The 288,358-nt window shown below is 40.0% G+C and overlaps 12 protein-coding genes across 34 annotated transcripts in view; 3 read left to right on the top strand and 9 right to left on the bottom strand.

Moving 5' to 3' along the window:
* Positions 1–208, bottom strand: part of nkx1.2la (NK1 transcription factor related 2-like,a) — a 2,977-nt gene extending 2,769 nt beyond the window's left edge. Inside the window, exons 1-2 of the mRNA XM_044214344.1 lie at positions 94–208; positions 1–5 (exon numbers count right to left, since the gene is read on the bottom strand). The exon at positions 1–5 is cut by the window's left edge and continues 213 nt beyond it. Of these exons, the coding sequence (XP_044070279.1) occupies positions 1–5; positions 94–113 (25 nt within the window). The 5' untranslated portion in view covers positions 114–208. The remainder of the gene's footprint in view (positions 6–93) is intronic.
* A 30,460-nt stretch (positions 209–30,668) lies between these two features.
* LOC122884514 (protein FAM53B-like) lies at positions 30,669–53,424 on the bottom strand. Of its 2 annotated transcripts, none has more exons than XM_044214511.1 (5): positions 53,265–53,424; positions 42,964–43,242; positions 40,987–41,041; positions 38,330–39,204; positions 30,669–31,897 (listed from the first exon to the last, which is right to left on the bottom strand). In XM_044214511.1, exons 2-5 carry the CDS (start codon positions 43,042–43,044, stop codon positions 31,556–31,558), a joined length of 1,353 nt encoding a protein of 450 aa, XP_044070446.1. In that variant the 5' UTR covers positions 43,045–43,242; positions 53,265–53,424; the 3' UTR covers positions 30,669–31,555. The 2 variants fall into 2 exon arrangements, with proteins under 2 accessions (XP_044070446.1, XP_044070447.1); XM_044214512.1 differs by having other exon boundaries at positions 43,050–43,242.
* A 1,137-nt stretch (positions 53,425–54,561) lies between these two features.
* On the bottom strand, positions 54,562–61,604 carry eef1akmt2 (EEF1A lysine methyltransferase 2). 6 transcript variants are annotated; one of them, XM_044213351.1, is made up of 6 exons: positions 61,460–61,604; positions 60,778–60,862; positions 60,453–60,567; positions 59,929–60,036; positions 58,178–58,394; positions 54,562–56,553 (listed from the first exon to the last, which is right to left on the bottom strand). In XM_044213351.1, exons 1-6 carry the CDS (start codon positions 61,602–61,604, stop codon positions 56,456–56,458), a joined length of 768 nt encoding a protein of 255 aa, XP_044069286.1. In that variant the 3' UTR covers positions 54,562–56,455. The 6 variants fall into 6 exon arrangements, with proteins under 6 accessions (XP_044069286.1, XP_044069287.1, XP_044069290.1 ...); XM_044213352.1 differs by having other exon boundaries at positions 60,778–60,843; positions 61,460–61,601; XM_044213355.1 differs by having other exon boundaries at positions 60,788–60,862; positions 61,460–61,595.
* Positions 61,605–61,626: 22 nt separating this feature from the next.
* On the top strand, positions 61,627–71,682 carry abraxas2 (abraxas 2, BRISC complex subunit). Of its 2 annotated transcripts, none has more exons than XM_044213350.1 (9): positions 61,627–61,756; positions 63,281–63,371; positions 66,529–66,565; positions 67,096–67,162; positions 67,938–68,128; positions 68,787–68,906; positions 69,736–69,820; positions 69,932–70,049; positions 70,345–71,682. In XM_044213350.1, the coding sequence occupies exons 1-9, from the start codon at positions 61,685–61,687 to the stop codon at positions 70,914–70,916; spliced, it is 1,353 nt and encodes a 450-aa protein (XP_044069285.1). In that variant the 5' UTR covers positions 61,627–61,684; the 3' UTR covers positions 70,917–71,682. The 2 variants fall into 2 exon arrangements, with proteins under 2 accessions (XP_044069285.1, XP_044069284.1); XM_044213349.1 differs by having other exon boundaries at positions 68,784–68,906.
* Positions 71,683–74,466: 2,784 nt separating this feature from the next.
* Positions 74,467–92,579, top strand: zranb1b (zinc finger, RAN-binding domain containing 1b). Its single transcript, XM_044213348.1, has 10 exons — positions 74,467–74,895; positions 76,153–77,219; positions 81,653–81,840; positions 83,136–83,289; positions 84,210–84,281; positions 86,272–86,470; positions 87,473–87,593; positions 88,014–88,143; positions 90,267–90,496; positions 90,725–92,579. Exons 2-10 carry the CDS (start codon positions 76,247–76,249, stop codon positions 90,941–90,943), a joined length of 2,286 nt encoding a protein of 761 aa, XP_044069283.1. The 5' UTR covers positions 74,467–74,895; positions 76,153–76,246; the 3' UTR covers positions 90,944–92,579.
* A 1,224-nt stretch (positions 92,580–93,803) lies between these two features.
* On the bottom strand, positions 93,804–162,459 carry ctbp2a (C-terminal binding protein 2a). 7 transcript variants are annotated; one of them, XM_044214646.1, is made up of 10 exons: positions 162,118–162,459; positions 139,700–139,872; positions 106,732–106,886; positions 102,423–102,567; positions 101,418–101,624; positions 100,073–100,287; positions 98,185–98,315; positions 97,769–97,896; positions 97,565–97,688; positions 93,804–95,547 (listed from the first exon to the last, which is right to left on the bottom strand). In XM_044214646.1, the coding sequence occupies exons 2-10, from the start codon at positions 139,755–139,757 to the stop codon at positions 95,364–95,366; spliced, it is 1,347 nt and encodes a 448-aa protein (XP_044070581.1). In that variant the 5' UTR covers positions 139,758–139,872; positions 162,118–162,459; the 3' UTR covers positions 93,804–95,363. The 7 variants fall into 7 exon arrangements, with proteins under 7 accessions (XP_044070581.1, XP_044070583.1, XP_044070577.1 ...); XM_044214648.1 differs by lacking the exons at positions 139,700–139,872; positions 162,118–162,459 and adding an exon at positions 134,982–135,012; XM_044214642.1 differs by lacking the exons at positions 139,700–139,872; positions 162,118–162,459 and adding an exon at positions 126,622–129,357.
* A 9,430-nt stretch (positions 162,460–171,889) lies between these two features.
* Positions 171,890–173,113, bottom strand: tex36 (testis expressed 36). Its single transcript, XM_044214641.1, has 4 exons — positions 172,953–173,113; positions 172,726–172,866; positions 172,436–172,510; positions 171,890–172,329 (listed from the first exon to the last, which is right to left on the bottom strand). Exons 1-4 carry the CDS (start codon positions 173,001–173,003, stop codon positions 172,009–172,011), a joined length of 588 nt encoding a protein of 195 aa, XP_044070576.1. The 5' UTR covers positions 173,004–173,113; the 3' UTR covers positions 171,890–172,008.
* Positions 173,040–177,730, bottom strand: si:ch1073-143l10.2 (uncharacterized protein LOC565165 homolog). 3 transcript variants are annotated; one of them, XM_044214640.1, is made up of 7 exons: positions 177,432–177,730; positions 177,280–177,343; positions 177,084–177,168; positions 176,696–176,769; positions 175,780–176,031; positions 175,568–175,689; positions 173,040–173,162 (listed from the first exon to the last, which is right to left on the bottom strand). In XM_044214640.1, the coding sequence occupies exons 1-6, from the start codon at positions 177,517–177,519 to the stop codon at positions 175,608–175,610; spliced, it is 645 nt and encodes a 214-aa protein (XP_044070575.1). In that variant the 5' UTR covers positions 177,520–177,730; the 3' UTR covers positions 173,040–173,162; positions 175,568–175,607. The 3 variants fall into 3 exon arrangements, with proteins under 3 accessions (XP_044070575.1, XP_044070573.1, XP_044070574.1); XM_044214638.1 differs by lacking the exon at positions 173,040–173,162 and adding an exon at positions 174,171–174,196 and having other exon boundaries at positions 177,432–177,728; XM_044214639.1 differs by lacking the exon at positions 173,040–173,162 and having other exon boundaries at positions 174,171–175,689.
* Positions 177,731–178,619: 889 nt separating this feature from the next.
* On the top strand, positions 178,620–190,157 carry edrf1 (erythroid differentiation regulatory factor 1). The gene is made up of 26 exons (XM_044214635.1): positions 178,620–178,924; positions 179,137–179,336; positions 179,605–179,813; positions 181,175–181,241; positions 181,335–181,460; positions 181,606–181,730; positions 181,858–182,005; positions 182,261–182,362; positions 182,467–182,588; positions 182,916–183,027; positions 183,251–183,398; positions 183,507–183,618; positions 184,126–184,237; positions 184,642–184,935; positions 185,056–185,127; positions 185,235–185,382; positions 185,586–185,777; positions 186,278–186,478; positions 186,719–186,937; positions 187,275–187,501; positions 187,683–187,841; positions 187,942–188,091; positions 188,377–188,530; positions 188,674–188,789; positions 188,922–189,094; positions 189,204–190,157. The coding sequence occupies exons 2-26, from the start codon at positions 179,238–179,240 to the stop codon at positions 189,364–189,366; spliced, it is 3,750 nt and encodes a 1,249-aa protein (XP_044070570.1). The 5' UTR covers positions 178,620–178,924; positions 179,137–179,237; the 3' UTR covers positions 189,367–190,157.
* dhx32b (DEAH (Asp-Glu-Ala-His) box polypeptide 32b) lies at positions 189,810–198,997 on the bottom strand. Of its 2 annotated transcripts, XM_044214636.1 has the most exons (11): positions 198,151–198,997; positions 197,785–197,978; positions 196,794–197,169; positions 196,456–196,692; positions 195,562–195,655; positions 195,317–195,466; positions 194,345–194,536; positions 194,064–194,204; positions 193,449–193,639; positions 191,935–192,125; positions 189,810–191,263 (listed from the first exon to the last, which is right to left on the bottom strand). In XM_044214636.1, the coding sequence occupies exons 1-11, from the start codon at positions 198,430–198,432 to the stop codon at positions 191,089–191,091; spliced, it is 2,223 nt and encodes a 740-aa protein (XP_044070571.1). In that variant the 5' UTR covers positions 198,433–198,997; the 3' UTR covers positions 189,810–191,088. The 2 variants fall into 2 exon arrangements, with proteins under 2 accessions (XP_044070571.1, XP_044070572.1); XM_044214637.1 differs by lacking the exon at positions 197,785–197,978 and having other exon boundaries at positions 198,151–198,286.
* A 2,980-nt stretch (positions 198,998–201,977) lies between these two features.
* adam12b (ADAM metallopeptidase domain 12b) lies at positions 201,978–284,796 on the bottom strand. Of its 4 annotated transcripts, none has more exons than XR_006379933.1 (24): positions 283,826–284,275; positions 270,382–270,503; positions 268,082–268,155; positions 246,685–246,763; positions 244,253–244,329; positions 243,368–243,557; positions 242,447–242,512; positions 241,600–241,671; positions 240,991–241,160; positions 240,095–240,179; positions 237,200–237,348; positions 226,440–226,617; positions 223,129–223,218; positions 220,936–221,131; positions 220,719–220,827; positions 220,054–220,252; positions 216,816–216,893; positions 214,764–214,872; positions 214,208–214,394; positions 212,654–212,762; positions 210,372–210,623; positions 204,788–204,963; positions 203,622–203,859; positions 201,978–203,175 (listed from the first exon to the last, which is right to left on the bottom strand). XR_006379933.1 is itself a non-coding variant. In XM_044214776.1 (24 exons), exons 2-24 carry the CDS (start codon positions 283,938–283,940, stop codon positions 203,808–203,810), a joined length of 2,934 nt encoding a protein of 977 aa, XP_044070711.1. In that variant the 5' UTR covers positions 283,941–284,195; positions 284,648–284,796; the 3' UTR covers positions 201,978–203,807. The 4 variants fall into 4 exon arrangements, 3 of the variants coding, with proteins under 3 accessions (XP_044070711.1, XP_044070712.1, XP_044070714.1); XM_044214776.1 differs by adding an exon at positions 284,648–284,796 and having other exon boundaries at positions 201,978–203,859; positions 283,826–284,195; XM_044214777.1 differs by having other exon boundaries at positions 201,978–203,859; positions 214,208–214,346; positions 283,826–284,293.
* A 2,753-nt stretch (positions 284,797–287,549) lies between these two features.
* The window catches only part of LOC122884635, a 15,534-nt gene continuing 14,725 nt past the window's right edge, over positions 287,550–288,358 (bottom strand). For 3 of the 4 annotated variants that reach the window (XM_044214780.1, XM_044214781.1, XM_044214783.1), the window contains one exon: positions 287,550–288,358. This exon is cut by the window's right edge and continues 2,137 nt beyond it. Coding sequence is in view for 1 of the 4 variants with exons in the window: in XM_044214782.1 (XP_044070717.1) it covers positions 288,211–288,240 (30 nt within the window). In the remaining 3 variants the exon portion in view is untranslated. The other variant, XM_044214782.1, reaches the window with a different exon arrangement.

Genomic DNA, 288,358 nt, shown 5'->3' with positions numbered 1-288,358 from the left:
GCATCCTATATAGAGAAATACCTTTAAAGATGGAAAAAGGACTGACTTGCGTAATTACGCGTGTGAAGAGGAACTTGTCATAGTTTAGCCTACTTCTTTTCTTCAAGCTTCATCAAACCCGTGATGATCCCTCGGAGTGTTCGCTCCTCTGCTTCTATCTGTCAGTCTTGCAGCGTGAATGAAATGACCGGAGCGCGGTCTTTAAAGCTTCTGTCCCCCGGTCTCTCAACCAGACACGTGACACAAACACTATTAGTGTTTCACACGACCACCTAATGGGCTCCAATCATTCGTCGATAATCACCCATATCATTAAATTCAATAATCCACGACCTGAAAATAAACTGGGCACAGATGGCACTTGATCCATATCAAGATCGCCCTGTCTCCCCAAATTGGACTCTTTTGGACAGTTATTGTCATGAGAGGGGTTTTCGTGACCATTGAGCTACAGAAAAACTTTCTCTTAATCAAAACCAACCATAAACTGCTGGTTATTCATGGAAATGTTGCAGCATTAGGATTCCTATTAGTACAAATCATAACATTATATATTCAATTTTAAAAATGTAAATTGAAATTGAAATGTCACTGTCTCCAGTTTAACGGTGTAAATATTGGTGGCATCAGTAATCATTAAGCACAGATGTTAGTAGATGTATATATCTGAATAAGAAATAACTGAAAAAGAAAATCAAACACCTTGTTGTTACTCATAATGTATCCAGTTGATATTCAGGTGTACACAGATGATAAATATTTCCAGGAATTACGAAGATATTGTGTTTCAATAACGCTTAAATTGGCTTAAATTAAAAACTGCATAAATACAGCTCTGAAGGGTAACTAATGGTTATAGCCCTCTATCCTTTAGAATTTGTGCTTATTCATAATTGCAAGTGTCTTCTGTTAAACATGTAATATATTTGTTGTTTTTTTCATGAAACAGTTTTAATAATATTCCCAGTATAGCATCAACTTTTATACAGTTTAATGACAAAAACAAATGCTTGGAATGACAAGGTTTGTTGTTTTTTTTAATTTGGAGAAAATGCCTTATTCCCCATTTGCTTGCACTAGTATAGTAACAATCTTCACCACATGACAGTAACTTCAGAATCAGAATCAGAATCAGAAATACTTTATTGATCCTCGAGGGAAAACTCTTTTGTTACTTGCTTTTTAGAGAAAATTAAATAAGAATGTGTGTTTTGGACAGACTGAAAGGATCCATGATGAATCACTATTCTAAATGCTTCTTTAAAGCATTCAAAGCTAAATTACAGGCATACAATGAATATGGCTGATTGTTTTCTCACCTTAGGTGATAGATTTATATTCACAATCAGTCTGCTCCCTGGTCTTTGCTATTAGTATTCAATATAAAACGACATAGGGTTGTTTAAAGCTTGATGCCTGGTGATGGCTAAAATGGTGAAACCAGCACAGGATCAATATTCTCAGCAGGTGTCCAATACAGATAAAACCTGATGGCTACAGACAGTCATCTTGGATACTGGAAGCCCAAACCAGTAACTGCAACAGCACAGGAGGGCTTGTTTGCTGCTTCCTTCAACTCCTCAGTCCTTGAATGAATGAATTAGCATTTTCAGTTAATGCTTCTCCTATAATTTCTTTCAGATTTGTATTTTTGTAGAATTAGAATAGATTTAAATTGGTGGTAAAAAATGTACTTTTTTCCAAAGATAGCTATGGTTTGGTGTTATTGTTTTGCTCCACATGTTTATGCATTAACATATTTTATCATCTAAGCCTGTGAGGTCTACATTGTGTGTGGATGAGACAGACAGAAGGCGTAAGGGCCATTTCTCTGTCTGTAGTTCTGTCTGGTGTTAGTGAAAGGGGGATCCGATCATGTTTACACACTGTTAAAGGTCTCTCAATTTCCTCCCTGCATAATTTCCTGTGTTACTTATACAGTTCAGGGTGATTACTCTACATGGAGGTTTCATTGCTACCGAGTCATAGTCTGGTGGACCGGCATGGTCTGCAGTAGTTACATAGTCAAACATTTGTTAAAGCCATCCTTACAGGATGTCTGCGTTTTGACATTTGCATGTGTATGGCACTTGCACGGCCATTACTGTAGCCCCTCCATATGAATAGAGCCCACTGCACACTAGAGGTTTACAACTTCCTACGAGAAAGCCCAGTGGCTGGACATCTGTTTGTGTGGGTCAGCGGGACAAAGGGAGGAGCCCCAAGGACAAAGAGGCCCTCAGGTAGAGAGCGGGAACAGCAGCCAGCTGAGCATTGAGTCTGTACAGGCCAGAGCAAGACTTCAGAGAGGAGGAGTGTTCCCTGTCAGACACCGCAGGGAGCCAAAGAGACACACTTCCATCCGAATCCCCCCTCCAGGGTCAATAAAGTCATCGCTTCATGGGGAGGCTGCCCCCAGTCTGCTAAACGTCAGATAATTTGTCTAATGGCAGGGGCAGCATTATGAGCTGCAGTTCTACTCACAGACTGTAGTGTCTATTGTTTTCTCTAAAGTCCTCCACTGTCTCCCCAACTCTCCTGTAAAGTGGGGCTCACACAAAGGATGAGCAAGTGTCTGGTGAAAGTGTTAAATCCTCTGTGCCAGGTCCCTAAACTTGGTAGTTGTGGTGGCTTCTTAACATCACTGAGAGAACGTACTAATGATTTTGCATGTTTTGGCTCATAATTGTACACTTTCCATTACTGTTTGCCAGTTCCAAAAAGTGTACCAAACTAGACTGAGTTTCTAACATCCTGTCTGTCTCCATTTATTTCAGTATGATGAGTTTCAGCTTCCAACTTGCTTGACTTCACATTGCACATTAAGTGACCTTAATTATTATTATTTATTTATTTATTACTTTTTTTATACTTTTGTCAAGGAGTCGACACCACCAAATCCACCAAATCTACCAAATCCACAATTTATAATCTGTGGTTGATGACAAAACAGCTTGTTTTTGTCAGATGATTTGCAAATCTTGGATGCAGCTGATGCGTTACAAATCTTACACAGCTTTAGTCTCTGCAAGCTGATTTTCACAGGGTGTTGACATGAAATCAACCTCATGACCTATGGTATTATTTGGAGAATCAGCAGTAATATATACACAACTTTTGGTTAATGCGCTACAACACGCATTTGAATGCTGTCTAACTTGTCACACTACTTTGGTGCTACTACGTACTGTATGTTTCTACTTTATCTGCACTCAGAGGCAGTTGGCATTGATGTGTGTCAGTGAAGATCAATACAGTATCTTCCTTAAAGCTTCCCTCATTTTGCGAAGTCGCCTCTCTGCACTGCATGCCTATGGGTTTTGCTGCCAGGCCTCCTTTCAGTTAGACCTCTGTGTTTGTTTGACTCTCTCTCTCTGACAACAAGGTCAGTGGCATTGCCCAGTAATTGTCCTAACGGCCTGTATACCTGTTGGGTGGAGGCGAGTAATGAGAGTTTTTCATTATGGGCGGGACGGGTGAGTGCGCCTGGCAGATGCTGACAGGCAGCAGATGTGTAAAGTTGGGGGTGATTTGTAAAGGGGTCAACTGCATCACAGAGGAAATGGAGGGCGATGTGGGGTGGGGGTAAATTATGCTGAGGGACACTGTCAGTCATACTGTGCCCCTGTCGCAACAAGGTAAAGGTCAGTTCAAACATTGATGTTGTCAACTAAAAACCAGCACAGTGTGGTCATGTCAGCAAAGTGTGCAAACTTTCTACCACATCAATGTTTAGTTCAAAGTTTATTGCATTTCTTTAAGCCTTGTTAGTTTGTTTTTATGTGAAAAACCGTCCTTATAGCTGGATGTACATGTGCAAAATAATCTTAATTTGTTTTGGAACTACACAGGATCTGCTTTTTTCCTGCTCAGAAAACCACAATTGTGCTCCTTAAGAACTTAATGCAACGTGTTAATGCAACCAAAGTTAAGAGAGGAGACGCAGAGTGCAAAGCTTTAGTCATTTTCTGTTTCCGTGTAATTTTTGTGTAGAGTCTGCGCAAAAAGGAAAACAGTGATTTGTACTGCATCCTGTCTCATTAATGACACACACAACATGCATTTGTTTCCTCAGGCATTCACGTGGCTTTGCAGGTATACATGGATTCAGAAATCAATGAAAATCATGATCCACACTTGTGGGCCAGGGATCAGAACATTTGATCTCATTTCCATTCCTTAAGCTTCGGGCTCACTTTTTAAACAGCAGAGAGCATTGATGTGATACAAGTGAAAATCATAAAAACCATTAAATACTAATAGTAAGGATAAATCTACAAATTAGTCAGGTGACACAGCAGCATTTTGTCTCCCACAAGGAGTACAAAGCTAAGCTATCTTGGCCTAATGCCCTGGCTAGACCTTCAGATTGTTCAGTCTGTAAATTAGGCTACACAGATATTTTGGTCGGCCTGTCCTCTCCACACAAAAATGCAATAACAGCCACAGGGAGGTGAGTGTTGTGGTGAGTAAAGGAGAGTGTACATATTGTGAGAGACCAAGAGAAAACTGCTGCAGCTGCCTGTTTTCCACAGGGCTGCGGCCTGCTAGTAATGGCTCTGTGGTCCCTGGCATCTGCACAGAGCGCACTGTCACTCAATGCTAGCATTGATTAGCCATTGTTCTGAGAAGGTCACATCATAATTCATTAACAATAATTAGTCCCGCAGTGCCACCTGCACTCCTTCTCTCGATTGCCCTGTTAAATTACGAGCAACCATCACGGTTCACGCGTGGAACAATGAAGATGTATCCGCAACGTAAAGGCAAGAGCTATTAGTTACATTATTTAAATGGACCCGTTTAAACCTGGGGAGCTGTCTTTATGAAGGGCAATTAGGCACTAACCGTAATTGATAATTCGTGCTAATTACAATTAGGAAATATAAATAGTGGGTGTAGGATTAATCATCATTGTGGTTAAGCGGGGAGCAGCCATGGTGCAGGCTGGGTAGCTATGATGGAAGGCAATGGATTATGCCCCATTCATCTCCATCTACTCCAGAAACAGATTGTGTTTGTCCCTTTATATTTCTCCATTGACCATTATCTCTTTTTTGTTTCTGTGCCCTTGCCAAATAGTCCACGAGGTTGTGAAAGTGTGAGGCTGTAGTTAGCGAGCTGCAGAATGAGGGCACAGTGGCTCTGTGATGTTACTGGGAGGACTGGTGAGGCCTGAAATGATGACATTAAAGCCCAACAGAGGCACTTCTTTAACTACTGAGCAAGATCTCTTGCAGTTTTGGATTTTAGATTTTTTATTTTATATTTCATTAATGTCAAGTCCTTTTTTCTTTCTCAGTTCAGGTTTGGTCAATTATTAGCATGAGTTTGGTAGTTTTAGTTTTAAAACAGATATTAAGTTGTTATTAGTTTCATTTCTAGTTCAGTTGAGAAGTATTTTCTGAAGATATATTTATTTAAGTTAAAAACAAGTGTTTTTATGTAGTTACAATATATGTTTTGTAGGATAAACCCTTAACTGAGGCTGTTTTTTTTATACTGCACACATAAAATTTCCCATAAGACCACTTAGCCCAAAATAATCCCAAACAGGAATTTTTCTTTCAAATGTTCATATATTTCTTTCTTTCAAATATTTATAATAATTTTTCTTTTGTTTTTTGGGTAAGTCTAATGTTAACAGCCAACAGCAGACAATGTTTTGTGAACACCCTCATACTGTTTGCAGAGCACCAGGTCACATTTTAGATTAAATCTTGGCCGTCTCCTCTAATTGGATGAAGGTTCTCCCAAGGTCACCTCATCTGACTTTTGAACTTGGTATCTCGGCCACAGGGATGAAGATGCGCGTTCTAATCTAGCACATTCACTTGTTTTTCAGTGCGTGACGACAATATCATGTGACACAATGAGATGCAAACTATTCCCTCTCATAAAGAGATTCAGACTACGGCTTGTTTTGTTGATATACAACGGTTACATTTAAAATGCATACAATTTATCACCATGCTAAGAGAAGATGCCATGTGACACGCATGCGAGTGTCTGCAATCTAAACAACTGCATTGATAAGTCAACTTGCACATCAATTGCCTAACAGCGTCTTTGGTCTAAGAAGAGACAACAGTCTGATTTAAATACAAATACCAAACTGTCTTAGCTGAGCAAACAAATGAATGGAAATGATCAGACTGGCCTCTGTGGTAGGTATGTGGGCGTGTTGACTCAGATGTGCCCCCATTAGACTTTATTGCTTTATTCACGAGGGATTTGAATTAATCATTGGTGATTGTGTGTGTGTGTGTGTGTGTGTGTGTGTGTGTGTGTGTGTGTGGGAGACAAAAAGAGGAAGATGCTGCTTTATTCTGCACTGTCATATCCAGATCCCAGCCTGCTCTGCTGCATGTGTGTGTACTATACAAGGCCAAGGGTTTTGGTAAATGTGGTGAAACAAAGTAATAGGTAAAAATGAATGATTTATGATAATGAAGAGCAGATCCTACACAGTAAACATACACTGTCCTCCATCCAACAGACCAGGAATCAACCTAAAACTCCTGTCCCTTGAGCCCAGAGGTGCATTCATTACCATTTTCTCTCTCTTATATATCTTTCCTCTACTCTTTCTAATAAGTATTCTGCAGCTGTTTGGTATTATAATCAAATAGTATTAAATAGCAGAATAATCTAAAAATCATGTAACTGTGCTTTTGTGCAATTAAAAAAACAATTGATTTTATGGAAAAGTTAGTGACATTCTTCTGTTTTGGTTCAGTATAGAATTTGACAGGCTAATGTTGTTGCTTGTTGTTCTGTTAAATATAATCCAACAATGCTCCCTCAGTTCCTGTCTTTCACATCGTGGTCTTCAAATAGGGCCCTGCACCATGAGGCCCCCACTGGCTGGTGGTAATTGCTACAGTGAGAGCTGGATCAGTGGAGCTGCTCTAATCAATAAAGTCTTCATCAGCCATTTCCCCTGATGATTCTCCCTCATTTCTCCCTTAATTGTTCTTTTTCATCAAACAAGGTCTATGCCGTGAGCATGTGTGTGTGTCTTTGTATGTTTGTGTGTTCCCAGGAACTCGTGCTCCAGTCCTCCCTCTCAGTGGACTGCGGCTAACAGATTGCTAATGGAAGTTGGGCTGAAAACAGCGGAGGGAACCTTTGCCTCCTATAACTATACTGTGACCTCCATGGGAGGAGGATTACAGTTGATCCAGGCTCAAGCTTCCCCAGAGCAGCTTCACTCCTGACACTGAGCATGACCACTGACTCAAGTAAAGACCTAAATATGTTCAGGTGACAGCTCAGTTGTGTTGTACTTTAACCCCGTGCAATAAACAGGAATCTAACATGCTCTTTATAAACCTTAAGTTTATTGTAAAAAGCTACAACAATATATTTTTGTAAATGCACTGTCACATGTGGATAGTGGTTAAGCTGAGTCCTATTAACCTCCTAAAATGCATTTTTTTTAAATGGTCGGTTCACCCTAATTATGAAAAAACACATTTTCTTGTTTAGTTATTTAGCCGTGCAGATACAGTATTTTTGGTTGCATTTTCGTGGTAATTTGGGTGAACTAACCCTTTAAGGAAGTAGTTTTAACACAGGTGAGATACCACAAACCTGCCAACAACAACTTAATAAGGGAACAAACACCCAAATTTAATATTTCATACATATGCATGCATTCAACTTTCTAAAAGCAAAATCATGTCATCATTTAGAGCCATTTTTGTTCCCCTAGAGAGCAACTCATGTTTTTGATTCTAATAGATTTTTTTCTTGACAGCTAACATGGTTCCCCAAAACACAGAAATGTATTATTCTCAGCATCACTTTTGTCATTAGTGCCTGATATTCTGTTTGTATGTTTGGTTTTTAAGCATAACGCCTCTTGAACACATTGGTCAGTGTTCATAGTTGCCCTCTGCTGCTCTGTAACCTTCATCCTCAGACTGTTTTAGCCCATGACTGCCAAAGAATCTGAAATGATTGAGGTATAATTGTTTTCCTTTAGCACTTATTGCCCTTCTGTGCTAGTAAAACGGTGTGGGTCCTCTCCATCCCCCAGGGGGAGGAGTCGCTGGCTTTCATAAGGCGTCCGTCCTGGCTGTCTGGCTCTGCAGGCATCACTGCCCATGTGGAGCATCCAGTCATTAAAGGACCGCCTCTGGTGCAGAAGAATAAAAAAGGGAGTGGGGGGGCACTTGCGTGTCTTTCAGGTAAATACAGTTCATATCAGTGACACTGAATTGCACATTCTTACAGCTATGACACCTATTTTCAGCTTTGCTGGCAGTTGTGATTTCTGTCATCTCCCACAAGTATTTTCTAACACTGATCCACATCTGCACCTTTTAAAATGTAAAGAGTCACTGTAGTTCATACAGTTCTGATTAAAATAAAAATGAAATCCAGAAATATTGAAATAATAAATGCTGTCGAGCTATCAAAAGAGGTTAAAGAGTTTACAGATTTTCAGAAGTCAATGCACATTAAGAATTCTTCACTGAATACTCGCACCAATCGTTCTGGCAAGTTGAGCTGGGGATCATCTGCTGTGGGGGAGGGGGGGCTGTGGGTCATTATTTGCTGTTAATAAGATATGACTAGACATTCCCTGAAAATAAAAGGAACTGCCATCACGTTAACCTTATTGATTTCACACTTGCAGTAAAGAATAGGGAATAAAGCACCAAGAAAAAGTCACTATTGAAATACTTTCACTGTCACTGTGCATGTGTGTCTTTCTGTGTAGACTGATGTGTCAGCTCTGATTCTGTGTCACCGGCATCACATTGTTCCCCACATGCTCACATTATACTTACTAAATGCACAAGAGCCAACCACTGAGGGAGCCAACCACTGAGCCAACCACTGAGTTGTTATTATAATGCTGATTCTTAATTTTCTGAAAATGTATCCCCAACACTAAAATCCATTCCCTAATTACAGAATCTCAATTAAGGATGCGCCCACAATACAAGTAGCCATCACTATTTCAATGATAAATCATTTTCCTGAGGGATATCTAACTTATATTATCCAATATTATCCCAAAAACTTGAGTTTTTCTTTTAATCATCGTAATTTCATTGAGTTAGTATTTACTGTGACATCATTTAGAAATGAAAACTTACATAAAACCTCAAGTCTTGAATAACTGAGAGCTAGAATAACTCAATATGTGCATGAGATGATAATGGAAAAGAGGAAAGCTGCTAATTTTGCCATTAGCGCACACATAGTGATAGGATTAATGCTGCCGTGGCACTATACGGCCTTGATGAATCTGTCCTATATCATGATTTATGGAACCTTTAGGGTTGTTGACTTACAGGGCTTTATTGAGAAAATTAGATTTGAGTTGTCTAACAGCCAGGCCACTCATCTCCTCAGTAAACTGCTGTAGATTGTGCCGCCGTGGGTTTTATCGACATATCCCATTACTGAAGTCTTCACGTTTTATGACCATTTCCATAAATTCTGTCTGGGACAATCTCCACTCTCTATGGGGCTGACGGGCAGATCATCTCAGGGCTGTCGTTTGACGCTTCAGCACCCTCTCAAATACACAATTATACACACACACTCATCTATATATACTATGAGTTCTCTTCCCTCTCTCTATCTCATGATCAGAGATGCCCCCCTTCTCAGTGATGGAAATGATTCAGACTCTCCCAGACATCAAGGGAGAGGACGCAGAGTGTTGAATGAGTTTACAGATGATGAGAGTCTTAGTTCAGGTCAATCTGTATTTACAGCTCAATCACTTAACAGAGCAGGCCTCTCTATTAGACATCTATCTATCTGGCTGGGTGACAGTCAGCGGCAAATAGGGCAGCATAAGGGACAAGAAGGGCAACTGATAAGACCTCTGGGACAGAGAGAGCACTCTCAGGGTGGTTAGCTCAGTTTTCCTTTCATCCCCACTCCACTATTAATCCATTTATGGCAAACATTAAGTTATTGATCAATTACATGCCATGCCCTTAATTAAAAAGGATGGGTTTGTATGGCTAAATTGATTGTTATAACCCGTTTCCACCAGTAGTTTCCTCTTCAATGTCTCCGGGAACAATTTTGTTTTGGTTTGTGTAGAAAAAACTGCCAAACTGAATCCCTGCTTGGTCCAGTTTGTCTCAGTTAACAGAACATAACAGAATGCTGAATCATACTTTTGAACACATATGGTATGATGTTTTGTTGATTTCATCCAAACCCCATTAAAGTCAGTGCAGCGTAACAAAGGAAATTTAAAATATTTATAAATATGCACATGAGGACCACAAAGGACAATTCAGTCCAGATACTTTAAAGGGTTGATTCATCCAAATTACAATTTTCCCTTTGCCTCTAATGGTATCCAGGCAGATAGTTTTGGTTCTATTGATACTGACTCTTATCTGGCCCCATGGTCACTGCACGTTACATTAATGTCTCCACATCTGACTCAATGCTTTACATTATTGCTGCATATGTTTTGGATTGTCATTTCTGTACAGTGCACATAATCTTTATACTTAACTTTATACAGTGAACTTTTGCACATTCCACCCTCCTTGTTTCAGACACTGTACAACTCTTTACATTTTAAAAACATATATTTTACATATTTTTCATATATTTTTCATATTTTTTATTGTACATTTTTCAATTTTATATTTATGATTCTTGACTTTTGCAGTACTTGGTTTTTATATGTCCTTCTCTTACTATGTTTATTGTTATGCACCAAAATACCAAGGCAAATTCCTTATATGTGAAAACCTGTAATAAACCTGATTCTGATTCTAAAAGTTGAATTTAGTTGGTAAGGCTCACCGCATTGAAAATCATTTTTCTAAAATTCAACAAATTGAGCTGGAGGCAATCTCCAAGATAGATATCTCAAAACCTGGGCAAATATAACCAAAATCTGTGTGGCTAGATACCACTGGAGGTAAGTGAGAAAATGTATGGATGAATGATAGGACTCTAAAGGTAATATCAGCTGCTAGGCCATCCTCTTTTTAGATGCAGCCTAAAGTACTATAGAGTGTCAAGTTGTGTAAACCGAGTGAGCGGAAACCCTGAGTGTTGTATTAACAAATCCACCGCAGAAAATGACAGAATGTAAAGGCATTAGAAATGCTAATGGTGATGATTTTGTGTCCTTCGGACTTTAGAGACACTTTAGTGTCAGTGCTTTAACTCCTTGGTTTACCCGTGAATCCACTGTAATTTTGATGTTCTTCATATTCCAAATGTTCTAAAACTTCACTTAAAATATTTTATCCCATCATTTTAATATATTTCTTTAAAAAATATATATTGTCGTTGTCACATTATCTACTTTTCAGACAGTGGACTGAGCTGCTGTTTGTGATACTTTCTTCGTCAGAAGAGGGAGCAGTGACCTCAGAGATCTCACCCTGAACATTTGCCAAAGGAGTTTCTCTGGAGGTCTGCATGTGTTTTGTGACTAACAAACAACAGAATTAATTAACTGATAAATAACATAAGGTTAATTCAAATATGTTTTCATGCATGTAACATCCAGTGCACCAAAATACCACATAATAACCTTTTATTTTAAGAACACAAAAACTCTCACTCACTCAAAAACTACAGAAGGAAAGTCAGAAACTTCTGTCTTGGTCACTGTGCAACATAACTAAAATCTGGCTGTGCATTTAGTGGGGTAAATGAGTATTTAAATGAGACTTCTGGACTGGACATTGAACTCACCACCTCTGCACATATAAAAGTAAAATGGTGCCATCTGCTGGCTCTGCACTGTAATGAGGTGATACAGAGTGTGTTGGCTGGAGTGTTTTTCCACAAATCACATGATTCTTATGATGAGCTTTATTATTTAGCCTTTACATGCTCAACGTTACTCACGGTCATAAAACTTTCCAAGCCCAAATATTGCTAAAACATGTGGTGTCTTGTGTACTGTGTGTGTGTGTGTGTGTGTGTGTGTGTGAGTGACACAGGGAGGCTGCTGGATGTCTTTATTAAGTATGAGCGTCATTGACAGCACAGTTTCTTCCTTGGAGCCAATGAAAGGTGTTGTGCAACAGTCTGTGAAATGATTAGTGGCCCTGACTGATTAGAAGATGAAAGGTCAGGATGGGGTTATCAAAGGATATAAACATACACACAAACTAACAACACCCTGTCACATGTGCTTGTAAAATATTAGTTATTCTGGGTCTTTTCAGCTTCATCTATCTACTCCCGCGAAGGCTCTGCTCAGGTTCAAAGCCATGGGGAGCATTTGACTACGTCCCCCTGACAGCTGCCTCTCGGCCAGGGTGCTGAATAATCATCGCTGGGCTTATTGGTTTGGTTATGGCTTCTCAAATTTCCTGTCCTTCTGCCAGATAGGCATCTAGATGGCTTTTAGTGGGGCACCGTGTAATAGAATGGCATTTCAGGAAGGGGTGTTACATTAGCTGTAAATATATTGTATTTCTGTGTACATTATAGTACATTACACTTGAATGCAATTTGTAATAGGTTTTTTATTGGTACAAGGCAGGTTCAAAAGCTTTGGTTCACTGCATGAATAGTTATGTGCTGCCTTACCCAAACCTGTTTATGCTTTGCTGTATTTTCCAACACTGCTCTGCTCTCTCAGTTACCATCAGTGTGTATACAAACCCTGCAGGGGCAGACCAGCTGATTAGCTGAGATTACTTTACCAAGTCAGAAATATAAAAGCAGCCTGCTTATTCAGTTTCATTCTCCCTACATACAGAAACTATTAGCTAGTATTACCAAGGCTGTGTGTCAGGCTGTGTGTCTTTCATGTAAACGGTGTAACCACTTTACTCAGTGAAAGTAAATCTTGGGGGATTATTGGGGAATTCTTAAGGTAGAGAAATCTGCTGTTTCCATCTCTGTATTAGATTACTTGATGCTCAGGGGGATTCAGGGGACTGACCTCGGTCTCTTTGTCATTCTGAAATAAAGCCATTGTCCAAATGTGAATTTCGGGGGAAACGGTTCGGTTTGGGGTGCGTCTTATTGCTCCAGTACTGTTTGTGTACATGATGTAAACAGGCAGAGAGACCCTGAAGGAACATCTGGACTCTGCTGACTCTCTCTCTCTCTCTCTCTCTCTCTCTCTCTCTCTATCTTCTCTCCCTACTCTCTCCCTATTTCCTCCTCCTCATCCTCTCTTTTCACTCAGGCTTCTCTGTGCTGGGACCTCTCTTTCTCCCTCTGTCTGTCTGTGCCTCATTTTCAGACATTTTGGATCAGGGTTTTCATCCTCCAGGAGCTTCAGCCTCACCTCTTGTCTCTCCCTTGTGTGTTTGTGTAGTCTGTCCTCTTTCCAAGTCTCCATAGTAGAGAGGAGGTGTGTGTTCTGTCAGGTTCTGTCTGTTATGTGGCTCCTGGAAGTTGCTCATCATCCTCCAGGATCCATTTTCTTAAGATATGTTTACAACCCATCTATAATATTGTACATCCTGATTTTCTATATTGTAATTTTGCTATTTTGGTCTATTCTGTACACACAACATCTATTGCATGTCTGTCCATCCTGGAAGAAGGATCCCTCCTCTGTTGCTCTTTCTATAGTTTGTTTGATTTTTTCCCGCTGTTAAAGGGGTTTTTAGTGTTTGGTGTTAAGTTTTTCCTTATCCGAATCAAGGATGTAAGGATAGAGGTTGTCGTATGCTGTGCAGATCACAAAGCGCCTTAAGGGAAATCTGTGATTTGTGATATGGGCTATATAAATGAAATTGACTTGACTAAGGACTGGATAAATGGTTGGATGGATAGCCTTTAATACAACAGAATGTAATGCTCATATTTCATGAAGATCATGCACATGGCTTATTGTGAAAACTGTTTTCTCCATTAACATTTCTACTTGTTGTTCAGAGTGACATCAAGAGAATCAATCTGTCTGTGGATGTTTCCCAGACTCATTTACAAAAAATTGCACAAGACAAAACCAATTCAACAGGTTTTCTTATTTCAGAGGAGCTCACATGGACTTCAGATTTTTCAAGCTTTTCTGAGGAGGGAGTGTTGAACACGATGGCTATCTTGAGACATTGTCATGGTAAAGGAAAAACCATGGGTCAGCATTCATCTGTCAGCAGAATTACATGCTGCTTAAGTTACATGCAGAACAAATTCCTAATAAATTCTTTTCAGTATTGATTGCTTAATTCTTGCCTAATCATCTTTCAGGAGGAGGACTTACATTAATATTAAAAAAAACAGCAGAGTTAATTTCATACTTCTAGAGAGCGTTGAACTCTTGCCCCAGAGCTATATCAGCTCTGTGTGTGAACAATCAACATTTCTGAACACCAAATAAAATGTCACTGAAACTCATTAACAATAGAAAATGCACTGTGTTGATCCTGGGCAAATGCTCATTGTGGTAAGGTAACACTATGCTGTGTATATGTGTCAATTCACACCAACAGACTTCATTTAACACTGAATGCTCTTGACAGTACAGTCAATTTGTATTGTTTGGTATTTCAAGTTCACATTGTCATATTAGATTCAGCTGTACTCTGGATGATACACATCAGCAAAGCCCCATGATTGTCATCACAAGAAAACACACAAATCAGTAAACCGACGGTCAGTGTAAACTCCAAACATCCTCAGGACCTTACACTCTCACCCTGCTGCCTCGCTCTCAGTTTCTCACTTAGTTTCATTCCTTTTGATTCATAACTGAACAAAGATGACCATAATTCCAATACATTTCATGAGAAATCCTTCACAGTTCTTGAGTTGTCTGCTGTGTCCTCCTCCCCATCCCTTCCAGATAAGTGCTTGCTTCCTGTATTGTTGTGCCAGCCTTCCAGACAAGCAGCCACAGGGTCCCAGACCACTCTGCCAATTAGACTATACACACGCAACATGAACAGAGAAAGGGAGAGGGAGGGCTGTTTAACAGAGCCAGAAAGTGAAGGCATGAATGTTATGGTTTTGTTTTCTGCCATCATCATCCCAAAAGATTTTTCTAGATTTGCATGCCATGACATATTTGAATACATATAACTGAACAATATGCACAAAAACAGGTGCACAAAGGAGACTCAAAAGGTGGGTCTGTCTCACTTGCCTGAGTGAATGTTATTTTGTGCCCATTTAGAGGGAATTCCTCATGCAGCTATCAGATCAGAGTCTTTATGTCAATAAAAATAAAAAGTTGCCTGATTATGTGTCCTGTCATCAGCTGTTTATTATGACAGGAGTTTTGTCTCTGTGATAATAAGTGTAGCTGTAGTAAACACAGACACCAAGACAGACAGTGGCAGAACTAGATTCTATGGCGACATTTCTCGATGGCAGTTATGGGAGCCTGCCAAAGTGGAACATGTACATAGAAACTGCTAGAAAAACACTCCCAGTGTCATGCAATCACATTTTATATGGTAACAGATATTGGATGTGTGTAATATCACATCACATGATATTCACACAGTAAACAGTCACAGAAGCAAGGACATACACTCTCTCAAGCACGTATGCACACATACTCCTCTACTGTACACAAATACAAGTAGTGAACACAAAGTTTTGGAATTTGTCAGGTCTTGAGTTCAGTGTTAGTGACTTCTGCTGTCAAAGAATGAAAAAGAGACTTTAGCAAAGGTGGCATCCTTTACATTGTTTTGTTCTCATAACGTAACTCATCCCTCTGACCCCTCCAGCTCTTGCCTATAAACACCCATTTTCCCCTCCCTTCATCCCTCCTACCACAGCAGACCTTGACTCATGCACCCCAGGGGCCACTCGATGTGAAAAGGCAGACACCCTACCCCCACATCTACTCGCCCATGACCCCCTAAGACCACAACAGGAACCACATTCTTTCCTTTGTGGCTGCTCTTTCATCCTTCTCCACCGCTGGGGCACCAGAAATAACCTGCAAGGAGTATTGTGTGGCAAAAACGGGGCCTTTTGTTTGGGCCGTGCCACGATGTGCTGATAAAAACACACCACACTCCGTCTTTCTCACTTTCTTTCTGTGTGTCTCAAAATGCTTCTTCGTGTTTGTGTTAATGCCCTTTATTGCACATGTGTAGGAGTGACAGGTGAAGCTGACATAGTTTCGTCAAGGAAATGCCCTTTAGGAAATCATGTGTGTTTATTGGTATGTGTATGCTTAGGGAGTGTCAGTTTGTGCATCTTTCTCCTGTAAGCACAAGCTGTTCTCTTGATAATTGTGTGCACTGAACACACCTAGTTTCATGTTTTAGCAGTTTGGACATGGATATAGCAAGAGGAGTGCTGTAAATAAAAGCTTAGCCTGGTAGCGATTTAAAAAGTCAGATATATGCAGCTGCCACTCCTGTTGACCCAGAGGCGGCAGCGGCAGCCGCAGTCAGGCAGAGTGAGACAGGATCTGACAGGACAAGACAGTATGAGGTGTGGTGTGTTTATCTTTTAGTTAGGCTTCCTTCATTACACATGGACTTCCTGCATTACAAGTAACCCCTTGTAATTATTGAAAATATAACCCTATTTTTGCACTGTAAATTCATGTGCATGTATAAGGATGCACCCTTTAAAGTATGTGCTCGTTTGAATACATTTAAAGGAATAGATTGACATTTTGGAAAACACGGTTTTTCACTTTCTGGTAGAGAGTTAGATGAGAAGATCGATACCTCATGTCTGTCTGTTAAACATGATGCTACAGCCAGCAGCTGGTTAGCGTATCTTATCTCAAAGATCAGAAAAAGCTAGCCTGGCCAAAGATAACAAAATCCATCTACCAGCACCTCTAAAGTAGAAGTCTTCATGGATCCAGAAATGTACTATCTGGAACCAAACTGGACCTGTCTATTATTTGAAAGCTGGGAAAGCACACTAATTAACACTTTATATCTTGTTTGTTTAATCATTACAAAAACTGAAGTATAAAAATGACAGTTCACCCATTTACAGGGGGTTATGTGCCGGACAACTTCTTGGCACTGTGCAGTAACTTCCTGGAGTCGCTGGTTGCCTGGCAAGTGGTCCCGTCCAGGAAATAGTCCCCGGTGATAAAACGGTGAATTGTAATTCTGACACTTTGTATGGATTAAACAAACGAGATATAACATGTTAATCAGTGAGCTTTAGAGGTGCTGGTAGACTTTGTTACTGTTTCTTTTTCCAGTCTTTGTGTTAAGCTAAGCTAACGTGCTACTGGCTGTAGCTTTATATTTAAAGGACAGATATAAGAAAGGTATCAATCCTCTGATCTAACATTAACTCTCTCGCCAGAAAGCGAATAAGAGTATTCCCCAAAATGTCAAACTATTCCTTTAAGCTGCAAATAGTAAATGAAGAGGGATGGTGACCTTCCCTAATTGAAAGAGCAGCTATAGCTTCACTGTCATCTTTGTAACTAACCAATGAAGGAGGACAAAAGTGATCTGAGGTCACAAGACTTACAAACAGGGATCTCACTCAATCACTTTATGAAGAAGTAAATACATAAACTGACCAGAATAGAACAGACAACCAGCAAAAAGTCTGAAAAAGACTTGGTGACAAGAGAGTGATGATGCCAAATATTCGTAATAGCTATTACACTCTCTCAGTAACTTATTTAACCATCTGAGAAAGTCAGGCATCTTAATTGTGCTCCTTATAATCAACTATTAGCTGTTATTCTAACAGAATCATGACGTTTACATGTGTCAAACCAGGTTACTTGAATGCGTGTGTTAGAAAGACTTTTCAGTGCATCTAGATTTTATTAAACACAACCATTAGTGGGAAAAAAAAGACAAGGGGCGGGGTGAGGCATGCAGCCGGACAGATGGACGACCGAAACCTCACACCAATCTGTGGATCAGGAGGGCAGGACCTGTCTGAAATGTTTAAAGTAGAAGAACTGGTCTGATCAATAATGATTCAACCTGTTTACTTTCAATCCCTCATCATCAGCACTGTATTTATCAGAAAAACTAATTTAAGATTGCCGTGATAAAATCTTTGATCGACCAATGACAGTTTAAAGTTAGAACTATGAATGGAAACCTCCCTTGAAGACTTCACAAAAGAAGGAAGAGTGATGTTTGTTTTGCATCTCAGATCACTCCCTCTTTCATAAACCCACAATTTCCATGTCAGCGCTGAGTGCTTTTCCCTGTCTGACACTCTCTGTTGGACAAACACCATCAGTAATCCAAAGGGCTTTATGCCAGTAACTAGACAGTGTTCAGGTAATTCCAAGCAAAACATACAGTGCAGTGTTAGCAGCAGGCCTACAAGGAAAATAACAGTCATCTACAAAAAAAAGATGTGTCACAAGCCTGGAGTCCATCCAATGAAGGAATCATAGATAGAAACTGACAAAGGAAAACACAAACTCAAGTGTTTTTTAAACTTTCTCACTGAAAATTAAAAAAAAAAATCTATCATTACTGTCATTGATCTGTGGATTTACTATGGTAACTTTAAAGCTGCACTTATCAATATTTTTACATTACCAATGGCATACTAATGAACCCACAGAAAATTATCATGCGACTCTGTAGATCGCCTCAACTGTACGAAGGCTGGTGATGTAGTTATTTTTGCTGCCTGTATCTGTACATCAACCTACATGCAGTTCTGATGGGTCACATCCTTACAGTATCACTTGCCCCAACAACTGTTTCAATGATTGGCCGCCCTCCAAAATATGATGCATGGGAGGGGTTTTTGCCTCACGTCCTGAACATGAAATCTTCTGAATAGGAGGAAGCTTTTAGTAAATATTTAGATACAGCTAAATTACAGATATATAAAGATCAGAAAACAGATCAACTGTGTTTATATGTCATCTGTTTTAACAACACATGTATACGCTGTTGTTGAACATCCAGTGCATTCTGCCTTCATGTCACTGTGGCGGCAGTTTTTTAAGTGGTGAGGCCGTGGGGAGAGAAAAACAGAGACAGGCCATATGACACAGATTTTAAAGCACTTTGTGGCCGGTTTTGGCAGCTGGAAACACCACTATAGCTTCCATGGTATGCACCAGGGGAAGTTAAAATGGAGTGAAAAAAATGAAAGAAAAGAAGGAAATTGATTTAAATGAAACCTCCCTTTTTTCTGCAGGGAGGCTTTCCGAGTCTTTGTGTCTTCCCTGAGCTGTAGATGGCTCCATATAGGTTTAGACTGGTGAATATATGTTTGCCATTCTGCCCCAGTGGAGGATATTAGAGAACAAAATCTGATAATTTAACTCCACAGAGGTCGAGCAGGACGTCTGGGATTGTGGAGAAAAATGTGAAAACCCAATTATGGCACATTTTATTTGAAAAGTGAATCAATTTTTGAAACAAACACAAGTTCCCTTTGATGCTTAAAAAGATTTGTCTGGGTTTCAGTGCTGCACAGATATTTTACACATGAGGTTTTACTCAATCACACTGAGAACTTCCTTGTTTTTATCACTAGACTTGTGATGCGAGTTAGTGGGAAACAGAAAGAGAGAAAGAGGTAACAGTGAGTAATGCTGAAAAAGAAACTGGAGCTTTAAAGTTCATAAAGCTCCTTCCTCCTACTCTCCTGACACCCAATCAATCTGTCCCTGACGTCCTGTTCTCTGCACAGGTCCACCCATGAACACAGGCCTTAGCAAACGTAACAGTTTGTTATAACACAAAGCCTGGATGTCATAAGCTGTCATCAACTTTCATTGTTAACAGTGCATATACTGATTATCAGTGTGATTTTACCTCAGCATGATTAACTGGTATAAAAGTATTCATCAGACACCCATGTATGGCTAGTATCATTTTGCTCTCATTCTAAAAAAAGCCAGCTACTTTAAATGTTCATGCTTTAGTCCATGGACTACAACTCATGTACATAATTCACATTACCATTAACTATTTACCACAGCATACCACAGGTTTGTAGAGTGATTTCCTACCTTCCAGGCAAATGTTATTATTGGACATACTTATTAATTTCATGCCAGCATTATATGAAAACAAACTCACAAATCGAGTGGGGTAAATTCCAAAGTTACAGTATTTTTGTCACCTAATTCCTGCTTTGTGTTACTATCTCTCCACTGTGACTCAGAGGGAATTTCATAGACCAATACAGCAACCAATAACTGTTTCAATGTACATATGGCCATGTCAGTAGTGTTTTAAGATAGACTTGAAAAATGTGAACTTATCCTTTAATGGCATCCATGTTTGCCTACTTATTTGTCTTTTGAATCTGATGATATATTGAATTAAACATTGGGTGCCATACCTTAAACTCACCACCACCAAGGCAGACTTTTCAAAATAGTCTGCTCTTAAGTCCATTATGATGCACATTGTGATGGATGTTTACTTTGATGTAGTCATCAGAGTAAACATACCTATCTCAAGTAAGATTCCAGCCCTTGCATTTTTTAAAGAATTTTTTATGAAAATGAAAATATTACCTACCTAGAAGGTAAGAAATAATATCCATTGATTTATAAAATGGTTAGCAGTAATGTATGTTGAAGGCTTATCATTTTAATGTTTTATTTCCAAAGAAATTGGAACAATTTATCCTCTTGCAGCAACAGAACAATATATTGAGGCATGGGAAATTCAGGTAAAAATCTGTTTAAACCAATTTATTCTTTTTAAAATACTCAGGTCAAAGTGATGATGAGGATTGTATAATAAAGCATGAGTGATATAATGGGCAAAAACATGCAGAACCTCTTGGTTTTATTCCCTTAAATCAGAGTTCGTAACTTTTTTGGCTTCCAACCCCTTCAAACTAAGCTTCATCTACTTTGGACCCCTCGTCACAGGTTGCGTATGTTGGCCAATTCAATTTTTCCTTCTCAAATTGTTTTATTGCAATACCATTGAACCACTTAAATCAAATCCATAATCTTTGTCCTGCAGCTGTTGTGCATCAAGTTTAAATTGATATTTTGTCAAGAGTTTGTCATAGGCTTCATAGAAAGCCCTCTCTGTGCCGGTGTGTGAGCTTTTGTTGCCTGCATGTGTTTTTTGTCTCAGTGTCTGGCAGTGGTACCAATAAATGAGCTGGTGACTTGTATCTCACGCCTCGTGCCAAGATATGTTTTGCCTCCTGACTGTTTCTTCCCTCCTCCTTTGCCTCTTCTTATTTTTTCTCCATTCTGCCCATGTTTTCTTCTTTCATGTCTTTGTTTGTTTACATTCACAGTGGATGAAAATCATAGACTCAGGAAGATGCAGCCAGGAACAAGGCTGTTCTCTCCCTTCCTTGGTCTTTTTCCTTCCCCTTTTTTCTTCGCTGAAATGCAGGCGGTCGGGCATGCTTGGGGTTTCCAAACTAGTGTCTGTGTTGGGGGTCCCTGGAGAGCAACCCCGCCATAATAGCCGGGTGGAGTGGGCTGGCGAGTGTAGGGGAGGGAAAATGAAGAGCGTGCTATGGGGCTTTCCAAACCCTAACTCCTTACAAGGCCTTTGTAGACTACATTGTGCTGAATGTACCCATAGTTACCCCAGCTGACAAACATCCAGCATGTGATGAAGGACAAAAGTTGAAAAATGTTTTGTAGCCTGAGTGGCTTTCTCACACTCATGCTTGTTGAAAACTACTGCGGGCAGGCTTGTAACACTGTAAATTTGCAGAATAGAAGTTGTTTAAATCGTCTGCTGTTTGTGTTATTGCTGCATTCTTGGTTCAATCCTTGATTCAACTCTCCCCTATATTTCACAACTTGTCCTCTCCTCTCTCCCTGTTTCCTCTTTTCTCAGAGACAGAAGTGTGCCGAAAGTGTGCACATGTACAGAAGTACATGCTGACATAATGGAGTCCCAGTGGTATGCGTGCATGTGTGCATGTATGTCTGTGTGTGTCAAGGTATGTGCATCACTCTCCATAGCAGCCTGTGGATTCTCTTGCAGAGGAGTCGACCACAATACAGCTGTAAATCTTAAAGGGAAGCTGATAAATTGCAGCACCAATGACAGTTCAACTTCCTCCCATCAGAATGGACTTTGCTTCATAACCTTGGAAAAGAACTGCCACGTGCTCCGGAGAGGAGGGAACAGACAACTCAGTGATGGAGCACAGAGAAGGAGAAAAAAATGGAAGAAGAGACCTCCCCATCTTCGCTCCCTCCTCAAACACTTCTCCCATCCCTTCATCTCACTGATTAGGAGTGTATGTCAAAGGAAGGGAGGAGTGATAAAAAGAGCCAGAACTGAAGGAAACGTCCAAATCTCAGACAGGCGTGAAGTGTATCCACTTACTCACCCAGTACGTTACACAAATAATGACTGACTCCTACACAGGCAACCGCATTGTTTGATAGCTGAAAGGCATACACAGACTGTACACAAACAGTACAGAAGCAGTGCGCACACTTGGAAAGCACACACTGTGCAAACATGGGAATAGGCCTGTCTCTTTTGTCGCAGACATGCAAACTGACAGGGAGGCAGAAATAACAGACACCAAACCCTGTCTTTGCTTACTCGTGGAGCTCTTTTGTCTCTCTCATTTACTCATATGCCTATGATGGCACAATGTACATTATAAAAGACACCAACCGTTTACACTTGATCACACTGTAGAGCTTTTACACAATGACAGACTTAGCTTGTGTTTCCGTGTGCGACATTGAGACCGAGGATGTAAGGGGAAGTGAAATCATGAGAAGACAGACACAACAGCCAATTCTTTACAAAGAAAGTTAAAGCCTTCCACAAAAAAAACAGCTGCAGGCAGATGAAGGTGTACATACAATAAGTCTCCCTTTCTTGCTCTCTTTGTCAGTTACAGATGTAACCTTTCCCTCTCTCTGAAGAGGTTAGGATAAAACCTATTCATTTTAACCTTGAAGGTTTTGCTTGGCTGAGCATAGTAAAATGAGTGCGACACATGATGTACTACCTCTAGATAATGGTAAGCTGCTGATGCTTTACCAAGGATTTTCTAAGCACTCTTTTTTTTTCTTCCCAGCTAGATCAAACAGGACTATCTGTGCCTATCCTTGACAGAGAACCACACCAAAGCAACAACACTGGCTCACATAGATTAGTAATCTGTCAGTTACTTGGTGGGAACCTGAAACACCGAAACAAGCTGCATCAAGAATGTCTTCTCCCACAGGATCTGATGGCATTCCAAGATCCTGTTTGTTCCTCCTCCCTTCCGATTTTGGGAAACAAAATGAAAACATTAATCAAATCGAATTCATTCATCAAGCAGCTACAGCTGCTTAATGAGCACTTCACTGGATATAATGCGGGAGTTGATAAAATTGTTTTACAGGAAAAAGAGAGAGGTGGTTCAAATCAAAGAATAATGACAAATATCCAATGAGGTGTAGGATGTAGTGCAAACCCGTTTTGCAAGATACATTTTGTGAGCCTTAAAATAGTCTGGGCTACCTTCTACTTTAAAATGCAGAACCAAGAATATTATCGTCAGCTAATGATTATGATAAACATGATTATATTTCATAATTAGTGTGTGGCTAGTCCATTTTAGATTTGTGTGCACTATAAATGTACTATGTGTTTCTCTTAATGTTAATTATGATCTTCCTTTGTGTCCCCAGTTATGCTTACTTGATATAGTATATTTTCGACAGTATGTAACTTCTGGAAAAATCCACTAAATCCATCTCTTAGACAGCGGCTAAAAGGTTTTTCAAGCTGGATATCTCGATTTGCATTAAAGGGAAAAATCCAAGGACTTCTAAAAGAAGTGGAAGACTTCCAGATAATTCCAAGGAGGATTCTTCAATACAAGAACTCTGTTTTAAAGTACAAAGTAATGATCAAACTTACAGTATCTCTTTTTAAAACGTTATTGCAAAATGCCTTCTAGCTGTGTTTGTTGATCAGCCAGAAACCTACCAACAAGTTTATCCAGGGACTTAATTTGAACGGATTTAGCATTTTCATGTTCATGTGCTGTCTTCCCTGTGGCTAATGTCTGTGGTGATAACATCGGCGAATGCTGCCTACTCGTCTGCCCATGTTTACAGATGTGTGACCGAGGCAGGCGCCTTTCCTGTACACACCCACAGGACCCGTGGAGGGTGGTAGAGTAGATCTGATGGACGTCAGACTTATTATTCTCACTCTGATTGTGTAATCTACACAACACATCTCTATAGCGCTGGATGTCTGCAACTCACTTTGTAAAAAGCTGATGTTGTGTTTGTATATTTTCTTTTTCATCTATTAGTATGCATGCAAACTGTATCTATATATTGTGAAAAAGGGTATTTTAGTCATTTTTTGTACTGTTTTGAAGAACAGGAAAACAACCTGTAAGCTACTCTGAGCAGTAGAAACAAGAATTTACACCCATGCAAATCATGATGGTGTGTCGTGTTGCAAGAAGGGCTACAGATTAACATATTTTATATTAAACTTGCATACATGGAACTCATGTATGTCATTATATTAAAGGAAATTCCAGTATTTGTCAACCTGGGTTATATTCTCATGTTTTTGTCCATTATGACTATTAGTCATGATAACAGTTTTACTCACCACATACATTGCGTTTATAATATGCAGACTGCGGCAAGAAAAACATCAGTTGGGGCAAGAAGCACAGCCTCCTAGCCTGATTGTGGACCTCTGAATTGCCGCCCACATCTCAGATTTGTTCTGGGTCACGAGGTCTAGTGTTGTTCCCATTGACAGATGTGTTCACCAGTTAGAGAAACAATTGACCAATCAGAGCTTTGAAGGCAGGAGTGGCAAAATATAAATAAACAATTATTTTGTACCAATTCTTTTGTTTGTTTCTACACCGGTTCATACTGCCTCCGCGAAGACAAAAGCTTCGTCTTCTACTGCCGACTCCGCTTTTATATGTTACCAAAATAACTGCCAGTGATCAAAATGGAAGCATTATAAGCTTAAACAGTGTTACAAACTCATGGCATCCAAGACGAGTGCAATGAATGCTAAAAACTGTAGCTGCATCTCTCTTGATTTCATGTTGTTGTTCCCTGATATATTTATCTCATGTGTTTGTACCATAAATTCTGAGTGAGAGATGGCTGCAGAGGATGGCAACACGAACTGTAAGGGTAAAGCATCAGGCAGCCCATGTATAGAGAAAATATGTGAAACACGTGCAGTATAAAATGTACAAATTTATACTTTGCACCATCAGATCTTCATAATCACCATCCCATCCTGCCATATGCACCCATTTGTGATTCCTTTTGTTTTTGTCATTCACCTCAACTTAGAATTCAAAGTTCCTCAAGGAGCAGGTGCAGGTTGTGAAGGTCAAAGGTGAAATGTTCTAGTTGCTGTTTATAATTGACTTAAAATGTGATGATACACTGACTTTGAAAATTGTTCTGTTTTTTTTTTCCTTTTACCCATTAAAGATTGTTCATCCATTGTCATGGAGACAACAGCATGATCTCGAAAATCCTGCTGTTTGTATTTACACACTGGCAGCCAAAGCTTTAACTTATTATAATAAATTGAAGTATTATCTTACAAATGCATGTTAGCAATTAGTGTTAAACTGAATGATGTTGTCAAACCAGGGGTCGCTTCACATCCATAATCACCCCTCACCTCACCAATTTTAGCCTCTATTAGCCATGCCCAGGCAAGACTCTTGAACCCCCACCACCACCTTTATACCCAAGGTCAAAGGTAAGCATGCAGGCTGCAGCTGTGCTGGCAGATTTTCTCAATCCTGAAGTTGTTTCTGATAGTCGCCCCTGAGTAATCGCTGATTTCAGTTTGATTACAGCTCAAGTGTCCTGACTTAACCCTGTCTGCTTTGGTCACTCACATCGCATGCTGGAGCTGGAAACATCAGCGATTTAAACTGACATGGCAGCGGATCTGAAGCCAGATTACAAATCAAGGCTTTTATACAGAACAGTGATACAGTTTACTCTGCTTTTGCATGATCCAGGGATTTCATTCTGTGCACTATGTGTATTGCCATTTTATGGAAAGGGTTATTTGAGTTGCTACATGCAAATGAAGCTGTTGTGTAAGGGCAATTAGGTATTTATTGACAGACGAATGCCATATTTGTCACAGAGCAGTTCATTTGTTTTTCCCTCAGGAACTGTTCATTATTTTCTGCAGATATTCACTGACTACACAGCTGATGTTTAATCTTGATTCATGGGAAGCAGCTAATCTGGATTCAGACCAGGAGGAAGCCGCTGCAGGCAGCACTAGTCGACCCAGATGTGACTGGTGTGATGGATAGATGTGGACCAGCCGTTGCAACAACATGTCTATTTCAGTCACCCATTGTTTGGCACTCAGTCATCACTGTGTATGTAGCAAGTCAACAGCCCGTCTCCTGTGTGTACTACCCTTTTGCTCACAAAAGAAAAAGGATTCATAGAAAAAAAAGGGCATGTGTTTCCTCTCTCTCGGCACGTGTCCTTCCACCGAGTAGAACTGCCCTTCTCCCACTTCTCTCTCCATTATATTTTATAATACACATACTCAGCTGTAGCACACACAGAATGGGACATGTTTGGGTGGCATGGCAACACATTTCCAAAATGGAATAAATGCTTGGCAGCATATGTGTTGTCAGATAGTCTGTGGTCCTATGGCACTCCTTTTTCTTGTAACAGGAGAGTACTTAGTAGGGCTGGCAGCACCAGTCCTTTGAGAAACACTTGATTTGAATGAGTTGCTGTGAATACTGCAAAGCACATCAACACCAAACAATGTTGCCATCTGCTCCCCATAAACTGAGCACAATTTACGAGCAGTGTTACAGCTTGAATTCTGGGTTTTCCAGGGTTTATCTCGGTCAAGTCAACAGCATATACTGATCAGGTGACGCCTATCTGCCCATCACTATCTCACTCTCTCTTCCTCTAACTGACAGCTGCAAGGAAAAGGCTGCTCTCTCTGTAGAGACATTCTGCACCATATGTACAGTAACTAATGATGCTGATGGAAAATATTGTCCAAATAACACCACTCTAAAGCAAATGTTTTAAAGTGTTTATGGCTGATGATTTAAAAAGCAAAGTCTGCTGTTCTGTTGGCTAAGTTATCGCTTCTGGAGGAGACAAAACACATGACTAATACTTATACATGCCATTAAAAAAACATATTAACTTTAACTGTTTATTGTTTTTGGATTGTTTTCCCAAAGCCCATGGATCCAACTGAAAAATCCTTGTGAGATTTCAACTCATTATGGGATTTCATGTGTGATTTCTGCAAGAATAAGTCTTTAAGAGATGTGAGCTTTTCCACCATCAGAGCAAACACAGAGCATATTGGCTTTAACATATGTGACTTGCTTATGTAATGTCAGAATTTTCAAAAAAGCCAGGCTTGTACTACAGGGATTTCCAGGTACTCTTGGGTGGGTGACATAAACAAAACCAGTCATTACAGCATATTATGAAGATGTAAATCACACGGAGATGCAGAGGTGGAGGGGAGGGCACAGCATTCATGGGAACCATAGTGACAAAGTGTTGGGTTGCACTCTGTCACCTTTGAATGGAGAATTAGTCAATCAGTGACATGTGAAACTGCCAGCCACCTGTCTAACTATGATACGTGTCTGCTAACACATGTACGCACTAACAAGTATAAGTATACATGTAGACCCATAAACGCAGCTGTCCTGGACAGGAAGATTCATTTGACTGACCTAAAGCACAAAATGTATCTTCAGTAAACTGGAGGAGCGGTTCTCAGCAATTTTGTTTCATGACCTGAACAAAGAAGAAATGCGTACTGGAGAGCAACTTTCATATAATTATGACATTTTTCAACTGACTTTATTTTATTGCTTCTTATTATTGTTTATTTATTCATTAAATTGATCTTGCTCTCTTCTTACACAGTATATCTAACATGCTGGTTAATTCACATACACACAAACATATACTTTAATAGTTGTAATCTCTGATCCTTTATATAACTTCCACACAAACTCCCTGATAGGGCTGGGTGACACCACAAAGTGTGGTTTTCCATCAAGTTATACCAGGACCAGAATTTACAAACAGATACCAATACTTTTTATTATTAAAAGCGACTAATGTGCTGTCATGTAGTGGAAAGCCATGTGTCATGATTTATGACGTGAATGCATCATTAATGGGCTACTTCTGAATACATTCATTACTAACAAATTATTTGCCATTATTTAACATTAAGCATTTCTTCGTAATATTCTGATTATTTAATAAATACGTACTACTCAATGTATGCATGCACACAACAGCAGCAGAGAAGCAAATTAGAGCATACACTAAGAAGAGTGTTCATATAGATCAACGTGGTCCAACATGAGACAGTTCCATTTTTTTGTAAATTATCTTGACATTAGTATTGATACTCGAAACAAAACTTACTAGATAAGTTACTATATTAAACTATTGTAATGATCTTGCTTTTATGTGTTATCTATTTGTGTTTGTTTTTGTACTGTTTTTAGTTTTTTTGGCTATTTATTAGCTCTCTTTTCCTGCTTTTCTAAGGCTCACTTACAGTATTTCCAATGTCTTGTCTCCCCTGTTGTTGGTCTATTTTTGACTACCCATCTACCCGTCAATTTTCCCTGAACAACGAAAAGAGCAATCTTCACCCCAAACAAAAACACACACAAGTTCAACCAGCAGAGGAGAAGATGATCCTTAGAGGCCTCAAACGTATCAGTAAGAAGATAAAGAAACATTCTTCTAAAGCTAAAATGCAAGCATGATTTCCACTCAGCTGGACAAACACTAGATTACACCTTAAGAGGCTGACGAAAAAGTGATGTCATTATTCTAACCTCCTCTGAAGTTCTCAAAGGATAGTTCAAGTGATTTGCTGACAGCATAAAACAGATTTCTTTGAAAACGCAGCCAATGTTTTCTCACATGTAATCGAGGCGGTGCAGTTCAGGACGCTGTAAATTTGTGTACCGCGGCCTTTCCTGTCTCCCTCTCTCCAATGTCTGTGTTTGCCAGCCACAACTACAATGCACCCTATTTATAGCGCTTTTACCTCAGATATTAACTTTCTCCCCTGCTTAGCCTGCCACTTCCTGCCAAAGAGGAAACCTGTGTGTGTGTGGTTTACTGACCTTTGAGAGCAGCGAGCAACCAGAATACTGTTGATGGCAACGGGATTTTGTGTTTCCAACCTTTTGTGTCGAGTTAAAGAAGTGGGGTGTGAACAGATGTCTGAGCCTTTCACCAACATGCCTGTTTTTACATCCTCTAAATTTGAGCCCTCTGTCCTTCTTTTCATCAACTCATTCCTATTCTTACAACATCTAGAGACAGAGATACACTCTCACCCATTGGGAATGAAAAAGAAGGAAAAGTGACAGCTAATACAGATTTCCAGGCCAGGTGACAACTTGTTTTTTTTTTTTTTTTGCATATACAAGCCTAGCACACTCAGTGTCTATTTCAGGGCCTTTGAATGATTGTGTGTTGTAAGTGTTTGGGCGTTTGTTTGTGTAAGCCAATACTTCAGTGTTGAGATGTCGGAGTTCACCTTCCTTCAAGGCCATGATCGAAGGAAAAGCTGCAACTGGCTGAACATCCTGTTTTGGACGTAAACACTGTTCTGCAGCTTTCCTCCCCGTGTTGGAAAAACAATCTGTCCTATCACTTTATTTCAGCAATCAGCCTTCCTGGTGGCCAATAATAATGACAACACAAGCCTTTAATGCAGTTTAAAGAGAGAGACCCCTATTAGAAGTAAGGCTTATAAAAAGGTGGCAGGTGCTTTGAGTTTGTTTCAGCGACTTGGACAGACATAAGAGAGACATGATAGGAAATCCCAGGGAGGAACAAACTTGTCCGGCTGACGTGTCTGTCTGTCTGCCTCACAGGTCCCGGGACATTTTCTCCTGACATCACCGGCCAGGGATATTCCATGTCTAGACTTCCTGCCATTTTGTTTGGGGCTGGTGGGCAACATGAGGGCATTACACAGATGTTTACCTAACTTGCTGTATTCATCAAGAGCTGTAAATAGCTTAGCTGTGAAAATAAAATAGCTAACTAATTTGCTCCATAAACAAATGTTACGTGCCAGGCAGGGGCAAAGTGCCTGTTGTGTGTATGTGTTTTTCTTCCCTCCTGCTTTTCTTTCTCTCCCTCTCTCCCAGTTTCTCTCTAGGTGCTAACAACATGATTGGTTTCCACCTGTGCAGTCCAGTCATGCTGCTCATTGGTTCCCTCACACACGGTTAACTTGTGTCTAGGATTACTGGTTGGTGCCACCTCTGTATTCGTTTTAGTTCTTTTTTAAAGATAAGCAAGTTAGGTCTTATTTGTTTTCAGAGGTAAGGATTATTCAGGCCTAGTTTTGTTATATTGATTTCTATTTATTTGGCACAACCACCTTGTCCCATCCTCCCCCACATTGAGAACCTTTGTTTGCAAGTATCGAGATAAGCTGAAAATAAAATCACTTTAATTTCTACTTACTCCTTCAAATTCGTTGTAGCGTTACTGTCTTGGTATCCCCCTATTTTTACCAAGGGGATGTAACACAAATGACATCAATAATGCATCTGTGGACGTTCAAAAAAATGAAGTTTAAATGAGTGCGCTTCAATAAAATGGTTCTGAAATGTGATACAGGAAGTGAGTGTGGGGAGCAGGTACAACTTCTAAAGAGTATCTGGAAACTTTTGCAGCTTATTCAGACTTTTTGATGTGTCAAAGTGAAATCTGTCTTCCACAGCAATCTTGCATAAAGTGCAAAGCATTCATTAATAAGCTGAAATTATACCAAACATGAGTGCAGGTTGTACATTTATTTCATGTCCATTCTGTTAGAAGAAAGGCCTTGTATTCTTGCTCCTTCACAAACAGGCTCCTTCACAAACAAGCTCATGAGAAACAGTTACTTAGAAAAATATACATTGATGAGAGAACATGAGATTCAGTATTGAATTCAAATATACAATTTGCATATTAAACTACAAAAAGGTCAGAAAAGGTGGTTTCGATTGAGGCTAGTTTCTTGACGAGAACAGGGAGAGAAAGCATCCAAAAGAAGGCACTGTCATTTCCAAATTCCTCAAAGCTTATTAAGCCTACATTCAGCAAAACAATCAGATTTTTATGTGCACAAAATATGAAGGTCAAAGGTAAGTCTGTGAGAAGATACTACTTCCTGTTGTTTACCCCTCCCTGTTTCACCCCATCCTTGACGCCCCCACTTTCTCTGAAAAAAAAAAAAAAAAAAAAAAACTCGAGCTAAATACAGGAGAGCCCAGCTACTGCTACAGTACTAGAAATCTAATGTTAGCTGACTTTGGAAAGGTCATCAGGTTGAAAAGACAGTGGGGGCTGTTTTATTTTTGTTTTTTTTAAGACTAACCCTCACTTCCCTACTCCTGAGTTAAGCTGAATACCCAATTAAAAAAAACAACTAAGGTCACTGCTCTTTGATTCAAACAGTACGAATGTTCAAGGCAAATGTGTCATTAAAAAGCCAGTCTTTAACAACATACTTAATCCTTTATCATCTATATCACTTTCCTTGTCTTTCCCTTTCGAAGTCGACAAAAAACCTTCTCCACTCTTTGTCTCAAAGCCCTTCTTCGTAGTCATCTCTTGGTACATAATCAATGTCCAATAACTTTCCACAAAAGTCCAGTCTTAAAATCTACAAAATCTTCAGTTTTTCTCAATCTGGTCAAGATCTAGCTCTCCCCCCAGCTGGAAAATGTCCCTCTGTGTCCCACAATCACCCTTCCAGAGGGTGTGTTTACCGCCCACGATGCCTACAGGAGACCCGGGCCGTGAGTCCACACTACAAGCCGAGTCGCTATCCAGCTCCTCATAGGATGAATCCTCTTCCTCGTCATCTCCTGCCACTTCCTGCCGTGACTCCAGTCCCAGCTCGGACACAGCAGTGAAATCTGAATCTGGTTGGCTGGAGGGTTCAAAGCTGGGAGGGGGCAGGCCATCGGTGGCTGAGAATCCGGGGCAGCTCAAGCTCTGAAAAGTCTGAAGTTTCTGTATAGAGGAGACAAAGAGGAAAAATAGATGTTGGTTTGTGCACTTTAGTTCATGTTCACATTCTGGCTTCACTCTCAGGAGGCTATAAAAGTGTAAGGGTTTGTGAGGGGGAATTCGAGCTCAGGGTTTTCCAGAATGTCAGTTTGAGATTAGGTTTCAGTTTGGGCAGCCAAAATCTTCTTTCGACAGCATGTGAACATGTAAACACGAGTACACACACGAGCCTTCGAAGAACGTACAAATTTTAAACCTTCTGGGTTGTTTGAGAAAAACACACAAAACATTGAGATGAGTTGCAAACCACAAAAAGGTATCATGTTTCAAACTGTGCTCTGGGCCTATTTATCTCTGTGGAAGCCACTTTAACATATAAGGCATGACTGAGAACCCAAACCTGTATAGTGGAGGACATTTCTTGTTTAAGCCATTGTTAATCACAGTTATGTTTTATAGTTCTGCACTCTAGGGAGAGTCAGGGAGAATCTGTATGTGAACAACTGCTTGTGGTGTTTTTGCTATCAGCACTTGTCCTTGAGAGATTTAATTCACTAAAGTTGTCTCCCAGTTTGCTTTCATTCTCTCTGTCCACCCTGAATTCCTCTCTGCAACAAAGAAAGGCAGTCGTGCAGCGCAGTGAAGGGGTTAATGATCTCTGGAGTGCCCCAGCAGCAGATGTTGGAGGCATGGAGGTGAATAGAGATGAGGTTCTCTATAGAGCCTCGGCTTACATGACGGACACCTCTAATGTTCCTTGTGTATTAGGACATTGCTTTTTCTGTTACAATGAGCTGGGATTCTCCCACCTTTAAGTCTCACTTTAGTAGGCTCACTTTTTTTCCCCTGCCCTGATTTATCACGGCCCAAAAGAAAACTATAACGCAGGATGTTGGCTGACTGAGTTAAAGGTTTGTTCGCTTTTGCTGGATTAACTTTACATGTAAGCTGCTCAAACACAGGATACTTCATCTGCAAACGTTTGAGGTGATCATGTGAGGAGTGGGAGGCCTTTGCTGTAGTTACCCCACTGGAGTGGAAGAGGGGATTTCTGAGCCTTCGCTCTCTCTGTTCAACCCCTGGTATTACCCCAGTACTAATTATCACAGCAGAGGAGGAGACGAAAGGAAATGAGAAAGGAGGGGGAGAGGCAGCTTCTCCACAATATGCTTTCTATAAAATCTACCGAGGCTGACTGGGATTTGGGTGGGTGTGGTGGTGGGTTGGATTTCTGCTGTGTACCCAGCTTTGCCTGTGTTTTTTTTTTTTTCCTCTTTCACTTCAGCATACCCCCAACCAGATGGAATACATCCAGACCATATTCACTATTACCACACACAAATGTAGGCTCTCTAACCTCATGCTATCATGTCTCACTTAACCCACTGCCCTAACCAGGAGTTGGGTAGGTTGCTTTCTTAATCTAATAATTTACTGACTAAAAAAAATATATATATATAAAAAAAAAAAAAAATAAAAAAATCACTTTACCGGGGTACACCAGCAATTTAGTAATCCATAAAGTTGAGGGACTCACAATAAACTGAGATTTGGCTGAGATATCCTGACTTTTAGTCATTAGTATCAAGTATCAAGCTCCAAAAACAGTGGATACTACATTTCCCAGAATGAAACTGTTAATTTTTAATTTTTGTGAGTCAAGTCCAAGCCGAGACTTTGAAAAGCTCCTCCAGAGCCTCAGACGACATTATATTACTGTTTTCACAGACTGAGTGGTACTCCTCATGATGAGCTTCACGTGTGTTCACGTGTGCTTCCAAAACTGTTTTCGAAATTACACATGTATCGACCACTGGGAGCAGCAAACACGCCACAAATGCAAAAGGGACTCTTGTACCTGTTTACAACACAGCCAAACAAAGCGTGGACTGGGACTGTTTTAATAAAGAAGACAGGAAGTCAACAATGTCGTCCGACATGGCGATACTAAACTCATGATTGAATGTTGTCTTCTGCATTACGTGAAATGCACACATGCACAGGCTTTTCTATCATACATCGCATCCAGTACATGCATGTATCATGCATCACTTCAGGGGAAACGTGTACATATTTTGAATCTTGAGTGGGAAAGGCTGGCCATAGATAGTATCACAAATGGGGTATGATATAATGAAAATCTTAAGGATTATAACTTTATTCCATTCATGAGATCCATTTGATTACTCTAACAAGAAGCCTACTTTTTCCATTTTTTTTTTTTTAAATATACACATAACATATATTAACAGATATTCTGGTAGACATTATCCATTATTCCAAACCACGATCAACACAACCAGAGCTTCCACTTTAAAGACATTATGTACAACATTTGAGCAGCACAAGCCAAGACGTTAGGTAAATATCTTCCTGATAATTAGTGCAAACAACAAAACACCCTGCTAAGTACTATGGCAAATATCCTGCTGTGAACTTGACTAGAAAAATACACACATAAATAAAACACACATAAAGAGAGGTGTACATACACACACACAAAAAAAACACGCAGGTACTTTACTATGTACAGATTCAAAATATGAGTACATTTCTTTGGATTAGCTCCGTGCTGATATTAGGTCAGACAACAAACAACATCCAGTGACACACTGCTCTGAGGAAGACAGGCAAACAGACCTCCAACAGCAAACAACTGTAAAACAAAAGAGAGGGCAGGGGTGCAAATGAAGACAGGAGAACTTAACTCATTCCTGACAGCCAGACAACATACTTGCATACCTCTGCATCAATTATCTGTGTTGCTATCTCTGTGTGAACGCCTTTGCTTTGGTCTGTGTATTTATCTGGTATTCACTGTACCACAGAGATAATGCATGGCCGATACGTGCAAACATCTAGCGGGGTAAGATGAAAAAAGATAAATATGTCAAGTTGGAGCAGAGGTAATACATTTGGCTGCACACTGGTGTTTGGTGATGCTTTACAGAGTACCTTTGGGAAAAGTCCCAACATGTCATTATACATGGCAAGCACCACACCTCAAGGCGCCCACCTAGGTGTTCCCATAAGCCTGCGAGGCTTGACACTCAGCTATGATCACCATGTCTGCCATTCCAGGAATGGAGAGGGATGGAGAGAGGAGGGGACAAGCAGAGCAGCTCGAACTTGGGCCAGAGAAGATATTAATAGAGAGGAGTGAGGAGTTTGTCTGCCAGCTTCCCTGCAGAAATAATACCCCATTTCTTCACCCTGCAATTTCTCTCCTGAATGCACAGGAACACACACAGTCGCTCAACACGACCCCTTTTACCATCTCTACTGCTAACACAGCTAAGCCAAAGATAGCCTGTAATTTTTCTTCAAAATGTACAATAACCCAACTGAAGTTGTCAACTGGGGCTACAAAGACGACACAGACATAAAACAATCCGAAATAAACTGGCCAGGGTGGCCTCACACAGGCCATTTCCTCTAAAGCAAAGTGTGAGCTGTGTCAACAATCATTCAGCAAGTGACCTAGAATCAAGAGATAACACTCCCTGTCTGACAGCTCACTACGCCCACTAAGTCGAGGAAAAAACAATGAAGGGCCAAGGTGAAAGGGCAGCCAGGGATAAAAATGAGGCAGTGGATAGAGGAGTGAACTGATATATACGGCTGACAGGGAGGATATTTGAGGAATTATGGGGGTGGTCACACGTAAATCCCTACGGTAGTCGAGCTATAGCCGATTAGCATGACATGCATGCCCAGAATTCACACCCGCCTTCATTGACGTGGTTGAGGAATCTAGAGGCCAAATTACACCATGTTCCACTGACAACACACACTGGGGACTTGTTACAGCGACCCTCACAATCCTTAACCCCCCCGAACCTCCAGCACACTTTACAACAACCTTCTGCATTTGGATAGTACAAAAAAAATAAATAAATAAAATAAACATGTCTGTACTGAGAAGCCAAGACGCTCCTTCGAGTGCAGATGAATGTCACCTGGCAAATACAAAGTCTGCTGTGACAAATATGCACAGGCTACTATTGTTTACCTGGATTTTAGACTGTATTACTCATCCACACACCTATAAAATGGAGGAGGTATGGTGGCAAGTGTGTGTAGGTGTGAGAAGAAGTAATAACTCTTAATTTACACCCTAAGGCAAGGCCGCGTGGGACGCCTTTTCAGCCTGAGAATGTTGTGATGAAGACCCACCCACAACTTGGGAGTGAGTGAGAGAACGTGTGTGTGCGTAGCCAGGGAAAAAGGAGAAAGAATGTCACTTATATCACGCAGACTGTCAGCGGTCAGTTCACATATCAAGTTTGCCCCAAAACAGCTGAAGTGAGACAGTCAAATGCCAGAAATGGGATGTCATTCTGACATTTATGACTACAGGTACAAATCCCTTCCACAAATCACGCAAAGAACCAAATTCCCATAAGAGGCATGAAAATCTCATCTGTTCACAGCCCTGACGGTAATTTTTATGGTCTGTCCTCACTAGAACAGACGCAGGTTGTAACCAGCCCTGCGTTTCCACATTATCACTTCCTTTTCCCAGACAGTTTGCCAGTTACTAGCTTTCCCTTGGCTCTCAATGAGACAAACCACCTTGTTAACCTATGGCAACTACATGAATCTTCATGAATGGGTGCTTCTGGGAGTGTCGGGTTATTTAATTTAGCTTGACATAGTACAGCCCTGCTTGTTTAGGTTCCTGGGCACACTAGATCCAGCCATTGACCTGGACTGGTTATTGACAAAAAAAACTAACATCAAGTTAAGTCTGAGTAGCATAGGAAGAGAAAAAGAAGTGAGAAAGTAAATGTGTTCTTAATGATACTGTATGTGCTGTGTTAATGCTTACTTTCCTCACTCCAGGAATGCAAGAGAGTGAGAAAGCAAACACAGTAACAGTAGATCTGAAATGACCCATCTAACCTGGACTACCTGACTCCTTTCAACAATGCTGAGTACATGCAATCATGCAAGTCGGTTCAAAAATGAAAAAAAAAAAAGACTGAAAATTGATGTAAGAAACAATGGCTCTGCCTGTTAACTGCCGAGAACAGATACTACGTCTGCAATCATCTTCAAAAGTCTGCTCCTGCACTTCAGCATTGCTGCAAGCAGAGGTAACGTAAAGCTGACTCCATGTGTGTGTTTGTGTATCTCTGCGTATGTGTGCGATCATCGTGCATGATTTTCCCCTCTTAGCAGCTGGCATGACTAGAGGAAACACGCTCGCTAGTCTCCATTACTAAGGCCTTGTTTATCCAACCCTGGCTAGGTCCTGAGGGTGACGGGCTGGGAACACAAATCTTTGGGAAGAGAGAGGGAGGGTAGAGGGATAAAGCGATGATACTTTCTAATAAGAGAACAGGATAAGGACAATATTTCCGTGACAGTAGGTATGACGAAGGAAGATTTTAGTGCAGGAAAGCAGGGGTATACAGGCTATAATCTGAGTTCTGAGTCATTACATCGTGTCTGAGTACAGGTTGGCTTTGATATCAGTGGCTGCTGTTGGTGCTATAGCTTCTGTGCAGAATTTCAAGAGTATTCAAATAAATAATGAAGCAGGATGTGATGTAAAGAATCAAAACAAGATCATTTTGAGCTCTGTAAAAACATCAGAGCACTGCCAAGCATCAAAACAGTACATGTCATTAAAATACTTCTACGGTTCTATTCTGGGTTTGGGTTTGTCCAGGGGTCATTTATGCTCTCTGGCTCTTCCACTGCTTCCTCTGACCTTACAAAAGAACAAACTTTTGTCGTGGGGAAAAGAGTTCTATGCATCCAAATATCCCCACTATCCACACCATCACCTTTGGTTTCTCTAACTGCCTGATAGTAGACGGAGGGCAAAAGAATGGGATGAAGGATGGAAATACAGGGTAGAAGTTGCAGAGAGGAAGCAAATGAAAGGTGAGGTGTCCAACCTTTGGATGGGCTGTTTACCCAACAGAGTAAATGAAATGATAAACCAGAGCCGGGCTTGCTAGAGCGTGGCACTAGGCAGCGTGACCGAACATGAGGAATGCTTCTTTACTAAGCACCACTCCCTGAGCTGGAAGGAAGGAAGCCTGAGATCAGCCTCGGACCGACGACCCAGAAAACTTAATTCAGCTTGATTTAATCCAGTCCCTGATCAGACTCAGAGAGAGACAGGCCCAGTTATGTTTGAGGATCTCTTGAACTTCCTCTTGGTCTAAGTACAAAAAGGTATTTGTCTGTGTGGTAAATGCGTTTGGTCCAGGTTTTAACTAAATGCAATAGAGGACATTTTGCAGCATTAAAACAAGATTAGAAATAAGCGGATGATAAGTGGATTTATGTTTAATCAGTTGACGACAGTGATACTAAACTCTGTGAAATGAGTCAAATTACAATAACATGCATTTAAATGAATGTGAGTGTTTGTGCTTGTCTGTGTCTGTCAACATGTGTTCAACATTTCCAGCTAACCTGAGTCATCTTTGCCAGGTCTAGGGAGGGCCGCTGCTCCTGGGCATCTTCTGGTCTCCTGCGCTTCATACCAATCTTTTTGTCATTTAGCACGCAGGGCTGGGACCTGCTCCGAGACAGACACCCTGTGCCCCCGGCTCTCTGGCCAGCTCGCCTCCCCAATTCTGGGGTGGAGTCTGGAGAACTGGCCTCTGATGCCTCTTCCCTCTGGAGCTCTGGCAGACTGATCTGCTCGTGGGAGAGGGAGAGAGGCCTGAGGAAGTGGTGATGGCGGGAGTGGTGATGATGCGAGGAAAGAGAGGTAGGGGAGACTGGAGAGGCAGTGAATTGAGGGTGGAGGGGCAGTCGCTGGTTGAAGAATGGCAGGTCCAGGGCTCCATCTGAAGGGATGCTGGAGCGTGAGGGCAAACTGAAGCTGGAGCTACGCTGCATGGTGGGAAAATGACCACTGGAGAAACCCCCTCCTCCTCGGACACTTCCTCCACTGTGGCACCTTCGTTTCTCCACCGTTGTCCACACTCGGGAGCCTTGAGGCCTCCAAGATGAACGGGACCCACTGAATTCATCAGAGAACGACAGGGAGCGACACTGACGTTTGCTTGGTGGTGCCGTAGGAGCTTGGCTGGTAGATGTAGTGGTGTAGTGTGCAGTGGTGGACGTGGTGTGGGAGTGGGGGCTGATCACACTGCCATCACCGAGGCTGAGATCTCTTATCAGACTGGTGATTGCTGTGGCACTGCCTGGCTCCTTGACCCAGTGCCAGCTCCCCGGCTCAGGCATCACATCCCACAGGCTGTCCAGACTGGCACCAGACTGGCAGGGAGCTCTCTGCTGGATGGCACAGCTTTGACTGAGGTCCAGCCACCTATCTGCCTCTGCAATATTCAAAACATACAAACTCACTCTCATTGACCTCGATAGCAGCCCTTCTTAAAAGTCTCTATCTGTGCAACAAGTAATAATGAGCAAAACTTGCATTTTTTAATTACAGCATGATAAATTCTAGCTTAAAGGAAGGCAATAATAGCTGAAAGGAACATTTAATCCTTAACCACACAGACACAAAGGCACAAGCAAACAGAAATAAGCTTAAGGCAAGAGGGAATGGATGCTGTAAGGACAAACTATTTGGAAGAAAAAGGAGATTACTGTCTGGTAACTACAGTAGGAAAGAAACTGAACATACACTTACAGTCATTTAGGGAAGTTACATACCACTAAGCACAGAAATCAGAAAATCATGAGCATTGTTGCATTAAAACAAACAAAACTTTTGTATTAAAATGAATGACAGGATTAAACCTAGAGGAAATAACACTGCAGCTGCACAGTTCAAAGCAGTGCTGCTCATGTGTAACTGGACTGAAAGCTGAAAAACAAAAACTGACAGCAAGATGTAACTTTCTGCAAGCATAGAGGCATTTTAAAACTGACTTTCAATTCTCAATGCATTTTAAGAAATCAATGTTTTGTAAGTCTGAAGAAGTTGGTTGTTTTTTGATGAAGAAACCTGACTGTTCCTCAGTCCAAGAAAAGTCAGTCTACAAAATGTTATGGATGCTGTTTTGGAGGTATCCAGCAGACAAACAAGCAACATTCACATTCCTGACTATTTAAAACCTGGACCTGCAAGCATGCTATTTCCAAACATGAACTACATATTACGATAAGAATCAGCCAGTGAAACAGTTGGCAAGTCACCCCCATTAGTCAAGTGGTTAGCAAGATATGCTTCGGAAAGCAGTATGACTTGCCAGCTGTCTCACCATCCACACAAAAGAGTCTATCACACAGTTGTGGGAGATAATACACCTACAGTAAAGTGCCATGGTGGCTTGAGCTACTAAGCCAAGTGGTTAAGTCGTGAATCCATTGAAGCTTTTGGCAAAAAGGGCCCCTTGCTGATCCAAATCCCGTCCTTTTGGATGCGTGTCTCTAATTTTGGCATGCTCTCTCGCAGACTGGTGGACGGAAATCATTGTTTTGGGCGGACAAACAATGTACGGGGGCTACAGTGACGACCTGACAGGAATGTTAGGAAAACAACTTGACAAAGGAAGAAAGGGATGAACTTCAAAAGGCCACCCTTTGAAAGCAAGAGACAAAGTGCTGGTTGAACTAACAAGACATGCTAAACAATGTTAATGTCAACATTAACCGTGAAAACAGTAAGCCACGCTCCTCCCTGTGACGTCACTACGTCTCCCCCCAAAATAAAAAGAGTATAGTGAGTGATAGCTGGTGTTTGTATTAACAGTAGCATGTCTTTTAACGCAGGGGGTAATTACTGCAACACTGACAGAGCCAAAGGAAAATTGTTGACATAGGCAACAGCATATTCAATTACAGTTCACTCCCATGAGAGTGGTGTGTGCAACGTTGTGTGCAACGTTGTGTGGAGGCAGGTGCACCCTGATCATGAGAGGGAGATGAGTGACAGACAGAGAAAGGGAGAAGTGAGAGAGCAAGTGCGACAGAGGGGATAAACAATGAGACGGTTAGAGTGGAGTTCGCTGACCTTGATGGTTCAATTTATCAAGGGATTAAAAAGGGGCGAACCATTATGCTATTACATTTGTGAAATTATCAACCATTGTTACTGTCCATATCTTGAGTGAATGCAGAGAAAAGAAAGTTTTTATTGCATGATAACTCACCCACAGTTCCACAGGAGAAGAGGGTGGTCCCTCTGCTCATGGTGTGGAGGTCACGCTGTGGAGGATAGGCAGACAGAGGGACCGACAGTCAGAAAGATACAGAATTACCCAAAAAGTGGGGAACAAAAGGTCCATCATGTTTGCCCTCAAACCACAGTCCAATGAGAAGATCAATATCAATTTCATCTCTGCATGTTTAGTACCCTAGTAGGTCCAGAACATACTTAACCAGTGGTGGAAAGTAACTTAAGTGCAATTCTAAGGTACCTGCACTTCAGTTAAGTATTTCCATTTCATGCTACTTTATAAATCCACTCCACTATATTTGAAAGGGAAATATTGTACTTTTTACTCCACTACATTTATTTGACAGCTATAATTACTAGTTACTTTGCAGATTAAGATATTAAAAACCTATAATGAGCATATAAAATATGATGCATTGTAATACAGATTAACCTTCCCCAATGCTGCAGATTAACCTACCCAACACAACAGTATAAAATAGTTAAAGTAACTCCACCTCAACAACTTTGTTAATATAAAGATATTAACTAGTGCAGCTTTAGGTAAGTAAGCATTTCAATAAGTCAAATGACTATGTGAAATGTGAAATGTGTTGCTTGTAGTGATGAACCCACAGTGAATTTACGTGACTCTGCAGTTCTTAGCAAAAGGCTAAAAACAGAAACTGCTACCCTATGCTAGCTCTTCAAAAGTGAAAACACACTTCTTTAAATTCCAAACCTGTCTTCTTTATAGGTGTAATACAATGAGCACATTTATTTACTAATGCCATATTGTTCTTTTACTTCAAACTTCAAACCATGCCTGTTTTATACTATGTTTTTATAAAGAACAAAAGTTATATAGGGAGTATAAAACAGTTTTTACAACAGGGTGCTGGTTGTCTGCACAAAGGACAAAAGGAAAATGCCATACATTGCTCTGACTCACCTTGAGGTTATTACCACAACAACAAATGTCTAAGATACAAGGCATATAATCTAAAATAAAGGCTATTGTGTTGCAGAAGACTATTAAATGAAAAAAATGTACACTAAACCTCAGGCCTTTAACAAGATTAACTGAAAAGGTAAGCTTGGTATACAAACAACTAAACTGTCCAAAAGCATTCTGATTTAGTTTACGGCCAAGACTCTCAAGGTCAAAAACCGAAAAAGTTAGGAGGATACAAGGAAAATAAGAAACTCATTTGCAAGGGTTGTTGGCCTGCATGTTAAAAATTATCAGCTAATTGGTTCCTGGACTTTTTGTGCTTGTCTGTAAAAAATTATAATTTTTTTAAATGCCTTCCAAATACTCCAAAAACCTTTTACATGTTAACAAACTGTATTTACAACATTGTCAAACCTAGCATCCCCACAGGACGAGACTTCTGAGGTGCTAACGTTACGTGCAGTGAGCCTAGCGGTTAGTGAAATACTATGTGTAAACTAATTCCTTCTTAAACCACAATATCTTGTTTCATTTTCTGTTCTACAAATGTTAAACACAACATACAAGCTGTAAAAAACTGGCTTGGATAATGTTTGTTGTTGTTTTTTTACTTTGGACTGAGCTATGTTAGGCTAGCTTCCCCCCCCCCCGCTTTAAATCTTTGTGTTAAGCTAAGCTAAACACGTCCTGGACTGAACGCACAAAGATTAAACTGATATGTATCTTCTCATCTGGCTGGGGGTAAGACAGCCAATAAAAAGAAAAAAGCTCAGACTTCATTTCACTGTGACATTAATGACAGCTAAAGAAAGATATTAGATGGCTATTAGATTGTGGTCCGGTTTACTCTCATTGTGCAAGTGAATTTACTTGACCAGAGGTGGCATCTGTGGCATGTGGTTATGCACTGATGTAATATAAATCACTGACCTATTAATTTTGCTCACTACTGCCTAACATGTGAAACACTGACTGTGCATAACTGCAACAACAGCCAGTTTTCTTAGTTTATCTCACCAGCCGTCTCTCGATGTTCTTGCACCTTACATCATTGACACCCTTCTTCTTTTCCTGTGTTTTCAAGAAAATGATCACCATGGTACCATGCAGCGCTGCTCCAGTCTGTTCTGATGCAGAAGAAGGCCACAGGCAGCCATCTTAGATGAGGGTGGAGGGCAGATAGTGCATTTGGTCGAAACAGACGACCGGTTGGTGACCTCCCATTTGCAGTGCTGCTATCAAGTGCTGATGATGGTGGTGGTGGAGGTAGGAGGGTCTCTCTCACACAGCCGATCCCTGTGTTAACGGAGAGAGATGAGTGAAAGAAAAAATTAAATACTCATTTCTTCAAGGTTTTCTTCTAAGGTTTATATTTAGAACACTTATCTCATCACAACAGAACATTGCAGCACATATATTTTCCACTTTTGACAAAAACAAAAAAACAATCCAGTTTTGGGTGTGTCTGGCTAGCAGACAAGACGAGTAAAGATTTGGGCCTAAACACAACTCAGGTTTGAGCATAGCCTAAAACGAATTCTAGGTAAATAGCCAGGGCGCCAAATCCGCCCCACCAACAAAAATGTTTGTCCCCCGACTCAAGTTAATTATTAGTTCATTCATATTTTAAATTAATACTTTCACAAGATTTTTATGTGAAGAGAGCATGGGGCTGGAAGGAAGTCTAATAAAATCAGATGAATAACGCACATAAATAATTGAATCCACCTCATTTAAAGTCCTACTGTACTCAAAAATATGTTTTGCTTATTGTTACTTCACTTGGGTGTTTGAGCTTCATTCATAGATTCCGGTTTCTTCAATGAGGGAGAAGAAGAAATTTTAACTAGGTAAGTGAACCCTTTTGTGGAAAAAAAACTTACCAGACACTCCAAGCAGATATTTTTATATCTTAAAACATTTCTGGAGGGGGATCTTTAAATGAAACTAGTATGTGAATTCAAACACAGTTATAATTTTACAACTTTAGCCTTTTATCCTTTTGTCCCCAAAAGGATTTGTTTCTCACAAATAGGTAGCAGTCAAACAAACAACAAAATTGAGAAACAGGAGTGCTGACTTGTGTTTTTCCATTCAACATCCTGACACTTAGTAGTAACTGAACCACTCAGTTCTCCATATGCTACATGCCTATAAAGCTACTGTCTTTGTAAACAAAACATGCTGCCATATGCTAAATTGTTTTCTTATCCCTGTGACTAATGGAACATTTAAGTCCACATAATCCACAGAACATATGGGAATCTAAACATGCTGTAACAGAAAGCAAAGTTTAGCTAATCTGGGAAAATACATCACTCACATCACATGACACAGATGTGGCTAAGAAACATGAATAGAAAAGGAACATATATGGAGCTGCGGTTGCCGCATTAACTGCCTGCACCCACAGATGGTAAAGCACAGACAGTAGCTGCTACAATAAACACAAACTCTTAAAACGCTTGGAAAGGAGTTATATGCAAGCCAGATGGTCCATATCCTTTTTTTTATACAAACATGCCTCGTCATGTCTGCTCTACTCAGCCTTTTTGATACTAGCCTACTTAATGCACCGAAAAGTTCTAAGTAAATGATGGGCCAGTTCAGTTCCGCTTTTTTTTGTTCTTAGTATGGGGGTGAAAAAAAGAAGGAATAGCTGCAGTGACCTTCAGCTTGAGCTTCTCTCCTTCATTAAGCAACCAATCAACTGTTGGCTAATGACAGCTTTCTACGGTGGAGCATTATGAGGCTGATGGATCTTCCAGGCCTACTATGTTATCCTTCCAGTGTAACATGTGGTTTCATGTTAAGCAAGGGTTGTTGCACTATATAACATGCTTTAGAGAGAAGGATGCAAGTGTTCACTGGGTATTAAATTAGTTTTGTGGGACAGTACCATGTGCAAAGAAAAAAGGGACATTTCATACAAGAAGAGATGAGCAGGTTGTTCACACAAGGATTTGATAAAGTAATTTTATACCAGTCTAGTCATGTCTTGATGCTTCACTGTCATCTATCTCTTCCTTCTTCTCCAGCCCCATGACTACATGAAGACTATAAATGTTTCATGTAGGCCTGCCCCAAACCAACTGCTAGCATATGACTCCTATTATCTCCATTTATCCCGGAGAGTCGGTGGAGCACAACTGGGCCTCCGCAAGCATGAGGGGCTGGTGGTGGTGGTGGGAGTTAGAGGACAAGGGAACGTTCTTCTTGATCAGTTTTGCAGATTACTTTACTGATTAGGACTGACACTGAGTAATGGGCGCGGCAATGTAGCAGGGTTTGTGTGTATGTGTGTGTATTTGTGTGTTAGAGTGGGAGTTGAGGAGCATGTGTAAATGTTGTTACAGTGTGCTGTTTGACTGATGCAGTTAGGAAGTGTGACGTGTTCCTTCAGGGCTGAAACGGCACCTTGAACAGTGAGAATGAGAGTGTGTATGTATGTGTGTCTATACATGCATGTCTGTTTATGCTAACCTGCACTCATGTGCGTGAGTAGTGTATAGTGACTGGCAAGTGGGGTCATGGGAGAGGGCAGACCGAGTGTGAATTCAAACTTGGAGCCGTGCTTACTTAATGAACCGACTCCTCATGATGGGGAAACCAGAGCTTAATGGAGGGAGAACTGTAGAGCACTTGTGTAGAGCCTCTGATCAGATCAGATTTTCACTGCTTAAAGTGAGTCTTGGCTACATCTCACTGTTTGAAAAACCTTTATTGTTTGACATGCTGTCATACTAAAGAAAATCCATGAAGAGATCAGTTTGCAAGACACTTCACCTACAAGTTTGATGACTCATACACTAACCGTTTTCATTATGTGGTGTGTTAAATATAGTCTAATAAAGCCAGCCAATATCTCATCATGCTCGTATTTACATCCTTCACTGCGAATCGATGCCGATATCTTAAAGCCAAACCAATCAGCTAAAAAAGGGGAGTAGCTTAAATTATGACTTGACTCACCCACAGCCCTCCAGCAAGTTGTGATCAGGAGTAAGACAGGCTCATGTAGTCATAGTCATCTACTTATTATACATCTTACTTGCAATAAATGCCTGTCCCAAGCAAATGTCTGAGCTCTGCCAGACAAGGAGGAGCAACATCTGGCTTTGCTATTTTATGTCAAATCTGGTCTGTAATTGTGCTGTTGTCATTTCACATTTGATTAGAACTAAACTGAAGGAAAGCTTCATCACTAAATGGAAAACTATAATATTGTTTGGGCCTGTAAACATTCTAGGTTCATGGAACCAAATTTGACCTCCATTGTGGACTAAAATCTAATGACAATTATAGTCAGATTTGTGTACGCTGGGGTCCAGACAGCAGCTCTTGGCTCACATAAGCCAATGACTCAGGAGGGCACTAGAAAGGGCAGCTAAGATAATATGGCTCCTTGCCCAGGCTGTGATTTGTACAGGCAGATGAATAGAAGCCTATTTGGGGCCCCCTAAAGTTCTGTGACGGGGTGTTTGGTGTCCATCACCAATTGGCTTTGGTTACTGCATACTTGTGTGGAGTGCGTCTGGTGTCAAGACTTTGATCGGTGGCTGCAGCCGAAAGAAACCAACTTATGTCATACTTATGAAATGATGAGGACCAAAACAAACAAAATACTGCATGGGTGACATAAGAGAAAAAACTTGAGACACATGAGATTTTTTTATTTTATTTTAAAAAAAAAAAAGGTTAAATGTTCGTTTTATGTTTTCTCTAATAAGACTGGCATTGCTAGAACATATTTTCTGGTGCAAGAAGCTGGATGTTGACATCTGTTTTAAGTAGTCGATATGGCCATGGGAAACAAAATTAAATCATCAAAAAGAAACTTTTTGCAGACTCAGGTTTTCTGTAGTCTGGGGTGAATAAAAGTAAGAGCCATTCTTTTGTGAAAGTCTGCAGTGTGGCTTGTTAATCCAGGGTGAACACACAGCCACCCCTCTCTCATATAATGAGGCAGAGGTCGTAAAAATGGTCCTAGGGAGGTCAAGACATACCACTGTATGCTCTGGCCATCACCCTAGTACCCCACTGGCACGGGAACGCTGGCCAGACAACACGCCATCACACCACTAGATCTTTAGAAGTGCATAAACAATGAAGAGCTCATTTAGTCAAACTTTATGCGTTGTCAGTAGTCAGGTTCTGTCCTCCTTTTGCAGATTCCCCTGAACGTTTCTCTAACGACAGTGACCATCAACCCCTGCATAAATATAGCCAGCACTTAAAGCTCCTACTTAATGAGCAATTTAAAAAGATAATTTGCTTTATTTTTTACTTTGGAATAGGAGTGGTTACCTATAACAACAGCTCTGCAATGAAAACAGAAGCAGGAATCATAACTCATAAAGAACTTTGAGTCAACCTGAAAGTCTAGATAATAGTATACTGGTGTTCTTCTCACTGCTTTGTTGGCATGAAGACACACTAGCATAACACACATAAAAGCACACTTCCCTTTGCAGTATACGGGTTGTGCTTCCCTTGTGGTCACATGCCGCTGTTGAATTGGGTGTGGAACGCAATGACTTCATTACCAAATACATGAAGAGAGACAACCCCAAATGATATCCACAAAGCATTGTGACACAGAGTTAGCTTCACATAAAATGCCTTATTGACCACTCTGCTTGCAAAAAAGAACACAAACTAGTGCAACATACATCACATCCCACCATAATGTATTTCCCCCATGTTTACTTATGTGATAGCTTTAAGATAAGGCTAAAATATCTGCTATTGTTACATTTACTGCCAGAGAGCAGATAAGTAATGCGTAACATGTAACATTAAAAGGGATTTTTTCAAGTAAAATCAATTCAGAAAGATTTTTTCACAGATATTTCTAGGGGCCAGTTTGTCTTTGACTTACTTCATAAAAACAGTTGCTAAGTAGTACACTGTTAGTAGGAATTTAATAGGTAGCCATAGTAACCAAACACAAAACACAAAACAGTGTCAACTGGTGATGTGAAAAAGGCGAACATCACCCAGCCAGTAAAGAATAATATCTGAACAGCTCATCATTTCCTTATCAGTGTGTGTTCATTATAGGACTATTGAACAAGGCCAGTTTAGCTGCTGTAAGCTGCAGCACGGTGACATGCAACCTGCAAACATAACACAGCTTCTCTACTTCTTTACAGCCTGAAATTTATTTGGGTCAACCCCTGTGTCTCAGACCAGGACTTAAAACCGAAATCTTAAGAAGCTTGACAAGCGTAGGATCAGGTGTTTCAGTTTGAGTAAAAGGAAGGTATGGGGCCTCTTGCCCCCTGAAGTGACCTTTGCATGCCATGACTCTCCATACATCAGGTACCCCACTAATTACACTACCCCCCCATCAATCCTTGCCTTCCTGTCTGTGGTTTCTTCCATTATCCATGAGTGCCTGTACTGTTCTGTGCACACTAACCAGAGCCCTAATCCATCAGGGATACATTACATGGGAGCCTCCAGCGCTGCTAGCAATCCCCTGCAATTGCTCAGCTCTATAAGTGGGACCACTCCTATGTTGTGTAAGCAAGTGATGTTATACAGACTGTCACTACCAATCAACTAATAAAGTGACACTACTGCTGTTACATAATACCATGCACACATTGTGGGGGTGTATTATGGGTGAGTTGAGTGTGTGTATGGGTGAGAGAATGTCAGAAAGAAAACTATGAGCAGCATTCCATCGGTCCATTCATTCATTCATTCATTCATTCATTCATTCATTCATGAGGGGCTCACCTAACCATATGGCTCTCTGACTGTTCAGCATAGTGTGTAGTAAGGGTGTAAAACAGATGCTTTGCAATGCATCAGTTCAAGACTTGAAAGCCAACTGAAGGTGTGTCATTTTGAGTGTAAGACTACGGTTTACACAGCTTCCATTTGAGCATTATCCATTAGAGCAAGGTTTACATATGTTTTAACAATGATGATTAATCTTTTTTTTTTTTTTTACATTCTAAATTTATAAAGCTGTTATATCCATGGGAATAATTCAATTTAATAAAATCATATCAAATCAAATTGTGGGCATAATGTGTGATTTGATCTAATCTTTGCTGAAAGATTCTGAAGAAAAAAAAAATCTAATTGTTGTTGGATTGAATACTGAATACACCCATACTGTGTATTGATAAAAAGGTCCATATGCTGGGCAACACGAAAGTAGTGACAGCAGAACCTTTTTTGTATCCATCTTTTACTTTTACGAGGCTATAAACTGGAATAGAAATGAAAATCTGCTCACTAACACACAAACTGAAGATTGGCTTAATCTTCTCTTTTACAATACTTCTGTTAGATCTCCGTCTGCACCATCCTAAATCTACTTCCTGTCATTCTGCAGTGAATCAGCTGATCTCCTGCCAGTAAGCTTACAAATCTTGCTGCTTGCTGGTGTTCAGTCTATTGTTTGGAATGGCCTGCAGGTGTATGTAAAACATGCTGAGAGACTCAAACCCAACTACTGAGAACCAATTAGAATATAGCGTAGAGGCCTACAGCCGGGAATTATGACACGTCGCCATGATAATTGGCCTTCTTTGTTCAAGCAGGATTGTCGGGACACATTGGGTCTGTTCTCAAGCCTAGGCTTGCACAAAGAGCCACTTTTGGAGGATGTGACACATCAAGTGTCAGGCTTGTATGAAGAAAAGTTGTTGCAGTTAACTGTAACAGTCCTATACCTTGGAAGGGATGCTTAAGTTTTGTCACAACTGTGGAAAACAGGTTCTAAAACTTGTCAAATTAGGCTATCTGTGCCAACAGTGGCTTTCATTTCTCTTTTTTCAAGGGATGCAATTGGGGGATTGTTTCACCAGACTGGATCTACAGAAAAGCTATCGCCACACCGCATGATTCAGACAGGAGCTATGTGATGATTGACATTTTAAGGAGAGACCAATCCAAAGCAGCTGAGGAAAATAAACGGAACAATGCCACCTTTTGCATGCAACACAGACAACAGGCATACAAACCAACTCTGACTAATAAATCTATGCAAGTTAAGTCCTTTCTCTTTTTTTAAGATGGAAATAAGACCCCAAGGGTATACAATTACTCATTTGAGAGTCAAAAAGCAACACCAGAGGCAACATCTTTTTTTTCTTCTTCTTCTTTTTTTTTTTTTTAAACTTATGATTCTTCACTATTACCACAGTGGGATGTGTTGATGGGAGCATTCCTATTGCATCCCAGAATGCTTTTCATCTCTAAGTTGAGTCTGGTGCCTGTCTTGGGGGGTTGGGGGAGTGCTTCTCTGGTGTATGTGAGAATGCCTCTTTTCTTTTCAGCTGCAGGTCTTTGGCTCTGTGGGCGTTGAGACGCCAGACTTACAAATCTATCATGTTAATGAGGAAGGAATATACAAAATGATGAATAACAGCATTAAAACAAATAAAATGACAAAAAAAAAGAAATAAGGTACTTGTTTTTAACTCCCTGAAGCCAAGTGGTATGAATTTCAGTTTGTCTGAAGCAGCAGCAGTTATGACTGCAGGTCACAGAGAAGAAAGGGAAGCTTCTGAGATGAATAGAGTAGCATGGAGGCACAGACAAGCATGGCTAACAATCCTTTTCTGGTAGCTTTGCATAATGCCTCGGGCCAGACAACAGGAGAAAAAGAAAGAGAGCCACAGTATTAGTGAAAGAGGAAGACAAATAACAGCAAAAAACAGGCAAAAAGTGAGACTGAAATATACAGAAAGTCAAAAAGAGATAAACCTACAGAGGGTGGAAAGTGGCCGAATGTGTGTCAGTGTGTGGACTGAGAGAGAGTTGTACACACTGACGGAGAATGGACCAGTGGCTTGCTGAGCACACAGGCACACAGCTGCCCACTGACAGAATGGGCTCTAATAGGGCCTTTTGCCTGCAACACAAAGACGTTGCAAATGTGTGCGTCTTAAGCACACACTGGAGTGCAGAGTGATCCCCTTTAAAAACCCACCGGCCTTAATTGCTTCCATAAATTATGTCTATAGTATGTCCAAAACAAGTCTACAGAATGCCAGAGTTGAGTAAAACTGCAGTGCATCAAGTTGTGCTTCACTAATATTAAAAAGCAAAAAGTTGTTAACAGCAACTGTGATGAGAATGTGTTACTTGCTTCTTCCTCTTTAGTCATATATTGGGGCTGTGTATCAAACCACTTTTAAGTAAAGACCAGATGTTTCTGTAACAGAGTATAAAAAACTGCCATTGAATAGTTTTTACTTACCGTAATTTCCAGATTTAAATAATAATTGTTGCTAATTTTAGACTGTATTTACTTAACGTTCTTGTATGGCTGGTTTTTTGTTATGACGGTATTAAAACACTGGTGCAGAATGCATTTTAAGTTTGGTTCATTTAATTAAATAAAAAAAGGTTTTGTAGAAAATGAGCATTTGTCAAAGTAAGGTATCAAAAAAACTTGTTTTTGTACAAGCAGCAAAACTCAGGTAGTTGCACCAGTGTACTGTACCTGTGTGATTTATCTGACAAATCACACAGGTACAGTAAACAACACATTTGCATGTTCATATGATAGAATTTGTTAGATAAAAAATGCTTGTTCACACCAAGCTGTAACATTCCAGCAGTGGTTTATTTTGGAAATCAAAGCAAGGTCTAATCATCATAATCTTCCCAATAATGGAAAGGCAGATCAGAAATACTCAGAACAGGTTACCTCTTAGCCTAACCAGGCACCCTTATCAACATCCTCTTTGTAATTAGACACTAGCTGTGCATAAATCTTTGCCCAGCTCTCTGCTTCACTTCCAATCTGAACTTCAGCTACACCTTGCCTTTGTGAAGCATTTTCTGAGCAGGATTCTTGAGACTGAAACTACTGACATTTCTTGTTTAGTTAGTCAAAGTGGCCAGCTATCCTTGCGAATCAAGGACAACCACCGCTATGGTGGCAGCAAGAAACATTTCCAGGTATTTTCAATTAGGGCACCCTGGTACCAAACCAGTTCTTCATGGTATTGTGTTTATGGTGTCCACAAAGATCAACCAGCTGCCGTGCAATATTAGAGAGGGCAAAACATAAGAACCAACAGTTACTTCCTAACCCGCAAAGGAAAAGAAACAACATTGACAAATGAGTAGTTTTTTGCTTTACTGACAAGGTGCTCCATATTCTGAATGGAGTTGCCTTTCATTTAGAACAAAGAAGGCAATAAAGTAGTTTTAAAATGAGTGTGAACCCTGTCCTGTGAATAAGACATATAGCCACTAATCTACACATAAATAACTATAAAAAGAAGACAACTGACTTTATTCCCTTGACAATAAAACATTTTTAGGCTTAGGGTGGGCAGTCTCTTCTGTATGTTCTTATCAGTATCTTATCAGTTCTTATCACTGTGGGTAAGCTAAGTGTAAGTTTCATAAATGTGTAATAAAATTAATTTTGTCTATATGACTATATCATGTAGTCATAACAACGGACTATAATGCAGTGCATATTTTGATTGGACTCAAAAGGATGCAACCTTTGATATTTGCTCTGAAAACTGAAACAAAATTAAGGAAGAACAAAGTGGCTCATAGTTTCAACCTCTTCAGCATAAAATAAACATGTTCAGAAAAGCAGGACAATTACTAATTACAGATCTCTATCTCAAGAGGAAACAAAAACTTAAATGTGTGGTGGAGATTATTGGAGATATGCAACCAGGCCTTATGACTCAGAGCACTCTCTCAGTCTCTTCTCAAAGGTTGTGGCGAGGAGATCTGTGTCAATATGAGCTACAGAGCAACCACACTGCCTCTCCACCTACGGGTACTGTATTTGACAACAGCCTCAGCTTTATTACCACGGTTTATAGATGGAGGGGAGTTTGCTGGCTCAAAGAGCTTGGTTAATGTGTGCGCCCCCTCTACAGCAGGTTATTAAGCAGACACTTTTGATGCCAGCAACAGGTTGGTCAGGCTGGGAGAGCAAACGAAGCAGATTTTCTCATTCAGATGCCGAGACTCACTTGTAAACTCCACAACAGCTGATTTAGTCAAGAAGCGTTGTAATAACTGCATATAATGTGACATCCACAGAGTGCGACATGCCACAAGATGCACTTCTTTGTGCCTGATCTGGCTTAAAAGGTGGCAGACTGATTGACAAAATGCCATTATAAGTAATTCAGTAAAAAAAGACAATTCTGTTTTCTGCCGAATAGTAACCCAAGTTGTCATCTAACGTTTCAGTCACAGAGGAAACCCAGCATGAGCAGACAGAGTAAACTTCACAGCAGTCAAAGAAACGTGACGATGCGTGCCTTAACACAGTTAATGATCATGTATCTGAACAAATGCCCTACTACCTGGCCAGCAGAGGCTCTTTCGAAGTTAGGTCATCTTCAAAGGGAAAGCAGAAGATTCACCAAAAAAAGTTTCTCGCAGTTGCAGCCGCCAGTTCGGCGTTGCAAGCGAAGGACTGCGTGCAGCTGAGAGCTCGCTGCTGCTTTCAGCCTTCAGCACTGATTGTAACAATATCCGCGTACGGACAAACCATGTCGACGGGAGGAGACCAGAAAAAGAGTGACCGACTACAAAACTGTTTACCAACGGGGGTACCAGGTTACTGTACAGTTAAATTCTTATGGTTTGACTAGCAGTTTAAAACAACAAAACTATTTAATGCGTGATCACACACGGCTTAAAGTTTTATTTACAACAAACGCACCCACCCCTTCCGAGTTGGTATGTTCCGCTGCGGTCCTCCCTCAGGCATTTACAATGCTCATGTGCTACTTTGTATTACTATGCTTTTCATTGATTCATTGTCGCACATAGGTGTAGACAGCTCAGTTCTACAAGGAAATACATTTACACTAATTAGTTAACTAAAAAAGTAGTTAGCATGCCTCTTGCATGCCCTTCGTTCCCTTCTCTGTTGTACTCGTTATTTGCCTAAAACAATGACTCAGACATGTAAAGAAAAAGTTAAAATCAATAAAAAAAATAACTTTAAGGTCTTAATGCACATAATAAATCATTCTGAAATGAAGCCATGGTAGTCATTACTCAAAAGACTGAGTGAGTGTGAAAAGGTCTGCAATGCTTTGAAAGAGGAATCTTTCCCACTTCCACATTGGCTCTCCTGCTATGGAAAACTTCACTGCTACATGGTGGAGTAATTCAATCAATCCACGAAAATCCTATTAGAAGACCTTCAAACGTGTTTCCAGGGAGATGAAGTGAAAAAACATAAATATTTGCAGTATCACACTTGAGAGGTTAAAATGAAAGCATGGTATTCATGCTGGTAGGGCAGCCAGTGGGCTATGGCATCAAGTCTAAAAGCTTATAGGTTAATATTATGAGTGGAATAAAAGTGTAGCTTCCACTATGTGCCAACCCATAAGCCATGAAAGTGCTGACGGTGGTAAATGTACTGTACAGCTCAGTTTAACCCAGCAAGATCCAGAGTTTTATGTTTGTTTGTTTTTTACTTCATGGTGGATGGTAATAAAATACTTTTAAAAGATGACAGAAAGAAATGGTTCCAACTTCTCTTTTGATTAAATTAGGTCCTTTAAACAAGAGTCAGTTTGACTTCCTGAATGAGTCTACAGTACAGTGGGGCAAGTCTCAGACACACAGTCAAGATACATCCAGTTTCAAAATAACACACACACATACATTTAATTGTCAGCATACAGTGACAGCAGCATGTTACTCAAACATTTTTTGCATATTAATACCTACAGGACTCAATCAGTACTTAATTACTTTGTAAGCTCTTCATAAATAATATGTTCAACTTCTCTAAAAGTAAAGATTTTTCTGAATGATAATTGAATCACTGTAACAGTGCAGGATCCACAAAACTGAAAAAACTCATGACTTTACTTTGCAAACAGGACTGTGGTGTAGTCAGTTTCTTAGCAACAGCACCTGTCCACAGGAAATGAGTGGGCTACAGTATATTAAAGGAGGTAACTTCAATACATATTTAAATCTAATGACACTATGACACAATGAAAAACAGTGAAAGAGCTGCCTGACGAGATGTTTTAAAGACACTGAGAGTGACCGTTGACAAAGGTAAATGAAAGGATATTCATTCGAGGTTGAGCTCAATGGAGATTTCACTTCATGGGAAAATCTGTGTGAGAGTTGTAAACGTGGGCAAAATATCCACATCCAGGCAGGATATCCAGAGCCTTGTAAAATTCCAGGCAGTAATTCTTGTAAAGCTTCCATGTGTTTACTCAACAGCGTGCCTCAACATCGATGGCTCCCATTGGACCACTGGCCCAGCTTGCAATTAGAATCCAGAGTTTGGCAGTTAGTAATGATGCCATTGAGAAAATAAATGGCAGACAGGCTTCTCTTCCCCACAAGCCATGGCCTCTTGTTTATTCATTATGTCAGAGGTTCTTAATCATGGTCCTCAGGACCCCAAGCTCTGCTGGTTTCCAGTTTAGCCAATTGGGTACGGGCTATTTTTTACATGAAAGATGGATGCAATTAACTACCTGGTAAGACAGAACAGTGGTTTTCAAACTGTGGGTCAGGTCTCTCAACAGGGTCCTTGCCAAGTAATTTGAGGGGCTATAAAATGATTTATGGAATAGGGAAAATTGTTCAGTACAAATTATTGTGTATCTTTTTTCTCTTGGAGCCCCTTTTAAAGGAATACAGAATACATTTAAGCCCCCAGGCCTGTGATAACTACTTAAACAAACACTTGTCTAGCTGAACTCTTAGTACAAATAGCCTCAAGAAAGTAATATTACAGTCAAACAATCATCAGTGGGTGCACATGGGTGAAGAGTTCACATATGAAAGGCTCTTGATGCCACAACACATGGGAAACTTCATTACATCAAGGGCGAGAGAGAACTTATGTTAATCAGAGCTAAAAGGTTTTGTGTGAAATATTATCCTAAATCTAATTGTATGTTACCTGTGTATGAGCTTTTTAAACTAGTTCACATTATGCAATTTTAAAACGCCTCCAATGTGAGATTAATCTTCAGCGATAGATTATGGCTGTGTTTTGTAATCCACAGAAAATACAGGAGTTAACAGATATTCCTATGTATGCATTGAAACATTTACAGAAAATGACTTCAGTACTATTTCTTAAATATTACACAAGATCCTGCTCAGGACATTCCAACGTGAAGCACCATTCTTAATATATGTAAAGAACCTTAAAACTGAAATTGAATCAATTGAAACAATCTTGTTAATTGTCTGTGTAAATGTATTACAAATATTACAGAACAATTTCATATAAATATATTCAACAGGTGCCTATAGCACTGTGGATCAATGTGAAGTTAATACGACAGCAACAAAACAAAAACTGATTTATTTATTTCAAGAGAACTATGTCACTCAATTACACGGCATATCTGGTTCATTACACATCGTTTTTTAAATGAATACCATATAAAAAAGGTCTCAAACTGCACAGATAAAATTTCCTGTGATAAATAGAAAAAAAAACAGCAGAATTGATGGGACAAAGAAAGACAAATATCCTCTGAGGAAATGTGAATCAATGTGCTCGCTTGAAGATGAGTGCTGTCACACTGTTGCCCGTCTTGCCTCCAAATTGGAAATTCGGTGTAGGCAACTCCTGTACAAACTCAAATCCTGCGAGGCAACACAGACAAAATGTGCAGGTTAAGAAATAAGCATTATGCAAAGTCCCAGAACATCAACATGCTGTTTTAAATGCAGATGCCAAGAATCTTTTCCTGCTGACTATGGTTACAGAGGGGTTAGGAGAAGCACTGTGAGTCAAGAACTATCCATCCACCATCTGTGGTGCTTCCTGGGGCCTAGTAAAGAAAGGCTGTCAGTGTGACAGACGAGATCTCAAGGCCCTTTGGCCCCCTGCAGGCTCTCCAGAGTGACTACACTGAGAGGAGTGACAGCTACTGGAAGCATGCCGAAATTCTGACTTTACAAGACTGTTGTTGCCTGCAGCTTAACAACCTGCCAGGTAACTGTGGCAGTTGTGGAACTGTGTCTGTGTTTTGACTGAGGGTCAGACAACCAAACACCCAAATATAAAGATGTTATATGCCAGAAAGGCACAACTGTAAATTCACACTGATGCACAAAGTTTTAGCTCATTTACAACACTGCATACAAGCATTTAAAAATGTTGCTTGTGGAGTTTTCATTGTGTGTCTTCCTTGAGCTCTAACAAACATGTTGAATGTATTTCCTTCCATATAAAACATTTGGGAAGTGGACTTAAGTATTTTAAATCCAGCATTGTTTACATCCATGTTTACTTGCTAGCAGTCTTCTTATTCCCTGTCTTTGTTGGCGAACTGCAGCGTATCTTGATGCGTTACCGCCACCCGTTGATTAGTGGAATAGTGTGAAACCACTGGCAGGACTGTGTATTGCGCCACAGCGTGCGCATGTGTATCCTCATGCGCACACACGAGATAAACAAAACGGGGAGCCACTCTTAGAAATACAACTAATAATAATAATAATAATAAAACTCCACAGGGAACCTTTAACATTACAAGCAAACATGTTTTTAGCTTTTTAATGTGTTTTCCCTCCAGGCAGCAATTCATTTGGTAACATGCAAAAATCAACAAGTTAATCCACCACAGAAATAACTTTGTGTGGTTCATTACTACTTGTTACATGTGTAACTGAGTCAAATGCACACATTTATCTAAAAAGTCTACATGTCATTAACACCATGAAAAACATTATATGGATTAGGCTGCTTTTGTTTATTTTAAGGTTTAATGTTTTTAGCTACCAAGTAGCTAGTTAGCTACTACCATGTACCTTACCAGATTGTACTGTATTTATTGCTCCAAATGCTTGCCAAGGTGCGTGGCTCTTTCCTACAATACTAATGGATACTCCAAAACACCCAAATAATGTGCATTTCTTAATATATATTACTGCACACAATAATAACTGCATAAATGTAATTATTATATTGGCCAAGACCAAAGTACTGACCTTCTTCAGTACTTTAAAAAGATGAATAAACTGCTGCAGGCAGCCAGAAAATAATAAGCTAGGACCTGCTTGAGCAATAGCAAAGTAAAATCAAAACTGCATAAGGAATGACTTGACATCTGATCAAAAGGTCAGGTTTACAGAGAATGACCTGTGTAATCAGGTTGGTTTTTGGAGTCAATCTGCCTTGCATGACTGTTGGAGAGCTACATACCCTGACAAGAATATATCAAAAATCAATTATCAGACAATTAATTTCAGTGTTTCCACTCACCTTCACTGAATCTGTTGAGCAGCTGCTCTTTTGTCCAGTTACAGGAAGTGAAAACAAATAATCCTTTGTCCTTAAGAGCATCTTTCAGAGCTTGAACATAGAGTTTTTTGCCCTCCGTGGTGTTGTCTGGGTTTAAGCTTATTGCATCGAATGTTCCTTTGTCAATGCAGACATCAAAACCCTTTAGCTCCCCTTGACAGTTTAAGAAATCCATCTCCTGAAATAAAGAAAAAGTGAAAAGTTAAGGAAAAGTTCGTCTCTCGATCAACCCTACAGAAAATATGAAAAATGGTGCCTAAGGTTTAGCCTGACTCTTTAGATGGAAACTATATGGTTACCTGCAGAAGAAATCTTTCAGCATCAACCAAGATGAAATGTGTTATACCTCACTGGTTAACTTTAAAAACTAAATTCCAACTGCTGACATGACAGCAGTTAATTCTGCAGAGGTTGCTGACCTACCACACCACCAGTGACAGGAGCCCTTTATCTGGACACAGGGCAGAATACCAGATCTCTGGGGAGAGTTCAAGAGCAGCATACTCACAAACCATGGGTCACAAAATGTGTGATTTATGAAGAAGGATCAACAGTGATTCACTGGAGACAGAAATGTCTATGTACTGTTGCAACTGACCCGAGTTAAATTTGAGCGTGAGCCTGTCAAATGGAAAAACTGGGAAGATGTTGAAGGAATGTATGAAAGTGATGTGTCAAAGCAGCAGTAGGCAGTGACTACTGTAAAAGGAGACGGGGCTTGACATAGATTTGAGTCTAATAATGACCTTTGAGGTAAGACCTGATGAAGAAGCTTTTTTATCATGTGGTTGAAACTCCTCACAGTCCCTAAGACTGCATTCAAAGCTACACATGCCCATACCACGAGCACATTCACACAAATTATTTTGGCATTCAGCAGTCTTGAAGAAATGAACAAGATGCCAACATACCATTTCTCACACACACACAACCACTGTGCTCTCCTGTGCTGCTAAGGTCAATATTGACTTCAGTGGAAGGCTTTCTGCCCAAGCAAAGCACACACCATCATAGGCGCAACTGTATTATGCACACAGGAGAGGAAAACTCACTCATCACATCCCTTATAGAGTGGACAGCATTTATAACTTGTTTTTCTTACATATATATGTTAGTAGATGTGTTAGATCCTGCCAATTCATTGGGGTTTGAAGTGGTTTAATCTGAATTGTCGGCAGACTCAACACTTTCAGGGCCTTCTTCCTATCCAACTCTCCCACATGGTGAACACAGGAGAGTTTCTTCTAACCTTCCCAGGTTGGCTCACGGTATGCTGAAAGCTATATTGTATCATTGGCATTTAGGAACGAAGGGGATTCATTTGATCAATCAAAGGTTATTTGCGCATGGCATAAGATGCACCAGTTACAATAAAATATTACGTTGCAGCAGGCACTTTTGCTGTTAGGCACTTTAACACCTGTGTGCATATATACATAAAGTACAAAGATATAAGTTTCAGTCTGCCATAATGTGAATGCTATAGTGGCACCACTACAGCCTTATTTGCTGTAAAACCCACAAAGTTTTCATATCCCAATTAGAAATTATGTCTGGTATCAATTTACATTTCCCAACTGTTGGTCACTTCTTATCACAATAAACATGAACAGAATGTAGCCCCTGTGGCTGCTAAATGTGTCGTGATACGATAGTGTATGTTAACTTTACAGTAAAACAAAAGCTTTAATAACAAACATAACTGAACCCACCTTTACAGTGACATCCGTCAAGTCCTGTGCCTGCAGAACATTTCTGGCCAAGTCTACAGATGCTGGAGAATAATCTATACCAGTCAGATTCCTGTATCCGTGTTTAGCCTTCAAACATAAACACAGCAAATGAAGAACAAAGCTTATCAATTGTCACAGAAATGTCTGAGAAAAGTTAAAGTAATTTGTTAACAAGGTCATCACAATAAACCTAGCTGTCATTCACAAACTATCCATTAAAGGCTCAGATCACCTAAATTACAAACGTATTTTCCACTTAACCCCTAGTGGTGCAGATAGTGTTGAGCAAGGTTTTGAGATTGCTGAGACTTCTGCCATTATCCCAAATCAATGGACATGGCAGGCATTTGGATTGTGGCTTTCTAAGCTTTGAAAAATACAACAATGAGTGTTTCCACTAACAGTATCCCTAGATAATCCACAGATGTTCTATATTTTTGTGATCAATGCCTGTGAAATAAAAATCATAATAGTGTCAAAATGTATTTTTACTCTGTTCACACCAGTTCAACTAAAAAGGCTCCATTTCCAGTGCCAATGTCAAGAATGGCAGCATTTTTTGGGATCTTAGCTTTGTCCATCCATCGCAGCACACGGCTCATGCTCTCCTCACCAAACCTTACAAGAAGACGGAAGCACGCAGACTTTAGTAATAAAACAGGCTATTGTCAGAAACCAAAAATACTGCATTAAACAAATCTCTTGTTAGGAAACAACATTTTGGCATGGCAAATAATCACAGACCGGGCCACTGTCATAACCAGTGGAAATGTTGGGTTAGTTCTGGCAATTACCATACAAGCATGTCAGTACTCTGTGTATGATTACCATATCTCACCAACATCCCCAGTGTCTTTGAATGTCTCAAGTTCTTTTTGGTATGCATCTTCCCAACTGCAGAAAAGGACAGTCACTGACAATTAGTTATATAAATACTATAAGCATAGATGACACGTTGGTATATTATAACTATGACACAGTTGAGTGCAAAAAAAATAAAAATAAAAAAGTAGCCTGACTTAAAGTTTATATGGCTAATTGCTAATATTTTGCCTGCTGCTCTCTCTTGATCAGGACAACAGCAAACATCACCATTAAAAAACAGCCAATTTAACGGTTACAGGGACATGCAAACTGAGATAACAACATTAACTTTACAACCATAGACTGTATAAAACAACTCTAAACAGACGGGAGCTACACATTTCTTCATTTAAGTGTCTGAGCAGCACCTATTTTCTAGCTAACAAATCAACTTTCTTCTTGCTCTCAACACCACATACTGGACGTGCCAATTATATGTTGAGCACTTGTGGTAACGTTACCGCATGGTGGATACAATGTCTAAATAAGTGGTAGCTCCTAGCTATATAGAAAAATCCTAAAACATATTTTGAACGGGTTACCGTTATGTCAGTTAGCTCTGTTGTTGTCTGTTGTAGCTGAGGAGCCTGACGAGAATAACCAAGTTAACGTTAGCAACGGGGCTAACGACGGAGCTAACACTTACTATTCTTTCGTTCCGAGCTTTGAAGGTTCAAAATCGGTATCTGAGCCTCTGTCTTCCTCTGGGTCCGAGGTATTTCCACAGCCATGCGGGGTTTCTGTCGTGACTTCCATGCTGGAGAGGGGACTGCCTTGTCAAGTCGTAGCATACAGTTCCCACAAGACGTTGCGTTTGAGGAGCTTGCATGCAACCGCAGGGGGCATCGGGATTGATAGGGATGTTTCCATCATGGCGGCATCCATTTCAGGTTACACTTTTAGTTCTGTGTGTTATCACAGCTCCAACAGCAACTCAGATCATGTAAGTATTCAAAATTATGTTGACACACTATTATATTATGCAATGGTTGCTAAAGTGTGCGTAGCTCGGCGATGTGTATGATCGTTCATCAGCGCCATTAGTTTGTGTTGTTTTCCAGTGTCATCATCCTGTTGCTGGCTAGCTAGTATTGGTTCCGTCTATTTACCGGCAAGTATGGTTAAATTAGACTGTGTAGCTATAGCAACATGAAGACATGACTAGTAATTTTAAGATGATCTCATGTGTTACAGCTCCACAAGTGTTAGATATCTAGCTATGACATTAGCTACAAAGAGCCATACACACGAATACTTGCTATATCGATATGGCAAATGCTGTTAGGAAAGTTTGAGTTCCAGGAAATACTCAGTAGTTAGCTGCTTAGCATGCTCGCTAAGCTATCAAGTCAAGTGACTTCCGTGTGTCGGTCCAGCTAATATCTACAGTCACTTCGACTTATCTGATAGCAGTTTAATGTGTCATCAAAAATAAGAAGCTAACGCAGTACATTTCCTAACTAGGTAACATTAACCCTTTTTGTTTTTCTCGTATCCGCATTGCTAGATTAGCTTGTTAGCCATCTAGCTAATGTTGGTTGCATTTAAGTCAATACCGTCTAACAAAGTGACTGACATGCCTAAACATATTTTTCTATTGGGGGGACTTTGGCTTGCGCGTTGTAGAAACGTAATCGTGAAGAAATGCTTTGTGATCAGCGTATGGGAAAGAAATCTTTCACAAAAGAGTTAGCGCAAACTAAGCTAACGTCAGCGCTGTTATTATGCCTTTTCCTCCAATCAGGACTTTAAAATTCGGCCTGGGCAGGTGGATAGTTGCTGCTTACAAGTTTACCTGCATTCCTGACATAAGCAGAAAGAGTAAGGCAGCACTGTTTACCAGTTGCTGTCACGTCTCAGATGTTAGTCAAAAGAAGTAAACGACTTCATTTACTCTCAGAATAAAAAGTTGATTTGTTCTTTTATGTTACACGAAGGAATGTCTTGATTATGATTTAGTGATTCAGATAAGTATATTGTTGTTCTATATGTACTCAGTCACGTTCAAAACATTTACATGAAAAGATTATCCATCTGGCTAGAATTTATTCTGTATCGTATCCCTTATTACATTACTGTTGGGCTGCAGTAAATTATTTCTTTAATTGGTAAACCGCTCTTTTTTTTATTAATCAATAAATAGCTTAGTCTACAAAATCCAAAAATAGTGAAAAATGTCCATCACAATTTCCCAGAGCCCAAGGTGACGTCTTCATATTGCATGTTCAGTTTGACCAAAAGTCCAAAGCCCAATGATTTTCAAAATATCAATATAAGACAGAAAGGCAAGTCCTCACATTTGATAAGTTGTAACCAGAAAATGTTTGGCATTTTTGCTTGAAAATAACTGGATTAGAAAATTGTTGTTGATTAATTTTTGTTTGATCAACTAATTGATTAATGGACTAAATGCTCCAGGTCTACATTACTGCCCTAACCACAGTTTTGTCAACATGTATTTGCACAGGAGGGCTTCCTTTTAGGAGAAGTAAGGCAAGAAGAGACTGTCAGCATCAGTGACACACAGATCAGCAGTGCAGAATTGATCCAGGTAGTAGGTAAGCCCTGACAAAAATAAAACGTGTGGCATCTTAAGCAATAAGTAGCAACTGATCTGATGACTGATGTCAGTGAGTCTGTGACAGAAGCCTTAAAGGTGGGGTATGCGATTCTGTAGAAATCCAGCACCATGACAAATACCATAATATAGAGCGAATAACGACACAACAATTAATATAACTAATGTTAGCTAGGTTGTGGGTTAGCAAACTGTCCCTACAGTTGTTGCTATGAAGCCAACAGCCAGAGAGGACGAGATGGTTTCCCAGAGCCAGCACACCACCTCCAGACAGCGATACTCACAACTCTCCTGCTACTATAGCTATCATCACAACAACAGCATATCTTGGCTAACTAGAAAGTAAGCTGAATGTCCGCGGGCAAGTCATTTAACGTTTTCCGACACACAAATCATGGCTGGAATAGTGCTGTGTGGCTCAGTCCGAGCCACTTTGTTTGTTTCCCATTTACAGAGCCATGGCTGTGTACAAACATCAGATTTGTCTTTCAGCGCACACACTAAACGGACTGTGAGGAGATATTTGCTGAATTTGACAAAATAGATGTGTATTGGATCAGAATTGGATACCCTACCTTTTTAAGAGACAAGAAGTTCACATCATCAAAATTTCATAGGCCTTTTTCACAGAAGACATTTTGACACGTCACAGTAGGAAAAGCATAGGTGTAAATAATAATTTCACTGATGGCTGAATTCCATTTAGCTGTTTCAGTGCCAGGGTCCTGGTATTGTGCATGTTGGCTCACTGTCACACTGTCATGGCTTACTGGTACACTTGACTAAAACAGAGCCATTGTTAATGTTATTAGTAACACCTATTCTTTTTCTACTATGACAAGTCAAAATGTCTGCTGTGAAAAATTCCCATTTAGTCCTTTTACACCTTTTTTTTTTTTTTTTTTTTTTTTTTTTTAAAGGCACAGCTTATTAGAGCAACACATTATACAAGTTCTGTTAAAGTTCCTGTGCACCCATGGTCCGCCCACACAGGTGTTTTCACTTATTTTGCCTGTTAAACACTCCTTCCAAGACTCTGTAGGTGTGTACAGACAGAGTTGTCCTTAATAGATGCAACAAAATTAAGTACATACATTTTGATGACATAATTCCTTGTGTGGCATTGCCCAACCTTAACCCAAGGAGAAGTTTAATCAGCCATAATTTAAAACACCTGTTTAGGTGTGCAGGGCCCTTAATATCTGTTTTATAGACCATACACTAACTATTCATGTTGAATAGATTAACATTTCTTGTTGAAGATGCCAAATAAAGAGCATAATAACATACTAGATACGGTTGCTACAAAGCAGCACACCTTAATATATCAGGCAAGCAGACTGATGACAACGGGACATTTAAAGAAGTGGAAAACAAAACACAATTACTTTGTCAGATTAATTCACTTTGACATTTCAATTTAAAATGGGTGATCATCAGTCAGTATAATTCAGGGCTCAATGTTGGGTCAGATGTGGGTCAGAAATCTACTTGTGTGTCAGATGCAAAGCAACAAACATTGTTGCATATCGAAAATGGTAGGACAATCCCCCCTCCTTCTCCCTGTAGATGGACTCTTTTAACTGTGAGTGAGTGATACATTATTTAAATAAACTTTGTCTTAACCAGCCGCCATTTTCTTGTGAGTAGGGATAGGTATCAGATTTTATTGATACTACTATTCTTATCGATGCTCTTATCGGTTCGGTTCTTCATCGATACTCTTATCGGTTCTTTTTCATGTCTAAATAATTGCTTTTTTTAAAATATATTTTAAAAAAATTAATTCAGAACAGTATTAGAATTGAATATTTTAAATATAACTAAATGTTGTTTATAGAGCAGCAACAGTGTTTACAACAGTAAAGTCACTATATAAACCCAATAATTTCTCACTGGAAACAAATCTAAAATGTCAGTAAAATAAATCATATTCCTGACATCAAAATACTGTGATGTCTGTGTTCTTCGTTCTCTCTAAACATCAGTCAGTATCAGTCCTTCCCCCTGTCCTCTGTCCTCCTCCCTCTGCTGCTGATGTGATTCACTACAGGTAAGTTACTGCTGGTAGAGAGGGGAGGGGCTGGGTTCTCTCAGCCAGCAGCTAAGTTTACAAGAATTTGCCAAATTTTAAGAATCGTGGCCATCTAAGATAAACAGTTAGACAACATACAGACAGCATCGTTTTAGCTTGTTTGTAACAATTCACTGTTATCTGAGCTAGCATGCTGTGCTTGTGTAAAAGGGACAGTAGACAGAGCAGATTAAAATATCGCTTTCTACATGTTCACATTTTATTCTTGTTGAACAGGTGTATTGGCTTCTTACTCGTGGAGGGTTTATTGCACTTACAGTAACGAGCGTAGTTGTTGTCAACTTGAGTAATCTCCACCGCGGCCTGTCTGTGCTCTGTGTGTGTGTGTGTGTGTGTGTGTGTGTGTGTGTGTGTGTGTGTGTGTGTGTGTGTGTGTGTGTGTGTGTGTGTGTGTGGAGGAGTTCAGCCCAGCTCCAGCACAGACAGCAGGAGAGGCTGCAGCGAGCGTGATAATACTACGGTCTTTAATGATTTAGCCCTGGGGCCATTTAATACCGGCTTTCAGTACCTATCCCTACTCGCGAGTGCCTGATCGGAATGTGCAACTCTCAACAGAGATAGCTACTTCCATCACCAGGTCCGCAAAAATACATGTTTTTAATTATTTTTTAATTGGGTAAGTGAGTTGCTAGATTTACTTGCCCGACGTGGCATTTTACTTGCCCCAGGCAATTGGGCAAACCTTATTGTTGAGCCCTGTAACTACAGGAGAGCCACAGGATTTCAATCTTATCAAATATTTAAAGTGGAGTTTTTTTTGTGTGGATTGCTAGGTTTTACGGCTACCTGAATTAGGAGAAGCGTGCCTTGATGCATCTGAATGTGAAATGTAATTGGGAAAGAAATGATGCCAACAGAAGCATTATTGCTTTGCAAGTTCAGGTTTACTGTTTGTGTGGCCTTAGGGGCCAAAAAAGTAACTTTTTGGCCATATAAATTACAGGTATCTTCATGAATATAATAAAGATTTGGATTTGCCTTTTAAAGATTTGCCTATATAATGCTATATAACTAAACATCTGTCACTATTTGTTCTCAACAGAAATCCATAACCATGATCCTTGTGCACAGTTGTTTAGGTAAGATGAGCTTTTTATTCTCAAACAGCTACTAATATCATCAATTATCAATGCACATGGTGTAATGTGCCATCATTTCACATGTGCACGACTGTAAAATAGATACTGCTTTAGGGAGACTAAAATGGTCAGCCAACAATTTTGGCTGTGATCATTTAATTTAGGAAAATCTGACATAAAACTTTGTTTTAACACATGCATGACAAGGTAAAGTAAGTTACAATAGCTTTTGTTGTCTAATGCATGTAGAGAGCTCTGAGCATTTATTATTTTTTCCCTCAATAAAAAGTGCCTTTGTGCAGAGTAGCTTGTGGTATCTGCAAAGTATAAGTCACTGCAAATATACTGCCAATTTAATTGGATACATCAGTTGCCTTACATCCATTTTAGCACATGCTGAATTAATTTGACATTGGACAGTAGATGGCTCCATCTGACAATATTGGGTAATAGAAGTAGGCCAAGGCAGGGGAGGAGTAGGAACATGATGAATCAGGTTGAACTTACTTGTTTCTTTCCCCTCTCATAAGCTTTTATGACAACGCAGGAAAAATCAATGAAGAAAATCTCAACAGCATTCTTAAAGATAGGCGGAAAGTGAGTAAAATGGGTTTTTTTTAATTGTCATTTCAAGATATACTGTGGCTGATGCAGTGGTGGAAGAAGTACTCAGATCTTTTACTTAAGTAAAAGTAGCAATACTACACTGTAAAGCGTGGAGCTTATTTTTAACTATATGTACTGGTATCTTGTGAATTTCACCAAGGGATTAATACAGTCTTATCTTAATCTATAATAATAATTAATCATTTCATTAATAATTTATTTGTTGATTATATTTTGTATATTCATCTGAATCTGCAAAGTAACTAGTAACTAAAGGTATTAAATACCTGTAGTGGAGTACATAGTACAATATTTGCCTCTGAATTATAGTGGAGTTGAAGCATAAAGTAGTAGAAAATGAAAATACTCAAGTAAAGTACAAGTACCTCAAAATTGTACTTAAGTACAGTACTTGAGCAAATGTACTTAGTTACTTTCCACCACTGGGCTGATGTCCTGTAAAATGTCAGTGATTTCCTATTGTTTCCTTTGTTAAGGCTACACTAAAATGAATGCTAAGAATGCTATTTTTTATATTTTAATTTAAGTTTTATTGTAAACTAATGAGTGATCTCAAACTAAAAGTGTGATTGATTGGTGAATCTACAGTTTTCATAATGATTTGCACAGTTTTTTTCCCAGATACTGTATATTGTGCTTTGGTCACCCATGTACGTGTTGTTACTTTGTCCATAAACGGGGTTGTAGTAGCGAAACATTATTGGATCAAACACATTTTAAGAGATTTGTTTCCTCGATCATGTAGAACGTCATTGGTTGGTACCGGTTCCGGAGGAACACGCAGCAGCAGATGTCGTTCAGGGAACAGATCATCCACAAACAGCTGACTCAGCTGCTTGGTGTGCCCGACCTCGTCTTCCTTCTTTTCAGCTTCATCTCCACCGCCAACAGCTCCACGCATGCTCTGGAGTATGTGCTCTTCAGACCTAACCGCAGGTAATAACTACAAATTGATCAACATGAGCAAACACACATGGTATCTATCTAATGATCATTAAATATTTACTATTGTCCAGACTTCTAATTTACATAGAGGTAGTTCCAACCTGGTCTATTTTTTTCTCTAAGTTCCTTTTGCACAGGGATCCTCCAATCTGATTGGTATCTCAGCCAATAATGACCTTATTCAGTGGACTGGGTGAAAGTTATTACGTGACCAATCCACAATTAAATACAGTTTCTGCGTCAATGTCATTGTGTGTTTCTGCAATCAGTTACATTCATTCAGTCCCTCGCCACATGTTCCCTTTAATAAAAACAATACCAATGATTTCCATGCAGTGAGATATACAGATTTAAAATTTGGGGAAAAGAGAGCACTGGTTTGGGAATTGGGATCGGAAGATAACCTGAGTTGCGGTATCGGGAGAGAAAAAGTCGGAGTGGTACATCCCTACTTTTGTATATTGTTCTGTTTTAAACATGCATGAAATTATGTTTAGAAAGTTAAACATGACAGTTAATGCAAATATGTGCTACTGGATTTAAAGTGATAGTGTAGTAAATGATACATTATCAACACTTTCCAAAGTCAGGAAATGCATGCAGTTATGCCATGTTTTAACAGTGCTAACTGGTCATCTCCATTCAGTAGGTACAACCAGAGGATCACCCTCACAATCCCAAACCTCGGCAACACAAGCCAGCAGGAATACAAAGTCTCCTCAGTGCCCAACACCTCACTCAACTACACCCAGGTCATCAAAGAGCATGGGTAAGGTTTTGACTCCCAACTTCTTTTGGACTGCGCCAAAGTCACTGCTTAACTCCCATTTCTGCCTCAGGGAGGGTTTAGACAGTCATGTGTCTCCTCTGATATGCGTGGAGTTGCAGCAGCCACCTGTTTTCAACTGACAGCGTGCTACCGCTTCACCTTGAGGGCATAACATAGCAACTCCCTCCCTCCCCTATGCTGGTGCCTCAACTGATCAGTAGGCGTTGCTTCCCTTCCACAAACACTTTTCTGTTTGATGGGGTAAACTGCTGGCAGGGATTTAACCTGAGTCTCTTTAGTGTGTTGTGCAACCCCAGCACCCAGGACATCCACACATTTGTGTGTGTGTGTGTGTGTGCACTAGTCCTAGTTTACACTTGACACTGTGTAAGTGGTATTGGCATACATTTGCATGTGACTGACCGACTGCAATGGAAAGCTGGTATGTAATAAGCTGCACATGCTTTGGCTTGTATTTCTGTGCCTTTGTGTCTAAACTTAGACCCACTGTTTCTGTTGTAGAAGGGTTGAATACTGTGTGTCAGTGTAATCTAGTCTGCAGGGGGTTTAGCCAGGCCTGTCTATCCAGCTTCTGCCAACATCACTCTATTTTCACCTCAGCTCATTCAGCTGATATTTTTGAGTGACAGACAGTGGAATATGTTTAATTTAGCTTTGATATAGAAGACATCCACAATTTAACCATTACACATCATTACTGCTTTAATGCCTTTGTAATGTTAGATCTTGGCAAACAAACTGGGTGAGCTTGTACTGTATGTGTCTTGAATGATGTAATGGATATATCTACTGGTAAATATCTTTCCAGGGCTGAATTCTTTGACAAAGATGGTGTGATGAAGGATATCCGAACAATATTCCAAGTCTACAGTGCACTACAAGATAAAGTGCAGGTGAGTTGGATTATGGATAGCTGGTGGGTTTTCTCACTAGATGACTCAAAGAAAGTTTTCAACTTTGTTTTTCGTTTGTGTGTGTGAGTTTTTCACCTGTGTTGTTTTCAGGCTGTGTGTGGGGATGTAGAACAAAGTGAACGTGTGAAGGAGAAAATTCAAGAGGATGTGAACAAACTCAAACAACAAATTGCTCTCAGGAAACGCAAGACGGCAGAAGAGGAGAGAAGTACGTACCTGTTTTAGATTCTATAAACTGGAATTATGACATTCAATTTCAAACGTTTGCTGGTTTAACATTTTGAAACATCAACTGGCTTAAGATCAATAACAAAAGCAAGAAATATCAAGCTAAGGTCGCATAGCATTTCAATTCTTCTGAGTTGGTCCCTTTCCTCAGAAAGGAAAGTATTAAGTATTTGATCATTCAACCAGTCAAACTTGATTTCCCCTGATTTTATGTGCTATCATTTTCACATGCTCTTTACCCCCTTTAAAGTTACAGCTTTCTCTCTGTCCCACAGGACTCCGTGAGGCCCAAAATGCAGACTCCCATTCCACTACAGAGGAGAACACAGAACCTTCTGAGGCTTCTCCTCTGTCCAGGAAAACTTTCCGCACACCCTCTGCCCCAGAGCGGCCCAGTACCTCACCTAACCCACCATCTTATGCTGACCTCATGTCCCAGGATGACTCACTGCTTTCCTCTTCTTCCCCACCTACCAGTGCTGCTCTACTGCCCCGGCCCCAAGCTGTGGGCTCTCCAGGACACCCTACCCCTGGCCAACTGGGGATGGGCCTAGGCCTTGGGTTGGGACTGGGCCTCGGTGCCAGCTCTAATGCTGTTCCCGCTCCCAGCACCCCGTACCTTGGCAATGGTGACGGATCAAGCTCTGACTCGTTAGACAGACAAGCTGCAGGGCAGGAGGATGATGAAGATGACGAGGATGATGACGAAGATGAAGACAGTAGTGAATATGAGAACTTAGTGAGTGAAGCGGCTCATCCGCCAGTGGTCCCTGCCAGCATTTTAGTGCAAGGGCGACCAGCTGCCCTTAGTCCTGACGGGGACGCTCGTGGCTCACAGACCACATAGAAACATGCCACAGGGTGTGTATGGGACACAAATAAGTGACACACCTTGAGAGATGGGCATCTCAAGCAATCAAAGATAGACAATTCTAGACAAAAGAAGTGCCAGTCCTGAAAGTGAAAGGCATGTGCAGGTGGTGTCCCGCTGTGAGTATTTCTTCTTGTCTTAGTCTGATCTCCATTTTAAGGGGAAACTTTGCTAGGCTTTGCAGGCTTAACAGGTGTGTCTCACTGGGGGGGAAAAAGTCGTCTGTTTTCATTTTTTCTTTTTTTGGAATGGGGTCGGTCTGGGTACTACATTGTGGATGTGTCTGGATTCAGGGTCAGAAGTGGATATTACAACACAATTTATGCCAACTGGTTGGCAAGCCGGCTCCCTAAAAGACAGGCCCTACTCCACGCTTTCTGTATCTTTATGGTTTCACATTTGCATCACCAACTCTGAGCACCCACTCTTGCATCTTGCACTTTTTTTTTTGCCTTTTTTTTTAACAAACCGTCTTTAAAAAAGTAATGGGAAAATATTCTGCTGCCTTCAAACAATTTTTAAAAAGAAGTAGGCAAATGTTTTTAATTTGAAGATGTATCTATATCTCTAACTAGAATTTCTTTAACATGCACATTTCTCACATTTGATTTTGGATTTGTTACAATTTCTTTTCCATTTACACAGTCTAATTAATCATACAGTTTTATTTAAATGATGAAGAATAGATTTCAAACAAAATTTAATCTGACACTTCTCTAATGGGTGCTTTATATATACATAATATATATATATATATATATATATATATATATATATATATATATATATATTGTCAGATTAACAGTTAATCTAATTTGATTGACAAGAATGTCAATGTCTTGTTCCTCTTGGATAACACTGAAATTGTATGCGCTTTGCTGCACTTAACAAAATTTAAGATTTCTTTATTATTGTGCTATACCAATGCTGTTATGTTGTGCCACTTGAGTGGTCCTCTTTGACCACCCTGAGCCAAACTCAGCTCAGCTTTTGTGTGTTATACGGGGTTCACAGGGCAAACACAGTGTACTGTAGCTTTACTAACCAGATGCTTAAGGTTCCCTTTCTGCTGCTGCAACAGAGAGCTACCACTAAAAACTGCACCTGTCTGTTCTTCTTCACATAGAAACCTGGCTGCTACTTCCACTTCACAGTGCTGGTTGTCTCCAATACTACTGACCGTGATCATATAACCACTTCAAGCTCACTTCTCACTGACTTGTTCTCTATTAAAGTCATAATAGAAGGCTTATATACCCCCTGTAGTGTGTGAATTGTAACCTTGGGAACAGAGAGAGTGATCACCTTCCTGTCTTGGCATAGTTGACAGCAGACCTCATGTATTCTGACCTGGTTGGGTCAATGTTACGTGTATGGACCTGGATAATGTGATGAAAACATCATGACCTTGCTTCAGTATACAGTGCCTTCCACTCAGGGCAGTTTCTATCTGCACACAGAACACATTCACAGATCTCTTTTGAGGGGTAAAATTATGTGTTGTGTTTGCAATAATCGACTTCCAGCTTTATTTTTATTAGTCCTGCAATTATATGCCTCCCTTTCCATAATGTGGTATTTTGTCTACCTAAAACAATCTTCACTGCTTCCTAAAGTTGTGTTCCCTTTTTACATTCACTGCTAAGTGGACCTGCATCTCATGGTTGCAGCTGTGACTTTGCTTGCTTTAATATTTGAAACTGGAATTATAACTGTAAAGTCAGAAGGAATCTGCTTAGTAACTTATACTTCCTGCAAGGCAGAGTTGGTATGATGAGCATGACTGGCATGCAGATGACTTTTAAACATCTGGCCCATTTGAAGACAAGTGAGTAACGAGGTGAGGATTGATTGGGTGCTGGATGTAGGACACCCTTCTTGCACGAACCCTTCAATTCTAGACACTGTTATATTCAGCATGGACAGACATTTGCACTGCACATGGAAGACTTCTAACAGTGATCAGCAAGGTTGCACTCAGTTTGGAAATAAAGACATTTTATGGTGGGAGAAGCTTTGCCTTGTGAACAAGCTCTACTTTATTTACACAGCCTGTTTGTATGTCATGTTTTTTGCCTTAGGGTCATTTAATTTGCCCTGATGTGTAATGCCAATGCATCACTTATCGGGAACTGGCACTCAAAAATGTTACTTAATAATCATGCAGAGTAACACAATCACACAATGTTAAAATAAATGACAAAATCAATTTTTAGGAGTATGGTTTCCTTTGAGTAGTGGAATATAATAAGGAAATATAAAATGAATGTATAGTAAACAAGGGAGGGGGCAGCATTTAAACAGCACTTACTGTATAAGCTTGTCTCAGTTGAGTGTTGTGGTATAAAGCAACAGTTCTCAATGTTGGTCCTCACTCTTAATCCTGGTCCTCAGTCCCTAGATGATTGCTTTTTAAGTCTTTCTTTCTAGCATCCCCAGGTGTAACCCTGATTTGTGGGCAAAAGTGAAAACCAGCAGGACTCTGGTGCTGAGGACCACTGGCATTAAGCGTGAGAGAAGTAACATTGTGAGGATCCTATACCTTTCAAGTTCCAACATAATACAAATATACTGTACTCTTACTGTATGGAGTGACCCTACCCTTCCTTCCCCGAGTGGGCCATTGCAACATCAACACCTCCCTGAAAGCACAAAGTCCAGTGCACAGTTTAGATATTCTCTGCTTTTATCTGGATATGTGTACTTGATGAAAGTAGACCAAGGACTTGCTTGGATGAGCAAAAAGAACATGGTTCTTAAACTGGGGGATAATAAATGAGACATGCATATGTGATATGATGTGCCTTTGTTTTCTTATTGCGATGAATGAAGTACCACTTTAAATGTGCAAGTGAGTTTTGTATGCTTTAAAATGTATACAATGTGTTTTGCAGGTTAATTACGGAGCATAAAACATTTTAAAATGACTGTACAATTACTACAAACTTAAAGCTTCTTCCAAAGACTCGTGCAAAACCATAACTAGTACATTTATTTTGGATGTGTATTTTTATGCGCCAGACCTACTGGTGCTTGTTTCAGTGACATCATATTGGAGTGGGACGGACTTTTCAGTAAACAAGACTTGCATTCATGCATACATTTTCCTCTGGTGAACAAATGACTTGGTAAAGTATTAATTATAGTGCAAATTAAATTTCGGCCTCGAAGTGCGTAGATGCCCGTCAACAATAATAATTCCGCGCTAAGAACTGTTGATCAAGCTGTTATGCATTACTGCAGACTGCTTGCTGCAGTATTTTTACGATGACATCATCCCCCTATTCCTTTTGAGGGGATACCACGTGGTTGCCTGTCAGAGATGCAACAAATTACGATGCACGAATTGAAAACAAACATGTTTTTACTGTAACTTGACCCATCGACAAAAAAGATCTCTAAACCAAATTGCCGTTGTTATTACTAACATTCGAGCCTGTTTTGCTTCCACGGAGCCTTTTAACAGATGGAATGAGAGACGTAGAATCTGATTGGTCAGTGGCAAAGGATACTCAAAAATCAACCAATCAGCTTGGTTGGCAGATTCAGGTGGTAAATCCTGACCCTGCCTCTGACTGTAACACGGCCCAGAGCCCTCTGCTCTCCCTCGTAGTTTATTTTTTAGCCCTGCATCGGTTGCTTCCCTTCCCTTGTGCCGCCATTAAAGCCCGTAAGCTTGGTGTTTGGATATCGGGAAAGGGGTAACAATGATTTAAAGTGTCAAAGCAGACGGCCGAGGGACGGGACTAGGGGGTGTTCTTGCTCCACGGTATGTATGGACATTCAACTGCCAACTACACGGCGCACCAAAGAAGTAAATATGCGGTTAGTGTCGGTCAAGTGAGAGAAGCCTGAGTTCGGATTGGGTTTCTCTGGTCTGGGGGGAAGCTCGGGGAAGCTCCATTTGTTTTGGCTGCAGTGGCAAACTGAGGAGTGTCAACACAGCAAAGCAAAGGTAAGGATTTCAACGTTAGACGAGCTTTTTGTAGAGTTAATAAGGGCCTCTCAAACGGTTACAGGCAGAGAGACAAAACATAATCCCGTAATGTTAGCGAGCAGCCAGCTAGCTTGGCTATAATTTCTGGCTGGCAACCAAACAAACGTAGCCTAGTTGTCAACTAAGATAACAAACAGCTAGCTGCGTTAGTTAGCTAGTTTGTTAGTTAAGTAACGTTAATGTTAGCTGTAAATGCACACGACACCAGTGGACTGCTCATTTGAATTAAACTCTGAACTTGTTTTTATGCACTAAACACTTTGCTAGTCACAAGTAAACAGGTTGAACGTTACTACCTCATTTGTTAAACATGGGCAAGGCTGCTGTGCGCATATTCATTTTTGTTAGCTTTGCCTACAAAACATACAGCTCTGGGGAATCGTATCTCTCAAATGTGTTGAATATCTCACTGTGTGTTGGTAAACTTGGAGGCGTGGTGTAACACAGTACAACCAACTCTTCTGCCTGAGCTACCTCAGCGAGGTAACGGTAACTTCTCGTATAAGCCTTTGCCTCGTAAATAATGTTCAGAATGTAACACGGGCAAACGAGTGGTTTGGATAATTCAGTTTCATATGTAGGTAAAAGGCTTTGGGGCTGGGGCACATTCAATTTCAGTGCATCAGTAAGTGTCTTAACCAGTCACGCGCCTCCCTGCTGGGTGTCTGGTTTCATATGTCCTTGTTTCTTGTTACCCAGCTCAGTTGTAGGGCACGTTTGCCTGGTGTATGTAACTTAATGTATGTGTTTAAAGCCAGTGTCAGGTTTTAATAGAAGCGCAGAGGTTCAGTGTTGCACTCCAGGCTGCAGCTTGGTCCTGGCACTTTGCTTTGTGGGTCTCTAAACATTGCTCTTTAGTGGCAGATCAAGAGCCTACAGCACTTTAGATTTGACAGTAAATGACCCAACGGCTGAGTGGCACACGTGGCTGTAATAAAGCATGCTTTGTCTAGGTTTTGTGTAACAGTGCATTATTGGAGAGATTTACCCCTGAAAACCTGGAAAGTTAAGCACCATATTTTGCCTTTTTGAATGCAGAAACATTTCTTTCAAGTGTATTGTTAATCCTTTTACCTTTCAGAAGTGGTTGCCTTTGAGTTATAAGATATTTTGGTTTGTCTTCTTTCATTATCTAGTGTAGTCAAATTCAGTATGTTTATTTAGTATAACATCAAAGCGTTTTGCTAAAATATCTTGTCTTTTTTTGTACCCTAGTGAACTGCTTGCTGTGTGATCTCCTTAAGAGTGGATCTGCCGAGCTGAGAACCCCTCTGAACGGCAGGAAGCCTCCCTCAGCGGCGGTGTGACGATGACCGAGCTGGTTGCCAAGTGGGCCTGTGAATACTGCACATACGAGAACTGGCCGTCAGCCATCAAGTGCACCATGTGCCGCGCTCAGAGGCCCAGTGGGGGTGCCATCATTACTGAGGAGCCCTTCAAGAGCAGCCCTGCTCTGGATGCCAGTCTGCACCAGTGGAACCCTGCAGGCCTCAGCAAAAGCCCATCTCAGGGGGGCTCCAGCTTACTTATTTGTCCAGACTCCAGTGCCCGACCACGTGTCCGCATTGTTGATGTACCTGAGACTAGTAGCAAGTGGTCGTGCCACATGTGCACCTACCTGAACTGGCCTCGGGCCATCCGTTGCACCCAGTGCCTGTGCCAGAGGCAACAGGCTCAACAACAACAACAGCATGGGCAACATGGAACCCATCAAGGACATACCCAGCATCCACGCAGCCCCACAGAGTCACCCCAGACCTCAGGCTCTGGATGCCACCCTGCTCCCCCAGCCACCACTACAGACCCCTGTGAGGAATATAATGACCGTAACAGGCTCAACACTCATGCACAGCACTGGACCTGCACTGCCTGCACTTACGAGAACTGGGCCAAGGCACTCAAGTGTGTGGTTTGCGACCACCCCAGGCTGAATAGTCTGCTAGCTGAACCCATCAAACTGGCATCAGAGCCTGAGAGCCAACAACCTTCCTCAAAACTTAATGAACAGGACAGGGACAACAGGAGGGGTGTTGTTGGGCATGTGGTTGGGCAAGGAGTAGGGAGTGTGGTAAGTGGGATGGGGGGTTGTAGTAGCAGCCAAAGAAGGTCACCCCCGACCTCAAAACGGGAGTCAGAGGTGAACATGGACTTTCAGAGGATTGAACTGGCGTCAGGGGCTGGGATTGGGAGTAAAGAGGAACTGGAGGTGGATTTCAAAAAACTGAAGCAGATTAAGAACAGGATGAGAAGGACTGATTGGCTGTTCCTCAATGCCTGTGTTGGTGAGTTTCAAGAATATATGATTTATTGAAGTATATTCAACTTGTTCTCCTTGTGTTTTGTTATGTTATGAGTTGGGCAATAAGTCAACTGAATGATGTAAGGCAGGCCAACAGAGAAATGGGTGGCTGTGAAAGGGGATTTCCCAGAATTTGTGTAAATGATTAATATGGGTTTACCATCTGTAAGGTAATTAGCTGCAATACAGTTTACATAGCCAAGTCCAGATGATTCTGATTTGCTTCCTACTGATGCTGATATATTGTATATGCTTAGAAATCCCCTGCATTCAGTTAGTGTAAAACTTCCCTACACAAACAGCAAGTGTACGGCCACCCACACCGTAGACTGGTGAATGTGGAGTGGGAGGGAGAGAGGATGAACATTTTAAGAACTAGTGATTGCTGTTTTTCCCTCTCTCACTCCATTATCTCACTCTTTCTCCTGTCTTCGCGATGGCTGTGTAGAATTTCTTATGCACACCCACTCAACCTCCAGTCTCTTTGAGAGACAATTCTTCTGTGTTCCTCTGACAGCACAAATTTGACAGCCACACATGTATTTTATATCCCAATAAAGCCCTTGTAGTGATTAATAGTTATACGGTTTTTCATGCTGCTACATTCTTAAAAGCAAAGGAACAATCCGGTCTGAATGCCAGAGAAACATCATTGTAGTTAGTTTGCTTCTGGTCCTACAGTGGGTATCTTATTACATGTGACATGGTGAATTCCCTCATGTCTGTGTGGCTTGTCCCCTTGGACTAAGTCTCGTCTGGTGAGAATCTCTGATGTGAGTGGGTGTGATTTCTTTTAGCATATTCAAGTGTTAACTCTCCTTATCTGACCGGAAATGTCAGGAAATGTAAATTCTCCATTGTCCCTTGAAGGAAATGAAATCCAAGTCCGAAATCACTCCCTATTTGCCACCAAATTCATTACTTGTACTTTGGAAAATTTTAGGTCTGCCATTAATGATTATTTTCATGAGCGATTTAATAAGTTGTTCTTGGGAAAAATACTCATTACAGTTTCCCAGAGTGCAAGCAGACATATGCACATCATTTGTTTTGTCTGAACAACGGTCCAAAACCCCAAAATATTCAGTTTACTGTCATAGAAAACAAAGACAAGCAGCAAATATTCATGTTTGAGGAGCTGCAACCAGAACATTTTTGACATTTTTGCTTGATAAATTACTTTAACAATTAATCGATTATTAAAATTGTTGCCTATAGACTAATGGATCCATATTTTGCACACTGCTTTTTGCCAATACACCCACAATGCAATGTTTCGCCTGTGCTCCTGAGATGACTGACATGCAAGTTACACTAATGGCTTACCACATCTGTCAGCTGTGACACAAGATGATGATGATTCACAAGTATTTGATATCTCAATTTAATTCTGACTATATAGCAAACTACCTAATCATGTAAGTGAGTGAGTGAATGACGTGTGACCCAGCTACAGTCTCAAAGGACATAGTGGGAGTGCATAGCCCAGTTGTATTGAGGAGAGGCAAATGAGTCTGTCCTGTGTTGCTGGGGAGGTTTGTCTATCAATTATGTATCTATAGACGTCAGTGTTTGTAAACTGTGGCCTCAAAGTTCTGATAGATGCTCTAGTTTCCGAAGGGACCTGCTGCACTAAAAATAGCATGACCCATACAAGAGAAGTCAAAAATAAATAGTGTGGATGACCCAACTCCCTAAACTTAACTGATGTTGCTTACATGTGTGGTTACACACGTGCAGGAAAAGCACTATTAATGCATTATTAATATCTCTGGTCCATTTGCTGTCTCAGTAAGAAATGTCAGTGAGCCAACACACAGAATACCAAGGAACTTGCATTTAAATTGAATGTTATTAATGACACTTGTCAAAATGTCTGATGTGAAAAATGGACTCTATTTTTCTTATTTTCTTAATGTGTTTTCCTGTAAATTGGGAAATCCCTGAAGATTGTTTGCCCTATGGGGGCTTCTGTAAAAACCTGTCTATCATGCAGTTTTCCTTGTTTCAGTAAGTTTCTAGATATGAGTGTCACTATCTTGAAACATGACAAAATTAGTCAAAATTAGGCAATTTTATTACCAAAATTTGTCTGCTATCCAAATCTTGGTACCACTATCCACATTATTGAAAGAAAAGAACATGCACTGTGTGGAGGAAAAAGACCAGCATCACTTTGCCTGATCCATTCTGTCTCATCAGTCTGTTGTTAAGTGTACGCCTCTTTGCATATTTTCGCCTTTTGTGTTCTCTAAAGGATCTGTGGGTACAGTACTGACTGCAGGGCTACGGGCACACCCACACTAATGGAGTGTTTTGTGGAAAGTGGTTGTGATCCCTCTCTATCAAACTGTGCTGCTATTGTGTAGTTTCTCTCCTCATCTCACAGTGCTAGCCAGCTCCACATGGCACAGCGAGTTCTTCCACCCACCACTCCATGTCTCTCTCGCTCTCGGTCTCACTCACACACAGATTTTGCAGCTGAGCATTGTGTGTGGTCCTTTGACATGAGAACAAAAGCTCAACAGTGTTTAATGCTGTCAAATGTACGAGAGAATACCACACAGGCATTAACTGTATGCTAGAAATGGAAAGAGAAAATTTGTGTATTCCAGCTATGTAGCACTGAAATTAATTCACACTTTAAGGTTTGATTTTGTTTTATTGTCATAATAACATACTTGTCCAAACAGTTTCTCCTTCAACAGCTTTATCTCATTGTGTTGCTGGTTTGATCACAATAACCGAGGTTGGCATTGTTGCTGAAACCTAAAACAGACAACTTTTCTTGTGTCTAACTGATAACTGATTATTCAACCATCCACATTTCATTCTTAGTCAACTTTTATTTGTGTGTGTACTATTGCTTTATTTTTGGAGTTGGACTAAAAATATCCCCATCCTCGAGCCTCTCAGGACAGTTCACTATTGTGCACGCACATCACCTCCACTTTTTTCACTCCTTCCTACATTAAAACACAGAATTAGACCAAAAATGGTTCATGGCTGAGCATCAAATGTGTAGTGTGTTCATGGACAAAAAAATTCAGAGTTGAACATCCAGGTAGTTCGTGTGTGTTTTTGAGGGGAAGGTTTTACTGATGGATCACTGTAATGATAACTTACTTAGCATAATAACTTCAAAGCAAAAGACCATAGACTGGGTAGACTGTAGTGTGTTTTCTGTGGCACACAATCAAGTATGTTTCTATAGTTTAACTGTCTTGGTAAATAAGTCAGTAGTTGGGTTTGTGTGCTAGTGGTTGACATAAATTGCTTCTGTCAGTTAGTAATATTTGCACTTTGTGCCAAAAAAGTAAAGAAAAGTAAACACCTGCATCTGTCTGATCAAACACGTCCTTCAACCCTCATGCTAAGATCTAAGACTGAAGATTAAGAAAAAATAACAGATCACAATGTAGCCCCCTATTGTCTTTTCCCCTTCACTTCAAAGTCAGTGAAGTCTCGAAGCTGTTACAGCTGCGACAGAGATAAAGCACATTCTGAGCCCTAATATTTTAGACTTTTTGGTTGAGCACAGAATGTCCTCTACACAAGGTTGTTCTGAAGATAAGTAATTTTTGTATCTGTTGTGCACAGTCATGATGTGATTTTTAACCACAGTGATCAACATGTTCACCAGTTTCTGATTTGATTTGTCATTTAAAGGGACAGTTCACCCCAAAATCAAAAATACATATTTTTCCTCTTACCTGTAGTGCTATTTATCCATCTAGATTGTTTTGGTGTCAGTTGCTGAGTTATCGGCCGTAAAGATGAAAATCCACAGAAAGAAAATTGTTCCTACATGAAACTGCTCACAACAAATCTGTGGATTTTTTTGAGTAATCGGGTCATGATTTCTGGAAAGAGACTTTGCTGTTGAGTTTTTCAAATGTATTTTTTGGCACTTTCAGCACCACAAGTCAAGTGCCATATAGTCCCATTATATTAAAAAAAGGCAGACATCTCTATGGCCGTTATCTACAAAACTCGGCAAATCACACTAAAACAATCTAGATGGATAAATAGCACTATAGGTAATATATACACACAAATATGTATTTTTGATTTTGGGGTGAACTGTCCCTTTCAATCTGCATGATACAGACAAAAACTTAAAAACTTTGTTTTACTTCTCAGATCCTTTGTTTTATATTAATCCTTATGTTGTCAATTCTGTGTTTGAAGGTCTCCATAAAAAGTAACACACTTTAAAAATGTGTAAATACATTTAAACTTCTAATTTAAATTCAAAATGTTCTCTTTGTGCAAACTGTACACTCCTAATTGGCTCTACTATGGTAAATGTCTTCTATTTAAAAGTATCAAAAGAAAAAATCTTCACTTTGAAACCATGTCTACATGGGCCATTTATAAATGTGACCTTTTCCCTTCTCCCCCTTTGTCTGAAAGGTGTTGTGGAAGGCGACCTGGCAGCTGTGGAGGCCTACAAGTCATCGGGAGGTGATATCGCACGACAACTAAAATCAGACGAGGTGCGCCTATTAAATCGGCCCTCAGCATTTGATGACGGCTTCACGCTAGTCCACCTCGCCATCCGCTTCCAGAGACAGGACATGCTGGCTGTGTTACTCACGGAGGTCAGTAGAGACAACCAATAGATTGTTACTCTTTCAGGAATCACCTGTGACAGGCTGATGGAGAGGTATCTTTTTGAATTCTGTTTACACTACGACCACACGCTAGACTCTACCACTTTAAACACTTACTACCTACTACTACACTCCAAAAGATATAACTTTCATAAAGGTAAAACAGAGTTCAAAAGATTGAGCATAATAATTGTGCAATTTACAAGTTTTACTGGAGAAAAAATTACATGAGCATAAAACATGCAGAGAACTTCCAACAAAGCATAACCCATTCTTGTTTTAGGAACAAACAAATGCCTATGTCAAGAAAAAAAGTAAAATTAGCTAAAGGATTTGAGCATATCTACATTGCCTTGTGTGATTCATATGTTAACTCTAACCTAAAAAATTAGGAGATCAAAAACTGGATTATAAAAATTGGAGGGTCTCCGGTGGAAATTATACCCTTGAATTATGGTGTGATTGCAGCTTGTTTTTGTGCCAGAGATGATGCAGCTTTTTCTTGTAAAGTCTCTTAATCTCAACATCCAATGAGATCAGCCAGGAGGAATCACAAGGGCGCAAAGAGTTTGTAGAGAGGAAAGGGACTGGGATTCAGCCACACACTCCTCACTCTGTGCTTGCAAACACAGTAATTGTAACTGGATTATTTTTAATGGTATCTCCAGAAAATTTCTCAACTTAAGAAATGTATTTAAACTGCAAGACAACTGAGATTGTCTCAAGTTCATCGCACTCATCACACATCATAATTTTGCTTCTTTCCCTCCTAATTCTTCTCTCTTTAGCCTTTCTTAGCAATTTTACACCCTGTTTCAGTTTCACTTGTAGAAAACATCTTAGGCTAAATATATATGCCCAATATAGATTATCCCTACAGAATTTCACTCATTCCACTCATGAACAGTTCCCTGACCTCTGGTAATGACTTATTTTATCATGTTATAAACGTGCTGTTGTCCAACCTCTATGTCTGCCACTACTGCCTTTTTATGCAGTATGTTTTAGACAAAGTGATTTCTTCACAGGTGATCTCTTTCTCTTGTACAAATAACACCTTTGATCAGATCTTAGATATCCACCTTATCAAAGTGACAAGTGACTCATTCGAGGTAGCTGAAGCCAGTCATTGATTGGTGCCCTTGAAAGCTGTTTCTGCATCAGTTAATTTTGTGATTACTTGTGAAATACTACCTTCTACAATTCTTAGAAAGGCTCTTGCTGAATTATCAGCCTCATATACTCTTTATTTAGATTATACTTCCTTCCCTGTATCTCTGCAGGTGTCCCAACAGGCAGTCAAGTGTATTCCAGCCATGGTGTGTCCTGAGCTAACGGAGCAGATCCGTCGTGAGGTAGCAGCTTCTCTTCACCAGCGCAAGGGAGACTTTACCTGCTATTTCCTCACTGACTTGGTGACCTTCACCCTGCCAGCAGGTCAGCACCTCATCAGAAAACAAACAAATATGACCAAAAACATAGGCTCTTTGGTGGAGGTAATCGGCTAAAAACAACTGTGCACTCACAATGTCATAACATGAATTCCAGAAGCTGTCAAATTGTGTATTTTCTTTTGTATAAGGGGAATTTAAAACTCTGTAGCTGAAGAAACATAGTCTAGCCATCCCCTCTGGCTTGCCAAGTGTGTGATAGAATGCTTGTTTTGTTTACTTGTGGCATATGAAATTGCTTGTTGTTTGGATGCTGAGAGGACATAATGCTACGGTTGTCTGTTTCCAACTGCCAGAAGATGGGGGCTACCTCTGGCTCACTGTCTGAGCATTGTTCTTACATACTGAGTATACCAGCCCGCCAACGATGCATGTCTCTCGTTCATGACAAAGCTATATTTAGCTTCTTTTTTTTTTGCCAATGTTTCTCTGTAAAATTGCATTCATACAATGCTATTTCATTGTGTGGAAAAACTATTATGGTTCAGTCTGTTGCTGGTAGCTAAGCTAAGGATTTTTGTTATGCAGAGTGTTCAGGACAATGCAGACCTTGGCTTCTGGCCACTATAGAAAGCCATTCTGTTCAGTTCCACAAAGTCAATGGATTCATTTATTTTAGCCAAAGAATAAGCTACTGTGTTGACAAGAGCTTTGAGCATGCAGTGAAAGCCAGTTGCCATTGTGGAAAGAACAAAACATGATGGCTTGAGTTGAAATGAGCCACGACAGAAAAAACTTCTAGTTGGCCTTATCAGTCATTTCAGTGTTAAAGTGTTAAAGCTAGTTTAAGTAGATAAATAATGCATTCATCAAATAAAATGTGAATACAAATAAGACTTGGCTCTAATAACCCCCTCTTTTAATTTCTGTCATTCAGTCCTCGTTTTGTTTTGTTTTTTGTTTCAGACATCGAGGACTTGCCTCCAGCAGTTCAGGAAAAACTGTTTGATGAGGTGCTGGACCGAGACGTACAAAAAGGTGAAATATTTACTCTGTGAACTTCATGACTTAGTGTTGCTGTAACACCTATCACATGCTGCGCTTGCATATAGATGCAATTGCTTTGAGGGAGAGAGAGAAACCAGATCCAAGATGACACTGATGGTCTGACGGCTTGGCAAACAGAGGGAACCCCCTCACAGACTGTATACTATAATGGGAATGCTGCCGAATACTGGCAGTGCTATAATACTTGTATTTTCCCTCTTGCCAACACAGTGTTTTGCGTGCCTGCTTGTCACTCTGCCAGGCGGTCTGTCTTTATCGTTTGTACCAATTGCATCTGCCCTAATCAGCCTAATTGAGTTTTAGGGGTCTCTGATCCCTACTGAATGCCCCACCCCCCACACACAAATAAAAACACACATTTCGAAGGCACCACTTTCCTGCAGCACTCTTTCTTTTGTGCCCTGCTTATTTATGTGTCCTGTGTAATCAGCCCATGTGTCAAATATTTTGCACTGCATTATATATGTGAACGTAAAACCTTGTCCCCTTTTTCAGGTGACGAGATTAAGACAAAGCCTGTCAACACTGCTTAAAACCCTTCACCAAATTTCTGGTGGTGCATGGTGTGTGTGCATTTGCAGGGGAAAAAAACCCAGGACAGGAAAAGTATCAATGGAGTGTAATGACAGAAAAGATCATTGCAAGAAGCTTTGTGTAGTTGCATCCAGAATAATTCAATTCTCTGATTTAAAGTGAACAGAAACATATTGATCTTGTTATGTTGTAAGTTTAAACTAAAAAAAAAAAAAACTCTGCTACTAAATCAGTTTCCACAGATAAAAAAAAAAGATAACTTGTAAATTTCAAACACATGGTCACAGTAAGAAAAGACTATGTGCTCTCCCACAACAGAGCCATTTGTCTCACTCCACCGCCAGTCCAAATGCTCCAACCCCCCAGAAATCTGTTAAAGTGGTTGCATCATATCATTAACAGGTTTCTCTTAAAGGGACTGTTCACCCCAAAGTCAAAAATACATATTTTTCCTCTTACCTGTAGTGTTATTTATCCATCTAGATTGTTTTGGTGTGAGTTGCCGCGTTTTGGTGTTATCGACCGTAGAGATGTCGGCATTTTTTTAATATAATGGGACTATATGGCACTCGGCTTGTGGTGCTGAAAGCGCCAAAAAATACATTTGAAAAACTCCACAGCAAAGTCTCTTTCCAGAAATCATGACCCTGTACTATAGGTAAGAGGAAAAACTGTGAGCTGTGAACTGTTCCTTTAACATATTAATGTAAATACATTTAAATATATCAGCACTGGTATAAGAATATGGTAGAAGGTTGAGTAGAAATCTGATAACTGACCATGTACACTCAGTTAAACTCCACAGTCAATTTCTGCTTCAGAGTATTCAGCCATCACAGACTTTCACTTGAATTTTAAAAACAATGTGCTGTTTTGTTTAATGTTGGGCTGTGATTGGCCAGTTGCATCACCATAACGCAAAACAGAAGAACAAATCAGACAGTGTTCTGTCTGTTCAGCTGCAAGCAGCAATGCAGCTTAAAGAGATTCACAAGGCAAAGCAGCATACTAAGTGTGACATTTTTATTATTAACCCAAAAACAACAGCAGTTGACACTTTGACTTGCATTTTGCATCTTGTTTCTGTTATAAATATTAACTCGCACAGTAAAGCGTATCTGCATACTGTATATCTTTTCTGGTTTCCTGTCATAACCTGGCTTTTCACAGTCATCTGGTTTTGTGGTTTACATGCAGACCCATAAAGACATCATAATGTCAAATCTATTTTGACTGGTGTGAGTAGTCATTAACAATCTCGCAAACAGTCCTTTCAAATGCCATCACCTGTCTTGCAACTTGCTCTAACAAAAAACACTGTTGCATTTCTTAGCACAGTGTGTTCTCTTTTAGGTCAAATAGTTAGTACCACTGAAAGGTTTTGCAGAGAGAAACAGCACTCAACTTTTGCTCCCCTCTTGTTCAGAACTCGAGGAGGAGTCTCCCATCATCAACTGGTCCCTGGAGCTCGGGACTAGGTTGGACAGTCGATTGTACGCTCTGTGGAACCGCACAGCAGGGGACTGTCTCCTCGACTCCGTGCTGCAGGCTACATGGGGTATCTATGACAAGGATTCAGTGCTCCGCAAGACCCTCCACGACAGCCTGCATGACTGTTCTCACTGGTGAGGCCTGCAGACCGGGACTAGGAGTGCAGATTACAGTGTGTTTATAGTCCTTTAAAACAAAACCTGTGAACAGCATGGCATTCTGATTTGCATCTAGTCTCAGGCATATTCAAACGTGTGTTTAGCAGACTGAATGACATAATGCACCACACATCAATAGTAGAAGGAGTACTGACAGGAATTTCAGCGAGTGCTGGTGAGTTGTTGATGAGTTGGTGAATGATTTTAATTAGCTGACACCTTTTAATTTGGGCAAAAAAGGTGAATATACTGCTTTTTTATTGTACATACACTACAAACGGAATAAACAGGTGTGTTTGTACACTAAATTCTTGACCATTGCAGCATTAGGTTCCAATAGCAAAACATCCACATCTCATCCATGTTTATTCTCATACTTTAAACATTTAGCCGACTGTTTTACAGAGAAATGTTTACAAAAAGTGAGCAGGTTGAGGTTTTAGTCAGAAACAGCTGAAACTTGATATTCAACAGTCTCAAGTTATATTTTGTTTTCCTTTAGCATTGCATGACTATGTTGGAAATTGGGACACATGGTTTAGATGTTGGGATACATATCCAGAATCCAAAGTTAGGATTGCCGGCTCATACAGAGATCTGAGACTTTGATCTGGAAATGAGAGAGATTAATAAACTCTCCCTCTTGTGTAAAGTTGGGATCACTGAAACAATTTAAGGCCTGAGGCTTATTCTACATGAATATAACAACCCAGTGTGACTCATGTCTATTTCTAATAAAGTGTGGGGTTTTCAGTGAGAAAATTACTATTTAGATATGATGAGTAATTGCCATCCAACCTAAGCCACAACAGAGGTGGTGGAATGTGGCATAGCAGTCATACACCTTTCTGCACAGAGAGGTCAGATAATATCAGAGACAAAACACTGTGTGTGTGTGTGTGTGTGTGTGTGTGTGTGTGTGTGTGTGTGTGTGTGTGTGTGTGTGTGTGTGTGTGTGTGTGTGTGTGTGTGCTGCAGGTTTTACACACGCTGGAAAGAGTGGGAGTCGTGGTATTCCCAGAGCTTCGGCCTGCATTTCTCACTCCGAGAGGAACAGTGGCAGGAAGACTGGGCTTTCATCCTTTCCCTAGCTAGTCAGGTACGTGCACATGAAAGCAAACACACACATTAATATGGAGGACAGGAACTTCATGTGCTTAAAATGTGACACACTAATGATATATGAATTATGCAGGGAGCTTTACTGCTCTCACCGCAGTATACTTAATCTGTAATGCCCTCTGAATGTGCATCCTGTCTGTCATCAGCACTTCTCTGTTTCTCACTGCTCTGCGTGACCTCGTAGACTAAGTATTTGGGTGGGTTGTTATTATATCTGTTATTATATCTGGGTGTGAAAGCACAGTAATTGTGTGTGTTTTTCATGTTTGAACACTTGGAGTGTGCTGGGTAACTTGGCAGAGGGAATGTACAGTATTCAAGAATCCTTGCTTTGTAGTTTCACCGACCCCGCCTTTCTAATAGTTTTTTCCCCTTTGTGTTGTGCTTTCTTTTACAGCCAGGATCCAGCTTGGAGCAGACCCACATTTTCGTTCTTGCACACATACTTCGTAGGCCTATTATCGTCTATGGAGTGAAGTATTACAAAAGTTTCCGTGGCGAAACACTCGGGTACACCCGTTTTCAAGGTGAAAAGTTGACCGTTTGAACTAATGTTGTTTTGGTCAAATATCATTAAATGTTGAGCGCAGCTCCAGTCCAGTGGGTGTAGAAGGACTAGACTTCCTTTGTGAAATAGCTCCAGCCTACATGTGTCTGCATAGCTTACATAGCTGACATAACTGTCCCTCTGATCTATCAGTAATTGCTATTTACAACATGTATCAGTTTAGCTTGTATTATTGAAGGGGTATTTTAGTGCTGTGTGACTCAAAATAACATAAACAACATAACAAAAACACCCCCGCCTGTCATAGGAGCGTATTTAGAAATGTATTGTAATGCTGTGAAGTGTTCCACACACACATCCAGACACGTGAACATATGTAAACCATCAGAACCCAGAGTCAAACACAGGAGAGTGGGGTGTACGTTTATGGCTAGCAGTAAAAACAGCCTGGATTCAGTTTGCCTGCTGAGTGATGCTGTACAGGGGATGATGAAAGTGCTCTGTAATGGCCAACTGCTTGTGGTAAAGTCTACCTGATGGATCGTGATTTACTGTTGCCAGGAGCCAATGTAAAACACACAAAAGAAGGCGTGCATATGGGTGCCTATAGGGGAGGGGAGCTCAGTTTGTGATGACCAAGTGAACCCAGTAAAAACACAGTGGTTACTGGGAGAGGAGTTAAACAAAGGATTTCCTATTGTGGTGTCAGTTACAGAGGTATTCATGAGGCGTGAGAGCTGCTTTGGAACTGAAGAAATATGAGACACGAATGGTTTTCTGCATTGTTTGGTGTATAACTGTAGCTAATAAATGCACTAAATGCATTTACTCTACTGTACTGTACTGAAGTACACTTTTGGGATACTTGTACTTTACTTGAGTAATTCCATTTTCTGCTACTTTATACTTCTACTCCACTACATTACAGATCTTTTTTTTTTTTTTTTTACTTTTTACTCGACAGCAATAGTTACTAGTTACTTTGCAGGTTAAGATTTTACATTCAAAACGTATGAACAGTTTATAAAATATGATGCATTGATACTGATTAATGCAACACTATATAAAATTGTTAAAATCAGCTCCACCTCAACCAACTACAACATTAAAATGCTTATATACATGTTTTTGCATCAGTGAAAATAATTCTATGATGTAACTGTGTCAGAGGTCATTCTGCTGCATAACGAGTACTTTTACTTTTGATACTATAAATACATTTTGTAGATAATACTTTTACCTGGTTAAGATTTTGAATGCAGGACTTTCACATGTAAGGAAGTATTTTTACATTGTGGTATTGCTACTTTTACTAACATAAAGGGTATGAATATTTGTTCCATCACTGGATATTTCTTATGACATTTCAAGACAAGATGGGGGAGGGGGAATAAAAGAGGACAGTTTTGGCCAAAAATGTGTTATATTCACATGATAGCCCATGATTCACTTCATTATCAAAAGAACGTGTATAAGAAGAAAGTTTTATTGAAGGGGACAAACAAAAATTTTAAATTTAAATTTTAAACTTTAAAAAAGTTTAAGTTTGGTCAAAAAGGCAGAAACAACATTAACATCTTTTTCCCTTGAGCAAAGCTGTATTGTAAACTGTATTGTATTACAAGCAATGCTCAAGTTGATTTTTGTTCTCTTTGAGTTTACGCTTCACTGTAAAAGCACCAAAACCTCTGAAGACCAAGGAGAGAGCCCTGAATCTGGTCAGAACAAATGCAAAAACAATGTTTCTTAAGTGGTAATTAACACTAATTACGCTAATATTAATCATGCCACTTTGAGAAGGATGAACCAAGATCAGATTTTTAGACCATAAGGTGATGTCACACTTGCTATAACTATACAATTTCTTATTATTTGTCCAATACATACATACATGTAATTACTGTATGTATTTAAGCACTAGACTGTGTAATAACAACAACTGTAAAAATGGCTTTAAAAAACAATGTGCTGTACAACAAAGATAATCACAAACCGTATAATGAACTGAATGTAAATCAACAGTGGCCATCTCTTACCTTTAACCCCTCTGCTTTTTAAATTTCGATTTTCATAAAGACATAATGTATTTCTTGGAAACGATTAAAACTGATTCTTTTTGGCTACTTCCTCCTCTCTCTCTAGGTGTGTACTTGCCCCTTTTGTGGGAGCAGAGCTTCTGCTGGAAGAGCCCGATTGCTCTTGGATACACGCGAGGCCACTTCTCAGCACTGGTTGCCATGGAGAACGACGGCTTCGACAATCGTGGCGCGGGCGCCAACCTCAACACAGACGATGACGTGACTGTCACGTTCCTGCCGCTGGTCGACAGCGAGAGGAAGCTGCTTCACATTCACTTCCTCTCAGCGCAGGAAGTAAGCACCTCCCCTGCTGTGTCTATAGATTTCTTGTTTGTCCTTTTTAGCTAATGATTGATGTTTGTTTTTTTTGTTATGGGCACGAAACCTGTTTACTTGCAAGCTTTGTGCAAAAGGTTTCTCTCCTTTGTGTCAACACTAGTTTAAGAGCAGGAGTATAAGATATCCTGATTTTAGTGATACAGCTCCCTCTGACGGCCATATTTGTTTCCCCCTGTCCTTCAGATGGGCAATGAAGAGCAACAGGAAAAGCTGTTGCGGGAGTGGTTGGACTGCTGTGTGACGGAGGGTGGGGTTCTGGTGGCTCTTCAGAAAAGCTCCCGGCGCCGCAACCACCCGCTCGTCACCCAGATGGTGGAGAAGTGGCTGGATGGCTATCGGCAGATACGCCCCTGCACCTCTTTGTCTGACGGCGAAGAGGAGGAAGACGACGAGGACGAGTGACAAAACTAAAGTGGGGGGAGGCGGCCTGCGGGGGGGGGCAGGACTCCTCCCCTACTCTCTCTTACAGTTTGTCTTTATTTTTGCTATCCTGATACGGACAAACTGTGAAAGCCTTCCGGAGAAGACAGGGAACCACAAGCCCCCACCCACCTTCCACCACTGACGGAAGACACTGCTACTCTAGCACACGCAGGCACTCGGACATACACTTAAAACACATTCAACACTTTACCCGGACAAACCTGAGACTGACAAACTCCACTGCTGCCAAACACAGATGTGGGGAGAAAATAAAGGTTTACGAATGCAAATGACCTTTTGATTTGTTTTGATTTTCAAATATAAAGGAAAAAAGGAATCTTTATCCATAGATGTAAATGCATGTGGTTGTTTAAAAAAAAAAAAAAGAAGAGTATAAGGAAATATACCAGCATTGATTTCAAATCAACACTTTATATCCGTTCAGTATGGGCACTGACAAAAGCACACTTCCAAATTGATCTTTTTGATGTTTTTTCCAGTTGTAAAAGAGTTGGCTTTAGCATTTTGTTTTTGAATGGGCAGGGACAAAGCCAATAAATATTATCTTTAGACAACCAGAGATTGTGTAATAATTAATTACTTTAATCCTTATGACTAAGCACTGCACATTTATTAAAACATTTCTATATAAATACAGTATCATTGCTTGAATTAAGGTCATATATGAAGCTCTTGAAAAGGGAGATGTTCCCTTTACAAGTCAAATCTACACTCATTAAGAATTAGCACACATACATTCATGTTGGATCTTTGGTTTACCTTTTTTCAGACTGACTGAGCTGAGAAGTTGTTTGTGTGTGTGTGTGTGTGTGTGTGTGTGGTTTTTCTTCTCTGAACTTTACATATTTATTGTTTGGAAACATTTGAGCTAATGAGAGCTTTCTGTATATTTTTTCTCCTTTTTGTGGTTTTGTTAATTATTCTCTCAATCTTGATGAAGACACGTTGCACAGAAACACTGTTGCTGTGAGGAAAGAACCAATCATGACCATCAGTAAAAAGTTTACTTATGTTGTTGCGTGCAATTTAGTACCTCATCTGGATTCCTAAAATCTGGTGCTTCTTGGGGCGTGGGATGTGAGACACATTCAGTGTCGACATAAACCCAGAGTCATACTTCTCTCATCATTGTTTCCTACTTCCTCTTTGTCCTTTTTTCCTTATAGCATTTGTTGTCAAGGTCACCCTCATGGTACACATCAGTTCACCTCCTCTGTAAAGCCTGTTTTGTTATCAATATGTGAAACCATCTTTAAGTTTTTGATTGAGGTCGTTGTGAGAGAATGCAACATATAAAACCAAAGCTGACAGAAGAAAACGAAAAAAAAACACGAGTTGTTACTTTTTTTTTGCTGTGAATGTTTGCATTTTGTTTTTCCTTGCCATTGTGTACTGTAACCTCTTTCGTGTTTCATTCATGTCATACACGCTTTGAGCATCACCTGTATGTTGCTTTGTATTTATGCAATAGTTGCAGTTGTGACTATGATGGTTTGTGGATTTAGGCCTCATTTCACTATACAGAGTGTAACGCAAAGAACAGGCAAATAAGGAAAAAAAAATAAAGGAAAACCTTTTTGAATGTCCAACTAAACTGTTTCCTGTCTGATATTCTTAGCTATCAATTCTGTTGTTTCATGTATCAGTTAATGCTGTGGTTTCACATCTTTTTTTTTCAGGTTAGAAACACTTATGTCACTAGATTTGTGTTTTTAAATATGACTCTCACAGTAAGTAAATTATTCATAAAGTTTCTGAAGCTCTTCCAAAACATGTTTCTGTAGCACCCTCTAGTGGATATAAAATTTGTGACACTTTTTACTACAAGCAGGTCAATTGAAGGTCATGAAGTAACCCTATTTAGTATATGTAAGCAGTATATAAACAATTAATGAGTGGTTTATAATGCACTATAATGTAGTTAAAAAATAATAGTTGTGGTGTTGTAGTATTTCCATTTTCTGCTGCTTTATACTTTCACTCCACTACAATTCAAGGGCAAATATTGTTCTTTTTACTCCACTACATTTATTTGATAACTTTAATTATATTCAACTTTATTTATATAGCGCCAATTCATAACATAAGTTATCTCATTGCACTTTTCCTATAGAGCAGGTCTAGACCATACTCTTTGTATTGTTTACAGAGACCCAACAAATCCCATTATGAGCAAGCACTTGGCGACAGTGGCAAGGAAAAACTTCTTTTAAGAGGCAGATTCAGTGGCTTACACTTTCCGAGGATATTATTATCTCTGATATCCATCCCGTATAAACGTCTATAAATCCGCTTAGAAATCACAGAAAAAAAGATGCATCTTATAACTCCAGAACTTGCCTGAGAATCAGCACGTTTATTAGTTTTCTTAAGTATCAAAGTAATCCAGTGATAGTTGTCTGTACATCCATGGGTACACTGCAAACAGCAACTGCTAATAGCTAATTCGGCATACTTTTAATGATACCAATTTGCCAAAATGTAAACAAATATAGGCTAAAAATAACGGGCTCAAGTAACTCACAGCATAACTCAAGGAATACACTTCCTGTTAACAAGCATTATGGGAACTGTATTTCCAAAAGTTAGAGCATGATTATCTACCAAATAGAAATAAGAAATAATAATAGGAGTGACAAAATCCATTAATATGAGCTTTTGTATGTATGTTGCACAAAAAATATTTAATGACATTACTGACAATGACAGTGTCAGACTTTGAAAACCCCTGGTTTAGAGGGCTTTTAAAGCATCTTTTAAATAACTAAAAAGTGTCCAGGAAAACCAATATCCCACAAATGTTCCACAGAGCCAATCATCAATCAGAACAGTAAGTTTTATTTATTGTTTCCAGCTGCACTGTATGCTATATGTTCACCTTGTACAAGAAACAAATACAAATACTCACACTAAAAACCAAACAATCGGCTAGCAGCCATCTCTTGCTAACGTCGTGGGGCTAAACGGGATGGAAGTGGCTGCTGTTGTTCATAGAGGGCACGATGCCTCCGAGAGCCACAGCTGGTTTTCATTAGAGCGGAAAAACAAAGAAACTTTGAGGAGGAGAGGGTGAGGTTGGTCACATAAGACTATGATTATAAGAACATTTAACAAGGCAATACAAATCTAACAAGACTGAAAATCTTTAACATCAAAAAACTTTTGATACATTTGATATATAAAAAAATACCACAATGGAGAAAGAGGTGGAGACATGAAAAGCAATAATCCAGACTTGGTTTTAATTCTTTTCTGTTCAGATTTGGACATATTTGATATAATTTTTTTCCTGAGTCAGTAAGAGATTTACTGTTTTTATTTTTCCAAACACTTTTCTACCTCACTAGCTGGTTCTGCAATGTACTGTAGGTCCTTTGGATGCGAACAGATCATTTTTGGGACAGTAAACAAATGTTGTAGGTACCTCAGTTCAGCAGAGTTGGAAAAGTTACAACAGCAATATTTAATTGAGGTGACACACTCAACATACAATATATAACCATGAATGTCAGTCTATTTTTTTCTTTTTCTTTACTTTTTTTGGTTGAAAAGGGTCATTTTTACCTCACAAGCTGAAATATTCTTCCTGGAACTGGAAACCACATCTGCTGCCCCGCATTTTGTCTCTACATTCAGAGGGCCCCAGCCACAACGATTAGAAAAGAGTCCAGATTTCTGATGGAGACGGCAGATGCTGCTGTTGTCATCAGCTGACTTTTCTTGCCTGCTAAACATACATGTAACTGTAAATCCATTCATTTTCACACACTGACGAACAGAAAAAAATATTCACTTGCAAAAGAAACACAGAATATAGGATAAACAGAAGAAAATAAAAAAAAAACAAAATAGCACAAGACACGTTTGCGCTGAAATGGGTGAAATTGACGAGGACGGTGGGGAAACGGAGGCTTGACAGAGCGTTTATGAAGTCACTGTCCCTTCAAGCTCTTCCTTTAAACCAGGGAGGGTGGGTCGGTTTTCCATCCTGCACGTGGTAATGTCAATGTGTCCCAGAAGTCAGGAGGAATCACCCTAAAATATACTCAAAAATGAAGATAAAAACAAAAATATCACTTATATCAATGAAGAACAAAAACAGATATGGGGGAGGAAATGTTTCAGATCTTTGACGCATGAGTTTGACGGTCAGTCCCATCTCAGTGTGGCAGCTCATGTGTGTATCAACATCCACTGTCCTCACTTGGGCTTAGTGGTTTCATACAAAAAGAAAATGTGTGAAACGTTGCCCGGCAGGCAGCCTGCTGGTAGGTTAAGATGGCTGAAGTCAAGCGTACAGTTGGATGGTTGAGTTGGTAGGTCGCTGGGTTTTAGTTTACATCGGTTTTAGCCCCCTTACTCGGTTACAGCAGCAGTCCTACGGCTCAGTCATGTGCTCTCTCATGGGGTCGCCATGTTTGGAGGGTTGGTTGGGGGAGGTGGCCTGTGACGGATGGGTACCAGGGGGCAGGGTGTGGGCAATGGGCACTCCCCCAGGCACCAACCCCTCCATAGGTCCGGGAATCCCGCCGGGGGCGACGCCCACCACACCAGGAGGGAATCTGGAGATGGACAGGAAGTGATCAACAGGTGTGATAAAGAGCAAAGAAAAAGTAACCGTTTTATTTTGCAAAATGACAAAATCGTGGAGAAAGTCTGCTGCTGCTCAATGGCTGATCATTGATATACTCCACTTTTTTTTCCAATACAAAGTTTGAAACTAATATTTGTTGCTCCTGATCATTACTGTCTGAAGTAACTGCTAATTTAAAGCAGACTTTAAGAAATACAGAATCAACACATGAAATCTGAAAAATTGTGTAATTCAAAATGAATTAGATATACTGATGTACTTTTGGGGATACAAATAAACACTAAAGAGAATCAAAACATCTTAGTTTTGGTGGACTCACTAAGCATGATCACCTCTATGAAACAAAATATTTAGAAATGGTGCAACGTTAAACATGGCAAGGACCACTGCAGCATGGAGGCAATAAATGAGAATGTTAGGGGTCCTAATCTGGTGTAGGGAAGGACGTTAAAGGGCCATTCACCTAAATTACAAAAAAAAACTCACTCCCCCCCATGGTAGTTATCCATACAGATAGTTTTCATTATTATATTTGCTCAGGTTTTAAGATACCCATCTCTGAGATTTCTGCAGCTAACTCAATACAGTGGAGGTCAATGGAATTTTGTTTGTTTCATAGTATTGAGAAAATACATTAAAGCTAGGGTAGGTAACATTGGAGAAACTAGAACGAGACAGCTGAAAAAATCCCACCTCCTCCCTTCAGGCCTCCCTTCAAAGCCACTCCCCCAAAACACATTTTCACGGGCAATGAGTGCACGGGCAGAGTGCGCGCAGGTAGGCAGGCAGTTAGGCCAGCCAATCAGTTCATCCGGACTGAATGAAATGATTGGATGGGCTTATTACAGGCCCGCGACAGCCACAGATACTGGATTTTTAGCATTTGATTTATTGATTGCTGTCAGGCTGTAAAGAGAATTTCAAGAAATATAACAAAAAAATCTTCTGAAATGCATTACCTAGCCTTTAACCTACACATTAAAACAATCAGCAACATCTTTTCCCAGAAATAGCGTCCCCAGTAAGTGAGATTTTTTTTTTTTGAATTTGGGTGAATTATTGCAAATAAAATATCTGATAATATAGCAGGTTTGTTGCTAGGGGTTTTACAATAATTCAAGATTTTCCTTGATTGTTGTGAGGCCCTCATCACAATCTCCACCAAATGAGTATCTGTATCTGTCTTTCTTCCTTCCTTCCTTCCCCACAGTGACATAACTCTATGTCCTCTTCTTCTACTTTCAATGGAAAAAGCTCCACAACTAAAACCTTACTGCCTTCTGTCTTTTCCCGTCACTTCACTATCACAAAAAAATGGCAACTTATTCTACTCTTGAGTTCCAGTGTGTCACATGTAACTGTAAATGTATGTACTTTAAAAATGTCCAACATTAGAGTGATCCTGTGTGCTGTGTTTCTGTTTCAGGGTGGTGGTGGGGGGGTTTAGGGAATTGATGAGATGCTGGGTAGAGTGGGTAAAGTTGCAGGACATGTGAGTTAGAGTGTGAAGCAGAAAAAGGCTACAGATTTCAATGGGATTTGGTTTTATAAATGATGTAGTTCATTTGCTCTGGCCTGTGGGCCAGCAGTGGTAGTATTCATTTACCTGTTTGAGAATTAGGTATATAATTTGTCGTGCATTCCCCCCGTTGCTATGGCCTGTACCATGGTTTGGTTCACTCGGCTGTGTGAGAGAAGCAGTTCATTCTGGTTGAGACAATATAGAGACTGAGAAACGAAGAGCCTAAACTTAAAAAGGGACAAATTCATTTGGGCCAACTTCTATGTATAAATACGCTACAAAAACTAGGACCCAGCCTAATATTCAGGAAAAGAAAGTCAGAATTGTGACAAAAATACATATGAACATCTAGACTACCCCTCCCCCACGTGTTAAGCCTCATCTACTGCAGCTGTTGAGATGACAGAGGTGATCTCCATGCGATGAGAGTAGCCTGCTGAGTTCATATAAATCCACCTCCTACCTGTAGGCAGCACCATTCATCTCAGGGTGAACTTGAGGCTGCTGCTGCTCCATCATTCCCCAGGGTGCCGTGGTAACAAAGAACTCTTTGTTGACGCAGTTTCGGAGGCTGTCAGGAATACGGCCTGTGTCGGAGCAGGATTGAAAATTGGTGAGCTGAGAATCCAAAATGCAGGAGTGTGTGCAATCAAAGATGTCTCCATACCAGTGATGGCTCTGCGTATTTCTGTGGCGGCGGCCTCTCTCATCTCCAGTGACGCCTGCTCGCTGTACCAGGCAGTGTGGGGTGTGCAGATCAAGTTGGGGGCGTCTTTTAGAGGACCTTGGGAAAAACTGATCAACAGCAAATGAAAGAAACAAGAGAAACAAAGTGATGCAGATATGGAAGAGGAAGAAAACAGACACATTTCTTCTAACTGATTTTCTTGATATCACTGGGTTTTGGCCATCTATTTCCTTCACTTATTAGTGTATTAGCAGTTACTATTGTCCTTGTGTACATATGTGAGATTCTTGTCATAAACACTAAAATCAAACCATATGTGAACTGAATAAATGAATACAGACTTATGGTTAACAGCCGTTTCAATACGAAGTTGAGGGTGTGATGATCATAAACACCTGAAAGGCTCTGACTCGTGGACGTCCAGGGCGGCTCCCCGTATCCTGCCTTCTTTCAGGGCCTGAGCCAAAGCTTTCTCATCCACCAACCCTCCCCGTGCCGAGTTGACCAGGAAAGCGCCTTGGCGCATCTACACACACACACACACACACACACACACACACAACATACATTTTTATTCTCGCAATAATAATTTCAGCATTCAACATATCAACATGTGTTGGCTTTGAGATTGCACACCCAGAGGTGCTGTCATTGGCTCAATGCTGCGTGGGAAGACCAACACGGGAAGGAAACAACTGCTTTTCAAATAAAGAAGGACAATATAACAAAAGGCCTTTCAAACAAAGGGGACATTTAAATGACACTAATCCCTTCATCTTCACAGAAGCTCTTCAGAGTATACAAGAAACTAGCATGTAAGAGATGATGCAGATGAACATACATTGTATTTAACTTGATTTTATTTTGAAAGCGTATAACACAGTTAGTGAAAATATATTCAGTTTTGAAGCAGCTGTCCATTTCAGCAGCTGTACATGGTTCAAATAGTTATTAAACCATTGAATTGAACACAACATGCAGTTCAATTTATGTCCTCCAGGTGGCAGCAGCCATCAGGAGAAGACTAAGAGGATAACTAAAAGGATAAGAGTGTTTCTTGTATTTATCATGTTAGGGGGACAAAATCTGTTGAGACAGACTCACCTGACATTTGGAGACAAAAAGCTGGTCCCCCAAGCGTAAACCATTACATTTTGGGGTTAAAGCACATGCAGTGGTTAGCTTAGCTGCATATTTACCCAGCTGGTTAACTTGCATGCCTGGCCTGGCAGCGCACTCAGCTGACAACTGTGACTTGGCTGGTCAGTGGCATTCCTGGGCTCGTCACTGCTTTGTTGGCAACTCACAATAGGTGTGGTGTGCTGCTCAGAATGTGCAAGTGCACAAACATATCATGGACTTTGAAAATACAGTGTGTTGGATTACACTGCAGGGAAAATATATACCATCTAACTGCTGAGAAAAGCTTTTTTTTTTTTTTTTTACTGGTTTCTAATGTAAGAACGTTGAAACGATTGACACTTCTTACTAAGAGCAAATGAGAGACACAATCATATTTTTTTCAACCTGAAAGTGAGTATGCTTGGCTCATTTTCAGTGAAGAACGTGCACAAGAACACACTTTGACGGCACATGCACAAGAACACACTTTGACGGCACATGCTCGTACACCCACTACACACACACACACACACACACACACACACACACAAACTTTGGCAATGTTTGGGTCACACTGACCTGTGAGTTAAGAAAGAACAGAAACTGCGAGGAAGAACAGACTGATTACAGTGAATCTTCCCACCACATTACAGACAATAACGCAAAAAGATGTCCCACCACCATCCACCCCCACATGTACAGTACATAACTCTTATTTTGGATCCATAGAGATCCTCCAAACGCCAGTGTTTCTTTGCATGTGCTTGTTCCGAGTATCTTACCACTCATTAAAAGGTTGTTTAAACAGCCTATAATTGGAAGTTGACGACAAAGAAGCGCTGGCAGCCAAGGAATGCCAGTAGCCAGCCAAGTCAACTGCCAGTCCGCTGGGTTAAAGCTGTGCTACCAACAAACCATCTGGGAATCAGTAGCCTAGTGAGGAGAATGTGCAGGCTGCTTTTTAGGGTAGTGAGAAAGAGCTACTGCCAATTGAGGTTTATCAGTTTTTGATAAGCTGCAGGCTCTGTCAGCTTCTCAGACTATGTCATGTGTTTAATATTAGAGTAAAATCAGTGTCCTTCATCTTCCATCACCTGAGGCTCATATTAAAAAGATATACAATTCATTTCTGGAGCTTCCTCAGCACTAAAGGCCCCATACCTGTTTGATGGTGAAGTCGTTGATGAGGTGGTGGTTGTGTTCGTTCAGGTTGCAGTGTAGGGAGACACAGTCACTCTGGTAGAGCAGGTCCTGGAGCGTGTAGACTCGCTGAACGCCCAGCGAGCGCTCCAAGCCGTCCTGGAGGTAGGGGTCGTAGAAGATCACGTTGAAGCCAAACGCCTTGGCCCGCATCGCCACCGCCTGGCCTGAGCGACCTGAAGGGAGTGGGGGGGAATGAGATGGAAAGAAAGCATGGACTAAGAGATAATTCAGATTCTGTTGATTCCCCTGACTTTTCTTCTAGCACCACCAACAGGTCAAAGTTTTAAGTTTATCCTGTGAGATATCTCAACATCTTCTGGATGGATTGGCAGAAAACCTGGTACAGTCATGGTTTCCAGACGCAATTTCCTCTAGCGCCACCATGAGGTTGACATTTGTGGTACTGAGTGAAATGTCTCCACAACTATTGAATGGATTGCCATAAATTTTGGTTCATGTCCCCCTCAGGTTGAATTATAATCCCTTTGATGATCCCTTAACCTTTCATCTAGCATCATCATCAGATTAAAATGTTAATGTATCCAATACTTTGGTTTATGACCAAATACGCAAAAAACGAATAATGTTTTTTTATTAGCCACTGATTAATGTTAACATGGTAACCCACTACACTAACTTGGTTTTAACATGGTAAACATTAGCCTATACCTGCTAAACATCACGTTAGCATTGTTATTATGAGCTTGTTAGCATGCTGATGTTAGCATTTAGCTCAAAGCACCGCTATGCCTAAATCCAGCCTCACGGAGCTGCAAGCATGGCTGTGAGCTCTTAGTCTTGTTCACTATATTTGTAGTTTAACAGACTGAATTATGAAAATTATAGACAGATTAGTCAGTAATGAAAATAATATTTTTTGCAGCCCTAATGAGTACCAACAAATGGGTTAAGTAAACTTGGTTAAGTAAACAGTAAACATTTCATCTCAAACGAGCAGGTAAAATAAGATACATTTTAATATGTCTGAAAGAAGCTGTCTCTTTTTCTGGTGTCTGCTGGCCATAATAGTAGTCATATAGTTACTGACTACTTACAGTTGCTGTCAACCAAAAGAAACAATCCACTACTTAAGGATGACTGCCCACTCTCCTCTGAATATAAACAAAACAATAAGCAGGTCAAGTTTGGACATTCAGAACAAATTCAGACTGTCTGGCACAAGCATAAACACTCCCACATATGTTGCCATATGTTCTTATTAACTCTAGACACACAGCGTTTTGACTTGCTGTTTTAAAACTTAATGTGCCATCACCTCTTGCAGTAAATCCCCAAAGCTCACCAAATCCGATGAGGCCAAGCGTCTCTCCTCGGATCCTGGCCGCCCCCGACGCCACCTCCCGGATCTGCTCCACGCTCTGGACCCGTGTGCCCTCCCGGAGAGCCTGGTACAGCCAGGTGTTTCGCCGGTACAGGTTGAGGATGTGACAAAGTGTTGAGTCTGCTGTTTCTTCTACAGCCGCTGAGGGAATATTACACACTGCGATGCCTGGAAAAGGTAAGATGGGAGAGAAAAATGAAAAAACAATGAAGCTCAAAAGATGAGAATGACACAGATACTTCAAATGACAAGTAATATAATTGCTTCACAGATTTAATAGTTATAATAGTTGGTTATAATTACTGTAGCTGTTTTGAAGAGAGATTCATCTGTAGCTTTTTATTTCACAAAATAATTAGCAGGAAATTTCTTTTCTTTATGACCTTCTACAAAATAAAAATGCACTGTGTATAAAACGGAACTGTGAAGGATAAGAGGATAATTATAACTGCTAATTATGTCCATGAAAAGAACATTTCTCAAAATAATCCATATCAGCGTACTGAAATGTATTACCACAAACGACAATAATTAGGATATCACACTAAATCCTGCTCTCATACCAAACATATGCTGAACGGGCCAAATGGGAATCTGAGGGAGAGTTTCATATCAGTTGGAGCATCTGCTCTGCATATGCAATCATTTCCATTACATATTCTGTTTACAGTGTATAATAATTCCTGTTACATATGTTGTTTACGTTAAGTCAATATAGCAATAGCACAGTTTGGTTTGGCCCCCATCCAAAGGTGCACTATCCTTATCTATAATGCATCATTTCCGTTTTTGTTGATTTATTCTTTATTTTTTCCTCATGTGGTAGTGAATGAACGAGCCATATGTGCAGATACGACCCCTCCTTGTTCATTATTCTCAGCATATGATTACTGTCTGCTTCTGAACAACCTCTCTTTTTATATCCATGTTCCCCCTCTTTTGTCAGCATCTGTCCCTCAGTCTCACCGAGCTCTCCGGCAGCCTTGATGTCGATGTTGTCGTAGCCGCTGCCAATGCGGATGATGATGCGCAGTGCCTTGAACTTCTCTAAGTCCTCTCTGGTCAGGGTGATGGTGTGATACATCATGGCCCCTACTGCCTCATTTAGCACCTGAGGGACATTAAAGAGGAGGAGGCATCATCATCACTGTCTTATTACATCAGTATTTCCTCAACAATCATTAGCTGTGTTAGAGATGGAAGAAAACTGGAAATTTCTGCATTCACATTATAATCACAATGTCATTATTGTTCTTAATCAATCAATATCATCCCTACATTCGTATTCAGATGGTTCTTCCACAGCATTATGTGTGAGCAACTTCTTTCAGCACCTCCCATTTTCCTAGACCTAAGTTTATGTCCGTTCTTATTCTTCATCTAAATGCAAATTGATTATTTATGTGTGCTCTAAAATATGAGTGGTTGTCTGTGTGTTTATAATGAGTGCTTGCCAAAGATGGTTTATGTCACAATCCATTCAGTCAGACTGTATGCAAACAAGGTTGGAGTGGATGCATAAAGTAGACTGACAGTCCCTGAGAAATCCAGAAAGCATAAGCAAGTAGCTGCTGTAAGCCACGGCTGCTAAATAACAGGTTTAAATTCACAACTCGCTAACTGAATTAACCTAATCCAGCAAGATTAGCATAGCCATGAATTTCCATACAACATTTTTATTGGAGCTAGCTGTATTGGGAGCTGGATGCTAAATTCAAGGTTAAAGCTCTGCTCATGCATTAATCTCATTACTTGAGCAAAGCAGGCCAGCAGCAGGCTTGGCTGGAGACGATGCTGGAAAATGACACAGAATCACAGCCGACTGTTAAGCAACAGGAATATAAACTGAAAGCAAGTTTACATAAAGAGTGGAAAAAGTGAGCAAATGGGTTTTTGTATTGTGTTAATTAAAGAACTCTTCTGCAGTTTGAGCTGGCATGTCACAGTGCATGTGCACCTTCACATTGTGGCTACTGGGCTATTACCTACAGCAAGGAATCATGAATATTGCAAAGCACATAAAGCCCTTGACAATGGCAACACACTACACTTACTCTACAGTCGTATAATGGCACATTTACAAAGCTTTATAGAAATACGTGAGCATGGAGATTCATTTGTGGTTAAAGAAGGAGTTACGTAGTGTGAATATATAACAATAACTAAAATAGTGAGCTTTATAGGTGTTGCTAGCCATTTTTTTTAGCTTTGGAGCAAGGCAGGCTAGTGATTTCCTCCTGCTCTCAGTCTCTGTGCTAAGCTAATCGCCCGCTGGCTCTAGCTTCAAACTTAGCGAATAAAGTGGTATCAATCCTCTCATCTAACTCTTGGTGAAAAAGCTAATTTCCCAAAATATCAAACTATTCCATTTGGATTAGGCCCAAATGCCGAAAACAAAGACTAATTTAATACATTATTTGATCAATTTCATTAAAACATAACCACAATGTATATCACACTCCTGTTAGCACTTTGTTCCCCTTCCTCTGTGTATTTTGCTCATTACAGGAACACACGCTACTGGGCATCAGGTAAATTGGGGGTCTGGTGTGCCATAAATTCTGTGTCTCATAGTGCATGAAAATTTGATATACTGGTCTATATCAGGGTTCTCAAAAGTCTTAGTGATTTAGGACGAATGTGGGGAGTCTACACTGGATGGAGGGACACATGAGGAAAACAATGGTTCAATTCCAGCTGAGGACCATTGTTGAATATCCTTCTCCTTCTAGATGTTTCCTGTCTATCACTACACTGTCAACTATCAAATAAAGGCCCAAATGCCCCCAAAAAGAAAGAAATTCAAAACACTGCCATTCTTGTATGACAAAGTACTGATATGCTCCATTTCTCTTGAAACGTTCTTTTGTCCTGACTGATGTAGTGTTTTTCTGCATGAGCGAGATACACGTAATTTTATCAATTATATTCTCAACTGTGGTTGAGATTTTTAGTGCAATTTTACTTTCCACTAAAACAGTAGCACCTTTTTATCTTACTGTAATTCAAAAAGTTTTGTGTATCTTTCCAAGGACAGTACTGTATTAGTAATAGACTATGAGTGCTTTCTAATAAATTTCTTTTAACGTGTAATCAAACTGGGGCCACACAATTTTTGCAGGTCACCACTGGCCTGCAGTTACACTTTAAGAGCACAAGTACTACAGTTTACACTCATTCCTTAAGTGACAGATCCCTTAATCGCTGCATCTGCTCACTTCCAGGCAGCGCATGCAAAAAGACAGTAGTGTGCTTTCGTTTGCTTGCTTGCTTGGTGTGTTAGTTTGTTTATATACTTGTGTGTGAACAGAACTTCACTACTGAAACTTGCAGTGAGGTTGTTGGCAAGTGTTTAAAATGTGTGTGTGTGTGTGTGTGTGTGTGTGTGTGTGTGTGTGTGTGTGTGTGTGTGTGTGTGTGTGTGTATGTATATAGAGTGCCCCATCTGTACCCTCTGCTGTGCAGTTATATTTGTGGGAATGCTGCCAACATCTATTCTCCCAGATGGGTCTTCAGTATGTGTAATGGATAACTACGAGAGCATCTTACTGGACAGAGATTCTTCCATGTAACCTCTAAATTCATTCATTCACAATTAGGTTGGCATAAAAGTAAAACTGACTACTTTTTTAATTGTAAATTAGAACAAGGTTTCACTCAAATTGATATGACATGTGTGTGGAGCCCTTCCTATTCTCTTTTTGAATGTAAAGACACAAACCCTCCAGCTTGGATTGTAAAATTGCTACTGACTGGCTCCAGTGTATAGGCAGTAAAATAAGACAAATGTTTCACCCACTCTGGCTCCGAACAATTATACTGAATTTCTATTACCAGCCTCCTCCTCCTCCTTATTTAACAAAGCAGCACTTCAGCACCCAATGGGATTAGAGTCAGTGATGAAACCATTAGTTGAACTGGGAGAGTGGAACAAGCCAGTGGGCTGAAATATTATTAAAACATTACAGAGGAGGAGACACAGAGGCAAGAGAGAGATGATTCTTCTGCATTCAACTACAGGCAAATTATTCAAGACTCACATTCAAAGTTCATACTATACGAGTATCGCAGTGTGTGTGTGTGTGTGTGTGTGCCTGCTTCTGCTTATGACTTCCTGCCCCTACTATTACAACTATTGTTGTTACAGCAAGCAGCACAGTCTGAAGATGTTGCTAGAGTACAACATTATGTGGTCTGACCTATTCTGACACTTACATGTACTGTATGTTAAGCTTACAAACTATGCCTCACTTCCTGTTTGCACATCTTCGCTGTCAAAGATATCAGAAATTAAACGTAAAAGTCAGCATAAGCTACATTTAAACTATATGGAGGAAGCGTCAACATATAATTCAAATTTATTTTCGACTTGACTCTTCTAAAATTGTTAACTGTTTTTTATTCTGTGTCTCTGCGCTTTAAACAATACTTTTAATTTAATAAAATGTTAGTGTTTCTTTTATTTCTTATTTCATTCCAGTCAATATATGCATCTTCTTGATTTTATGTCCTTTAGAAAGCATTTATTTTTTAAATGTGCTATTTAAATAATAATTAGTATGTGACCAAAGCTCCCTTCATAGGCTAATAACAACAAACAAGCTAGTAAATAAACCTGGAGTTTAGAATATTTTATCACAGATATGTGAGGTCAAGAATGAATCCACGTTCCATAATTATAATTATTAAAACTACAATATCAAGACAGAAATGACAAATGTATGACTGTAGGACTCTTAAGAAACATGATATGATTTAAATATATATAGGTGAAGTTGCTTGTTACCGCTCCACCACCTGACACATCATAGTTTTAATTCTTCATTTTTTACCCCCTTTTTAACTTTTTTTTGGCAGAGTAGTAAGGCAGATTTGAAACGTATCCACTCTAAACTTAATGTCTATAAGCTCCAGATTTCCTTTTTGTGTTGATTCAAGCAAACATAAAATTGACAGCAAATCAACAAGAACTAATTAAAGTTATTTACACACATAAACAAAGGCTGCTAAAATGAGCTCATAAATAAGGATCCCTCATGGCACTCCAGAATTTGGACAAGGCTTAGAGAGCCATCCCAGGATGGCAGTCTGTTTTATAAGGGGTTAAAGGCTCATTGCTACAGGTTCTTGCTAGTGCAGGTTTAACTAATACAAAGATATACAATAAAATGGGGGTAATGAAATCCTGTTATTTTCTATTAGCAAGAATTGTAGCTGCTGAATTTTCAAAAAAAGAAATTACACATGAAAAGGGTCTGAAATGTTGTTTTTGTACCTTTTCATGTATCTCCTGTGTGGACTGGGCATCACAGAAAGCCACGGTAGCCAGATCTTTGAGGATGGGCATCTCCACAGTGCAGTCGCGCCCATCTAGCAGCGCCACCAGGGGGCGTGGGTGCATAGGCCCATTCATAATCTGGGGCCGAATACCTGCAGAGAGACAGAGAGAGAAGAGAGAGAGTTAATTATTTATGTCTGGCACAGACAGTCAAGTGAGCTGCAGAAGAAGCAGTAAAATGTAGGAAATGCACCCAGCAGCAGGAAGTGTTTACACAGGCTGGGACTGTGTGTTTTCACCTGTGTGATAGGCTAAATCACTAACACATGCACGCACGCACACACACACCCAAGTGTGTGTGTAGTTCTCTACTTTAAACCACTACCATCATCTCCCTTACCTGGCAACACTGGTCGATATGACACACGCACACACACACTCATTGAAAACACAACGTTGGCGATATGAATGCCCCCCTCTCTCGCGGTTATCCACACTGTTACCAGGCAACAGGTCCTTTCACCCCATGAGGTCATCTCCTCCATTATCCTATCACCGTACAGAAGCCAGCAGGCCTTCAGTGTGTGCTCCTGTGTCTGTGCTCCTATGTGTGTGTGTGTGTGTGTGCGTGTGTGTGCGCAAAAGACTCGTTCCAACACTGAAGAAAATCAGCAGTTATTCAATAATCAAATTCTAACTTGTGGTCGTCTCCAGGAGTTTTGACTGACTGATTCAAAGATTGACTGATTAAGCTGACTCTGCTAGAATGTGCCAATTAACTTAATTTCCCTAAAATCAATGTGAAGTATTCTTTAGAGTGTAATAGTAAGGACCAGTGTGGACCCAAATTCCACTAAAAAGAGGGAAAAGAAAAAGGAGAAAGGGGGGTCCACACACCACCACTCTCTGGCTCCCTGCTGCCTGTTGTCATGGTGATTAGAGGATTTGGGCAGGATTATGAAATATTTTATTTAGTGACATCTGCGCTGCTGGAGAGGACATCCAAGCCTGCTCGCTCTATGTCTGTCTCTATAACTCCTCCAATTTTGGGAAGCAAGGACAGTGTTTGTGACCTGCACAACTACAACATGCTAACATATGTACTTTAAACAGATCAGATGCGCATACTGGAAAATAAAATACAAAAAAAAACCAACAAAAAAACAAGAGGTGCATGTAAATGTAGCAGTGTTTCAGTTAACTGTGCTTCAATTCTGCACCAGTAGGCTCGTTTTCTGTTCTGTTCAGTAAATCAAAAAGGCTGCATTGATTACTGATCCAAGTTTTAATTAGATGGTATTTTCTGGTACTAGTCTACAATTTAAAGGCCCTAAAAACCTATTTTCTCAACCAGCTTGTTACTATGAGTGATGGGATCCTACATGAATGCAAACATTTCTGCCAAAGCTGGAACAGTTCTGGCTATTTCACGAGAGATTTCTGCGTTTTTCTGTGTGCTTCTCACTGGTTTGAAATGGGCAGAGCTCAGTTGGAAAAAAAAGTGATAACACATATTTCCATGCACCAATCAGAATGAAGCAAAATTTGAATCTAACACTGATGCCAGTTGTTGGGTTGTTGGCTTATGTTGCCAAAGCACTGTCAATAAAATCTGATCACACCACACCCACACAGTCCTGATGAAGCAGATTAGCGGAGATTTTGAGGGCTAAACGCTTAATAAATAATAACCGACAATGTTATTTTTCCAAACTTTAACTCTGATTGTTGCTTAATTAGTTATGAATACTTTATGTTACAGAGAAATACTTACATTTGACATCAAGTTTTCAGGGGCTTTAAGCTCCATGTTAGAGAAAGTCTTAAAACAAATCTTTAACCCAATTCAGTGTAACAAATAGTGTCCCGCTTTTTATCAGTTATTTCTTAAAATGATTTTGCCTTGTCAACATCATGCCTGAGTTGAACTGGTCTTTGGGTAAACTCAAAGTGAAATGGAAAATAATAGAACTTTATAGCGAGCAAACTTTTACAAGTTACATACATCTCTGTGGTAACCATAGACTGTATAAAACATGGATGTAGTGTCCGCAATGTGGGCAGCTCCCAGCGGCTCTGGCCGTCGCCGTCTTGGCAGTCTCTGACTCTGGCTAATCCAAAAATGGGCAAAGAGGTGGAGCTGAGCCGAGCCAAATAAAGCCTGGTTGCTGAACCACCTAGCGGCTAGCCACCTGATAGGGCACCCACCTGTCATTTAAAGTGGCCACGTCCTTAATTATGCATAACTTTAAGCCTTAATATAATTTAAACTGTTGAGTTATAAAAAAATTCATCCCCCTCACAGTTGTCATGAAGGGGGAAATTAGCTATAGAGACGAAAACCATTTTTTGTACCAGGCTGTAAACATGTTTATTTCTGCTGTGAAGTTGGGCATTTTAACATGGGGGTTTTTTGGTGTTAATTCATCTAACAACTGGTGGCGTTCTCTCTGTTTCTTTCTCTGTTTCTATCAAACCACAGAGACAGGTGAACCACATTCAGACATCTCAGAGGCGAGAAACTGAGGTGTGTAGCAAAACATCTCTACAAGCAGAGGTGACATGTAGGAGAGGAGTTGACCACTCAAGGCATTTAAGATGAAGAACTAGGAAAGGAGGAGAGCAGTGAGAAACAGGGCGAGGAGGGAAAGTCTGGTGATGGCTGAAAAAAACTTGAGTGCGCTTGTATCATCGTATCTCTTAAGCATAACATCTCAATTGAGCTGCCTACTCGGAGGATGAATTCTAAGACACTACTGATCACTTTTAAAAAAGTGGATGAGCCTTTAAAGGGGCACTCCACCGATTTCACACATGAAGTTCAGTTTGCTCATCATGAGGAGAGCTACTCAACATGTGAAAACTGTTGTGTAATGTCTCCTGTGGGTCTGGAGACACAACAGTTTGGGCTTGAGACTTATGTTACAAACTGGATGTGTGGAGTTTGAAAGATGTGGGGATTTAGGGGGCAGGGCTGGTCTAATGAAAGAAGCTATAGAATTGCATTATGGCAAATGTAGTACAGTGTTTTTGGAACTAGACTCTAAAAATCAGGATATCTTGGCCAGTGTTGTTTCAATTTTTTTAATCTGTCTCTTGTGAGTTTCCCAACTTCATGAAAGTGCAATAGTAAATCGCTGGAGTACCCCTTTAATCCACACACACCCTCAGATCTTTGATCCACATTTCAGCTTAAAGACAACGGGGGGGGGGGACTGCCTACCAAACACACCTGTGGCTCCACAGCTCTCCCTGCGCCTCCTCATCACACTCCTGCCGAGTTCATTATCACAGCTCAGACCGGCTGAGGAAGAAAATACTTCTATCATATAACAGCCACACACAAGGAAATATCACTGCTACTCAGGCAGCCTCGTGTGCACACCTGAAAACACACGCAAACACACACTCTGAGACGAAAGGAGAGGCAAACAGCGAACAAAGAATCACTTGCTTATACTGCGTACACACATAGACAAGAAGCAGCTGGTGGAAAACGCTGCGTCACTTGTAGGAAGTAGGTCAAAATGCTGTTGATTAATTATTTCCTGGTGGCTAATAGCCTTTCTCCAGCCTAATAAGGCAGAGCGTGGCACCGCATTTAACACATTTATGAATCTGCAGATAATTAACGCCTAACAAGGCTGTTAATGAGGGTCTTAATGAGTCGGATACCTGAACAGTGATTTCAAGGAGCTTGTTGGTTTCGGACAGAAAGAACTAAATCTTCCTTCAGTAACTTAGCTAAAAAAAAAGCCAGTATGTTTATCATACATAATGGCATTTTGTCACCATCCCTCCAGGCCTTCTCTGCCACGTCAAAGTTAATACGATTCATGGCTTTAATCTCTAGTCTCACTGTCAGAAGTACACTACACTACATTTCCTCCTGCCAGTACAGGTCGAGTAGACTCCATCATAATTTTGAAGTTTGAACCAATCAAAATCGTCAGTGACAAGCTTTAACTGCACTAACAATGCCAGGAGGGAAATGTTAATTAGAAATAGGGTTCAGTGGATGACATATGGGATGCCATTCTCAAGCAGGGGCACTCGTCTTTTATGTGTGCTCGTAACTCCTTGATTCAATTTTAAAAAGTGCACAGCAGCAAACGTTTCCAAGTGAAATTTTCTAAAATGTATCCAGAAATCAACCACAGTTGCGATAAATGTAAGCGTGCTAATGCCTCATTGATCCGCTGGCTGTACTGGCTGTGCCCCAGCTCAGAAACATTTACAGGAGATGTATTTCAAACATTTTCAAAATGCACATTTAACCGCAACTAAACGTAATGTTCTGTCTTTTGCCACTCTTCTAGCTAGACAAGTAGTATTACTCAGAATGAAGGAAGGTGCCCCACCTACTCACTTTCAATGGCTTGAGAAGACAATGTCTCACCTTAAATGTAAGAAAATTTGCTACGCTGTACGTGGATTTGAAAAGACATTTTATAAGGTCTGGGGGTCTTTTCCAGCATACTTTCAGAGCTACTATGTGGTATGAGTATGTGGTGTTGACTTCTTACACTTAACTTGCTTGCAAGACTCCAAACATTTTTCTAATTACTTTTTTTCTTTGTCTTGTGTTTTTTGTTATTCATTCAGTTTGTTACTGTGTGCAAACTCCATTTGGTTTGTTTTAGGGCCAGTTGAGGTGGGTGGGAGAGGAGGGTGGAGGTGTATTTTTGGTTTGTCTTGAAGAATATAACCTGCCATCATGAGAACATTGATATTGTACACTCCATCCTTGTTGGAAACCAATCCAAATATTTTTTGAAAAGAAAAAGAAACAGGGCTGAGTGATATGGTTAAAATCAAATATGTAAAACAAAACCTTCAATGACTCATTTTGTTATTTTTAAATGACAAATCGCTCAAAATAATTAATTTGGACAGCAGAATGATCTCATTATGATATCACTGAAATAAACACAAATATTAAAATATTGCCCAATCCTAAAACATTTTGTACATGGCAAATCCTGAAATAACCAGTCAGTAAATAGCCATCTTTCATATGTTAAGACTATGTTGTAAACTTACCACAAACACACATGATCAGTTCTGGTAGTAATATTATATGAATGTTACACTGTCTTACTATATGTCTTATTTGGTCACTACAGGCGTCTGTATACTGATGTTGATTACCACAGAGACATTATTGGTCCTTGTGGAATATTACAGGGATATTACAGAGACTCAGAATTATCTTGCAGCTGCAGACGGCTGTAATAACAGTCATCTGTTGATGGTAAATGTAAGCAGTAATATAACTGGCTATGTTACCTTATGTCTGTTGATTTCAGATGATTCACTTAAGAGTATCAAGCACATTTCTTTCTAATAATTACAAGAAGACAATTTGGGTTATGTTGAGATCATGAATTAGTTATTTTGTGATCATGAAATAATTACTCCCTAAGAAAATAAACCATTACACTCTACGGCCTTCTGCATATTCAGGTGGCAAGTTATGGATTTTTAAACTGGCGAAGGAGCCCAAAAGGGAGAGAATAAGTGAGTCTTATCTCAATAATTTATATTTGTTGCATCACCCTAGGGTGACTCCTACCACCCCCACTGGTCACACACATGACAGTACTTGTAGGCCAGAGGGCCAGCTACTAGAGAATGAAAAAACTGATCACATCTGGTTCTTTTTCTTTCCGTCACTTAACTCGTGTCTTGCCACTTTCTCTTTGTTTATATCCATCTCCCTCTCTCTGTCCCTCTTTCTCCCTCCCCGGTTGGGTCGGCACCAGCCTGGGGGGTTTTGGCAGCAGCTTACCAGCCGCCCCACCCGACAGCCAGACCCAGAACCTCGACTCTAGGAAACAAAAGCAAAGCCAGAACTCTCCCTGTCCAAACACAGAGTCCCACCCAACACCAGACTCACTTTTAAGCAGGACAAAAATGCACCACAGAGCCATTTTTCAAGTGCCTATTTGCTGTTACGTAAATGTCTGTGAGCAGCAGAAACAACATGACTAAAGATGGTTTACATTAGGCGGTAGGATATTTTGGCTGGTAGTCTTTCAGATAAAAATGCAAATTGCTTGTGTCAATTTCCTGTTATTGTATCCAAAGTATTTATCATTGCACAGCAGCCAGCATTGTCTGTAAGCCAGCAAGTCATAAAGAAACAAAGCCAACAGCTTGACTAACTAAATCTAAACCGTGTTCAGTGTGACAGAGAGTCTTATCCAGTGGAGGTCGTGTTGTTACATCCCTCAAGGGAAGCTTGAATGGACTAAGGTTGATATCATCCTTTAGCCAACGCTAATCACAAACTGGATGATTCTACAGGAAGTATGAAAACTTTTGGCAGAGCTGGCAAGAACGTACTTTCAACCACAAATGGATTACAGATGTTCCAAACTCAAAAGCCTTTTTGGATTCTGACAACAGAAATAGAAGTCATCTTTTTAAACGTTTGAGGGAAAAAAAAAAAAAGCAGAACTCATAGAAATATGTCTCTCCTTAGTGAATACGATCTGGTGTCTAATTCTCTCGTTTGGAAGGGGTGATCTTGGAAAAGTGGCTCAGAAAGCTTTGCTGCCAGACGCTGTGAGTCAGAGTTTTCAGAGGGAGAAGGATAATTTCCTAAATAGAGCGCAAACAATCAATGAAAGAAAAAAAAAACCTAAGCTCAAACCTGTGTTTCTCCCTTTGGGTTTGGAAACCAATCTGTAAATTGCTATTTAATAACATCACACTACATCAGTTATCTTTAATTCCCAAGCTCTACTTTCTGACAGATTGTGTGCTCTGGTTTTGTGGTTTCATGGATCTCCAACATGTATCGGTTGGTTTACAAAGACTATTTCATTTGGAAGTTAATGCACTCTCCTCAGATTTACTTGTGGCTTGTTTGTGAGGTCGTTACACACTTTGAAAGGTAAATGGTCCTCTTTGGGACTAAAGAGTCGCATTAACTTACCTGCACTATTGTGATTTCCTGAATAATTACACTGTGTACTCTGCCATCTCGAATCTCTGTTAATAGCCTTCTGAGACAGTTGAGTATCCTCACCTCACAGAGGAGTGACACACTTTAGAGACTCTCTTTTATATCCTGGTGTCATTTTCAACTGACTCTAAATTACAGGTGACTAGTAAACCCTCGCCACCCACCAGCTCATTCTTTTCACTCTCCTCTTGCCCTTTCTCACTATTTCCCTACTCATTCCCCCTAGTAGTAGGAAGGTGATGAAATGCACTAAATTACCCAAACTGGTGTAATACATGTCACGGACGCTCCCACACTGGTCACTGCATCCATGGAACAATAAAACTGCAAAAACAAAAGGAAGTGAGGAAGATTTTCCATGGCACGATGATGTCAGGGCCACAGCGGCAGTTCACAGCGAGCTTTCAGAGAAAACTACTCTGTAGTTGTCACAGAGCCAAAACGGGCTCAACGGGCTTAGGACCAACAGCTGGTTCTGGTTACCTAGCAACTCCCAAGCTGGGGGCCTCAGTGATGGGATAGTCCAAGTGTGTGTGTCGGGGGGGGGAGATAACCCAGTGGGCTTTCTTTGTGGCAAGTGCAGCAAGTGCAGCAGTGGTGAAAAGTGCAGAAAAGCTTGATTTTTATCAAATCTTGCCCCAAAAGGCAACGTGCCACAGGCCACCCAACCTGGCAACCCAAACATGGAGCGTGAGCTTTGAAGAGCAGCGTCCGAGCATAAGTGGCACGATCTGTGTTTTTCTGCGGCATTTTTCCTGGGAGACATCAGGAACACAAACATGCTCGCTTATGGCCCAACACAGCTCAGTACTGCGCACACACACACACACACACACACACACACACCGACACACAGAGTTTGGCTGCACTTAGCTTCACACACACCCACAGATGATAACCATTAATGATCAGTGATTATCAGGGATATCACAGAATTTGTTAAATAAAATGTTCAGGGGCATTCACAGCTCTGCATGCCAATGCTCCCTTCCACTCTACGTCTGTTTTCTTAGTGCTGGTTGTGCATGTCCAGCTGCACGCTACTTAAAACAGCAATGTTACACTCTATGACTTTGCATACATGTTAACCAAAATCCGGCGCCTGTATTCTTGGGAGTGTCTACTTTCTTGAGTGTGTTTACGATCCCCTGGCATCTGTTGAAAAAGAGGGGAGGTGTAATCTTTTTTTTTGGCAAACTTGCCTCCTCCAGGCCTCCACCGGACCCTATCAGCGCCCACCCCAGCCTATCTCTTGTTCCACTATGTGGACACACAAAGACCTTGTTTGTCCTCCCCCTGCCTGCCCTCCTCCAAACTTATCACCACCCAAACGCCCAGCCAAGAGGGGTGAGGCAGGGAAGAGATAAAAGGGTGAGAGAGAAAGGCAGGGTGAAATTACATGCAAAAGTGTAAGACAAAGGAGAGGAAGAAAGTGGAAAACACACGCTGGCATAAAGACATCACAGGTGGTGTCAGTGGTAAATACAACATGAAGTGAGAGAGAAGAGCATCCATCCATCACCATCTCCTCTTTAAATGTTGTCTTTTGTGCTTTGCTAGCAAGGCCTAAAAGCAATTGGGGTCCTGAGACAAAAGCAGCTGTCAGTGCTGATGAACAGCACAGCTTTCCTTCACATGTGCGTGCGCACACGCGCACACACACACACACACACACACACACACACACACACACACACACACACACACACACACACATAAGCGAGGTCAGGAACATGTAAACACACACAAACCTGGCAGGAGAGGAGATAAGGAATCTAACCTCTGTTACATCCACAGAGGGAAGTACTGACAGTTACAAACCATGGACACAAACTCAAGTATGCAACAAATCTAACATTATTTTTCACAGGAAAATACACAGAATTTTTAAATATTGGTTGAAACAAGTTTTCAAAGGATTTTTTGTCCCTATTATGTTTTCTGCCGTGAGAAGACATAACACTAATTACAGTTCGCTTACAGTAAACAAGGTATTTTAGCGATGTTGACAGGTCTGACAAAAATAGGGAGAAAGTGCAAATTAGCTGCTGATTATGTTTATGAGCCAGAGTCCCACTACAATTTAATTTTTAAGTGTTTTATGGCCCAAATTATATTTTTAATGCAATTTACACCAGGATATTACTGATTGTTTTTATATATTTTCATTTGTTTTTAAGTATCAAAATGAGCACTGACAAATCCAAAAATCTAAAATAATGAGCCCCAAATCCATCAGTATATCCACAGAATACACACTCTGTGATAGACAGTATTCACACACAGGAACAACCATTAACACTCTCATATAGAGCCACTCATATGCCCATTCTTCTGTGACCTTTGACCCTTCAAATAACAACTCATCTAATCTCACCCTCCTCTCGCTGCTGTGCAGAGTTCTGTGGTTTCAAACCAAGGAAACACTGACACACTCCCATGAGTGCCTGCCCTCATGCGCGCGCACACACACAGACACACACAGTTTTCATGACACACTTCATTGCAAAAACATAAGAGGCTCATTAGCATTAATGCCAACTCCCCCCCACCTCTTGCCATTACACACACACACACACACACACACACACACACCACAGCTTTTTATTATTATCCTTGATGAGTACACGCACACTCACACACATACGCACTGACTCAATGTGAAACATGCTCCTTGCCTGGGAAATGTTGTCTCCACATTCTTCAAATCAGGAGCTGCACATGGCAGAAGACATGTAGTGGAGAGGGATCAAAAAAAAGAAGAAGTGGGGTTGGGGGGATTCTCACACAGTATGCCCTGGAGTTATCCTCTCCTCTCTACCTCCTTCTCCAGCCTCCCTCCCGTCTTCTCTTGCTCTCCCACTGCTTGTTTCCAAATATGTCCTCCTTCGTCACCTCACCCCCAGAACCTCCATTTCCCTTTTTCAGACGACTGGTACTCTTGAGTGGGCGAAAAAAAATGGAAGGTGGCACAGGAGGGCAGTGGGTGAGGGGGAGGACGGAAGGAGAGCGAGAACTACGATCTTCACCCCCCCGTGCGGTTAAAGCGGTGCCTTCAACTCCTTTAATCTCCAAAGAGGGGGAGGGAAAAAAAATTCAGCCAGCAATCAGCACTTCTGTGCGCTCTCCTCTTTACGCCTCTTTAGCCAGATCCAGATCACTTGTATCTTTCCTCCTCAGCCTCCTCTTCCCTGCTCCGTCACCCTCTTCTCTCTCTTCACGGCAGGTTTGGGCTATTCATTCAGACGTCAGGCTCACTCCGTCAGCCTTTTGTTGCGAGTCACAGAAAGACACAGAGAGAGAGAGAGAGAGAGAGAGAGAGGAAAGGGTGGGGGGAGAAAAATGGAAAAGACGAAAAAAGACAGACAGAAAACAAGCCGGTGCCACAGCTATGCAGGAGAAAAGAAAAGAGGGAGGTAAATAAAAGAGACGAGAGAGAAAGGGGAAAAAATCCTTGAAGAGCACCAGTCACAGCGAGAGGTGCAGCGCTCCTGGCACACGTACGACTCCCTCTTCCATTCCCTCCGACCTTCCCCTTTGCTCAACATATTTTCCTTTGCTCTTTTCCCCCCTCCCTTCCGTCTTTCCCTCCCTTGCTGCCTTTCTGTTTTATTATTTGTGATCTGGCCCTCACGGTCCTTTAAGAGTGCCAGCCCCCCCCCTCTCAGTCTTGCTCCCAAACTCTCCTTCACGATCTCAGTTTGCGATTTTTTTCCTGCTCACCCTTCGCTCTTTAACATGAGCACAAGTTGATTGGTTTTGCTGTTCAACAAGCCATTAAGTGACTCATTTCTAGGCTTCAACACGGGAATATTGCTCAGCATGCTTCACATGAGTTCTTGTCACACCAAGATGTACATGCAAACAGAGACACAGGTGATGATGTTTCATACAATGGCATAGGTAGAAGCTGAGGAGAGCACTCACACGATAGAAATGACATGCAAAGACTGCTTAATCTTTTAGTATTGCACAAACATCTGTGAACACTCTTTTTAACAGAAAATCCTGCTGTTGCTAAATGAATTCCCATATGTAAAACATACCTCCAGACACACACACCTGCTACTGAGCTCTCTGGGGATCAGAACAAGCAAGAAGTGTGCTCCTCTTTCATCAGAGTGGCGATTGTGTGTGTGTGTACTTGCAGACACAAGTGCAGACGATTCCTACATATTGAACTTATGGTAACGCTTAGGAAAATCCTTTCAGGAGTCTAACTGATCCTGAGGTTTAAAGCCAAGCACAGGAGTAACAGATTAGCATGTTTACTACTACACTAGTCTGAGAGTGCTGCCCAACACTGAGCCACTATGACTCTGACAGACACTTTAAAAGGATTTAGATAATGAAGGTTAAGAGAGGTCTGCCTGGGCTGTCAGGTCATCATATGTAGACACAACACAGAGGGATAATGGATGATAAAGGCTTATGACAGATATATGTACTGGCAGATACTGTAAGTATAAACATATTACAGTGCATATATGTTTTATAGGCTTTGTTAAGTAGATTTGACCCTTATCTTTCTTAAGTTTAAAGATCCCCTCCAGAAGTGTTTTAAGACTTATACAAATACTTGTAATAATAATAATAATAATTTGTGTCTGATATGGTTTTTCCACAAAAAAAGTCCAGTTACCTAACAAAAAATATTTCACTTATATTACATGTAATCCTTCTCATTCATTGAAAAATCAAGAATCTATGAATATGCAAATATTGCTCATTTCTAAAGTTTAACTACTGGACACAAGATGTCTCCTTCAATGAAAAGCCATTTCTCAGTGTTTGTGCACTGGAGGTTTCAAGTTTTCACATCACACTTACACACAACTTGTGTAAGTTGCATACTGGACAAGTGTAAAACACTTACACATTGATCTTTCTGCACAGTGAAGGTCAAACTTTCAAAAGTTATATAACAATAAGCAAAACCCATTTTTGACTGGAGGGGGCTTTAATATATTGTACTTATTCAACTGTGTTTATTTGTTACTATTAATCTCATCTTTAAAAAATACATATTGTTCTACAGTAATATATTAATATACTGTATGTCTTTGTCTCAAATTTGAAATATCGTTGCCAAAAATGTAAAAAAAATGAAAAAAATAAATACTAGTTGACATGTGGCTACCAGTTGATGTATTCTTGTTCTTTTTTTTCCCTTTTACATATTGGTTATTATTAAACACACTAAGTACATACAGCATCACAAAGCTCAGTGCAGTGCAGAGAGCAGGTGAGTGAATGATCCTGATTCAGTGTGTAGACATTAGAGCTAGGCCAATATATTGGCTGATATTAGCTTATTGCAGATATATCAGTATCGGAGTATATGTCAGCAGATGAGTAAAAAGAAATTCCAGTACAGAAATGCTAAACTAGGTTTGTCCACCAGAGAGAACTGACAAGCTGATTTTTGAACTGTAAAATGTCTCTCTTATTATGTATCATGGTCACAATAAAAAAAAATCAATCTAAAAGCATCTAAATCAAGATTGTTTGTTTATGTTATGTGTTATGTTAAAAAAAAAGATATATCTTTACTGGATTACTGTAAACTTAGTAGGAGTGTAACGAGTTTAAAGGGCTCCATTGAGGAGGTCTGGTTACAAAGTGTAAAAAAAGCCTCATTCTTGAAAAAAGAACACTGGAGGTACTACGGTATAATTTGACCTCTAAAATTCACCATCCCATCTGCCTCCTGTGATCTATATGACGTGCTGTTGCCAAATGATTGAAGCTCAAATGAGATCGTGGGGAGTAGGGTAAGAGGAGAAGAGGGGCAGTGAAAAAAAAAACGAGGGAGCAAAAGAGATGGCACAGCTGCAGGTGGACAACAGATGTTGAGTTGTTTTTTTGGGGGGGGAGGCGATCTCAGCACATACATTCTTGCTCTCCCATTCATACCCCGTCTGTGCATTGCTCTACATCTCCAACACCATCACTCTCCCACTCCACCTTTTCTTTCTCTGTGACTTGAGCCAACTGGCCTGATTAGAGAGAGAAAGCGATGAAGAGGATGTGAGATAGCAAGAGAGAGAGTGTGTTTGTGTGTGTGTGTGTGTGTGTGTGTGTGTGTGTTTGAGTGAGAGAGAAAGAGGACGGGGGATGAATGGGAGAAGGCGTTGCTTATTACACCCCTCATGTATGCTGTAGGCTTAGACAAATAAAGTGTGAACAGGCATCCATGAAAAATGAAACAGAGAACAAATACACACACACACACACACACACACACACACACACACACAGTGAGATATTGACTCATCCAGCAACTGGCTACCTTAACTTTAGCTTGCTCAGAAATGTGTGTTTTGGCTAAATATCTAAAAGAAAAAAAAAGGTAATGTAAATTTAGGATCAAATATGCAGTGATGGCTGCTCACACACATACAGACACACAAACACAAATCCTCCTCCCTGTGTGCAACAAAAAACACCCTATAACACAATCCCATTTACAGCCCTGTGTGATCCTGAACACGACTGACATGCCTACTGAGAAACATATAATATTTTCCTCAGGTGCAAATGAGATTCATCTGCACCTCTAAACATATCTCCCCCATGCTTTTGTTATAACACAGCCAAGCAAAGTGTCAAGTTCTGCAGCGCCTGATCACACACACACACACACACACACACACACACACACTGCATACAGAGAATTTGGACAGCCCTGTCTCTTATTCACTCTGGTTTAACACCCATGAAGATTTCATTTTCTCAAATTGAATAATTCAGGGTGACTCCCTGGTTGGCAGTAAGAGGAGAAGAGAGGATAGGAGATGAGAGGAGAGAAAAGGAAAGGAAAGGAAAAAAAGGAAAATAAAGGAAAGGAGAGAAAAGGAAAGGAAAGGAAGGAAGAGAAAAGGAAGAGGAAAGGAAAGTCGAGGGCAGGAGAGGAGAGAAAAGGAAATGAAAGGAAATGAGAGAAGAGGAAAAGAAAAGAAAGAAGAGGAGATGAGAGGAAAGGAAAGGAAAGGAGAGGTAAGGGGAGGAGAGGAGAGGAGAGAAGGTAGGACTTTTGATGAGGAGAGTCAGGGTCTTACAGCTTCTCATTTGATAGCTTTTTCTTCTTTTTTTTTTGAGCTGCAAATGTTTGAGCGTCTGTCCTTTATTCGCCACTGCTCTCACAACCAGTAGTTAATCACTTCAAGTCTCTCTGAAAGGATGCAACTGGCTAGAAAGAGCTTTTTGCCTTCAAGGTCCAGTTTCTTTTGATGGCACCTGTATCTGTATTCTGTACACACTACATCTGCAAACAAACATGTGAAAAAATAGAAAAAGCATGCCAAGACAGGTCATTCACTCTCAGAGGCAATATGGAGTATTTTTTTAAATTATATTTCTAATGATGTTTCTCAAAAATAAAATAAAATTGCATAACTGAACACCAAGCTGGGAGTTATACGTTCAAACATAAACTAAACTACCCTACTTCTGAAACTGTTTGTCAATTAATCAATTAGTTGATCAACAGAAAAATAATCAACAATTTGATTAGCTGATTTTCTATGTTTTAATATAAATGTAAATGGAATATTTTTGAGTTTTGGACTGTTGGGGGGAACAAAACTAGCATGGGAACCAGACAAATCTGTCCATTCAAACAGATTTCCACCCATCCTGGATTTGGTCGAGCCAATCACAGCCATTTATCTAATATGGGGCGGGTTTGATACAAAGACAGCCAGAGTAGTGTTACTGATCCAGATTTGAAGTCACACGTTTCACTGCTCTGACTGGTTAATACAGCACAAGGCACCAGGCTCACGAAACTCAGATCAAGCTCTCAAACTAGGCAGTGCTGATCAAATCTGAATCAAGATTCTGTTACTGCATTGCCTATTTCCCGCCTCAAATGTTTTCAGAAATCATTTTAGTGTACTATTTAGCTGTAATTTGATAAAGTTGTGACCAGGCCGCCTTTTCTTTCCTGCTTGAAAATGAACTAAGCACCGCCCCAACTTGCATGTGTCGCTCAGCACGTTGCATTGCTCTGATTGGTTGTAGGTCTTTCCAATTGCATCTCAGAGACATTTTGGTCTGCGACCGTTGATAACGCCCCTTGGAAATCGAAAATGAACTGAGAGGTTCCAGACTAATACGCATTTGCGAATTAGTCTGGCAATGCCAGGCTAGAACAAAACAGCAATTTGAATAAAATTGTGGGGGGCATTTTTTAGGACAAACAATAAATGGATTAAATCTGACAAATAAATAAAAATAATTATCAGTTGCAGCCCTAACCAGATTAAAAAAATGACCATGCCACTGATGGTTAAGGTTTACAAAGTGTCTCTTTTACTTATAATAAAACAAAAAAATTGGACTTGAGATGTCCTGCTATCATGCCCTTTTTCACTTGCTCCAAAATGGCATGACAGAGTTTCCATTTATGTAATCTCCAGTTTTCTCTCCTCCACCCATTTCTATCACTGCCGCTAAAGCAGTCATTCTTTCACTATCTAATCTAAAGCAGCTCTCTGTGCATTTAACTCCATTCCTTGGTCATTCTTGCTTAATCTTTGTTCTGCTGTTGGGTTCAATCACCTCCCATCTTTCCTCATTTCCCTCTTTTTCCTGCAGACGGGCTCTGTAAGTAACCCACAACCACAGTCATGAATGAATGTGCTGAGCTGGGTATGACGTTTGTTTAGAAACATATTTCTCCCATTAACTCTCTCGATTTGGAAGTTTTCTGGTAATGATTTCATCAGTGATCCTCAACATAGAAACACAGGAGTCCCCTGGATAATTAAACGATAGGTTTATGTTATGGCCATCAGTTTCACGCTTTTACCACCAATTTGGTTTGGCGAAAGCCTCTAAATACTACGATATCCAGAAAATTTGTTGATTTAAACTGCTGAATGCATTGTCAGGTTTCTAAAAACCATAATTCATTCAATAGCAAAATACTCCTTGGGCATCATAGTTAGCATCTCTCCTTACATTTTTATGCACACAAGCTTGTATCTTTTTTAACAAACAACCAGATATGCTCTAACACAGTTGCTCATCTTTTGTACTAATTCAACCAAAAAGAGTTTCATATGCATTCAAGCCTTGGAAGTATTCCAAATGCCAGTCACTTATTATTGTCTATGCACAAAATTAGGAATTTCACAGATTGAAACAGCCGAGGCTTTAAATGTTCAAAGGCACAGTTAATATAATGTCTATGTCTATCCCTTGTTGCTCTGAAAACATCTCAATTTAATCAACTGGCTGCATTACTCAAGGTTGTGGCACTGGTAAGCCACCCTCTCAGGTCAGAAGGAAAAAAAAATACTGTGTGTGGCGAACAGAGTGACCAACAGCATAACAAAAACAACCTTTGACTGTCAGCCCAGATTAAGGCCAAAGTTTGACCCTCAAAGTCTAGTAAGCAACATTGACAGCTAGCCTCATCTCCATGGACAGTCCAAGGTTGAGTGACAGCTGTCAACGCCCTGTTTCCCCTCCCCCACCCCGCAAGCAGCAATCATCATTCATCAGTAGCAGGACTATGTCTCTTTCCCTCCCTCTCTCGCTTCCTTAATCCCTCACTCAGTGTAACAACTGCCTGTAGCTTTGACCTGGACCCCGTTAATACATAATCTCCAGAACTAATATGCCATAGCCCCTCCCCCATTATCACGCTAGGTCTAAGCAAGAAAGAAAATTGCGGATAGTATGTCACGCAGAGCAGAACTGACCTGAGCTGGCATCAGGTTGCCTGGCCAGAGCCCACGGAGGGAAGCTAACACACTCTGCAGGGTAGAGGTAAAAGAGTGAAAGTCCCACAGTATCATATACGGCGATTATGCCGGTGTGGGGGATGGGGAGTGAGTCCCATTTAGTCATATAAAGGCGGGGTCTTGCTCAAGGGTATTCCACGAAGCATCATATACTGAGGTGGGCGGGGGCATGCCATCTGTATACACATGGGCTATTAGTTCAGATTGTGGGTGCAACTCACTGCTGTAACTAATGAATTGTCTGAGGTTGTCAGAATATCAGGAGGTATCATAAGCTCATAACTAATTGGATTTTAAGGAATACAAAATGTGTTATTGCTGCCATTACAATATAATTTGTCTCCGTGTCAAAATATCAATATAAAAATTTTAACTGCCAGGCTAAATCATATTTTGTTGGGTCTAAAATGCATATAACGCCTTCCTTTGACAATAGGCAAGAAAAGCCTTATAATTTTTATTTATTACACATGAAAAGAAGTGAATATGATTAATAATATGATAATTCTTATAAAGTGTAAACGTGTAAATTTGCAGCGTTCTCTGACAATGCACCGACCCTTTAACCAGAAGCAAATCTGCCTACGATTACCACCAAAACCCACGTTGCCTAGCAACATACAATTTAGGAATATGCTTTCAGAGCAGCTTTGTGGCTGTGTCCATTAACAGATGAAATTACCAAAGCAACAAATGTCAGCCACATGCAAATGAGGTCTACTCTGCAAATTGTGTGTGTACTAACAATGCATTGTATGTGTATGTGGCAGACTTGAAGAAATCCTTTCCAAAGCATGTGTCTGTCTGTGCTAAGAGCAGCAGTCTGTTTTGACAGCCAAGCAATGGGGATCTTTTAATATCTGCTCTCTTGGGCCTAAAAATCACAGAGACGACAACAAAACTGCCTCAGTTAAGTCATTTGTTTCCAGTCTGCCTTAGCCCCTATTAAAGTCAATTTCGACCTACTGGCTATGTACAGTAGTTCACAGAGTCACAGAAGGCCAGGAAGCTGGTCTGAACAAAATGAGAATATCTGTGGATTAGTGCAGCAGTGGAAATGGAGGATCTGAAGGATTACCCCCTTCTCATTACAACCTGCACAGAGAAAATGACACAATCACACATCGGCCATCAGCCCTGTAATTCGTAATTTTATCTGTCCAGTGATGCTGCTAGTCAGCCCCTGGTGATCGGGGGTGGATGAAGAAATCAGCCCCTATTGCCCAAAATGTCTGACATATACTTTAAATCAGGTCATGGGTGTGAAAAGAAGATCATTTTTTCTGAATTAAAGCTTTATGGCTAAATTATTTAGGTGATTATACAATAACGATGCATTGACTGAATGCATTTAATTTTAAACTGGAATCGAAACATGAATTTGGGACACAAATCAAAATTCACTAAATTCAGCTTTAAAAAAAATCAACCATAAAATGAAAAGTTTGGTCACTGAGACTCTGCCTTTAACCTCTTTTATACACCAGTTCAAATGTAAAGTCTGATCTCTGTGAGACAATCTGTTCAAGAAGAACTAGACGAAGCTAATTGCTATTTCATGAAGGTCAGTGGTACACCTTGACAGCAGCAGGACTGAAGGAAGGCTGTATAGGCGAGTGGCTGTAAAGCCTTTCCAGGCTACTCTGATGCACCCTTATTATCATAATGTAATAAGACATCCATGTTTACAACAACAGGGGTTTGGGGGCTGTGGGGAGGGTGCGTGGCAGAGCAGAAAGGACTTCATCAAAAACAGCTGCAGTTCCAATGATACCACAGCTAAAGAGCTACATACGACTAACGCTGCAATCACCATTATGCAACTTTATGAATGCTGTATAGTTGTGGCAGATTATATGATTTAAAAAAAGTGCCCTGCTTCACTTACTTAACAAGAGCATTACATACAGCCAAAAATGTGCTAAATGAGAAATAAATATCTTTGCAAGGAGACTGTGGCAAATGTACATATTGTACACAGATGCACACCATTCCACCAACACACATGCACGTCTGACACCTCATGTTCCCAGACTGTTAACACTACTGCACACAATATCTGACTTTTCTGGTCAGACAAGTTTTAATGTGAACTGTTTACACATGAATGCAGGAACTGACAGACTGTAACATGAAGACAGTGCAGTTGTTAAAATTTAAAAAGGTATCAGAAAGGGTGCTGACAGCTGTTCCTCCCAAATCCTCTAGATATTGAGCCTCATCAATGCCATTTTGTGTTGTATTTAATGGGGCAATATGTCATTCTGACAAAAGAACTGCATAGGATTACTGAAATAATAAAAGGACTTCACACAAAGTATATAGAATTCTGACAAATCTGGCTCTCACAGAGATAAGCAGACAAGAAAGAGGGACGCAAGAATAATTTTAGGAAAATGGCAAATGCAGAAACCGAAAGTAGGACAAGGGATGGAAAGTTACCCTTTTATGGTTTTAATCATAATTCTGACAACTGTTTTGGAAAAGAGATAGGCAGCAACATTTAGATTTCCCTCCACTGGCCTAGATAAGAAGAAAAGACACATAATGTATCTATTGTTGATGTAATGAGAACAAACACGGGAAAGCAAACAAATGACAGTACTGACCAGAAAGATAAAACGATTTCAAAAAATGCACTATTAACATTCTCATTGTGTTTGAACTTTCTTAAGGTCAAGCATCATGCATCACACACCAGTAGTCACATTCAGCTAAATAGATTGCACATACCCCTCAGCTGAATGATGGTTGCGCAAACCAGAATACAAAAAAACTCATGAACACTATGATTCAACAATTCATCAAGATGAAGGATGAAAATAGATTCCCACCCCCCCACCCCCAAGATACGACTACAACCTGTAACTGAAGTTGTTGCTTTCAATATACTGAATGGCTCTTCAAAATGTCAACCAAATTGTGAAAACATGATATGATTCTTAACAATGCAGCAACACCATGCACTATTCAAAGCAATGAGAGGAATGGGATATGGTGTCTTACATATACCATGCAAAAAATGAAGCACTATGGCACAAATCAATTTTCTTATCTATTAAAAACATGTGAAAAAGCCAACAGAAATAAAGGCCAAATGTATCAAGAAATCAGACTAACAGCAGATGATAAGGACAGAAGGAGGAAAAAGGGATTTACTTGTATCTGGAGACGCCATAGAGGACATGATGACTGGTGGACCCGTGCGTCGACTTAGCTTCTGGTTAGCAACCAGGGCACCTTGGCCTTGACCTGGTGCTCCCATAGGGACATGAGCATTGTCTGGTGTGGGTCCCCCACCCTTACGCATCAGCTGAGGACTGGGGTGAGGGCTGTGCATGGGTGACAATGGCAGTAAGTTCCTGTCCCTCTTCATCAGCTCCATGGGCACTGTGTAATTGGTAGAGTATGCTTTCGGTACCTGTTGTGGTGGCTGTGGTAAAGCTGGCAGGGACATGGGCATCTGTTGTGGCATACCTGGCATGGAGTGAATAGACCCTGGTATGGCAGGCATTGACCCAGTCATCTGCTGTGGCATTATCTGCATTGCCTGCATGGGCATCCCTGGCATTGTCATCCCAGAAGAGTAGGCAGACATGGGTCTTGACTGAACAGGCATAATGGCTCCAGTGTATGGCCCCGGGGATCGAGGTGGTTGGCCTGGGTAGCCTCCAGAGGCTTCCAGGAGGTGCTGAGAGGGGGCACTGCTGGGCCTCCTACCCATTACTTCTCCCATCCTTGGGGAGATGGTCTGCATGCCCCCAGGGGTCTGTGGGGGCATCAGATGGGGGTCCACAGTCAAAGCCTGTGGAGGATGCGGTGGGTGGTGGTGCTGCTGCTGGTGGTAGATGTCTGAGCGATGGCTAAAACTATTAGAGCGGCCTCGCATGGGTGTCTGAGGTTGAGATGGGGCTGGCAGAGCATCAACAGGCCGCTTGCAGTTGTGGACCAAGCGAGACAGTACACGTGCTTGGCCGAGGTTGGGGGCGACGGTGCGCACATCGTTCTCCTCCATAACAGCTAGCATGCTAGCGGAGTCAAATCCCTGCTGGATAACTGAGGAGATGGTGCTCTCTGAGAGGCCCTCATTTCGCAGCAAGGCAAGGAACTCAGGATCAACTGTCCTCTTGGGGTCCACAGGCAAAGGCGTCCCTGGGGCAGTGGATGGAGGAGCAGAAAGAGGAGCAGGGAGTGGAGTGGCTGGGGGAGGAGGGGCTGAATATGGGGCAGCCTGCACAGGGGCAGGTGCAGCAGGGGCAAGTGTTGCGGTCTGCACTGGGGCAGGTGGAGCGGGAAGTGGAGCTGCCATAGAAAGGTTAGGGTCAGACATGGGCATAGTAGGTGGAGGTGGCAGGGGCTGTTGCAGATGCTGCTGCAACTGTTCTTGTTGAAGTTGCTGTTGCTGTAACTGCTGTTGTTGAAGCTGTTGCTGTTGAAGTTGTTGCTGCTGTATTTGTTGTTGCTGAAGTTGCTGTTGCTGTAACTGCTGTTGTTGTATTTGTTGCTGTTGAAGTTGCTGCTGTTGTAATTGTTGCTGTTGTATTTGTTGTTGTTGTTGTATCTGTTGTTGCTGTTGTATTTGTTGTTGCTGCTGTAACTGCTGCTGTTGTTGGATGGTATAGGGTGAGGCTGTCTCTTGCCTCATAATCATACCTTGACTGGCAGGATCTACTACTAGACAGGTAGCAGCATGCTGCTGCGGATCCAATGGGCGGCCATTAACATCAGTATAAACTGACTGACCGGTCAGAGGTGGAGGCTCACTGGCATACCGAGGAGATGCATGCTCCATCCCATAGTGAGCAGGAGACGGATCTCGGGAGGGTATGCACTGTTGGCCATCTGGCGTCATTTTGGCAGCAGTTACAGCACCAGGTTCCCTATAAGCCCGATTCAACTCATGAGCAGTAGGAGGAGGAGGAGGAGGAGGAGGTAGAGGCGATGAAGGAGCTTGAGGTCCTGCTCTCCCTCCCTGACCTTGATCCCACATAGCACGAGCCACAGGTGTCATCCCAAAATGAGAACCTGACCTACTGAGTGGATGAGGAGGCTGTTGTTCTGGCCGATAAAAGCCCTCAGGTGGCCGAGGAGTCATGGCCGGGTTATGGGAATAGTAATCCTGATGTGGAATGGATCCTCGGTGAGCCATGGGTGCACGTTTGTAGTGGTTTAGATCAGGCACAGAGCCCTTCCTCATCCCCCGTGGGTCGTGTCGCTCTGCGTAAACCTGTGAGTAGAGAGAGTCTTGGTAGGAATATGGGTCGCGTTTCAAATCCAGGTCAGGGGGCTGCACTCCTGGTGGAGGCTCATACCACCCACCTCCCTCTCCGTATGACAGAGAGCTCCGCCGGCCCGCTACTCTTGCCTGCTGCTCGTAGACACTCTCAGCCCTGTCCCACTGACCCTCATTCCCCCCTAATGTGTCCCAACTGTGGGAGCGACCAAGACTCAACTGTTTGTTAGGGACAAGCATTGGCAAAAAAGGAAAAAGCCGAGAAAGCTTAACGGAGGGGAAAAAAACAAAACAAAACAAATTTTCCGCTTGAAGCTGTGAAAGTTCTCTTTCAAGTCTTCATGTACTGTAGCTGTGGAACGGAGAGAGGGAGGAGGAAAACAAGCAGAAAAGAAGATGAAGCAGGGTCTGCCGTTTCACCTGATATCAGGTTGTAATATTGTAAGCCCGTACTATCAGGTGACTCTCCCTTTGGCTGTTGGTCCTTGAATAATTAATCTCTGGTCATGCTGGCTTCTTGTGCTCAAGGAAAGAGGACACCACACACAAACACATCAGACCAAACTACACCAACACAGTACACTGAAGAGGTAGCCCAGCTACTCCATGGAAGCCACGGTAACAGGGTGCATGCTTGAGATGGCCACCAAACGTTGATAAAAAAGACAAAAATGAAAGGAGCGGATAGGTTGGGTTTTAGGTGGGGATGGGCAGGGACTTGTACTAATCCAATAGGGTTTATCTCTCCCTTCTCTGGGACATTTTACTCGCTCTTCCGATTGCTATGAGGGATTACATCTAAATAAAGCCTGTTTAATTCCACTTCCCACTATGACGTCATGTGAACCAGATACAAGTGTATCTAGTGATGGTGATGATGATGGTGATGACGATGCCAATGATTTAGAGTCCACCCCCAAACCCCTCCCCCTCTCCTGAAGAGTCACCTACCTGAAGCTGTTGATGATGTACTGTTGTCAACAGGTTTCAGTTTTTAGTTTGCCAGATTCACAGCGCAGGGAGGGGAGGCCATGCAAGGCACACAGCTCCATTGAATACAAATGAAATACAGTTCTCTCAGCTAGTCCCATGTGCTGTCAGCAAACATCAAATCCACTCTGATTGGACACTAATCCTCCAGGCCCCATGCTTGCAGCACAGCCACCATGCAACTGCTGCCCAGCTTACTCTGAAATGTCCTTGATGCCTTCGTGGCGCTCACTGTCACTGCCCCACTCTCCTCGATTTGAGATCACTCAGACCTGCTGTTTGTACATTAACTGTCGGAAAATTACAACACATGGATTGCATGGAGATTTCAGAATGCATAACGTAATCCACCTGCTTTGTCCTATTTGCCCTCCCAGTGATTGTCCTTTCAAGCAAGTGTCAATATTACTGTCTTGTAGAGTAAAAAAATAACAGTGTTAAATGCAACACTTGTACAGAAAGTTCAAATCTCAAAATTGTTTTTATTTTGCCATTAATGTTACTACATGAATTCTAACTATATGCATCTTACTGTCAGAAAAATACATCACCTTCCCCCTCTTTCGTAAAGCTCTTCTGATCTCCTTCACAGAGGAGCTCCGTAATCTGGATTTGCCCCTTTGCAAAGAAAAGTAAAACACTGGGGGAGTGTGGTGTGTGTGCATCTGTGTGGAAGGGGGAAGGGTTCTTTTTGTAACAGCAGTTAATTCAAAGCACCTACAACCTTTGCCTTACTACAACACTGTGCTTGTTGAGCTGAAACACAACAGGAGCTCATTCCACTTCATTCAAATATGCCATAGTGAAAAAAGCTATTTGGTATAATGCTGCAGTATTATTAGTATATATTATGCTTTGGCATAATACATTTATATTATTATCTATTTTACATTTATCATTCCATTTAACCAAGGTGATGTTCAACATATGACTCTGAGTGTGTACCTGCCTACCTAGCTGCCTGCATGTCTCACTTCATGTCACTGTGGCTGAAACCTGATCCCCTCTGCAGAGGATCCCTGTTTATTAATGCATGAAAACAGATGTAAGGTGAGGAAGTGTCCATTTCCATCCAAATCTAATCTCAGAGTCAATCATAGCAAGGGGTAGTAATACATATTTCAGACTGTGAATAAAGTCTTGTTAATATCAGCATATTGAGAAAAGTTCCTGAATATCATACTGAGGGCCTGCGGAAACAGTGCAGGCATGTCCGTCGTCGGCACTAATATCTTGTTTAATCACAGTTGTGTAATTAGAGTAGGAAGAGATCAGAGTGGGAGCGGAGTATTCTGCTGTTTTCACAAGATGACAGGAAAAAGCTGATGACAGTGGCTCCAAAACCAATTGCGCAGATGACTGAGAACTTTTTTTCTTTTGGTAAGGTCAGAAGAACATTAGTCAGCTTGATGTAAAAAGGAAATTAAAATGGGAAGGAGAGGAAGCAAGTGCAAGCCCTCACAGAGATCTAAAACCAACTGTACAGATGAATTATTAAATCAAAGCTGAGAGTTGGGGGGGAATTTGATTTTATCAGTCAAGGTATTGCTGTTATAAAGTCAATCAAGTTTCAAGTATGGGTGTCATTCATAATCACAATACTTTAATTAGACGTCTTACACTTACTGTTTTTTCTGAACATGCAGTTGAGTGGATTGCAAACTATCGCACGTTTCTGGGCATACTATTATTTACTATATACATAATTTGCCTTGGACATAATATTCCAAACTCATTTCTATACTGATGTCACTGATATTTAGTGCTTTGCCCTCACTCCTGCTAAGACTTTTGCGTATCTTCAGCATGCAGTTGATAAGAGTACAAGAACAGCTTTTTCAAGTGCAACTTATTCTAAATGCAGATAAATAAACTTTACTTCTTTACTATTTCAAGAACAGTAAGATCAGCATTGTCCGAAAGAAATTGTATCTACTTTTAAATACCTAGGGTTTTTAAGTGATGACCACTTGTCTTTTAAGGAGCATATCCAGTATGTTACAAAAAAAGCTGAAGCTTTTACTAGGATTTCACTACAGAAACAAAATGTGATGTGTTGTACATGAATGCCTCTGCTCATTATCTTCCCATGCTGGATAGCGTGTATCATGGGGCTCTGAGATTCATTACAAACTGTGGTTCTCTTACTCATCATTGTGTATTATATTCAAAAGTGAATTGGTCTGGTTTATGTGCACACCACCTCAGTCATTGGCATGTTTTTATTTACAAAGCCATTCTTGGCAAAATTCCTACTTACTTATCTTCGCTTTTAAACTTGAAATACAGAAATTACAATCTTCGTTCTCTGGACATTTTGTGATATGTTGTTCCCAAGGTCCAATCAGTCTACAGACTGATCTTAAACTTCAAAACATAGTAACCCTGAATGATTTTAAAGCTATGGTGAAATTTATTGAGTCCAAGTTGTCGGTGTGCAAATGTTTTATTTGATCATATTAATGCTACTCAAATCTATATGTTTTTCCTGTTAATGACTGTTGAAACTCTGTGTGCTATTCATGGCCAGGTCTCCCTTATAAAAGAGATCATTGATCTCAGTGGGACAAAACCTGGTTAAATAAAGGCTAAATTTAAAAAAAAAAAAAAAAAAAAAAATATATATATATATATATATATATATATATATATATATATATATTTATATGTCTGTGTCTCCTCTTTGTCTCTGTGTCTGTGTGTGTGTGTGTCTGTGTTTATGTGAGTAAATGTGATCCCCTGGCTTCTGTCCCCAACCTCATCCACTCCTCTCATTACTTCTTCTAGCCCAGCTCTCAAGAGACTTGGACTCTCAGTGCAGCAGATCACTCATCCCCGTAAAGTCAACCTCAAACAGAGAGACGGAGGCAGAGGTGTGTACTCAGGGTTTGCCGATCTAATCCTGACAGGAAAGTAAATCGCAAAGTTCTGTTTGTCTCAAACTAAACAATGTTTGACTTTCAAATTCTAATGTTCCTCCATTTGCCATACTTGCCAGACTGTGCACACAACGCCAGATTCACTGTAACAGAGGGATTTAGGAATTAAGCTGGGGATTTTAGAACAAATATAATACCACCCCAGCAGAAGCTTATAAAGACCTTACACTGAATAAGACTTGACTGGTGAAAAATTCAAAACGAGTAAAACATATAGAAACCTCAAGAAAAGGATGCAATAATGTAGTTCTTTTGACTGCTAACAGATTTCATAAAACGCTACTCTACTTTAGCCTGGTGTAGTGTATTTAAGGTTTTATAGTGTATTTTTCTTTTACAGGACTACACTTTTCCCTGTATTAAAGAAAATTGCATTAAGACAGACATGATGTACAACAGTCAGATCTGTGGCTAATCTGTCACACAAGACGCTTGCCATTGTTTAATAAACACTCTACATCTCCCTGTCACTCAGCCCTCTCAGTCCCTGCCTCCACATTAATATTACAGCTAAGCCAGCAGGATACCAGAGGTGGGTCACTTTATATGTATGTGTGTGCTTGTTGGTGCATGTTTTAACCATGTAAAATGTTTGCATGCTTTACCAAATGTTGGAATCAGAGGGTTCACATGTAACAAGCCCATTTAGAAATTTGCTGTCACTCACCCTCACCCCTCCATCTATCCACCCACTCAGACACACAAAGACAAAGAGTACAAACATATTCAGCTTGCACAATCCTGGATCCGCACTCAGCCTTTTGACCCTGTTTGGCTCATCTTCTGACATGCAGCAGCGGCCACAGTGCTTCGTTAATGTGCCTTTTCATTCACACGCACACCGCTGCTAAAGCCTTAGCCTTGGTCTGATGTGCATACATGAATAAAAATCACACACTAACTCAAAGTGAATACTGCACTGCAACAGAAATAAAAACAACTGTCTCCTACAGTGCGACACGTCATGTACTCAAGGCATGATTTGAATGTTAAACACACACTGACTTATGCATCAGCGTGGGGCAGGAGGCACTAACTGGGAATGGGATTACAATGCCACTACCGTTGCAAAGAATAATGCTGTCAGATTAATTGTAATGCACACTTAACAGACATTATGTACATGGTTGCCTTGTATGTGATTCCAGTGGGATTATTTGTCTCTGAAAGCATCTCCATAGGGACTAAATGGACTGTAAAATGGAGGTCGATGGCAATGAAGCTAGTAATTATCTAAATGACAATTATATACTTGGTTAGTGTAACAGGTTAGAATTGACAGGTTTGGTTTTTTTTCTATTTTGCAAGTGTGCATGCACTACATACACACAGCAAAAGCCCACACATTCTCCAACATTTCCTCTATGTCAGCTATGTTACAGAGAGATCCCTCTATCCATAATCCATCACCTTTGGGTTCATCCCATCACCCCACATCTACGACCCATCTCATCCAATCTCCAGCCCGATCTGGAGAAGACCACATGTCATTATAATATTTAGTGGCATAGATGAGGAGTTCTTTTTGAAATTAGATTTTTTAGGAGCTCATTTCCAACTTTCAACAACCCGCTAAGCTTCATGCCAGCTCAAACAAAATGCAGATGCAAATGCAGACACTAAGAAGAAAAGGAAAACCGTACCAGACCATTTCATTCAAGGTGTGCACAAGAGACAGTCACTAATGATGATAATACAATGGTTTGCTACAAATGATAGCAAACCGGCATGAAGAATTTCCTTCCAAAAATAACACTTTCGACCATTTTTTTTATCTGCTCTTTTCCCTTTTCCTCCCCCCAAGTTCTCCATGCCCCTCCCTGCCTCTCCGCAAAGCCTATAAAGGGGTCAGGGGTTTTGGTGAGGAGCCTGGAACAAGCCCGAGGGGGGGGTCAGACTCAGAGACCACTCCGATGACTTCATACCAGAGCTGGATGCCAGAACGTGGGGAGGCGAGTGGGAGGGAGGGATGAAAGCAGAGAGGTGGATGCAGCAGAGCCCTGAGTCTGTGCTAAAAAGCTCAGGATACGAAGCCCCCCCTGCAGGAGAGGATGACATCAGGAGATCCCCTCGCTTCTCCTCCACAGCCTTCCTGGTTGTCCTCTATATTTAATATGAAGTGTTTTGTTATATATATTTTAAAAAAAACTTGCAGGTCCGTTAAATGTGAGAATATGAATAATTCACAAGTTTTATGGTATTTTAGCATGACTGGCCACATTATTTACTGTTCACTGTTTAAACATCTCCTCCTGTTGTACACATGACAAAACAAGATGCATTATCAAGCATTAACATATTTATTTAACTGCCAACTAAAACACTTGGAATCACCATGACAAATTACACTACCCCACCTTGTGGTGTTTGCATCCAAGCACAGATTTACAAGTTGTAAATCAACATTCAGGAACATGCTGTTACTGCGACCTAGTTCACGTCGCAGTGCCGCTCACATCCCATCTCTGCCCAGATCAGTCAGTTAGCTCTGGCTAAACGGCAATGGCAACAACTTGCACTGCTGCCCAAGCCAATGCATGCTGGGTACACAGATGGAGCGGACAGAAGGAGAGACAGAGAGAGTGAGAGAAGAAAAGAGAAAAAGGGGCAATGGAAGAGTATGAGAACTGATGCTCACAACAGATGTTTGCCACAGTTACAATCTTCTTGGCACTTTATCAAATCCACAACAGAAGGAACAGTTGTACCTTATACATTCTGAAAGCTGATATCTAAACTAAACAATGCTGTTAGGGTTAATAGAGAAATAAATGTTGTAATTTGTATAACCAATTAAAGCTGACTTAATAAAAATTCAAACAGAATCCTTCTGTGTTTTGAAACAATTAGTTGATTAATCAATTAGTTGACTGACAAACCAAAAAATACAATCATCAAACATTTTCATGGTTTCCCATAGCATTATTTAGTAGGGGTGAGCCACCTCTGCTAATATCATAAAAAATGTATACACTTTCATAAGGCTGCAACTGACGATTATTTTCATTTTTGATTAATCTGCCAATGACTTCCTAGATTCATTGATTAATTGTTTTGCCTATAAAATGTTGGTGAATAGTTGGAATAATTTCCCAGAGCCCAAGGTGATACCATTCAGAATGCTTGTTTTATTCGGCGTCAGCCAACAGTCCACAACCCAAAGATATTCAGTTAACTATAAGATAAGAAAAAAGCATCAAATCCTAAAATCTGAGAAACTGCAACCAGAAAACACTGAAAGATGACTGCAACAATTAACTGATTATCAAAATAGTTGCAGATTAATTTTATGTCAAAAAAAGTTAGCTCGACTAATTGTTTCAGCTCTACCTTTTTATAAAGTAAAACATAAAACCTTTAGGGAAAAAGAGTGAAGGTGCAATTTCACACAGCAAGAGTGGCTATTGTTAAGGCCATCCTCCACTAACAAAATTGATCACAAGACACGATGCATCCAGATCTAAGTGGTTTACCAGCTTGGCTAAAACAATTTCCTGGGGAAAACTCTGATTTGTTTATCGATTAACTGTCAAAGGTAATTTATCAAGCGAAAAAAGCCAAACATTCTCTGTTTCCAGGTTCTCAAATGTGAGGATTTGCTGCTTTTCTCTGTGTTGTATCATTGTAATTTTAATATCATTGTGTTTCTGACTGTTGGTTGGACAAAACAAGGAACGTCAGGATGTCACTTTGGGCTCTGGGAAATTGGGATGAGCAAGTGTCACCATTTTCTGACACGATAGCAGACCCAATGAATTTTAAATTAATTGAAAAAATAACCGATAGACACGAGTTGCAGCCTTAGCTTGACCTTGCATGTCTAATCTGAAAACCACAAAAATCTAACATGAAAGCAAAGGACAGTGAATCACATCAGATATCCTCAATGGTAAAACATCCACCGTTCCAGTGAAATCTACATTCCAGCACCGTGACTACTTCTGATAGGAGTAAACAGCCACACTTGATCAGCCATTTCGAATTCAATTTAGGCCACAGGCACGGCTCAGTTAGCCACTCATCACAATGAGTAAAGATGTAATCAATGCACTCCGCTGTGAAACAAGTATTGGATTGACACAGTTATCCTCAGAAGATAAATGGAGATTAGGGAAGCTTCTCTCGCCAAGTGCAACCCACGACGGCAACACAGTCACAATCACTCCATAACGTCCTTGTTTTTGTCAATACACATGATGTGAACTTTGATTTCTATTTCACGCCTCAGTCCAAACACTCTGTTTATAGATAATAGTGGGTGGCTTTGACATTATGGTGCAGAACACCCCATGCCTCTGGTTTTGAAATACCCTTTTTATATGGTTGAGCAGATTTAACGCTACCGTGAAAACAACGTGATTCACCACCCTCTGATCTTTTAACTTCCTCAATGTGAATCACCCTCTTCTACACATTTTTAGGGGAAGATGTGGTGACTAACTGCACCAGAAAAAAAAATCCCCCTTCATCTTTGGTAGAATGACTTTATTGTTGATTAGCAGATGTGACATGGACACTTCTGAAGAAAATATTGTTATATTGTGTTTAACATACGGCCTCCTTGAGCAGTACACAGTAAGTCATTCTTCTTGTGTAAAAAAAATTTATCAATAAAAAAATAGAGGGGAAAAGTGTTTCCAAGCGAGCAGGGTTGGTGGTTTGGAGAGGTTTGAGATGCCACATGTGTCTCTCATTCTGAGGGTGGAAACAGACAGCATTACTGCTTCATTTAGGAATCTATTATATTGTGTTTCTCAGTCTCAATGGGATTTTCCTTAGACATGAACAAAGAGGAATGTTGATACTTGATAGTCTGAAGAGTTTTAATGTGATACAACTCAATATTACTGAGAAAATCCTACGGTTTCGCTTATAGAGAGCTGAAGTGAAACTGGAGCGTAATGTTCTTTTACATAAGACCTAATTCAAAATCACACTGACATTTGAAATATATAACATGAGGATTTGCTGCTTTTCTCTGTTGTATATCATTGCAATTTGAATATCTTTGACTGTTGGTTGGACAAAACAAGAAACGTCAGGATGTCACCTTGGACTCTGGGGAATTGGGATGAGCAAGTCTCACAATATTCTGACATTTGCATTATTTCAAATGTCAATTTCAAATGTCTTTTGAATTAGGTCTTCTTTCTTATGTAAAAGAACATAGATGTTCCACTGTCACTTCAACTCTCTTTAAGCGAAATCATAGGATTCTGTAGAGTCTACAGAGTATCAAGTATCAACATTCAAAATCACAGTGACATTTGAAATAATGTAAATGATTAAAAATACAACCCTGCAACATAACCTTGGTCATGCAATTCACTCTATTTGTGATGTTAAAGTGATTATTTTAAATATTACATAATTGTTTATTTAATATTTCAGTTTTGAGTGGTCTTTAACAAACACCATTTCCCATGAGCCCAAGACCGTTGTAGGTTCAACGTCACTAGTTTGACAGACAGAGGCCAGTCGAGTGATGGGCTTTGAGAATGAACAAAGAGTGTTAACATTTTTTTAGACAGCAGAGACAGCGGTTGGAATGTTCACATTAGAAGAGAGCGTGGGTAGATTACTTGGGACAATGGGGAAATAGTTAAGGCCTGGGTATGCTTGAACCGAACTAGTTTTCACAACATGTCATCCAGCGATGTCTAAAAGGCAGCTTATAGCAGCTCTGAACGGTCACACTCAAAGGCGGGGTGAAAAGCCTGCAGTCATAGAAGAGCGCATGATGTGATAATCATTCAAATGGGATAATAGCGCACACTTTTGGACAGTCTCAGTGTCGCACTCATTTGTACACATGAAAACTGACCAAAAAAAAGAATTAAGTTCTAATCCTATATTTTGTCTCACCACACACCTGACAATCTGCTGTGTGAAGTGGGTGTGAATGTCGGATTGTCGTTTTCGGGAAGTTACAAACATTGTCAGACACAGTGCCTCCAATTCCGACATTGGAAAGCTGTGGGGGGAAGGGGTTTGAAACACTGTTTGACCTTCCAACAAGCACTTCGATTGAAGCATACTGACTCCTTTACAATGACATCCTGTATATTACGGGTGAAACTTCATGGGAGCTGTAATTTTTTTGAATGCTAACATTTTAATCAATCGTTGTTTAACTTAATTAAAATCACAAAGGGTTCAAATTCTAATAGCAAATGCTGTAGTCAATTCTCACTTATCTTGAAATATAGATAGTAAACCCTAGGAACACATTTCATTTTTCTACAATGAGTTATAGAAGTTAGTGGAACATCTGCTAGCGGCTAAACCCACATTACAAAAAGGAGAATACAAAAGAATAATCTTGCACTACACAGTACAGTATATGCATTATTGGTGAATTGAGTGAAGGGTGAGTATGAGCTTGGGCACACACACACACTAAATAAACATTCAGAGGCTCCTGCTAGTGGTTAAGTAAAAAAATGTGTGAGTAAAAAAACGAAAGGAAAATCTCTTGCTTTGTCTTTCTCTTTAACACACACACACACACACACACACACACACAAACACACACACGCACACACAAATCAATCCCACTATCCGCTATAATCAATCCCAGGGCTCTGAGGAGTGCTTCACTTTATAACAAACTCCCTACTTCATCTCTCCAGCAATCTGGAAACATCGAACTCAAGTCTCATTCAGCCACCAACCCAACCTCCTCTACAACACACACAAACAAACACACTCTTTCTCCCTCCTCAACAGCCTTCAAAGCTGAAGTTTGGAGCCTCGGCTGGTCCCAAGGCTCCCTTTTGACACACACAAACACACTTATGCAAACGATCCCACTGGCTTTTCACTGAATTTGTAGCAGCAGGCTGAAATGCTTAAATACTGGTGGAAACTTCATTTCCATATAACAGTGGAGGGAATCTTTTATGGCTACAACATAAACCCATGGCACCAATACACACACTCAAAGTTACATGTGCACACACAAAGACACAAGCATCCCACAACCTAAATAATCAATAACCAGTGACCTGCAAATATGTAGCATAAAAAGCAGAAAGCAGAGATAGAAAGAGAGGAGTAAAGGAGTCTGTCTCACCCTCACAGATCCTGTCCAGCCGCTGGCGTTTCACTTTATGTTTGTCAACCAGAGCCATCCCGTCACAGCTTGAAATGTTCTCTCCCCTCTTGTTTTCACTTGATATCCACCTCTCCGCCTTTAAGTCTCAAATACTCCAATCCACCAGAAGTTAGCTAGCTGATGTTTTATACCTGAAATTCAAGAAAGCAGGGACAAAAATTATTCTGATAGTGACGTATATTCACTGTAAATTTCGATTTTTACATTTAGAATTTTTATTTCTTGGATTTTAGGTTATTTATTTACTTATTCTTTTGTAAGTGACCATGTACTGTACAATATTTAACATAAATGTTTCCATTTAATGTGCCAGAGTTATCTTGAAGCTAATTTATACTTGCAGTCCCCTTGGGATTAAAATACACTGTATACACAATGACATAACAAGACATGACACATTATACTCAATTATGCACAGCAGTACATCACATACATATAAAAAGTGCATGTTGTGCAAATTAAAGACAAGGGAAGGTGTGTACAATGCAAAAAACAATCAAATGCAGAGTCATTGGTTACAGATTGAGTTGTGGCTTTAACAGAAATGCCTTTTAACTTCATGTTCATTAAGAACATGAGAGTTTAATAACTTGCAGAGACGTTACTCTCCACTAGAGGGAGACTCATCTCAGTGAGCACAATTTTTATTTAATGAAGAAATGTCACTTCTGCAACCAGAGCCCCCAAACTGAGTTGAACACAACAAAAGCAGACAAACACAGAGTGAGTGAGTAAATGAGGCGTTTTACCAATCTTTTATGTTCAGTGACTGATGCTCCTCTAAAAGAGCAATCTTCTAATTGGTTCCTACTGAAGCCTGAGGGACACAACAGTTTTTTTTGGGGGGGAAGGCAGGCAGACAGACACACACACACACACACAGGCAAGTAGGTACACACACACACACACAAAGACACACAAGATGACAAGCACGCAACACACACACACACTCTAAGGGCAGCGAGTCACACAGAGGAATGTGGGTCAGTTAGTCAGCAGACGGGAGGAGGTTGTATCAGCAGAATAAAGACATAAAAGATGGTTGGTGGGAGGGAGAAGGAAGTCCTAGAAAAACATTGTCTGACAGGATGAGTACAGTGTGACACCATCGTCCTCCTACATTTTAACTGTTTTATCTGTTTTAGCACTTTCGCATTCATAACCATACCTCTGTTTCTTTCCATATTAGCCTCTGGGCCCAATCCTAGAGTGCTTCACTTCGAGAATGGCACTCACTTGACTATTTATGTGATGATATATTGATATTTGCACTGTAACTGCAATTATAACTGTTATGTTTTGGTGGGGTGGAGGGCAGGGTAAGTAATATGGCTGAATGATGAATTGAAGTCGCGTTTTTATTTGGCTGTTGGGGAATTTTCCCAGATAGGGGCAGGAGGGGGATGTGGTGCGCTGCAGCTAAGTGAATTTAAAAGAAACACTACCACAGGTGCTAAATTTCTCCTGCATTCAACACACTATGAGCGTCTGTCTTTCTCTGGCAGTGACAAACACACTGCGTGTCTTTCTTTAACCACACACATTTCTGCTTGCTTCACCAGTCAGCTGTGCTTCAGCTTCCCTCCTCCACAAGGTAAGCCTTCCTGCCAAAGAGCTGAATACCCACATGTGGGAGTCAGAGAAGAAGTAATTGAGCAAGAGGGAAAGCAGGAAACAGTCAGTCAGAGGCGGGGGAGTAACACCGCCTTGGCTATGAATAGACTGGAGGAGACTTGCATGGGCATCTCCTGCTCTGTGCTGCATGAGCGCCAACACTATAGGTCATGAGTGCATCTGACCATTTAGTCATTATAAACTCTCTTGATATAGACTTCACTGACAGCTGCCTCAGTGAACAAACAGTAATATAGGCTGCCAGCTAAACAATGTCTCAAAATCGTAATGTACAGTAACATGTGGTGGTTATACAATATCAGGATGGGAATAAAATGATACTATCACAATATAATACTGTGCAATCCAGTACAACTAGCTTTCTAAAGTCATCGATTTTTGTAGAAACTGCTAAGATCTGCTCTCTGGTCATTTTTAAAAGTGTTTTTTAATGTAATCATTTAAATTAGATTATAAAGGTAAGGGCTAGGCAATAATTCAATATTAACATTTATCTTTTCACCAACACTTGTTGGAACTGTATTGTGATGACAGGATCATAACATGTTATCTGGAGTCCAAATTAATTGTGACGTTTTTGTTTCTATTTGTTGCATAAAAGTTGAACACAGTTCCACTGCACATCAATTTGATAATTTATATTTGATTTGACATATTATTAGGGCTGCACTCTAATAGTCGACTAAACCGTTAGTCAATGAGAAGAGTCTTAGTCAACAAAGTTTTCATTAGTCGGCTAGTCACTGAAAAAAACCCTAAAAAAACCCTCAAACTCCACTTGGGAGCTGCGCCTTATCACCAAAATGAATGTGTCAGGGGATTGTTGCAACATGGACATTTTCTCTTGTAACACAGGAAGTCACTTACCAGCACACTGCTGCTAACTGTACTAGCTGCCATTAGCTAGTTAGCTAACCTAGCTGTCAATTCAATTAAATTTTATTTATATAGCGCCAATTCACAGTCTCGGACCAAATACAGCCTCCGAGACTGATGGAGGTCATTTGACAATAGGGAATACAGTACCGAGGTGATTTATAGTGGCTCCGACCAGGACTCTGACTCCGAACAAAATGTTCAGTCTCCTTGCTGGTTGTTCCAACGTATTCACAATAATGTTAGCAACAGGCGGCTCGCTTTGCATTCACTTGTAAAATATATATTTTAACGGCTCATTATTACGGTTTTGTGTTTCTTTGTAATGTAGCACAGTGTTAACAATGTAACAGTCTTTCTCAACCCTGGAACTCTAACCATTTTCTGATGCCCCAAAAATAGACATTTAAATAATTAAATTAATATAATAAACGTTCGACGACTAGTCAACTAATGGCTTGAACTAACGACTACTAGTCGACTAGGAAAATCTTTAGTCGGGGGCAGCCCTTGTTCATACAGGATGATGATTTTGACCTTATCACCGAGCCATACAATCAGGTGTGCATATTTTTTTGTCCACCACATATAATTTAGGTCTACATGTTTAGTATCAATTAATTCACTGATTAAGCATACTGAATACATGAAAAAATGTATAACACTTTTAAAAAAAATAGAACCTCAATTGTAGTATTTATCACTTGCATGTGATGTAACTGAGGTCATGTACCCCCCAAACCTCTGCATTTACTCAGAATAAGAACTATGCTAATCTACACCTGGAATCATTTCAAACATCACTTTTCATCATTTTTGTTCTCACTGGTGGTCTCAAATGATCTGATGGCAAAACCCGCTGGCTTAGAAGAATGGCCCGCTCAGCAGTTTGAAAGCTACATTTGACCAAAACCCCAAAATCTGTGGTATACATGACTTCATTTCCATAAATTAATTCCAGAGATTTGACTCATGTAAGAAGAGATCTACTCTATTTCCAGAGAATTAAAAAAAAAAAACAGTCGACTCCACTAAGCGGGTTGAAAAGTCAACAACAACTTTGAGAAGAGCTCTCAGCCAGAGGAGTGCCAGAGAGGAAGTACAGTTTTCCTGCAGCCCTTAGCACCATCACTGCTGGATTGTTACTTGACTAAGTGCTGTTATGTAACTTAACAATAAAGGGATTGACCTGAGAGAAAATATACATGCTCAATGCTCAAACACACACTCAAACACAAACAACAGAAATACACAACCCCAGGGATTGTCTGGCTCGGCATAGAGAGGGCAGGCACTGTGCTCAACACACACACAGCGTTACTTGTGGCTGGATAGTCGTGTTCACAGGTTCCCTGACAAGTCTGTAAATGTTACCAAGTCAGATCATGACCAAAGTAACTATTGTCTGATCTGACGAGTGATGCAAACCTCACAATATTCTTAGTAATAGAATGTCTTTTTTTGTCTTTGATATACCAAGATTTTGACTTGGGCTAAGAAAGACCTGTATTATATGTTTTATGAGCTATAGTATAATTTATGACAAAGACTTCTGACATTCAGTACACAATTTCTGCAATATAGCCAATCTGCAAATGTTATTTTGTAATTACATCTTGCCTTTCTACATGGGTGCATTTCATGCACTGTTGGACTCTCCGCAGTGACTGCAACCTGCAACATGCCATAATGCCTGAATGAGACAATTTCAATATATATATATATATATATATATATATATATATATATACATATACATATACACAGTGTATCTACAGTAATGTACTACATGTTCAACGGTTTCTCCTACAGTATCCCATGCAATGAATGCACCCTGTTCTTCCTGCACTACATATACCAGTTAAGTTTTTAATGTCTGTACCTGTAACGAGTTTCTTGTGCATTGTCACTTAAACAAATTTCTGCACGTTCTTTTCTTAAGCGCAAGAATTAAAAATTTACTGTAAATCTATTTTATCAGCCTAAATCCCAAATTATGGATGAAACAAAGAAGATCATTCCCTATAAACTCAGTAGACACTCCCTATTTGCTCAAATCAACTTCTGATGTCTAGAGCTGAAACGATTAGTCAAATAATCGATTAGTTTATGGACAGAAAATTTATCTGCAACTACTTTGATAATCAATTAATCATCTAAGTCATTTTAAAGCAGGAATGTCAAATAATGGTCACTGGTTCCAGCTTCTCCAATGTGTGTATTTGCAGCTTTTCAGTTTTATATCACTTCACACTGAATATCTTGCAGAAAAGCAAAATACAAAACTGTCCCTTCACCAGCAGTAAGAGAGAGCGCTTAACGCCCCAGTGATGGTTGAAGCTGCTACCAAAACATTTTCCCCACTACATACATACACAACGTGCACTACTAGGCACTAAAAAGAAATCATTCATGTCTGACCAGTGTGTCAGTTATTCATGTCATATTGCAAGATTTCTGGGTAATAAAGCCCTTTAAACTTCACACAGTTGCATGTTTGGGCTGCAGTGTGAAGTTGCACGATAAAGCTTTGACTTAAGTGTTAATTTCAACAAATAACTTAAATGCCACTCACATGATGGACCTCAAAAATAAAACTCTTTTTTTTACACTTTAACAGTGGATACATTATTGGCACAGAGTTGAGTGGTGGTCAAAGTTAAGAGCTTTGTAATGCTTGTGAAATGTGGCATGTACACCACAGATGTGCTACCACAGCTTCTCAAAATAACACAAACAGAAGTTACATTTTCATCAAAATGACACAAGGCGTTACATTGCATTGTTGCAGCTGTTCATTGATGCATTGTTGCATCACTCCAAGAGGTTATCAATTCATACAGTGCTTCTCCATCTGACACCCAGAACATCAAGAAATTTCACAAGCCGAACGAGCCAGTTTTACACTTTAGAAACACATCTCTCTTTCAACTCTTTGTTACATCTCTGTCACTTGCGCTCATTCTTTTCTATTCCTTTTGTGATGAAAAGTACATAACAAGGCAGGCAGCCCAGGAGATCTTGTTTAGGTTGGTAATAGCACAGAAGACACAGAGGGAGGGAAGAGAAAGTGAGAGAGAGGTCTTTTTCTGAGTAAGGCCATCTCTCAGAGGAGCTGTCTCACCAGATTAAGAAACCTGTGGGTTTGGTTAAGGGTGAAAAGGCACAGAATGAAGTAAAGTTAGCTTTGACTTTGTCATAACACGTGTTTGACTGAAATATCTGTGGAGGCGTTTACTACAAGGGGGAGTTTTCATCTTGAAAAAAAAAAGCATGTCTTGCTCTTTCTTTTTTAGATCATCAACCGAGCTTCCAGCCCTTGACCTCAGTGAACTAGTTTAACTATGTGAACTTGATGACCACCAGCCCATACACACACAAAAGGGACTGAGCTACACAAGTATGGGTTTGTAGTCAAATAATTAAACTTAAGGGAAACCTTGTGCCCTTTAGATAAACTGGAAATAACTTTTTTTTACTTGTGAAGTTTATAAAATCCAATTTCTTTCCTCTGGCAATAATCTAAAATCTCTCAGTTTGCTTTCTTTTTCATCTTTTACTGTTTGAATATCTTTGTTTTAAGTGCAGCCTTGTTTCTTCATGTGACAGCCATGCACTTCACACATCATCCCTTCGAGGGAATAGTTCGACATTTTGGGAAATACGCTCATTAAATTTCTTGCTGAGGGTTAGATGGGAAGATTGATTCCACTCTCCTGTCTGTACAGTCAATATGACGCTATAACCAGCAGCCGGTTAGCTTAGCTTAGCATAAAGGCTGAAAACAGGGGGAAACAGTTAGCCTGGCTCTGTCTGAAAGTAACAATATCTGCCTACCAGCACCTCTAAATCTCAATAATTAACACATTATATCTTGTTTGTTAAATCCGTACAAAAACCGAAGTGTAAACCCACCCCAAAAAAGAAAAGAAAGTCATTGCACCTGGCCAAGAAATAATGTGGCACATAACTTCCCATAAGACCACAACTTGCTTTTACACTTTACACTTTTACACTTTTTTTGACAAATTAAACAAATTATTGCAACATGTATTGTAATATTAATGCAACACATCATAGGACAGGGACAAGTTACAGTCAACAATTTGAGGAAGAATTGTGTAGCAGCTACCTAAAGTGACTGCTTAAGAGTCTATGATTTATGTCCCTGAAAGTGCAAGATAGCAGAAAAAGAAGAGGCAGAGAGGGGAAGGTGGTTAAGGTTTCTCTTCTCTCTTTAATCGGATAGTTGGGGCTCCAAGGGGCACGTAAAGCTGTTGCTCAGACCGCTGATTTACACCTTCCTCCTCCCTGTCAGCTTCTTTCTTCCTCCAACCCTCCCTGTCTAAATACACCAGTTACTGACAATTACAGCTCTCCTCTTTCTATCTCTCAGTCATCATCACTACCCCCCCCCCCCCCCCCAAGTATGTCAGTCCATCTGTGCATCTCCATGTATCCTTTTACCTCCTTTTGCATGTCCTGTCAGCCTCTGGCAGATAGCGTCTTTTTCATTCCCCATTTCTCCTTTGCATCGCCTTTTCTCTGAACCATTTTCCCATCCTCCCCCTTCCCTCTCCCTCCCTCCTCCTTTCACATTCTCGCCATCTTTCTCTCAACTCTAAACGAAATGAGACTGCAGTAGCACTAACTGCTGACTTGGGCTAATGCACAATTTTGTAATAATGCCTATTCGTTTAAGTCACCCAGGAAACGCATAATGGTGACATTATTGTGCACAGCAGCCTGTTAGCCTAACCCATTGAGGCTTTCGGCGTGGCCTGCATTCCTCCTCTCTCCAGCTCCTTACATCTAATGAACTAAAACAAAGTCTGGCATAAAATCTCCACTGGGATAATTGGCAATTTATTTTTTTCACAACACCACTACACAATACAGACCACTGAAGACTTAGAACAATACAGAGTGCACGGTTGAATTAAATAAAAAGCATTGCCAACATGTCTCTAAATATTATGCTGTTATTTTTTCTCCTTTACCTGACAGACTACACACTGAACACATATTTACTCATCTCAACTTGCAGAGCACACATGCATGTAAAAGCACATGTGTACACACACAAGCAATCACACCAAAACCTGTGGTACTTAAGCTGACAGGTAAAAGGCTGTGTCCAAGACGCTTTTATTGTGGTAATAAATCTGTCTTTTCCACTTTCCTGTTGACATTCAACAGGACGAGACCTTTTTCTCTGAGGGACAAAGACCAGCACTGAGGGCTAAACTATAAACATACTAACCTTACATATAATGATCAATACACTAGTGAGAATTGGAACAACCCTAGGACTGGTGGGTGAGACCAAACTCCATGTGATGAGTGGTAGACATGATAATGAAAGCAAATTAAGGACACCTTATGATGCTCACTGCTAAGTAGGTTGGTTTACTGATATGTTGTCATGGACGCTGCATGGCAGCAAAAAAGAGACCAAACATGAGGTCACCCGATTCTCTCTTCACCTGAGCTAATCTTTAAAACTGAGGGCCCATTAGATTTTTTATCAGATAAAATAAAAACAAGACTAACATACCATTATGATGTTCTAGAAACTCAGGGTGCCTTCACCTGTAACTTGTTTGGTTCCGTTTAAACAAACTGTAGTGCATTTGCCAATCGATTGTGAACTCGTTTGATAGCTTTGAAAATGTTATGATAGTAGATATGTGATTTTAGTAATTCAAAAGTTAAGCCACTAATTAGATCTGAAATGATTAGTCGATTAATCAATTATTAGTGAATCAAGTAAAGTGAATAAAGTGAATCATCAGCTATTTTGGTGATCAATCGTTTTAGTCATGTTTTAAGCAAAAATGCCAGCTTTCCTTTTTATTGCTTTATATCATTGTAAACTCATCATACTGGGCACTAGGATGCACTTTCAATGGCCATTTTTCACAATTTTCTGACATTTTATAGACTAAACAATTGATCAATTAATCAGTAATGAAATTAGTAGTTAGTTGCAGCTCTACTACTACTAAGTCCATCTTCTGGCCATGAACTGTCTGGACAGCGATCTTATAAGCGATCTGTAAAAGGAACATATATATTATATATATGCAAATCATTTGGTAACCATGGTAACATACAAATGTACGTCAATATGTGAGTGCAAGGATTTTCTCTGATCAATTGGACCAGAATGAAAACAAATTAAAATATTGTATTGTATTGTGTATTTTGGCGGTTTAAAAGTAGAAACCACACAGTAATGACGCCTCCGTTTTGTCCAGTTTCTACCTGTTCGACATTATTCATAAAATGAGATTGAGTTGCAGTCTAGACTAATAATCCTCACTTCGTAAACTCTTTTCCTGACACCAGGGAAGATAAATAAACACATAAGGCGCAGTAAAGTGCTGCATGACTTGCTATCAGACGCCAAAACTGTCCAATAAATGAGTTCATATGACTTCACACTTTCAGCTCTTGGTTTGTTTGTAAAAAACAAAACAGACCAAAAATAAAAGGCAACAATGGATCATTTTCTTTCTTGATCTAGACCAAACGGAACTACAGATGGGAAAGAGACCTCAGACACATAGAACATGAACTTTCCTCCCAGCTTTCTAAGCCTAAAATGACCTGAAATATGCAAGTACAACAGAGTGGAAATTGTATTAGTGGGCAAAACCAGGTAGCAGAGCCGCTGCGATCGGTGCCACCACTTCCTCCAAAGGGTAAACAATGTCCTAGTATGCATAAAGCAACTTTTGCTAGAGATCATGTGTGTACCAACATTTGTTCATAAATTAAAGTCCTGCCAGTGATACATTGTAGTCTACAGCCTGTGTGAAACTGTAATCAGCTGGTGTCTTCGCCATCTCACCTTGTCTTTCTCAACTCTTTAGCACCTCTCCATTCCTCAGCTAACAGCTCATTAACACAATGCCAGAGCAAAAAACAGGCAACTTATCATTTAGTGTCAAGTCTAACAATTTAGTTCCATTTACCCAAAATATCTAACCTTATGCTCACTTATTTCTTACACCTCTCCAGAGTGAAATGTTTAAAACCATTTAGCTGTTACATGATAGAAACCCCAAGGAAAGAGCAAAGACAAATGACAAAAATGCAATTATATTTTAGGGCTATGGAATAATTATGCATCTGGGAGATGGAACTTCAAATTCTTCCTTTCAAAAAAAAAAAATTAAATGAAAATAAATTAACGTGTTGGAACAGGGCCAATCTCTTAAAAACTCCCTTAACCAATGGCTGATTGAAGAATGAAGATGCCAGAGTCCCATTTCAAGAGTAAATTTAGGATTTTCAAAGAAGAAGCGAGCATGACTAATGAAGAGAGACTATAAAAAACGGCTGCCCCTGGGTCTAAAGAGCAAAGTGAGGGTTTGTAAAGGCAAACGCATGAGGAGAAGGAAGACAGATAACCACAAATACCTTCTTTTCCATGTCATCATGATCACTGGCAACAGTTTATGGCAAAATCTATTTGAATATTGCTCATCAGGTACAATATTACTAAGAAACTTTAACTTCTCCATGTAATACATAATTGTAAATCATATTCCCTCTGAATAGTTTTAGTCTAATAAGATACACTTGTAAATTTTTATGTGTTGAGGTTGGCAAGTGCCAGTTTTAATTGTTGAACTTGATGATCTGTCTTTTCCTACCAATTAACTACTGAGCACCTGATGCATATGCTACAACTGTAAAAGCAATTAAACTGCAAATTAATTGTAAAGATGAGTCCCCAATGTGAGTGCAAACTCTCATATTTTGAATGAGCTTTGGTTCACAATTTCACATTTCTAGATGATGAAATATGATCCTCACTATAAGAGAGCTTCTTGAACCCTCGTTCATATAAAGTACTCCTACTTTATTAAGCTACTGTAACATCTAATCTTTGTCATGTAAACTCATTTCAAAATAAATATATGTATGTTTTTCACAGCAGATCTAATCATGTACACAAAGTTCAGAGATGTAGCTTATATTTGTGTAATGGAATAATGGATTCTTCACTTTTTCATTAAGAATGAAAGCTTTATTTTTTTTAAACTTTTAAAACGTAGTATTCAACACTTACATTTCACATAAAACATGAACATACAAAAAACTTTAAAGTCAAAGATACATTATTTATGGAAGGACACTGCACTTTATTTAGACATTTCTCTCTTGGATCTTTTGGATGTTCGCAGATGTCCTACTCTGTAGCTCACATGAAGGGTAGGCAAATGTTCCTGTGCCAAGCATTTCAAGCAATGCAATTTGTTTTTTCATTTTGGGTTAGGGTGTAACAGTACACATATTGGTTCAGGCCTAACCAGAAGGTTTGTTACACAGCTTGTTTCAGTTTGCGACACCCTATGAACTAAAAATTACAGTCTGTTTAGTCTGAAACTGTATAATTAGAAGACTTTGTCTTGGCATGTGTGGAATAAATAAAAAAATGCGAGGTTCACCTGGCAGACTCCTGGTAACATTTCAGATTTTTCAATACTGGTGCCAATACTACAACTGAGTTTCAGTAATGGTACCAAAGGAATATGGTATTTTTGTCAATACCTTAGTTTGTATATATAAATGTGTTTTTATAGAAATCTTTTTTTTCATTTAACAAAACATGCCAAACATCTCAGTGCATCTGTGTTTGTCTTAACACAAGCAGCCGAAAAACAATTTTACCTCAATAAAATATGGTCTCAATTCAGCAAAGTTATGATGTTGATCAGGAAATATTTGATCAAAGAATAAGTAAACAACACTTAGAATCTTGCAAAGTGTTTCATGCAAACTTTTAATTACTTGACAGCTTGCAATTCTTGAGATTTTGAGGTTTGATACCCAGCCCTACTGGTAGTTTGTCTGTGGTTAACTAAACCGTTAGCTAAACTGTGCTAGTCAGGTTAGCCTAGCTCAGCTAACATAAACTCAAATTAATCTGTCTACTGGCAGACATTTCTTACACATATGGCGATTGCAAGCACAAAATGAAACCTTTTAGATTACTAAACTGTGAGTTGAACATCTTGGGGTGTGTTATCAAGGTCCAGGGGGCCTCAATGGTGTGAGCCATCTGGGCTGTTAGGAGGAGCCACTGTGCTCTGTTTGCACAAGGCCAGCTGAACCAGGTACAGTAGTAATCTGCCCAACACAACACAGCATAAACATCTTGTCAGGTTCTTTTACAGCAAACTAGGTATGAGGTAGGTAGACTAAGTTAGTTGAGTAAATGGGGTTAAAGAAAGGCCAAGCTTGCCCCAGAGGCCTACTCCCCGTGAGCTGAACGCCACTGACCTAGATTAATACCAACCGCAGCAGCGCCAGGACTATTAAACACACCCCGGTTTCCTGTATCCTGCCTTTCTCTCTCTGTGTGTGAAATGATTCCATCTGTCAGTCTCAGCTGGGCTGTGAGAACACCGCTGAACACTGCTGCCCACACACAGACACATATATACAGACGGACACCAAAAAACACAGACGTGTCGGCTGGGAACTAGGGCCAAGGTGGGTGTCTGGCTGTATCCAGCCTCCAGGGAGGGGGGTCTCAAAAACTCTGCCCAGCATCAAGGATGGGGAGCGAGACATGAGATAGCAACTGTGGTCGCAATGGTGTTCAGCAAACCATCATACGAAGCAGTGTTCCTTTACGAGGCTTTATCATTTCAGCAATGAAAACTAACTGCACAGAACATTTTGTGTCAGTGCAACCTGAAAAGACCTCTTTTCAATGACAGCAAGTTTTGTCTCTCTACTCCACCTCTGATGAGTACCTAGTCTCTTTTCAGCCTCCTTGTATGATTTAATAGCTTTGCTTATAATAAAGCCACTACGTGTGTGTGTGTGTGTTTCTGTCTGTGCCTGTGTCCAGGTATGTGTGTTTGCCTGCTTTTATGTATATGTAAGTGTGTACCAGGCAGGTTTATTACATTGGCATGCTTCCCTGACCAAGGACTGCAGCTGGTATTCAATAGATACCAAACAGAAGAAACACAGACAGCCAGCAAAGAAGAGCCAGCACACCCCTCGGCCACCTGCGAGCAAGAGCACAGAGATGAAACTGAGGGGGGAGAAAAAGAGACAAGATAAGGGCACAGACGGATTAGGAGGCAAATCTGATATTCAGAGGAAAATAAGGGAAAGAGAGCTTAGCAGCAGAAAAAAGGAGAAAAGTCAGGGATGAGGTTTAACCAAAGGAGAAAAGACACAGACAAATGGGTGAAAAGTTGAACAAAAAGCTATGTTTTTTTTTAGTTATTTGAAATATTTCAGTAGCTCAAACTTCCCCTGAGGCTGAAAACACCGGAAAACATATAACCTCTGTTGAAGTTTATCATCATTTCAGCTTGCTGTGTACAGTGAAATGAAAACACTTTTCATGGCACATTCTAGACAAGATTAAACCAAAAAAAAAAGAAGAGGAGAAAATGCTAAAACTAATGAAAATGTGGAATATTAACAATACCAGCATAAAGTGAATGGTGCATGGAATTCATACGGTAATTCCCTTGGTACATCAATTTTACGGGGGGGAAAAAGATCTTTCCAGCAGTGCTGCATCGACTGCATGTCTGAACGAAATAATAAGTGTTCTCAGTTTCTTCATATTCAAATTTGGCTATGCTGCTTTTTTAAAGAGGGAGTTCAGTATGGCTGTAGGTAAAACATAGACCGCATGCATCAGCAAAATCCCTGACAAGGCAATACCAATGAACTGTAGCTCTGTTATCGTACTAATGCACTCCCCTATCTCCTGATGGCACAAAACTTCATTATTTGAAAAATGTTCACCTTAGGTCAAGAGATGTTGGAAGCTATAAATAAAAAGCAGCATACACTTTTAGTCTGGGAACAAAATCCTGTTCAGTAAATGTTATAGATTTATTATAAAGAGTTATGTCTCTGCTTAATATATCAGATATGTAGCGTAAAGAATAAAAAGGAATAAATGCAGCATACACATGTATAATGCCTTAAAATAGCAATTGCTAAAGCTGTCTGAAAACCCGAGGGACACCTATTTCTAACCTCACACAGAGTCCCGAGGGGAGTATTCACAGAGGACTGAGTAGGAGGGACTGAGTCTGTGGCTTCTCTCTGGCTCAGTGAAACATTAACCCACAGTAAATCCTTTTTGTTCAGGATCAGGAATCAAACATCTCCATATGGGTGAAAATCAAACATGTCTTTGTGCGAACAAGCTGACGAGTTAAAAAGCCAACCATCCCACTGAGCTTCTCAGCAGCCGAGAATCAAAGAATTAGCCTCGGGCTCGCCAAACATTGGTAATATCCATATTCATAATGGAGATAGCTGAGGTGATAAGACTCCATTGCTCAGCTCCGCCACTCACTTTGTCAACACTTCCATAACTGCTAGCAATGAGTAGATAATATGCCACTTTTCAACACAGATGAGTGATGAGAAGCAGGATGACAGCTCACCCTGTTTAGCTCTCTATACAGCAACAAGTAGATAACTGCTTTTGTGTGACATTGTGCAAGCATGTGTGAGTGCGTATGAGCGCTGATGCACTGTAGCAGCGACCATGCTGATGTCCTCTCATTTAACAGTGTGGTTTAGGAGTCAAATGGTTTCATGGACACCTGCCAGATTTCCCTGTTTGGACTACAGCCAGTATTTATGCAAGCAAAGAGGCTGTTAAATGCATGAAGGTGTGGTATGTATACAGTTTTAACCTGGACTGCAAGGATAAAGTTACTGCATTAAAAAACAAAGGTTGGGTTATCCTACTGGCCTAAGGGCCCGGTCACACCAGCATTAAAAACAGCCAAGTTTCACAGCAAAATCAGTTCACTCCAATATAAATGCTGCGATCAGTGGATTTGCTAGCATTTTTCATGTCAAGTTTGACTTTGGTAAACTTTGACATGCAAATCCACAATAGCACGGCGTCTTGATAGTGCTGACTTTTGAGGGAACAAAAATCTGGAGAGTCCAAAATGGAGAAAGCTATCGTAGCTTATTAGCTGTTTTATTCAATCTCCTCTGTTGGAGTATAAACTGCCAGTTAGCAAGCTTGCTAGCTCAGAGAGTTTTTATTCCCCTTAAAGCACTCTTTATTGAATAAAATTATGCACAATACTGAGAACAAAATGCCAAGGAGGAGTAAACGGCCCACGAGAAAAAAATAACAATAATGATCGTGATACTTTTTATACAGAGCTTACTCCATCTATGTTTTACGTAAAATGTGGGATAATGACATCATCAATTGTCCCGTGTCCACACAATGTAAAATCTAGAGAGCAAACAGGACTATGAGACCAAATACTCCACAAGTTGGTCAAAGTCCAGGGAGATCCATAGCACTTGTGGCTGGCTACTGCTAACAAAACAGCTCATAATAAACCAAGGACCTGACACCTCACTACAGGGATGCCCAGCCAGAACCCCAGGGGCCCCATCTAAGACTAGCAGCCCTACTTTGCCACACAGCATCAGCAAGCTTGTAAAACAAGCTGTTAAACTTTATCTGCATCATAACCATTGCGATAATACACAACAGATGCCAGAATTTCAAAAACAGATTTCCCTGAGGGTTTTTTCTGGATATAAGCCTATTCTTTGTGCCTATGTGTTGAGATAATCTCCATGCTGCCATAAAAAAGAAAATGATCATTTATAAAAATAACTTCAGACTCCACATAATCAGTTAATAAAATGAGCTGATGCAACTTCCACAGCTATTAGAAGTAGCACTCAGACAGTGTGCCTGCATGCTGAAGGTGTACATACTGCACTACTCCAGATTGAAACATCCTATTAGCCTGCACATTCACAGATCCATTAACATTTAAATATGCAGGAGCTGTGCTCCTTTCAAAATGCCATTTTTACTCTGCTGCAAGGAGAGTTCTCCAGTTGTCATAAACAACTTTTTTTTTTCTTTATTCAAGGACCTTTTCAAATGTCAGGGCCAATCAAACACAACACGACAGGTCTCTGGGTGGAAAAAAATAATTACAGCTCAGAGGGCAGAGAAGAAGAGCAGACTTATCATGCATATTCATGTGGTTGCAAGGTTCAATGACTGCTGTCTGAGAATTGTGAACAGTGGCAAAACAGTTTGTGTGGTAAGAGACAGCTGAAAAAAAAGTAAGCTTTTAACTCTTTTCTCCCCTACACCATGTCCAAATGTCAATGTCACAGACCGACAATGGGAAAAGCTCTGTGTGTCCACGAGTGACTCCCAAAACCCCAACTCCAACTTCCCCCCCCCTCTCCGTCAGCAAATTTGGACAGAAAAGTTTTCTCTGCGAAGTGGTGCTCAGCAGAATGGCAAACAAACAGAGCCATCTCTCCACTGGCCAGAGCCCACTTCAGCATTTTAGACATCTCTTTCAGTTTACAGCTTGCCTAACATCAGCAGGATGGATCCTCCTGACACAAGTCTATGTCAGCTGGAATGGAATAGGGGCTCTGCCGAGGCACAATGGAACCCTTCCTCCTCCTCCTCCTCCTTCTCATGCCACCTCCCTCCTGAGACGCTGAGGCAGGAGAAAGCGAGCAAGAAGGAAGGAACAAAAAAAGAGAGAGGAAATAAAACACAATACATATGCCTGTACTTTCAGTCTGTGTGTATTTGTGTGTAATCCTCGTCAGGAAACTTCACCAGCTCGGACAGAGAGAGCTGCACGCCCCACTGGTATCTTCCTCTCTATCTGTTTCTGTCTTTCTCACTCCTTCCCTTCCTGCCTCTCTTCATTAGTCTCTGTCTCTTCTCTCTGGCTCCAGCAAGGCACAGTCATCCAGGAGGACATTATTAGCTGTCAGCATTAACAACCAGCGTAGCAGCAGCAGCAGCAGAGTCGGTTTCATAACAATGCTCACAGAAAGCCTCTTCTCTGCCCCAGCGAGAGGAGCAGGCAGTCAGGACAGCCTGCTGTGTGCAGATGGTGCTTTGTCTCGGCTAGTTCCTGCACAAGTGACACGCAGACATGAATGAGAGCACACATGTACATGCACACATAGTTGGAAGACGGTTCCATTATTCATTCCTAATCCTCTGAGGTTTGCATGAAAGTTAATGGTAGCTCTGGCTATGCCAAGCAAAGGAGGGGAGGTGAGTGGGAGAAGATCAAGTCTTTTTTTTCCTGCTGGCAAACACACACACTTTTCCATGTTAGAAAGACAGTGTATTATATCTCTATTAGATCTGCAAACTACGCCCCTTCATCTATCCTCATCCTCCCCCTCCTCACTCCATCTATCTCTGGCAAAATGTCCATGCATGCAGTTGAGAGCAATTAGGACTTCTTTGGAGGAAAATGGCCAGTCATTAAGGAGGAGCAGGGACTCCAAGTGTGATGGTTTTCGCCAGGTGGGAGGCTATTAGACAGCCAACTGGTGTGAGCAAACTCCCATGGTCATAAATACAGGGAACAGTAAACATCCTCCACTGTTCCCCCACCGCTGCTAAGCACTAAGCACTTTCCTCCAATAATATAATGAGTTAATAATTTAGAGAAATGCTCATTTATGCATCCACAACATACTGTACCCACACTATACCAGCCTATAGTCATTTAAAGGTGCAATGTGTAAGAATGTTAGTTTAAAACATTCGAAAATTAACTAAAATCATCAACGGAAAGTGAAAAAATAACAGTTTTGACGCTATGTCATGTATTGTGTTGCAGAGATATCTACTGAAGTTAGCATGCTAACCAGCTAGCCCCGGCCCATCCTGTCTCATAATACCACTTTGTACCACAAGTGGCGATAGTCCGATAGTATAGCTCAGGCCTCCCCCCAGTAGTTTCAACTGGAAGATGTGTGCAAGCAGCGAGTTCACTATGTTACACAAGCTCTCTTAGCTTTTTTAATCTATTAATCAACAAAATTAACTGACAAAATGTCTAGAAAGGAAATATTCTTACACCTATTTTCCTTATTAATTAAACAGAAAAAAACAACCATACACCTTCTGAATTCAAGTTTCTCTCTTTTGCCGAACAAAGACTAGCTTAATTGCCTTGTTAACTTATTGTAAAACGACAGACATTATTTAAACTTGACAGAAACAAAACAAAAAAAGTCAACAAAACCATCTTGGTTAGTATTTCCACTGTTCCAGCAATCACCAACTCTGGTTTGGTCAAAAGAAACCCTTAATTCACCAAGTTAGATGTGAAAATATTCTGGCTCCCCGCTGCCTCTCTGATGCCTGACCTCCCCTTTGCTTCTCTCGTGCTTGATGCCTCTCCTGTCCCCGCCTAAACCTACTGTGTCTTCGTTGTCCCCGGAGTCAGATTCCTGGCCGGAGCCGCTGTAAATCACCTCGGTACTGTATTCCCTTTCATCAAACTGGTTTGGTCCTGGTCTGGCCGTGTTCACTGGGATTAGCGGTTAAAGGGTATCAGAAGAGGATGTAGCATTAGTCCTGACACACTCCGTTCTTGCATGAAAGCAAAGAACATCACACCAAACTCCATTCACAAATCTTGAATTTAAAAGTTCCCTTCCCTTCTCAGCACACATTCTTCTGTCAGAGTCCTGTTCGGAGCTGCTGTAAATCACCTTGGTTACTGTATTCCCTGTCATAAAACTGGCCTCCATCGGTCTCGGACACTGTGTTCACTGTGAGGCTGCTTAGCCCGGCTCCGGTTCTGGTGCCCATTCTGGCACTGCTCCCCGCCAGCATTCCCCGCAAGGTCCCCCTCGTCCCGGGCCTTTCAGGCCAAAGCTCCCAAAGCTTCTGTGCTAGTGGTGTAAACACCAACACTCCCCCGGGGCTCCGAGCTCCCAGTCCAGGCAGAGTCAGCTAATAGGACTGCTACTAGCTGCACAGTTAACTGAGCTAACTAGTTAAAGGCAGCTAGAATTAGCAGCAGTTAGCGGCTAATCTGGTGATATGCTGCTCCCTATTTGTTTGGAGAATGAATTTGACAGGTGGCCAAAATCTTGCAATTCTTACACACTGCACCTTTAAATTATTGGCTTTTAGCACAGATGTTACTAATAACATTAACGATGGCTCTGTTCTATTCATGTGTCTCAGTAAGTCCTGACAGTCTGACAGTGAGCCAGCGAGCCATCATGCACAATACCAGGACCCTGAAACCGAAGCAGCTAAATGGAATTCAGCCATCATTCATCTTATTATTTACACCTGTGCTTTTCCTACCATGACATGTCAAAATGTCTTCCATGAATAAACCTCTCATTAATTATGGACAAATAACACAACTTGTACTGTATTTTTTGTTCTTCCATCTGAACAATGACAATATTTAGCAGACACAATTAGTCGATTCAACAAAAACAACAGAAACATTCATTGGTTTCAAAACTGAAAATGTTTGCTGCTGTTTTATATAGTTGTAAATTGAATATCTTTTGGTTTTGAATTGCTGGGCAGACAAAACAAGCAATTTGAACACTTGGGCTCTTGGAACTTTTGATGGGCATTTTCCACTATTTGCTACCAAAAAAACTAATTGAATTAATCAAAAAATACTGGATGAAAAACATGTCACAAAAATATAAGTTTTAACTAAAAGAGAAAAATGTCAAAGCTTGATCTTAATTTTCTCTACAAGCTGCAAGACTATGTTGAGGAGACTCCCAGCCATTAAACACTTGAGCACGATGAGCAGGGAAATGATACAAGCACCAGTGCAACTTATTTAGTTAATCACTCTGGATATAATATTTAAGATTTGGCAACAATGCGTAGATATGATTCTGCAGTTTTATGTTTGACTGTCTCAATTAAAAACCCTGGACTATAATTTGCTTGTTTTCTGGCCACTACACCAGCTGAACCGGGAATGACTATTAAATACATTATTTTGGATTGGCAAAGCTTACAAACAAGCTTGTAGGATGCCAATGCGTCAGGAGCAAGTTAAAGAGAAGCGGGGACAGTGTGAAGAATGGCTTCAGTTGCACTTAAGAGCAAACAACTGAGGATGTATCTGTTTCTCCATACTGTATATATAATATCAGTGGCAGACAAGAGTGCATGCACACACACACAAAAACACAGAGGGATTCAGAGTGTCCTGTATCTTTTAAGCACACTGTGCAAACAGGTCTTAGCTTATCAGTGAAGAGAATCAGACACCTGCTGCTGTCTGGTGCAGTCCACATCCACTCTCCCAAAACTATCCTTCACAACCACAAACAAAAAAGACTGACTCAGAAGCAACTATGACACAACAGATCATGGTCAAGCAAGCAAGAAACAGGTGCTGGAAATTTGTAGGGTGCACCAATTACACTTAACACACAGTCGATTTTAAAATGTCTGTTCTTTGAGACAAAACTATTACCAGCCAGCATGAGATACAGTACAATAATACTGAATACTGTTGCTGAATGATTTAATTACAACTGCACCCTTATCATTGTAATACCTCTGAAGCACACAGTTCTCAATTTCACTACAATCACTACTTCACATCACAATCTTTGTTTTCAACATCAAAGCCTTAATATAATCTGAGAATTAAGTTTTAAGATGTCTCAAGATCTGTGTGACAAAAATTCAGCAGGACTTTTATGAAACAGAACAATGTTTCACATTCAAATATTATATCACGAAACTATGAAAGAAGCTAACTGGCTATAGCTCTCAAACAAAACTCTCAAATAAAGAAAAGCAAACACTAGGAATTACTCAATGAAAGATGGTTTACAGCCACTTCAAAAGACCTGTGGTATAAATCCTAAATCTTCCTTGCTCTGTGATTTTGCAAAGCAGTATGTCTGAGTGACATCAGGCTGTGCATTTTCGGCCTCTTGCAGATGGCACAGTGTAATTTCACACCCATTACCTCCTCTCCACAATGTATAGCACAATCACATGACAGTAAAATCCTCTCAAACCAACTCCTCTGGGAACTTTTAGAAGCTGTTAGTGGCCTGGCCATTATGGGAATTCTCAGAAGAGTTCACAAGAGCTATTTCAGCAGCGTCCAAATTACTGTGTTAAATGGAGTATTAGGCTCCGAGAATATGATTAACCAATTGTAATTGCTTTGCTTCTGTGACTTCAAAACAGGCAGTCAATTCAAGATTCAGATTTTTATTCTGTTGCTGTGTTTCTAGCTCTTCTTCTTTATAAAGTAATCATGTAAAGAAAAGGGCAAGGCAGCATTGCAAGAAAGTAGTCTCATAAAATAAACATAATATGCATTCTCTGTCCAGAGAAAACCACATACCAAATGAGGTGGTGTTGAGCAAAGTGAGAGACAGCACCTGTGCTTTCAAAAGCCGTCATTTCTTCCTGCATCGGTGCACTTGCTCCCCCAGTTTGCCTCTCTGCTATCCAGTGTGTTACAATACAGCAGGAACACACAAATGAGTCCCTACACAAGCATGTTGTACAGTAGATTAGCCATGTACAACAGTGCTCTCTACAAGCACAAATCATGTTCGTAATCACAGTACACTGACTCCACCAGTCACCAGGGAATATCTGTTGAGGCAAATGAGACTCCTGATTTCCAATACAAACACATGCGCACACACACAGGCAACAACACAGATAGCTACCATGTGCATGATATCATAAATATTAAAGCGTTGGTTTTGCATTTTCTTGGCATTTTCCTCCTCAGCGATATATCAAAAGGCCTGATAGGAGCTGCCATGTACATCTTGATACTGCCTGTGATGTGTTTGCCTTGGGAGGCCAGTTTTCATATCTGAACACATGCAGGACACAAAGACGTGAGAGGAAGTTCAACCCCCAGTGGAGTTGAAGGTGGAAGATGAGTGGAGGAATAGGGAGAGGCGAACAGCGAGAGAGGTGATGCAGGTGGGACTGAAGGAGCTAGGAAAAAGGAAATCCCCAGTAACAAATGACAAACTATGAAGTACTGTATCTGTTACATCATCAGCAAATGATATATTTTTGGGGTAAAGACACATAATCTCTGACTCAAAGCAGATCTCTTGAGATGATCACATGTTCTAATAAATGTGGCGTTTCAAATGCAAACATTTGCCTCTGGAAGGGTGCGGGCCATGGCCTGCATATCTTTCACAAAAGGCCTTTTCTCTGCGGGCAAGCTCCACTCTAAGTTCCCCTGCCTGTTGTGACAATGCCCACGGGGGGAGAGAGCAGATGTCCGTTGCCAGCAGCACATCTGCATACAGCCTCAATCCCCACCCCTTCACTGGCCAGACAATGGAGCCGCCCTCCTCCTCCTCCTCCTCCACTTGAAGCTTTCCTCCACTGGAGCCTCCAAATGCAGTAAAAAAAAAAGAAGAAAGAAATAAGAGGGAGAGTGGAGAGAGTTGCCTTTTGAGAACCAATGCCCACTCTGCCTGTGTCAAAACTGTGAAATGGAAGGATTATCCTCCTGTTTCCAAATGTGCAGGTGCTCATATGGATGCCTGATTGGGTCACTAATTAAGCACTCATTAATTAGTAGGCTACAGATCACAAGCAAAGTTCAAACTGGATTTGTGTGGTTATACACATGCTAACAAAGAAATGTTGCAACTGCACAAAAACACACTTGTACCAAACTTTTGATCAAACTCTTTAAGTGCATGTCAATATTCTTTAGGATTTCAAATGTATTTTTAAAAAGGAGCCCATCAATATTTACAGAAAATCACTTATAACTGATCTTAATTGGATCTTTAATATGCCCCCCATTACCTTATTACTGTCCAGCTCATTAGGATCTTATTAAAGCCTATTCCCACATCACTATGAAGTGGAGTATCGGCTAATGTCTACTCCCACCCTCCCTTGTCCCTCCTTGCTGATGGCGCAGGGACACATGGACAGCGACGCGAGTATGGCTTTCAAAACTATACCCCGGTGGAACACACACTGAAATATTTTATACCACCTTTGCAATAATCTTGAATCCTACCTCCACTGGATGTTTACTGAGAGTTCAAACGTCGGCTTTGGGGGCTCCAGAAATAGCATCGCAGACTACGCATTTCAAATTCGCTTGTTATCTCGGATTTAGATAATGATCCACCTTTAGATGACATAAAAACTTAATCCTGAACGCAACGGGACAATCTCCGGCGCTGGGAAACGCTGCCTGGTGTCGGTTTTTACGGGGGGAAGTAGCCTCGGCTCTCGGCGTGCCTGGTTATCCTGCTGTTTACTTATACGGATCATAAACACTCCTATTCTTTTCCTCCTGCCAGAATTGAGAGGTGTGTATCAGTTTGCTTTTCCTTTTTTTCTCTCGCTTTTTGAGTGAGGCGGAGCCTTTGCCCACTTCTCCCTCACACACACACACACGCACACGCGGGTCCGCGCGTGCACACAGCACCGAGGAGAGACACTTGCAGGTGATGGAGATGGGAGAGTGGGAATTATCTAGAAAGGCGATTTGTGATTGTGATATTTGTCCTTTTAGGCTCGATTGTTTTTTTATTGTAAAGGATAGATTAAGATTTTAAGTCTATCTTAATGCAATACTCACATACCTATATGTAATTACACTAAACGTTATCAGTTCCTGTAATCAGAGCCTATCTACTGAGGTCATGTAGTTATTTTTTTGTTATCTGGCAGCTTTAGGGACCAGCTATTCCTAAATCCATTTTTGTGTAGACTTCTTAAAGTTCTTATTAACTAACTTCTATTGATTCACTAAACTGAGGTTGCACCATTAACATTTGAGTCATTATTTAGCTAGTTATTAAGACTTTACTGTTGTGTAAATCGGTTGCTACAAACATATTAAGCACCCTCCAATCAAAAGCAAACAACTGGGCTACCTAAGCTAACATTAACAGAAGGTTACTCCAGGATCACAAGCTGTAACATGCCTTCCTAATTTTGGGCGCCAAACAATAGATTAAACTTAATTCTCAATACTTTGTAAATGTAGGTATGACTTTTTATTTATATTCTGTCTGCATACATGGAGAAATATGTTCAACAGGGAAATGTTGATAGCTAGAATTACGCTAGCTAAGTTAACCTAAAAGACGCTATTTGGTAGTATTCTAATTTGAGGTATATCATGTTGTTTTTGTGGAATGTAATTTAAAAACTAAATGTATTAAACAGAATTTTGATCAAGTATTTTTTACTCTTCAATGTAAACTGGTCATAGCTTAGCAAGCTAACATTAGTTTACGTAACAAAAGAGTTTCACCTCGGGGATCAATAAAGTATTTCTGATTCTGATTCTGAAAGTCAGTTGGTTCAGTTAAACACCTTGATAGGTGCAAATATTTAGCAACAGCTAATCTCTACGTAAAAACTAGCTAGCGTTTGTGTGGTGAAATCCATTTTAATTGTGTGTAAATCAATTTTCACTTAAAAACATGTGTTTTAACTAGCTAGGAGGCTATAGAGAGCTGAAGTTATGACGTCACTACCAGGCTAGCCTCTGTTCCACTAGCTTTTCTAACCTAATGTAATCTCTCATTCAGCATTTCTTTCATTGATCTTTCTGAAAAAAATGATCTGTGTTTCTGGGGTTTACTTTCCATAATCTACGACAAATCAGCATCCACTACAGCACTCACCATTAGAAAACGAAACCTTTGTGGTTTTTAACAAAGTTTAACAATTAATTTGTGTACAAATTAATGTACCTACGTCATCGTAACTTGGTTTCGTCTATATCCACAAAAAATAACCAAAGCTCTCTTCTAAAGTCGTTTTCCCAACTTTTTAGCTGTAATCTCTGCTGTCTAAAAACTTTTACAGCGTTCACTCCTCTCTGTCCTGCTGTTATCACAGACATGTTTGAGCTAACCACGGCACAGTCATGTATTGCATTTGTACAGTACCAAAAATAGGGCTCCCCTGAAATCCACCGTGTATTTCGAACACTGAGCTGGTGTAACTATCTCCAGGGGGAATTTACACTCTACATTTGTAAGTTATGCATCCTGGGTATTTTACAGGCTGATTCCAGTATTTGCAGACTCAATCTATTTAAATTTGACTACCTTAAGGGCAATAATTAAATTAATAAATGGTTGAATGAATGATGGATTTAGTCTTTTTTTTTCCTAGCAGTGTTGGTCCAGATTTTCTGAGGGGGGTATGGTTGTGTTCAGGGGGACTTGAGAGTCGACCTCTGTATGTCTAAAACATACGGCCCTGGCTGTAATTATTCCTGTTGTACAGACAGACAGATAGATAGATAGATAGATAGATAGATAGATAGATAGATAGATAGATAGATAGATAGATAGATAGATAGATAGATAGATTCAGCGCTCAACTGCATGTTTACTCAGTTCATTCCTCTTCATGCCACAGGTGCAGATAGCAACAACTGCAGCTGTGCCTTGATGTCATGCTTAAAACATGCAATCTATATCCTCCCTTTTTTTAGTTCCAGTCTCAGCAGCAGAATGATTGTGGACCCTCCATTCATTCACACAGTAGTGCCGGCCATATAACACGGCACAGATGGCAGAGAGCATCTTTGGATTTCCCAGTCACTTCAGTCTCTACATACTTTTCCAGCACTTCCAGCAAATCGTAGTCTTTGAATGGAGCTTTCCACAAAGACAAAGAAAATCACTGTGAGCAATAGATTAATCATTTACATACCTTCTATTCTGTATCTTATCACTTCTGCACCATGTACCCTGTGTGTGCGGTCCCAGGCCTGAGGGCTCTTGGCCCTGTCCTGAGTGCATCTTTCCCTGTGGTCATTTTGTCCTCAGCACTACTAACTACTGGGCATGAACCCAAACACTCCAAAGACCAACACCAGCCAACAGGGGACACCAATTGAAGCATATGTTTTGCAATTGCAGCAGAGGGGATGTATGACAAGAGGAGGAAGAGACAGAGGAAACTGTTTGAATCACTGTTGTGAGGTTCTATCTGTGAGTCAAAATTTAGTTTAATTAGATGAAGGCATCCCTTTTCCCAAATAAAGCAAATTCACCTAAACTGCTACCAAACCAATATGTCAAAATCTAATGATGAAAGCCCAAGTCAATGATGCAGTATATTTAAATTGACATGTATGATGAAGTATGTAATCCATTAGCCAAATGTGGCAGAATTCCCCTCTTGTTGTCATTTTGAATATATGAGTTGTTTCAAAATCTGCTTTAATGTTACAGATTTAATCCTGCAAAGGCTGTGTTTGCTAATTATAAGTTTATCTTCTGTTGTGTTTACGAAAGGTCACTTATTAAAGCACCTTACTGTGCTTTATTTGTCTCTGCACATTTTAAATAGCAATCATGTTAAATGACTTACACTATGTTCCCCTTTTTTTATTAAACTCCAGCCACTAGCATAAGAATCTGGTTATACTAAATCAATACAGTCCTGGAAATTATTAAAATGGTTACCACATTAGGGTTTGATAACATGATTTGCTTTTGTTTATACAATAGTTGTTAAAGGACAGTCAACACACACACCTTTAATCTGTTCACTGTACAGTGGGTATTTGAGAGGATCAGTAGTGTGCGACTGCATATTTCTGCAGAGACATTATTTCTTCCCTCAATTCCTCCTGGCAGAGATCTGAGTGTTTGACCTTTTTAAAATGCAAAGCGATTCTTCTACTCCAGAGAGTGAACGGGAGGCTCATGATTGTGCCACTAAATTTGAGGGACTTAATGCAGTAACTCACAGAGAGGGAGAGCTGTTCTGCACCTGCTGATGTCGAGACTTGGTTACGGGGATACAATAACATCTCCAAGGGTTATGTTAATCTTTAAAGACAGGTTATTCTTATGCTGCTCCACTCTTTACCTCATTTCAATGAATATTTCACTGCAACCTTGAATCAGTCTCTCATGCTTAAATCACGTTATTGCATAGCATTTCCTTTTACTTGGTCCTGTATGCATACTATCACACTTTGCTTCACAGTCTCTAATATCAAAATAAACTGCCTTTAATTTTTATTCATTCAGTCCAACCATTCATCCATCTTTTATTCCATCAAATAATCCATTACTATTCAAAATAACCTTGTATATATCACTTTGGATAACCCAGCTACCTCTGTAGTGACCTCATTTATGATTTTAGATTAACATTTCACATGTTTCCTCTTTGAGAAAGGGAAGTGCAGCTAATTAAACTTCAACATCACTACCAGAGCACTTATAATTATCAGTAGCTAAAAAGTGGAGATCATGTTAAATTGAGAATTAAACAATTTATGACACACGCTTCAAATGGGGTATTGGACTGAGCAGCTCATGGGAGTATAATTTACATTTGATAATAATTTCAGATTATTAAGAGTGTGCCACTGTACTGTATGTACCTCCTCCACTAAATGTGCATACAGTGCAGCAGCAGAATGGCTTTTAACATTGGTTTTGAGATGACATAATATGATTCAAACAAAGCCACACAATACCACCCTGACTGCACTCACATCTAATTATATTCCACCATATTAAGACCTCTGACACATTCATAGCAACCTTTACAATACATTCATTGGCTTATATTTATGCCTCCGAATGCAAATGAAGCAGATTTGAAGTGTGGAAACAATTAATTAGACTTGTTGTGAGGTCTCTAGATGTTTTTGCTTCCTCCTAAAGCAGGAAATAGAACACTGTGAATGTTTATGTGAGATGTTCACTCAGTTTTCAAGGCTGACTACATAAACTGTAGACACAGTATGTAATGGAGCTGAAAGCAGGAAGTTATACAGTCACATCTGAAAACAACAGCAGTCTCTATATTGTGAGCACAGAAAATACCAGCTGAAGGAAGCAGAATTTAAGCTAAATTGTCTGAAGTGTCAGTTTGTTTCAGTTGCACTTGTCTCTTCCAATTACAGGACCATGTTAAATGTGACTAACTTCACTTGTTGACATATTTTTCATCAGTTTCCTGAAATAACAACCTCCTTTTGGTCAAGTATGAGAGACAGTGTAAAGAAGCAGATTCTGTGGGGTGTGTGGTCCAGCAACTGATGTGTAAATCGGAATAGATTTATCCATTTTACCTAATGAGATCTAAATGCTGTGATGCTGAGGTTATGAATGAGCAGACTACATGAAACTAAGAGGTGGAGCTTCTTAAGTAGTGATGAAATACTTGGTAATATTGTACAAATGTGGCAAGCCAAACCGAGCCACTCTTGGGCTAAGAAGTGTGTTTCTGAGCGGAGGATAATAGTGTCTATTCTTGTCATCTCAAGGTTGCCTCTGCATTGTTGCCCCTTACTCTAAATATAACAACACGAGCAGGAATCCAAAAGACTGTTTAAGCTTGAAAAACATGGCATTTAGCAAATATCTCATTTCAAATGCTAAAGACATGGGGCATAAATGAAACCAATCAATCTTTTTTAATCTTATTTAGCACAATTTGCTGATTTTCTTCTATAAACTATGAATGTTAAAATTCATCCATCCTTGTTTAAACTATTTTCTTGTTCTCTCTGGGGTGGGATACTTGAACAGGCTGCTGCTTGTAGGTCTTTGTTTACAACCAGCCTAATGTAATTATACTCACCACCTACACACAAATTAGCATGCAAACTGTGTCGGAGGTCTGAAAAATACAGGGAGGAATGTGATTTAGTGCAAGGATAAGTCTGATCTTTTGAGGGAGTGTTTCTGCGGCGCTGCTCGATGCCATGATGCCAGGCCGGCAGCTGCAACACGGGAAGCAGGCCTCAGCAGGACTGCAGCTAACAAGTACTCCATTTAAACACACATGTACAGTGCAAAGACACACAAATACACACCCGTAGAGCTTCATAGCTGAGCTTTAGCAGGGGAGCTCTTATCTCCACTGAACAAACTCCTTGAGTGATGGGAATGTTCTCAGGATGTTATCTCGTCCTCTGTGGAAATGAGATAGCCAGCCACCTTTATCACTACCCTCAGACTCTGGAGGGCCCCTGACCATTACTGGAACAAGGACCACTAGGCTGCCAGGGGACACTAACCACTAACTGGCTGCCTGGGAAAAGAGACTGCCAGGGAATTGTAGGTACTGCAAGTGGAATAACTGACAGAAGATTGAAAGGAGTCTTAAGGTTAGGTAGTCAAGCCAAGGGAGTCAACTCTGTCCTGAACGCTGTTTTACAGTTGTTATTGCAAAGGAGTGTTTGAACAAGATGAAATGTTAAACATAAAGAAAAGTCATACTGTGAGCTGACACCTTATTAGGAAGGATATAAGAAAAAATCTAAAGACATCAGGGAAGACAGACACTAGTTATAATTGGCAAAAAAATCTTTGAGATATGTGATTTAACTGCAGCATCTCCATGGCAACTTCCTTTTCAAGTCACATCTTTAATGAATAGGTAATGGTCAAAATGCAAAATGCACAACGTCAGAACAGATGCCAAAACTGACACGAGAAAAAAATGGTAGATTTTGTTTGACAAAAAGTGATTTAGCTGTGCATACAACAGAGTATGTCAAAACAGCACAGCAGCCTTTTTGAAAAAAAAAAATAAAATAAAAATCCCACTATGTACCAGGGAAACACAAATCCTCCTTCTGCTGCTGTCATTTTGACTGTCTGGCAAATCCACCTCTTGTTTTCAAAGCATTTTTTTCTCTAACAGGTGCAAAACCTCTCAACTCAACACATCAAAGAGACACATGCACCTGCGAATAAATCACAGCAAATGGTAAGAATCCAGACTAGGGCCTCCTAACACCAAAGAGGTAGGATTCAAAGTGTCTGATTTAATATTCATGAAGTGCAAGGCTTTGGTGGTTGAATGCTTGTTTACTGAGATGTGTCTTTTGTCCTTGGGAGAAGGTTTGATACTGCACCAAGTAACTGTATTTACATATACTTGTGGTTTTGCCTCTAACGTTACATGATATAACACGCATATCTTGCCTAACATGGCACATATAGTACACACAACCACATACTGACTAATGATTGACACACTATTTCAGTGCGCTCTCCTAGGAGTTCTCACTCCCCTGTGAAGTATTAAAAGCCTTACTGCTATTCTGACAGAGCTAATGAGAGTTTCTGATTATGAAGTGTTGGTGGCATCCGTGCGGAGGAGTTGTTCAAGTTGTGGCAAGTCCAAAGTGTAGTCTGTAAACTGACAACCAGTCAAGACCAGACAGAACCAACTGTCAAACACAAGACACAGGTGTTTTTCATTAATAAACACTTATTTCCCTCTCGTCAACACCACTGCACCTCTTTCAAGTGTTTTAGATTAATTTAGGTATGATCTGACCACCAAAAATGTTTTGCCGCTATATACAGTGGTCTTCTGTTTCAGTGACATGGCAAATAAAATAGAGCTGGTAACCTTTTTTTCATTTGTGCACCTGTCTTCTTCCTGTTTTATCAAAGGTATGGTCATTACAAACCCCTCGCCCTGCAGCTTGGTGTCAGTCGTGCACCTGCAGGCAACAATGTGTGAGATAATCTCAAAGTGAAATCACAAAGGGTGGCAGTTCCAGATGGATGTCTCACAGCTTTCTTGTCTCGCTATATGGAAACTATGAGATGTCACCTTTTAAAAGTGAAACAAACTCCTACAAGGTCGGTGTTGTAGGTGGATCATCTAATTACTATGGCTGAAAGAAAGCTTGTGAGAGAAACCCATTTCCCCAGTGGGTACTTAAAGAAAGCAAGCAGCAGCTGGTCAGAACGTACTCTGGAGAAAACATCAGCTACTGGATAGAGAGGTTGGGGATACTCTTCTCTTAAGTGCTTTTCTCTGAGCAGTGTTCTCTGTCATTCGCTCCCACGCTCTCTCCTCTCTTGTATGGACGGCACACACAGATCCATCCCTTTCAACCCTAGGGGTGAAACAAACCCATGCATTATGACTCAAATCAAGCTTAAATTATTTCACATGCTCTAATTTAATGCCTTCATGTTGATATGCATTGAATAAAAATAGCTGGATTCTTTTTCTAATTATTTCCCCCCACATTTTATCCAGATGCACAATACACAGGGGTTTTTGGTTATTACATTTCTCACACAACTTGGCTGTTGAACAACTCAGTGGATCATCAGGGCAACTGATAACTCATGCAGACCTGCTGCCCTCTGCTGGCGAAACTGTGAACTACCAACAGTCTTCACAGGACTCCAAGTCAATTTTTATTTATATAGCCCAATATCACAAATTTGTCTCAAGGGGCTCCGCCAGTGGCCCCTGATATAAATGAAATCCTGACTTTCCTCACCTAAGAAAAGTCCCACGTAGGTGAATCCCTGTAAAAAAAAAACTATACTAAATTATACTTCATGTTAGTATACTAAATGTGCTTCCACATGCACTCATGATTAATGTACTAAATGTGCTATTTGTGATGTACTAAAATTGTGCTTAATCTACTATAAATATAATTATAAAATTTAACATATACTTGACTACATTAAAGTGCACTTGACCACGCTATTTTAAGACACAATTCAAAAGTGAAGGTGTTAATATGTCATGGGGAGCACTACTGCATATGTGAAAAAAGTTGGCTCCAGAAGTCTGATAAAATACCTCAAGTGACATAACATGAGGCAGCGTTGGTTGGGTCTGAAGACTACAAGTTTCAAAATGAAAACAATCTGGGGGTGTGGCATTAGAAAGAGGTGAGTTTACCAGATCTATGTAGCCTGCTCATCATCTCTGCTGGATGCTAGCAGTTCCAGGCTGCATTAGCCGCTGCTAGCATAGCACACCCGAATCTCCGACCGAGCTGACGGTGGTCGAGCATTATGGGTAAGGTAGACAAGGAAGAAGAATGTGTGGAATAAAAAAATATGATATCTCTGGTTTTTCTGCGATTCTGATACTTCTGAAAAATTGTCCATCGTGAGTCTGACAGTGCTATAGAAGTGCAATGCTAAATTGGTGCAGTACTCTTCAAGTAGTAATTAAGTGTATTCAAGTAACCTTTTTTGTACTAATATTAGACTAAAAATGTACTTTGTGTATATTGAAATTCAGGACAACTATTTATATAAATTTAATATACTAGAAATATTATTTAATATACTTTAAAGGGGCACTCCAAAGATTTGACACATGAAGTTTAGTTTACGCATCATGAGGAGTACTATTCAACCTGTAAAAACAGTTGTATAATGTTTTTTATAAAGATGATAATCAGATTGGGTTTAAGGCTTCAAATTTTTAACAGAAGCCTGTGTAACGAATTTGGAGTTTGAAAAACATGGGCATTTACCAGACAGGTAGGGTCTAACAAAATAAACACTGTTGAGTTGCATTATGGGAAATGTAGGATCAAGTGTTTTTGGAGCTTGACCCACATTAGTGACAAAAAAATCTCAGCCTCTGCTGCTTCATTTTTGACCATTCTTTTTTAATCTGGCTTTTGTGAGTCCCCCAAATTTTATAAAAGTGTCAAATCACCGGAGTGCCACTTTAACGATGTTAATAACATACCTGAAAGAGTAATTTGACTATACTTAAGTTAAATTTCAAGTACATATGGAGAATGTGTGTAAAAGTATATTTAAATCCAATTAAATACAACTTAATGATGTCTCATTGTAGCACTGTCAAGTGCACTTAAATGTAGTCAAGTATATGATAAGATGCACTAATTATATATTGTTGGTACTTTAAGTAGATTGTTAACAGTCCACTTTCCAGTCTACTTAGGGTTGTTAAAGAACTTGTTTGTAAAGTTCCCTATTTTCCCTGTCTGGAATACAGCTCTCAAAATACTCAAAACAAGAGAAAATGCTATCTGAAGTTTTTAAATCAGTTATTTATTTGACAGCTGCGCCCTCCAGAAACCTCACCGGACCCTCTCTATGCTATGCCCTCTCAATGATGAACGATCTAGTGCCTTAAATGTAGGAGTATCTCAGGGCTTGGAAGGTGCAGAGTAGTTGGTAGCTGCCAGCACTTGCAGGGTCTCTGAGAGGTCAGAATCGTGTCGTCCGAACCACATGAATGGCTCCCCTGCCTGTGCCAAAGCTGCCTCTGCAGACTTCTGCTTGTGGTTGCGGGGGAACCGTCTGGTGCTGGTTGGAACATTAACAGCCTGCTTCACCATAAAGTCAGTCTGGTAGACCTTGATGCTCCCCCCAGTCTTTTCAGTGCTGCTGTCAGCTCCATCGTGGCACAGGCAGAAGTGGGAGTTGTGCTGTCTGTGATCATCAAGACACTTTCTGCGTCCCACACCCTGAAATATACCAACATGATATGGTTAAGGAAAAGATATGGTTTCCTTTTAAGGTGGCAATGGATCTGAACATTTCATAATGCCCTGAATTTCTCTTCATACTCACATGAGTGAAGACAGAGATGTTGTCTTTGAAGGCATGCTTGTTGTCATGGTCTGAGAATGGATACTGTCTGGATTCCTGTAAAGAAACTCATGAAGAAACATATTGGGAAGACAGTATATAGTCTAATACAACTGAATACAATGGAATGGGATAAAATGAGGAGGCTGTTTCTTTCTTTGCAGAAATGCTTTGATAGAAAGTGTAATGAAATCTTTCAAAGCCCTGGGCCATTACTATACTGTGGAAAAAAAGAACAATCACACCAAACATTATCTACTGCACATACACACCTGCTGAGTTTTCCATTTAGGATAGCGCTCGAAGTACAAAGCCTGAGGCAATGATGGTTTAACCTGAGTCAGCATGATCCCAGTGCTTGTACAAGTCTCACGATTCCTTGTCTCATTTCCTGGTAAAACTGGATGAGCAAACTGAGAAGAAAATGAAAGAAAAGCTAAGATTTAAATGTTATGATTTGTAATGATTTGATTATGTGATGAAATTCAGAATTTCTTACCCATTTGCCATCATTGCTCATTGAAGAATATCGCTTTCCACCTTTTACCATTTTAATACAGTTTCAGATGTCCACCGAGTGGTTTCACCACTGCACCACACACAGACTGTCCAACTTAACAACTAATGCAAACACTGGTGACCATGGAAACATGCAGCAAAAAACCTGAAATGTGATCTCAATTTGCCATGGAGATGTGGAACTGGAATTCTGACAGGAAAAGAAAAAAAAAATTTGTGACTGTAATATTAAATTACAGCAAATTAAGTATTTAAATGTACAATGTGGGATTTTCCTGCAGTTCAGCAACTGGGGACAAACTTGCAGCCAAAATGCAATTTAACTGATTTGCTCTGCCAGCGTGGTCAAGTGTTTGAGAATTAACATCTTTGTTTTCAATCAGGAAAGGTTTTTCTCATGGATGATAAAGTGACAGAGAGGCAATTCAGTTAAAAACAAACACAATTAGTATATAAGTGAGTTTAATTTTTTTAACACTTTATATAGAAAAACAACAATACATACTTCTATACAATAACATCTGGGATAGAGTTTGGTTTTTCCATTTTAATAAGAAATGTTAATTATTCAGAAGTCATTTTAAAATGTCTTAAAAATTAAGCTTTAAAGGTGCAAGGTTATTCAATTCTTTTCAAATACACTTTTTGACCTAGGAAGTAAAAATGATTCACATGATTTTCTTTGCAAATAAAGACATTTTAAAGTTGAAATAGTCACTAATACCAAGCCCTGACTGTACAACAACACCAGCTCCTGCAATTTAAATGATGTGAAGGATTTTTTAAATTCTTTAGTAAAGGGTGTCAATCAGGATAAAGTCCAGATGTGATAAGTTAACTGGAGTGTAAACAACATTTCATGGGAATAGGGTGACTTTAGTTAAAGCAGCAAACGTAAAAATAGGCACTCTAACAACATCCAAATTAAACAATACATGTAGAGAATATGGTGCATCTTGAAATCAAGGTAAATTTAAATTAATTTGTTATCCATTTGTCATAACACTTCTAGCTGCAAGGGGGGCGCTCCATGGTCATCGTTCTGGCGTCATGTATAGGCCATTAGTTTTTCTACTACAAGCACTGGGGAAATGAACAGAGAGGTAATCCTTGTGCTGAGAACTGTCGTCTCCAGGATCCCTTGGGACTATTAGACTTTTGACACATCTGAGACATGGTTGTGGTTTGAGTGTGTCAGGTGTATCTCTGTTGTATTATTGATCCCTGAGGACACAATAAGCATGAAAAAAAAACTGTTGAATTAGACACAGCTGAAGAGGTTAGCATCCATTCCTTCTATACAATATTAATTTGAGGGTCCTGACAAGGGAGCACAGAGAGGGTTTTTAGAAATACTGAGGGTCCCCCCCTCCTTTTAATGATTTGACTTTTGCATATTTTATTTATACAGTCAACTTTTCTATTATAGTTTCTCCACATTTTAGAACAGTTTCAAAGCCTTATCCAAACTAATAGGAATAAAAATATGTCCTTTATCGAGTTGGGTATCAAACATCAATACTTTTATTTATTTATTTATTTTAATTCTGACCGCTAATGGGTCTGTAGCAACGAGTATCAAAAATTAGTATTCAATACTTGGTCAGATTCTTAGACATATTTACTTATTATTTGATTCACTAGTTCCTGATTTAAATGTGCAAAGTTTTCTAACTATTGAGTAAGTTTTTTTTATTTATTTTACACTGATGAATTGATTGTATTTTGATAAATGGAAAGAAAAAGGGTACAAACATGTTCATATTCCTCAAAGTAAGGTATCGTGTAGGCACCCATATCGTCACCCAGCTCTAGTTCTTTCTTTCTTTATTGGCCTAAAAATAGTCAAATTTAATTACATCAAGTCTAAACATACTGGAATCAGCCTGTAAAATACCCACCATGTCGAAGTATTTAATTGTAGAATGTACCCTCTGTACCCAGGTAAACCCCCCAAATTCTAAGAAAAGACACCATGGACATGACATCAGTGTGACACGGCATCATAGGTAGCTAAAAGGCCTGTTCCTGACAATCAAGTTGAAGCACACAAGATGCATAAAAATGGCTTCCTTCTCACGTAACAAGGTTTTATAGTCTGCGTCCACATCCAGTACCAATATAAATCTCACGATTAAGTGAAAGCATTTTGCGGCCTAATCGCATCATCATCGTGATTTCTATGAGACTACAGAACCAGAGAACCCTTCAGGTAGTTGGACCTGTCAGTTGGGGTTGAGGACAACATAACCTCGGTACTGTATATGAGGCACTTGATGTCTTTGAGCTGACTTCTGATATTGTTCTCTACAGGCCCACTGAGTTTGATGACAACTAAATGGGCCTTCGTCAGTGCTATTAGTGCTTCGTTAATCATGATAACCATTCACCATTAAAAAACCCTTTTTTTCCTCATCAACTACACCTTCTTAACTAAGAGGGTCATAAGGATGGTCTTGATGAAGGCTATTGGTGCCTACCAGGATCCGTGTGGGCAGCACTGGAGTAAAGTAATGGTTTTAAATTAAGAGGCAGCCGTTTGTTTGCACCTACTGCATTATGCATTCATGTTTTGAAGAGAACACTGATTCTTACTCTGAATGAGTGATGGAGACGTTTCTATTGTACTACTCCATCAGCTCGTCACTTTGGGAACACGCTCTTTTCCCATTTCCCTATGGAGGTGCTTCTTCAGCTGTTTGGCCAAACGTTGCCACCTGGTGAAAAGCAGCAATCATTATGTTATCATTCAAATTGAGTAAAGTAAAAGCTTACTCATACAGAGATCACACATTCACTTCTCTTACTTTTCCTGTGTGTCGTTGTACTTATTCAACCTGTCTGCCTCCTCCCTCTTCTCCTCCATCCATCGTTGTAAGAGTTCTTCTTTCTCTCTCCAAGCCTGTGCCAACGCTTCCTTTAGTCCTTTCTGCTCCTCGCGCAGGGCTGCCAACTCTTTGGATTGACACTCTGTGGTGAACTCAAATTCGGAAAAGGTCGCCTTCAGGGTGTTACTCCCTTTAGCCAGAGTAAGAGCCTCTTGACGGTAGTGGGACACACTGAAACAGCCAAGTGATGAAATGGTACATTTATTATACCTTTGATCACTTTGTGGTATTGTTACATCAAAGTTCATCCACCAATACTGAAGAACACCAAATGGGTTAAGCTGGATTTATGTTTCTTCATCACAGTGTTTCAGTCGCCCCACCACTGCAAGGCTAGATGGGTGTGCATACTTTATCAAGTCACATTGTTCCTTCATTATATGCTCAAAGTAACCATATTAACATTCTTATATTTACTTTGTAACATACATGCCGATTATGGGAAGGGTTTCTTTGAAAATAACTTTGCTAGATCACAAAATATACTGTACATTCGGCATTTCTTCAACTTACTCCATGTTTACTTGGTGAATATAATGTGAGGGACTGTACGAAAATTATTGGGTTGGGGAGGGAGAGTGAATCTTATATTTCATTTAAATAAAAAGCAAGGCCATCCCTTGTGTTATTAATATTTTCTTTGGACCCACTCTCTGACTGTACCCTAATATCTTAGGGTGAGGGTAAATTATGGCAATACCCTATGGCAAACATAAGAAAATTGTACACCCAATGTTCATTTGTCTTTTAGGACTATATTCAGTTTTGTGAAGAGGAAGGAAGGAGTATACTCTAATGGCTATACAGTAGCTGTCTGCTGAAAACTTGAAATTACCGTGACTGCCAGTATTGCAGTTCAGCCTCTTTCAGATACAGGACGGTGGTCAGGTCGGAGACAGTCTGAGACAGCTGGGGAGACAAGAAGCAAAGGATGAATTGATTCAGTGGTGGATAATGGGGGGATCTCACAAGTTCAAAGGGCCCCACCTGCACACACCAATCAATCTTTCCCTGCTGTAACCTAGCAATGATAATTGTAAGAGGTTAAAGGCACCTAAAGCTATCTATTAATGTATTTTATGATATATATCAGATGTATGCCTGATGTTTATAACATATTTGTGCAAACTGCTGCTGTTAAATGATAATGATTAAATAGGTAAATGATAGCTGAAACGTCTTTCCTGATGCTATGGTGTTTCTCATTGGATCATTTAACCCACCTTTTCTGCCAGGTGTTCACTCTCTCTCAGTTGGAGTTGAAGGAGTCTGGTGTTTTTCCCAACTTCAACCCCATCTCGTTCTAAACTGAAAAATAAAAGCCAGTGTACAGATTCAAAACATAAAAAGTCAAGCTTTGATCATCCAGATCAACAGAAAGGCCAAATGTGGGGTTAAGTGAAATTCTACATTTCTTACCTCTTAGACTGAACATCATCCAAAATGTGTTTGCGAATTTCAAAACGTTCCTCCAGCTGAGACACTAAAAAGAAAACAGGCAGATGTCCTTAGGCTAAGACAGTGAGAACATAATCATTGCAACGACTGAGAAAGGAAAATCTTAATCTTACAGCTTGTGAAAACGCCAACGTATGGTAGTTTCTCAGTTTGGTCTCTCTGTTGCAGTCGAGCGCGCACGTGATTCTTCCAGCTTCCCATTGTAATAAACACTAACTTGTATACACTAAATGCCCGAAAGCGGGTTTGCTACGTTTTCAGCTCCCACTTGATTTTGACGTGGTCGAAGACGAAATGTTTGTTAAAACGTTGCCATCAGCACAGGAATGAACTGCCTGCAGCCAAGTTTCACAGCTCCTCCCTGTTCAGTCAGACAGATGCTTGACATTCCCCTGCTGGGTATAACCTCTGACCGTGATCCGATCCTCTGCCTGTATGATTTAGGCTATAATATAATATAATAAAATATAATATGTGGTGGAAAGTTACTAAAATACAATACTAATACTAAAATACTAGTACTAAAATACAGTAATTAAGCACAATTTTAAGGTACTTGCACTTACTTCTTTCCATTATATACTTCTTCATACTTCAACTTCATTTTCACTTTCAGAGGGAAATATTTTGTACTTTTGAAAGCTGTAGGTAGGTACTACTTACTTTGTAGCTTAAAATGTTATCAAATCTTAATACGATTTGTATGTATACATGGTCTACAACTACAACTACAAACAAATAAACAAACAAACTAAACTTTCTAAAGAGGAACTCTCGGCCACTTAATGAATATTTTTACTTTTGATTCTTTACTTTGTGCTGCTAATTCTTCCCAAGAGAACTTGTTTTTAAGTAAAACTATGAATGTAGATTTTATTACTTGTAAAATAGTATTTTTACATCCAGTAAATACTTCTATCTAAATAAAATATCTCAATACTTCCTCCACCACTGAATGTACTAGGCTATAATACAATATAATATAATACACTGACCGGGGGCATTCTGCCACCTATATTTGTACTTTTGATACTTTACTTTTTGTAATTTAATTTAATTTGATTTAATTAAACAATTTTCCATACAAAAAATGTCCGTAAAATAATAAGTTACCAATAGTTTTTTTTATGCCATTTGGCTGTAAAATATATGCAAAGCTAACATTTTAAACCAAACAGTTTAGACTAACGATAGTCGATACACTTTGAAACGGGGGAAGCCAACATGTGAGTAAATTTCAGAATAAAATACAACAAAACAGATTAGAATGTGCTCAACCTTTCTAGAAAGATGATCTGCCAGCTCTGAAAGCACTTCCGGTTCATAAATTTTTCTCAATAAGTCGCAATAGCTGAAATATTTTTCGTCGACATAAGTTAATATTCTACGTTACAAACTGTTAAAAGCTATCGTGTATTTGTTTCTAAAATGCGGAGTAATTCCGGTTGTCGAAATAAGATAGAAGATGAGTTTTGGAGTTTGTTTTACAGTGAAAACGGAAGTTGTTGTTGTTTGCTCACTGCTCGCACTAACGTGTTCTGACAACAACAGACTGGCTGGCTGGTGATGGAAAGAGAGGAAGCTGTAGGCTTATTTAACTAGTTAAGTAAGGGCTAAACATTGCTAAGATTAACAAAGAGACAACAACCTCTCATGTGTGTCGTTTAGCTGTATTTTAATAACCGTGTTGTGTGACTACACTTTTTTACAGCTCTACGAGCCAGGCTTACTCTTTCGAGGAGCTAGCCTGTCAAGCTAGCAAACTAGAGACATCACTAACTTTACTGAAATAATTGACTCATCTCGCTCCTTGTCTAGGTAATGTATAGATTGTCCATGAGTTGTCAAAGCCATGGATAGGTTGTCTAGTTGTTAAAAAACAGCCAGTGTTTGCTGGGTTGAACGGTCGTGTGTCCAGTATGAGCGCATCAGCTGGGGACAGAGAGCCTGGGATCCCCTTGGATAATGTAAAGGAAGAAATCAGTGGCCCTACCTGCACAGGAGAGAGCAGCAAACATGTAAGTAACTACATTGAGCAGAGAACAAGGAGACACTACCACATTTGCTGTTGCTGTATAAACATGGTTATTTTCAATGTGAAATGGTAATAGATGTCTTCCTATTCTCCAGTTGCAGTGGTTAATTGATTCACCAGACACTCTCAGCTGTAGATACCAACTAACCATGAAAGCTGTAGACCAGACTCTGAAACCAACTCCAACCTTAATCAGTGATTCCTGGTTGTAGTAACTCACTTACAATATGTTTTACTTTGTTATCTTGAAGGACTCTGCAGTATGCACAGGAAACAGTGAAATAAAGAGCCGTGCCGTGGTCAAGTACTCTGCCGCCCCACCTCCTACCAGCTATGCCCTTTTGCAGGAGAAGACAGACCTGAAGCTGCCTCCTGCCAACTGGCTGAGAGAAAACCCCCAGCTGGGCAGTGCTGGCACCACTGTATTAGGGTCCAGCAGCAAGAGCAAGCCCTTTTCCAGGTATAACATCATGAGAACTACTATTACTACAACTGATATTTATTTCTCTGTTGTGAAACTATGTTGGTCTCTGTAGAGAAGTTTAGTTTTTGCTTAATAAAGGCAGTACAATGTCTGTTTTTTTACACGAAGATAGCTCGCTTTTTAACCAGTAAGCCACCTTTCCTGACCCATAGTGGTGGGACAAAACATAATACTGTAAAACAATCCCTCACAGTATTGTATGATTGATGACACCTAGTATGATATCAGTTACCAAAAATTTAATCTTGAAAATGGTGTTAACCAGTTGACAATTGAAAGGAGGCTTAATAGTCTACAAGACTGAGTACTGCATTTGTCAGTCTACAGACATATCTACCCATTTTGGATTTTAAAACACTGTAATGTTAAACACGTTCCAGTGTGTACAGTGAAGGCTCAGTAAGATTTATGTAGGCTTTAACTGTACTCACATTTTGTCTTTCTACATTCTAAAGTGCTTTGATTTACAGGAACTTCATTGTTGCCAGCTTATTGGATACACCTAGCTGAAATGAATGCAGTCTAATAACAGCCCTGCAACAAATATGATACCTGTAATGTTTAGTGTTTGTTGAAACTGTTTTAGATTGATTCAACAGATTCAACCTTATGGTCAGTTTGGAGTCTGTAGTTTGTGGTACTTTGTAATTGTATTGCATTATACTGAGAGGTATTTCTAATATTTTGTCCACCCCATTTATATCAATAAGGGTAAACTAAATATTAGAAACACCTCTTTTTAAGTTGGTATTTTAAGATGTGATGTACTGACTGATTGATCACCTGTTGAGTAATGTTTAAAATGATTTGAAACACACTTATGCTATAGTTTGGGTGGAATAAAGGACAGTATGTGTGATGACAGTTTGAGATGTATGAATATGTTTTGCTGAGAGAAGATATAAGTCAAAGTTTGTATTAGAGGTTAATTGCGGAAACCTGCTGAGAAGATGGCCTCTGTGCTGGTCTGACTCCACTCATGAAGACCGATTAGTACTCACTGGTCTATCCATTATTAGGCACTGTGTAATGGACTCCATGCATTCTGCCTTCTGTCATTGATGTTACAAAGCAATATTTGAAATTATATATAATACAGTGTAGTCACCACTAACGAGAAGCACTCGATAACTTCATGCTGCATAGCTGAAAGTGCTAATAATTTCTAATCAGCTGCATTTGTATTGGGGTTATAAGTGGGTAAATCATGGATACTAATTCATCACTGGAAGCCTTTTCTTGGCCATTGAATATTGGTAAATAATTTATCAGTCTGACCCTAATCCATATCACCATTTGTAAACAGTAGTGATTAAGTTCCTTTTCTTCCTTTGTAGTTTTGGGATGGCTTATGACTTCATTGATTGCATCGGGGATGATGTTGACGTGGTATCAGACTCAGAGGTTTGTGGAGCTGTTGCAAAGCTAACATTTCTTTCTTTGTTTCTGAAACATGCACATACACCTGATGTTAACATAGCTTTCTGTCACATTCAGAACATCAAGAAGCTTTTGAAAATTCCCTACAGCAAGTCCCACGTCAGTATGGCTGTTCACCGCGTGGGGAGGACATTGCTTTTGGATGAGCTGGACATTCAAGAGCTCTTCATGAGATCCTCTCAGGTACAGCAGGGCTTATTCCAGACTTTTTCAAGTCAAGCATAGTCCCCATTCCCTACGAGGATTTTTGTATTTAAATGTTTTCTTTTTCAACCTTTTAGTATATGGTTTAAGTGATCGTATTCTCCCTGCTATGTGTGTGTTGTAGACAGGAGACTGGACATGGCTAAAAGAGTTTTACCAGCGACTAATAGATCAGAAGTGGCAGAGGAAAAAGAAGAGTAAAGAGCACTGGTATCAGAAAGCAATCCTGTCAAAGTTCCTCTATTACAGGTGAGTACATTACTCGAATTAAGGGGAAAAAAACAAGTAGGTTTTTCCATGGGAGTTAGGTTAAACTTTATTTTAAGGTGCATCTTTTCCAGTCTTATCCCATAACAACTTCTCTGTTTCCCTCCAGTATAAATGGTGACGGGGCTGCAGAGCCTGTACCAGGCAACCTGAATGAAGGGGAGGAGGAGAACAGGGCAGAGGAGTTCAGTTCTTCATGGCCCACCGCCTTCACCAGCACATCGTCTGATGCAGAAGAATCAGATGCTCCCAAACAGGTACAGCATCTTAGCTACTGGACAGTTATTTAATAGTCTCTGATGGGTTAGCCAGACCTGTGATGGAATTTACTTCGGAAATTATGTGAAGTTCTTGATTAGAAATCAGTCCTGTGTTGCTGCAGCCATTCATGACCTTCTATATTTAGTGAGATGAAATGTATTAGAAAATAAGTAACCAGTGGTTTTAGATTAGATTAGCTCTTGAGGGTTGCACTGCTTGCACTGACAGTATTGCTACTATTAAATGTGCAGGAAAGTGTTTCTGTGGACAGCAAGTTTGCTCTGGGCCATGTGACATCTGTACCCAAAGAGCAAAACCTCCCTATGCTCTTCAACGAAGGGGAGAACAGTCAGGTAAAACAACCTTCCTTAAAGGTATACTACTACAGTTGGTAGCTTATGTCTAATGTACATTTGTATACACTGTTAAATACACTTTGATGTCACTTGTTTGACAGGGTTTAAGAAACGACTTTGTGCGAAACATCATGTGGACATTTGAGGATATCCACATGTTGGTTGGGTCCAACATGCCTATTTTTGGAGGTGGTCGCTATCCTGCCGTCAGTCTGAGACTCAGGTAGGAATTTTAAACCATTTGCTCCCATCCAGGATCTGAAATTAACACTCATTTAGAGAAAAAATGATCATGTGATCCTGTAATTTTAACTGTATTGCGTTTAATGATTCTGTTGCCTTCTGTCTGGGTCTAACGTTAGATGTCTGTGTCAACAAGATATTAATAACAATAATAATATAATATTATTCTATACACATATTGCATAGACCTCAGGTGGTGAACCAGAAATTTAATTTTGGATGCTTCAGCCTCATCAGAATTACACATTGGTTCCACTACATTATTCTTGCTTAATCTAACATCTAACTTTTTTACTGTGTTTTTCAGGGACAACAATAAGCCAATCAACATTCTGACAGGTATTGATTACTGGCTTGACAATCTGATGTGTAATGTCCCAGAGCTTGTCATGTGCTTTCACGTCAATGGCATTGTTCAGGTAAATTACTGTTGGCTGTAGTCCATTATTGCAATAAGTATTATTATTATCTGTTTGATGATTGCCATAGTTAATCTGCACCGTAGAACATAAGCTAAATTTTCTGTAGTAGTCATTTTTAATGGCAGTAAAATAGTTTTTAAAATCACTTATTTTCAGCTTTTTATTGAAAAAGTGGTAATACATTTCTTCATTGTTTCTGCTTTTATGGTTTTCCCTGCAGAAATACGAGATGATAAAAACAGAGGACATCCCTCATCTGGAGAACTCGACTTTCTCCACAAGGGTGGTGAAAGACATCGCCCAAAACATCCTCTCCTTCCTCAAGTCCAACTGCACCAAAGAGGGTCACACCTACTGGCTTTTCAAGGGTGGGAGATAAGTGAATAGAAAGTCTTTTGTATTGAGTCTGTACTTGTACTGTACACTATGTGCTTGTCTATCTTGATGTATTCTGATATTATTTCTTGAATCCACAGCAAGTGGGAGTGACATTGTGAAGCTTTATGATCTTACTACTCTGTGTGAGGAGGCTGAAGAAGAGAAATGTCAGAATCCCTTTACTCTTCCTGTGGCTGTGTTACTATACAAGTAAGTACCTGGGAAAGATGCATCTTTGTGCTTCAGGATTCCTGTAGTTGTGAAAACTGGGAAAGTCAATACATTTGAGGAACGAAATTCCAGGGCTGAAAAGTTTTTAAAAATGTCTCCCTATTCCAAAAAGAGCTTTTAACATATCATAGAAAGTTTATTTAATATTTTATTATATATAAGATGTAATTTTATGAGCTTACAATGTTTGGTTAAGATGGCCAAATCTTTATATTTATAGTTGGACTTCAGAATCAATCAGATAGCCTTAAAAGGTTCAGGTAGTAAGAAGCCTAAAGAATCAAATTAGCTGTTTAAACTGTATTATGATGTTGAGTACTTCAAAAGGAAATCGTTTTAAATGGTAGAAGATTCAGTTGGTAATTTTCAACTCGGCCTTGTTTATATAAAATATCGTTTTCAAGTGAGTTCAGATCAGACATAAAAAACAATGAAAGTGTGCAAAACTGTAATGAGTTCTTGTCTGTTTTCTGTTTTGTGGTGCAGAGTTGCCAGCAACTTGATGCTGAAGGCGAGGCAAAACAGAAAGCACTATGGCACAATCAGAACTCTGCTCTTAAACTGTGTCAAACTTCTGGATCAGGAGAGGCATCCCCAGGTAAGCATGGATTTGAAAAGAAATTGCAAGTTCCACCCTTATTTCAAAGTCACAATTAGATAGAGGTAGAGAAGACTTGGAAAGAGAGGAGATGATGTGCAACAAAAGTCCTGGACTGGATTTAAACCCAGACCCTGCACTTAAAGGATGAGCTGCCAGGTAAAATGATAGACAGGTAGAAAACTCACATGGAGAATCTTTCACATTGTGTTCAGGCTAAATGTTTGTAAACAGTTTCATAATTTAAGTTTTTTCTTTTTAAAGTAAGAGTAGTATTTTCAGTCTATATTTAGACAGCGGAGAAGTAAAAAGTGAAACCACTTGATTAAATCTGAGAATGCCATAGTTTAGATTTGATTGAACCTGACTCCAGTCCTGATCTCCTCCATCTCCTGTCTGTTCAGATCATTGCCTCCGCCCACTACATGCTGTCAGAGCTGTTCCAGCTCGACGAGCCTCCCCAAGAAGATGGAGGGGAGTCGCTTCGGGCCGGCGGCTCAGAGGACAGCTACAGCGACGAAGACAGGGAGGAGGAGGAGGAGGAGGAGGAGGAGGCAGAGCTGACGGAGGACAGCGATGAGAACGGCTCCTACAGCTCTTGCTCCAGCCCACAGGATGATAGCAAAGCTGTGGCTGTGATCCGCTCTGTAGGGGAGCTGTCTGTCCCTGAGAAATACAAGTCCACTCACCAGATCAGAGTGAGTTCCTCTCCAAATGTTTTTCCTCTACACCACCCTAAGGGGACAGTGTGGAATGCACAGATAAATATGTTGTATGTAAACACCAAAGGATAATCTTCTCTTTTTTGATCCTTGCAGCCAAGTTGTGCTTTCCCTGTTTCTCAAGACAAGGAGGAGAAATGCAGACATGTCCTGAGCTACGTACTAAAGGCGAGTCTCTGCCTGATATTTATGTTTAGCGTGCATACAATGCTAATAATGTGTCCCAAGAAATTTGTCATCCACTGTATTAATAATCGGTGTAATACACTACACAGGGGCTGAAGGCAGTGGATGGCACCATCAAGAAGGAGAGTGATCTCCCAGCTGCAGACCCTAACACACCCATTCCTCTCAAATATGAGGACAGAAGTGCAATCGGAGCCTGCGCTGCTGAGACAGGCATCTCTCTTCTTCTTGAAAGAGGTCAGTCTACAGTCCTTCTTTTAAAGGATAACTGATATAATACCGTATAATAAAACAGGAAATAGGTAAACATTATGTCATACAATGTGAGTCAAATCAAGTGTTTTTCTTGCTAAGTACATAAATTGTTGCTGAATGACTCGATTACCAGCACGTTCTTCATCTGTCAACCCTACATGTGTCTTTCTCCTGGTCGTCATCAGCGGGGCCATTGCAGGCGGACCAGAAGCACCCAACACGCTCAGGGATGATCCCCGGCACGTGGCAGCACCGTATGAAGCTGCAACTCTTCCTCAAAGCTTCCAAGGCCTACTACGTCCTGTCTGATGCAGCCACTAACCTGCTGAAGTACGGGCGAGCCTTGCGCTACATCAAGCTATCTCTGCAGTGTTATGGTACGGTTATGTAACTGTGTGATACACCGGACACATTGGGAAATGTTTGTTGCTGACTCTCTCTGTGTTGAGACTGTTGTTGACATTTTGCTTTATTGTTGTGAAAATTTGTAGTTTTGTAATTTCTACCAGCATAAATTTTGATAGATATTTTACGTAATGTATGTATTCAATTAATGTTAAGTTAAATACGAGTTGAGTAATATAATGGAAAACTGCTGTTTTTAAACTGATCAGGTCCTAAAGTCTAAAACTGTTTCAAAACTTCCATTAAACATACACCTTTGGCCACTTAAATATTTATCTAATATAATATAATATAATAATCAAATAATTACCACTCATCCCACTACTAAAACTACATTGCTTTGCGGAAGAATTCAATTTTAATCTTGATACCGATTACAAACAGTTACTTAATATTTTTTGTAAGCAATACAAACGCTCAACATTTATATCTCTTTCCCCTTTCTCCCCTCTTCTTCTGTTGTTTCCTCCAGATGCCTATTGTTCAGTGAGCGGTACGCTGCACCCGCAGGTGCTGCAGTTTCACAGCCAGTGCCTGTCTCTGTGTGGGGACATCCAGCTGATGTTGGCCCAGAATGCCAAAAACAGAGCAGCTTACCTGGAGGAATACAGCTACCAGACCAAAGAGGACCAGGAGATCCTGCACAGCTTGCACAGAGAGTCCAGCTGCCAGGGTCAGTCACTAGAGAGAGACAATCATACAAATCTTAAAGCACACAATGTAGTGTTAGCAAACACTTAAGGCCTGATCCATAACTGGTGTACATCCATTTCAGTTCCACCAACATCATTCACAATAATAATTTCAGTGCCTATAATTTCTTATAATTTCTTGTCTTTTCAAGTTGTTCTGTTCAATTATTAATCATTCCATTAATCAATGCTAATCAGTGCTTTTACTCTCTACCCACTAGCCTTCAACATGGCAACAGACCTGGCCATGGACCCAGAGTACCAGCTGTTTGTTAGCAGTAAGTGCTATGAGGCAGCGTATGAACTGCTTGTCTCTGAGGCTTTGAAAGATCATGCCTCTGATCAGCTGGCTCAGTTGCTCAAAAGGCTGGGAAACATCCGCAACGAGATGGGAGTCTACTATATGAACCAGGCTGCAGCCATGCAGACTGAGAAAGAAGGTATGTTGGATTAATAGACAGCAGATGGAGCTTTGAGAATTATAGCCACCAAGTGTACAGAAAATAGTACGATGACAGTTATTCCTTTTCATTTATAGATATAGCCTCCTGTATTTATTTATGTAATTTGCTCAGCATTTTCAGAAATTCTGAACTTGTGTGAGTATTGTTGACATTTTGACGCTTTGCACCGGAGGGATAATGACAAAAAACAATCTCTTTGCACCTGGATCATTAAACATATGGAGTAAAAAAACAATTAATTAAAATGTACTGCTCCATTGTGCTTACCTACCTTTTTCTCCATCTTGATGTATCTAACTGCCCCCCCCCCCAGTGAAGAAGTCTGTGTCCGTAGCAGAGCAGGAGATGTGGAAAAAGAGTTTTGCCTTCTTTGAGAAAGGCATGAAGGACTTTGAAGCCATTGGGGACAGCACCAACACAGCCCTGCTGCTGTGTAATACTGGTAGGCTGATGAGAATCTGTGCTCAGGCCCACTGTGCTATCTCTGCCGACCAGAGCAGAGGGGAGTTCTCACCTGAAGAGGCCCTCTACTACAACAAGGTGCCATGTCAAACCCTTTATGCCTGAAATTCTGCATTGAGCATTCAAATTGAAGCAATGGGAAAATTTTAGTTCTTTTGCAATCTTTATGATCTCTCTTTGTATACATCTTGCTACATCTCGACCCTTCCCTAGCATGCTCTTAATTAATAAATATTTTTCATCAAATTTCTTACCTCAGGCCATAGACTACTACTTGCGGGCTATGAAGTCACTGGCAAGCCGAGAGAGCCACCCAGCGGTGTGGGACAGTGTAAACTGGGAGCTGTCCACTACCTATTTCACCCTTGCTACACTTCTGCAGGACTACGCCCCGCTGTCCAGGAAGGCCCAGGAGCAGGTGAGTTTGAACACTTATGTTTCACATAATAGTGAACAAATATTCTAAATTAAGTTAAACGTTGAACTCTTCCACATGTTTTGATAAACTGTTTTCCCAGATCGAGCGCGAGGTGACGGAGGCAATGATGAAGTCGCTGAAGTACTGTGACCTGCAGACTGAGTCGGCTCGTCAGCCGCTCTACCAGTACAGAGCTGCCACCATCCACCACCGTCTGGCCTCTATGTACCACAGCTGCTTCCGCAACCAGGTGGGAAACCATGTAAAATTATACAATAATATAAAATCATTTAAGTTTTTCTGAATGTTTTTGTACTAATAAATGTGCCTTAACTCACCTTTGTGACGTAGACTTTTTTTTTGTTTATGCAAAAAGAACAATGTTATAACAATGTGTTATTTTCTGTAAGGAAAAAGAACTTCACACTGACTAGTAGAATAGAATCACTGGGGATGGGATGTCTGTATTTCATACTTACAGCAGTATAATACACACTGAAGGATGTCTGTGTTTCTGGCTCTAATTGTGTGACAGGTGGGGGATGAACACTTGAGGAAGCAGCATCGGAGCCTGGCAGAGCTTCACTACAGCAAGGCTGTCTGTTTGTTCCTCAGCCTCAAAGATGCACCCTGTGAGCTGCTCCGCACGCTTCTGGAGAGGGTGGCCTTTGCTGAGTTTACTATGGCAGGTGAGTGACTGTTCATCATGGTGAATGATGTGATATTGTCAGTGATGTTTGTTTTTTTCTTAAGAGAAGGATTGAATTGGAGAACATAATGGCATTTCTATCTACACCCTCTTACTGTAGTGTTTCATATTGTATTTCCACAGGTCAGAGCAGCAGCGTGGCTAAGCTGAAGAGCCTGACTGGAGCGATAGAGATCATGACAGAAACTCGCTATGCTTTCCAGCTGATTCATAAAGAGCTGCTGGAGGAGCAGATAGATGTAAGTTTCACAGTAGCAGATGGGAATGCTCTCTCATGCTTATTCATCTTTGCAAAGCTTTGTTCAGTTGCCCTTTTCTTGATCACACACTGTAACCTACAACATCTTGTCCTTTCACTTCTTGTCCGATAGTTGAGTGAACCAGACCCTGCTGAATCAGCAGAGTCTCCTGACGTGGCCAGTGGCCCCACCGCAGGACTGAACCTCGAAGAAGTGATGAAGTTAATTGGCGTGTTTGAGCCAAGTTTCTCCTTCCTGCTGCTGCAGCTGATCAAACTGATGACAACAATGAAACGGAAACCAAGGTAAGCAAGAATCTAAAACCATTATGGTATTTTTAGATATGTATGTATCTAATATCCTCGAAACCTTCGCACTGCTCACTCCTGACCAACTTATTTGTGTTTATTACAGCAATAAGGACGAGGAGCTGTTGAAAACCTATAAGAATGTGTACTCCAAGCTGCTGCGAGCTGAGAAAAACGCACCACTCCTCAGCCGTCTCATGCTCCACATAGAGCTCTTGCAGCAGCTGAACCCGCAAACAGGAAGTGATGACACGGGTACGCATTCATGATAATGACAAACTGTAGCAAGGAAGACACTCAAGACTCAACTCTGCTTCTCTACACCTCACCGGACATCCAAGATCAACTCTGGGGAAGACTTGACACCTGTCTTCTCAAAAATGCTGTGACAGGAAACTATTTATAAACACCATTATTAACTGGCACATGCTCAGGCAACACTGTCTTACTCTGAATTACAGTTTCAAAGCTAATTTCACCTCCTGCGCCTTTAAAATGAATACATCTTTTTCTAACATTTGCATCACAGGTTTTGAATTGTACATTTTTGTGAAAAGAGTTGTAAATTCAGAAGATTTTATTTAATTTTCTTATTGCTTATTGCTGTTATGGGTCATATGTAAAGCTCCTATGTGTAGGATTTGTTGTTGACTGTACCAAACATCACCTGGATTGCCTAATTTTTCTACAAACAAAAACATATGGCATAAGAAACATTTCAAAGATGGTATAATCACATATAACTTCAACGCATAGTTTCTTAGATAAATCATTCAGTACATGCTCAGAAAAATGATTATTCATTTAAATATATAATTGGTGTTTTTGATATTCAGTAATACCAATAATGCTGTGAATAAAATAGAATGAAGTGTGATTGATGGCTGACAAGTTAAAATAAGCTCAAACGCAGTACTTGCTTTCCAAAACAGTGTGCAATAGTTTGGCAACATTCAATACAAACTCAGAGGCTAGTTTGTCCATATTGCTGTATGTATAATGTGAGTTTATATCAGCATGGTTTGCTGTGACATGAAAATAAAAGGTTTTTAAATTTTAATGCGCTGTGTTTCTGTAGACGTTCTGTCACCCTCATGATATTGTATGTTTCTCCTAAAGCAAATGCTAATGTGCTCTTGGGCTAATAGGACACATCTGATAAACTTTTAGTTGAAGTAGTTTTAATCAGACTTTTGGATAACAAATATACAGTATGATCTGACATACTGAATTATTATTTATTTCTTTATTCCTGACATTTAAACATCTACTACATGATCTCAAAACATATTGTGTGCAGCTGGTTTGCCTTGAAAAGGCAATTCAGAGTAAAAGATTATAAGTGGGTCAGGCGACACTGTACCCTGTGGGTTCTGGCTTTGATCCTTGCTGCACTGTTCAGACCCAGGTCATTGAAGAGGGGATGTGATGTTTTTAATGCAGTGTCAGTGAACTGGGTCACCCCATTGTTACTGAACTGTATCCACGCCAGATGGAGCTGCAGGCGGGCCCAAACTGTCCCTGCACCTCATTAATCAGGCTGGACCCTCAGTGCTGTGGGTGACTGACTGTTGGACAGTGACTGAAGGTAAGATGTAAAAAGGAGGAGCATGGTGGGGAGCCACAGAATCATTAAAAATTTCAGCGGGGACTCTGAAAATAAATTATAAACCTCACTGGAGTAGAATAAAACAATAATTAGACATTTTAAAGTATGAGAAAATTATTTTTTAACAATTTAGTAACCAGATTTTTCTGTTGATTAGGAGGATTAAGTACAAATATAAGTAATTATATTTCATAAAATAGTGCACTTTGTAACTATTCAAAGCCAAATATAGACATGATATTGTGACAAAAATGAGGGATGATGGGCACAGCTGAAAGAAAATTAAATTACATGATCAATTAGATAACTATCCAGACAATGTGCTTCTGTGCAGTATAGTGCAATAAGTCCTACTGGTTATTTTCTCACCACCACTGGTCAGTCACTGTATGATACAGCGGTCATAAGTCTGGTTCTCCCGAGGCTCCTCTAGGGAGGTTGGAGGCTTCTCCTCTTGGTACCGAGAAGCTTCATGATTCAAAAAGTTTTGGAGGATGTCTTTGCTCTCACTAGGCGGTAGATTGTAGAAATAATACTGTGGCGCCATCTGAATGAACCTAGTAGGGGAGAGGACAATGTTGTTAGTAAAAAGCAACGTTTGCCCACGCAGTGTTTTGTGCATCACACTCATACAATTTTAGTGAAACAAACTGATTTGTGTTGATTGTAACTTACGCAAATTTGATTTCCATTGCAAACTGGTTTTCAATTTGGGTTAATTTTGATTGACACCCACTTTTGTTGGAGAGAAGACTTACAGTACTTACAGATACTTACAGTATCTGCTCCTCATTATTTGAACTGTAATGAACAGAGTCACACATTTCAGGATGTGGAACCTGAGAGAGCATGAGATAGGCTGCAGAGCTTTCTCTTCAAACATTAAGCTACAGCTCCACATTCCCGGGGATCTGTGCAATCCATAATCCTCTCTCCAACCAGCTGATACTTGTGAACAGGATTATGATACCTCCCCTCACAACCAGCATGACTAGTCTCTGCTGAACTGGGGCTTTACATCTGGTCCAAAAGAGAAAGGGAATATCTCTGTCTGATTACTTTTAAGCTTGTTCAGAAGTGAAGATATGTGGGTGGTCTACCTCTATTAAAGCAACAAGAGACTGCAATCTAGTTAACAAGGCTGTATATGGTCAGTTATGTGAATGCAAGACCAAGTGCACAATTTAAAATATACAAAAAACAAAATGTTAACAATGCTGAGACGTACCCCTCCGGTGTTATGTGGGTTGCGGTGCGAAGGCAGTTGTCCTCAGAGAAGGAGTGCTCATGGAACAGCACCCACTCCGGCAGGCCCAGTTTGGGGCTCTTGGCTCCGTAGCCAGACAGAGGATGCATCTGTGCCACATGCTTGTGGGTCAGAATGAAGTAGTTCCCTGATCCATCCACATCCCGCGCCACCTGAGGGAAATCACAGCCAGGCACAGTCAGATGGATTTTCACAAAGGGGCTGGAGTCACTACCTAAGAATATGTTTTTAAATAAGCAAGACAGGAGCATCGAAATACAAAAACGCATTTGATTTTGTCTTGAATAGTATACAATAAAATAAAAGCCAAAACATAACAGACAACAAGACTAGGCTACATTATCTCAACAGAATTTACTTATGCTTGCTGCTGAAAATTTGCAGTTGAAACATTTGAAATAGTTGAAAATACTGAAACTGCTGCAGTTGTAGTTGAAGTGGCAGTCAAAATACAAATACTGAGCGAAGTTGAAATAGCAATTAAAATAAAAGTGCTGAAAGAAGTTGAAGTATCGATTCAAGTGTATGCACTGAGTGAAGTTGAAGTATTAGTTGAAGAGTTAAAAGGAGTTGAAATGCAAGTTGAAGTGTAGGTGAAGTCTTGAAAGAAAATAGTGCCAATTTATGTGTACAATCTAAAAGATGTCAGTTGAAGTGTCAGCTGAAGTGTAAGAACTAAAAGCAGTTGGAGAAAATTGTGAATGAACAGTGGTAGTTGTTGAAGTTAGAAGAGCTGAAGAAGTTTTTTGGTGTTGTTCAGGGGAAAAGGCCCTTTGACCTGAAAGGGTATGACGAGTCAGCTGAAGTGTAAGCATTGAAAGGAGTTGAAATATCAATTGAAGAGAAAGAGATGAAAACACTTGAAATGTCAGTTGACGTCTAAGTGGTGATAGCAGTTGAATTGTCATTTGAAGAGTAAGAGATGAAAGAAGTTCAAATGTCAGTTGAAGAGTAAAAGATGATAGCTGTTGAAGTGGAAGACCTGAAGACAGTTCAAGTGTGTATTGGATGCAGTTCAAATGGCAGTTGTGTGAAATCTGAAAGTAGTTGAAGTGTCAGTTCAATTCAGTGTATTGCATTGCAACAAGGTGGTAGGGCTGCACAATGATGGCTCAATAATAATTCAGATAATTTTTCTACATAAGTTGTTCAATTTTAATTGTGAATATTAGTCATAAAAAAACTAATTATTGTTTCTGCATATTTTTTATCACCTACATTCTAAATGAACAGAAATACATAAATATTTCTATAAGCCCCTATTCTATGATGATTACTTGTGGAAACTAAAATCACAGTATGATTACACATGATTAAAGCACACTCCACACTGCTGCATTAGTTCCACTTGGAGGAGTTAAATGGCCTTCGAGTCTCCAGGAGATGTTTGATGTAAGCTGAAATGTTGTAAGCTGTCGTTGTTGATCTAATAATTCTATCTTGTTTTTGTTGAGTGCTAAGTTATGTTACCTGACCTGCATAAAGAAACCTGCCAGCAGGGCTTTCTTAATGTTGACGGTATTGCTTCGGGAACCGAAAGCGGGCACTGAGATGGGCAGCTCGATCCTCTTCAGAATGTCGGTGAGCTCAGTACGAAGAGTGTCAGCCATCAGCAGAGCAGTGTGGTTCAGGTAGAAGTCCTGACACCACTTCTCCACATTACAGTCTAACAAGGGAAGAGAACAGAGCCAAAGAGAGAAATATAAGAAGGCAGAGGCAAAGACATAGGCATGGGATAGTAATCAATAATCAACTATATGTGTAAAAAATGAGTATTGTTTTAGTTTTTTTCTCTCCACTGTCTACTATCTCATAAATGCAAATATCCTCCCAAAAAACACAAATGTGTTGTTTTGAGGACATGTTTTGATTTGTTTAGTCATTAAAGTATATTTTATATATTTTTTTATTATTATAATTCTTATTTAAAAAGTATCATTCTCATTATGATGTGTTGTGATTATTGCAAATATGCCCTTTAATATCATTGTTTTAAGGCCAATAAACTTGTTGTGCTAACATTTACGATGATTTTTCTTCATTCACTGATCTCCATAGCATCTGTGTGTGTGTGTGCACTCTAAACTCACATGAATCCTGCTGGCACTGTTTAAAGGCCTTGTAGATATTGATAAGAGTGAAGTGGTCTCCCTCTGGGTGCTGGAACTTCATGTGGCACTGGGTTGCCTCTGGCTTCAGGTCCACAGAGGGAACCATGAAGCAAGTTGGTGCTAAAAAATCCACAAGACTAATGTGATGTTCAGAACTTACAGTTTGCATGGTTTTGTACATGTATATGGTCTTGTATGGAATTTCTTTGTATATTCATACTAATAGAAATTTGTTCAAATGCCAGGCACATGTAACATACCTGTTAGCATGGCAGCAATGATGACCACCTCGCTGACACAGTCAAACTCACAGGAGGCGAGCAGAGTCTTGGCCATTTGGGGCTCCAAGGGGAACTCGGACATGATGATGCCCATCTCAGACAGGTTGCCATCATTATCCAGAGCTGCCAGGTAGTCTAGCTCCTCCAAAGCCTGCATTAGGCCTCCAGGATCTGTGTTGGAAAGGATTTGTTTTGTTTTTTTTTTCACAAAATTAAACCTTTATCAAAACTGGGAACCAAATCCCTCAGGTCACCAAGTACATGTCTTTATGACTGTCTAGTATTTAAAATAGGAGATTACTAATTACATACAAATACACTTTGACTAAAACTGTTATGGATATTTTTCAGTTTTCATGCTGTCTAAACTGTAATCCAAAGTGGTGACCCACTGGGACAATCCCCCTACAGTATACTGGCACCCTGGTGGGCAAGCTCTGAGTAAAAAGGCAGCAGAAGATTAGGATTTTATAATCCTCACCAACATCTGCCATGCATCACTATGCAAAATGAAAAGTCTTTCATGGTACAAATGAGATTTTCTATTCTGTTTTTGCAACAAACATCACGCTGAAACAAAGAGACATGGACACTCCCACACACCAACACTATGTTTATGCTCTAATCAACTGATGGGAGGCGTGTGTGTGTGTGTGTGTGTGTGTGTGTGTGTGTGTGTTTGTGTTAGTGGGGGTGAATAAATCCGGGGGAACAAAAGCACACAGAAGCAGGTCAGCTCTAAAAGGATGCTCGCAGAGCAGGAGCTGTCAGTTCAGCTGAGGCACGACTCACTGCCCTGCAATAAAAAAAGTTCCTGTCTGTTGGACCAAAAGGGAACGGACTGACTGAACCCAAAATTCATATCATTATCACTGAGGACATGTGAAATTAGGGGCTTAGCCAAAACAAACTGCCATAAAAATATTCTCTGTCACTTTATGTAAATCTCACCTGGCCTGTCGATGAAGTCACAGTGGCTCAGTCCAGCGATCTCCATCCTCTTCAAGAAGAGCACAGTGGAAGTGATGTCAGACTCCACGATATGTGGACGTTTCTCAATAGGAAGCTGTCTGTTCTCTGGGTACAGACAAAAACACTTGCCTACAGGATTGAAAGATCCTTTTTAGACATGACAGCAGCAGCAGGGAATTGGCAGCCAGAGATTTACATCAAACATTGTACATTGTAACAGTTACCTGTTGGACCTGCCAGATGTTTGCGACTCTTGGCTTGATTGCTGCTGATTGGCTGAATGTTGACTGAGTTTGTTCTGATCCTGGGGTTGTAAACCTGTAACAGCATCACAGTGTGTTGACTTTGATTTTATACAGTGGTTAAATGTAACTAAGTACATTTACTGAAGTCCTTAATACTTCAACTACATTACTTTTCAGTTAATTTACTTAAGAAAGATTTTGATTGTAGGACTTCCTGGTATTGCCTTTACTCAAGTAAAGTATCTGAATACTTCTTCCACCACCGATTATATATAATGACATTTAAAGAAACATTTACATAAATCTAGACTAATAGTGTCGTAATTCTACACATTTTCAAAAAATGGTTGCATGTTCAAGGGTTATGGCATAGAATGTGCCTTACATTTCCACTTTGATCCTAAAACATTGAACTTAAAAAATATTACATTTGAGACTTCAGAATTAAACACTGCAGTTTTGTCTCACTGTCTAGAGTGTTTCTGGGTATCAATTTCTGTATAATCCCCAAAGCCATTACTTTTCAATATAGCAAAAAGACAAGAGATATAATCTCAGCTCAAAATGGTGAATTGTTTTATTCACCATGTACTTTATACTGCAACATGATTCTTGTATTGAATAATACAATACATAGTAACATAATGTTACAAGCTTAATTCATACCTACATTATGATTAAAGCAACAGCACATGGATGCCGGGCTTGTTAATCAACATCCTGAGACATTAAAATGTTCATGCCCACTTCTGGTGGGTTTCTACATTATCAGCAATATTTAAAACCCCGGAACTCAACCTTCAAACGTTTAAGAGGTCTATATGTAATCGCTCTAACTCTTATTAAAATTCTAACAAATATGGACTAACTTACAGATCTTTTCTCAAGCCCGGCATCAATGACAAAGCTTATTGAGCTAACAGCCCAGAAGAAGTCCTCGTTTGGGCTGGATGTGAGGAATACTCTGCGGTTCTGGCGTGTCTCCTCCTCCCCAAGGATTGGTAGATTACCAGGCTGGCCAGGGTGCACAGCAACGGGCAGGAGCTCACCCAGATCAGGGGGTAAGCTATGCCCCTCATGACATAGGATATCATGGGCCAGATCTATCTCCTGGTTGGAAATAAACAAAGAAGAAAGTCAGAGGAAGACATATTTTCAGACTGCTGATTCCATCATCGTCATGCAGTGCTGCTTTTTTAAATTTTTATTACCTGCGTCGTCACCAGAAACACAACCACATCTCCTTCCTCTTCAGAGTGGTGGATCTCCAGCACCAGACGGAGAGCAGAGCAGAAGTAGCTGTCACCTGTGCTGCTGTACACCACATCCCCTGGACCCAGGCTCTCCAGGTGAATCAGAGGCACCGCTGACCCGGTGAAGTGGGCCAGCTGCTTGGGGTCAGGTTCAACGGCTGTGAGGAGGACCACATGGAGCTCTGGCCTCTGCAGGGCAATGTCCTTCAGCAGACCCTGCAGTACATCAGTGGCTACAGTCCTCTGGTGGGCCTGGTCCACGACTACCACACCGTAGCGCTCAAGCAAAGGGTCTGACATCATCTCTCTCAGGAGCATGTCATCTGTGCAGTACCTGTGGTGGGTGATAAAATGATGCTTGACATTACAGTAGGAGGGAGCAAATATGTGCACAGAGGCACTTGACACACACTGTATTCAAATTCATTATAGCCTGAAATCAATCTTCAGGTTTCTTTCATTGTAAGCCTCTGGGCTGAAAGAGTGGAACAATATATTTAGGAAATTCATTCAGCATTCCTCAGAATAGCATCTTAATGAAAGCTACTTTGTCTACACTTACATCAGCTTTGCCCCTATTAGTGTAATTTACTCTGATAATTAGTCTGGGGAGTGGATCCTTTCCTACTTGCCAGCTGCCTGTTTATCTTATCTCCCTCCCCTCAATGTGCTGAGGTTCTTTGTTCCCCAGCTGACTTATGAGGGACCCACATGAGGTAATGTGACATATGGGCAGAAAGGGAGCCAGGCAGCTGTGGGGGAGCCCCTGAAAAGAGCCCCCTCAAGCCTTTTGTTCACTTCTCTCTTGAGAATAAGAAAAGGCAGAGTGATTTAGCCGCGTGTGTCGTGACCATGATTTATTGCAACCCGGCGAGAGGACAGAAAGAATCAGATAGAGAAACACTGGATACATGTGCGTTTGAAAGTAGGAAGTACTGCTTTACCATACCTAAGGACTGTTTCATTAGAGTAACATGTTTCCAAAGGGATGCTGTACCCGACTTCATGGCCAATGTTGACATCCATCTCATCAGCCACTCTTAAGGCGAGATCTACTGCCTGCTGTGCGTGAATCTGGGTGCAAACCACCATGCCATGCTGGAACTGGACTGACAGGCAGAATTCAGCACACCACTGGGGAATCTGTTTCAAAGATAAGTTGTTTACATCACAGATGCTTCCCCACAATAAGATGATAGTAAGAGGGCTTGCATATCCCCCTGTAACAAAGTTTAATCTGCTGTTGCATGAATGAAATGTGCAATATTTTCCATGGCAGTGCAATCTGAAGTGTCAAATACCCCACAGTACTCACTTGAGAACTCCTTCCAGTTTTAGCAGAGCCACTGACAATGACAAACTGTCCTTTGGCCAAAGTGTCCATGAATTCACACTTTGTGTTCCACACTGGCAGCTCTTTCCTTTCTCTCAGCAATTTGTAAAACCTGGAGGAATAAGGCAGTCCATCAAACTGATTAAGCTCCAAAATGTCATCGTATTCTTTGTCTCCTTGACTCAAAGCTTCTGTGTCTGAACAACAGGGTGATTTCCCCTCAAAATAGTCCTCTCCAGTAAAACTGGTAATGTCTTGTGCCATCACAATTGAGCTCCCAGTCTGTCCGGTTTAGACTTCATTTACAGATCCACAGAAATGAAGTTTGGAAATCTCCAGCTTTCAGTAAACTGTTGAACAGCACGTACACCGCCTCTGCAAGTGAAGCCAAATGAAAGGCTCACTAGGCGGCCAGCCCAGTGTTGTCATGTGGCCACTAATCCCATAGAAGTGCGGTCATCAACAGATGACACACACACACACAGACACACACACACTGGGGTAAGAAAAGAGATAGATGGGCAGACACTCATAGGGGTCTGTTTACAATGAGAACTGGCTTACACACAAAGGCCACAAGCTGTACATAGTCTAAAATGCATTTATTAACTGTGGTTTAATTTAGCAATTTAGAAATTAATTATCTCAGTGGTTGACAAACCACTAATTTATTTCTACATCCAAGAACCAATGGTTGTGCCAGAAAATGAAACCTGTAAAACTAAGAGCTTAGCACAAATGTCTGTTGTGCTCTACTTTCAGCCTCCAGTGTTATTACACGTACAAAAGCCTACAGCTTTTCAGTTGTAGAATCATATCTAAGAAAAAAAAGAAAAGAAAAGAAAATATGTATTTTGGTAACTGTATTAAAACAATATTTGAAATGGGGGCCTGTGAATATATGGACCATTATTATTATTATAAAACTATTTATGGCTTCTCTCTACCTTTCAACCTGAAAACTTGTTTTCTGGCAAAACTGGGACCTACAAAAATTGTACAGTATCTTACTATAACAGTGGTGGAAAGTAACTACGTACATTTACTCAAGTACAGTTTTGATGTACTTGTACTTTACTTCAGTATTTCCATTTTCTGCTTCATACTTCTAGTTCACTACATTTCAGAGTGAAATCTTCTACTTTTTACTACATTTATTTGATAACTTTAGTTACTAGTTACTTTGCAGATTCAGATTAATAATACAAAATATATCAACAAATAAATTATGATGTATTATCATAGGTTAAGATAAGACTTTATTGATGGTGAAATACACAAGGTACCTGTCAGTAGCCTATATATAGTAAAACAAATAAGCCCCACCTTAACTGCAACATTAAAGTGATGTAATTATTAATGCATCAATAATTCAGATATAAAATAAAATTATTCTGAAATGGGCCACTCTGCATGATGATTACTTTGAGTACTTTAAGTATATTTTGATGCTAATACTGCTAATTTGTACTTTTACTAAAGTAGCTACTTCTAACTGAGCATTTCTACACTTTGGTATTGCTACTTTTACTTAGGTAAAATATCTGAATACTTCTTCCACCACTGTACTGTAGCAGTAAAATGAGCAGCAGGGGAACCTTTAGGAGACTGTAATTTACTTATATATAGCACGGCACAAACTAGTTCCCTGTTTCCTTAGCTGAACAGCTGCTGGAGGTATACTTCTACTTATCGTACAGACAGAGGTATAGCAGTTCAATCTCCTCATCTAAGTCCAGGTAAGACAGCGAATAAGCATATTTGCCAAAATGTTAAACTATTCCTTCCCACTCACATTAGAAAGAAATTTGAAAAATGTTTTTAGCGCCCACCAGTGGCTGATAACTGGTACTGTTAACTGTTTCTAGTAAACAATTTTTCTCAATTAAAGTTAACTGAGCTTTGCTTTTTTCACAACATAACATTCATACAGTCACACTTGCAAGCTACCCAGTGCAACAACAGTCCCCTTTAATTGATGTTCTTTACTGCTTAACGTCCTTACGTTCTTTTGGTTCCATCATGTTCTTTAGCAGTGGTGGACTCAGGCTGTTTGGGGGGCAGGGGCGAAAAAAATAAAAAGGGCACCAGCTGTTTTCTTCCGCTGGCTGCCAGCATTTGAATCTGGTTTGTTTAGCAAAATGCTGGATAGCTGTTTGATCGGATGCACTAACCAACAAGGAGACAAGTCTGGGTTGGGCTTCTACAGTATCCCGTCCGAGAAAAAAAAACCCAGAGAGGAGGAGATTGTGGATATGTGCTATTAAATGTGCCTCAGTCCCTGGGGAAGGCAAAGAATGTCATTATATTTTTACGTAATTGTTCTGACATGGTTAGTTTTCGTGGACCGACATGTTACAGAAGTTACAGTGGCTTTGACGAGTTACGCTAGCAAACAGTTTACTTTTTTTAAAATTCAGTTTTATTTATATAGCGCCAATTCATAACAGAAGTTATCTCATTGCACTTTTCCTATGGAGCAGGTCTAGACCGTACTCTTCATAGTATTAACGCTAACGCTGGCGGCAGTGTAAGGGGATGGATGCTCCACAAGATATATGTAAACATCGCCAGTGGAGCTGCGCAGGTGCTGTATATGGATCGCAAGTGCCCAAAACATGCAGTTTGTTCACATATCTTTGTTTTTCTTCTTTTCAGAGGTGATCTAAATATTCCTGGCTAGAAAGAGATGGAAAATTGACAGGTATGTGCTGCAGTTCTATGGAGTGTCCACTGCTGGCTGCCATGTTGGTATGATGTTTTGCCCTCCAGGGCTCCGTGCCAGTCATATGACTGAAAACTATGAATTAGTGCACAGGATCATGTTTTCTCCACTGGAAGGACACCCTAAAGGGCACTTTATCACATTTTATCTACCATAGGGGCATCCAAGAGGGCACTTTTGCCCCCCGAATCCACCAGTGTTCTTTAGTTCACTATAAGGGCTGTTTAGAGGTCAAGGCTTTTCCTGTTTTGTATTCTTTCCCATTAATGGTCTAAGTTAACAAGTGTTAGGGGGAGCTGATCCTTAATCAAGACTCAAGGGCAACTTCACCCTGTGGTTTGAGGGAGCACATTAAGGCAAGATAACAAGATAAAACTGGAAGGGAGGGAGGGAAGTGCTTCAGTTTTTGTAATGACCAATGTTATCTGGCAGGTGGCAGTGTTGAACAATCATGACAGGCTGCTCCAACAGAGTTTGGACAGCAGAGCAGACCCTAATGTAAAGACTGAGGTCACAGATTGGTGGGGCCCTTTCATACAGCAAGTCATTGGGAAAATGACACAAATACCTGAAGTGTTTTTCTTGTCATTTTCACTGTTTATTGGTTGCTGCTTATTAGAGGAAAGGATGAGCAAAGCATCTTAGTTTTATTGTTCTTTTTCCTAATTTGTCTGCATAGGTGTTGTGTATTCATATTTTTAAGTCATCATATGTTGGCTAGTTGTTTTTATTCAGTAGGATTATGATAAATGTTCATTTGTCTCCAAATAAAAATATTTCAAATGATCAAAGTCCTTGTTTTTCATGCTGACTTTTTGGTGGCTTTGTTATGGGGTGAGTTGCATTTTGCAGACTGAGCTTAAGGCACATAAAGACCAAAAAACAACAACAAAAAACTGCCATGTACTATGGCATGGTTTATTATTCATGTTCATCAAATGGTGAAAATTCTTATCCTTATGAACCCTTACTTATCTCTTTAACAGCCATTTGTGGTTTTAAAAAGTTTTTTTCTTCTCTATTTTTATTTTATTTTGAATAACTTCAAAAATCAAAGTGAGAATGAAATGAAAACAACTTGCTGTAACAGTCATAAAGGAACTTTTATTTGGCTCTGATTTCATCAATAAAATCTCTCAGTTTAAATGTTATCCTGAAACATTTGTCTCTGGCCATTAAGTTATAGGTTGAAAAAAATTTTTCAACACCCAGTATTAATGGGGCACAGCCTCAAAGCAGTTCTTATATTACTGTGCTTGTAAAAAAGAACAAAAAAAAGGAAGAGAAAGGATAAGTGACATACAATATTTACACTTTACAATGGCTTTTAAACATGTTACAGTTATGCAAATAAACACAGTACATTTAGCATTTACAAATGGCATAAACATTTAACGACTAATTGATACAGCACTGACAAATATTTTCCAGCGAAGAGCAGTTACTCTTACTGTCAACACATCTGAACTCTTCCAAAACAAGAAAAAGCATTGCTTGCACACTTTTGTACATGAATGCAACGCAGGTCTGCAGGGCTTTACCAACTTCAATCATTCTGCAGTGGTGAGAAGACAAGCACTGCATTTGGATACACTACAAATATAAAATGCTTTATCCAGAATGAACACAGACACAAAGAACTGCGCTGTTAAGTTTTTAACAGTTGAATTCCTCCTTGTATAACAGCAAGTCAACAACAAATAACATCAAGGAAATTGCCTAACTCAAAGTGCAACGGCTCTGAATCTAATGAACGATGCTGCGAATGCATGAATAATCTCAGAGTTCAAGAAGCCATAAAAAATCCAAATGGAATGTTATGAAGGCAAAACAAAAAAAACAACAAAAATAAAAGACTGGACAGATACGGTAAAACATTTTGTCGGACACAGTCGAGGAGGAGCTTGGAAAGCTCACAGCGCTGAAGTCATTCTTCTTGGCTCGCACACACTAGGACGAAGTGAGCGTGAATGTTAAACATACAAACACCAGAGTTAATGTTTGTTATGTTGAATTATTTGGTGTTGGTGTAATTCTCTGGAACACAATCAGTCTGTCAAATCTGTTGAGCCTCTGCAGCGTCTGCCAGTAACAGGAGAACATGTTGAGCGTCCAACACATGCCCTGAGCGTTGTGTCAGAGCCAGTCTGAAATGTGTGAAAAGTACTTTTCCTGTTTGTACTTTACTGCGAAAGGGAATAAAGGAGCCTGACTGTGAGACTGTAAAATGAGCTGATCGGATGAATCCCATAAAAATGTAGTCCGGCTTTAATATGAGTCCACTGTATTTAATAAAAAAAAAAAGATTTGATTAATATTTACTTCGTAGCACCGTGGCGACATGGATAGAAAATATGTATTTGGTATTGAATACAGAATAAAAATATGAAAAACTGAAGAAATAACACTGCTCTACGGCCCAGAAGCTACACCGACAACTTGCTGAGTTGTGCTCCATTTCCCTTTATCTTCATTTTACTCCAAAAAACAAAACTTTTTTGCGCTTCAATTATTCAAGCAACTTCACTGGTTATAAAAACATTTCAGCATTTCATTTGAGAAAAAAAGTATAAAAATCACCCAATGCAAAAGAAATATTCTAAATTATACCATGTTTCCTTCTTTTCTAAACTTGCTGTGGGAAAAGTCACTCTTGATCAGAGTGCTCTGTGCACAAACTGGTAATATCGAAGTTAAATAGTTAAATAGATAAATAGTTCATTGGTACCTGAGTGAGGACGACAAAGCACCTTTTAGAGGCGTAGCACCGAGGTGTGATGTTAGCCCCCTTTCACTAGAAACTCTGTGATGCTTCCAAGTGTCCAAAAGGTCTTACAGAGTCTCAGTAATTAGTGCAAATCAAGAAAGTCTCCGTCTGTTGGTGGGAGATCTACTCGTTAATGACGTCAAGAGCTCAGCAGTCCTTATGAGTCTTTGGTGGTCTGTAGGGCAACACGGGCACAGGTCTGAAACACAAACGGAAGCATTAATACACGACATCATTGTGTTCCCAAACGCAATCAACAACATAACACGTGCATGATTTTCTATTTGTCTGAAATACAAATTCATGTTAAACGATACAGTATATACTACTGACATGCACCTTGTTATGTTAATTTGATGGCAATTTAACATGTTCGTCTCATGTCTGAATAAGCACGAGTCACTTTTACTTAAAAATCATAACGGTAATCTGATTAGGTCGGACCTACTGCAGTAACATTTCTGTAACGCTTCCAACACTGCACAAGTCTGAAATGAAAGTAATAGCAGCACCAGGTTAAATACAGAGAGGTATTAAATGCACGTCTCGTTCGCCTTTTGAAGAGAAGAGCAGTGTAATACATCTATCACTTAACTATCACCTCTTATGCACAAAGAAAAAAAAAGCGGTTTAATTAACCAGAAAACACTGCAAATGAGCCAATTTTAAGTTGTTGAGGACGTTTTCTTAGATCAGTTTAAAAATGTTTTTTCCCTGTGGTTTTGGGCAAAAGAGGCAAAAAAAAAAAAACTACAACCACAATAATAATCAGCCCAGCACTCCCAAAGTGAGTCTAAACAATGAGAAAATTTATTAGAAGAAGGGACAAGCGTTCCCCACACTAATGATGGTCAATAATTAAGGCTTCCATGGAAAAATAACTTGAAATTCATTGGTGATGCAGCCTGTGACACTACTTACTTGATATCACTACTTACAAACATCGTGCAAGTATTGTGGCTCTTTCCATAAGGGTCCTATCATGTCTGAATAAAGCTGTAACACACATTTATGTGATGGACACCTATGTCTTAATGACAAAAAGCTATCACTTCAACAGCAATGTAATGTATTCCATGTCTGAAAAGAGCTATACAGACATGAAATTCCTGTCACATTGCACTGACCTGCTGGGTAAAGGGATGGTGGGTGGAGGTCTGGGCACAGTCGGGATAGGTATGGGGAGAGGTCCAGTTCCGGGGATGTGGACCCCCGCTGCTGTGGCCCTGTGACCCAGCCGAGTGCTCCTCCCTAGTGGGTCTGCAGGTAGGGGCTTCTGGGGTGGACTGGGTTTCTCAAAGTCCTGAAGAAGAAAAAGTCAGATTTAGTCCATCAGGTCAATACTGTATATGTGCCTATTTTAAGATATATATATATATATCTATATATATATATATATATATATATATATATATATATATCTATATATATAGATATATATAGATATATATATCTATATATATCTATATATATAGATATATATATATATTTCCCAGTATTTTCTGCATGGAGGCACGTGACCAAGATTTATTTGAGAATTTTATTTATTTGTCTTGAGAAATGACGGATGTTTTTCTTAATTAATTGATTTTCAAATGTAAATTAGCACTGTACTAAATTGTTATTGAAGCATCATTAAAATATTCTATTTGCTAAACAACACAAAGCACATTACTCTTATCTTGATATACACCATATGGACATCTGAATTATCTAGCATGTCACCTTCTACCTCTAACTATGGATTAACTGTTTAGCAGCTATCTGGAGACAAAAGCACGTTTCACTAGGGGCCACTGTGTCAGTCAGTATGTTCTCTGAAGTCCCACAGCTAACATGATGGTGAATCCAAAGCCTCCTCCTCCTTGTCACTACCACCTCTGTGGCAGTGCTGTGAGTGTAGAAGGTTATCTGAATGAGATGCCATCATGTGTTACTAATCTACAGCAAGGAGGTGAGGCAGTGATTAACATCTGCTACCAGCAGCCCAGCTACCGTACACACACATATGCACAAAACCTCCCCACACCCACCCACACCACACACTCAAAAGGAATATTGCAAAGTAATATGCACACAGTAATATGCAGAGAAAAAAAAGTTTTCCACATCATGCATGGATAAGACTTAGAGAGCTGGAAGGTTTAAAACATTCATGAAAGGCTTCATGTCAGCAGAACTTTGCATGAAGGACATTTTTACCCTCACCACATAACCTCTGTGAGTGACTATTATTATATTACAGTATGTCTGTACTTTTCCCATTTCTTTACTATATGGCTGAAAATATGTAGACACCCCTGCCCACATACTTTTGTGGTCCAAGGCTATATTTCATGGTTTGGACACCTTGGTTCCAATTAAGGTAAATCTTAATGCAACAGCAGACAATGAAATAACAACAGATTGGGGAAGACCCTTTCTTGTTTTAACATTACAATGTCCCCGTGAACCACACAAGGCCCATAAAGAAATGGTTTTCTGAGTTTGGTGTGGTAGAACTTGACTGGCCTGCACAGAGCCCTGACCTCAACCCCATCCACCACCTTTGGGATTGACTGATGCTCTTGTAAATGGGAGCAAATCCCTGCAGCCAGGTTCCAAAATCTTGTGGAAAGCCTTCCCAGAGGAGTGGAGGCTGCTATAGCAGATGTAGCATGATCGACAATCACGTATGGGTATAGTGTTTGGGTCTCCACATGCTTTGTTCGTGTGTCCACATACTTTTGGCCATGTAGTGTTTGTTTCTTGATTAAAGCATTGACCGTTTTGGTCTATAAAATGTCAGAAAATAGGTAAAATCCCCTTCACAATTTCCCACAGTCCGACCAACAGTCCTAAACCAAAGATATGCAATTAATTATCACAGAGGACTAAGAAAAACAGTAAATATTGACATTTGAGCAGTCAGAACAAGCTACATTTTGGCACTTTTTGCTTAAAAAAACGATTATTCGATCATCAATATAGTTGTCTATTCATTTTTGTTGACTAATCGATTAATTGACTAATTGTTTCAGCTTTATATGAACTAGAGTCAGTGATGTCACAGTTTAACTTGAGCCATAACACATTTCAACCATTTTCAAAGGCTACATCATTTCCAAAGTATCACAAGTCACACTATAGTACATTATATGTCTTCTGGTAGTCAGTAAGAAGTTATTAAAACAACAAAAGCAACAATCCATTCATGACATTTAATATTTATTAGCTAAGGTGCACTGTAGTACTCTCTTAACTGAGAAAAAAAAAATGTTTTTACAAACTCAGAATGTGCAGATCTCTCTCAATACAACAGCCCAAAGCTCTTCAGATGCAGTTAAAAACACAAGATGCCCCACAGAGGTTAACATGTTGAGAAAAAACATGGAACAGCAGGTTGTTTTACTCTGAATCTGCATTACAGTCTCATGTGGATACTGTTCTTACTTGTTGAGAGTTTGGGGGGTAATAAAACATACACAGTAGGGGATGCCTGTGATCCTTTTAGATAAATCTGTGTAAATATTAACTGAAACTAACAGAGTATCAACAGACTTCCACATACAGTGTACCACCCACTGTGACCTTTAAGTACACATTCATTCCTACATGTGTAAGTTATGGACAGTTTAGTTTAAGTGAAGAATAACTCCTCCAGAAACACAAAAGCAGGCTGTTTTTCAAGGGAGTGTACAGAAGAAAACAAAGATTTAAATGGACAGATGCATCCATTCAAATGCAAGAATAATCCAGGACCCATGTGCATTCTAATGCCGCTCTTGGCAGAAAACCTCACACTGTAACTAGAGTCTTTGTGGTGTTCACATGTCTTAATTCAAAATGAAGGATTGCACTGTCCTCTGTGGCTTGAGAAAGATCTATGAGCCTTGGGCTTACATGCACCTTTCAAAACCCACCGGAGGAACTGAAAAATGTGTGTTTGTCGGGCCAAAAACAAAGCTATTTTTCTAAGTTCCTGAAAAGATGACATTTTGGAAAGGCATGATTTTAACTCCTCAACAGGGTGATGTTGCAGTCTGTATTTGTAGAACAGGATTTGAGCTTATTTGCTTCACATTTATTTGACTCTGCACGTATCTGATATGTATTTTTCCTTCAGCGGAACAAGATAATAGCAAGCAGGTCTGTTTGTTAAAATTCTCAGCGCCCACACTGTTTTCATTTCATGCATTGCCTCATTGTAGTAAATGCAAGATAGGCTTTATTCCCCTGGAAACACCTCAACATTAATGGGGTGCAGTTGGCACGCAGGCCTAAGATAGCCTACGAAAACGTTTTGTAAAATGAGACATATTGGCACAGACAGCAGGGGAGGCTGTGTCAAGTATTACAATAAGAATTGATGTCCTGTATGTCCTTGCTGCCTTTTTATTAAATCTCAACAGAATCCTCTCTTCTGTTTCTGACCAACAGTACATGTGCCGTCTCTGCTCGCTCCATCTGTTTCATTATAGCAAAATGAGCTAGTAGATATTAGCAGGTAGCAGGGTTTCATTGTTTTGGCAGGACAGCGAGCAGCCTGTTTATAAAGCAAACAGTGGCCTTTCAGCTAAAGTGCATCTTTTTTGGCATGCGTTCATATCAGTCAAGGGTGATATGCTGCAATGCTGGACATGATGCCAGCTGTTTCTGCTGCTCAGTGGTAGAAGAAGTATTCAGATCCTTTATGTAAGTAAAAGTACCAATACAGTAATAAAAATGTAATGTAAATAATGTATAATTATTGTAATACTCTATTAAGTAAAAGTCCTACATTTAAAATCCTACTTAAGTAAAAGTACAAAAGTATCATCAGCAAAATGTACTTCAAGTGTCAAAAGTAAAAGTACTCGTTCTGCAGCAAAATGGCCCTTGACTGGCATATTATTATTTATTACATAATAGATTGTTAATATGGATTCACCAATGTGTAAGTAGCATTTTACTGCTGAAGCTGGTCGAGATGGAGCTAGTAATACATTTTGGGACTTTTTGTGAAATATTGAATAATTTTACCTCTGGGCCTCAAGCAGTTATTTAAATGAAACCATCTGAGAAGTTTAGAGAAGTCTCTTTGGTGGAACTGCTAACTGCTTTCTTGTGAGTGCTCACGAGCCTAAAATGTTTTAAACTTTAAGAAAGTATTGTATTTGATAAGCTCATCATATGTTTTTTTAATGTAAAGCATTCATTTGAAAAGTAACTAGTGATTATAGCTCTAAAATAAATGTAGTGGAGTATAAAGTAGCTTACAATATTTGCCTCCAAAATGTAGTGGAGTAGAAGTATAAAGTAGCAGAAAATGGAAATACTCAAGTAAAGTACAACAACCTCAAAATTGTACTTACTTAGTTTCCACCACTGCTGCTGTTGCTCACCTGAATGATTAACCTTGGAGGTATAAAAAGTGGATTTCCCTCTAAGTCCTTCATGCTCTGCCTTTACATTTGGGATTATGTGATGTTCTTTATCCAACAGAGAGAAAGTGTCATACCACAAAGCTAATGTCCTCCTGTTTTTTAAAGCAGCACACATCTGTTAATTCCCCGTGCACCCTGCTGCGGCTCACAGAGTGCCGACATCCAGCACGACTCTCCTTGCTGTGCTGGTACAGGAACGTATCAGGATTTGGATCCACCACCAAATCCAGCGGACAGATAGATTTACTATCTCCACTGCATCCAATACTGCTGGCTCAGCAGAAAGCAGCGCCTTACTCAGGAATTGGGTCATGGGGAGGGAGACGGATTGAATTTTGCTGTTGATACGTGGGCAAGCAGGCCGACCGCAGTGCAGAAATCCAACACTTTGCTACAACCTTTAAAAATGATAATACAGGTGGCTGTACAAGTTTTAGACCATTAACTACAATTTGCATATATTTTACATTACTGCAGAACATTTTTAAAGAGTACCTCAGTTTTCAGATTGATTTCCTACCTCCCATCCCATTCCATTGGTTTCTGTTAATTTCAGTACGGTATGAAAATCATGAGACTTTAAATTTGCTTGACATAGGTAATCCATCACAGTGAGCATTTCTTCTGCTTTAGTTATTGTTAAAGTTACTGTCATGTGGTAATGCAGTGTGAGCAGGGACTGATTTTGAAACAGTTCATCTGTGTGTCCAAGGAAACTGTGACATTTTTTCCATGTTCGCTTAAAACTTGTGGTGAGATTGTTTTTGTCAGCGACTGTTTCCAAGGTCAAGAATGAACTTTCAGTCTCAACTTTTAGGCCAACATGGGCGAGAGAGGTCCTTAAAGTGCTCAGAAAAATCTACATTTCCATTATTACTGGGCAAACTTCATCTGCTGAGGAAGATCATGTGATACGACTGAAAGCTCCAGAACATTGAGATTGTTTTGTCAGCAACATAGCTGACTCAAATCTCAGTGTCCTTAAATGCACCACCAAGGATTCATCCAATGAGAATGTAACTAAATGTTCTCAGCAGCATTATTTTCATACTTTATTAAAATGAAATAAAACTGACGGTTGCCTCGAATATGATGTTAAAAAATATACACAACTTGAATTTAATGGGCTATGCTGTATATATGGTCCATTAAAGCTGTGATCTACAAAAATAAATCCCTATTTTCAAATACACTTTATGACAAAGTAAAAGCTGCAAATTTATGAATTCTTGAGTTTAATGCAGTGGAGATCTAAGCAAGTCATATTACCGCAGAAAAACATTCATCAACATTTTTGCAAACAAACCTGGTCAACTTTGTACGATGACTGCTGGCGTGGCAGACTGAGAAAAGGTGGCACTCGAGGTGGTGAGAGGGAAGTGTCGGCAGGCAGGACCCTGTGGTGGGCTGGGAGAGGAGGCAGGGTGGGCTGGCCCACACTCAGAGACGCCGGCATGGGCTGGCTGATGTGCAGGGGCTGGTAGAGGGGCAGTCTACGCAGGCTGTGAGAGTGGAAGTTGTGTGGAGGGAGAAGAGGCTCCGCACTCAGGAGAGATGGCTGAAAAGAGGATGAGAGGAAGTTATTCATAATTCAGTAATAATAGTTATGGGTAACCTGTTATGGCATTAGTACACTGGCTTTTGTCACAGCAGACATTTTGACTTGTCATAGCAGGAAAAGTACAGGTGTTACTAATAACATTAACTTCTATTCAAGTGTCCCAGTAAGCCATGACAGTGTGACAGTGAACCAGCACGCACAACAGCAAGACCCTGAAACCAAAGCAGCTGAATGGAATTCAGCCATTGTTTTTATTATTATTTTATTATTTACACCTGTACTTTTCCTACTGTGACATGTCAAAATGTCCTCTGTGAAAAAGGCCTATGAGATCCAACTATTTACAAACACTTTAATTTTGTGGACAACTATTTTAATTATGAATTATTTGTCTTTTATCAACCTAAATGTCACAGATTTGCTGGTTTCAGCTTCTCAAATGTGAGGAATTTCTGCTTTTCTCAATTGTATATGATTAGAAATTAAATATCGTTTTGTTTTAGACTTTTGGTCAGACAAAACAAGCAACAATTTCAAGTACTTGGGTAGGGTCGCACTGTATTGCTGCGGGTCACGTAACTGTCAATGTGTATCTCGATATACACAAGTGGACACGCAGACTCATTATCAGCTCTGATAACGCGCTGCGTCATCACAGGAGAAAAGTATTCATGCATGTTCGGTGCTGGTAGGTTTTCCACAAGTTTTGGATTAGGCTCCAAATTTTGGACCCTTGAAGACCTCAAATTTAAAGATGTCCAACAGGCATCTGGGGAACTGTGATGAGCAATTTTCACTATTTTCTGACACCTTGTAGACTAAATGATTATTAGATTAATCAAACAAATAATCAACACATTAGCTGATCATGAAAATAATCATTAGTTGCAGCCCAAGTCTTGTGTAATTTTTAAAAAGCTTTAACCTGACATATTAAGGTGTTGTGCGGGCATAAAAAGTAAAATTCCACTTCAGTCATAAAGGTCTCATTAGAGTGTAACAGCTGATGTCAGAGTCATAAAACTGGAAAACAACATTATTAGATATGACGTTCTGAAATTGTAAAAGCCAGAGTCTGACCAGCTGTTACCCCTCTGCTCCAGAACAAACCAATAACACCTAAAAGGATTTGGCTGCTGGACAACACACACACACACACACACACACACACACACACACACACACACACACACACACACACACATACACACATACACACAATGCAGTTGTATTCAAAGAGAGCTGACTGACATCTGGACATCAGCGAGTGGCTGAAGTAGTGACCATATTAAGACCGGACAGCCTGTTTCAAATAGTAACTCCTGTGGACTGAATACTACTCAACATAAACTGGATGAACTTCTACACTCAATTATGATATTAGATATAACTTTTATACACAGTTGCTGCAGATACAGGCCAGTGCAAACACAAATCAGATCCACATATGCACTCACATGCATATAAATGCATGTACCTTTAGTTTATCATACACATACAAATGATAGATAATCTCTCTGTGCTTATCACTTCCAACAAACAAATCCAAACCTACTTTCCTCCTCTGCCTGAATCAATCACCTCTGCTCCCTTCTCATAAAAAAAAATTGTTTTATCAGAAACAAATAATAAGGGGCTCAAATAACAACATCCTGAGTCTCATTTAAATGGAGCAATCTCCAAATTAAAGTTTCTCTGCCTCCTGATAACAATAGCTCCATAATTAATATTTCTTCGAGAAAGATATAGTGATGCTGAATCAATTACCCAGCTTGCCATCATCTCTTTTTGTCAACAAGCCTGGAAGCATGACAACTCTAAACCGAAGCTTGGCTGCAGGTTAGTGAAGCCTCTAATAGAGTGTGATTACAAAAGACATCAAATCAAATGGGCTGTGACAGAAATGAGCTCACACACACATATGCAGTAAATATATGAGTGTATATGAACATACAGTGTGCAGCGATATACATACGGCATGCTGTTTGATAGATGCAGTAACAGACATATTGTAGAGAGTGACTCACCTTATAAATATTGGCTCCAGAGGGTTTGGGTGGAGGCTTGCGTTGTGGTGTGGGCCTGTACATGGACTGAGTCCTGATGGGGCTGGTTGGCCTGCTGGCCTCCACAGATCTATAAGCACACCAGAAGTACTTAAAGGTCCAGTCTGTAGTGTTTATTGGCCATATACATTTCAGGTATATTTAGATTAAATTTCTGGCATAATCACAATGTTTAGCTGTAGCTGAAAAATTAGCATTTTTGTGTTTCTCAGCTGATCATGATTGGAAATACAGGCCTGTTTCCCCCCTATGTTAAGAAAGATTACGCACATAAACAAGAATTTAACAGCTTCAGAAAAAAATCATAGTTTTGCAACATCTGAGTCAAATTGTGATGACCGTTGGTAGATTGCTTGTTTATGTTACCAGTTTGTTGTCAGTCAAATGTGATCAAACCGTACCCACACAGTCCCGATGAAGCTGATTAGCTTTTGAGTTTTATTAGCATTAAACTCTTCATAAATGTTATCTAAAGATGTTTTTTTCCCCCCGAACTTTAACTTTGATCCTTGCTTATTTAGTCATGAATAATTAATACTTAAATACCAAGTTTTTTGGGACTTTAAAGACCCAAACTATAGTTTGTTTGACCATATACTATATATGTATATGTTATATTTAGAGTACATTTCTGGTATATATGTGGTGTATAATCAAGTTTTACTGAAGAAAAATAATTTTTTGTGTGTTTCTCAGCTAGTCTGTGTGCTTCTCTTGTCTCTTTGTCAGATTGTCGTTGAACCCATGTGTCAAGCGTTCCAGTCAGTATCCTAGTGTTGTGTGGACTTTACTTTACTATACTTTGTTCTCTTGGACCTTGCCTGTTTCTTTGGATTTTGCCTGCTTCCTGTTGGACTTGTTTGCATCATTTGGACTGCTTCCCTGTTCTGACCACTGCCTGCCTGGTAATCCTTGTAAGCCTTGTTATTCTCCATTTAAATCTTTGAATTGCACCTGCCCTGCCTACATGTCTACATTTGGGTCCAAATCCCTTGTTTCTCCTGCCACCTTGCTTGACACGTATCACAACATATTATTTCACGTTTGCACGACCTGCTGTGCACCGATTAAAAGACTCTATAGTTACACTAGCAATTCATTTGAAATGAATGAACTGAAAGTGTACCAATTGAAGACAATCTCTATTTTCCCTGTAATTACAACCAAATTACATTCTTTCCAGGAAACTTCTTGCAAATTATTAGGAGAATATTAGGAAATGATGGAGCCGTAAAATGAAGTGTCGCCAGTCTTTTTTATTTTGATGCTAGGGTGACGCTTTTATTTACCTTTGGATCATAAATTGTTTCTTAAGACAAGCAGCACATTTGGCTGCTGAGAAATCATTGCACTCAAACTAGTTAACAAGTTTTGTATCAGCAGAAAATAAGTGGTTGGAGCCAAACTGTAAGTTGTTACTTACAGTACAAAGGTTTCACCAGCCTCACAACATGTCACTGAGCCATAATCAAACCTCACTGGCTCTTTGTTTTGTTTTGTGGAGAGACACGTCACCTGAGTTTCTCCAAGGTGCTCTTCTTATTGGTGAAGAGGAGGCGCAGCAGAGTCTTCCTCTTCAGAAAGATGATCACGGTGGTTACCAGAAGGCTGACCAGGGTAACCAGGATTGCCACAGTAATGACCACACTGTCGGCTGATGCCATATATGACAACACACACATTAATACACACACACGCACATCTACAGCACAGAACAATGACAGGACATAACGCAAAGACCGTTACAGCTAGGCCACGGTCAGCAGCACAGTTTATTTACATTTCTCTGCTCATTTCTGTTCTTTACTCTAAGGGGAAAAAAAATCATTTTCTTTCTCTTTTAAAACTACAGGCTGTGCTGTGTAATGTATTGCTGGGTGAAAGGGAAGTTGTGTTGTTCTAGGAAAGTTACACAGTCCAAATCCACATTCAATCAATTCAGTACTGACTCTACTAAAAGAGATGTACAAGGTGCAGCTGGTGCAGCTTTGTGTTGCAGTTTATGTCTTAGTTAGCACTGTTGTCTCTCTATCTAGATGAGAGAGGATAGAAATTAAATTGTCTACACTACCTGCCAGTCTCATTGGCCCGCTGTCAATGCTCCCACCGAAGCCTGCTTTCTCACAGAACGGAGGGGCCCAGTGTGCTTCACAATGGCAGTTCTTCTTATTGTTGCACACCTGCAAAAAAGGCTTTATATTTACAAGCTACATTGACATTTCTTTTCTCCTACATCAAATAGTATCAAAAGGTATTTGTATTTCTACCCACTAAACTCCAGATATAAATGATGTTTTGCCCTCTACAAAGGGTCTATCCCCAGATAACAAGATGACAATTGAATTAGTTTATTTATAAATAAGCCGCTCTCATTTAGTTAGTGACTTTCAAGATAAGAGGACACTGGCTGTGCAAGTTTGTGCACTAAGAGTCATAACAGATAAAACATGTGCATGGGAGAGTCCATCCCGTAAAACCTTGGGTTTCCACTGCATAAGTCTGATCCAGGAGGATTCCCTGGTGAGGTAAATCAGTCCAGGTGTCAGTTAGAGGGAGGATGGAGGAGCGAGGGAGGTGCAGAGGGAGTTGTGCAGCTGTGGGGGATTTACATTTAGCACAGACGTACAGTCAAGTGCCTTCCCTGCCTCCCAGGCCATGGACACTCCTTTGCATCGGGTGATGGGGTTTAGAGGCACTTGGGGGCTCAGAGGGAGGTATGATTTTGATGGAGTTTTGTGTGTGTCAAGGGAAATGTTATAACACCAAAGCAAATACAATCTTCTAATTTTGTCACAAAGAGAGGGTAACAGTATCGGTCTCTCTGTAGAATTAATAATCAGGATGAAATGCATACAAAAAAATTATAGAGACAGATTATATCCCATGTATGCTCTTTTGTAAAAGTAATAAATAATTGTACTATGTCTAAGGATATGTCATATATTTGAAATAGTAATAAGATGGAATTGCAATCAGTCACTCAGTGTTATATTACATGCACACATAATGATCTGGCTCTTCAAATATCAATATATCTGATAAAAGAAAAGATCACACTTCATATTTTGATCTATTTATTTCTTGAAGATGTCTAATTGATATGGGTTTATAATAATATATATAATATATTATTATATTATAATAATAATAATATAATATAGACAATATTCTTTAAATTCCTACAGTAAATTCAGAATTACTACTTTTCTAGTCAGGTCTCGTACTGTGTGCGGTGTTTGAGAAAATGGCAGACAAATTGATTTGGCAGATATTTCCGCAGGAGGGAAGATGCAGCTCAAGTCCACACTCTTAAGGAAAACAGTTTCTCTATACTTCAATTCTCTTGCAAAGTATTTTTATGTAATTATATTTATTGCAGTAAGCCGATCAGGCAGCTACAATGTTTTATTTGTTGTTGAGCATAACAATTTTAACAATAATAACAAGTTATTTTTTATTGACGGAGAAATTTGGTTTAGGGGTCTATAGTCGGTTACAAGATATAAGAGTTTAAGGTTTAATATACAATTTTAGGATTACAGCTTTGATTTCTCATTGTATATCTCTGCACCATAAATTGCCATAATGGGCGGTGAAGATCAGAGGTTACTGTAAGCTAATTTAGCACCTGGTGGGTGTTTTGTTCTAAAAACTGATCAACAAAGTAAATAAAACATAAATGCACCCCCTGTTGAATTATTGATGAGAAATGCTAAGAGAGAAAGATCATTCCTTGGCAGGAAGACTTTTAAACTGCAACAGAATGACTATTTTGGTTTCTTCCTGCAGTGCTGCACTGTATCTTCTCTCACTGTATAGTCAGAAGATGATGGATAACACTATAAGTAGACCATAAATGATGCTGATATATGGGATTGATTTATCCTCAGGACAATGAAGATTGATCATACAGAATAGGAGCAGCTGCCATAACTCACAGGCTATACTGTAAATACAATGTTGTTCTGCTATTGTGTGCAATTATAGGGCAGTAAGATGGTCTTAATTTTGTTAAGTTGGTCAAAAATGGATAAATAGTCCTCACAGGACTGTTTCACTGTTTTGCAGGCTACAGTGCATAATTTAAAACTAAATATTGAGGTGGTAGATACTTTGCACTCACCCCACGTCCATTGCATTTCCCAGAGCACTCATGCACACCAAAGACACTGACATTCTGGCATTGCCGATTCAGGCACACCTATAAAAGGAAAAGCATCATTAAGCATTTTTAAGAAGTACAGAATTGGAGAGCCAATGAGGATAAATACAAAAACTAAGAAGAAGTGTGCACAGTTCATATGGCACAATTTGATAATATCTGTCTTGTATGTGCACAGGTTTAGTGCCTGCACCATAAAGCAGCAGGTGCATGATTGATGCCTGCTTCATGTTCATAACGAGAGTACAGTTGCAATTTGCCTGTGTATAAACTAATTAACAATTTCAATTGTAAAACACATACATTTATGGGGAATTAACATGGAAATTGAATACAACTGTAAATGCTACATGCAGTTTTTAAGTTGATAAATTTTATCAACTACTGAAGTGATGTTTGGTGGACATGTATAGTAAATTGAACAGTTTCTCTTTCAGGCAAAAGTGCAGAACGACACTTAAGTAGCTGCACATATCACAACCGTTAAAGGCGAACTTTGCCAATTTTCAACCAGTTTTGTATTATTACAATGTGGGTAGCATAAGCAAATGAACAACGGTTAACTTCCCTTCATGTTGCCTGCACCCAGAGTTCCCCGTTCATTTGCCGGCAAAAATCCGCCGGATGATGGAAATTTGCCAGCTCCAGGGCTGTTGTTCGAACTACAGATTGTACTTGCGCATTTTTTATATGCCCGCCTCCATCGACAGTTGGATCGAGAGAGGGGAGGCTCCCCACTGCTCCAAAATCAAAACATCCTGTCTAAAATGAACTGGCTAGAACGACCACCGGCAGGAGGCAATGTCCCTGTAGATATGGAAGAAAACGATTTTAATTATGTAATGCTGGAATCAGAGAGTCGGGGCTACTTATATGAGCCAGAATACAGTGCGGAGGAATTACGGCGTATGGAGGAGGAAGAGGCCACCACAGCCGAGAGTCAAGCACTGCCAGCTGGTGAGGATAGCAGTGCAGAGCTGCCCCATAACAGGGACAACTGGTGGTGCCGCTGCTGTAAATGTTCACCAATGGAAACAGAAGGGGAGTCGTTGTGTGTTAGAACAAAGCTTTGGGCCACATATGGACAGGGGAGTGCTTGAGACATGCTTCAGGATCCCATAAACAAACTGGAAAAAACAACCACAGCTAGCTGGACGAAACGGACATCTAAACATAGAGTAATAGCAACAGTGTTTTGTTACTAGCATGGCAACGTTACAGTGTGAAAACATACAATATGCGTTTTTTTATGAGGCTTAGCACATAAACTGCCAGGTTGTTACCTGGCGGTGCTATCAGAGTTTAGCCTAATGTTAGTAGCTCTGACCGGCTGTTTGTAGGAGTTGGGGAAGTTTGGGAATAGGCCTTGAAAGGTAAGGGGCCCAGAGCATTCTGGTTGGTGTAGGTTTTCTACCTTTTGAGCAAAAGGGAATACCAGAGCCCATTTTCTCTGTTTTCTATGGTCATGTAGCACTAGTTTCAAAATTATTTGCATCTTTCTACTGCATAGACAGACCAGTTTTATGAAAATACCATCTATCCAGCAGTGACATATCCCTTTAATACAATTCATAAGGTGAAGACACAAAAAGTAATTTTCTAATAATATTCTGTGTGTCCTCCAGAACAAACAAAAACATCAGACTGGAAAAAGCCAGCTGCTGCTTTTATGTAGAAAATAAGGCCTGCATTAAGCAAACCAGTTTTGAGCTCTCATCTCCCTCAAATTGCCACTGTTGTGTGGGCCATGTGCTACTTAATGCCCTGATTGGCATGGAAAATGAAATCCTTTTTGAGAAGAACAAAGGGCCATGACAAAGACCCACCATCAGGTCATCAAAATTTCCAGATAATGTGCGGAACTAACTCACATTTTGCAGAGACAACAGCCAGGAGACAAGCTAACCTGGCACACGGCCATTTTGCACACAAAGCTCAAAGGCCTTTTAGCACTAAGGGCAAGTCCCTTGAGGTGAACAAAGCCTATGGGGATTTGTAGGATGGTGAGACCCCGTTGTTTGGTTCCATACTCTACAGCTGCCAGTATGCTTCTTCAGAACTGCTTGTCAGATGGTTGAATAGCTTCGGAAACCCCCTCGCACGACACCTTTCCAATGTCGGATTAGGAGGGGCTGAGTCCGACAATTTCTGTAACTTTCCGACAATCCAACATTCACACTAGATTCAAGCCATGATTGGCCAGCTGTGCGGAAGTGAGAAAGGATACAGGGTTTGAACTTCTCTCTCAAGCTTTATTTCCCCCGTTTGTTACGCAACTATTTCTGTCACTTTATCATGTGAACAACCGAGTGCAACACTATAAATGCCTTCCAGGAGAGAAAATGTGCGCCATTATCTTGCATCTCCCTCCTCTCTATGATGGCTTTCTTTTCACTCCGCAACACAGCTATAAAGACAGTGTATGGAAAACTCCTTAGGCACATAATATTGACTCTAACTGCCTTGCTGTATATGCACCTGAACAACATTTCACCTGGTACCATAAGGATAGTATAGAGACCAGTGGATACTTTGGAAGCTAACTTCCAAAGTCTTTACTTGCTTGGCAGAAAAACACCCTGATGTCACTGGTGTGGTGAGAGAGGTTTTTCGGGGTAGCACACAGAAGGAGAAAAGTTGAGAGGCACACCAAATAAAATAACTGGTTGCCATAAGGGTCTTGTCCTGCCCTAAGCATACCCTAAGCATAATGTGTACATATGGATTACTGGATTCACTCAGGAGTTAACTTTAACAGCCCTTTTCTTTAGGAAGGGCTACTTCTCTGTCTCGGCTCTGTACTGCAGTACTATTTGCTCAGCACCCCAAGGAATACTACAGTAGGCTCATCAGTCCTTTGGGGTCTCTGGAGGACATATAATACAGCTGCATCCTGTGGGCAATAATAAACAAGCTAACAGCTACTACAAGCTATAGAGGGAACATGTACATTAACATTGTGAACAATCAGAAAATAGCAGGGATAACCACAGGATGACAGAGGATTCTACATTTTTGGTCTATGTAATACTTGGTCACATGTGATGTAGTATTAATTTATAAACACTCCACCTGTGCATTGATGAGACCTAATGTTGAATCATAATATTGAGTATTGAGCATTGTCTGTGCTAGGTGAGAATTACATATGACCTTGCGCTCTGTCTCTTTACCATTAAATAATAAACTGATCACTTACCATGCCGTCTCCACACTTTGTACCAGCCAGAACCAGTCCAGGATCAGGCATGTCATCACCCAAGTAAACATGTGTTCCTCGACACAGAATACGCCCTCCTTCTTGCAGTGGGATGTTGGTTTCAATGGAAACCGCATTTGTTCCGATCACAGGCCGGTTTGCTCCTCCCTGGCACTGAATTTTACCACACTTTGCATCCCTGCATACAACACACACACAAACATTGAAAAACACATAGTAAAACACTTAATTAAAAGAGCCTAAAAGGCCTGTCAATCACAGACAAAGATATGTAACTGTAGAGAAAGATGAAAGACTGATGAAGAGAGCTGCAGTGCTTCAATCCTCCGGCCATTAAAGCAATTACATCAATTAACAAAGAGCTTGATTACAGAATTCACCCAAAGGGAGAAGATCTTTAGAACAATTAGCTGACAAGAATAGCATGAAATGATTCATGAATACTTTCTTAGACCGTAATTAGCTGCTATCTTTCTCAAATTACATTTTTCACCAATGTAAACTTTTGTTTGAAGATCACATATCAGATTCCACAACGTAATGATGATTGCTAATGACACCACTTAAGCTAATCAGTTGTGTTTTGCACAGTAATGTCTCTGTACCTCTACCTCTACCGCATCGGTGCAGCTGCAGAGTCTTACCTCGCATCACATTTGGCAAAGGAGCCTTTGGAGTCCTTTCCACAATTCCCATAAGGATCCCCTGCAGAGTTGACTCGCTCAAAGCATATCCCAGGGGCAGGCTTGGCTCCTGCACACAAAGACAAACAGAATATAATCACCAATATGAAGTGAAGGATTCCCTTATAAAAGTAAAGATTATGTGCACAGTCCAACGTATTAGTAGCCATTGATTTACCTGCTCCCCACAGGGTGATGCATTGTTGCTCATGAGTCTGGCAGATGCCGTTGTAGCAGTAGCCTTCAACGCTGTGGCAGGCGTGCCCATCATGCAGATAAACGTTGGCTGGGCAGTGAGGGTTGGCACCAGTACAGAATTCTGGCAGGTCACAGGAGTTACTGGACTCGCGACACAAGGTGCCAGCCAGTTTCAGCTGTATACACATACAGTACAGTAAGCCCTTTCACACATCTTCACAATCTGTCATGGCTTTTGGGCTTTGTACATGTTCTGTTATGTCTTTATTCAAACATGACAAGACTGTTACAAATAGAGCACCAATGCTTGTCGGCACGGCAGTGCTTTGACCTAAATACTAACAGCCGTATGCTAACATGCTCACAATAATAATGCTAACATGCTGATGCTAAGCAGGTATAATGTTCATCATGGTCACCATCTGAATTTAGCATGTTAGCATGATAACATTTGTTAATTAGCACTAAACACAAAAGTACAGCTGAGGCTAATGAGATTTTGGTCATGAACCATTGGACAAATTATAATTTTGATGAAAAGACTGACTAGATGAAAATTTAGAAGATCACCAAAGTGATTACAATTAATCTTGAGGGGAATGTGAATATCTATACTAAATTTCATGGCAATCCATCCAATAGTTGTTGAGACATTTCACTAAAGACCACAAATTTCAACCTCATGATGGTGCTAGATGAAAAGTCAGGGGATCACCAAAGTCATTTGGATTCATCCTCTGGGGACCATAAATGTCAGAATAGAATTTCATGGCAATCCATTAAATAGTTGTTGAGATATTTCAGTCTGGACCACCAGTCTGACATTGCCATCCATAGAGCTATGCTGCTAGCTTGGTAAAAATTATATCAAGGAAGAAAAGTGTTCTCATTTGTCTACAGTCTGCATCAGTGCTGGATTTTAAAATAGATTTTGCAGTTGCAAGGCTTAATGACCACTATTAGCATGAAGGATGATAACCCCTGCTTCTCACTAGTGGATATCCTAATAATAAGCAATTAAAATATATTTTAGACTTTAGATATGATTTTAGGTTGATTCTAATTTAATTTATATTTGCTCACATCCTTTATGTTAAGTCTTTTGCTGGATATTCATAGTAGTTTATTGTGATGACTGTGATTCTCCTCTTGCCTCACAACAAAGGTGGAAGAAAAAAACATGAAAACAGACTCATGTACACAGTCTCATGTAAAGTTAACTCATGTACAGTATTTAGTGATTATTTTCTTTTCTTTGTGCATAACAAATTATAGTGTTCTTAAGAAGAAGACACACATTTAGTACAGTATTGCTCCGCATACTTAACCTTGTGCTGGTCTGGCCTTTATGTTAATTCAAACTTGAGTCATGTTGGAACTACATTTGACCCAGTAAGACTGCTGTTGTGACTAACTGAAAAGTGACTGGGGGGCTCAAATATGAGAATAAAATGTTACATTTCCAGCTCATCTTCATGTCCAAAATGAGCTATACACACATATACAGCAAAAACACCTACAACACGAGGCTCTAGCTTATGTAGAACATTGTACAATACAGATGTCTCATGCCATGAGGTCAAACATGCTTTTGTATAAAGCACAGGGAAGGACTCATTTGCCATAAAATGGAGGTCTGTGCAGAAACACATTTAAAGACACAATGAGCAGACTTATTCGTTTAGTCATCTTCAACAAACGTTCCTTTTCAAAGAGAGGACACACAGCTGAGATACTTAGGAAAAGGATTTCCATGACAAAGTAAAAACCACTAATAACTAGGTGGAAGTGAACTTTATGCAATCCAACTTAAGAACTTGAACTCAATTGATACCTGCGTATTGAGGTAAAATATACAACGTTGGAATGAACTGACTTGAGATATTAAATTATATACTGTGAGGGCACACTATTATGAGTCTCTTAATAACGTGCCACAGAGAATTAACAGAGTTTAAAAACTATGTAGGTCTTGCACTTGAGTTTGGAAATGAAAAATGTCCATCTTTGCAGAGTAAAGCTTTGTGCAATGTTCAGAGGAGCAGAGAAAATACAATTTCAGAACTTTTTCAGCTATTAGAATGGCAGAATGGGCATTTAAATTGGGAAAAAGGAGGTCCAAAGTGGAAGGAGAATGCATGAGTCAGACCCAGGCCTGCATGAACAGCCTTACCCTGCAGTCTTCACAGCACTGTCCGTGGGCGCAAACGGCATCCCCCTTAAGAGTGCATGTGGTGGCGTTGCAGCATGGGTTCATACATTCCTGGGATAAGGGAAAGAAAACAAAAAAGTTAACAACATGTGGACCTGATCACTGCTCTGGAGTTCTTCGGTCAGTCGGTCCCTGTCAGATCAAGACTTCCAGGTCAGGGGAGCTCACTTCCTGTCGGGGGTTTCCCACCTTACTTAGCCTGACCTGGAGACCTTTGAGTGGAGACATATTAACTGAAGCTCATATGTTCTGGATTTGGGAATTCTAGAGACCTATGGACTTGTGTAAAGATGAGTGTCTTTAAAGTGGGATCTGTGAAGCAGAGGAGTAAAGATAGAAATCAGGTGTAGCAGTTGGGAGGGTGTATGTTAAGATCTTCAACTCTGATTTGATGTAGATAGTGGAAAGATGTGGCAGAGTTGACTATTAGGGTATCATGAACAGGAGCAGGAGAGGGATTTGAAAGCCCTTAAGGAGGAGAAGATTGTAGCCACTGAGGAGAAAATTGTAGCCACTTCACCAAAATGACAAGATCAGCCGGCTGCTGGCAGAACGACAAGAGGATATGTAAGGAGAAGTTGAAAGCGGAGTAATGCTGTAAAAGACTTCAGGGAGGTGTTGCGATGTTTCTTTTATTGGATGCCAAAACACATCAGCTTTGTTTTCCAAGTAGTGTCGTGCAGAAAACAACTCCCACTATCATTTATCTTCTCTCAACGTGGCTGTTTCGCTTGTGGGGCTCCAAGGTAATGACAAGATGTGTTGAAGGCTGGGAACTGGAGGCAGCTGGATTGTTGGACGTCTAATTTTCAGTTGTGTGGTTTTATGAGTCTGGCTGGTTATCCCTTGGCCCTGACGTAACTCTATTGTTTAGAGAGGGGAGGAAAGGTTGCTTTCATCTCCCGGTCTAAGTGGGTCGGCAGATAAAACAAGCAGGCCCTGTGTGGGGACATCATGGAGGTTATGGAGGGGCAAGCTGGCAGAGATGGAGTTGGCAAATGTAAATTATACAGTTGGTTCCTTGGTGGTCAAACACAATGACTCCACTAAAATACTACCTACAGTTGACTCTAAATCATGTAGTAGATAGTCATAACACCACCAAACTAAATAATCAAACACAGTGTTGAGTTAGCAAGGCAAGTATTTTTCCAGAAACAATGCTCCAGTTAATCAGGATTAAGGATGGACTCCGGTTCCATTTTGGATCTGGTTCCCGGTTGGCAAAATACCCGGATTGGTTAAGCTCTGACGCTGACGAATCTCTTATCAAACCTTTTCTCTCTCCTTGTTCATTCAGATAATGTTAGCAGGCTCATTTTAGCTGGCGCTGACCGTCCCTTTCACCAGTTAAAATGACAAACATCACTGGTGGAAGATCTTATCAGCTGTAGCAATTAACATTAATTATAATGGCTTAAAAGAAACTTGTCTGCTTTATGTGCTCACAGCAAGCCAGTGTCTTTACTCGTCAAAGATAATTTGTGAGGGAAGAGAAACATCACTCTGTAACACCTCTCTATGACTGCGAGTGGAGTGTTTTAGTAGTTCAGCAAGACCAACAGAGTGAGCACTCTTCTCTAGAGAAAGAAAATCTCTTAGTTAAACTTTTATGCTTATCATATCAATATTTTGAGCTTATCAACTTAATAACTCTGCATCAGGGCCTCCAGTACTGTAAGTATATAGCTTGTGAAAAATAAGGTGTAAAATTCAGTAGGCTACAACTGTTACATCAGATACATATTTAATCGAGTTCATATCTTTTGCTGATCTAATTTTAGCTACGGGTTGTGATTATTAATTAGGCTGCCACTAAAATCTAGAGTTTTTCTGCCTTCTCAGCCAACAAAAGGTAAATACTGATCTTAATCTTTGAGTTTTAGTTATTTATAACTTTACTTACCTGCAAAAAAGCTAAACTTAATTATATTTGATAAGAGATTCGAAAGGATTCGGATTTGAGAAGCAGATAATTAAATGGGACAACATAAATATGTGTCAGATGTAGAGCAAAAGTCATTAGTCATTTGAGTCATATATAATATATAATAATGATCAGCAACAATTTTCATAATTGATTAATTGTTTGAGTCATCGTTGTTCAAGCAAAAATGCCAAATATTCAGTGGTTCCAGTTTCTCAAATTAGAGAATTTGCTGCTTTTTTCTGTTTTATATCATTATAAATTTAACATTTATGGGTTTTAGATGTTGGTTGGACAAACAAGCAATTTGAAGAATTGTGAGGGGAATTTTTCAGTATTTTCACAACATAATATAATAATAATAATAATAATAATAATTATAATGACAATGGTCAACATTGAGGGATTTTGAGTGATACTTTCATCATCAAATCTCTTTTGGTTTTAGGCTTTATGGGACACACAGCTGCCCTGGCTGCAACTGAGTGATACTTGCTTCCCACATGTGATTCTCACTTTGCTTCCCCAGCCGCCCTGTGTTGTGTGTGGGCAGATACATGCATCAGAGCGTGCCCAATTGTTTGGGTGGCACAGCCAAAGAAAGCTTATTTCAGCCTCGACCGGATTACATTTTTGTTTGTTTCCTTTGTCACACAGTTGGACATTGGTTTGATTAATGGGCCTTCAACAAGGATATGACATCACCATGGCAGCCTGTCAGAGCACTGTTCAGCACATGTGGGAGAGAAGGTGTGATGTAAATAAAACACTTATACTGGAGGCCTCGAGTGGTTTGCTGAGCTCTTAGGCTTTTTTTGCACAGCAGGTTTAGAAGCTTTAGAAGCCACAATAACAACGTCAATGTCAAGAGAATGTTCAACTTGAAGTTTGTTGTGGTTTGTTGGGGGGTCTAAGTGAGCTGTTGAGACTTTCAGTGGTTCTGGATGATTGCTTACAGGACAGTTATCATTGTCTTTTTTTCACATTATTCATTTCTACCGAGTATTTCCTTACTTTTGAGTATTAACATATTGATTTGAGGGGGCAGTTTACTGTAAGTAGAAAAGAGAAAAAAATGCGGCCTGTTTTTTAAACATTTTGGGGAAAGGACCACCCATGGAATTTTTCTGAATCACATTAACTACACTTCGCTGAATCCTAAATTCACCAAATACTTGAAATTGATTTTCTGAACTGATTGGGTTTTAACTTTTGTTTATCCTGCAAAAACATTTTCTTTTTTACGCACTATTTCACATTCACATAGTTATACAGAGCTGCCTAGTACAACCAGTGTTGGAGACTGATCCACTCCACTGAAGCAAATGAGGATGAAGGTCTTTACCTCTGGTTCCCCGCAATCACACTCTTCTCCCTCCTCCACGTAGCCATTGCCACACTTCTGGCCACCATAGAGCACCTTGACCTCGGGCATGTTGTACAAACACATGCCCACGCCTTTCTCCAGACTGGCAGCAAGGTCCTTCTTACTGCATGTACTGAACACTGTTGGGAATGGATACCTTCAACAAGAATGGAAGAACAAGGTTGACTAAAATGAAGGAATGAAGAGACATGATATTAAAAATTGTAAAAATTTGCCAGAGAAACAGAAAAAAATCCTGCTTTATGTGTGATTTTACTGTTCAGAAACCAAAATGATCTTGAAAAAAGTGGACTCAATCATTCTGCCGAACCAGAACACAGACAGAGCTTTCAAAGGAACCTTTGTTCAATCTGCTCATTCAAGAGGTCTTTTCACATAAATTTAATGGTCTACTGACATTGTATGAGCTCCAGTTCAAGAGATTTTCAATCCTATTCAATACATAAACGGGCCATCAAATGTCCAGAGAAACATTTTCTCTGGCAGCTACATTTTCAAGAGGCATATCCTGGCCAGACTGAGACAATTTAAGCAACTGACTGGAGGGAATAGTATGAGGGCTATGTTGGATGTGGTGTGTGTGAGCACATGTGTGTACGTGAAACCTTGATAAAATAGCAAGCCCAAACCACGTAATTTCTACCGCACTAATTTCACTCCCTGGTATTGCTTACCTGAAGGGCTGACTAATGTCTAATTTAGTGAGGGAAGAAATTGGATTTCGTATTGAAAACGAGAAAATGTTAACTACTAACTAAGATGAAACTATCTGATATGCCAATAACAGCTGTGAAGCTAGAGTGAGCTTTTGTGAGTCTAAAAACCAAGAACCAGAAATAAATAGGGAGAGAGAGATGAAGTCAAGTCAAATTTATTTATATAGTACATTTCATACAATGTAAGCTTAATGTGCTTCACACACAGCAAATATGAACAAAATAAAATAAGACATGAATACATATTTAAATACACATTAAAAGAAAAATAAATTCATAAATTCATCTCCTGCCCACCCACCCACATATACCCCCCAAAAAGAGTGGGCCCATTATAATTGAATGCACCTTCACCAGATTTACTACTGATCATGGGTACAGTTAGGAGACCAGTATCTGATGATCTGAGGGTTCTGGAGGGTTTGGAAGCAGTGAGCAGATCAGAGATGTATTTAGGAGCTAGACCATTAAGTGATTTGTAAACAATGAGCAATATTTTGAAATCAATTCTGTATTTTATTGGAAGCCAGTGAAGGGATCTAAGTATAGGAGTAATATGTTCAGTTTTTCTTGTTCTAGTGAGTACTCTGGCTGCAGCATTTTGAATGAGCTGGAGCCGTCTCACAGTCTTTATGGGGAGTCCAGTAAGAAGGGCATTACAGTAGTCTAGCCTGGAGGAGATACAGTAAATGCATGAACCAGTTTTTCAGCATCTGACTGAGACAAGATGGATTTAACTTTGGAAATATTTTTAGGTGGTAAAATGCTGTTCTAGTTATACTTGTAATGTGGCTTGTGAAGTTTAGTTCTGAATCCAAGATAACACCTAAATTTCTAACCTGCTCACTGGTTTTCAGAGACAGCAAGATCAGTTTTGAGTGGATCTCCTGTCTCTGACCTCTAGCGCCTACCACAAGGATCTCAGTCTTGTCTTTGTTTAACTGCAGAAAGTTTTTGGTCATCCAGTGTCACTGATACAGTTGACAAGGTCATTTATGGGGTTGAGATTACCGTGTGAAAGTGAAATATATAATTGTGTATCATCGGCATATGAATGATAAGAAAAACTGTGATTCTGTATGGAGCCAAGTGGCAGCATATAGATATTAAATAGTAATGAAGAGTGAAAAACAAAAATAATATGTATGTAGGTAGTTAAAAAAAAAGAATTATACAGAGTGAGGACAGAAACAGATCATAAGACACTGAGGTGTGGACAAAGATATTGAACACTATCTATGGAGAGAAAAAGGAAGGAATGATATCATGGACCAGACAGAAAAATGGCAGAAATCTTGCTGCTTTACCAGGGGCGGGGCCAGAAGGGTGGTCAGGGGTGGCACAGGCCCCAAAACAGCCACAAAGAGGCTTAAAACGCCATAAGTAAGTGCAAAATGAGACGCAAAATTAAATGACAAATAAAGGTGCAAAAAACAACAACAATGAGATGCAAAATGACCACAAAGAGAGGGAAAATGACCACAATGTGATGCAAAACAACCACAAAGAGAAACAAAATTACCACAATGTGATGCATGTGTCTGTGTCCAGGGGTCCGATGTCTAATAATCTGTCTATGGCTGGAGGCTATTTGGAGTTATAAATATTCAAACATTTCTAAACCCGCCCCTGTGCTTAATCTCTATGTTCTGCTTCGACCGCTCTAAACATGAAACACAAGCCACAGGACATGCAGTACTACAGCACAGTGTATGATAGTAACATAACCAAGCCTTGACCTCATGCTTCATGCCAGCTAACAAACAAGAACAGCCTCACAAAAGGGCTGAAACAAAAAAGCAGGTTTCGGGGTGTGAAATGAGTTTCTCACAGTTCATAGCGGGACAAAGTCTAGCTTCAGAAAGAGAACATGGTGGATGTGGGGTGGCAGGGAGCAATGGCTAGCAGAGAGGATTGGCACACATGGCACAGAGAGAGGCAGCTGGCATCGGATGCTTGAAAAGCTTGACTTCAGACAGAGACATGTCATACACGTACTTATGCAGCAATAGACTGACTGGGGTCTTCAAATGCAACGGGGCGTGGAGACTGTCTGCAAAGCTTGTGGCTTGACAGGGCAGATTTGTGAAAATTCAACATTACACAGAATATGTTTGTGGAGCCTGGTGTTGGACAGAGGTGTGTGTGTGTGTGGGGCAGTGGGGTTTGGGGAGGTGCGCTTTGCCTTTGCCTAAGGGGCATTTGGCTGCTGCTTCTGCATGGATATTTTACTGCTATTAGTTGACTATAGTGAAATTCCTCGGAGGAATTACAGACTATGCAGATCAAACTACGGCAAGGAGCAGACCAAGCCCTTCGTAAATAGCATGGGCTGCCACTGATAACAGAACACAGGCATGCTTTGGGATCTGGATGAGGGGATGGAAAGCGCATGAGGGGTAAACAGAGTCTGTTCTCAATAAACTGGCATTAATAGTAAAAGTTGGGACGGTTGTCAGTTGGAGATTTCTTCACTGAGGAAAATCAGATTTCTTTGTACCAAATTAGACCCACATGGAAAGTATTAGCAAGATCCAGTGGATACATGTATGTTAAAAACAACATAAATTCAGGACTTTCGCTATGTATACAGCCATGCTTTGAGGCACAAGCAGAAGAGAGCATATGTTTGAAGGGTTAACTCCCTTTTGCAGTCTATTGACTGATTTGTCTTCTAAAAACAATGACAGTCTTTGAGCATAAACCAAAAACACTCTTTATCGTCAGTGTTAACCTGTCCTGTTAACATGTGTCCACTATGACCACTAATATATTGTACAGCCCCTCCATTGGTTTCATGATGTAAAATAAGAACAATGTATACTAGTAAATGTCTGCAAAAGTTGAGTGAAGTTGACTCACACAAAAAATTAATAAGTGAAATGACCTTTAAAGCCAATTAAACACAGCTCTCTACAAGTGAGCAACTAAGACGTGCTCTGTCATTTTTATGCTTGACTATTTGAAATACAGGGCACATTGAGTGGACATGGCGGGAGCCAAGAAATCATTCTAAATGATCTACCTTTAACTGATGTCCAATGTGGCCACTGATTGTGTATGAATAGGGCTTTGATAATTGAGCTGCACCGCTAATTTGCAGCTGACATCCCTCCAGGTAACAGGTGCCCACTCTATTCCGGTAACAGATGCAGTGTCAGCCCCAAAGGGTGTCCAGGGATGCTGCAAGAATATCTTACTTCTCCGTCACCCACTGCCAGGTGCAGTTCTTCATGACGCTGAACAAATACACCAAAGGAGTTTACTGTCCAGACACGGGTGAGCACAAATGAACAATCAAGGACAGAATATGTTGTGGTGCTTTCCAAGTGCTTTTGTGCCATGGGCTGAATGTCTGTGACTTTCAGGGGGAGGACGGAAATTAATTTATATGAACAGGAAAAGCAACATTAAATTACTGTTCACTTGGTATGTGATGCAGATGCTGACTGTGGAAGTATGCAGAATGTTTAAGGGCAAAGAGCAATGCAACTAGACAGTGGCTTGTTGGTGAAATGTGCTATCATAAAACATATTTTAAGCCCCTGAAAACGTGGTTTCAAATCCAAATGATTTCTCTCTAACATTAAATATCCATGATTAAATAAGCAAAAACCAAAAATAAATTTGGGGAAAAACATCCTTCGCTATTATCTATCAAGAGTTTAACGCTAAAAAACTATTTTAATCAATTAGAGCATGTATGCAGTTAAACTTTTGTGTACCTTCATTCTAACCGCAGCTAGATTTAAAGAAGTGCAGTATTTAAAGGCAATACCTCAGTCTAAAAAAATGTAAAGACTTAAAGTCAACAACCATATTCACATCACCAGGAAAAGAAGTCACAGTATGCAATAAACCTATAAAAATACAGCATTAAATAATGTAGAAACAGCTAAAATGTACAGATCTCAGTCTGCAATAGACCCACATCGAAGGTGTGTATTATCACAGCTGAGACCACACGGCTGCTCTGCTGTCCAGGAAATTAGCTGTGGAGAGAGTGTAGGTTTCCCTGGATAATATTAGCATATAGCCCTGCACCCTCTCCAGGTGTAGTTTGCTGGGGTGGAACTAATTTGGCTGTGGACAAAAATTAGTCAGCTCCCTTTCTGGCTGTTTGTAATGTTTGAAAGGCAAATATGTAATTTAAATTGTGAATAACACACACTTTTAAAGATCAGAATCTCATCAACATCATACAGCCTTTATACATCTGTGATACTGACAAAGGAAAATGTGTGGCGCTATCTCACTGATGAGTAGTAGACTCAGTTAGTGTAGCTGCCATATCACATGTTATCTGCTCTGCTTTTTTATTGGCCATGCCTAATCTATGCAAAATCTCGTGCCCAAGCTGAGATAACCCTGATCCTCCAGAGCTACAGAAGACAATATATAGGCCTAGCTATTTTCGCAGGTTGAGTAGTGACGAGTAAACTGAATTTAATGTGTAAAATCGGTTGAAGGGCCCTTTAACACAAAAAACTACTAATGTTGGGAAGTAGGAGGAGGCAGCCTTTTCATAGTGACTTACAAAATGATCTTGTAGCATTCATCCAAGCCTTTACAATGTACTGAGATGCAGAGATACAGTCTCTTGTGCACCAAGCAGCTTTTCCTGGATCTACAGCCATATGTGCAGTGCAGATGATTCCTGTCAGTTTGAGCATCTCAGCATGCAAGTCTGGTGGGTTCAGAGGAGGAGGAAACGTCAGTCTAGATGGAGAGTGAAATGGGTCTGTATACAGTAGAGGCATCGGTCACATGAGGGCTATGAAGGGCTCTTCTATTTGTAGGCTCTCTGACTGACATCAAGCTGTCTCTATTGCTTTCTAAGCTGCCCTACAGACGGATATGCATTTAGTCCAAGCTAAGCAGGAGAGACATGTCTGCCCTTTCGGGAAATGTTAGGCTGCAACACTGGAAGAAGCCTATGGTGATTAAATATCAGGAAAAAAAAACAAAAAACAAGCTAAATTTACGGCATACATTTACCCACTAGCAACCTAACTAGCTTTCACCCTCCTCTCAGCAGAATGTCTTCAGATAATGACATTTTGCACCTTCGCACCTCACTTGCACTCTGTCATTTCGACAAGAAAATAACAAGAGTCCCAAGCTACCTCATACTGTGAGGACAAAGAATTCACCTCTTGGCCTCAAAGTCCAGACATAGCTACCTGCTGGGCTTCATCTTTCTGCCCAGTAACACATAGAGACACAGGAAAGTACTTTTGAGCTTTCTCCCCACGTTCGTATGATGCAACTCTTAGCTCAACTTCTAAAAGATATCCCCATTTCAAAATATCCATGTAAACCTCTGTTCCTCTCCTCTGTCCCTCAAATTTCCACTCATTGTTATGACACAAATCTCTTGTGGCCAGTCTTCATGGCTCACATGCCTGTCAGAGATGTCGATGTGTAGGCAAATGATTCCTTCGTTGTCATCTTTCTCCTGTTTGTTTCTCACTTTTACCTCCATCTCTCTTTGTGTTTCTCTTCTTGCTTTACCACTGAGGGAGATAAAAGACAAATAAAACCTCTGCCTGCTCGCTCCGCCTGTCTATCCAGGCATAAAGCACCTCTCTGCGGATCTCTTTGTGTGCCCTGGCCCTGATTACAGCTGGCAGCGTCACTGATAATCACGTCATTTAGATGCAGCCTGTCCTCTCCTCCATTAGCAAGTCTAAGCTGAGAGTATCCCAAACACACAGTCAAATGAGCTACACTGCTTTACAACAATGTGTTTAACATTCTGAAGGCATCTGGGCTGAGGGTCAAAGGAGGTTGATAAAACATAAAAAAAGAAACCAAATCTATGATGGGGGAAATGAGTTCTAGATTGTTTTGTGAAATTATTGGTTTTGTCAACAGGAAACTGTAAATTCAGGCGGATAGTTCAGGAAATTCAATTTGGGAGGTAACTGGCTGGAGGTAAGTCAAGCTTGAACTTGGGTAAGTTCATAATTTTCATCTTTCAAGCTGGCTCAGAAACTCTGGCACAATGTTTCCCATGACAAACTTCAGACTATGAGCTCCGTGGCTCATTGATATCATCTGGACAACAACATTGTCTAGACAACACAGTTGATCTCTCACCCTTAATATCAAACATTAAATCAAAGGAAGTCCATGTAAGAACATCATTATGAGTTTATAGCCACTTGGAGCCAGCGGAATAAGCTGTAAACACAACATTGATGATAGCAAAACATTACCTATGTACACATCTAGCAGACACATAGCAACATTAGCATTCATTCAAAGATGGGTTTTTTTTGTGGCTACCTGACGGATTTAAGTCCAATATCGACTCTCCTTTTAGCTCTGTTTTTGGTCTCCACCAACTCCTAAGGGAAATATCTGGCTTATTAGCTGCTAAATGCTCCACTATGTTCACCAGCTATATACCAGCCATACAGTGAGTTTATCAGAGTGTTTTTTGCTAAAAACAGATTGAACCTAAACAGTAAAGTTACAGACCGAAAAACTAAAACAATGAGCTGAAAGATGCTAAAACAGTCCTCATGTTCATGGTCTAACATCGTGCCAAAGGACTGCAGTTGAAAATTAGAAGGCTGGCTAACACTGCCACATTTACAGAAATGGTGATTAATGTGCATTGTCCTTATAAATAAAGAAAGGAAATGAGAGTTGGGTGATAAATCGTCAGTTTGTCACAATGTGCGAACGTGACACATATTCATCTGACCCATTAGTAATATAAAAATAATGATTAGTGCAGCTTTAAAGATTTCTCCCATGCAAATCAATAGACTTCCTGACACAGTATCAATAAAAATATGAATCTGATGAGCTAAATGCAGGGCTGTTGTATTGGACTGCACTAGATTGTACAGGTATACCTAACAAACTGGTCACTCAGTGTATGACTTAATGTACTGTATCATCTTCCGGTTTTCATTGTGTTCATCTCACTTCAGTATTTTTTGTTGCAGCATATAGGATTGTTTGACTGATCAACACCATCATAAAAATCAATGAACTCCATTAAATTTTGTGTTCATCTTGAGTACAAACATACAGATTGCAGTGAACAATGGTCGCTGCACAATTAAAATATTAATAATTAAACAGGGAAATATTAATAGTTGAAGTCAGTGTATCAACTCAAAATTGCCAGGAAAAATGTCATTGTAGCACTGTGTATGGATTTATCACACACCCTTTACTTAGCAAACACAGGAGCGAGTTTCAAAATGAAAGGTCACTGATCACCTCTCTCAACTATTAATGTGTCTAATCTCATAATTATGTAGCAAAGAGAGCTGAAAAGTAGCAACTGTGCTTTATTAACCTATTCTGTTATAAAGAATTCAATAACACCATGACTCATTCTAACCCATTTAGATCAGGTCATTTTTCTAAACTCTCTGCATGACATCATTAGATATTTTTGGCCAGTGACGAGCTAAAGCAAAGTCGTCATGTCAGTACGCTGAGTGCATATGTAAAAACTACACTGCATAAATCCAGCGGTGATCGGTGTGCATTATACTTTTTTTCTTTGAAATAAGTGTTGTAGTATGAGAACAGCAGGATGAGCTCAGTGTTGCAAGTGACTGCACAAACAAGCGCTGTTTTTCAGCCCCCCTCCCTATTTTCTATTTGTACAGTAAAAGGTCATTCAAGTTTCTGGGACTATTCTGGTACATAGCAAGTTATATTATTTATGTGTTTTTTTAGCAGATTTTGTAGCATTTTTGAAGGATGTATTCACAAGCCACCAGTGGTTTTCGTTTACTGTGTCTCTGCTGATTTTTGAGCATAATTTAAGCTTTTATCTACTTTTAATGTCTGTGTTTAATAACAGCCACAACTAGAGCCAGTAAAATCACAGTCCACAGGGACTCTACTCATTGCTTAAAACTCAGATGCTCAGCCTCCCACATCTTAGCACATTGTTGTTAATGTAATTCTGAATAGACTGCTGTACTGCAAACAATTGTATTTACCTGTTTCTACTTTTCTGAACATTGAGCCTGTTCTCATCTGTTTGTCCACCTAATTAACAGTGTCCTCTCGTTTAACTGTGTCTTTCATCCATGTAGCCGCATCTTCTTCCTAACACATTAAGGCGCAATGGGAAGAGGAGCTTGGCTCACAAATGTCGAAAAGTCTTGGCAATTGGTCTGTTACCATACTATATACTGAACGATTCTGGATTTTTAGGCCGATACTGATATTGATGTTTGGAAGTTTAAAAAATCCTATACTATACATTGACAATCTTGATACGGATCCTTTAGATATGTTTTTTTTAAATTGTAAACAGATAAATCCTGAGCAGAAAATTTTACAGTGTAAAAATCACCTTGTCCATGCTCTCTGGTAGACAAGCTATGTAATGGGAACGCTGTTTCTAAATTACCTAAAACCTAGTTTGAAATTTATGTACTGCAATTTCTTGTTACTTATCGGCCAATATATACACCGATACGCAAATATCTACAATAAGCTAATATCGGCCGACTCATCACTTTAGTTATAGTTCATTCCTCATAAATATGCATCAGGCACGGGCTACTACAGTTTAAAGTGCTTCACAGGCTCCATCTGATCAGCAGCTAATTGGCAAAACTTTTTCAGCAGTAGATAAGAATTTCTTATGATGTGGGCATGATCTGGGCACCCACAGCCATATGTTTTAGTCCCGTCTGCGGAAGGAGAATTGTGGACGGGTGTTTTGATAGACTTTCAAATGTGGCACAGTTTTTGATCCTAACACTCTGACAGCCAAGATGACCGCTAACCAAGCTATAGTTGTGGCCTTCTCTACACTGCTTGGTTGAAGAGTGAGTCTCCTCAAATGGAAAAAACTGCACCACCATCTCATAAACACTGGCTGGAGGATGCAATGACACACATCAAACTTGAACAGCTAAAGCATACTACTTTTGACTAAACCAGAAAGTTTTTTAAGATCTGGCAACCTTTCCTGCTATATCGTCAGAATTGGAAAAATCCCCTTTAATGTGCAAGATTTAACACCCATTGATATTAGTAATGTGTGGGACAGATGTAGGTTAAGGATTGATGTTGGTTTGTGTGTGGGTCTGTGTTTCTTTGTTGATTTGTATTTTGAAATAGTAACAATAGTAACAGTGTCTTTCTGCCTTTTGTCTCCGTCTTCTTCACATTGTTGTGAAATATATCCAGACCACTTTCATCTGTGGCTTGCGGGACTCGCCATCAGACAAACCAGACTGGTACCAGACCAAGGGTGAAATCTGGTATTGCACTCTGGGTTTGCCTTATCTGCTTGCTGTTTACTAACAGTCACAGAGTCCATCACTTGCAGCAGCACTGTTATCTCAGCGACCCAGGCAACATGAGTAGAATGCTAGAGCAGCTGCTTTAGTCTCAGGCCAAAGTGTGTGTCTCTCTGTGTTTATATGTGTGTGTTTGAGCCCCCTCTCATACAGCAACACATAAACAATGGAGTATCATGTACAGATGAAAATTATCCAAACTGCACAATTAGTGGAGCTTAGTCAATCTTTTTGCCTGTTCAGGTGCAAAAGAAGTCACTAATTAATTCAGAAAAGTTAAGCTGATAAACTTTTTAATTCCGTAGCTGTGTGAAACAAGGCTATCAAAGGGTAAGTGTTTAATGGCTCTAAACCAATGTGCCCACAACAGAGAGAAACAGCCTAAAGTCATGATTTTAAACATTTGTCTGAGCTAATGTTTTTTAAATCTGAAGCCACTTTCGCCAATTTTTTTCCCAGCAAAGATTTTATCAGAATAGACCACAAATTGAAAATTAAAACCAAGGAAAAACAGTAATGAAATAGTCTAAAACTACAACCTGAATACATATATAGCAGTGAAATGGAACCCCCCCACACAACAAGCACAATCACTACAATGACAGTGTGGTGCAGTGGACATTTAATTAGAATTTTGCTACAATTACAGCTGCCTCATACTACTGTTTTATACTGTTTTATATGAAAAAGATCACCAGAATCTCACCCTGTGGACGGAGTCATGATGCAGCCTCCACGATCAACGGTCATCCTGCAGCCACAGCCACGTTCTGGGGTGTCGTGGTTCATGCCAAAATTGTGTCCCAGCTCGTGTGCCAAAGTCACAGCTGCACCCAGTGGGTTCTCAGAGTGATCCTGCCATGGAAAAAAGCGCATCCCAGAACATGAGAACATGTTAATAATGTGAGGTCTTGTATGTTTGACTATGCGTTACATCAAAGTTACTTGAGCAAGCTTTGAGTAAAAACCAAGCCATACTAAGGTACACTGTCATTCTCAAAAAAAAAGGAAAAAAGAGAAGAAAGAAAATGCAAAGTTCAAAGAAGACAATTTTTAACCTGCAGATTCCCAAAACAGTTCAGTAACTGTCCGATCTGCCCCCTCATCCTTCTTCTATTACTCTTTCTCCTCATGGAGGCCTGAATTCATCTGCAATTCTGTTACCCCTGCAGACTCAATCATAGCTGCTGCTAGTGGAGACAGCTATTGCAGTAAGCTCCGTAAACCTACCGCTGTATGACTCGCTATTGCATTGATAAGCAAGACAACTGCCCTTCACAAGGCAGACAGAGACGGAGAATGACGAGACAGAGGTGGAAGTTTCAGTTTCACCTAGTTTTGTAGATAGACAGATTGAGAGGGAGACAGCAGGAGACTAGGAAGATGAAGCAGACAGAAACAGTGACTGAGAAATTGCAATGAGTGGAGAATCCAGGAAGTTACTGGTCCCAACCAAGAAATAGTACAGCACATAACCCAGCTTAAAAAAAGCAAATAGTCATTTTTACACTTTGTACGGATTAAAGAAACAAGATATAATTACTGAACTTTAGAGGTGCTTTACCTTTGGACAGAGCTAGCTGTTTCCCCATTTTCCAGTCATTGTGTTAAGCTAAGCTAACCGGCTGATGTCTGTAGCTTTATTTTTGCAGTACAGACATGAGAGTGGTATCAACCATCTAACTTTCCGCCAGAAAGGCAATAAGCATATTTCCTAAAACGTCGAACTGTTCCTTTAATTTCAGACATATTACTGAACTCTAACACTGAGCTATAGATTCAACATTCATTGTGTGAATGTGAGTGTATTACTAATGCTGGAATTATGGTTCTCTGAAGATATACATTAACATCTCTGCAGGTTTACGCAGAAAAGACTGTTATGGGTAACTGTAGGCCGCAGAGGAGCCTACACACACACCTCCAAACACACAAACATCTGTGACTGTGAATGACCCCTGTGCATGTTCGCCTAAATGCAGCTCAGGGATGCATGTTCCAGCCTTATGACTGGTTACATATTTAACAAGGCTGATTGATATATATATATATATATATCAGAGATACAAAGATGCTTGTATTTAAACTCTTAATAATGTGCATGATTCAGCATTTCAAATCTGGCAACCCCTGAGAAAGAGGTCGCCCACGTTGCTAGTGCATATCTTACTGTGGTCTTCAAATGTTCCTTGCCATATACATTAGAAAATCGCATGCTTCCTTTGAAGGCGGGGTCATATGTCAAAGTTGAGGGCAAGCCAAACTATTTTCTGCTCTGATTACAGAGCAGCGTCATGGGGAGCTGCACCCCGCCTTTAAAGGATGGGAAAACTTTCCTCTTTTCTATCATGTTTACCAGTGTGTGTGTGTGTGTGTGGGTGTGTGCGTGCGTGCGCAATTCATAGTTGAGTGCTTCCTCACAAAAAAGTGTAATATCAGAGTCAGCAGAAATGGATGAAACTGTTGGAAGCCACAGTCATTACTTTGAAGCAGCTATAAGCCATTGGTGTGATGGTGAGAATTTGATAGTGTTGGTTACAAGAAATGCTCTGATAGTCTTTCTGATATAATTTCCAGCCATGTGAGAAAATAACTCCCAGACAATAATAATTTATAAAAAAAGTGGATAGTGTTTGCTGTCACAGTTTAAACCTAACCATTCACATATAAAGACCCACGTGAGTTTGCTTGAAAAAAAATAACATTACGATGTAAGAACATGTGGATCAAATTAAGGATTTGTGGCTGATTAACACACATGGAAGTATATGGTTTGAGAAATGGTTCACCTCATCTGGCCGCCTTCTAACTGGTTACACAGCCCTTTAATCTCGGTCCAAACCATCTGCCATCTGTAAGTAATGGGGAAGACAAACATCTGGAGAAGCCTCACCACAGCGATGGCCAGCAGAAAACAAATCTATTAATGGTGGGATACACATCTGGGCTGGGGTGTAATGGCATTGGGCTGATAACCACTTTGTGATTTGGCATGGGTGTCAACAGCAGGTAGAGGAGCCCAACAGGCAGCCAATTTACTATGTGTAATAATTTTGTGTACCAGGGGTGATGCACAGTTGTGTATAAAAAAGGCATTTTGATTCAAATGTGTGCTCTGTTAGAGCTGGTATAAACAATTTATCACCTCGTAAAAATGTAAATGTGATTTTGTTTAAACACCGTGGCCTTTGATTTACCCCTGTGCCCCACCAACCCTTTTAGAGATGTTACAGGAAAGCCTGAATGAATGACTGCAAGACTTCAAATGACCTTACAAGGGTGCACGTATCTGCAGTACAATTTTTCTGAGAGTATCTTTTTACATATTCCTTGATGCACGTGGTTGTTTGCGGTAATAATGAGAGCATGAATGTAGAGGGAGTGCCAGCACAAATATCATTATGTTTAAAAGCATGACTTCCTGCCAGACCTGTCCGTAAATGCCCTTCCAGCAAACAACGAACACCTTTTTTGTGTAAATCATGTCTGGATTGTGTTAGCCTGCTGAATCTGAACAATGTCCACACTGATACAATCAGGCTACACAGAGGAAGAGGAGGTTGGAGGCATGGTGGGAGCAGCGAGAAGGTTTTATACTCACCATGACAATGCCTCCAGACTGCTCAGCTGTGCACATGCTCATAATGGGCGCCATGCCAATAGTGGTGCCCTGGAAGTAAACCCCGCTGCAAAGGACAGAAGACAGAAGTAGGGTGGAGAGGAGATAAAAATGTTATCGGAGAAAAGATCTACAGGACTATACCAGATTTTTTAGCTTGTTACCCACAAAGTGTGAATGTATTATTGCAGCTGGTTGTCCAAAGCATTAATAAGGTTTAGATTGCCTACCAGGTTAAGATGTTGAGTATTAACTTTTTTTTTTTAGAAATTCAATAGTTGTAAAACCATATTATCTGCATTCAAAAGTATTATTTTCTGGATGTAGCCACAGTTATCAAACAAGTGATGAGGTGAGGAGAGGTCACACATAATGCTACCTCAACAAAAGTCAAATGCATGGAAAAACAGTTAATGTACACAGTCATATTTCAATGGAATAGTCAACTAACGTGTAGGCAGGCCTAAAACATAAATAATCAAAATAAGCTTTAACTTTCTTTGCATTATGAATTGAATCCGAATAATGAATACGATGTATTATTATTTTCATGTTTTATTGTCAAATGTTTGGTTTGATAAAGTGGCGTAAAGGTGACTGGCAACTGTATTATTTACTGTATGTGGTGTAAGTGTAAACATTTGTTGTTTATACTGTATATTTTAATATTTGATATTTTTATATTTTAAAACAATGGCTGACTGGGTCAATCAGTGTAGAAAAAATCTGTGGTATCCTCTGGAAAATGGTAAGCACTAATGTAAGGTATAAGCGCCTTTGTCGCTAATTGCCCTTTAAGGATCTGTTTTTGTGTACCAACATGAACATTAGTTTGTTCATTTCTTGGCTCAGTTTCTTCTGTTAAATTAAATTTCCACCTTATGAGCTGAGCATTGTCGTGAGGTTTCTGGGGCAGCAGTTTGACTTTCCTCCAGTCTAGGAACTCGTGCAGGGTGGTGAAGGGATCCTGGGTGATGGGACATTTATCAGAGTCACTCCACACCTCCAGACCCACCAGGGCCACCCGGATGTCCAGAGCCCTGTAGAACTGAAGGGGAGCATGTTGATAAGCAGAGAGAGTCAGTGTGGATAGAAAGTCCAGGAGATTTATAGAGCTTAGGTTACATGAATGACCAAAAGACCTTCAAACAGATGTGTCCACACATGACACTATCATAGCCTTTTACCTTTGGTTACTCAAATCACTGAATTACATTACATTTCTCTATGGCAGCCCCGAATCCTCTCCTGTGTTCATCAGTATCATGTCTTTTATCCATGCTTTCCTTTAGTAAATCCATCTCATACTGCATCTGCTAGCTATAGATCCACAGCTCTGGCAGAGGTTTTAGACAGACTAAAAGCAGCTGTTTCAGTAGGACATTAATATATCACACAGTCATCCCATTAATCTCTGTTGCCAGCAATATTTCGTATTTAAAAAAAGTGATTTATCCCTCCTGTGCAAAGGGGAGGGGATGTTTTACCTTGTCCACGTAATTGGCTATCTCTGCCAGTCTCTGTTTCACCTTCTCCACGTCCCTCCCCTGTTTCTGAAACTGAAAACAAAATTACATGTAATCAGTGGAAGAAATGGGAACATCTAGACCCACAAGTAGTTATGTTGCATGAAGACATAAATGTTACAGTCATTTTCAGAACTAAAAAGCATGAAAAAACACAGAACACCCGAAAAGGCAATACGTTTTACTATATGTTAGGCAGCTTGTCAAATTGTGACCATCTGGCTATAGAAAAATCTCTTGTCTCGTGTTAGAGAGACGAATGGCACGGCCGCAGGGAGCAGGTATACTGGCAGATCTGACAACCTGCAACACTTTGGATCCAAATTGCAGCAAAGTCAGACCCTCTATTTCCACCCTACTATGTATCCACCTGTGTTGGTGCTGGACTTTACATCTGAGCCTGACAACATACTTGATCCCTTATCCTTTTTCTTTTTTTTTTTCATTTCTTTTTTTCCCCATTCAGATCGGTGGCATTAGCAGAGGGCCGCCAGGAGGAAACCCCAAAATGAGCTTGTCAGTGCTTACGGGAGACTCTTCTGTATCCACACGGCTTTTTCCTGTTTCCTGTCTGGTCTGCTGGGGAATCGTTCAGCACTTCCCGTCACAACCAAGCTCCTGCCACAAGACCACACTGCTTGTTGCACACTGACCTAATTCTGCAGCCCTGCGGGAACTGCTCTACTGTTACTACAGCTTTCCCTGCTTTTTTTCTGCCTATACCATGAAGGGTTGCTGAATTTTCAGTGTGTTGTTTTCTGTTGTTCAAACACTGTATTTGTGAATGGAAGAAATATAGGTGCATTACCTCTCTGTTGTCTGCAACAATGATCAGCTCAACGTACTTGGTTGTCTTCTGAGCATGCCTTTTATGCTGAAGTAAAAACGGAGATACATGTTAGAAATGTTTTGGGATTTGCTAAAAAAATGTTTTGACTTTTATCTACGTGATCCTTCTAAAGATCTGGCTACTTCAAGCAAAAATATCATAGACACATAATTGATGTACTTTCTCTTTGTGTGGGCCTAAATTAAAAGCCTTAAGATAAACTCTTTCAAGCCTGCAAACCTCAAAAATCACTTCGCTTTCTTGCCGAGAATTAGATAAGAAAACCAATACCAATCTCATGTCTGTATGGTAAATATGAAGCTACAGCTAGCAGCTGGTTAGTTTAGCTTTGCAGAAACACCGGAAACTAACCCTAAAGGAAACAAAATTCACCTACCAGCACTTCTAAAGCTCACCAATTAACATGTAAGCTGTTTTGCCCCAATGTCCCGTCTGTTAAGGTAGAACTGATGCAAAGCCCAGATATTACTCAGAGGTCATTAAATACTGTATGTTGGTAACTTTCACTTCCTGACTCAAATGGAGTTTTTAATGCTTGGGAATAGTGGCAGATGGATGCTGCACCTGCTCCATGTAAATCATTCGCCAAACCTGCATGGGGCCTCAACTTTGGGCTCTAAAAGCAGATAAAATGTGTCAAGCCCAAGGCAACACCCTCTGGGAACTTATCCAAATTGGTCTGCTTGCCAATTTGCTGATCTTTGGTCAAACGCCCATTTATCCCTCATCAAGTGAATGTTCGTCTTACCCTTCTGAAACGTTTCATAATTAACTACAAAAAAATGCTTGAATTGATGACAATATAGCTTTGAACTGTGATATCAATTGGCTTTTATACAAGCTTTGTGATAAAAAAACCCAACATAATACTAATCTCACCCTCATGTGGAAGGATTGGAAGGGGCTTTTGATGTGGTTTTCAGGGGCAACAGAGGACATGTTGAAGCCATGGCCGCAGGCTCCTGGGGTCAGTCTGAGTTCTTCCACTCGGTAGATGAAGTGGGCACCGGTGTCATGACCAGACACCGGCTCAATGATAAATGTCTTGTTTTCAAGCACAATGAAGCCTCTGCAGAGACAGCAGCGTAAGTCTGAAAACAAAGCTTCAAAGCATAACCAATCTCTCAAATCCAGAATTTGATTGAATGTGGCTCTCCCTAATAGCATATGTGACGACTGAGGTGGCCCTTTTTTCTCCTACAAGCCCACTTTTACTCTAGCCAAATGAAACTATAATATTTTTTCAAATTTTAGCAAAAGCCAGGCCAAGCCACACAGAGCTTCTAAACACCAGCCTTTATGCACAAAGGTTCTTTCAAATTCACAAATGAGTTCAGTATAAATATACGTCATTCTTCTTTTATGTGTACTTTTTCAGTGAAATGATCACATCTCCCCTTTTAGAGCAATATTTACCACAAATTGTTAATAACGTTAATGTTCTTTGTCATTAGCTGTTATTGCGTTAATTAAAAGGTCGTCATTGCAAACTATACATTTTCTGTTTCCTTGCTGTTTAATTAAGCAGAAGGTGACATTGTGTATCTTAAGACCTCTTGCTGATGCCCAAAACTGAGGTGTGACATTTTCTCCTATTCCTACGAGTCATACACCAACATACTGACAGCATGCTTAAAGGGCTTAAGAGCGATGGGCTGCTGTGCAGAGTGACTTAAGTAAATATAAACATTGCAATGGCAAATAGCACTTAAAGGGCAGTGTTGCGATGCTGCTTGAATACTGAATGATGGTTATGTTTCTTACCGAAGGCCTGAGCAGGTGCTGAGTGTGACATCAGAGTCTGGATGTGCCTGCACTTCCCCATGGTAGTAGCAGTTATTCTAAAAGGTATAAATTGTTCATTTAAAAAAAAGCTTTTACATACTGTAGATGAAAGATCACAGCTTCACTCACCGGATAATATGATTAAAAATGTATTATATATAAAAAACAAAAACAAAAGCTGCTTATCACTGTTCTTATCTGACATCAAAAGAGCAAAGAGGACAACAAAATACAGTGAAACTGTGCTGATGCTGTCCTAAGTTGTGTTCTTTGAAATTAGCATGCTCTGTAGAACAGTCTCATCTTATCTTTCTCCATACAAACAGGCCTTTTTGAAATAAATGCAACCTACACAGTTAAAGGGGAGAAGCAGGAAAACTCACACCGATGGGAGTTGACAGTAATATGGTAATTGTTTTTCTCTCATTATTCCACGGGAGTGGTCCAGTAAAAGGGAAAGAGGACATTTAAGGCTCCTCAGACACAGTGAAAACACTGTTGTCTGAGCACAAGGAGAGCAGAGGAAGTGGCTCTCGTTAAGAGGGAATACAGACCTCCATTTACTGTCTAGCAGCACTCCAGTCCTCTTAAATCAACTGTCATTAGGCACTACGCTGACCATTTCTCATCCCCAATATTGAACTGCAGGAAGAAATACTTGAGAGGTGAGATTTTCGTCGTTTCCAACAACTTCTGTTTGACAAGTACAGTACAAGATGCTGAGCCAGGTGTTGACTGAATGGATATTCATTACATTAAGTATAAAAATAGAGCAGCTACAAAGGCTCTGTGCTTAGGCTATGCTTGACCTAGATTACTTCACCTTTCATAGAAGAATACATCAGGCAGCAATAGTAATTGTCTTCCTTAGTTATCCTCAATGTGCCTGTGACTTTTAAAGCACCTAAATGCATTCAAAGTGAAATATTTAGTCAGAAGCTCATTTTTAGAAGATTTCCTGAAGCTACAAGGATGGAATACATCTTGGTTAACCCCTTAACACCCAGCTTTCCTGTTTTGTTTCCCCCTAAGTGGCTTTAAGGTTGGACAAATCATCTTATTTCACACTGTGTGACAGTATTATATAGTTTATTTTCTGTATCAGCTTGTTCTGACTCTTCATTGAAGCTATATGGTGTTTCAAGTGAGTAAAATATTTAAATTCAGCCAGTCAATTAGACAAACCTTTGGAAGCTTTGGGTTATCGACTAAATACTAAAATAAAGTCCTGTGGGTTTGATTTACAGTTCCTACTTAGGTTTATTTTATAGGTGTTGACTTGTATGCTAGTGGAGCAGCAGCAAAATCATTATACTTTAACTGATTCTTTTGTCTTTTCCAATAATTCACAGACTGGCAGAGTTTATTTACAGTACATGATTGCTGAGTTCACTGACAGCAGGTACTGAAAGTGTGCAGCTGTGTGAGGCTTATCTAAGACAATACAGTATGTCTATTTGACAGCCTGATGCAATGCTTGTAACATCCTCCCACTCAAAATTAAAGGTGAGAGAGAGAGAGAGTGCTGTTTGTATAACTTTGACTTGTCAGTCATTGCAGAAGTACCAAACATTTATCCTCCAAGCGACCTGTAAAATTGTCCTCACCGCCATTCAATTAAACAGTGATTTCAGTCCACCTTAGCCTCAAAAGGGCAAGAGACTGTTAACTATGTTTAAAAAAAAAAAGAGAGAACGCTTTTCAAAGTTTTTGCAATACCACAGAAATGTTATCCCTCCTCTACAATGGCTGCTAAAAATGCCTACCTGTTGTCATGCAGTGAAACCTTCTTTCTACCTAACTTGATGTAAAAATACCTTCACCATACAGTAGAATGAAGAATCAATTCTGCCAGGATTTTCTTTTGTGAGCCACATAAATGGATTTCAACCAATCAGGTATTACAGTGTCCTTCATAAGCACTTGAAATTCAAAATGAACATCAATCTTTTCTTCATTTTCAAAAGAGTGGCAGGCACTTTGTTTTACACAGCGTACATAGCGCAAACGCAGAATAAAACAAGTAGTCAAAAATAGATCAGCTGATAAAAGGGGATTCCATAATAAAATCCTGATGGCAATGTTGGCTGAAAAACAGCCAGCATAAAACAGCTTATCATCAAGTAGGCCACAGGATAGATGTCCTGTTCAGCAACCGCCAGAGGCTTTCAAATACACACTGGGTCACATTGATTAAAAAAAAATTAAACACCATCTAACTTCAATCCTAAATTAGATTTTTATCTTACAAGATACAGTGTAGATTATCAACTATAATATTGATCATCTATAAGTAAAACAGTCTGTCTACATGAGCATTTTTAAAGGGTCAGCTTTTACAGCGTGACTGCGGAGCACCACTGCACGTCAGCTCAACCATAAATGTCAAAAGCACTCGAGTGCCACTGTACCGTGAAGTTGTGAGCACTGGTGACTGCACTTCCATCCTCCTGGTAATGTGTCTCAGTGTAATGGCTTGCAAAAAGACCCCTAAGAAGAGAGCAAAAAAAATAAATAAATAAATAAGAAACAGACACATCAAACACCCAGGTATTTTTTCAACACTGTGAATTTGAATTGGTTAAAAAAAAGTCTGTGTTTTAAGACCACTAAGAAAACTCAACCCTTAGCTGACTTTTTATGTAGATTCTATGTTGCTTGTAAGGATTTGGGGGATAATGTGGACAAAATGCTTAGCATTCTGGGGCTAGGAGAGACTTGATTTTCTGTGAATTTATTAGGTGATTTGTATGTGTCCTTGAATCCCCTGGCATTCAGCGTGACTGAGTTAGAATCCCTGCTGAGGTAATTATTTTCTGCATGTGCGTTTCTGTGCATATGCGTGTGTATGTGTGTGTGTCTGTGGACATATTTTAAACTGAGTGTCAGTATGTGTGTGGGTTTTCCTCCTAGGGCCATGAGCAGATGGACAGAGTGAGCCCCACCCCAAGCATTGGCAAAGGAGCAGCAGGAACACCCATCTTTTGCAGCTGCATAATCACACTGACATCAGGCAGGATGATCTCAAGATGTGTGTGAATGTGTGTTTGTGAGAAAGGGTTAGGGTTAGACAGAGAGAGAGAGAGAGAGTACTAGCAAGTGAGAAGGTAACAGCATGAAAAATGCAGAAAAGTGACATTTCTTTCTGCAACTCTGTATGTGACATGATTTAAGATTCCTGTCCAAAACATAAAAAACTCACTACACCATGAACCAAAGTGAATATAATGAAAAATAGTCACTGTAAGTCTGCATGCTACCTATATAACTGCCATTTCAACACAAAAAGTTTCAGAAAAGTATCACAAATTGACATTTTGTTTCTGCAAAAAACATATTCATAAAGACAAAAGTGGAGATGGAGAGGATTTCAAAACTGCAATGCAGTGTTTGTCCAAATCACAGTGGGAATCATTCATATCCCACAGTGATCTGCCGTCCTACACAGCGTGCGTGGACCACAAACCAGATTTAGATGAGTGGATTAAGCCAACAATTTACGTTTTTTCATACTTCAGGACCATCTAATATCTTATCTGTACATTTAAAGTTCATTTTTTATGACCTGTTTAAAAAAAGGATGAATCCTCAGTGGCTCGAGCCTGACCACATTTAACTTCATTAAATACTTATTATCGCTTTAATGTGCCTTATCATGCCATTAGCAAGCTCTAAACTAAATCTGATAAGCCAACGGCCAGTAATCACTTTTAAGAGCCCGGTATGACTCATTAAAAATGGATGACACATCAGAGGGTAGCATGTGCATGGAAAATCCCCAAATACGTATCTTATCCATTTTATCTACGTAAAATGCTCTAATACAGGATGTGTTTGCAGTAAAGATGGGATTTGTGTCACGTGAGCAGTAATTCCAAGCAAATGCTCCCGTGCTGTATTTTGGGGGCATGTTTGGGAGAGCCAGCTTAGGGCAGTGTGAGCCCCTGGTACTACGACACTATGTTAAAGCTGCGGGTTTTACATGATGGAATCTGCCTGTAATCAACTCCTTGGCAAGAGTACACAGAGTTTATGAGGCCATGAATGTTTACTGTGTGTTTGAAGAGAGTTTCTTCTGCCCTTGCTGGTTACCTTTAAGCTCTGTGTATCTTACACAGCTGAAAATGACACTGGTGATAATCAGATTCCCATTTCTCTACTATCCCAGTACAGAGAAATAAATCTGAGCTCTCTGATGTACTACAGCCCTTTAAAACAGGCCTTGGTTTTACTTTCTCCTGAGCGCATAAAAAAAAAAGATTTGAATTTGACATTTTTGTTGAGAAACGAAACGACATTCTAAAGAATGTTATCCTTGCTGCACCTAAGACGTGATGGTCGTGTTTTTCCAGTAAACCTCAGCAATGAAGAGCGAGTTTCTTTCTGAATACCAGAATACTTCCATGTGATTATATCTAATTTCTTAGCAACAAACACCCAACTCCATCACTATTTTTGTCAAGAGTAACATGCAGCCAATCAAATGCAATTTGAATTGGTCTGAAAATCGCCTCAGCTCCCCCCAGAAACCCTGTGTGAAGTGCTGCTTTCAGTTTTCTTCGAGTATAAGAAACAGGTGGTGAAATTTATGAATGGAACAGAAATGAAGAGCTTCTGATGGATGTGCAAAATTACTTTCTTTTTTAACATGCGCCTTCACTCACACACAAGGAAAATTATAGTCTCAGCCTCAAACAGTGAATTTATTCTACAACTGCAATTGTAGAATAAATTCTAGCATGTTTTATGAAGTTCCTTGTGAACTGATAGTGTGAGTCTTTGCTATTTTATTGCTTGTTATTATATAAATTTCTTTTTCAAAAACGTTATATAAATCTCCTATAATTGCTAGAGTAAATAACCATTGATTCAATGCTCCTAAGTGTGTGTTGTGATTCATTAGACACAGTCTAACATCTAATTAAGGATTCACTAATAGTCGCCCAGGTTAATTGTGATGAATGAGGGGCTCTTTAATAGCGCCTCAGGGAGGCAGAAAATACTGTTATTTGTCTTAAAAAATTATCTTCCATCTCTTTTACTCAGCCTCTTACAAACTGCTCTTCAGGATTAATAAAATTTCTCTGAAAATTAATTTACGGAATGAATTATTGATTGTTTCTAAAAGCCAGATGAATAGCTTTCCACAGTGTCCTTTGGAGCCGAGTATGTTGTCAGCGCTTTTGTTTGAACATAATTAGGAGTATAATTTACTATTTGGAAAACGTGCTCAAGTACATCTTTGTTATTCTTTTTTGACCTTTCAACTTCTGTTCCCTGATGTCTCAGATGAACATATGTTCCTGTTCCCTTTCCATCTCTTGACACAAGTGGATTGCTGACATATATCCTACTCAACAATCAATGAACGGCTGCCAGAGATATGGCTAGCACAATGCAGGGGCCATACAGACAAGGACACAGCAGAAAAACTCATTACAGTGGACCATACAAAATCCCTCACCCTTTTTCGGCTGCATAAAAAGACTGTCAGATATGACTTTCTGTCATATCTGAAATGTATGGCAGATAGAAGTGTTGTTGCTGAACCAAACATGTGTTTTGATGAATTTTATTTGAAAAGAACAAATCAAACCTAGCAGACACAGACTCGCTACAACAGCATAATCGATGAAGCCAAAACTGGATGTGTCACGTTGTTTACATGAATCAGTGTTTTTAATATTATCCTTTTCTCAGGCATCCAGAGAACAATGTTCTGTGCAAATTTAAGCGCCAAGCCTCATTTACATATATGTGACTCCGTGCCTCATGTAATAATTCACCATTACACAAAGCCCCTTGAGCATGAAACCATTTGAGAGAAATGTGGCTCCTCTTGCAGTCTCTCTGCTTCCTTTGAAGACTGCTAACTTCAGTGATTTCTTTTAATCTCCTCTACCCCACGAGCCTAACCCTAAGCCTTCCTATAGTTGCTACTTATGGTACTGTATGCCTAACTTGAAAAAGAGCAGACTACTACAGAAGGAGAGAGAGATGAAGAAGAGAGGAGGAACTAAAGAGGTGTGGTTGACAAGTCTAATTCTATTTCCACATACAGATGCGTTCCAAATTGATTTACATACAGCTCAATGTCCCTTCAGCTTAGGCTTGGCTGTAGCGGGCTCACTGGAGTGTACAAAGCCAGCAAAGCAAGAGAAAACCTGGGAGAGACAGAGATGAGGGTGGGAGGAGTGGAGGGAGCAAAACAGAAAAATCCCCTGAACTGCAGAATTAGAGGAGAGCCTTGCTTCACTCTACTTCTCTGGCTTTGTAAAAGATTATTCATTTACACTTGTGCTTTTCTTGGTAACAACTACATAAATGTAGCTTGTGAAAATACAGTAAGTCATAAATTGACTATTTTTGGTGTTCATTTTATCACTTTAACTATATTATCAGTTTGGTAGCAGGCTTTCCAGTATATATTTGTCCTTAATCATGTTCAAATAGGTAGTTTCCCTGAAATTTAAGGTGTCAAGCTGTGCTAGCAGCTCTGTGAGACTATTTAGGCTAAATGATAAATGTTTTTGAGATAAATGCTAATGTTAGCATGCTAACATGCTCACAATGACAATGTTAACATGCTAATGTTTAGCAGGTATAATGTTTACCATGTTCTTAGTTTAGCATGTTAGCAGTTAACATTTGCTAATTAGCAATAAAAGTAGAGTTGAGGCTGATGGGAATGTCATTAGTTTTCAGGTATTTCGACATAAACCAAAGTATGCGAGAAATGTAAAATTTGACCTGATGATGGCACTAGATGAAACGTCAGAGAAACATCAAAGTTATTACAGTTCATCCATTGGGGAACATGAATGTGTGTGCAATAGTTCATGCAATAATTGAGACATTTCACACTGAACCAAAAATGGCACTATTGGAAAAGTTAGGTGAGTACCAAAGTTAGACGGATTTATCCTCTGGGAACAACACATGTCTGCACCAAAGTTTGTGCCGATCCATCAAATAGATGTTTCACTGGAAAATTGAAAAACTGGAAATCAGCTGGTGGCACTAGATACGAAGTCGGGGGATCGCCAGAGTGATTAAGATTCTTCCCTGAGGACCTTGAATATCTGTACCACATTTCATGGCAATCCATCCAATAGTTGTTGAAATATTTCTAAACCAAATATGCCAACCTCACGATGGTGCTAGAGGAAAGGTCAGTGATTCACCAAAGTCATTAGGATACATCCTCTGGGGCCTGTAATTGTCTGTACAAATGTTAATGGTAATCCATCCTATACTTGTCAAGATTCTTCTGTCTGGACCAAAGTGGTGGACCGACTGACCAACTGACTGAGCGTCTGAGTCTAAAAACTCACATTAATGAGTGAGCAGACTAAAATTTTCCAATATAAACGCTCCAGCAGGCAGCAGACCAATATCAAACAAACAGGCTGATGGGCTGAGCCTATTTAAATATTGACTGACCAAAGCAAAGATAGCTCCTTAATGAGTCAAGATCTCTCTTTGCTTAGATAGAAGTCACAGAGAGAGCAGCTTGTTCACTTTTAAATGATTCTGCAGTGAGTTCACAAAAGTCCAGATGATGACATTTTTCCCAAAATAAGAAGAAATAAAGAAAACCAAAAATTCTGAGTCAACAAATAGTCATTTCTACCTAGTTGTTTTTAGACATTAAAGACCCAGAATGGCCCTGCAGATACAAATGTACCAATGACTCAATCCACGAGTGGTCAGGCCCACAACTTATAAGCTACAGTGATGAGTAAGAGCGTTATAACTTGCTTTATAGTTGACATTTGGTTCAGCTCCAAATGAAAACCTGCCTTTTTGCCGTTCAATCACCAACAGGGTACACTCATTCAAACAACATTCTCTGTCTATGTCCTTCACCTCAGGCTTCAAAGCACTGTGTGTGATGTGGTGCCCAAGGCGAGTGAAGTCATCACATCAGTAAAACAAACCACAGAGGGAGAAACAAGGCTTGCTGCACTAGAAATCAGCTGTGAATGATGAATCATGGTATAGTGATAAAGTTAGGGGAGGCTGTCTCTCTCACACACTCTCTAAAATGAACAAAATCACAGGCGTTCATGGGAAAATATAAATGCCTGATTATATATTCAAATGACATTTTCCTGTTTGAGCTACATCACTGACCATATGATCTCTTTCATGATGGCTTGACTTGTTACCAATGAAGACTGTAGGCCCCCATGAAAGATAATATATAGGTGTTGACAGAAAGTAATAAGAGGAAATGATAGCGTGACAGTGAGGTCATATGATTTTTCTCCTTGGGGGGAATAGGAGGCTTCTGATGGTCAGTGACTGTTGGGAAATAGACAGCATCCCTCTAAAAGGGGACATTTTGATAATGTTGATGTACTGCAGGTACCCATATTTGATTGTACCACTCTCCTGATCACTTTACAGCACACAGTGAAAGGTGACTGTATTAATGTAAAGGATAAATGCCTTCAGATAAATGTAGGTATCCATAGCGTGGGATTGTGCATCAGTTGTCAGACATTTTTCTAGCATGTGAGTCTCAAGAACTCACAGATCACAGGAGTCAATTTCTTTCTCTGGATATGCTTTCTCCCTCTGACATATCTTCTTTACATCTCCAAAAGGTTTTATTTTCTTTCATAGCACAGCGATGGTAACCTTATCTTTTATGCTTCCAGATATTTCTTCTTTTTACCACCCATTGCTTTTTACTGGAACTGCTTTTTACTACCATCGAGTCTTAAAAAGTCTGAAGAATTGATAACAGAATTTGAGTAAAAATGCAAGGCTGTAGGTGCAAAACGAGGATTAAAAATGCTGTGGTGTCAAGCCCCAAACCTTATTATACTTCTAATGAAAACACATGTCAGGTGGGTGTGAAACATTGCAATTCGTACTGAAGCTATATCAATGTGATTATTTCCCTCGGTTGTGAACTAAACAGCAACCACCACAGCTAATGGCAGTGAGGTACAGCAAAGCTTTTAAAGAATGAACTGTTTCATAGATGCTGGCCAACACATCCGGAATATTTAACACCATAAAACCGATTCCCACACTAAACATATTTTTCCTCGTAACTGTAGAGCATGATGTCATATTCCCCCTGCGTCCTTTAAAGGGAATAGTTTGTCGAATCAGTGGAAGGGAAAATGCGCTCATCTACAGTACAGTAAGAGTGAACCCTGTACATGAATCCAGGCCAGTCGTCTAACTTCTCTCTGTGTACGACCAGCTGCTATAACGCAGACACAACCTGTCCATCTTGTGCAAAATTAACCGCTGGCTTTTGTATCCTCTCCACATACCCACCACATGCACCACTGAGACTGTTTGTTGTAATTAATGCTCCAAGCTTTCACAGCTAAACATTAAACCGATGTGAGTGTGAAATGTGCGGCTAAAAGAGTGTTGGAATTCTTTATTACTCCAACAAAGCAGCGCAGAATATTTCTGCGCACCTGATGATGATTGTACGAGCTCAAAATGCCTGGAGGCAATCACCTCTTTATAAACTCTTTATATGGTTAGCTGTTAGAAAAATATGCTCTTGATAACAGAGCAATAAAAACATGCTTGATCAATCAAATCTATTGTGGTAACCGATGCCTATAGAGTCCAAATCCACCCTCAACCTCCTCTTAGAGGATTTGATGTCTTTTCTGCATTTAGAAAAAAATGTATTTACTTTGAGAGGTTCCACTCATAACTTCTGTAAGAGATGGTATTCTGTAATTGCTTATGTTGAGTCACTTACCTCGCTGACCTCAATCTAGTAATTGGTAAATTAGCCCATTTTCATTGCCAACAATTGTGTTGGGCTGAGTATGAAGTGACAAGCAAACAATATTAAACTATTTTACAGTATTACTATTTATCATTATTTTCCTTTTAATTTATAATTTTTTTTCTTAATTGTAATTATTTATCTTTTGGGGGGGGGGAATCACCCAGTTGTTATCACAGACATGCCAGGCTCCACTACAACACACACACACCGCACTCCCTCACCCGAGTACTAATTCCCATCACCTGTCACCTATCACACACCTGTACCTAATCATTCACTCCACTTCCCTATAAAACACAATCCCTCACCACAGTCAGTGTCCGGTCTTGTTTGAATGAAGGACAGAACTCTTTCTCCTGCCTCCATTATGCCACGGACTCATCTACGTCTCAGCCATACGCCTACTCAACTACAGAGCCCCGATCCCGGTTCCGACCATCTCCAGTCTCCCGTGAGTGTCGCTCCAGATCCCGGTCCTGTGTGTCTCCACTCTCCAGTGTGTAACTATTCCACCCCAGAGCTCCTCGTCTCCCAGCCAAAGGACGGTAGCATTATCATCATCACATTTCCGTTGTTTGCAATAAAGATCTCTGTTTCTTCACGGTGTCTCCGGTCTGTGCTGTCTGTAACAGTTGTGGGGTTTAATGTGATTTTCCAGCAGGTGAATGGGTAGGGGGAAGGGTTCTGTTGTTTCAAGTGGGTGGGTGAAAAGAAAAAATTAAGGAAAAAGTGTTTTTGTACTACTGAATATACATATTTCCAATAAAAATATCAGCACAAGCTGTATGCTTCCATATCATTTTGTTTAAGGGAAAATAGGTGTGTAGCTTTAGCTCTCCATATTACATTATTACTTCTTTTTTGAAATACTTTTAATAATTGAAACGTCTTCTACAGTTAATGTGGGTCATCTACTACAGGAAGCAATAGCAAGGAAGTATTGCTTTTCAAAATGTTTTAAATGAAATCAAAGTGTACAGCAAACTGACCTCAATAAATAGCCAATTATCAGTGTTTCCCCCAAAATTTGCTAACAGTACCAGTAAAAGAGTCAAACCTTAAATATAATATAAACTCCCACAGTGATATGAGTAGAGGCATCTCTAACATCAGTGTTTTCATTAAACCCATTTAAAAATGGTGTGAAGCTAATAGAAAACCTAGCACATTATGCCTGAATAATCATCCAATTGATAAATGTTCTAAAATGAATCACTACAAACAAAATGATGAAAACATCTACCAAAGGTTGATTATTTGCATGTGTGCCAAACATAATACAAAAGGTTATTTAACCTCCTCTAATGTTCTTCTGCATATTGCAGCTGACATACAGATAACAAGTGTGTGCATCAAATCTTCATTAAAAGTTTGTAAGAAACAAGTATTCTAAACAACCTCTGGAAATAGTTTGTGTATGCCTGCCCGGTACTGAGATGGACTGTTTTTTGCTTTTGCTGCTTTAATATTCCCATCCATAACAAGCTACACACCGGAACTAATGAGTGACTAGGGATCTTCAAGGGAGGTGGCCTATTATTATTCATTGAAAAAGAGTAAACAAATGCATAAATGTTAATGTCAGAGGGTTCCTATCTGTCCAATTAATCTATGGTGGCTCCCCTGGGCAGCCTCATTGTTCAGCCATATTTTTTTGTCTTCAGGGGAAATATGCAATTAAGAGCTGAGCAGAAAAAAGATGTTTAAGATGTTTTTTTGTCTTTCATTTTTCTTCCCTTCCCTTTTATTTTTGTCTTACTCTGTCATTTCTTTCTTCCTGCAAAAAAAAACATTCAATAACTGGTGCATATCAACATGAATCATATCGTGCTCTCCTACATTCACGCCCATCCACACCTTTGTTCCTATTTGAAATACTATAAGTTGACACACAGACACCTTTAAACTTCATGCTGTAAGGAGCACTTGTGCTGCATAAGACAACTGCTTTAATATAACACGTCGTCACTCCGCTGACTGCACACATCCCAGACCATCAGCTCTCTAGTCCCAGACCCCATAGAGTATTCTTTCCCTCTTCTTAAAAAATGTCTCACGTCATTAAACCCACTCTTTACACTTTCACGGATGCTGGGCTGATTCTCCAATAAGATAATGGCATACAATCTGTCATTCTCCACCCCATTACCTTGCAAACATGCTGGAGATGGAAACTTTCACTTGGCAATGATGTATCATTTTAACACAAGGATCAGGGTGAGCAATCTGTCACTGATGCTGATGCGGTGTAACATGAGTCGTCATGGCTGCTGGGTATTGAGCAAGTAATGCCAATTATTGGACGGGCTACGGATGGTAAAACAACAAAATGCTTTTAAGTTAATCAGAGCCCTGATTTTGGGTTTCTAGCTGTAAGACACTTGCCATTTCTCTGACAGCTATGGCCATACTGCACTACATTTATCTACCTGCTGACCACAGGATAAAGCCTCTAAAGTCTCTGAATAAGGTATAATAGGATTACAAAAATGTGACTGATCTTCAAGAGTTCAAGCTCAGACAATATGTGCTGCACAGGTCACTGTACAGTATAATTCCGATTTACAACGACTTGGCTCTCATTTTTGTAGGTTTGGCCATCATTCTTACTGGTGTAACATTGTACTCAGTAAATTCATTGCTGAAATCTGGGAAAGCAGCGACTTTGCTAAAAAGAAGTCAGACAAGGCAAGAAACACCAGCAGTCCAACAACCAAATAAAAGAAAATGAAGAAAAAAAAAGAAAAATGAAGCAGAACTCAGATTAAAATCAAACTGTCTGTTGTAAACATCCATCAAAGTTTACAGACTGAATATTGATTCAAGTTTTACCTACTGTACTTGTCCTGGTTGTGGAGTCACACAGTTTTGTAGCTGCAAATAAAGTGGTTTAGATGCTTGTTTACAGCTGTCTGATTACTTGCCTGATTGTGTTTTTTTTTCACTGTCAAACTTAGTTGTAGCACTGTCGTTGTGTTCCCAGATCCCAGCAATTACTTTTGTGAGTAAAACATAATCATAACCCATAAACATATTACCAAAACTGTGAAAGACCCCGGTTATAATCAACGAAAATGATTGTTTAACTATACTTTTACCAGTGTAACCATGTAAAACACATTCCACAATTATAAGTATGAATGTTTTTGCAATTTTCTTGTAGATTTCCTGTTTCTGTTCCAAAAGAACATATTTATCTACTTTCAGTACACATTTATCTGCTTCTCTGCAGATGTGCTTCTCAAACAAATCAGCAACAGTATGTTACTGTTTTTGTCCATAGAACAAAGTTCCCACTGGCTTCTGTGTTTATACATACAGCCCATGGATTAATTGTGCTGCTGCCCCTGTGTTGTCAAGTTCAACGTGGACCCAGTACAGCAAAAACTTCCCCTCTATCAGTGATGTCATATGATGCACTTCCTCTCTACCTTGTTTTCCAAGGCACATCTGAATTTATTGTGAACACACACTTCCTCTCATGCGCGTGTGTACCTACCTTGTGTGTGTGTATGTGTGTACACGTACATGCTTGTGTGCAGTATGTAAACATCCCTGACCTTTTGAACTGATGATTGCCAACCTTCGGTTCATTGGTAAAGCTGTTTGTCATACTGTGCTGAAACCTACAGTATGTGACCTGCCAGAGTTCTGAAAGACTGCTGTGCATACAGTATGTAATACATGCATGGTGATTTGTGTTTATTATGTTTGGTTGAATCACATATGTGATTTTAGAGAGGCAGACTATCATCTGAAGGGATCTGGAACATATATAACACATGATAACGACAATCTAACATGCTGCAGACCAGTGGCTTTAGCTCAGGAGCAATCTCAATAATCCCTATAATCTGTATCTTATATCACCTGTATGGGCTGATTACATGGTGAGCAATATTGCTGGCATTAACCATATCAGAGTGTGTAACAGCTGCTAAACTGTGCTGTCTCAGGCAGAACAGTCTGTATTTCTCATGGGTCCACTACAAATGACCCATTCTCTGTACCGTGCTGAGATATAGAGGATGTGAATCACACACAAAGTCATTTCTTTTTTTTAAGATTATCTTTTGGGCAATTTTGCCTTTATTTGACAACCAGTAGAGAGAGACAGGAAACATGGGGAAAGAGGGGGTACAACATGCAGGTCCCACGGCCAGGATTTTAGCCGAGGACGTTGCGGTTATGTGGTACTTGCCTTAACTATTAGGTTACCAGGAGGCCCTGCACATAAAAGTAATTTCTACTTTGAAAAGGATTTCTCATTAAAGCTTTTATATCAAGCTTTTATGGCTAAGAGTTTTGGGAGGTTTTGTGTGAAACATGATTATGATACACTCTACAAATGCATGAAAGTGCATTATAATGTGCAGTTCACACATGCATTTTATTATCTTGAGAAATCTATGTACAGCGAGGTAATATAATCAATCATTTACGACACTCTCCAGGATGTGTTTCCTGCTGATGCAGATAAATGAAACCCATGATAAATACGGATATTATGCACCATCAACATCCGCAGCCCCACTCCACCATATCAAAAACTCCAACGCAGATAATAGATTTTCTACTCACCTACACCAAGGCAATAGTTCACCCCACTGACACCATACTGAGTATATCACAGTCTAATTTAAAAAATAAAAGAGCTGCAGCCTTTTTAAAGAGTTCGTGAAAAAGGCTGCAAATGCATTGCCACTGTGGTCTCATTTGGAGGCTCTTCCTCTGTGTTAAGTGCTCAGAAACCAAACAGAAAATCGCTTACCTAATTGTTCTGCTAGGTAGCACCCTCGACAAGTGACCCACTCTCTGTACAGTTTATGTGAGGTTAAAAGCAGTTAAAACTGGGAGATGTTCAACTCAGTGTTCCCTTACATGAATGAGAAATGTATATATAGGGAGAGTTACACAGAAAGAGAAAGAGAAACACAAAACACAACCTGACCATATTGGCTAAGTGCTGTGACAATACCCTCACCATCCTCTCTACTGCTGCAGGCCCCTAAAAATAGGTCTGTAGCAGTGAACAAATAGATGATACCGTATGCTGACATACTGCATTAGGGCATTAATGTATTTAAGTGTTTCATCAAAAGCAAAAGGGGCAATAACTGGAACACATACAATTTTGGCAAAATGATTCCTCAAAATGTTTGACTTTATCTGCTGCACACCAACTACAGTTTTAGGAAGTTGATTCCAGCTACATAATCACATAAATATGTGAATAACGTCATGCAGACCCTTTATTGCAGGTCAGAAGTATGTGATTTTCTTCATGGCCAAATCAACTTAAACTATCACTTTGTATAAAAAAAAAAATCGAGCTTAACACTGATCTTCCCCAGAGATCTCTGGGTCTGGAAAATCAATCACGCTTTTAGGGAACGAGGGAGGCAAAAAGAGAAAGTGAACCTAAGATAGGGAGAGACTTAAAGAGAAAAAAAAAAGAAGACTATGAGAGACTTTGAGCTAGCTTGGCTCTGATATTTGGCTCTGATCCCACTGGTCAAAAAACTACCACTCTAATCTTTTCCCCAAGCAACACCTAAGACTGCTCTCTCTCTTTTTTTCTTATTGTCCTTCAAGACCAGGCAACTTTCCCAAGGGCGCTCTGCATTATCCACAAACTCTTTAGCCAACTAATTAAAGATGGCAGGAGGCAGAATGTGATTACTATGTGCTCTAAGCTTAACAAAAACTACAACTACAATGTCATCGGGGAAAAAGAGGTGAAATCCACAATCAGATCAATACTCAATATAACGTGTGCTCCTCATCTCTTCTTTCCAGACAAGATGTGTGTTTTAGGATAGTTGTCTCTGCACACATGCACACAGTATTAAAGAGGAGCTGGAGTAGATCTGACTGCCAGAGTATTATGTTTTCCAGCCTGACACTGACAAAAAGCCAGCAGCAGGTAAAGCCACTTATAGCCACTGCAGTTGACCTGTATGAAACTCTTGTATTTCGTTGGTGGGGATTGATATCTCGGGTACCAGTGAGACAATGAAATATGATCCAGGACGTATGACTTAAGTGATAAATCAATGACTTTGAAGGCTTAACAGACACCGAACAGCAGCAATCATTTTATCCTCCGTCGCGACAATCACCACTTCAACAGTGGAAATGTGCTGTTCATGTTACAGAGTAATCTACCAGGAATGTGAACATGTATTGCATATATTTGTTTGGCCAATGTATTGGCCGATGATGTTGCATTGCATTGCAGCAAAAGCTAAGCCAGGTTCAACTTTCTTGCCAGATGGCCCTGCCCTTTTCTTTTTTTCCTGGAGCTCTCTGCATTGGCCAACACAGTGGTCTCATTAAAAGCAAAAGTTTGATATTTTGAGTGACACACTTATTCGCTTTCTGACTCTTATATCTGTGTTGAATATAAGGCTACAGCCAGCAGCCGGTTTACCTTAGCACAAAAACTGCAAACAGGGGGAAACAGGTAGCCTGGCACTGTCCAAATGTAACAAAATCCACCTACCAGCATCGCTAAAGCTCACTAATTAACTAATTATATCTCATTTGTTTATTACGTACAAGAACCAAAGTGACAACTCTCCATTTATGCCGGAATATTTGCTCTGAGCAGTTGCCAGGCAACCAGTGGAGACTCCAGGAAGTTACTGGTCACAGCCAAGAAATAGGCCAGCACACAACCCCATATAAAACAGCAAATTGGCTAACCGGCCGCTGGCTGTTGCCTTATATTTATTTATCAATATTCTCATCTAACCTATAGTCAAAACGCAAATAAGCGTATTTCCCAAAATGTTGAACTATTCCTTTAAATGAATGAGGGGGCTCAGTTTTTTCATGCAGTGCTGTTGTCTGTAGTAGTATGTTCTTCTTATACTGCAATCAGTGTGCAAAAATATAAAGTACATTGGACATCAGTTTTCTCTGCTATACTGTATCATAACGAAAAATCAGAGAATAAGTGGCATACACAATGAAGCAAAGTGAAGCAAAATAAGCTATTAGAAACCCCTTGCTTGTAGGTGACTGGTGTTTATCCTTGTAATAATGCGTGAATTGATTGTGACAGGCAGAACAAAATGCCTTGGCATCCAAAGTAAAGTCACACAGAGACCTGGCCACCAAAGTCTGAGTACACGTGTTGGCACCAAACAGCAGCCTGAGGACCAACGTTCCCCACTGGTGACTTTGACAGGGTCTCAGGTTGCATGGTGACAGAAGAGCTGCTCAGTGAAAACACAAGCATGCATGTGGAGAGCGTGGGAGGAAGGGATAGGAAGAAACAGCAAGAGATAGGGGGGTAGAAAAAACCTGGATATAGACAGAGAGACGTGACAGGAAGAGAGCATGACAACAACTTGATCACTGACATGCAGGGACAGAGGAAGTGCGAGTGATGGAAGAGTTGCTGAAAGAGGCAGCAGAAGTAGACTGCCAAAAGTGTTGTTTGTGAAGTTTACTGCTGCTCAACATCCAGCATCCATTTATTTCCTGACCTCATGCAGGTCATAGGTCAGCACAGGTTTATTTAGACTGCATGGAAACCCATCATTACTGACTAGTAACACATATAAAAGCTCCTTTTACAACCCAGATTAGGCATCAGAGTTGACAGCCAAACAAGCTAGCAGCCAATTCTTTTCCACATAAATAGCACCGCTGAAAGACAGAACCACATACAGTTCAACTTATCTCATAATCTTGACAGATCCAATTAAAGTATCAATCAAAGGAAACCTGGGACCTCTCTTTGTCTGGCCTGAGCTCCTCCTCACTGAATGGACTTGGTAATAATATACCTCCTCTGTGGTACCACACATTGAGAGAGATCTTAGCATTGTCAGCTGTGTTATTGAAATGGGGTGCATCTTCTTTCCCACAGAAAACACACTGAGGATGTTGCTATGGGAATTTTTTTTGTCAAAAATATAATGATGTTGTTTAGATGTCATGTGTTCCAAAAGGGCTCTTTCCTCTTTTCTTTCCTGCCACAGAAGAATGAAAGGAAATGTTCTCACTGGGAAGCACATAGCCTTGTACAGAGAGCTAGTTAGACTAACTCATCCAGCTCATTGTGTTTCAAGGAGAAAAGCTGAAAAGAAATGTATTTTAATAAAAACAGCATACTTGAATAGGACTGAAGTGACTTGCAATGAATACATCTTGTATGAAAGTTATGGACGTATATGGATGACAAGACTGGAGCGAGCACAAAACAAATTTGAATCTAGTGAATAAATAATCTTGTTTTTACGCAGAGTAATTTTGAGAGTCAAATTAATTTAAAAGTAGTTACTACCTATGTATCATAGGGGACCGTGTTAGCTTCATGTTAATTTCTAGTGTGATTTTCTGAACCAGATGTAGGCTTTTCATATTTCTACATTTTCTGTTTTTATGAATAATTTTAACAGTGAAAATTATTAGAGCCAAAAACATTTATGAATGAGGCTCATTGTCACTTCTGAGCAGAATGCTACCCTCAGAAATCTAATGAGCCTGATATGGGGTGTTTGGGTTTACTGACTACGACTCCATGTGGGATTCAAAAAACTAATGGTTCAAACAAAACAATCAAAAAAATAAAATCATTATGGGCAGTGGCTACATTCAGAATGACAGCATTTCATTTTCAAGATAGGTATGACCCTGCAGAGAAGCAATATATTCAGAAGCTGACATTTTTCCTTGTGCAGACTTTAACTTTGAAAAAGACATGACCCTGACGTCTGGATGTGGGCGTGTCCTGTTGCAGCTTACTAGTCAAAAATGGTTGGCAAGTGACCTCTTGCAATTTCTAAGTGCTCAGAAGCTGCCAAAACAGCTGATGAAAATTGAGAGAGCAGACTTGGAAATAAGCACTAGAATTATCGGGATGACACGTTCAAATTGGATTCTGCTACAAATCTGTGCCTGTGGTCTCACAAATGTTGACTTGCAGACTGAGTAGCGCTCACAATTTGTTTTGTGCTTTCTCAAATCTTTTGTTGTCAATATACTTCCACATAAAGTAAACTACATTCACCAATGACACAGGTGTCAAAAAAGCAACATTAGAATGTAAAGCATATCATGAAGTGTTTCTGTTCATGTATTTATTTTCTCAAAATCTGAGTTTGTTATTGTATTCTCTATAGAACTGACGGTGGCTCCAAGAAACTGGGTATCAATTCTCAATACTTTTTTGATACTGACCAAAATGTATCTGACAACTGTCAACTGAGATTCGTAATGTTGTTTTTCTTTTTTTGATATGACAATTTCTGATTTTGATCAAACCTTTAAATTAAATTTTATTTAGGCAATTGTTTGATTGAAACCAGAAATTTAAATATAGAAAATAAGTGGGCCAAGATGTACATCTTGGATACTCATTTCACTTTCTCTCCTACACACACAAATACACACACACACACACACACACACACACACACACACACACACACACACACACACACACACACACACACACGAGCACCTTGGTCCCCCAGACAGTACTATTGAAGTCTTTAATCAAGACTAATGTGGAATGTCCCATACGGCCACCATTAATCATTTGAACCTGGCCGACTGTGCCATTGATCAATGCTATGCATCAAAGCAGCTGCTCCTGGCACAAGTCTGCATGTCTGTCCAGCTCGGTACAACACGTCAAGCCTCAAATATTGTATGTGACATGGCCATTCTCATTGCTCTTACGGGAAAAAAACATGACAGAGTAATGGGAAAACATTTTCTCCTTTTTAACCATGTTAAGCTACTTATTTTAAATGAGCTGGCATGTGGGACAAAGAAGTTAATATGTAACAGCATATAAGACTGTTACAATTAAAATCAAGCAGAGAGGCCAGTCTAAGTCACGTCCCGATGTGCTGCTCTGGTACAAAGCTGACGAAAAACGAAATAAAAACTAACAAATGAACATTTACTGTGAACTGACTTTTTTGGCGCAGACATTCACAAACAGGAACATTTTGAACTGAGGTTTGCAGGGCTCTTCTTTTGACAACTGTGATACACTTCTGGTGATACCTTGTAAAAGTGAAAGAAAATTCTGAGTCTGTTAAATACAGAGGCAGTCCACTCACAGCCTATACTATATATTTTTATTCAGACAGTTGATCCCAGTGACCGGCAAAGGACACAAAAGAAGTGGCCTAAACCACCCAGGGAATTTAAATCCAATCCAAACATAGGTGTTTGTCCGTGCAATGAACACAAAATTTACAAGGTATACAAATACAAAGAGACTCTGACTCTCTTACGCGCGCACACACACACACACACACAGGAACTACATTCAGTCTTGCTGTACGCCATCTATGGAAACACTCCACTCACACACACACACAGTGGACCCCCACTGATGTCTCTCCTCAGTAGATCTGTACTGTTGCCAAGTTTTCCTGGGATAGAGCCAAGCGGCTAACAAACAGCAGTTTATTAATTGGATCTGGTAGCGTGTTTATATTGGTGAGGACTGAGATCATTTCACACTGGCCTTGGAACAGGTGTGCTCTGCAGCGGTGCCAAATGAGCAAACTGCACGGGCTCAGCAGATTCAAGCAAAAAAGGATGAGCCTTCACAGAAAACCTGCCATAACTCAGCACAAAGAGGCACCACTTATTAAGCTCTTGAGCCCTCTGCATTCAGATCTATTCACTTCCACAGAACACTTTGGTTGTTTGTTCTTTTTCCCTTGATTCTGCATCTTTTTACGTCTTAACCTCCAATGTTTTCACCACATTTCTCCTTAAGTAGCATTAAAGTTAAATAAGTTCCACACAATGTTGCTTCTATGTTTCTCACCTGTTTTCTTCGAAGACATACTATGCTTACATTGAGTTAAATGGAAACTAATGTATTTTTCAACCTGGACCCTATTTTCCCATGTTTTTGTGTCTAAGTGACTAATGGAGACAACAAGTTTTTAAATTGGTCCAGTATTGAGCGACAGCGCTGCAGCTGGCAACAGCGAAACGAGCTGCAATGTAATCCTTCCGGTCAATAGCGCACTGTCAATGTACATCCACTAAAAGTGATTGTTTTTGCCACTGACAGGCTCAGATTGTAATTATAAGTGTCTGACAACATTATGGAAAGGACCCTACAGAGACAGACCTTTTTGTGAAAGAGTAAGATCCTTTTTGTTTAACCAGAAATTATGCCATTATATTGCTCTCCTTAACGCCAGACAAATACAACAATTTTACATTGCAGAGGTAGATGAGTTAGATGTGAAAATATTGGGAGAGAAACGAGTGGGAGTTCGGGCATCAGAGAGGCAGCGGGGAGAAACAGCGTGTAAAACCAGAATATTTTTACATCTAACTCGTGAATTAAGGGTTTATTTTGACTAAACCAGAGGTGGTGATTGTTTGAACAATAGAATAATGGGTTAGGGTTAGAATAATGAAGTGTGTTTTATGATGATCTGCGTGGTAAAATTGCTGTATTTGTCAATGGAGTTTGGTGGTGTTAAGGAGAGCGATATAATGGCTGTTTCTGGTTAAACAAAAAGGATCTTACTCTTTAACAAAAAGGTCTGTCTCTGTAGGGTCCTTTCCATAATGTTGTCTGACACTTATAATAACAATCGGAGCCTGTCAGTGGCAAAAACAATCACTTTTAGTGGATGTACATTGACAGTGCGCTATTGACTGGAAGGATTACATTGCAGCTTGTTTCGCTGTTGCCAGCTGCAGCGCTCTCGCTCAATACTGGACCAATTTAAAATCTTGTTGTCCCCATTAGTCACTTAGACACAAAAACATGGGAAAATAGGTTGAAAAATACATTAGTTTCCCTTTAAGTATTCAAACATTAGATGCTATTTTGGACCATTACATCAAATAGAAAATTGCAGATGCGTTGACAATAATTTCATACATGTTCCATGTTAATTTATACTCAGAAATTTCATGATGATTTGGACTAGAATTAAGTTGAAGCTTAAAGAATAAGGTTTTGAGGGTCTGAACATCGCTTGGCTGTTCAAAATGTAATAATGACTTGTTAGTAGAACATGTGCTGTTTAGGTTTAATTAAAATATTCAATATATTTCTTCATATATGATGAGATTTTGTTGCTGTGGGAACATCACATACTGATGATCAAATTCAGTATTGTCCAAAGATAATGTTTTATGGCTCAAAATCAGTAAAACCTGACTGTTGTGCTCCCTATTGAGCTCTATTAAAACACAAACCTATTCTGCGTAGCCTTGCTGCATTAAACATAAACTGTAGAGTGGCATGAAAAAATAAGACGCTGCTATGAGGATATGAAGATATCCACACTGACAGTGTGTGCCAGCGAGTGAAAGTAGGAGGGCAGCTTTAGGTTAAAAAAGAAATTTCCGTACCACACCTTTAACGTGCTGTTATTATGAAAACTGCCTTTTAACTTCCATATTTTGTTCTTGCTGGAGATGAAGAAAAACCCTAAAAAGGAACCATTTCTCTTAATGCTGAGCAATTCAACTATCAAGCATATCTCAGTGATATTAGATTGGTTCAGCTAACTTTAATGTACTTCAAGTGTGCAATGTGCATATGTTTAATGTAGGAAAATATACATATCGGCGCCGGACTCAGTGTTACCGGATACAAAATATTACCGTAAATTATTCAGAAAAACTTCAAGGCCTCCCTGCATCCTTAGCATTTTCCTTTCATGTGCCCTCATCTTTCCTTTTGACCCAGACTGAGCGGTTATAGCCTTGACAAAATAGACCCGAGACGTAGAGTTCAGAGACCACCTGTTCTGAGTTGGCTGAACTGGTGAAGCGATATCAGAGGACACATCTGGGCTGACAGGGAACAGGCCGGATGGGAATGGCAGCATGCTCGCTCCCGAGCCTCAGGCTAGTGACGGATGACTCACAGCTGATGCTGAGGTCAATAGAGATCACATGGAGAACGGGGAATGGAAGGGTCAGTCAGGACAGTGTTTTTCTATGAAATGTGTCATTTCTGGACAGGGACAATATATTTAGAGGAATTTTTTTGTTTGTTTGGCATATAATTTGAATTGTCTTAATGAGGGTTGGCAGGGCACCTTGAGTTATGGGCGAGTGGAAATAAGACAGGGGGAGAAGTGTTATTTCTTTATCTGCTCACATAATAGGCAGTTTGTTGAAATAGCCTCTTTAAATCTTTCTAAAAGTGGTTTTAGATTTGCAATATTTCAGAGTTGTTGGCTGTTATGACGAATTGTTAGCTGTTGGTTTTCATTTTCAAACTTCCAGAAAGGTTCTGTACTTTGAAAAGGGGAAGCAGCCAGAAAATCAAAAAAATAAATAAATTTGTGTTTGTTCTTGATTTATCAGTGATGGAGGTCCGACCAGTTGTGGACCAAGTCCATCATTCCAGTGTCAATATCTGTATCCCAAAGCAGCAAGGTAAAATATTATTTCTCCACTCCCTCTGAATCAGAAACATTGGTAGAAACAAGACCTGAGACAGTGATGCCATTATTCTTGTGAGATTATAAATTTCCCCCGACATGTAACCTGGCCTCTACGCACATTTTTCTTCTGGCTTTACAGCAATCTTTCCTCTCTATATGAAACAGTTTGTTCATGAGTATGTGTGTGTATCTACATATTTATGAACTCCAACTGATCCCCAGCCCTCGTTTCACAGTTCACTGTGTTATTTTCCTCAGTCTGGAAGGGAGTGGAGTGATGAGAGGGAAAGCAAAGGAGAGGAGGACAAGCATGTCCTCAGAGCTCTCTTCTCCCTTATTCTTTATCAGCTTTCATCTCTCAGCCCTTCAGAGAGACTGAACCATAAAAGAGTCCAATCACTAGGGGACATATTATTTTTCCCTCCTTGAATACTATATCATAGCCCAGACCCATACAACTTCTCCTCCTCTTGCATATATAACTCCAGCCAGCCATAGCTGGGAGTGTGGGTTTATCTATTGGCTCTGTGTATGATTAACATAATAAATATCAAGTTTCTGTCCTGGTGCTCACAATGAGTATGGAAAGACAATTAAATAAATCAGAGGAAAACTCACTCATTTTTCTCCAACAACAGGATCAGCTGTTCACCTTCCACACGTACCAGCAGCTGGAGTGACGCAGGATAACTCTGAAACACAAAATGATGGGAGTGTTGAGGTGGGGCCCGGATCTCACCCATCCTGTCAGTGGATCAGCATTTGTGTGAAGCTTCACCTTACTTTGACACACAGACTGTATACAAGGCAGGATGTGGCAAGGCACAATAGTGTTAGAGGAACAGGAAGAAAGTTGCCACATCCTACACTTCCCAAGACTGTGCATGACACAAAAGTAGGTACATAGGACTAGTTTCATAACTTTAAAGTTATAATCCTATAGTCTAATTTTTGATACTATATATGGTCAGCATTTTTTATGCAATAGCTATTCAATGTATTCACATTCAATGACTACCTTTATATATAGTAGTTTTCATTGTTAGTGGCAGAGTCTGCCATTCCCGCACTGGATTCAAATTGCCTATCTACGCATGAGGGATTCACAGGAAACAATGCATGTATGTAATCCAGCATAATTATATCTCATTGATGACAGCCTCACTGTTTATTGTTCACTCGTTTTACACCACATCAGAGCTATTTTAAGTTACTGCCAATGCAAATGGAACATCCTACTTTCTTTAGCATAAAAACTGTATTTCAGTGCAGGAACAACTGTGATGACTATGTGATGTGAGTATTTTGATGCCACTGATTTATGGCTGCAAGAACCCGGGAAATTAAGGTGATGCATGAGATTTCACTCACAATGTCAAATATCATTTTAAGATTTAAATCCAAATCAAATCTCAAAACAGCAATTTCCTACCAAACAGCTCCAAGATGACTTGATGCTTTTCAGAATAGTTATCTAAGTGAAGAAGTGCCCTTGCAGGAGGACAGAAGCAAAGTGTATTCATGCCTGAGGCCAAATGATGTCACCAGACCATTCTTACAACATGAACATAAAAATACAAGAAAAAGACAGACATGGAGAATTTTAAAAAGGATTAATGTATCCTAGCCAGCAGCAAGACAGAAATTGTCAGACATGTGCACAGTAAGGAAGAGACATAGATTTATGTATCATTAGTTGATATTTCAGATGTACTATGTCCTCTTTCACAGAGACATTTCTTAGGTCTGCTGACCGATGCCTTCAGACCAATATTTTGCCAGTCGCTCTGCAGCTCTGTCTGAGAGTCAGCGTGTCTATGTTTGTGTGTAAGTGTGGCTGCAAATGTGTGTGTGGAGAGTGGATGTCACTGTAAGTAATGACTCTGCAATACTTTACGACTACTTGATAACCTTCTATTGGCACAAGGAGCAGCTATATAAATCTGTTATCCGGGGAGGTTTAAGTCTTAGTGCAGTAAGACAATCACCAGCTGCCCTAGCGGTCAGTTTAATTTGGGAAGGGCCAGTTTGTAGATAGCCTACTGAAAAACCACTGTATCTCCTCAACAAAAATGTCAGCAGTAGCTGGTGGTTATATATATGATGTAGTTGACAACTGGGTGCTTAATTAAGTCCATAAAGCTAAAAGTTATTTTTTTTCTCATGCCTACAGTATGTGATAAACAATTCATGTAATTAACATCACTGCCCTTCTTCTACTGACTGACTTTGAGAGAGGAGCATAAGGCTGGGAAAAACAACACTCTCAGATGATGACTTCCCTACACCAGGAAAAATGTTTGATTGCTCAGGGAGTTCTCAACACCTACGCATCTCCCTCCTCTGGAAAAGTTTCCTTAAGTTGTGGTGGGGGATGCCGAATTTCAAAGATTGTCTTTTCCAACTGTAGTAGGTGGGTCAGACTGGTTTTGAGAGAACTGAGGACACTGTACATATATATGGATGCATCTTTTAATCTAGCATATGATGCAGGAAAGAAATTACGTGTTACAAAGCTGCTTCACGCTCTCTAATCTTCTCCACAGCATCAGGTTTGTGCACTGCTGACTTGTAAAACTGTTGAAAGGCTGACGAGTTTGGGGAATAATTTTACAGAGTGTATCGCCTACGGGGGAAACAAACAAAAGAGGACATATTTAAAACAAATGAGAGGGAGCTAGCAAGGAGAGAAACCACAACAGGGAACCGACAGAGGATAAACAGAGCTGAGGAAGGGACTTTCTACTGAAGAAAATCAAGCAAGCGGGTAAACAGGCAACAGGGGAGGGAATCATATACTGCGGTTATGTCCACCAAAAAGCCAGACATCTGTACTTGGCTGAGCTCTTGGAAGCACACTTGGAAGACAGCTTATTAGCATTAAGCTAGTGCTGCTAAGTGGCCCTGTGAGTATTTACCCCGGCCGTGAGCTGGCAGAGAGGTCTTCGTTCCTTGCCCTTCAGCAGCAGAGGTACGGTGGTCCCATAGCGTTCTGGTTTGGTCGCTTCCCCTCGCTGTTTAGCCTTGTCTGGACTACTTCCTGTAAAAAAAGACCATGAGAACAAATTAAAGACTTGAATGATGAAATTTAACATCACATTACAAACATCACAGATGCTTATACAGTAGATTTTGTTAAACTGGCATGTAGACAAAAGGGGTCAGCGATATAGGTCAAAGCTACACTGTAATAGCCTCAAAAATTCAAGCGCAACAATAATGTTTCAGACAGAAAAAACCCTGCAACAAAGGCAGGGAAGCCTCAAACACATGGCACAGCACTACTAAAGATTGTGGACTGCACTGTTAGTAAAAGCTCACTCTTGTTCCTGTGAGGAGATGTGCTGTCCCCCAAAGGGCCTCCGCAATAGGACCACAGCAGCAGACAGAGATAGATGCTCTCACATGGTTTATGAGGGACTCAGCCTTTACAATATCTCCAGACAGGAATGGAGTAAAAAAAAAAAAAAAAAAAAAAAAAAAACTGGCAGGATGAAATTGTCCTTTCCACTTCATATTTTTGTTTCTATCTTTTCATCTTTCCTTCCCTTTCCTTTATATAGTAGGTCAGAAACTGGCACTGCAGTCTGCTGCTTTTATCTGTTTCCTCCTCCTTTCCACTTTCTCTTTTTAACATATAATTTTACTCCTCTTTTAAACGCTTACTGAAGTGAAATTATCAAAGTTAGAAGCCAATTATGCTAATAAGCCCAGACTGCTCATTTGGGAGGCAAACAGTATGGGATGTATATATAGCATAGGATGAAATATAATAAACCGGATCAGTGGCTTCAAGCAGAATGTGGGAATCATAGTCACAATTCCCTCTGCTTTCTCAGCTCTCCTCCTACAGACAACTGAGGCTGTCCCTAATGCTCCCACGGCCTTCCTGAGCATGTCTGTATTGTACCAGGCCCAGCAGGCTTCCTGTGAAGCCCAATAAATGTTACAAACCCAGAGAGGAGCTGTGGAGATCTAGTAGAGAGGGAGTGTTAGAGGGGAGGGGAGAGGTTGTTTGAGGTTTCACACTCCTGCTATCACCAAAGGAAGACTGAGAGAACATGCTGTGTCTATTTACTGTACGTCTAAGGTTTAGGCATGTTCCCCAATCCCTTGAGATAGGAACGTCAAGCATCTGCGTTTGTCTGCATGTGCATGTGTAGCGTCATGCAGGGTACAACAAGAGTTCAGTAGTACACTGAGCAGCAATACTACAGTCTGACATATTTTGTTTGCTCTTCCTCTCTCTCTCCTCCCAGCTGGAGATGTCTTCATTTTCAAGCACTGTCTCTTAAAAGTCTACCATTTCTTTTCTTTGAAGATAAAATTTAGCGATGACTCCTGCGTCACCATAACTGCATTACTTACAACTTCAAAGAGTGTGTGTGACGGCAATTGCTATGTGCTCTCACTGTGGCCCAGACTCTCCATTTATCCAGTGCATAATAAGCTAACAAGGGCATAAAAGCGACCTCCTGTATTTAATGGGGTATTTGAACATGTGCCGATGGTAGTTTGTTGGTTTTAGTGGTGCATGAAAACCACGTTAGACAGACGGAGCAGCATGACTGAGACCACAGGCTGTGGCGAGAGTGCCATTAAAAAGTAGCTATAAAAGGAAAGTCAAGCAGACGTCTTGTTAATAAAAGACTTCAACGCTTCCGCTGGTGTCCCTCGCAATTCATTTAGATGTCTCAGAAACTGAATGAGTTTGTGTTAATTAAACCATACCAATGCAGAGAGGAAACTAGAGGAGGGGTATGCTCAAAACAAACTAGTTCGTACAACATGCCATCAGACCACATCTTAGGGCAAAAGTGTTTATAATTGTTCTGGTTGGTCACGCTCGAAGAGAGAGAAGTTCAAATTCTACCTACTTTCTCACTTCTGCACACTTGCAGCGTGAAGTGGGCATGGTTGTTAGATCGTTTATTTTCTGAACATTACAATATATGTTGTGGCCCCCCCAATTCGGGGGTTTCAAACACTGTTCAATGGTCTGACAAGCACTTTGCTTGAAGCATACTGACCTCTTTAATGTGTGAATTAATGTGTATGTGTATTGTGTGTGCAAGGAAGCTGCATGCTGTATGTGAGTTTGTCATGGTTTTTGTGTGTACCACGCCTGAGTACAAGCTGGATAAAGATTAAAGTTTATATGCAACATCCGTCATTGCTCCCCAAAAAGAAGCATTCCCTTCAAACAGCAAAGAAATATGACATTCATGATCATTCTCATGGGCTTTATCCTCTTTGGGAACCTTTGAAATTCAAACTAAAACTGGGTTAATCCCATATGTTTTCTGGAGAGTATCTTGATTGCTAAGCCAACCACAGTTGTATCCCCACATTGGACACAAGGGAAAATCAGCTGCGGGTCATACATCTAAAAAACACAAGTCTGTTTGGCAGCCAAAAACATCTTTCCCCCACTCTCTCTTTAAATAGCCTCAAAAGCCAGATCTCTTTTAAAGCTATCTCCATTTTGATGATCTAACAGGGTTGATTCTTCTCTGCCGTTCCAGCCCGAGCATGGGTGTTTTACTAATTAACTGGTAGGTAATGTGAATTGAAACAGGGGCTGATGCCCACTTTACTCAGCAGGGTAGTGACACAGCCAGCAATACAAACAAACAAAATGAGCTGCAATTACTTCAGTTAAACGGAGGGCGCTACTGGACTCTGGACAAAAATAAACCTCATTATATACACTTAGTATGTTACCTGCTGCATCAGAGACTTTTCCAGATTACTTTCACATTTATTTGTATATTTATCATTTTTAAGGAGAAGGGTGTATATACTGTGGGGGTGATTAAAGTGAGGCAACTACATGCATAAATAATATGTTGTAAAATGCATATGTGCAGCATTATCTGCGTTCCCTTTAGTCTATAATAGAAACAGAATACACTGCTTTTTATTCACAGCTAATACTGTATCTCCTCAATCGATTAATCAATGACTCATTTGGCTTATGAAATCATAAGAAAATAGTGAAAAATATCCAAGCTAGCTGACATAGTCAAAAAGCTTGTTTAGTACTACCAATGGTCCAAAACCCAAATGTATTGAGTTTACTATTGTAGAAAACCAGAAAATATTCTCATTTGAGAGGCCAGAACCACTGAATGTTTTGGCATTTTTGCTTAAAAAAGACTAAATGACTATTCTATTATCAAAAATTATGTTGATTAATTCTCTGTCAACTTAGATTAATAAGCTTATCATTTCAGCTCTGATGTGAACATGTCATAGTTGCCCTACTGTACCGTATTCTTCATTATTACCTAAAGTATATGATCTTTGCTGCTGACACTTCCGATAATGGACTTCTAAACTGAAGAGTGCAGAGATACAGGAGACAACAGGAGAAATGGTCGAGGCTGTTCAGTAGTGTTGATGCTTTCTGAACCCTACAACAAAATTGTGAAATACTTCAATTCAACAGTCAAAATTAGACCTTCTACGTTGCAAACTGCCCGATAGCCTCTGTCTTAGCTCCTCTTAACCACACTGGCCTGGTCTCAACAGCTTTCATCTGAGGTTAAATATAAAAGTGAGGAAACACAATGGGGCACCAGGGACATGACTTTTCAGTTATTTCTCAACTCGGAGAACAGACCTTTAATAACAGCAGATCAGAGGATAAGAACTCTGATTATGGATTTGATAATGGAAGATTTAATGTTCAATATCTGCACTGCACCTGCAAAACCAGCCCTCCAAGCTTCCAGTCAAAACCCTGTGATGCGTGTGTGAATGCCCTCAAAAGGTGAATCTCGGCCAACAGTGACTCACCGGAGGAGCCTCTTTTAGTTAAGAAAAGAAAGATGAAGGTACCACGATTACGCACAAGGACAAATGTCTTTAAAAAAAGGTTTTGTGCCAAAACACTGACAAGCAGCACACAGCAGAGGTGAGTTCAACTGTTGCAATTGGATTCGATGGAAATCTGGCTCTAACCCAAAACCATTTCTGGGAGTGCCTACTGTATTGATCATATATATTGACCATAAAGTGGCAACGTATTGAGCCAAGCTGAAACCACTGCATGGACGTGAGATAGGTGTTATTATCAGCGTGGACAGGTTTGTTCTTTCTTTTATGCTTTTTTCCATTCATTGACATGTTCACAAATACATAAAATAAAATAAAAAATAGGAGCATTAGAATACAATAGAATGTAATAGTTCTGCAATGTGTTCTACCTTTGTGAAGCTTCTAATGAAATTTCTGTTGAGAGAGGTTTCAAGAGAGGTGTTGATTTAACTATCACAGATTCAAATCAACAACAAAAAAAAAACCCATTACAAATTATAAGCCTCACAAAGTATTGTTTATTGAAGGGCTATTGATTGTTTAACATATGATGTGCCAGCATTTTTATCCACCCTTGTATATTTACAGCAAGGTTTTACATTTACAAAAGTACGAATGGAATAGTTTATCATTTTGGGAAATATGCTTATTCACTTTCTTGCTTAGAGCTAGAAGAGAAGAATGATACCACTCTTTTCTCTGTCTGTTAAATATGAAGTTGTCGTTTTTACATTTATGTTTTTCTGGGTTAAGCAAACTAGATATAACATGTACATTTGTGAGCTTTAGAGGTGCTGGTAGGTGGATTTTGTTACCTTCAGACAAAGCCACTTTTAACTTTCCCCCCATGCTTCTAGTCTTTATGCTAAACTAAGATAACCATCTTCTAGCTGTAGTTTCATATTTAACGGTCAGATATGAGAGTGGTATTGATGTTCTAATCTAACTGTCAGCAAGAAAGCAAATAAGCTGCAGTGGGTGTGGCTGAGGAGGCAAGTTGTCCACTAATCACAGGGTTGGTGGTTCAATCACCGGCTCCTCCTGTCCACCTGTCGAAATGTCCTAGGGCAAGGCACTGAACCCCAAACTGCTCACCATGGTCAGGCCAGCACTTTGCAAGGTATCGTAGAAAAGGTTTCAGTTGTAGTCATCTAGACACTGTTTTCAGAATCAAGACGTTTCGGCTCCCATCCGGAAGTCATTCTCAATTGTGAAAAATGGACCGGGAACTCAGAAATTTAAGCTACTCTGTGTTACATAAGCCCTGCCCTCAGGAAGGAGTCTACCTGAGTATCTGCTGATTACTCTGCCTAGTTTCACCTGAAACTGACTTAATTGTTTCCATACTGGGCCATCATGGAAACAATTAGGTCAGTTTGGACGAATGAGGGACTACACCGTCTTACTTTGCAAGGTAGTTCGCTGCCACCAGTGCGAGTGAGTGAACGAGAGGCAAATCGTAAAGCGCTTTGGATAAAAGCACTATATAAATGCAGCCATTTACCATTTAAATAAGCGTTTTTTCTCAAAATGTAAAACTATTCCTTTAAGTTAATTCAAAACTTTGACATTAATTCACTTTTGAACTAAGTAAATATTTGAATGATTCAAGCTTTCTAACTATTAACAGCAATTACAAATTCACAAAAGGGTCTGTGGTTAGGGTTACTGGTCAGTACACTACACCAATAACAATATCCAAATGGCACATTTCATACAACTAGTGAACATACTTGTGACGCAAAGATCAGGCTTTTCTACACATCACACACAGTCACAGGGGTTGCACATGGGATACGAATCTGAGAAAGAGAGCAATAAGAGGAAAATAAGTTCAAGAAGATTGGTGCTTAAGTGCTCTGATTCATTGAAGATCTTAGTGTCTTTGGTGTTTTCTTACTTCTGCCTCTGATGCTCCAGGTTCTACATTCTCTTACACAAGAAATCTGAGGATTAAAGATGCTAAACATTTTTTCATCTTTTAGGTCAAAGTGAAACAAAAGGAGCTCAACAAACACATTAGTGCCGCTTTCTGTATACATTCAATTACTGATTCTGTATGAAAACACCACTGACCTAAATACAGCAACGGATGCTACACCTACATTATGCCCTTGGAAATAAAGAGCCCATAACAAAGAGAATGGCGAATGAGGCCGTTTTGAAACACGGTACAGCTCATGCCTATCTTAATAGAGTCATTCCTGGAAGTAAAAATGGCATTTAACTAGCTACTCCTTCAACATCAATTAGACAATGTTACCTGTGAGGTTGTCCTGACAATTCAGGAAGTCAGAGTCACTCAAAGAAATAGAAAGACATCAACATAATTGTTAGGACAGTCTACCATATTACAGGTTGTTACAGTGAGTCTTGTCAGAGTGTGAAACTCAGCACTAAAATAAAGCCTGGGTTTCCTTTCATAACAAACACTCTTCCTTCCAGCACATCAAAGACAGCATTTTACAATTCTTCCTGTTAAAAGGCTCCTGATGAATCCTTTTTTATAAACAGTAAAAAAAGCCCTGCAGCGGACACAGCTCATCTTCAATATGATGTTCTTAGAGTAATAAAAGACATGCAAATGTATACAGCATTGTTTAAAAAAGGAGTACAGCTGTAGCTCTCTGAAGTCCTAGCTTCTTTGCTGCATATGAACTGATGTTTGATGCTAGAAGCAACTTAAAATACTCTTTCAACTGATAAAATAAGTCATCCAGTGTAACATATGTATAGGCTTCTTTTCTCTGTAGAGAGTAAATGTACATATGTATTTTTCATCACTGCGTTTCATCTCTGACGTTTCATCTTCATAATGAATATAATAATTTCAATCAGCATAATGAACTGGCTATCTTACACTATTTTAGTTCATGTTCTCCAGCAATAAGATGGAAATTACAGTATATTCAACAAGACACTGGCCAGAGCTGTAATTTCCAGGCATTTGCAATGTTCAAAGATAAACTCTGAAAGCCCTCTTCAAAAATGTTTTTACATTTTTAGTAGATTCATTTAGAGATTACATAAAATTATGAAATTATGTTTTTGCCTCACTCCATGTCTGTTGTGAAGTAAAATGATGACTGAGTACTTTTTCCACCCCTGCACTCTGGCTCCGCTACCACAGCGTCTTTGTACATGGCCGTCATAAAAAGATCTCTTGGATGTGCCAAGTTGTCCAAAGCAGAGTCAAGTAAAGAGGTGGGTTAACAATTTGACTTCCAATGAGGAACAACATTATGAGCTTTTTATTGACAGTGGGAGAGACCAGGCTGAGAGAAAAAGGGGTTGAGAGGCACTCAGAGAAACAAAGAGTCCCAAAGCCTTTCGCAGGAGTTGAGAATTTTAGTGTTTCATCATTGCCTCATTTCAACAATCCCTCCCTCTCAACTCCCTCATCACTCACTTCCCCCTGTGATGACACACTGGAGTAATTAGTGCTAAAGTTGAGAAGATGTTAATCCTGGATGTGGGACCCCCCAGATCCATTCCAAACAGCCCATTATTGGCCTGATAGAGTAAGCTATGAGGTCAGCGAGTCACACTGAAATAATGGTAATAGGAGACTCCTCAGGGTGGGTCAGTGGGATTTGCTTGTGTGTCCCATTCCCATCCTGTGGGAGCAACAGTGGAAAAGCCAATTCCCATCTTGTCTTGCACAGATTTGGGCATTATGTCTCAGGGCTGTGGGGATTTCAGCCTCACGGATTTGGGGATTAACAGAAACTTATCACACATGCTGGGTCACCTAGCAGCCACTAACTAATAACATTCCCACATACCTGCCAACATTTAAGTGTTTTTTTCGGCATCGGAGGGGGGTGGGGGTTGATAAGTAGAGTGCCTTCCTGCCCTGACGATGGCCTGTCTGCCCGCACAGAGAGCAGCTGCGTACACGCCCTTTGGATCGGGTTGTGGGTTGCCAGGTTGCGGTGACAGATAGGTTGAAATTGTATGTAGTGTGTGGATTGTGTTTTACAGACTATCTGGCAACTAGGTTGACAGAAAAACATGGCTCCGTGTATGACGATTATTCAGAAATTTGAGGGCCATGCAAATTACAGGAGTCTCCCGGGAGAAACAACAAAATGGGTGGGTACTGGGAGATGGCCTTGTAATACAGGAGAACCTGGGAAAAACGGGAGTGTTGGCAGGTATGTTCCCAATACCTTCACATGTACTTTGTGATTACTGCTAATTAGCACATGTTAGCTTGCTAACACACTGGACTAAGATGGTGAACATGGTAAACATTATACCTGCTAAACGTCAACATGTTAGCATGCTCAAATTAGCATTTAGCTCAAAGCACCACTGTGCCCTACGTACAGCTTCACAGAGCCTCTATCTTGGCTGTAGATACTTGGTCTTTTATTTATATTTGTTTCATTCAATAATATTCATTTAATATATAGCATAATACATTCCTACAAAAAACATTTTTGTCAGGATTTTGCAAAACATGCAAGGGAGGAAATTCATGTGCACCAACATGCATACATATTCACACACACCCCGCAGCAAGAGGACCCAAATTGCTGCGGGCAAAGCACAACCAACCTCACTGGTCTTTCTTTACAAAAAGGTGTTCATTTCATAGAATACTCTCTCAAAACAGCTTCTATTCCCTCAATCAAAAGCTTACACAATATAAAGGCTGATGGTTTAAGAGCATGGCTAGACTCCAATCAAGAACGTCACACAGTAAAAACACTGACACAGAGGTGTGATGACCTTTCTGTTGTGAAATTATTGATGTAGGGCGACCTGGTCGTTCAGCCTGCTGTGCAACTGCGAATGATATTGTTGCATCAGTCCACTGTCTTGTTCTGTCCTTACTGTCATCTAAGGGAAACCTAATATTTCTTGAGAAGGGTGCTCTGTCAAAGAAAAAGAAACAAACAAGCAACCACTGTTCTAAAGAATTCATATGTTCACCATGTTCACCAGCTCTTTTGTGTGAGCCAAAATACTACCTATTTCTTCTGCTATACCTCTAGCCTCTCCATTATTTTAAATGTGAGAACTGACAATTGCATCTGTGCACCCCTCGCAAATTCAATATCTGCCTTCATTCTGCATTCCAGCATGAATATCAACAGCTTGCTGTTGACAGATATTTTGTGACAGCAGTGACTCCGTGTTCCCTTCCTACTCTACATCTATTCATTTCTTTGCTCCACAGAATTTCAGAGAAAATTGTCTAGCCCACAAAAATATGAGCTTTACAGGAAGTATGACACATTCAATCACTGCAGTAAATGGATGAGAGAGGTAGAACTCTGTCACTTTTGGTTCTCTGAAGGCTGATGCAGATCGAGGGGAAACGCACCCATCCTCATCTATAACACCCATGATGGACTGTTGTCTGTCAGGTGGCAGTCTGCTGTTGTTGTCCTAACACCCAGATTTCTCACAGTTTCACGATACAGCTTCCTTTTCTCACTCATGACATCTGGATTTGCTCAGAGCGTTATTCCATGTTAGTTTCTCAGATTATCACACAGCATGAGCATCTCTGGCGGTGTGCACGCCGCAGGTTTGTGTGTTATGTTGCTGTCTCATAACATCTGCTTATATCTGTGATCCCGTCATCCTTGGGCAGAGAGGCATGTGGTGAGCATGAAGAAGCTAAAATTACATTGATGGCTATAATGACCAATGATGCTTAACAAAGGGAGACATTTCGAACTGTCTGTCGTTACCTCGTGGCGGACAAATCAATGCCAGCCTGTCCTCAAAATGTCAAGAGACAGCCTGTTGTGATACATGTCAAGCAGGGTAGCAGGAGAAACATTGGATTGGACCCAAACGCAGACACTGAGGCAGAGCAGGTACAGTTCAATGATTTAATGAAACAAAAAGGCTTACACAGTTCTCAGATAGGCAGTGGTCAAAAGCAGGGAAGTAGTTCAACCAAGGCAAACAAGTCCAACAGGTAGCATGCAAGGTCCAAGGGAAGATAAGTCCAACAGAACACACAGATAATCAAGGCCAGGACATATGACAAACGGCAAAGATGATATGACAAAGAGACAAATGAAGCACAGACTAAATACACTCAGGTGAAGGGTGCTAACAAGACACAGGTGAAACTAATCAGGGCGGCGCAAACAATAAACACTGGTGGAAAAAGCAAACAAAGACAGGAAGTATAACTAACTACCAGACACATGAGGGGAAAAGAGCATTTCAAAATAAAACAGGAAATACTATACATAAACACTCAAACCATGACACAGCCACCCCGAAGGTTTGAAAGACAGACCACAGTGAGTTTGTTTCCTAAATGGCTTCAGCAGAAAGAGGTTGTTTTAACGCAGATGGCAGCAATACGTCAGTGTTCCCCCACAGACTGGAAGATAGGTGTGTGTTATATCCCAGGATACTGTGCTGAAAGGTGGGCTATGCACCTGAGAGACCAAATGGAGTGGGAGTGAATTTATGTGTTTCACGGCACTGAGGGAAGGTTTTATTCTCCTCTCCTCCAGTTTGTTTAGACAACACAGACATTCTAATCTTTCTAATTAATTCTGTCTGATGCTGCGCTTTGACCAGATAATATCCTCAAATCTAATCCAGGTCATTTGGTTCTGTCTCTAATTATTATTTATTGAGTTTCCTCTGCCCGTAAAAAAAGATCAGACCTCAGAAAACCAGTTGATATGCAGAGGAGAGATAAAGACAAACAGAGAGAGACAGACAGACAGACAGACAGACAGAGAGACAGCGATTCATCAAAGATTTGTAAACACAGCCTGCTTGATTCTTGCCCTTATGGGACTTTTATTTTTGCTTTTAGCTTTTTTGAAAGCTAATGAGCAGACAGCCAATTCAACTACTGACCACCTGACTTTAACTTTGTAGGTTCTTTCAGACTGTTCCAAAATTGAATTACACCAACATTTATACAGAGACGGTTCTTTTAATCCAGTTTTGAACAAGAAATGTGTTACTATTCTGAGATTCACTCAAAGAGCTAACAGTCAACCTTTTGATCATTTCAAGTCTTGTTTCTGATGTTAAAATAACAGGTGTCAGGGACAAACCGGCCTTTTGAATGCTACTGTGGCATAAATCATTTTTTTCTGTGGTACTCAACAACTGACTCTATGCTTTTTGGGGGGCAGCGTGTTTAATAATCTATGATGAGGATTTCTTTTGGATTTCTTCATTGAAAACTACTGTTAACAGTGCTTTCACTTGTTGAATTTTTCTTGTAAAAATACTCAGAAGTGCAATATTACTGGCTTCAAGGCTAGGATATACTCAACATTGATACCTTCAAAATCCCTCCAGAGAAAGTCCTTATTATCTGACGCATCATCACTTACTTCAGTAACTGCTAACACAACACAGGTTTGAAACTCTATCTAGGTAGCCGAATGCAGCTGAGTGTTGGCACACTCAAAAGTGTTTTGGCACGGGAGGACTGAATGTCAGTCGGCTCTGGTTCATTTATGGCTGCCAGATTTGGCTAAACTTTTGGGGGTGCAGACTTGGGCAGATTAAGGCTGAGAATCTGTTTCAGTTAGCAGCACTCAGGCTAGCTTTGGGCAAGTGTCAAATAATGTCAGCCAGCTGTGCCGGATTTAGGCCACTGTTGAGCCAAGCCATTTTGGCTAAATGGATACCTACCAACCACTTTACACTTAACATACATCCTGAGCTGCCTACTACTCACAGACATCAAATTTTCCCTGCTGATGAATACCTGATATTCTGTTCTATTCATATGTAAATGTATCTTTCACCTATACTTCTACTTAATTTATTAATTAAAGATTAGGCAACAAGTCCTTCAAATTAAATGATAAAATGCATAATTTGTAATCGCGTTTCAGAACAACACATACAGCAAATGTTTTCTGATTTGACGCCCCTATCCGCACGAAGAAATTATTTGACAGTGCCTTCCAAAACTGTAACAAATCACTGTTGCAAAAATTTTACTGTTTTCTGATCTTGCATCGCTATGGTTAAAGTTTGGTTAGGTTTAGGCACAAACACTACTTGGTTAAGGTTAGGGAACGATCAGTCATTGGTTAAAAGAAATCAATTTAGCGTGTAAGTAGACAATAAATGCAATTCAACTGAATATTCGTGGGACTACTTTTTCTATCTACAGCTCCTGTTATCCCCACCTTGCCATCATTAAACAAAAAAAAGTAAAAAATGCTTGTTTTTTTCTATATCTATTTCCAATTAGATAAACCGATCCAACTATGTTTTAGGAGAACTGTCTGCCTCAAGGAAAACCTCTCTAGCTTCATTCTGGCTCACAAAGTACAGCATTTTAGTGTGGTCTCCATCAAGGTGGAGGGAGGCCATGACAAACATTTCAGAGAGAAGCTGAAGTCAATATCCTGCTGACATCAAAGAGGATGTACGTACTGCCCTATTACAATACTCACATTAGCCTTTAAAACTATTTTTACTCCCTGCATTCATATATCAGCTAACCCTCTGAGTGAGAGCTCTAATGACCTCACATTGAGATGATGTGTGTGGTAAACATCTCCTGAACTGCATCTTTCTATTTCTCTGCCACATGGGTAATTTTCAGGGAGGCTTCGCTAAAATTTGAGTGGCAGCCTACTGCTAATGATGCACCTTCAGGCTTCATGCTTGTTAGCACAAAATCAGTAACAATGAGCAGTATGTACATTTTTTAAGAAAAAGTGTTGGATGTAATGCATTTCAATTATTAAGACATAATCCAAGCTTCTATTTCTGCCATAATGTGGACATATTTTATCTTCTCAGGACTTGTGAGTATTGTGCACATATGGTACCCCACTTTAATTGTGATGATGACATGCAATGTTGTTTAAAGCAATACACTTAACAAGTTATTTAGAGTTGTTTTTTTAACCTTTACTTATAAGAGGAACATGCTGGATCCTGACTTGTTAGAACCACAGAAACCAGAGAAACCACAGAAACCTGTTTGACATAAAATACAGAAGAGGGGTGGATCTATGTGGATGCTTTTTTTATGTTTTTATCCTTGCCATTTTGTCTTGGTACTATGTGCACAGCCACACACACGCACACACTAATGCACAAACCATTTGTATCCTGGCATGTGCTCTGTCCCATACATACAATACCATTCAGCAGATTAAGTTTAGCTGCTGAATAATAATAACATCCTGTTTGGTTTATGTTTACAACCTAAAGATGAAGCTGTATCCTCCTGGCTGTAAAACTCATCTGTCCATCCCGGCACTTCCCTTTATTGTTCCATCTGAGCAGAAAGATGGCTCTAAATAAACAAACCCTTTTCCCCTCTGCATTTCCCATCAAGTACATTAGTCATTTAACATACTGGAATTTCTGTAAACTACAACAAGGTAACCCTAGTATAAACACATAGCTACTCACACAGTATGTATACTGATGAATTGAAATACAGTCCAAACACTAAAAAATCATGTTCAGTTAACCAGACTGGGGCTCAACATCTGCTGCACTTCATGAAAATGAGCCTATTGACTAATGACAGAAATGTTAACAGTTATGTTGCCTACTCACCCTCCTGTATATTGTAAACCGTGTTGTCAGCATTGTCTGTTGCCGTGGACAGGCACCAGACGCGGAGAGCGAAGATCAGAAAAGCAAAGTTCTTCCGCCGCCTCCAGGTTCTCATGATGCCCGGGCTCGGTGGGGTGAAGCCGGGGGAAAGCACTCCGGTCAGACTGCGTTATTAATGCAGCACGACCTGACACTTCACAGAGGTGACAGGATGGAGACGCAGCTCACAGTGGTGTAACGTTAGTGGAGAAAGACGGTGAAGGGGGAGAATCACCACCAAGACTCCAATGAGATGCGGCAGACTGTCATTTCAAGAAAGAAGCTGTCAAAAACTTTTCCTTCCTACACCAGACGTTTGGCGGACAACAGTCTGGGAAAAAAAATACAAACACATGTGTTAGTTAAATGTTTTTGTGTGGATGTGTTGCTCGTGTGATAGGGGTATGGCAAGGAGCGGTAGAAAGGACAGAATGAGAGGATGTTAGAGGGTAACGTTAGTTAAGCGGACTTGCCATCCCCTCTAGTACCGGAGCAGCCACACTTTGCCATGTGCGCTTCAGACTCCGCTGGGTCCTAAAGCCGGACAGATGCCAACCCAATTAATTGTCAAATCCAATCTTGGGATCCACCTTACCCATTTACCAACTTAATGCGTGTTAGGGAGACAGAATAGCTATTTCATATCGAACAGCCCAAGTCTAAATGCACACTAAGAAGCATTAAGGATGTATTATTTATCTGCCAACCTGTCACAGCTAGCGCAGCGTACTTAACATACGTAGAGAAAATAGAGCATAGTCAGCTAGTGGATAACAAAAATACCTTTAAAGATGAAACCCACTGCTGGATAACAGGTAAAAAATAATGTGTTGACTTTTCCTCTGAAGTTTGCGAAGGGAACGCTAGCTACTTTATAATCGTTTTTTTGTATCCTATGTGTTTGTGTGTGTAAGTTAGCTGGCTAGTTGTTAAGTAGCTAGCTAAACTTTTTAAAACAACTTTATTGAAAGAACAATAACTTTACATGACAAACAACACCACAAGGTGTACAGGAAAAATTATAGCTACTAAAAGCAGCAAAGGGAAAATAAACAACCTAAAATGTATGCAAATGTATAATAAATACATTAAGAACTATAATAAATATTTAAATAAATATATTTTACAAATATATAAAACAAATATAATTATAGACATTTTGTAGTACAGCTCAAAACATATTTATGTTTGGTAGAAAGTGAAAATTCTGGCTTTGTGTGATGCTGTATTTGCCCGAGATACAATAATTGTATTTGAGTGTTGTTAGACTCCACATTTAGGGAGAAAGGGAATGCAACATTATAACTTTGCCAGAAGCTAAACTTTTTTTTCTCACTTACCTCAGAACTAAAACTCTAAACTGAGCCAGATCTGCATATAGCATTATAAAAACAAGATGGATGTAATTGGATTGTGTGTGTGTGTGTATTTATAGTATGATACAGAGACACATATATGTGGCTAAGTGTAAATGAATTCTATAAACTGAGGGCCAATCACAACATCTTTTCTCCAACCACTGTGGATGGAGGTGTATCAATGGATGAGGCTTCAAATTAAAACTTATTTATTTATTGTAGATATAACAAATTGCCTAACATATTACACAGTTAATAAGAACTTTGATCTATCTCCTCTTGTTTCAGTCCCCCATGTCTCTCTGGCTAAGTCTCAACTAATCTCTTGTGTGCTAAAATGTGTTGTTTTTGATCTAGTGGGTCCACAGTGGATTAAGATGATCGACTCCTCGCCTAACTCCCCTAAAGCAAGATACAAAAAAAGCTTGGAAAAGGCACATCCCTAGGCAGTTACCTAGTTTGACTATGGCACTGTTGGGGATGTAATTACTGGAAAACACTATGATGAGTTGTGTAGAATTGTGTAGAATAAAATCTATGCATGTACACTGATGGGATTACAAGTTGACATTTAAAAAAATGTTAAGCTTTTAACCTGTTGAACCCTAAGTTCCCACTAAAAGTTTATTTTTCCATTATCTTTCAATTTCATTGTGAATATTGTGTATTTAAAAAGGTATTCAGCAATCAAAATGGTGAGTCACCCATCATTTTGAAATACCCCTGGGATGAGATTGTCTCTTCTTTCTCCCTATCTCTGTGTCCAGACACACACACACACACACACACACACACACACACACTGACAAACTGTCATCACCCTGGCCCCATCTGTGTTTTGTGCAGGCTACCTGGTCTGGTTTAGTCTAATCTTTTTTAGTGTGTGTACGCTGCAGGCAAAAAAGTCACAGATGTCTCTGCGCAGGCTACATACTGCGAAGTAAAGGGAAAAATGCAGTGCTTTGCCTGAGTTGACTTGTTGATTGAGCTATGTCCTTAAAATCACACAGTGTCTTAGTGTGTATCTTCATTTTCTCTCTGAAGAGTTTTATTAAAATGTATACCCTCAAAAACACCATTATTTTCTTTGGTAACTATTAAATTGGTTCTGTTTTGTCTGTGTTTTTGAATGACCCCCTGGCCCACATACAGTAAATATTAAGTAGATTTTAATTGGGAAGACTATTTGTATTGATGTTACAATCACAATCTTAGAATTGAGAGCCACTGCTAGAAAGAGATGGCCACGAGGCTAGATGTTCAGATAATATGGTTGCCAGTAAAATGGCTAAACGCTTAAACTTTAATCAGTAGCTCTGCTTCAATGTACACAATTAGCCCTGTTAACTCAGTGTTCTCCTTTCTAAGCCAGACATATCAGCCCTACCCTCAGGGCATCTGCGCCAGTCATAGCCATTGGGAAGCCAGTTGAGGGGCCTCAGAGCACATAGTCCACATTATACGGAGATAGCAATGTGACATACAGACACATGACGTCTCAGAGAGAGAGAGGCTGACTGACAGGAGCCCTTCTCCTCGTATACAACTGCCCGTCAGTCTGTGCTCATCATCTGGAACCAGCCTACACGGCAGAAGAACAGTTCTCCCATGTGGATTACTCTTTTAAATGGCCTTGCTGGCATCAGTAAAGTGAGTGGATAACAATACTGTTTACTACATATGTTGCTTGCTGGATGCAAGAACCTTGCAGTACATGGCAGCTGGTCCATCATTTCCATACTGCTGGAGAATAAACTGCAGTAGCAGACTAAAATTCAATCTTTATTCAACATTTAACCTAGCATTTTGTTTGGGATTTAAAACACTGTCAGTATTTACTCCAGAGCAAACCCACTCACCAAAAGTCTGCCTCAACAGTATGTATTTATACAGTATGTTTGTGTAAGACCTGCGGCACATGTCCTTCCCCTGTTCTCCCCTCATCCCAGCAGGCTCTGTTTAAATGCCACAGAGATGTCAGTCACCTTTACAGGCTATATGTAGACTGCAGTCCCAGGCTGTGCTCAAAAGTCTCCTCTCTTATTACAATGTCATCTCTGGTTTGGAGCTCTGTGACAAAGACCCCTTTCACAGGCACTGCATGTCTCTTGAGTTCGATTAGCTTGGAATTCCACTGTTCCGGATGGGAGGTTCCAGAGGCCTCGAGGCAGACGTAAAGCCAATGACGAAACATGGTTTTCCCCTCTCCCACTTTATAAACACCTACAGTGCTGTACCAATGACAGTCAAGGTGCTTTGCTCAAAGCACTGAGACTCAATTTCCAGGAAAATGACTCCACTTCTACACAGAATGTCCTTGAAATACTTTTATTTCATTTTGAGATACTTGAGATACATTAGAGGAAAATAAGATTATAGATAAGGAATCAAATCATTAGGAAAGAAAAGAGTAAAATTATATGAATAATCTGTATAGCATTTAATCATTGGGTGATAATTTTAGCATGAAGACAGATTACAAATTCATTGCTTTACACAACAACAATTAACTTAATAGCATACACCTTGAACATCATATACAATTTTCATCTATAGAATACTTACAGTATATTATTTATTTCATAAACTGCCACTGTGGCATAAGCAAAAACATCTACAGTAGGTGTCTTTGTTACATGTCAAATCAAATCATAAAGATAAATACTGGCGACAAATAACGAAAACTAATCGTGTCTTCCTGTCAGCCTGATAACTGCAGAAGCTTGTTGAAAATCAACAAATCAAATTTTTGTTCCTGTTGTTGCATTTCTTTGCTCTGTAAAGCAGTCAGGATGCAAATAGCAAATATAAAACAGGATATTTAACAGAAATTGATAAAATTAATAAATGAATACATATGCACTGGCATGGAAATGATTTGCATAGAAGATTTAATTAAATACAAAGTTATATTTAATGTACATGGAGAGAACTGAAGAATCAGAATGGTCAATGAATTAACTCCATTTGCCTTTCAGTGTCTCTCATTTATCTTTGCAGGATGTGGTCCAGAAGTCTCTGCAAAACAAGAAAAACAACAATGGCACCGATAACTCCCCCCCCCCCAAAAAAAACAGATCAAGAACCCCATCTATCTATCTGCACTCAGACTCCCCTCCCTCAATCTCTTAAGAGC

The sequence above is a fragment of the Siniperca chuatsi genome, linkage group LG11, assembly GCF_020085105.1.
Source record: "Siniperca chuatsi isolate FFG_IHB_CAS linkage group LG11, ASM2008510v1, whole genome shotgun sequence".
Taxonomy (NCBI): domain Eukaryota; kingdom Metazoa; phylum Chordata; class Actinopteri; order Centrarchiformes; family Sinipercidae; genus Siniperca; species Siniperca chuatsi.
The sequence above is the reverse complement of the archived record's forward strand: the minus strand, read 5'-3'. Positions and strand labels throughout refer to the sequence as shown.

Bases quoted from the DNA above. Each gene is read 5' to 3' on its own strand.
- adam12b (XM_044214776.1), bottom strand. From the start codon at position 283,940: ATGAGAACCTGGAGGCGGCGGAAGAACTTTGCTTTTCTGATCTTCGCT. The intron at 244,330-246,684 runs GTACAGTGGCAC...TATACCTTTTAG, and splicing joins CCAGTGCTCACAACTTCACG to AATAACTGCTACTACCATGG. The intron at 243,558-244,252 runs GTAAGAAACATA...CTGTCTCTGCAG, and splicing joins AGCACCTGCTCAGGCCTTCG to AGGCTTCATTGTGCTTGAAA.
- edrf1 (XM_044214635.1), top strand. From the start codon at position 179,238: ATGAGCGCATCAGCTGGGGACAGAGAGCCTGGGATCCCCTTGGATAAT. The intron at 183,399-183,506 runs GTGGGAGATAAG...TTGAATCCACAG, and splicing joins CACCTACTGGCTTTTCAAGG to CAAGTGGGAGTGACATTGTG. The intron at 186,938-187,274 runs GTATGTTGGATT...CCCCCCCCCCAG, and splicing joins CATGCAGACTGAGAAAGAAG to TGAAGAAGTCTGTGTCCGTA.
- tex36 (XM_044214641.1), bottom strand. From the start codon at position 173,003: ATGGTAAAAGGTGGAAAGCGATATTCTTCAATGAGCAATGATGGCAAA. The intron at 172,511-172,725 runs GTGTGTATGTGC...GTTTCTTTACAG, and splicing joins CTAAATGGAAAACTCAGCAG to GAATCCAGACAGTATCCATT. The intron at 172,330-172,435 runs GTGAGTATGAAG...GGTATATTTCAG, and splicing joins ACATCTCTGTCTTCACTCAT to GGTGTGGGACGCAGAAAGTG.
- dhx32b (XM_044214636.1), bottom strand. From the start codon at position 198,432: ATGGCACAAGACATTACCAGTTTTACTGGAGAGGACTATTTTGAGGGG. The intron at 197,170-197,784 runs GTATGGTAAAGC...CACCCACCACAG, and splicing joins TCTAATGAAACAGTCCTTAG to GTACTGCACAGATGACATGC. The intron at 194,205-194,344 runs GTATGTTACATG...TGGATTTTTTAG, and splicing joins CATTGCTGCCATGCTAACAG to CACCAACTTGCTTCATGGTT.
- ctbp2a (XM_044214642.1), bottom strand. From the start codon at position 128,935: ATGCTTGTCCCTAACAAACAGTTGAGTCTTGGTCGCTCCCACAGTTGG. The intron at 102,568-106,731 runs GTACAAAAACAA...AATGTCCCTCAG, and splicing joins CACAGGAGATACATGAAAAG to GTGCTAAATGAGGCAGTAGG. The intron at 101,625-102,422 runs GTGAGACTGAGG...TACCTTTTCCAG, and splicing joins CAAGGCTGCCGGAGAGCTCG to GCATCGCAGTGTGTAATATT.
- LOC122884514 (XM_044214511.1), bottom strand. From the start codon at position 43,044: ATGGTGATCATTTTCTTGAAAACACAGGAAAAGAAGAAGGGTGTCAAT. The intron at 39,205-40,986 runs GTGAGTTATCAT...TGAATATTGCAG, and splicing joins CTTCTCCTGTGGAACTGTGG to AGGCAGATAGGTGGCTGGAC. The intron at 31,898-38,329 runs GTTAGCTGGAAA...TCCTCTATACAG, and splicing joins ACCTGGCAAAGATGACTCAG to AAACTTCAGACTTTTCAGAG.
- zranb1b (XM_044213348.1), top strand. From the start codon at position 76,247: ATGACCGAGCTGGTTGCCAAGTGGGCCTGTGAATACTGCACATACGAG. The intron at 81,841-83,135 runs GTCAGTAGAGAC...GTATCTCTGCAG, and splicing joins TGGCTGTGTTACTCACGGAG to GTGTCCCAACAGGCAGTCAA. The intron at 84,282-86,271 runs GTGAAATATTTA...CCTCTTGTTCAG, and splicing joins GGACCGAGACGTACAAAAAG to AACTCGAGGAGGAGTCTCCC.
- si:ch1073-143l10.2 (XM_044214640.1), bottom strand. From the start codon at position 177,519: ATGGGAAGCTGGAAGAATCACGTGCGCGCTCGACTGCAACAGAGAGAC. The intron at 177,344-177,431 runs GTAAGATTAAGA...TTTTCTTTTTAG, and splicing joins CGTTGGCGTTTTCACAAGCT to TGTCTCAGCTGGAGGAACGT. The intron at 175,690-175,779 runs GTAAGAGAAGTG...GCTTTTCACCAG, and splicing joins TACAACGACACACAGGAAAA to GTGGCAACGTTTGGCCAAAC.
- eef1akmt2 (XM_044213351.1), bottom strand. From the start codon at position 61,604: ATGCTACGACTTGACAAGGCAGTCCCCTCTCCAGCATGGAAGTCACGA. The intron at 60,568-60,777 runs GTAATCATACAC...TCTTCTTGTAAG, and splicing joins GGGGATGTTGGTGAGATATG to GTTTGGTGAGGAGAGCATGA. The intron at 56,554-58,177 runs GTGAGTGGAAAC...GTTGCCTCGCAG, and splicing joins GCTCAACAGATTCAGTGAAG to GATTTGAGTTTGTACAGGAG.
- abraxas2 (XM_044213349.1), top strand. From the start codon at position 61,685: ATGGCGGCATCCATTTCAGGTTACACTTTTAGTTCTGTGTGTTATCAC. The intron at 61,757-63,280 runs GTAAGTATTCAA...GTATTTGCACAG, and splicing joins CCAACAGCAACTCAGATCAT to GAGGGCTTCCTTTTAGGAGA. The intron at 66,566-67,095 runs GTAAGATGAGCT...CCCTCTCATAAG, and splicing joins CCTTGTGCACAGTTGTTTAG to CTTTTATGACAACGCAGGAA.